Below are 283,681 nucleotides of genomic sequence, written 5' to 3'. Positions count from 1 at the left end.
TTACCCATTTTATTTTTTTTATGCCAATGAGTGTCGAATAGATTGTGTTGTAGATGCCCATGTTGTCTATTGTGTTTGGTCCTTTATGGCTTGAGAATTTAGATATTAGGGGCATCCTTCATGTAGCTGTTATTGTCTTTTTGTCCCCATCCTTTATAATTATCCTTTAAACCACCTATAGTAGCTTCTTGACCTATGGTTGAGCCTGTGTTTGATGATTTCTCTTTTTTGAGGCTTTTTGGTTTATCATTGAACAAAAGAATTTGTCCACTTTTCTCAAAACTAATATATGTCAATTTCTTATTGAAGCTCCAAGCCTCCTTCATCCTCACATATCGGGTAGCACATAACAAACTTAATATTTCTTTTGGCCTCTTGGAACTCCTTTTTCACAACCAATCCCCTATTCCCCCTTCTCTCTCTCTCTCTTATGCTTATTACCACTACAACTCTCACTATAGTCATAGTATGTGACATATTTTTATTAGATGTATAATTTTGTCTAGCATTCAGCAAAATTGAGTGGTTAATTCTAAATGGAAAGAGGATCTTGCCTAGATTTTCAGCTGGCCTATTGAAATTGCTAGGTCCTAGAGACCATCTTTGGAAGAAAACAAAATTTTGCAGTATAACTATCATAGTAAGTGCAAGTATATAATAATAATTATGAACTTGGGTAACTATATATAGGAAAATTTTATGCAACTCCAAAAGTAAAGCCACAAATAGGGTATGATGATTTTGCAGTGAATTGATTTAGAATCATCTATGGAAGGTATGGCAATATTTGGACTAATGAACTTCTAGCAACAATAGCAAAATATAGAAAATAATTTAAAGAGACATAGCATCAAGCACCATAAAGCATGGTCATAAGAATACAAGATTTATGGAAAAACCCTCCTAATGAAGAAAAAACATCAGTAGAGTGTAAGCATAAGTCCATTATAAAATTAGAAAATAGTTACAAACTTCATAAAATTAGTTACGTTGTTACTAACTCTCTTTCCTTCTATTTTTTAGGTCTTGATTAACATTTTAAAATCCTTCAAGTTGACTTTTTTTAAATATATTATAAAATCCATGCGGCATAGACTCTATGTTACATCACTAGTTATATTTTAATAATCTGTTTATGGTATACTAGTTTTAATTCTTCAAAATAAATTTGCTATCCTTTGGAGAGTATATTTATTTATTAATTCTTAACATTTTAAGCATATTATGTCTGTATCATTTTTGTATTGTGTATGTTGATGCTTAACTAATATCTAAATAAAAAGAATTGCTAGGATAGTATTACACCGATATTTCATCATTGTAATGTTTCATGATGAAAAAAAAGAGCTAAAAGTTGTTTAAATAATTTTTTATTTTACTACATGCATAATAAAATATTTAATTTTTTTACAGTATTTTTCATTGCATAGCAAAGCTATATTTTCAATTGAGGCTAGCAATGACTCAAAACATAAGGCTTTAAAATACGAGAAAGATAACACGCTAATTTATGGTTCATTAATTTTTCACTGAATAGTAATGGTGGTCTCCACTATGAAATTTTTGGCTGTGCCTTGTGAGCTATTCCATGGCACTAAACAATTCGATATAAGCCTCCTTATTAGACTAGATACATAGTATTGCTAACCTAGCAGAAATATGCCACACACTCAACCTATAGCAATTTCCTAGAATAAGGATTGTAGAAGATTTGTTCCCTACTTAGTGCCCATAATTGGAAGTTGATAAGTAAGGAGCTGCTTTTAAATCTCCAGTGCTACGTTAATTCACATCCATTCCAAGAATAATATATTATAGACAACAATTTCAATATTTATTTTTTATTGTACCTAAAACAAAATTTGAAGTCAAGAATATATATTTCATAACATTTTGGAAAACATGAATTTTGGACCATTTCTATCTCTCTCTCTCTCTCTCTCTAACTCTCATCAATTTACAAACATCTGGATTTTGCTTGAGCATTCGTTATCTTCTTTACTTTTCTTATATTATATGGTCAGATTAGAAACTCAACCTCTAGCTTTTATCAGTGCAATATAAAATTTAATATTTAACATTGAATTGTACCTTATCGGAACTCTTCTACATTATTCTTATAATTAATTGTAATAAATATTAGGCAAATCTTTCTATATTTTTTCTTTTTTTATGATATTCATCATGTGTGATAATAGACTAGTTCCTAAATGAAGTAGAAAAATAGATTATATTTTTAGCTCATCATATGAAAAAAAAGAATTATGTGTGTTGCATATGCTAGATGTATTAATTCACTTGTTGTTATACTTCAGCATCATCCTTGGGAAGCCACTACCTCCATAATCACATTATGATACTTCAGGACATTCCGACTTTGGACATCTTCATCTTTTGCTTTCTGATATCAAGTCATCTTTATTATTACTAAATTTCTTCATAACTATGCATACTTTCAGAGGCAAATCAGCCTCAGCCTGTTGATACTTTAGCAAGTCTTGGTATTTCTTCTGAATTTATCTCGGCTGTATTGCCTCAAAGAGTGAGAGCTCTGGTTTGGGGTGATATTGTCTTCATTTTTTCTGTTTTTGTTTGTGTTTTTATTTCGGGCCTTGGACCCCTCATAAAAAAAAAACGAAAAAAAAAAATTCCGTGCGTTCCAAGTCACCATTCCACGCTGGCTCCGACAGGGATCCATTTCCGTTGGCTATCATCCTCGTCCCTCTCTAAATATATTCGGACTCTCCTTCCTCGCTTCGTCCCCGTCCTTCTCCGAATTAGGGTTTTTCTCTGGTTTTCTTCCCTTCTCGGCCAGGGAAAACCCTCCGATCTCCGCCATTAAATCACCATCCGAGCTCTTAGTATTCAAATTTCTTCCCTTCTGCGTCACCAGGTGAGATCCCTTTCACCCCTCCGTCTACCCCTGCGTCGATTCCGAACTCTTCGCTATTTATCTTGGATCGGATCGCGATTCCATTTTCTTCTTCTTTTCTAGTTCTTGTAGGGTTTCCCCCCAAGATATTTTCTTTGAATTCTTTTTTTTTTTCTTTCTGTAAGTGGTGGTATTAGAGTTTGGATTTCTCTTCTGGCTTTAGATTGGAGGGTGAAAGTATTGGATCTTGAGGCATAAGATGGGGGCGCTGGTGTCGAGGTTTTGGTTCATGTTGTTCCCCGCGAAGGAGTACAAGATTGTGGTGGTTGGGTTGGACAATGCCGGGAAGACGACGACTCTTTACAAATTGCATCTTGGAGATGTCGTCAACACGAGTCCTACTATTGGGAGCAATGTCGAGGAGGTTGTTTACAAGAACATAAGGTTTGAGGTCAGTGAATGTTTCTTCTCTTTTGCCCCGTTCTTTTCAATCTGTTTTGTAGCAGATGGTTGTTTTCCCGTTTAAGTTACTGTTTTAAAGATTGATTGCTTAGTGGGTTATTTATTCGAATTCTAAAATTTCGGATGTCATGGGTCGTTAGTTAAAAGGATGTTACTGAGTTAACTGGGGACTATTCTATTGAAAAACAAATTTAGGTTAGAAGATTAAAAGGTCATCGATCTTTAACCAAATGTTGTAGCGGAAAAGTGAATTTGCTTTTCTGTTGTAGGGAGGGCGGACTGATAAGGTACAAGGAGAGATGTAGGGGAAAGAACCTAGATGGACTAAAGCTGAATTATATGGTTCTTACATCAACAAATCAAAATCAGAAGATTGATCTTTAGAGAGAGTTTAAATAGTAAGGAGTGTGGGCTGTGGGTTAGCAGTTTGTATTATGGAGGTTGATAGGGCAACATGTGACTTCAGTTCTCTTTTGTCTTTTGTTATATGAGTCAGGAAGTCCTTTTTACAGGACCTGCAAGTAAGCATATGGTTTACCATTGTTAACTTGGGTAATTTATGGTTGACTTTGGAACTTTTGTTGGGGAAGAGTGTAATAACTTGGTTGGGGTGAGTGTTAACTATAGACAACACTGGCATTTCCATTTTGTTATCTCTTAGGAGTTTAGCAAAGTTTTTGTTGTGCTATATTGCGGTGATCAGGATCGGCAAAACCGTCTCGGGCATGGTCTGCCGTACCGGTCCGTACCGGCCGGTACCGGCCAGTACGTATCGGCCCGGCCTAACACCGGTACCGGATCAGCGTGGAATCTGGTACCGGTAGTTTATTGTTGAAGAACCGGTATGGGACCGGTTTGGACCGGTACGTACCGGTCCGCCACCGGTATGGCGGACCTTGGTCTCGGATGTTCCGAGCCGTACTGGTGGCTCACTGGTACGGTTCCAGAAACGGAAACAAAACCCATTGCCGGAGCCGAAAAAAGGAGAAGGACAGCGAGAGTGAGTGGGGGAGGGAGAGGGAGGGAGAGGGCGGAGGGCCGGCGAAGGCCGATAGAGTCCGACCGAGGCCGCGGGAAGCGAGGTTGTGGCCAGTTCTCCTGTTTTTAACGAAACAGGGATCCAGCCGCGGCCTTAAAAAATCTCATGATTTTTAAATAAAGTCAGCCCCTGGCCTCCGCCAACCCTCCACTGGCCTTTCTCCCTCTCTTCCCCTTCTCTCTCTCTCTCTCTCTCTCTTTCTCTCTTTCATGGTTTGTGTGCCGTCTCCTCCATTGGTACAGGCCCGACATAGCCTATGCCAATTCATGCCACCGGAGAACCGGTACGGAGCCAGGTACCGGTTTCGCCGACCTTGGCGGTGATGATATGATGGTATATTCTGATGTAGGTTTTCATTGTATAGTTATTTTGGGTGTTTTACATATTCATTTCTCTTATTCTCAGATATGAGATAGGAAAATTTTATGACTTTGCTTATGGTGACAAGGAGAAGGGTATTCGTTTTGTGACATTAAGAATTGTGAGGATATAATGGATGGAGTAGTAAGATTTAGGAAATACAAGAGATTGATTGGGAGTTGTTATTTGAGCTGTTTCAGAATTAACAGGACAGAAAGATAAATTGCGAGGAACCTTTAATGAGGTAGATAATGAGGTCGGAGAACCCTTTGGATTTTTTGGCTATGGCCGAAGAAACCACAGTTTATTATATAACATTTGAAAGGGAGTACTTTAATATAGTCTGGTCAATGTCTTTGATTACCTTATACCTTGGTAAAGGGCAAAGCAACTTTCTTTTTTCTTTACATTGCTTGTGCTCTTCATTGGTTGTGTCCCGTTCCTATACCACTAGGTTAAACTACATTAGGTGATGAGAATTATATTACCAAATTAATTCCAAAATTCTTCTATATATGTGTGTAGCTACATATGTATCTATTTTGCATTAAAAGCAAGAAATCTAGAAAATGCTAAATTCTTATGCTTGTGTTTGTGAGCGAATTTAGGAAAAAATGCTGCTTATGTACTATACTTGTTGCCAACTGTACTGAAAAAATAATTTGCTATGAAAAATGTTACACTAGTATAATATATAGAATGAATGCGTGTAAATTGTGCATGCAAACCAAGGTTTTAAATTCTATGGGACGGGGCTCCCTTGGTTTTCCCATGGAATAGGACGTGCCATTGTCTCGCCCCATCTTGACACCTGAGACAAGGGATGTCCCAAGACGTGCTAATCGGACCACTAGAACAATGGCAGGATGGTCTTGTCCTGACACTTGGGATGGTACCCTGTTCTAGTATCCCGCAGGACGCCCCACTGGGACTTGAGTCCTTGATGTAAACCATATCTCATTTTAGATCATTTGCAAAAAGTATATACACTCTAAGGGGCATGCTTAATATGGTGCCATACTTATGAAGTCAACCTACTGAACAATGGAAGGCAAACATAATTGATGGCCCATTGAGTATTGATGGTCAAGGTGGCTGTCATTCTTAATATTCTTGGTTTCTTATTGATCATTGGATTATTGGTAACCTGAATTGTGTCCCAGTCATATATAATGGCATAAAGATGGGAGACTTGAGCATTTTGCCAATTGACAAGATATTAAATATTGGAGCTTGAATTCAAGTGCAAATGCCAGAGCTTCAATAGGACTAGTAATATTTCTACCTTTTGGAATACTTGTAATTATGCAGCTTCTTTCAATGAGCTCCAAGTTCCACATATGGTGGCAAAGTATTGGTCTTCAGATCTTCTTGCAAAGAATATTCCATCTCTTGTGGGAGACTGTGCATGCTCTCTTCCGATTTATACAATCTTCCTTTTGAACTTCAAGATGTATGCAAATTCAATGAAGGAATTTATTGAGTTGTTAATGGAAAATTTATTAAGGAATACAATTCTTTTGCTAATACTATGCCCATCCTATGCTAGAAAACATGAAGATAATTCTAAGCAGTAATTAAAGTTATGAGATAATTAAGACATTATGCTTTAATTATCTTATCTATTTGATCTATAATTGTACGTTAACAACAAATAATTATTTTGAGAAATACAATGGGGATGCCACCAGCAAGATTTGAACCCTGGACCTCTCCCAAGCAGGAAGGAATGCCAATCAGCTTCACTAAAGCGACAATGAATGTTCCATGAATATAAAGAGTAGATCTTTTATGTTAAAACCAATAATACAAAAGCAACCTACATTATAAACTTAGAAGGTTTTCCTTAAAATAAGCATGATGTTGTTACTACTTTCTTCCTGTGACTTTTGGAGCTGCGCTTCTACTTTACTAACAAGGTTTTAAAAGTTGGTTTCAATTTAGGTTTCGGTCACTTAAACAAAGTTTTAGATTTGGTAGTTTCGGTGATTTTACCATTTTCACTCTGTGTTTTGGCGTTTCAGTAAGAAAAGTTAGGAAAAATATGAAAAACTAGAAAAATCAATGGAAATCAAGGATATAAATTTTCCACTATTTGATTTCGATTTATCAGTTTTCATAGATTATATAGTTTCGGTTGATTAGGCAAGTCATTTTCCATTATTTAACTGTGTTTTAGGGTATTTAGGATCATCATTTATATAATTTGGGCAGTTTCAAGCTGAAATTAAACTATTTGCATATTAATGCTCTGAATATATCATATGAACATACTAATCTCTTAAGAAAACACTGAATATCAATCAATCAAGCATAAACTGACAAGACAAGTACACAATAGTATAAAATAAATTAACTTTACCTATTCAATACCGTATACTATCGCGAGGTGCATCATTGAAATAATAGTGGTCATTATCATCATCACGTAGGTGAGAGCGCTAATAGAGATGAGGATAATAATGAGATAGCTTTTCACCAATCTAAGAAGTTATGAAATGTTTAATTTTTTGTATATAAGATATGTTTTTTCTGCAATGTGCTGTCTTTAGTTGTTTACAAAAGTCTTTATGAAGTTCTATGATAAGGGCCATTTGAAGCCTAGCCTTCAAGAGTTATTTTTATTACTTATTATTCTTTTAGTTCAAGAGAAAAGAAATGACCAAGAAACGACAAAAATCTATATAGCTGATGTACTTAAATAAACAACAAAATGACAAAAATATGATAGCAAACATCAAAACAAGGCTTGAAAAAATATCTTTGCTTAGTTTCAGTGGGTTTTAGTCGAAACTGATTAAAATCACCGACAGTAGACTGAAACTAGTCAATTTCTACCAAATATCTTTGCTTAGTTTCAGTTGGTTTTAGTCGAGTTTGATTAAAACCACCGAAACTAGACTGAAACTAGTCATTTTCCACCAAAATTGGTCATATTCGACTGGAACTGAAACTGCCGAAACTGGAAAAGCTGAAACTAGGGCCCTTGGTTTTAGCTCAGTGTCGGTTGAAGCAGATTGGTTTTGGTCCAAACTTAAAACCTTTGAGACTGATATTGACTCCAAACAAGCGACTATGTTTAGACCTTTTAATTCTTTTGTTTAGTTTCTTTTGTCTTCCTTATGTTTTCCCATGTTAAAAGTACTTATTTATCCATCTTTTCTCCCCCCTCAGCATCATCTCTTTGGTTTCAATTAACTATCATTGGAGGCATTTAATAGTCTTGAAATTCCTTTTTCTCTTTCCCCTAATTGGAAGTAGTTTCGTAAAGCCTTCTTCCTTCAAATACTCTTGCACTATTAGGGCATGCAAGTTGCTGTTCATTGGGTTAATCAAGTTATTATGATGGAAGCAAGGATTGAAGTCCCGATGAGACAGGGGCCATCCCAGCCATCTCGCCTTTGTCTTGGCTGGGTCATGCACCGATATGGCTAACTCGGTTAGGGCATGCCCTCAGTCCTTTTTTTTCAACAATGTTTCCACTCATCGCTAGGGGGGAGACGGAAAGATCAGTTCAGCCTTACTTTTTTTCTAATGATGCATTAACATTGGTGCCAAGAGAGCGAAGGTTGGAAGGCTCGGTTTGTAGGGCTTCTCCTTTTTCTTCTTCCATTTTCCCCCACTAAGCACGGGGCTCAACCAATCATGGGGCTTAGCTAGATGAAATCACGTGCATTTTTTTTTCCCTTCCCAATGAGGACGCATGAGTGTAGATGTGGAACTGTCATATCTTTCGTGTGAAAGAGGGCTCTCCTTCGCATGAAAGCATCATTCGATCACCAATCGCACAGATCTTAAAACACTTACATCTTCATCATTTATCCATCCACATAGATCTCAAAGCGAGCAGTTTATGATCCAATGATGGAAAGATGCACACTTGTCCTAGCGGATGCTGACTGAGAGATTTCCGTGAGAGAGTTAATTTCTCCTCCCCTCTCTCTCCTTCATGTGAAAGCACCCTTGTCCTAGTGGATGTTGGCCGGGATGGCCGCAAGATGGGGCGGGACACGGGGCATCCCATTCCGTGGGGAAACCATGATTCCTCCATCCCACGAGAATTAAAACCTTGGATGGAAGCAACAACAAATAACATAATAAAATCTAAGCGTGTCATTTTCTTGAATAGTTTTGCAGCAAAAGTTTCTTTGAGGCAGATTTGCATTAGGTTGGTATATCTGCTATCTGCTCATAAAGAATTCAATATTGAAACTTGTGGATAGCAAGTTGAAGCATTTCAAAGCCAGAGTATAACTTCTTCTAAATGTAGTAGGTCACACTATTAACAATTTTCTCTCTGTTTTTGGTAACACTATTTACAATTTTCTCTCTACTTTTGGACTCTATATTGTTTGACTATCTGAAAATATGTCTTTGCAAATCCTTAGCTGGTCATCACCTCTTAATCTTTTGCATATTCTTCTCATATCTCCATAAAAATGTTAGGGATGTAAGTGGCACCGGAAAACTGATAGTTGATCTGATTATTTTCTAATAATCAGGTATGGATCAAATTTAAGTTTTCGGTAACTTATTGATCAAAAGTTAGATTCCATATACAGGATCTAGATTTGAACTTGTGTGTCGGGTGTACATTTTAATGTCACAAATGATATTTTTGCACACCGGAGTTCTCTTTCTGATATTTATGTTATGAAAAAAAAAAATACAAAAATGGAAAAAAAAAGATCATTTTTCTTTATTTCATCGTATCAGAAAGGAATGTTGGGATCACTAAATCACAGACAAAATAAATATATAAAGCAATAGAACCATCATAGTATTTCTTTTATTCCTATGAAAGGGTGGTAAATGGACCATTCAACCATCTGGATCGGATGGATTCTAGTTCTTTCTTCAATGGAATAGAAGAGAAAGAAAATGTAAATTCCATTATGGAGCTGCATGTACAAAAGATGCCTGTACGGTTGTAGAATTCTATTTTTAAATCCCTTCTATCGAATCTAGCTATTTCAAATCCAATAACCAGATAATGTGAATACTATATATATATATATATATATATATATATATATATATATATATATATATATATATATATATTGTGTATAAAATTATATATGTCTGTATAAAATTATATATATATCACTATATATGTCTGTATGTATATTGTGTATAAAATTATATATGGATATTTATAGTACTATATATAACATAAATAAATATAGTGATATAAAGAGGATATGTTATGTGACTTGCATTGATTCCTTTTCTGCACATATGAATTTGCACTTTTTTCTCATGCATGCTTCCCTTAACTGTTGCCCATTGTCATTTCAGTTCCCAATCCAGACTGACTTTTAGATTTCAATTCATTTCAGTCAAATCTAATATAAACAGAAACTTAAATATGTTCCTAATATGATTAATTATTTTTTAATACCAATCATTCACCCCTCATATTAATTGTTATGCTTGTTATAGCTAATATTTTTTAAAGTCATAACTTTATTAAATATTATTTTCTAATAAGTGGTAGAAGGAAACCAAAAAAAAAAAAAAATAGCACGAGGAAACATAAGATAAAATCATGCACGAATCGAACCACCAAAAATGCTCAAACCTGAACTTGTATCTGACTATTAACCGAGTTCAGATTTGAGTTTGGAGCTTATCCATTTTGATGGATCCGAGCCCAAATCTGAACTCGATTTGTCCTATCAAGTTTGGATGCAGATGCAGCATGGATCTGATCCCAATTGGATCCATTTACAGCTCTAAAAAATACAATGTAAGAGCTTGTCTAATTTATATATTCTACTCAACCCTCTTTCTACTGTCATCGATTTTTTATTCAATGTGGTGGGGATTGTACATCTGTTATGGTCTTCGGATGACATTTTCTTTTGCTGGGAAAGCTGTTTCTTGAATTTTGTTATCAAATAGCCTGGTATTAACCAAAGCACTTCACTAGATTGGATTAAGATAACTTGTCAAACTAAGGTTGAGGAAACAATGAATTCAAAAAAAGAAAGTTGTATGCATGGTGACATCAATGTAAACAAGTCAGCATACTATTGTCAAATGGCTTATCATTCTTGGGATGCTTTATTAGTGGAATATGGCGGAAATTAGGTATTCGCTATTAGTGTGAGGTATCTTATAGATTGTTTGTTTCTTTACATGTTTTGCATCAGCAGGTGAAGAGTTGTGGATAACAAGAGTTATCTTCTTGTTATTCTCTGAAGTTGTTTTACAAGAAAAAAAATTGAATCTCTAAAGATTAGGTTACTTAATGATGGATGTTTCTGGTGAAAATCATCATTTATTGTAGTTATCAAAAGTGATTTCCCTAATTGTTGTGTAATTAGTAAGATACGAGCATGGAGACTTATCTTTATATATGATATGATTGCAGTTTTGGAAATTTCAGATATATAATTTTAGAGCCTACTCTCATGGATTTGAAGAAATCTGGTCATTGTTATTCTCCTAGTCACATAATATGAACACAATTAGAAGCAATACCCTGATGCTTCTAATTGTGTTCATATTTGTTGCTTCTCCATGTGATTGATATACTCATTCTTGTTAATTATTTCAAAGGAGCTTGATTAGGCAGTGAATGAGGATTAGGTACAGGATTACTAGGTCGTAATTATACAGACTGGTTTTTTCCCTTTCTGGAAAATTATCATAGAAATACTATAATCACAACCTCCAGCCTTTTCCGAGCTATTTCTCTTCAGTTTCTTGGATCATTCACTAGTCATTCCTTTTATGTTTGCTTATTGTAGTGTCATTGCAAGTTTTCCAAACCCTTTCACTCAATATTTATCCACATCGGCTTTTTTCTGGCTGTATATATCCGTGCTACCTTAGGTTTTCTCCTCTTTTTCTTAATTCTTTAATGAATATTTGAAAAGAGAACTCTTCTTACAGTAGCCTCTAAACATTTTTCTTAATTCTTATGGTAGCCTCTAAACATTTTCATCATTCATTTCATGACCGTATTAAATTCTAAATCCATTGTCCATCACTTTGTGTCTTTAACTAATATTGTCCATCACTTTGTCTTTAACTAATGTAACTCATAGGCTTCTCTGACACACATTTCTCAGTCGGTCCTTATTTGTACCATATGTTCATCTCAACAGTCTCACTTCTTTTATAGACCCTCTTTATTTTTTGACATATGAAGTCATCCAACATTTGTCCAGATAATAATATAATTTTGTTTTTTTTCTGAATCTTGACAAAGTTTCCAGTTTTCTGGGCATGCATTTTATGAAATTTTGAAGCAAGGTTTTAAAAATTACCAGAACGGAAAGGTACGAGTGATACCATTCTGGCAGAAAACCTGTATGAGGTCCGGTTCTGGTATTCGAAACCTTGTCTTCAAGGTTTTAATGCTTCCATTATTGAAAATATTGATATTGGATATCCTTAACCTTGAGAAAGTGAGATTAATTTTGTGAGTTTGTTTAACTTGATGGTATGCACTTTTCTCAAGATAGAACTAATGCAGTAGATTTGCAGCATGGACTCAAGAATTGAATTTTAGATACAAAAGTGTATATATTCTTTCAGTAGACTAGCCTGGGTTTAACTTGGCAAGATCAAACTTTTGTCAGTAGGCAGAATTTTAATAAAATATTTTGATTGCAACATATCGAAATTATTTATGGTAACATTTTTTTAAAAAAGAAAACAAATCCCTGGAAACCTGTGAAATTTTAAAACACTCTGGAAAGTTTACCAAAATTCTGCAAATAATCTGTGATGCGGTAGTAAGTGAACTAATCCAGATTTTGCCTCAAAGAAAAGAAACAGACAAGTGCTCAATTTATTTATGATATGTAAGGAAAGGAAACTTGAAATGCCAGTTTTGATAGTAATTTGTGATTTCAAGATAATGGGATGACCTTTTTACTTATGCTTAAAGGCAAAGATTCTTGCATATGATACTTTTGGATTTGGCTTTTTATTTTGGTAAATTATTGGATGGGAGTTTCTAAACTGGTTTATTATCTTTGAAGCATTTGGGATCTAAGTAATGATGGTCTCATACGTCCTTGAGTTTTTTATGCATACTTTTCTTCATCTAGCTCTTGGTTGGCTTGTGCCAAGTTGAATAAATACTTGTTAACATTTTATTGTTTTCAGAGGGTAAAAAGGCTGATTTTTCCCTTGCTCATGTCTTTGGTACTTTGATTTGAAAATTTAGTTCCAATGCGTGGTCATTGTCTGACACTTTTTGGCTCATCTGTTTACCTGTGCAGTGAATTTAGGAACTTGGTTAGTTTGCACATGCACAAAAATTTTTTGCAGAGCATGTTTGATGTTATTGACATGGCTAGTCAAATCAGCATAGCGGTTGATTAAGGGTGACATATTATTCATAATGTTATTGTAGGTTTTTATGGGCTTATTAAACTGCATATTTAGGTTATGACAGGAGGCATTGTTAAGCAATAATCTGATGCTGCCAATTGTGTTGTCTTGACATTATATGGCTAGGAACTCCAATTTTTCCAGAGGGTGGACAACTGCTTTGTGATTATGATCAGAATATACTGAGTGCTTAATGTGGTCTAAGATTTGAAATGAATGTAGTTGATAGATCTTATTTCTCTGAGATAAATAACATAGTTTGCATCCCCACCCTTATTCTCTAGATCCCAAAGCAAAGTGCACAGTATTTGCAACATTCTTTGCAGGTATTAAGTGTTCATACTGACCCATCAAATTAATAAGTGCTAATATCAAGACTCTCTAGTCTTTAACTCGATCAAAACTATGTCTTGGACAATTTTATGCGGAACTTTCTACTTTGAAAGCATTTGGTTATGTTTGGTTATGCCAACAGGCGCCATTAGTTCTTTCGCAGTCAGTAGGATGGTCTGATCCTTGGTGATTAGAGTGTTATAGCAGAACTACTTTCATCATGACATCAGTAGGCTGTTTTATGTCTAGTTCTGCATTGGGTTTTTTGGGTGAATCAATGTGTTGACAAGGCAATTTGAATGGCTTTCAGATCTGCAAAGTAGGATAGTGTGTCAGGTATTTGGTTCTAAAATGAGACTAGCATTTGTACTCATGCTGTCTTCGTAACTAGCTACTTTACAGATATTCGTTGAAGTTGAATGTGAACTTAATTGTTAACCATGCCTGCTTTTCCTACTTCATGTACATGCATGTGTTTGCATTTATATATTTTCCTTTATTGGGTGGTTCTTCCGTTCTGCCTGCAGTACACCATGATTTCATAATTAAGTTTGATAACCCGAGCTGTAGATTTATCACCAATTCTGTCAAATATGAAGTCTCCAGGAATCCAGTACCATATAGATAATGACCTTTCTCGGTCATCCTAGTTGAAAACTGCTCCTGTTGTACTCTACCGTGGAGAAATCTTCAACCCTTTTGGCATGTACTTCACCAATTATTTCTCAGTGATCTCTCCAGTCTGCCGTTACCAGTGACTCAGTTTCAGTTAGATTTTGCAAACTAAACTTTAGCATCATCCTGCTAATGAGAGTGGGAAGCAACTTATAAAAACCTGTTTTTTCACTCTTAGGCAGGAAATTCTAAAATCAAAATTCTGCTATATTGAAAAGCTCTGCTTCTTTGGAAGTTTAACTATCTTGAACTATTTTAGATAAAATATTAATCCTATCTCCCTGGTTGGCAAGCTAAATGAAAAAAAAAAGGTTCACAGTATTCTAAACTCTCTGTGAAGCTTGCTTCGTATCTTCAGTTAAGTTCATTTCATTCTTGGCATGCACTTTGCTCTTGCTGTGTGATAAGTAAATAGGACTTGATTTTCGAATGTCATGGTGCAGGCTGTTCCTGTTGATAATTAGCTTATTGCATCATCTTCATATCGTGGGCATTTTAAATTCATTTTGATTGTAAGCTCTGCAAACATTTACCACTGGCCATCTCACATCCTGCTACGACTAACCAGGTTTGGGATCTTGGGGGACAAGAAAGGCTGAGAGCCTCCTGGGCAACATATTACCAGGGAACTCATGCTGTCATTGCTGTGATAGATAGCACTGACCGAGCTCGGATCTCCATCATGAAGGATGAGCTCTTCAGGCTGCTTCAGCATGCAGACCTTGAGCATACCGTGGTGCTCGTATTTGCTAACAAACAGGACCTCAAGGATGCAATGTCTCCCGCTGAGATCACTGACGCCCTGTCCCTCCATAGCATCAAGAACCATGACTGGCACATCCAAGCCTGTTGTGCTCTCACCGGTGAGGGATTATATGATGGCCTGGGATGGATAGCTCAGAGAGTTGCTGGGAAAGCAACAGCAACCTAATCTGGAATCGGATCTTGCTTGTCTTGTATTTTGTTTAATGTGAACATGATAAAGGGCGAGAGAGAACAGGTTTTTCCCCCCATGTAAACCAATCCATGGCCTCATGATGCAAACCAAAGTAACACATTGTTTATATTCCTATCAGTTTGTGGAAAAAAGTGCATATTTTCCCATGTTTCTCTCTTTCATGTTGCAGATGGAAATGACACTATCTGATTAGTCTGAAAATAATTACCTGCATGGATTACAATTTTGCCAGTACATTTCTCTTTTGACATCAGTCGAAATTAGCATGTGTTCCGTGTTTCGATCTGCTCTCTCTGGAAGCAGAGTATACAGCACCAACAACCTTGTAAATTTGAGGCCATTCATACCTCTGATCCCCAGATGGGTTTGCAGGTCCGTTTGTTTTGCAGAGTCATAGAAAAGAGAAGCATTATTATAGCTGGAGTTTCATTGAAGACCAGTTGTAATCCGGACACTTATTGGATGAGATGGTTAACTGCACTGGCAAGAGGATCTGGTTTGCATTCTGTGGCACCAGTCTGAGATGCAGTTCACAATGACAAGTGAATAGAGAGAATACCATGTAGCAAATGAAAACTTCGTTTTTAAATGATTTCCCAATACAGCTTCTGGATAAGCTGTCCCAAGCTCATGCAACTCTCCTTCTTCAATGTCTAATCAAAACCATGACAAAGCTACATCAACACCTTCACCTGCACCTTTCTTTTGAGTTCTGCCAAAAAATCTCTAGTTCAGTGGTTACAAAAACAGCATAAAAATGGTAGAAGCAACAATATTGGTGATAAACATGGTGACTTTTCTGATCTGTTCGACATATAACATTAGCACAGGCATATGAGTACTGAATATGACTGAAAGCAATATGACATTTATTAAGTTCAGTACAAGCGAAACATTTAAATCTCTATTATGTCGATTAAAAGTATAAACAAACGGTACATTGACCTCTCATCCAAAAAGATTACAACTGGATCAATATTGCCAGAACGTGTCACCAGGAAATCTTTTTTCTTTAATAACCTCCAATATCCTAATATAATATTTATATCTATGCCGTCATGTGATTAAACTCTAAAGTTTGTAGGGTTCTGCAACATCAGTATCTATTTATTGTGGTAATTCTGTTCTTTTTGTGCATAATGCCTACATCTTATCCACAAAAAACTTACTCATAACATCCTTCAAGACAAACTGCATAACCTGGTTTTGAATCATGGCGGCTGGAAGCAATATCCACTAACAAGCCATTTGAGTATCAGAATTTAACTGAGTTTGGTTCCACATCTAGAACCACTTGGTTGATCGCATCAGCTTTGAATGGCTATTAGTCCAAAGTTGATATTTCAATTACTGATCATGATATTTTACATACATGTAGAAGTACTTTTTATTTGAATTCATATTGATGTGCTATGTCACGACTAACATAGATTTCATTCATTCAGTCTACATAGGAGCAACCAATCCAAGATATTTAGAGTCTACTATTTGTATAGAAGATCATGGTCATTAATTTGCATTACATACAAACTCTCTAGTAGCACTAGTGAAGCCAAAAAATAAAATACAAATGCAAAACTTCTAGTCTGGATAGTTACGGTGTCATATTCTTATTTCAAATTATACAATGTTCAAGTATTGAAAATATTAGAATTAGAAAATGGAAACAACAATATTGTCAGATATATTATAGAGTTGTTCAATCAAAAGAAATATTTGAACTACTTCGAACTAATTACATTGTTGAGCATATTTTCTGGATCTTGCTTTGGTCCAACTCCCAGCTCAATGTGCGTATATCCTTCCTAATCTTCCTAATTAAATAGATCTTAACCAACCCTAACCATAGAAATATATTGCTGATTATGTTAGGTTAGAGTCAGATAAGAAACTACTCATCCTGTACTCAAGCTGAAATTGTTTGGGCAAGGATAAAGAGAACCTGCACATCCATCTTGTTCAAGTATGGATCAGGTCTGGGTTAAATCCACTTAAATAAGAAATCAAAAATAAAATTAAAAATAAGTTATCAAAACACAAAAAAACATTATAACTCCTTTGACCAAATCAGTGCTAACTAAATCGGAGAAGTTACACAAACTCCTCTAGCAAAAATCTCACATGCAAAGCAAGACACCTAAATGTAACTTTTCCTATTGCTCCTAACTAAATAAAACAAGAAAAGAGTTACATATCAGCTGTGACTTCTCTATGTTGAAATTTTGGCATACCTTAATAAAGCAATAAAAGAGTAACACATCAAGCTGTGAGTCCTCTGTGTTGAATTTTGCCAGACCTTTTCCACATGATAATTCTGTGAATCTTTTAATCCTACCTATCCTCCTATACACTTCCCCTCCGAACTTCTTATCTAAGACCCGCACCATGCAAAAATGTACTTGGAGGAATACATCTAATAATCTCTGAAATATTTTTGTGTATCTCTTTTATCTGAGAATTTTCTGGTACAAATCTTACATACCTTCTCACCTCATTCCCTTCTCTTTCCCTTTCCTATCATGACCCACGAACCCCCATCATGTAAAAGAATAGAGGATTTATATTTGTTTCTGTTGAAGTGCAACACAGCAATGTGTTGACTAGTGCCATGAACGATAAAAATACTTTGGGAAACTAAGATTGTCTTACAAACTGCAGGTATAATAAAATTTATAAGACTTATAGAGTTAAGAAATAACTTGGTAGTTAAAAGTTGCTATTCTGAACCAACCTCTGAAATTTGGTTTTTGCACTAGTTGGAAACTTGATTTTTTTGTTTTGATGAAATTTGAATATTGGATTATTTTAATTGTATTCAAATGGGAGTATTTCATTATTTTATATTTAGATATTTTCAACAAATTTGAAATGATTTTCATGTAAATGAGATATATTTTGGACAAGTTTAAATGCCCTTATGCTGAGTCATAGAGTTAAATTAAGTTCTGTAGCTTGCGCGGTTCAAGCTGTCAACCAAGTACGAGGTGACGATATGCAAATATGGGGCAGTCACTTAGATACAAAAGTGTGGAAAGTGGAATGAATGAGTAGAATCGATCTTGACAACTGTTGAAAGAAAGTGGATGGAGTGGTGATAGTTGATAGAGATAGGTGTCAAAACTGGAACGAGGCTGACGTCCGGCAGTTAAAGAAATATATATAAGTATAAAGTTGGAGCTCTAAAAATAGGTCGTTCGGCCATTGATCAAATCAATTTCTATTTTTTTATTAATTTATTTTTCCATTAGGTTTAATATTTTTAGATTTTAATTTATAGTTTATAGCTTGTAGCCCGTATTCACCGCTTCTTTTTCTAGAAGGTGGCACCCTCGGGAGTCCTTAAAGATCAAGGTAGCAAAACTTGCTGCCACCTAATTCTTTCCGATTCGTATAATAGTGGCCCGCCTATGTATCTATCCAAGCACTAGCTATTAACTTATTTTTCTTTCCATCCCATCCCACGAAGAAGGAAGCTAATAATTTATACTTTTTTTTTTTGCTAAAGCAAGTAATTCATACAATACGTGTACAAATGCATCCAATAAAATCAGAAAATAGAATATCGTAGAGCTTCCGAGATAGCTCCCCATTCCCAATCCACAAGGTGCTACCAGAATGGCTGGCCACTTAAGCGGCCACTCAATCCGCAGCCCCGTTAGCTTCTCTAAATACATGCTTAGCCCAAATGGCCCCTTCATCCCTCATCATTATCCAGATGTCTTAAAGCAAGGGATGGTCGCAGTCGGCAGCCCTCGGATCCTATAGATCGAACTGATGACTGTGGTCGAGTCACCCTTTAAGATGACTGAACTAGCTAGTAGCACTCGCTGAGCATGTCGAAGGCCAGCCTAGGTAGCCCTCAGCCCGCACCAGGGACTATGATGTCGAATAACTGACAGTTGCCCGCTGTCACTACTTTAGAGTTCCGATCCTTGATGATGAAACCCGCACCTTCTCTCATGCCTCCATCCAAAACAGACTCATCAAAGTTGACCTTGATGAAGCTTGAGGGTGGAGGCTCCTAGGTAAAAATATCGTACGGGGTGTTGCCAGGGTAGAATGGGAACCCCAAATATCCCGAACTATCAAAGGCTCTTCTGAGAAGGAAACATTACTAATCTTCGCTGCCTGCGCCCGGGCGGTCTTCGCTACGATCCTCGGTGACATGTTGTGCTCACCAAAAGTTCGAGCATTCCTTGCCAGCCAGATTTGGTATGCTGTGCAAGTCGCTCTAGCAGCCTTCTAGCATGTCAGTGGGTTGTCCGACCATCGACGGATAGTTCCTAAGAACTGGTCCCTCTGACTCCAAACCTCCCGTAGATCCCTGCCAATTGCTAAGTCACCCTCACCCATGTGCACTGAAACAACGCATGGTCCACCGTCTTGTTGACGCCGTACACCCTGCACTCTGAGTGAATCTTCAAACCTCGTTCGTTGAGTACTGCTCTCGTCAAAAGCCGATCTCAGACTATCTTCCATAAGAATAGTGCTACCCTCGGGTGAAGGCCCAAGTGCTAGATCCAAGCACGCTCCGGCCTTAGCTCATGCTCCCGCTGAAGATCTTACATCATTTTTTGGGCCAACATGACATCGTCAAAGATATTTCTACCTTGGCAGATAATATCAGACAGCAAGAGCTTCATCCTGCCCACTAATATCGTCGCCATGACTTTATATAGGGTTATGCATAAGCTAATGGGCCTAAAATGGCTCGGCTCCGCCATATTTTGGTGCTTTGGTATACTTTTTTTCTTTAACCAATAAACAACTATCTATCTTAATCATTGACACCTATCATCCTCTATTAATACCACTTCGGCCACTTTTTCTTAATGGTTGTTGTAGTTAAATTTAATATCTAAATAATTTACCTCCAATTCCCATGTCTTGGTCTTCCGGTAACCATCTCCACTTCTCACGTCTTACGTATTGCAAACTTTGTTTTGTGTTTGGTAAACAAACTGAGAAAGTACTTTTGTATGACAAAATTACCATAAAGAACATTGCATAGTATTATACAACAGAACATAATAAAACATAACATAAATTAATACATAAATATATGATATAGTATAATATTATTGTAATATAAAATAATATTATGTTAATATAGCATAATAGTAATATAATTATTAGAGCAAATTAATATTCGGTAATATAACATAATATTAAATTATTTAACATAACATATTAATGTATTATGATATAATGTAATATATATTATATTTATAGTATAATACAATAATAAAAGTATAAAATATTATAATTATTAGTATAAATTAATTTCTCATAATATAACATAATATTAAATTATTTAAAATAACATATTAATGTATTATAATGTAATGTAATATAATACAATATTTATAGTATAATACAATAATAAAGGTATAAAATATTATAATTATTATTATAAATTAATTTTCCATAATATAACATAATATTAAATTATTTAAAATAACATATTAATGTATTATAATGTAATGTAATATAATATAATATTTATAGTATAATACAATAATAAAGGTATAAAATATTATAATTATTAGTATAAATTAATTTTCCATAATATAACATAATATTAAATTATTTAACATAACATATTAATGTATTATGATATAATATAATATGATATTATATTTATAGTTGTTGCTGGGGGTCCAAACCGAGAACGATTGGCACAGCGGTGTGAACGGGGTTCCCTTTGAATTGCTTTGGTTGCGCTCCACCTTCCGCCGGGAAACCTGCAAGCAAGCCTCGCACCACCACTGGGGTAGTGGGGGCCCTCCGACGATCAAGTTAGAGGGAATCGAAGGAGAAGGAGAGGTAGCAGGTAAGATGATGCTATGGAGAATCTTGCTTACCCTCCCCCTTCCCCCCCAGCCCCATATATATTAGGCTGGGGGGTTTTTCTGGGGATTGGTCATCGTGTGGCACGATGGGGTTGCCACTGACATGGCCGTTACAGGGCGTCGTGGGGCAGCGCCGGGTACGGCCATGGCAGGGCGTAGTGGAGCTCCGCTTCGTACGGTTGTTACAGGGGATCGTGGGGCAGCGCCGGATTCGGCCGTTGCAGGGAGTAGTGGAGCAGGGGGCCGCGGCGTGCCTCAGGAGAACAGTCTGTTGTTGTCAAGAGATTGCCGACCCGAGGTCGGATTGCTGGATCAAGGGGCAACCGACTCGGGGTCGGATTGCTGGATCAAGGGGCAACCGACTCGGGGTCGGACTGCGGAGCCGAAGATATCCGACCCGAGGTCGGATTGCTGGATCAAGGGGCAGCCGACTCGGGGTCGGACTGCGGAGCCGAAGATATCCGACCCGAGGTCGGATTGCTGGATCAAGGGGCAGCCGACTCGGGGTCGGACTGCGGAGCCGAAGATATCCGACCCGAGGTCGGATTGCTGGATCAAGGGGCAGCCGTAGTCTTTCTGGGCGCGCGTGCCGGTCACGTGGGGCATGGTGGCTAAGTTCCCCCGTAACAGTAGCCCCCCACTTCCGAGCCTGGAACCAGGAGGGGAACGGGTGAAGGGAGTGATGCTTCGAGATTGCCGCCATCCCTCGGAAAGGCGCGCGCGCTCCGAGCTCCCCGCCCCCTTTTTTTTATGGCGTATGGCGGTTGTCGCTGATCTGGCGGTCTGCGGATTTCGGCGGACATCCTTCCTTAATGGCGTCGATTCGCCTTTGGGGCGAGAACGATCCTTCGGTAGCCAGGCATCCTCTGGCGTCACCGAGGCGTCACCCGCCTTTCTGCCTATTTAACCGGGGGCCCTCCCCCGTCCGCCTTTCTCTTCACAGGCATCCTCGAGTTTCTCCCTTGTGCTGTTGCTGTTGCCGTCGGACTGTTCGTTCGCTCCTCCTTTGACGCTATCGGAGCCGTTCTTCCTTCCCTTCCGGTGAGTTGCCCCACTCTTCAATTTAGGGCTCTCCGTACTTTCTCCTTTCGTATTAGTGTACCCCAGTCGTTCCGGTCCCTTCTCTCCTCTTGACCCCGTCCTGACCGTAGATTCTCTGGCCGTTAGGGATGGACGAAGTAAGAGCGGACCGCATTCAGTCGGAGCTGGTCCCCGAAGACCTAGATAGGTTCGTGGCCCGGTACCACCTTCCCGAAGCCTGCAACGTTACGCTCCCGGGGCCTGAGGAGAGGATGTCCCATCCTCCTCCAGGGAAGGTCGCCATTAATGAGGACATCCTTCGGGCTGGGTTCCGCTTTCCCCCCTCGGACTTAGTCGTGCAGGTGCTTCGAGGTTTAAGAGTGGCGCCGACGCAACTGGTGCCGAACTCATGGCGTACCCTGACGGCCTTCCAGGTTCTCTGCCGCATGCACGAGGTTCCCGCCACCCTGAATGTCTTTTGGGAATGCTACGGCCTGAACGGCCACCCCCGGGACAGAGGGTGGTGGTGCTTTGCGGCGCGGCGAGGGTGCGGCCTCGTCAAGGAGGCTCCTTCCTCCATTCATGGCTGGAAGGAGCGTTTCTTTTTCATCGACGTAGATCCCTCTTGGGGAATCGGGACAACCTGGGAGACGCTGATGAAGTCCCCGATCGGCCTATCGAGGTTGTCAAGGGAGGAGTCCGATGGCGTCGCCGTTTTGAGGGGGTTGGTTGCCGAGGGCCGGCTCCCCCCGGTGGCTCGCCTTATTTCCGAGGATGCCTTGGTGAACGTCGGTCTGAGCTCGGTCCCTGCCGACCGTGAGCCCGCCATCACTTCTTCTTTTTTAGCTCTTTTCTCCTCTTTCGTTTCTTCTTTCCATCAGTTTCTCAGTTTCTAACCATCTCGTTCTTTTTGCAGAAATCGACGACGTCATGCAGTCGGACAGGGCAATGGCTGTTAGTAGGGCGTCCCTACTGGAAGCGGTCCAGAGGAAGAAACGGACTCCTCCGAGCGGGGTCCCACCGGCGAAGAAGCCCCGCCAGCAGGCGACTCCGACGCCGACAGACGGGTCCGGGCCCACCGGTCAGGGGGACGCCGCGGGCTCGGACCGACAGTTGACGCCGTATCAGCCCTCCGGTGATGAGACTACCGCTTTTCCGGAGGTGTCATCCGGGCGCGCCCGAGACGGCCGGGTCGGACGCGGTCGGTCCCCAGCCCGGCCTTCGACTCGGTCGGCCTCGGATGATACGAGGAGGGGCGCGCCGAGGCCTCGGCCGAGCGGGACCCTGTCGATTTCTGGCGCGGCCCCCGCCCCGAGCACGGTCGGCATGACTCTCCCTCAAGCAATGGGTAAGGGTAAGGCCGCAGAACCACCGTCCGACTCCGGGGCGAAGTCGGGGTCAGCCTTCACTTTCGCCGGCGCCCGAAACCTCATCGAGACGGTGCTGCTGGAGGGTGACCGTAGGCAGGTCCGGCAGATGAGGATCCCTGAAGTCGGAGCTGCCAGCTGCGTCTGCCTCATGTCGGTGAGTGTTCTTTTGGTCGCTTTCGTCATTTATAGGCTCTATTGATCCCCGTCTGACGCTCTCATTTTTCCTGTCTCTTAGCTCGCCTAGTACATGATCCGTCTGGAGGAGAGCCACGAGGAACAGGCGAGGCTCCTGGCGAAGGCCGAGAGCCGACTGAAAGCTGTAGAGGAGGGAGGCCAGGCTGCGGCGGGGAGAACGACCAGGGACCTCGAGACGAGGCTCCAGGTGGCCGAAGAGCGGGCACTCGGCTTCGCCGCCCTCGAGAGGCAACTGTTGGAGGCTCAGGAGCAACTCAAGGTTGCCTCGGGTCTCGAAAGCGAGATCAGGAAGGCGGAGGAGCGAGCCGAAAAGCAGTCCCGGAAGGCTGCCGACTTCCGGGAGGGTGGGAGAAGGCCCAGCAGTCGGCCGACAACGCCCGCAACCGAACCCGATCTCTTGAAGCCAAGATGGCCGAATTGGAGTCGGCCTTGGAGGGGACTCGTGCGAGCAACCAGGAGCTTCATTCGCGCCTGGAGGAGGCTGAGGCTGCTTGCATCGCTGCCGAGGCGAAGCACATGGAGGCTCGGGCCGATCTGCTGAGGGTCTCCTCCGAGGCGGACGAGCGGATTGTGGCGAAGGTCATGGAAGCGAAAGCTCAGATTACGGAGCGAGCGGAGGCGGCGCTGGCCGAGAAGAGCGCAGAAATCGGGCGTCAGGCGGTACAGGCCTATCGTCAGTCCGCCGAGTTCATCCGTGACATGTCGGATGCGGGGTCCGACTCCTTTGCCTTAGGCTTCGATGAAGGCCTGGCAAGGGTGTCCACTAAATACCCCGGAATTGACCTGAGTGGGGTCTCCCTCCTCGACTCCCCTCCGATGCCATTGCCTGCCGGTTCTCCAACCGTCTCCCTACCCTTCGCAGACGTGCTCGCCGTTCCCGATCCAGGGGTTCCTCCAAGCTGACCCTCTGTACTTTTTCTTTGTTCTTTTCTTTGTATGTTGGCGTTTTGCCATGTTGTATGGGTCTCGGCCCTGATGCAACGAAAGTTAATGCAAACAAAGTGTTTCCTCATTTCACTTTCGTCCTTCCTCTTTTTAACTCTTGGTAGCGTCTCGCCGATTCCTGACTCTTGAAGTTCCTCCGGCACTAGGCCAGGCATCCGAGGGTTAGGCCTCAGGAAATCCTTCCGGCGCTAGGCCAGGCATCCGAGGGTTAGGCCTCAGAAAATTCTTCCGGCGCTAGGCCAGGCATCCGAGGGTTAGGCCTCAGGAAATTCTTCCGGCGCTAGGCCAGGCATCCGAGGGTTAGGCCTCAGGAAATTCTTCCGGCGCTAGGCCAGGCATCCGAGGGTTAGGCCTCAGAAAATTCTTCCGGCGCTAGGCCAGGCATCCGAGGGTTAGGCCTCAGGAAATTCCTCCGGCGCTAGGCCAGGCATCCGAGGGTTAGGCCTCAGAAAATTCCTCCGGCGCTAGGCCAGGCATCCGAGGGTTAGGCCTCAGGAAATTCCGCTCATTGGTCGGCCAAGGCTGGCGCAAGCCGAGGCGACCGGTCGGGGCTTCAGGCTAGTCTGCTCCCGGGATGATCATCGGGTTAGCCTGGCATCCGAGGACTGAGCCTCGGGGAATTCCGCTCGTTGGTCGGCCAAGGCTGGCGCAAGCCGAGGTGACCGGTCGGGGCTTCAGGCTAGTCTGCTCCCGGGATGATCATCGGGTTAGCCTGGTATCCGAGGGCCGAGCCTCGGGGAATTCCGCTCGTTGGTCGGCCAAGGCTGGCGCAAGCCGAGGTGACCGGTCGGGGCTTCAGGCGAGTCTGCTCCCGGGATGATCATCGGGTTAGCCTGGCATCCGAGGGCCGAGCCTCGGGGAATTCCGCTCGTTGGTCGGCCAAGGCTGGCGCAAGCCGAGGCGACCGGTCGGGGCTTTAGGCTAGTCTGCTCCCGGGATGATCATCGGGTTAGCCTGGCATCCGAGGGCCGAGCCTCGGGGAATTCCGCTCGTTGGTCGGCCAAGGCTGGCGCAAGCCGAGGCGACCGGTCGGGGCTTCAGGCTAGTCTGCTCCCGGGATGATCATCGGGTTAGCCTGGCATCCGAGGGCCGAGCCTCGGAGAATTCCGCTCGTTGGTCGGCCAAGGCTGGCGCAAGCCGAGGCGACCGGTCGGGGCTTCAGGCTAGTCTGCTCCTGGGATGATCATCGGGTTAGCCTGGCATCCGAGGGTCGAGCCTCGGGGAATTCCGCTCGTTGGTCGGCCAAGGCTGGCGCAAGCCGAGGCGACCGGTCGGGGCTTCAGGCTAGTCTACTCCCGGGATGATCATCGGGTTAGCCTGGCATCCGAGGGCCGAGCCTCGGGGAATTCCGCTCGTTGGTCGGCCAAGGCTGGCGCAAGCTGAGGCGACCGGTCGGGGCTTCAGGCTAGTCTGCTCCCGGGATGATCATCGGGTTAGCCTGGCATCCGAGGACTGAGCCTCGGAGAATTCCGCTCGTTGGTCGCGCGCCTATCACTTGCCGCTCGACGGAGTTTCTCCGTGGCCAGCTGCGATCGTATTTCTCCTCCTCTCGACGCGTCGCCTGGGGAACACCAGAAGGTTATTAAATGCTAATTGAGGCGTTACCTGGGAAATCGGATCGGCCAGTTGCTGCTTGCGAGGAGTGCCAGTTAAGCGGCCGCGATACGCACATTCTTCGAGGCGGATGCGGCCTGGGCGCGTGCGGAGATACGTGTGCCGTGGGATACACGCCGCCCGGAGTGTCCTGCATGAAGAATGCAATTAAGGAGAACGACGCTTAGGAGGTCGTGGGAGGATACGCCTCGAGAGCCGGAACGGCTCCGGATTCGATGCGCCCGCATTTATTGGAGCCACCCGCATCGGAACGACCGGGGGGCCACAGTTTGGCTATAAATATAAGTGCAGGTGCGGTGGAGCCTGCCAAGCCGGAGCTGTTCAGGTTGCCATGGATCGTGGACCTCCTCTCCGGTGCGTGGCTGGGAAGCCCCTGCCGGAAGAACGGGAGGTGCGCCCCTCGCGACTTCCGCCAACTAGCCGTTTCATCTGGGATCAACGGGGAGATTCTCCCCGGTGGAACTCCGCTCTAGGCGTTTCATCCGGGATCACATCCCCCCTCTTTTCCGTCCCACCTCCCGATTGAGCTCTGCGCCAGACGCTTCATCCGGGATCGCGCCTCCTCGCGCTCTTCTCCCTTGTATTCCTTCCCTCCCCTTCTCTTGGGGAGGGCCGGAATATCCTTTGGAGGTGGCGTTCCTCTAGGAGCAGTGTGAACTCCTCCTTCGTCCACTTCTTCTTCGTCCGCGCCGGCTCTTCGTCTTTTGCGTGAGGCATCGATGACGCCTCCGGGGAGAAGCACCCACGCCCGGTGGGATTGCAGCTGCTTCGGGTGGAGGGTTCGGGATCCCGGATCTTCAACTCTACGGAGTCCCCACCTCTTCCTTACTTTTTTTACTCCCCAATCCCCCTCTGGGAATTCTTTGTAATCACACGAACACGCCATTGCGACCAGGAATTATTGAAATGAAAAGGACTATACATTTTTTGAACTGTCTTTCTGGCTTTGTCTTTCTACTGGTAATACACCCGTAGGTTAGCGGAATTCCAGCTCCTTGGAATTTCTCGACCATCTAGGGCCTCCAACTGGTAGGAGCCAGGTCGGTTTACCCAGCGAACCCTATACGGGCCTTCCCAATTTGGCGCCAGCTTCCCACCTTCCGCGGGTTGAGATGCTTTGGCTCGCCTTAGCACCAGATCTCCGATTCTGAAAAGTTTTGGTCGGACCTTGGAGTTATAATATCGGGCCACCCTCCGCTGATACATCGCCATCCGAACCTGCGCCATTTCCCTCGCTTCTTCCAAGAGGTCCAAGTTTCCTCGGAGTTGCTCCGAATTGGCCTCGGGTCGGTGCGTAGCCACCCGGGGCGAGGGGAGTCCGAGCTCCACGGGGACAACCGCTTCCGTGCCATAGGTTAGGCTGAAAGGCGTCTCCCCGGTAGGGGTCCGATGCGTGGTCCGATACGCCCAAAGGACGTTCTCGAGTTCTTCGACCCAGGCTTGCCCCGTCCGACCGATTCGCGCCTTAATTCCTTGGAGGATTGTCCGGTTTGTCACCTTGGCCTCACCGTTGGTTTGGGGATGCGACACAGATGTGAACCGATGCTCGATCCCGAATTCCTCGCAGAAGTCACGGAAATGCTTGTTGTCGAACTGTCGACCATTATCCGAGATGAGGACCCGGGGTACCCCAAATCGGACAATGATGTTTTTCTTCACGAACTTCCGGACTTGCGCCTCCGTGATAGTAGCCAGCGGCTCTGCCTCCACCCACTTGGTGAAGTAGTCGATTGCAACAATCAAGAATTTCCGCTGGGCGGAAGCGACGGGGAATGGTCCGAGGATATCCATTCCCCACTGTGCGAAGGGCCAGGGTGCGGTGATTGGTGCCAAGGGGACAGAAGGGACTCTCTGGACGTTGGCGTGGCGCTGGCAGGCGTCGCATTTCCGTACGTGATCCTTTGAGTCCTCCAACAAGGTAGGCCAATAATAGCCTTGCCTCATGATCTTGTGCGCCAAGGACCTAGCCCCCGAGTGCGATCCGCAGACGCCCTCATGGACTTCGCCGAGGACGTAGGCCGCCTCCGAGGGGCGGAGGCACCTTAAGAGGGGGGCGGTAAACGAGGTCCGATACAGCCTCCCTTCATAGAGTACGTAGTGGGCGGACTTCTTGACGAGTCGCCGAGCTTGATCTTCGTCTTCAGGGAGGATCCCTTCGGCGAGGTAGGCGACGAGCGGGTCCATCCAAGACGGCTCCGGATCAATCGCCATCACCGCTCCAGCCTCGCCGATGCTCGGGGCATCCAGGGTCTCCAGGTAGATTGCCCTCGACAAGTTGTGCGCCTCTGCGCCCACCAAGCGGGACAACCTGTCGGCCCTGGCATTTTCACTTCTGGGGACTTGCTGGATGTCGACACTGCCGAGGTCGGGAATGAGTGCTTGCACCTTCCGGACGTAGTTCTGCATGGTCGGGCTCCGGGCCTCGAACTCCCCACGGACCTGCCCGACCACCAGCTGGGAGTCGGTGAAGACCTTCAAACGCCGGATGCCGAGCTCCCCGGTGAGTTTGAGTCCTGCGACTAGGGCCTCGTATTCCGCCTCGTTGTTGGTAACTGGAAATCCAAACCTCAAGGCATACTCGGCTATCACTCCATCAGGACTGGTAAGGACCAGCCCGGCCCCTCCACTCTCGGGGTTCGACGACCCATCGATGTGAAGCGTCCAGGTCGGGAGGTCGAGGCTGGGCGTTTCCGGCGGTCTAGTTTCCGCCTCCTGCACCGTGCACTCAGCGAGGAAGTCCGCGAGCACCTGGGCCTTGATGACGGGTCGAGGCTGGTAGCGGATGTCGAACTCACCGAGTTCTACTGCCCACTTCACCAGCCGTCCCGCATTCTCGGGGTTGCTGAGGATCTGTCGTAACGGTTGATCAGTTAAGAGGGTGACAGAATGGGCCTGGAAATAGGGGCGGAGCCTCCTGGTCGCGGTCAGCAGCGCGAAGGCGATCTTTTCGGCCTTCGTATACCGCGTCTCGGCGTCCCGTAGGACCCGGTTGATGTAGTACACAGGCTTCTGGAGCTTTGCCTCTTCCCGAACCAGCACCGCACTGACCGCGGTTGGGGAGACCGCCAGATAGAGGTAGAGCATCTCCCCTTCTTGCGGCTTGGACAGTAGGGGAGGAGACGCCAGGTATTTCTTGAGCTGGTCGAATGCTGCTTGACATTCGGCCGTCCAGAGGAAGTCTTTTAGGCGTTTTAACACCTTGAAGAATGGTTGGCAGCGTTCGGCCGATTTTGCCACAAATCGTCCGAGCGCGGCGACCCTTCCAGCGAGCTCCTGAACTTATTTTACTTTGGTCGGAGGAGACATACCTTGGATGGCCTTGATTTTGTCCGGGTTGGCTTCGATACCCCGTTGGTTGACAATGAAACCAAGGAACCTCCCGGCCGAAGCGCCAAAGGCGCACTTCGCTGGGTTCAGCTTCATGCGAAACTTCCGTAAGGTGGTGAAAGTCTCCTCCAGATCCACGATGTGCTGGTCTGCCTGGTGGCTCTTCACCAGCATATCGTCCACGTATACCTCCATGTTCCGGCCGATTTGCTCTTTGAAGATTTTGTTGACGAGGCGCTGGTAAGTGGCGCCAGCGTTCTTCAGACCGAAGGGCATTACCTTGTAGCAGTACAGCCCCCGGTCCGTTATAAAGGCAGTTTTCTCCTCGTCCTGTGGGGCCATCATTATCTGGTTGTAACCGGAGAAGGCGTCCATGAAAGACAGCAGCTGATATCCGGAAGTCGCGTCGACCAGTTGGTCTATCCGCGGAAGCGGGAAGCTATCCTTAGGGCACGCCTTGTTCAGGTCGGTATAGTCGACGCACATCCTCCACTTCCCGCTCGCCTTCCGGACAAGTACAACATTTGCCAGCCACTCGGGGTAACTCACCTCCCTTATGAATCCTGCCTCCAAGAGTTTGTCTACCTCCTGGTCGACCACCCGGATCCGATCCGGGGCACAGTGTCTCTTCTTCTGCTTCACTGGCCGGTGGGTCGGGTCGACGTTGAGGGCGTGAGAAATGACCTCCGGGTCGATCCCAGGTACATCGGCCGCCGACCAGGCAAATACATCGGTATTGGCTCGGAGGAATTCCACCAACCGGGCCCGAGCTCCCGGGTCGAGATTGGCGCCGACCCGGACCACCCGGTCCCGGCGGCCTTCCTCGAGGGGAACTTCGACCACACCCTCGGCCGGCTCCCCCTGCCGCAAGGCCACCTCGTCTCTGGCATCAAGGGACTCGACGCTTAGGGCTTCTGCGGGCTTCTTCCCTTTGAGGGTCGCTAGGAAACATTGCCGTGCGGTCGGTTGGTCGCCTCGGACCTCCCCGATCCCGACCGCCGTGGGGAACCGCATGAGCAAGTGGTACGTAGAGACCACCGCGCGAAGGATGTTCAGTCCGGGTCGTCCGAGGATAGCGTTGTAGGCCGAGGGAACACGGACGACCAAGAACCCGAGTCGCACCGTGGCTTCTGCGGGTGCGACGCCCGCAGTCACAGGCAGCTCAACGACACCTTCCGCCGGGACAGCGTCACCGGTGAATCCTATGAGGGGGGTGGATATTTTGTGCAACAATTGTTTGGACAAGCCCATCTTTTGGAAGGCCTCGTAAAACAAGATATCAGCTGAGCTTCCACTATCCACAAGAACACGCCTTACATCATAGTTTGCCATAGTGAGGGAGATCACCATGGCGTCATCGTGGGGGGTCTGAACCCCCTTTACATCCTCATCACAAAAGGTGATTACATTGCTGACCCTCTGCCTCTTTGCGACGGCCGCCCCTGACGCTTCCGTCGAGCCCCCTGAGTTCCTCACGGGCCGGGGGCAGCCCCCAGTGATAGTGTGGATCACGCCCGCAACGGGTCGATTCTGCTCCCGAGGCTCCGGAGGGGCCGGGTCGGCCGGACGCGGGTCTGCGGGGGGACGTCGGTCGCTCACATATCGACCGAGACGCCCCCGGCGGATGAGAGCCTCGATCTCGTCCCGAAGCTGGAAGCAGTCCTCCGTGTCGTGGCCGTGGTCTCGATGGTACTCCCAGTACGCCCGGGAGGGCCTCTTCCCAGGGATCCTCCGCATCTGTCTCGGGGCCGGGAGGTCCTCCCGCCCCTTGATCTCCATAAGGATCTGGGCCCGGGGGGTTAGGAGAGGGGTGTACCGGTGAAAACGTCGGGGCGGAGAACGAGGGCGTGGGGCGCCGTGGTTCTTCACCGGCGACGGGCTTCTGCGTCGACGCTGAGGCGTCGGGCTCCTCCTCTGGCGTGCCTCTTTCCGCCTTTTCTTCCCAAGCTTTTGAGGGATCTCGGCGGCCTCCTTGCTCCGGTGGGCGGCCGCCTCCTCGGCGTCCGCATACTGGTTCGCCCGGGACAACAGCTCTGGGAAGCTCCGCGGCAGGCGTTTGTCCAGGGAGAAGGTGAGTCTGCCCTTCCGGAAGCCACGCTTCAGGGCTGAAAGAGCTACCTCCTGACTCAGGTTCCGGACCTCCAGAGTAGCCCTGTTGAAGCGGGTAAGATAATCCCGCAGGCTTTCTCCCTCGTTTTGCCGGACATCAAAGAGGGAGTCGGAGACCAGTCGCCGCCGGCTACTGACGGCGAAATGAGTGATGAAGAGGCGAGTGAACTGGTCGAAGGACCGGATTGAGTCAGCCTCCAGCCCGGCGAACCATGCCCTCGCCGGGCCACGGAGGGTTGCCGGGAAAGCCTAGCAGAGAAGGGGATCTGATGCTCCGTGGAGGAGCATAAGGGTCCTGAAACTCTCGACGTGATCCCGTGGATCCGCCGCCCCGTCATAGGGCTCGATCGCCGGCATTTTGAACCCCGGCGGATTCGGGGTCCGCAGGATCCTCGAGGCGAGCGCCGGCTGGGAGGAGATCTCTAAGTCGGCGAAGGGATCTTTGGAATGGCCCTTCAGGACCTGGAGTTGTCGGTGGAGATCGTCCACCCGCCGGTCCAGGGAGCGCGACCGGTGGGTGGGAGACAAGGAGCGGCGAGAGGGGGACCGACTGGAGCGCGGGTTCCTCGAGGACTGGGGGGTCTGGGAACGCGCCCGGGCCCGCCTCTCGTACCCCGCGCAGCTCCGGTGGGAAGGTCCCGGCAGAATGGAGCGTGCTCGAGAATCCTCCTCGCGCCGGCGCGCCTCTCCATAGGAGAGGAAGGAGCGCGGGTTGAGGAGGACAGGCGAACGCTCAGGCAGCAGCGGCTCCTGAGCCCGCTGCGGCGCCCGGGACATCGCACCCTGCAGATTCTGCACCGCCTCCGCGAGGGTGCGAACCTGCTGGGTTAGCTGGTCGAACTGGGCGGCTTCGACCATCTGAATGGGCGGTGGGGCGGTGGAGTGTTGCTGAGAGCGTGTTGGAGATGCAGCGGCCTCCCGGCCAGTGGCGCGAGAGGCCCCGCTACCGGAAGCATTGGAAGCTCCACGACCACCTCGCCGTGCCATTACGATCGCTCAGAGATCCGTCCCTTCCTCTAGCGCTAACTGTTGCTGGGGGTCCAAACCGAGAACGATTGGCACAGCGGTGTGAACGGGGTTCCCTTTGAATTGCTTTGGTTGCGCTCCACCTTCCGCCGGGAAACCTGCAAGCAAGCCTCGCACCACCACTGGGGTAGTGGGGGCCCTCCGACGATCAAGTTAGAGGGAATCGAAGGAGAAGGAGAGGTAGCAGGTAAGATGATGCTATGGAGAATCTTGCTTACCCTCCCCCTTCCCCCCCAGCCCCATATATATCAGGCTGGGGGGTTTTTCTGGGGATTGGTCATCGTGTGGCATGATGGGGTTGCCACTGACATGGCCGTTACAGGGCGTCGTGGGGCAGCGCCGGGTACGGCCATGGCAGGGCGTAGTGGAGCTCCGCTTCGTACGGTTGTTACAGGGGATCGTGGGGCAGCGCCGGATTCGGCCGTTGCAGGGAGTAGTGGAGCAGGGGGCCGCGGCGTGCCTCAGGAGAACAGTCTGTTGTTGTCAAGAGATTGCCGACCCGAGGTCGGATTGCTGGATCAAGGGGCAACCGACTCGGGGTCGGATTGCTGGATCAAGGGGCAACCGACTCGGGGTCGGATTGCTGGATCAAGGGGCAACCGACTCGGGGTCGGACTGCGGAGCCGAAGATATCCGACCCGAGGTCGGATTGCTGGATCAAGGGGCAGCCGACTCGGGGTCGGACTGCGGAGCCGAAGATATCCGACCCGAGGTGGATCAAGGGGCAGCCGACTCGGGGTCGGACTGCGGAGCCGAAGATATCCGACCCGAGGTCGGATTGCTGGATCAAGGGGCAGCCGTAGTCTTTCTGGGCGCACGTGCCGGTCACGTGGGGCATGGTGGCTAAGTTCCCCCGTAACAAACATAATATTAAATTATTTAACATAACATATTAATGTATTATGATATAATATAATATGATATTATATTTATAGTATAATACAAAAATAAAGGTATAAAATATTATAGTTATTAGTATAAAATAATTTTCCATAATAATTTTTCATAATTTTTCATAAAATAATTTTCCGCGGTCCAGGGGCTCTTCTTCGTGGTCCACGCTCGAGGAGGACCTCAGCGTGGGCCGCGAGGTTGATAATAAAAAAAAATAATAGATTGATTTTGGAAGGTATGGAAAAGGATTAAAATTTTTTCTTCTAAAATGTGGTTCAAGAGATGCATACAAAAATTGAATAGAAAAATATCTTTTCTTACGGAAGGGAGTCTGACGGCTAGGATTCTTGGCTCCAGCAGATTTTTAGGTTTATAAAGGGACAAACTATATAATTATGTTATTTTAATATGGGCATTTTTGTCAAAAATACAGCTTTCCGAAAAAGCTGAAACAGCTTCCTCCCAAAAGCTTCGAATTGGAGCTTCCTCCCAAAAAGCTGTTTTCAGCTTCCCGCAAAAGCTGAAACAGCTTTTTGAAAAATTTACCAAACACAGTTTTTTATCTAAAAGTACTTTTGGAGGGCCAGAAAGTGCTTACTGGCCCTCCAAAAACTCCCTTAAACAGGGCCTTAGTTATTTCCTAGTCTATCCCTAAGCTCCCATTCATCTTTCTCAAGCCTTGTCATATGGCATCATCTTAGCTGGTCTTCATATCTTTGATCTAGATGTGATGAAAGCATGCACCTCCTTCCATTACAAGGTCGAGGCTTCTCTTGTTATTACTTAGCTCCAAATATCACCATGTAGCTATTATCTAGTCAATCCTTAGGGGTCTATTGTAGGCTAACAAGGATATGGTATCAATCTTATGCCAGTTTGTAAATATTTTAACCTTATACTCTCCCTAATTATCGTGCTCTAAACACAATGGTACATATAAGGAAGTAACAACCTGTGGAAGTTTCTGTTTCCGTCGGGCTAACATGATATCCACTTGACACGTGTCACTATCTATCTATCACGTGCCAAGCTGCCACGTCTCTGGACCTTTTCTCCCTCCTCTGCCTCTCTCCCCCCGTAATGCCGAAGCCCCAAACACCCGCTCTTCGGATAAAAGAAAAAATCACATGAAATCAACGAAGCAAGCATCTCTTCCTTTCTCCAAATCCAAGAAAGAAATCTTTCTTTAAACCAAAGTGGCCAAAGAAAAAAATTTAAAAAAATCTATTAAATCGCCCTTCCGGGACCCAACTCTCCGCTCCAAACGTCTCTTCTCCCCAAGAATGGCGGCGCAACTTAGCACCTCCGCTCACGCTAACATGCGCGGCCCCCGGTTCCCTGTCCCGTGGAGCACCCGAAGGCGCTGGTGCTCCGCCCGCCGGGCCCACTCCTCCGCCAATGGCGACTCCTACCTCGACATGTGGAAAAAGGCCGTCGACCGCGAACGGAAGTCCCAGGAGTTCCGCCGGATCACCGGCAGCACCGCCGAGGGCCCCCAGTGGGGGCTCGCCGGCAGCGAGGGCGAGGACTCGCTGGAGCGGAAGACGGAGCGGTTTGAGAAGATCCTGAACGTCCCCAAGGAGGAGCGGGACCGCATCCAACGGCTCCAGATCATCGACCGCGCCGCTGCCGCCATCGCCGCCGCACGCGCCCTCCTCCAGGAGCCCCCTCCGCCTGCCAGGCCGCCGGCCGCCGCCGGTTCGCGATCAGACGGCTTGGATCGCCCCAAAGTTCGGGACGCCACCTCTGGAGTAGCTCCGGGACAGCAAGGTTCGCATTTACCCTCTTGGATTTGTGTTTTTGTTGCATTTTATGTTAAGAAGATCAATTATTCGGGCAAGAAATGTGATCTTTCTCGAGTTAAATTCACTAATTAAGTTGTAGGATTCCAGTAATTAGCTGATCTTGATCATTAGACACATTTGACACTTCCACATTTCTTGAATGTTGAAACACACTCATCTCGCATTTGTGCTTTAATTGCATATTTTGTTGTAAAAACCAATTCTTTACATATGTACAAGAATCTTTCCTAAATTATTTCCACCTAACATTTGTGAATTTTGTTGTTCTTGACGTGTTGAATACTTTGATAACTTACGCTCTTTTCTGACTGTTGAAGCCATGATGACATTTCACCATTCTATTCAAGATTGACAATATTTGACACTTGTACAGAAAAAGAGTCAGGAAATCTAACATAATATCAAAGGACGAGTCTTATTCTAGGGGGCAATTGGTCCAACTGATCTGTTCATCACATGATAACATCCTTATATAATTACAAAACTGAGGATAACGACATGGTCAGTATATGTTTCTTCAGAGTCATTTCATTAGATTCTTCTGACGACCTGACACTTATGTAAGCGCAAGGAACTTTGTTTCTATTACTCTTTCTTGTTATGGGCAAGGTCCACAAAATTGGCATCGGGAACCTACAAATATCTTACCACTTCTAGATGGTACAGTCAATACGATATACACCCTATACCAACACAAGCGCCTAATACTTTTTTCTCACTCATAGCCATAGTAATGCTTAAAATTGGGCAATACTGGTTTGTACTAGGTGGTATAGGGCAGTTCTCGGTTCAGATCGATAAAGACCGTTTTGGCTCATGTACCAAACTGGACCTTAGCAATGTACCGATATCTTAACAGTACACTATGGTATGGTTGATATAGGATGGTACGGGTTGGTATGATAAACCTTGGTAGTGAATTTTCTTTCATATTGAGTTAGAATCTTTTGCGTTCTGTTTGGATACACTCTATGTGGCAATTTACGTTTATGACAATTTACATTGCATAAAAGATTTCGAATCTATATGCATCCCTACTTTGAAGTGTTTGAGCTTCCTCTGCATGCATTTCTCTTTCTCGGAAAGTTTTTAACGCTAATAGATATTTTCTATCTAATCTTCAGACTTGTCTTACTTTCATAGCCTTGTAAGGGATGTTACCTACAAAAATGTTTTGAGCTTACTTTTCAGCTCCTATCTGGTCTTGGTGTTTCATCTTTGAAGTTTCTTTAGACTTTTATATGTTTCCATCCTCTTTTTGAAAGATTACTTATAATGATTCAACATTTTCCCTTGCTCTTTTGGTTAGAAATTGGTTTGTGTAATTCTCCTATGAATATGTATTTACTCTGATCTTCAGCCTTGTAAGGGATATTTACCTACGAAAATGGTTTCAGCTTACTTTTCAGCTCCTATCTGGTTTTGGTGTTTCATCTTTGAAGTTTCTTTAGACTTTTATATGTGTCCATCCTCTTTTTGAAAGATTACTTATAATGATTCAACATTTTCCCTTGCTCTTTTGGTTAGAAATCAGTTTGTGTAATTCTCCCATCATAAACTGAATTGCTAGCACCGACAACTGAAAATTGTTGTCTATCACGATGTATGCTCAGTTTCTGGTTAATATGTTAAAGAGTATCTTGATGCTTGAGATAGAATTGTTTGATCTAGTGATGCTTGGATGTTCTCTCTGATCTAGTGCGCTGTTTGATTCTAGTGCAACCTTAGTATCTGACAAACAGTGCCACCAATACTTACCATATGACATTAATAAAACTGTTACTTCATTCTTACATTACTTATTTGCAAACAACTGGGAGTGCTGATACATATCCATCATCAAAATCTTGAGGATTTAAAATTTTTTCAGTAAGGTGCATGATTAATCATGAAACACCCATGTGTCCATTAGTGTGTTTTCAAGGTTATGAACTGTGGTGCCCAGATTTTGCTTAACAGAATTTCAGTGGTTTGGGGATTGTTAATTTTTCAATTATTTTTCAGTACACCTTTTCCATGAGTGTGGATAACTTCAAGGCCATTAACTTGCCTTGATTTTATTGTAAGCAATTTCTCTTATCAATTTTTTGAAATATCTAGCATATCCTTCAGCAAATTCATGGATCTTTTTATGAATCCAAGCAAAAGTGGGGATGATGAGGAGTGTGGAGAATGATAATAGATGGCAATGGGGACAACCAACATTTACTCTACATATGGTTTGTCATCCAAGTAGATTATAATCAACCGAGTCTCTAATTTATGTCTCCTATAGCTAACTCCTACAATCACGAGATTGTAGTAAATATATAATAGCCATATTATAGAATCTTTTGTGTGATACTTGGCATGCAATCATGTTTAATAACCTGATGGTTCTGCAGGATCAATCATGATGATTTGTAATATCGACCATAGTATGCTATTGGGATTGGTGCTATTTATACATTGACATCCTCTAGTGTTGTACTTGCTAGCATATTTTCCAAAACTGATTTGGTGCCAAATGATGACATTTACCACTCTTCCCGGCATCTGGTACAAGGATGATAATATTCATGTCATCTCATAATAAGATTTCAGATTTCACCTCGTCTTCTTCGTTAGAATATATTTAATTACTATAATGCTCTGTCATGTTTACTTTTAAGGGCTCCTGATATCCTGATAATGTAACTATCATAGGTGTTTGACATTGATTAAGAAGCTAAATATGTTTAGCTGTGTCAAAAGATAATTTGGATGTTTAAACATGACTCTACTTTTCAAAATAAAGCAATTAATAGTACCCTATGTGCCAAATTAAATATGTATTCTCACATATGTTAGTGTCCTAGTTGTGTATCTTTGTCTCTTGTACTTTTTCCTTTAGCTGTTTCTTTTCAACATCAGCAGAGTAAGATACAATATACATACCTTGCTAACGGTATCCAGCATGGTTATGATACACTACACTTAAATCTTTGAGACCATGCAATATATGAGAAGACTATGAATGGCCTTGACAACAGGCCTCTACAACATTTTCGCTCGAATCAAACACCAAAAGCAACAGATAATAAAATGAAACAATGTAAAGGAATTATGAAAATGCCCCCAAAGATCTGAATTATTAGAGAGACTGGACTGGGTTTTACTAGAACTGCTTATTCAGAACTAAAGATATAATCAGTAGATAGGAATCTGACCTTGCGGGCTGCAAGTAAACAAATGGGCAGGCTCCTCAGTGCAGAACATCTTCCAACTAGCATACTGGAGCATATAATATTCTGCTCCTTAAGGAGATTTATTCAGTTCATTTTACGCATGCACATACTGGGAGAGAAGTAATGCTTCACAGCCAGGTCAATTTGCGTTGCAACAGGTGCAGGAAGCTTGGAGAAACCTGGTGCAAACAGGATAGAATGTTTGATTTTCGGTGATACATCATATGACTCCCTCAGCAAGTAGGTGTACATTTATAAATAAGCACTACTGAGGACCTGTTTTGATGCAGGCAGTGGTTGTTGATGGAATAAAGTAGACCCTTGGCTGAGGTTGAGGGGAAGATGCCATTCGGACAGTAGAAATTTTGGAAGAAATTGATTCCTTGGGGCTTCCATGGAGCCGCAATCCTAGAAAACCGGGATGCCCAGTTCCATTGAAAACGTGATTTTCTTTATCCTCAATTTTTTGTGATTTCATGATTTAAGTCTCCTAAATAGGAAGGATTCTTTCCTCCCACCAGTATCTAATTCCCAGCTCATTCACGGTGGCAACTGTCTATGGAAAAATCCAAAGATAATTTAAAACAGCCCCGTGAAGTTCTGGTCTCAAAGTAATTCTCTTAGGCGATAAAACATTTTCAAGGTTAGCACTTTGTTAATACTTATGGATTATACTTGGAAATCAGCTAATATATATTGAGTCATAGTCCTAAGGCTTATTTACTCTTTTTTCTCTTTGAAATATGATATGATTATTTTAGAACAGAAATCATAAGAAAAAGTTGTTCGTATTATATTTTTGATCCTTCTCATGTTGGTTCTGTGATTTCTTTATCTGCTGGCTACTCTTATAGCTTGATTGCTGGAGAGGATTGAGATGTTCTACCTTTTTGTCAAAATAGGTTCATGTCCATGTGTATAATTCCTTAGGCTAAATTGACCAGATTTTTATTACTTTTAGTTCCGTAAATATGACCAGGATTGCAAGGTGGAAATTCAACTATATATCAACCAGAAACTTCAAGGCAGGGAACACCTGGTCCAGATTTTTGGTCATGGTCACCACCCCCAGACAGTCAAAGTAAAACCAATGATGATGTTACTAGCTCGACGCCAGCGCATAAATCAAGTTCATTTCCAAATCCATCCAGTTCATTGATGGAAAAAGAACACTCTGTAGATTTTTTAGCCATCCCTTTCGAGAGTACCTTATTTGAAAGCACACATCATGCCCCTCTTCCTCCTCTTCAGTCACTTGGGGAGTTTGAAAAAGTGGACACAAAGACTGCTTCAGATATGCCTACTGCAGCCGAGGAAAGTAAGCTTGATGTGCTATTCTCAACGCGTGCAGCTGAGGCTGCCGAAGTCCTTGGTAACAGCGACAAAGCATCATCACATGGAGTGAGTCCAGATGGTTCTAAGTGGTGGAGAGAGACAGGTACAGAACAAAGACCCGATGGGGTGATCTGCAGATGGACATTAACTCGAGGAGTCAGTACTGATGAAACTGTTGAGTGGGAAGACAAGTTTTGGGAGGCAGCTGATCAGTTTGATTACAAAGAGCTAGGCTCAGAGAAATCCGGGCGTGATGCAGATGGAAATGTTTGGCGTGAATATTGGAAGGAATCAATGTGGCAGGTGATTCTTAAGTCTCTTCAAAACCTAAAATTATACTGTTTTTGCCTTGATTTTGTACTATATATCTTGTTTTTTAGAGCAACCATACACTCTTTCTGTGGATTTTAAATTTTATAAAATTACTCATATCCTTCTCTTTTAAACTAACAAGTACTGAAACATTTCCTTGGGCTAGTTGTTCTCTCTATCTTTTCTTTGTTGACTCTTGCCTCTGATAAAAAAAAACTACCAGGACCTCATTTATAGAGATATCCCATGATTTAAAATATGAGACCTTTACATGTTATCCAGTTTATTTTTACTTGGTCTATTGATGTACAACAAGCAACATGATAGCCAACAAAAGAAACAACAATATCACTGATTCTTATATCATGGTGGTCCTGGTTGATTTGTTATAATATGTATGGGGAAAAACTGCAAAGCTTCAATAAGTAAATCATTTGCAGCAATAGTGTGCTCTGTGAGGCCAAACTTTTGAATTGTGGTTTATGAATCTTGACTTCTTCAGGACCTCGGTAGTGGGATTGTGCATATTGAGAAGACCGCAGACAAGTGGGGAAAGAATGGAAAGGGTGATGAATGGCAGGAAAAATGGTGGGAACACTATGATGCTTCTGGCCAAGCTGAGAAGTGGGCCCACAAATGGTGCTGTAGAGACCCAAACACGCCATTGGAGGCTGGGCATGCTCATGTTTGGCATGAGAGGTAAGATTTGGTCTTCTCTTTAAGATCTAGTTTATCATTGCAGTCAGAAAAGAGCCCATAGACATTGATAAATCCCATTTTTATTTCATTATGATGTTTCAGAATTATTTAGTTATAAGGTTGATGAATGTGAACTGTGTGGAGATAGGGTGATAGAGATGATGTGATATATGTGGAGTTTAGAGACGCGTACATGTGAATGTGTTACTGCAACTGTCATTGCTTTTACATCTGTGTTTTTTGCCTTTATTTCTGTGTAAAATTGTAATATTGCCAATAGCAAAACAAGAAAAGATTGGTAATGTGTCGTATGAAGAAAAAGGGGGTTTATGGAATCTATCTTTAATTCTGGTCCGATCTTCTCTTGATAAAAAGCTTTCCAAATCCAGTCACCAAGGGTATGTTTAGTTGCGACAAGATCTGAGGAAAAGGGAAAAGAAAATATTTCCAAAGAAGGAAAATTTTCCTTTCTATCATGAAATCTGTTGACCATGTAGTCAGTTACTATCCATCTAGTGGATTGTAAATCAAGCATTGATCTCATTTGCTTGGTAAATTAAGCATCGACCTTATATTTTGTAAATTAAGCGTCGATCTTATTTGTTTATTCTAGGAGTGATGATATGTTTTCTTAAAGCTGTATGTATGTATGCATGTGTCATTATTCACTATTTGCAGACTTATTATCTTTCACATCATTAGAATCGTTTGATTTGTTCAAACTTTTTAATGCTTTTATCTTTTGATCTGGTGATGGGATGATCCCCCAAGTAGACAAACTAGATTGATAGCCATGAACTCAATTAGTAGTGTAGAGGGCATTCTTGATGTATCTGAGTCTGAGACTCCTTTGCCAAGACCTTTCTGCTGAAAGTGCTTGTTAAGAGTAGTCATTTTCAGCATTTGCTTCTCTCTCAAATTGAAGAAAATGAGTTACTCAGGATTCTCATAAGACCGTGGACGCTTGCTGAGGATCATTGGAACTTGTGGATAATTTCTTAATTTTAATCTTTTACACCGATGCAAGTTAGCCTTGGGAGCAGCTGAAACTGTTGGTTTTACGTGATCAAGCCACCAACCTCCCATATTTTCCTATCTTGAATTATCTGTGCATTTCCATAGTGACTTGAACCTTTCTGTCTGTTCAGGATTTGAAATCAGGCTGATCATAACAATGAATGTATATTTATTTAAATCAAAGCAGCGAATTCTTCTCTTCTTTGGAGGCACTTTTGTCATATAGGGTTCCTGTTCTTTTCACTATCTTCCAAATTTGCATGCTTGGAATTGAACACTGCCAATTTCCATCTTTCTAGAGACATTATGTTTTGAAGATTTCTTTAGTGTGAACAGGGAGTTTAAAATATCACCATATTGAGGGAATGATGTAAAACATATAGTGACAATTAGCCATCACCAGGCATTTTTATCTATATTTTGTCATCTAAATCCGTTTCTTTCTTCTTTCATTGTTTGTAGGTGGGGTGAGAAGTTTGACGGGAAAGGCAGTGCAATGAAATACACCGACAAATGGGCTGAGCGGTCAGAAGGTGATGGGTGGTCAAAATGGGGGGACAAGTGGGACGAGCACTTCGATTGGAATGGGCATGGAGTGAAGCAGGGTGAGACCTGGTGGGAAGGGCAGTATGGAGAGCGCTGGAATCGCACGTGGGGAGAGCAGCACAATGGATCTGGATGGGTGCACAAGTATGGCAAGAGCAGCAGCGGTGAGCATTGGGACACTCATGTGCAGGAAGACCCATGGTATGAGAGATATCCGCATTATGGCTTTGAGCACTGCTCTGAAAACTCTGTGCAGCTCCGAGCAGTTCGGAGGCCTTCTGAAACAGTGTAACCTACAAATCGTTCCACAGCCATCAAATTGGCATAAATTTTTAAGCTTTTGCCTTTGGTCGAGCTTATCACCTTTGTCAGCAAATGATGTGTGTTCTGTACATCTTGATAAATCCTGTAACAGACCCAGAGCTCTCGTTGGTTAGAGTATTTCTTTATCTGCTAATCAATAGGATGAAGCTTGTTCTTGTTCATCTGAATCACTGAATGTAGCTTTTATGCCAGAGTCCAACTACCTGTATATGGAATATATTTGCATATTTCCTTGACTTCTCGAACTCAGTACATGTATGTCTCATTTTTTTCTGAATATGAAATACATAATACGTTGAAAGCAAGTGTATTTTAGTTGTGATTAATCTTTGATAAATGACCTTACTGAATTTTATGCATATGTGCATCTCAGCCGTCATAGAACTTACCTAGTCATGTTGTATATTTTATGCAAAATTTATTACTTTGCTATTGACAGGAAGAAGTTCCATGTTGGTAGGCAGGCTATGTCACATAGAAAAGGAAATTTAATGATTTTTCTGCATGATGTTTGTTGGCTCTATGTGTATGGGTGTCATGCTTCAGACTCGAGATAGCAAGCCGAGGGTTGCAACAACCACCATATACTCATAGAGAACTCTCTCCAGAAGCATACAAGGCATTTCATCGTGATACCATAAACAAGCAACGGGATAAATTTAAATAACTAACATTCAAATTCTAATTTAAATAATAAAATTAAAAATCTTACAAAATTAATAATATTTCAAAATCTTGCATCAACTCTAAAATAAAATATAAAGATGTCAAAATTTTTTCGCTAAGCGCTTTTCTATGAAAAATTTCCGAGTCAAACCAGTTCTTCAGATCTATAAGAATAGTAAGAAATAGTATAATGAGCTACACATTCCAGTAAGCAATGATTACTTTAGCTAAATAAATTAGTTGATCAAATAGATAATAATTTGCAGAAAATAAACATATATGCAGTACTAATATACGAATCAATTTTTTTAAAAAAATTAAAGTTTTTGTTCATGGATTCAAATTTTTTAAATATTTAATTCATCTTATCGATTTTGAGCTATGACCACATCTTTTCTGTAGCAAGGTTATAACACCGTGCATCTTCTTGCGATGAGTTGTGCATCATCTTGCAACAGAGTTCTTCAGCACTGTGTATCTACTTACAGTATGTCGCATATCATCTTGCGACAGCCTTCCAGACGAATCATGTACCAACGTATTAGCCCCTATTGGCTCCTCAACATAGCAAGGTTGAAATCCAAATAGTTTTAGGGATTTATACTTCAATTCTAAAATGATGCGGTGTCAAAAATAATCAATCATACCGATAATAAGATCATATATCGTCACAATATTCCAAAATAACATATTTGGTAATAATATCCTATGCATTAAACTCATGCATCATGAATAATACCACTCAAAAGTCATGAATAAATTTGATAATTGCTGATAAATTTAGAAAAAAAGTGAAACATTACTTACCGTACAAGCGAATCCAAAGTATTAATTCAATCAATTTTAAAAAATTCTTCTCAGATCCTGATATTTAAAAATTATATTCTCATCATAATTTATTATAATCATTCTGAAAATAAAACTCCCAATTCCAACACTCTCATAAGGCCGACCTAGCAGAAGTGTCTGGCACTCTGGTCAGTCGGATTAAAAGAAAATTTATATGATCATGCTTAAATTAGGATAGAGGTGGTTCAATAGAGATAATGTGACCAATTCTAATAGTATCCGGAAAGGGCTAAGGTAGAGCTCGGCGTGCCACCCGCTGACTATGGATTAAGGCCCTTCATAGGGTTGATCCAAAATCATGGAGGGAGGTACCATACTAGATCCAACATTTCTAGATAGAGTAGAGAGAGAAAGTTTAGTAGAGAGAAACAAAAGAGATAAAGGAAGGAAAGAGAGAGAAAGGAAGCTTCTCTCTCTAACCAAGAAAGAGGAAGAAAGAGGGTGGCTATGGGTGGTGCCCGCGGTTAGGTTCCTACAGCCGGCCAACAAGCGGTCGGCGACCGGCAACGACTAGCGGCTTGGAGCGCCAAAACCACTTAAAATAGGGTTTCCGACCCCTTTAACCATGAAAATCAAGCATTCCAATGGTCGGAGCTCCGACTATAGTCTCCAGCCACTACGAGGGATTGAACGAAGACCCAGGTGATGAGCAACGGTGGCAGAAACAATCAAAATCAAAAACAATAGGGCCAGCCTGTAGAAACAGGAGAAACAGGGCATCACACTTTTCCATAAAAATTCGGCAATCATCAGCCTAATCGGGGCTCCCAATGATTCGAGAAGGAGAGAAAGAATAGCTCAATGGAGGCCGGGTCCTTACCTATTTTTTGGCGATGATTGGCTGCGGTAATGATGCAAAGGCGATCGACGGTCGAAGAAAGATTTGAAGAAATTCTCGAGCAGCAAGCTCTGATCGAGGTTGGACCTTCGGTGGAGTAGAAGAGGGATCGGGGGGGCCTCTAAAGAGGCTTGGTTGTGACCGGTTCGGTTGGATTCCTTCCTATGATCTTTGTAGGAAGAAGACTCTGATCGAGAGTCTCTTCCCTCCAAGCACGTGCGCGACACATGCCAAAATTCTTTTCTTTTCCTTTTTTTGTTTTTGGTTTGGGTCAAAACGGCTGGGCCGAGCAAGTGACTTGACCGGCCATGTTTGTTGGGTTTTACATTCTTTCCTCCTAAAAAAAAATTCGTCCACATTTTTTTCTTGCACTTTCAAAAAGTTAGAGATGTATAGTTCTAATCTCATCCACAAGTTTCTAATAATTCTGTTTATCAATACAACTTCATTATTAGTTCTTATCATAAGAATAAGGTCCAATACCTCTAGACATGATTCTTCTTTTAGATGATATAAATCAAACTTCTTTTTTGTAAACAAAAATCAACATCTTAATTCTGAATAAGAATATCAAATTTTTTTGCCAAAATGCTATTGGCTCTTGATTAACCGATCTATCACAAGATTTGATCATAAACAACTCCAATCCACCTCTAGTAGAATATTCTTTAAGGTTGATAGATGACCTCAATCTATTTCAATCAGATAGAAGGTTGATATTAATTAAAAAAGTACAAGATTCATATTTAGGAGGAAAGAGATATACATTAAAATATTCCAAATCCAAGATCGAGAATTGATGGTCCATTAATTATAGTATCGACATGCTAAGAATTTCCTTAGCATGGCATAAAATTGGAGAACCTAAGATAGTACGTTGACATCGAAAAATCAGAACATTGTTTTTTCATTTATCAAAAAAAATACTACCATACGAGAAAACAGATTTCATCTTTTGTTACTAAAACTTAACGAATCAAAGAGATAATACTTTTAACCAACTTTAAAAATAATTTAGACCACTATATTTTCGCAGCGCACTCTAATTTAAACCACCAAAATTCTCTGAATTTACTAAATGTATTTAAATAAAAAGACCCAAAAGAATCAAATAGATAACATATATTTTTTTCTTTATTTAGAAATTCTCGAATAAGATATCTCACTTCTTCAAATAATTTATTACGTAATCAATATAGATTTACATACCAATGCCCCTAGTGTCTACCTATCTACATTCATCCTATGTCAGATTTTTTGACTTAGATTTTATCTACTTATGCTCTGAAATCATATTAATTGTCATGGCCCTAACCCGAGATCGCGAGTCAGGAGTCGTGGCAACCACCGCATACTTATAGAAAACTCTTCCACAGGCATGAAACACATCTTATCATGATATCATAAACAAGCAGCAAAATAAATTTAAATAGTTAACATTCAAATTCTAATTTAAATAACAAAATTAAAAGTTTTACAAAACTAATAATATTTCAAAATCTTGCATCAACTCTAAAATAAAATCTAGTCTAAATAAAGATGTCAAAATTTTGTCTCTAATCGCTCTTCCATAATAAATCTTCGATTCAAGCTAGTTCTTCAGATTTGTAAAAATAGTAAGAAGTCATATAATAGGCTAGATAGCCTAGTAAGCAATGATCATTTTAGCTAAATAAATCAGGCAATCAAATAGGTAATAATTTGCAAAAAATAAACATATATGCAGTACTAATATACAAATCAAATCTTTCTTGAAAATTAAAATTTTTGTTTATGAATTCAATTTTTTTAAATATTCTATTCGTCTTATCGATCCTGAACTATGACCACATCTTCTCTATGACAGGGTCATAACACTGCGCATCTTCTTGTGGTGAGTCGCATATCATCTTGCAGCAAAGTTCTTCAAAACTGCGTATCTGCTTGCAGTATGTCACGCATCATCTTGCGACACAACCTTCAGGACGAATCATGCAATAATGTATTAGCCCCTATTAGCGGGATCCTCAATATAGCTAGATCGAAATTCAAACAGTTTTAGAGTTTCATACTTCAATTCTAAAATCAAGCTGTATCAAAATCAATCAATTATATCCATCACAAGTTCATATATTGTCATAATATTTCAAAAGAACATATTCAGTAATAATATGCTATGCTTCAAACTCATGCATCATGAATAATATTACTCAAAAGTAATGAATATAATAATTTAATAATTACTAATAAATTTAGAAAAAATGGAATATTACTTATCTTGCGAGCGAATCCTAATTCAAACACTCTCATAGGGTCAACCAAGTGAAAGTGCCCGGCACTCCAGTCGGTCTGATCAAACTGAATTCATCTGATCATGGTCAAACTAGGATAAAGATGGTTCAGTAGAGATCGGATGACAAATTCTAACAATGTCCGAAAGGGGCCAAGGTAGGGGATGGCATGCCACCCGTTGACCATGGATCAAGGCCCTTCATAAAGTTGATCCAAATAATAGAGAGAGGTACCATATTGGATCCAACATCTCTCGAGAGAGTAGAGAGAGAAAGTTCAATAGAGAGAGAAAGGATAGAAAAGAGAGAGAAAAGAGAAAGAAAGAAAGCTTTTCTCTCTAACCAAGGAAGAGGAAGGAAGGGGTGGCTGTGGGTGGTGCTCGGGGTCATGTTTCCACGGCTGGCGACGGACAGCGATTGGCAGCTCAAAATAGGGGTTTCGGCTTCTTTAACCATGAAAATCAAGCATCCCAATGATTAGAGCTCCAGCAATGGTCTCTAGCCATTGCAAAGGAGCGGATGAACATCCCGTTGACGAGCACCGATAGCGGAAACAACCGGAATCAAGAAAAATAGGGGTCTACCTACTGAAACAGGGAAAACAAGGTATCACCATTTTCCACCAAAAATCCGGCGGTCACCGGCCTAATCTATGCTCACAACAACCCTGAAAGAAGGAAAGAAAGAGTAGCTCAAGGAAGGTTGTGTCTTTGGTTTTTGGCGATGATTGGCTGCAGCGACGATACGAAGACGATCGACGGTTGAAGGACTTAATCAAATCCTCCAACAAGGAGCTTCGATTGAGGTTGGACCACCAATGAAGTGGAAGAGGGACTTGGACGGTTTCTAAATAAGCTCGGTCGCGACTGGAATCCAACCTAGAGTTGGATTCCGTCCGATGATCTCTGGAGAAAGAAGACTCCGATTGAGAGTATCTTCCCTCCAGGCATGTGCGCGACACTGGCTGAAATGCTTTTCTTTTTTTTTTTTGGTTTGGGCCAAAAATGGCTGGGCTAGTCCAATGGACCAAGCCAGTTTGCTCGGTTTTACATTCTTCCTCTCTAAAAAAAAATCGTCCTCGAATTTTTTTTCTTGCACTTTCAAAAAGTTAGAGATACATAGTTCTAATCACATTCTCAAGTTTCTAATAATTCTATTTATCAATACAATTTCATCAATAGTTCTTATCATAAGAATAAAGTCCAATATCTCCAGATTTGATTCTTTTTGTAAATGATGTAAATCAAACTTCTCTTTTATAAACAAAAATCAACGTCTTAATTTTGAATAAGAATATCTTGTTTCTTTACCAAAGTATCAACTCTTCTTGATTAATCGATCCATCACAAGATTAGATTATAAACAACTCCAATCTACCCCTAGTAGAATATTCTTCAAGGTTGATAGATAACCTCAATCTCTTTCAATCAAATAGAGTGTTGATATTAATTGAATACACAAGTTATTGGGAGTCAAGTGAGAGGTTTCGTTTCCAATGTCAAGGAACATCAAACTTTTAAATTTATCCATTCTTTGGTTAATGGTGCATTATATCTTGCAAGGCTACACCTTAGAAAATTTGGACCCCAATGTTTATGGTGTTATGAACTAGTTATACAAGAAATAAACACATCATTATGCATTGACCTTGTGTTTACTGATTGGCCCTTCCAATGCTACCTCCCTCCGCATCATTCAAACAAGATATGTTTGTTACAAGCTAGTAAGTTAAATCTAGATCTAGCTTGACTTAGATTAGACTTGCATAGATTTTGGATCTACATCTTTTTAGAGCAATTCTATATTTAGAATCTAGACAAATTTTTAAGATATTTTTTTGTGGTCTAATTCAAATTTGTATTACTAAAGAAAACCATTCATATAGAGAAAAGAAAGTTCTAATTATATGCAACTTACCTAGTAGTCTTGTGGTATTGAAATCAAACTGAAAAAAGAAATATATTCTTCAAGGTGAAAGTCAAGTAATGACATGTTCTAAATTTATATTACTAAAGAAAATCATTTATATGTGTAACTCGGTTTAATTAGAGCCAAATCAAAATTATATAATACCTGTCTACCTGACCCATTTTGAGCCAAACCACTGCCTCTTTTGATTTTAGTGCTCTCGGTCCAAGTAAATCAAAATTTAAACAATGTTCCTAAATGTAATGTCGATGGTCCATATAATAAAACATCAAGTGTGGTTAACATGCTACATTATGTAGTGGAATGGTTATAGTCAACATATTTTGATAGATTCTATTGAATTTTTCAAACTCACATCACATGTTTGATTAGTTCTAGACTAGGCATCTGTGCACTCATTTACACCATTTAAATGTGACAGTCTATTGGTGGGGCTGGAAGGAATTCATTGAGTGAATTATATTTTGTCGGTCCATATAATAAACCATCAAGTCTGGTTAGCATGCTACATTATGCAGTGGAATGGTTATACTTGGAGGCCTTAGAGACAAAGTAGAAATAAAAAAAGGCCCTCTTAGTGAGTTCGCCTTAGGCCGGCCCACTGTAAAGAAGACCTCAAGAATAAAACGAAAAGAAAAAAGGTTCATCTTAGGGCTCGTTTGGTTCGCGGGAAGTATTTTCCCTCCTAGGAATATGATTCCTGGGAATCAGATTCCTAGGAAGAGGATACCTAGGAAAGTACTTTTGGCATGTTTGGTTAACCATGGGAAAGTGACAAATTTCCAAAGTGCTTATGTTTGGTTGACCATCCACTTTCCTAGAAAAGTTATATATAATTTCTATTATGCCCTTAATGAAAATTAGGTCTTTAATGCCGCTTTAATGCTTCTTTAATGCTGAAGGGTCTTTTTGGAAAAAAATAAAAAAAGAGTGATTCCCACCTCATGGGAAAGTAACTTTCTCATATTTCTCATGGGAAAGACTTTCCCATAAAATGTGGGAATCATATTCCCATGGGAATACAACTTTTTCATCTCTCTCCTTTGAAAACTCCAATCAAATAAGAGGCATTTCATTACTTTTCCGTTGACCACACTTTCCTCCCTCTTTTTCCTGTGAACCAAACGAGCCCTTAGTGAGTTTGCCATGGGCCTCCAAATGCATTGAGCCATTTCTGAGAAAAATACTACACTAGTTACATGTAACCCATCTCACCCTTCTGTGTTGGATGAGAAATGACGCGCACAATGCCACGTGTTGTTGCACAAATCTATCATAAAACAATTTGAAGTGCAATTGTAGTACCTTCCAGTTCAAGCAACTCGCTTTCACCGTCGCTGCCAACGCGCAAACTTTGAATAAATAATGAAGCAGGGGCAAGTTAACCCTCGCACGTGCAAAGTCAACGGCCGCGTGAGATGTGAGAGAGACCGGATAAGACCAAAATATAGAGCGCGCAGCACGCGCGACGCACACGTATAGTTCTCCGCGTTCGCGTGACGCGCAAGCTGGCCTCCCCGGACGCGGCAACACGGAGGACGGTGAGACCGAGATGTTATAAGGCCCAAAAACGATACCCAGGACCAAGGCTATTCACCTGGGCCCCACCGTGAATCAAAAAGCTGAGCCAATTGCGTAGCTCCACGCGGCATGCCAGCACTTAGGAGACGCGTTGGGCAACATGCCGGCACCGAGGAGAAGCGTTGGGCTTGGTAGTATCTTTTCTCTCAGGATGCAGGAAAGAGTGTTCCGCGTGGGTGGGCCCACAGAAACCGGGCTCGGCCCCACGCGCCGTGGGCCTGGCTTTTTGACCGTAGACCACTGGACCGGGGAATCGGAGCAGTTAACCACGTGGACCCCACCTGTGGTTTGACTCGTCGGACGCGTTAACTTTGGTGCAGATCACGCTATTACAAGTCCGCATCTATCCTTCCAGAAATAACATTGACCGTCTGATCAAAATATTGGACTTTGAAAGCTGTCCTTCCTCTCCAATCTAGACAAATTAGATGATCCCATCATTCTGATGAGAGGAATCATATGTATATCTCCCATCACGTGGTTTAGACAATTAGGCTACACCTTTCTTTTTTTCTATGTTCGACTGCTACAGCTAGAATAACACCAAGTAGTTTTACCAGTAAACTTGGTTCTTTGACATATCATTGGTGTTAGGTGAAGCATAGATGGAGACTATTTGAGTGCAAATGACACATTTATCATTTAATTTGTCAAATGGATAGGACTATCTCTCTTAGTCTAGAAAAAATGTTCTCTACGATGCCCTTACATGTAACTTTATGCCACAATTTGGGTGAATAGTATCATCGTTCAACTATAGTTTTCTTATCTTCTTGCGAGAGGGATGTCTTTTCGCAGCTCTTTTAGGGTACTTGAAATATTGCTCATTTTTTTCCCCCGAAATATTTTGGCTACGAGATGATGGAAGTTCTTGATGCAATCGATTTCAAACAAGTTAATGTTGCCTGCATGTCGTCATGATTTTAACCTAATTCACATAGAGCTCGACTAGCAGTTTTCACTCAAGTGATTGCATTTGCATAAAGTCATGATCTTTCAACTAATTAAACCACCTACTACAATAAAGCTACTAATAGCACTAATCTAAATAAGATCATGACATCTGGCATAGCTGGAATCTATTTTAAAGTTACTAGCAGCAATCCGGATCGTGCATCAAAAAGGATGCTAAACCTGGATTAGGTACTTTTGCAAAAGCAAAAACCTTGATTAGGTACATAGAGTCCAATATAATAAAGAACAAGGTTAAATTCATAAATCTTAGTTTAAAAATCTAAAATACCTATTTTTTATTTACCTTATTTTAAGAGGAGGTTGAATCCTATTTCAGAATTTATCAGCTGTTATTATATGATGAATTGTTAAAAGAACAAAGCTATCCTTCACTTTGTTCCTTTGTTTAGCAAAATGTCGGTATTTTAGAAAGATTTAGTAGTTTTCTGATAATGTAGATGCGGAGGACAACCTAATAAGAAAATTGATTTTTTGCTTTTCTTTTCTAGAAAACATATTTGTTTCTGATTTCTATGAGGCTCACAAAATTATATTAGGTAGCCCATAAAACACTTAAAATTTTTGGAGTATCATCATATTGATCATACAAAAAGGTGCTATTGTTGCGAAAAAGTAAATATTTTGGCAATGCCTGGATATATCTGTAGGTTTAACTATATTTGTATGAAGTTGAATTTATATATAGATAAAAGCATCTATCCTATTCTTTTAAATATGATTTCAACTCTCTGAAATAATAGTTACTTTATCCATCTTATTAGGTGTGCAACATGAACATGTGCAATGCATATGAAAGAGCATCATGCCGATATGTTTTATCTTTTTTCCTTAGTATGGGGTGTCAAGACATTTTTTCCCTTCTTTTTTTTTTCCGTGACATTTGGAAGTCTCACGACGATCTTAGTTATCACATTACGATTATTACTAAAGTCGAAAATGCATACAGGGTGTGAGATACACATTCAACAGAAATTTATGTTATGTCATAGTAGCTAACATATGTAAAGACCGTCTTGCTCAACTCGAATCTCATTTCAACTAGATTCAGCAACCGATTGAGTCGATAAAATCATTTGGTGGTATGTACAGTATCTCGAGTTTGATCATGCTCTGGCTCTAATTTAGGTCAGAATTCCTCCTATTATAATTCTAAAATATAAATGCAAAATACTAGAGATATATAATTAGTACTGAATCATGTTTGCACTTAGTATTGATGAATGGATAAGATGCACATTTGGATGATATATTTAGATGAGAGAAGAGAAGATGTGATAAAATCATATCTAAGTGGGGATATGCAAGTTATTTAATTTTTTTTTAAAAAAAAAAAAAGCAGATGCACTTCCTCAATAGTGTTGGCATAATAGAAAATTATTCATGTCTCCAGCACGAGAGCCATATCTCCAGAGTCTCACCAAATCTTAGCTTAAAAAACATAAAATCCTCACCCACACTCTCCCCATCCTTGAAAGCCCCGTCCTCCATCACCCAAATCCAACATCCAGCTGTCTGAAAGCTGGAAAAGTACATAAACAAAAGGGAACTGATATTTCCACTCCCCATTAAGATATTCCACTCATTTCTCTACATTGGCATCCCTTCATCACCCACCAATGAAACGTAAAGCCAGATGAGCCCAAATTTGATGTACGGATGACGCTTTTGTTTGTTTTAGATGATGAGGACGAGTTGCTTCATCAATTCCAAGTGAGAGGCAAAGCTAAAGAGAAGGGTAAAACAAAGTGAAAAGAGGAGATTGGTGAGGTCATGGTATGCTCTTTCGGCTTGGTTGGACCGGACAATGTGGCGGCTTTGTTGTATCTCTCTTTGAACAAAGAAAAAAAAAGAAAGAGGGAGATAATTGGATCAAAAAATTAGTGACTAAAACTACAATCTTAGAATTTTGTTTATCTAGTTTAGATGACGTTCCACACGTCTTATTTTATTTACTTTTTTTATATGTCTGGCTGTATTCATGTTAGAGGTATATGAAATGAAATACTATTTTGACAAAAAAGAAGAAGAAGAAGAAGGAGGAGGAGGTAGCTCACCGAGAACTTGTTTGGTTAAAGAGGAGAGGAGGAGGAAAAGTGCGGTTAAATATTATGAATTTTTTTTTATAAAGTACAATTTCTATTGATTGAAAATAAAATAGAATGAATAAGATTTTTTTATTAAAGATATAGTAAATATTTTACTTAATTTTTTTGAAAAAAATAGATGCACAACAAAATATGATTGGCTTTAGAATTTGATATTTTTTATGGCCAATCAAATATATAAAAATTATTTTTCAAAGTATTATACATGTATCAACTTCTAAAAAAAAATATTTTAATAAAAATAATTTCTTCCCACAAAAATATCTTCTCAGCTATTGCTTTTGTTTTTGCTAATATTAAAGAGAGTCGATTTGACCAGCCGTGCCAAAAAAGTCAAGCTTATTGGCCTAAGCAAAGCACCACCCGCAGCCCACCTCCTCCCTTCCGCTTATCTCAAGCCTACAAAAGGCCTCGAGTAGTCGTTGTTCCTTTCCACTGCCAGGATCCTTCTCGCCTCCTTCGTCTCTCTTTTCCATCTCCCTCCCTTTCTCTCTCTCTCTCTCTCTCTCTCTCAACTGTTTTAAGATAGTAGTAGTGTCATGGATCTCCTGACAGAGGAGCAGATCTCTGAGTTCCAAGAGGCCTTCTGCCTCTTTGACAAGGATGGAGATGGTTTGTTCTTTCTCTCTCTGGCGCTCTCCTTTCTTGCACTTCTTTTCCATAGTTTTTGCTCTTTGTTGGTTGATGGTTTAATTATGTGAGCTGGGTGGGGTTATTTTATACAAGTAGATAATTTTGTTTGTATCTTTTGTTTCTTGCTTTTTTCTGAGTTTGGATTGCTTAAATATGCTTGGAATAAGAGATTTTTGACTCTATAATGCGTTAGTGAGATTTTGCAGTTGAATCCAGTGTTTCTGTTCTTTTGTAGCTTATGTGTTTCGATGTCCTACGCCTCAAAAAGATTGTTTGATAAAAGTTAATTCAACACAATCTATGACGGTTTTGTATGATTTGTGTGTTAATATTTTGGTAGGATTATTTTATTTTCCTTTTTATAGATATGTGTTTGATGACTCTCCACTTGAGCAAACTTTTGGAGATCAAGCTTTTTCTCAAAATAGGGTTCATGCTCAGTTTTAGATCATGTAGGACTTCCTTTTGTTCTTGAACAAATGGATTTTGATGAAGCATTGACCAATATGTTTTCATGTGAGTTTTGTGTTGGAAAAATGGGGGTTTCATGATTCTTTATTTCAATTTTTTTTTGTGGGGATGTGAGTTATTTTACATGAAATTGGCTATTGGAATTTCCTCCTTATGAAAAGGGGTTTGGTCCAAGGCATAAGATTTTGATGGGTGGCTATAGACTTACCAATGCTTTGAACCTTCATTCAATATTCCTTAGTGAATCTAGTAGCTTGTGGTTTTATGGCTGTTTCTTTCTTGTCAATCTATGTACGTGTGAGTGCACCACTAAATTAAAGTTTGTGGTAGGATCCATGAGTTGGTCATGGTCAAAAGAAGCCCAGCTCATGGGAAAGATTTTTTTGTCGAATTGGTGGTCTTCTTTTGGGAAGATTCCTTTCATTGAATGGCTATGGTCATGCCATGTGATGAGACTTATTGGACTATTGTCCAATAAAGAGCAGGCCAAACTACAAAAATATATTTGAGCCTACAAGCCAAATAAAACCTTTTGGGTTTCTTTTTTTGTTGTAACAAAGCATTCAGGATTTCTTGTGCTTCTCTTTCTGTAAACTTTTTATCATTAACAATCTAATACTAATATATAAGAAAAGATTTGGTTATCGAGACTTGTTAAGGTTGATAATTTTGGAACTTGTAAATAGGAGTTTACAAAGTTTCTTTTATGTTAAGGCTGGTTTTATTAGGTTATTAAATTTTGATAAAGTATCCATATTTGAAACTTGCCAAGCTAAAACTACAATTTTATGTGATCTAAAACTATGTTTGTCACACCAACTACTTATCTCATGAATGTTCTATGGAACTCTTTACTGCTCTTAATTTCCCCTGTTCCATTTTTGTCCAGTAATCATTTCTGAGGATTATTGATTATGTATATGTTTATGATTGCTTGTGAGGGAAATTGGGTTATTAATCTATATGATTATGTAATGTGATTAGTGCTGAACTTTAATAGGCCGCATCACACTGGAAGAACTGGCTACTGTCATCCGATCATTGGGCCAGAACCCCACTGAAGAAGAGCTGCAGGATATGATCAGTGAGGTTGATGCAAATGGGAATGGTACTATAGAATTTGGAGAGTTCTTGGGCCTAATGGCTAGGAAAATGAAGGTAAAACTGTCATGCTTGTTGTATAAAATTTCTATCAAATGATCGATGGACTGCAAACATGGCAAACATGATTGGGCATTGGAAGAATCTTAGAGCACCATATGAACTTCAATTCTTGCTTCCTAAAAATTAAATTATGGACTTACGTTCAGTTTTCTTGGCTTTGCAGGAGACTGATGCTGAAGAAGAGTTGAAAGAAGCCTTTAAGGTCTTCGATAAGGACCAAAATGGGTACATCTCAGCTAATGAGGTGAATATTGGATACTGTTCTTTCCTACTTGTTTGACATGCCTTCACTAAAAGAAATACATCTAAGAACAGTTTAGCGCTCTTCCCTGAACTTGGTCATATATGAAGATGGAAAAGCATGCATTTCTTAGCAGGGATGGGAAATTTTTGAAGCTGTCATCTTCAAAATTGCCAAAACCCTTTAGCTCAACTGGTTGGCACCCCTCTCCTCAGGGCATGTCTATAGAGAAGGTTCAAACCCTCATGGTGGCTCTTAACCACTACATCGAGGGTGGGGGACAACTTGATGATTAATTAGTCTCGGGCTTTGTTTCATTTGCCATCTAGAATTCCATCATGGATTTATCATCCTTGTTAGGAACCATGTTAATTACTATCATGATTGGGTATTATGTCTATGGGCAAGAAAATGCAAGTTCAGATTAAATATATGTTATAAAAATTATTTCCATTGAAGAGCATTGAACTATGGTTTTCATCATAGTACAAGTGACGATATCTGATTGTCAATCTAATTTCATTTCCCATCTATGTAGCTGAGGAATGTGATGATCAATCTTGGGGAGAAACTGACTGATGAAGAGGTTGAGCAGATGATTAGGGAGGCTGATATAGATGGTGATGGACAGGTGAATTATGAGGAGTTTGTGCGGATGATGATGGCTGTCTAAGAAGTAATCCCCGAAGATGAATCACATCAGAATCTTGCTTCTGTAAAATCCAAAGTTCAGTTTTTTTTTTTTTTTGCCTTTTTGCTGTAGAAGAACCTAACTGGAAGTGCTTATAATTTCTTTTCCTTTATGATTTTATGATTTTTTTGTTGTTAAGATTTCAGTCTTTTGCTTGAAAAATGTTGGTTATGTGATCTAGTATTCAATTTCTGTTCGCCTTTCCATATGGTATTCTTACAATAGAATTATTTTACAGAGGGTGGTCTGGTCAAACAATTACTTAAACTAAGTATACTGATTTCTGGTTCTACCGCGAAAATTTCATCTTAAGCCCTCTCGTTGTGGGCTGTTAGTCCGGAGACCTTGGTACAAGAATCACAGGGTGGAAGGCAATGCTTATGGTTCAATGAATGCACCGACCAATTATAGATTGCTTTCCTGTGGATGACAGAGTGGGTGAGCTTTGGTGCAACAGTAATGTTGCTCCATTGTGACATGGAGTTTATGCATTACCGCCCTTCTGCATGCAGGGACACTTTCTAAATCCGACAATGGCATGAGCTTTGTGCATTGAGCTATTTCTTTTTGCTATGGATGCCGGTATTATTATTTATTTGGGATACGGCACAGGCTGTAAGTAGTAGCTCATAAAATAAGCCAGGCTTAAATTTCTGACACCGTCTTATCGTTCTTAGAAGAACAAACTCATTATTACTGAAAAAAAAAGGTATGAACTCCTGGAATAACATGCAGAGGACAAGTTTATGAAGGTCTGTCTGGTGTTTCATCTATTCCAAATCCATTTGGAGAGGAAGTACTTTGAATAATTACCTTGGAAGCTGGTAATGTTTGGTCTAAAAGTTTGTTTGTCATGAGGCAGAATGAGATTGCTAAGATAGCTGGAAATGGTGCAAATCATAGAAGAAGTGGTAGGTAATGAACTTTTTGTGTATGCATAGCAAATGCCTAAAGCATCTTCTGATGGAATAACTTGCCGGGCAGAGTATACTCGGGCAACTACTACATGGACTTGCATCTATTTTATTTTCTTAATGAATTGGCAGAGTACTGGGCAATCCTTCCCTCAAAAAAAAGAAAAAAATTGACATCCTTTCAACTTTTGGCATAAAATAGTTTCATTTTAAAACTTTTAATTTTCTCAATTAGGCCCAGAAACTTAATTTTTGGTTGCAATATATCTCAATCATCTATCAGTGCCTTTAACACTGGTGTTGAGAAGAAGATTATGATCGTCCTCCCTTGGAAGATCCTTCCCGTGTGCTATCCTTTGGAAAAGCCTCCATATGGAACTCCAATTCAAGGGGGATGTCATCATATGCAAGTTCCCAAGCAATGTACTGTTGCCATGAAGGATGAATCAAAAAGAAAAGAGAGGAGGATTATGGCATCGACTGTTGATATGAAGGATGAACCAAGCCTCTTGTTGATGGCACCACGGACTTTTGTTGATGCTGCTGAAGGATTGGATGATGAAGTATCTTTTCTCCCCGTGGAAGTAGATTCAATCCTGGCCTGCAAGATCTAATATTGAAGTCTTGTTTTTAGCAGCATCAGTGGTTTTGTCTTCCTCTGTTCCAGGACTATGCCGTCGCTCTGCAGGGCCTATTCAAATCCTGTAATCTTACCTTGCAAATACTCTCTGTTTTACTACTCCCTTTCCATCAAATAAGATACTGCTGGGGAAGAGGAGAGCTTTGATCAGCAGATGAGAGGGATGTGGGAGATGGTAAGGAGCAGAGCTGAAGAATTAGACACATTTTTGTTTTTCTGTTGGCATGCCGGTTTTATTTTTATTTTTTATTTTTTTGATACAACGGCGCCTCACACTAAATATGAGTGCATCCAATAAAATCAGAAAAGAGAAGATGGCGAAAAAAGAAAGAAACAAATATTTGGTTCTCCTAAAGGAATCCTACAGAATGATGAGCTATAAAGGAGGCGACCCAGCCAGCAACACTGTTCGCTTTCCCATAGACGTGAATGGCCCAAAAGGAGCCACACCCTCTCGATAGCTTGTATATGTCGCGGAAAAGCAAGTAACCTTCAATATTGTCGTGCCAGCCTCGAAACGATCACTGTAGCTAAGTCTTCTTCAAAGTGTTTTATTTTTTTCATGGGAAATAGATTGTAATACCCAGGCCTTTTAAAGCCTGGAACTGAACTGGGTCAGGTCCATTTGACTGGCCTAGAATTTTGTTTTGGCCTAGTTGCTTCGGCGCAAAAGAAAAGAAAAAAAAAGAAAAGAAAAGAAAATACGGCACCTGCGAACACGTGCGAGCTGGAAAGAGACTTCCGATGGGAGTCTTCTTCTTCCCGTGCTCATCGGAAGGAATCCGACTCCGAGTCGGATTTCGATCGTGATCGAGGCTATAAGAGCTCCTTCCGATCCTCCCGATCCTCCTCCACAAGGAAGACGGCCTCGATTGGAGCTCTTCACCGGAAATTGTGGCATCTTTCCTCTCCGAAGCTCGGTCACTGTTCACATCGCCGCCACTATCGTTCGTTGTTAGAAACTAGGTAAGGACTTGACCTCCCTTGAGCTCCTCTTTCCCTCCTTCTTCCAAGGTTATTGAGAGCCCCAATTAGGCTGGTGATCATCGATTTTTTGCTGAAAAAGGGCGATGCCCTATTTCCTCTATTTTTGGAAAATCGGCCGTGTTTCTTCTAATTTCAGCTGCCTTCGCCTCCAGCGTTTGTCGTTGGCATCTTCCTTCAGTCCTTCACAGCAGTTGGAACCCATGGCCAGAGTCTCTGTCGTTGCGATGCCTCTGTTCCATGGGTTAAGAGGTCAAACTCCTGTTTAGGAGGGTTTTTTCCTCGCTGCCTGCGGCTAGTTGTCATCGGCCGCCATCCATAGTGGCGACCGTAGGTCCTCGACTCTGGGCATCACCTGCAGCCACCATCTCCCTCTCCCTTATTCTTCCTTTGGTTAGAGAGAGACCTTGTTCTCTCTTTCTCTCTTGTTTTTCTCTTTACAAAGTTTCTCTCTTTTCCCTACTTTCTCTCTCTCTCTCTCTTTTCTCTCTTGTTGGACTTTCTCTCTCTTGATCCATGGCCAGACATGCTAATTGATTGAGATTGACATGTGCTATTGATAACCAAATTCAGACCCCTAATTGATCCGGATTAAGATTCTCTCTCTTCTCCATCTTTTTCTCTCTAGATTCTCTCTATGGGACTTTCTTTCTCTCTACTTAATTTTCTCTCTCTACTCTCTCTCTAGGGGTAGTTGGATCCAGTAAGAACTTTTCACAATGATTTTAAATTGACCCGAATGAAGGATCCTGATCTAGGGTCGTCGGACGACGTGACAGCCTCCTAGCCCTGCTAAACATTGTTAGATTTGATAGCCCCGATTTTTGTTGAACCATTTGTGCTTTAATCTGAGTATGATTCGATGAATTTCACTTTGATCGAACCGACTGGGATATCGGGCACTCCCGCCTGGTCAGCCCTATAAGGGTATTGGAATTAGGATTCTATTCTTCAAATAATCATGATAAATTTTGATTGAAAATATAATTTTTAAATATCAGGATCTAAAAAAGGTTTTCAAGAATTATTGAATATATTAGTTGGATTGCAGTCGAGGTAAGTAATATAATATTTTTCTAGATTTATTGGTAAATTATAAATATTTTTTGAGTCGAATTATTCTTGATTTGTGAATTTGATGCATGGTGTTATGACTCTACCACAGGATAATGTGGTCATAGTTCTTGACTGTTGAGTTAAATTTGATAATTTGAAATAAATTAATTTATGAATGATAATTGGCTTTTTTGACACCATATGATTTTAGAACTAAAATATGAAATCGAGAACAAATTAAATTTCGACCTAGCTATGTTGAGGACCCTGCCAATGGGGGCTAATATGTTGGTACATGATTTATCCTGAAGGTTGTATCCAAGATTATTAGTGACATACTGCCAGCAGACTAGCAATTCTAAAGGACTTTACTGCAAGATGATGTGCAACTAATAACAAGATGATTAGTCAGTGTTATGACCCTGCTATAGGATAATGTGGTCATAGCTCAAAATCGATAAGATGAAATGAATATTTGAAAGAATTAAATCCATAAAAACAATTGTATTATTTTTAAAAAAGATTTGATTCGAATATTAGTACTGCATCTATGCTAATTTTCTGCATATTACTATCTATTTAATTGTATGATCATTTAGCTAAAGTGTTCATTGCTTACCGGGTTGTTTAGCTCATTATACGATTTCTTGTTGTTTTACAAATTCAGAGAAGTGGCCTACCAAGGTTTTACGATATGAGAGAGTGACTAGAAAAACTGTAGCACAAGTTACCTTAAATTAGAGTTTATTTAAATTGACCAATGTTAGAATTGTGAGACGTTGTAAGTTGAGTTAGTCAATAAAAGAAAGATTGCATATTACTAGTTGAATTATTTATGCCGTCTGATTTTGATATCATCATGAGATGCCTTGCATGCTTATAGGTGGAGTTTCCTACGAGTGTGTGGTGATTGCCATGACCCCCGACTCGTGATCTCGGGTTGGGGCGTGACATAAATAGCCCTCAAATATGAATTAAAACCACTATAGTGTGATTTCTTCTCATTCTCCCGTTTTATTATTATGGTTGCCTTGTAGCAGCAAGTGTCATATTTTTTGAGATTGAATTGAAAGCTCTTTTAATCTTCAAAAAAAAAAGTGAGAGTAGAACCATGATATTTTTGGCATAAACAATGTTTGGCTCTACAAAGCAAAAGTCGGTATATGATGATAAAATTGGAAAATGGGAGGAGCCAAAAAACTATGGGTAAAGTGGAGAAGGACCACACAAGGATCGGATATTATAGGCCGGGTAGGTCATATGGATTTTGGGGTGGAGGTGGCTAAGTGGGTGGTGGAGTCTGAGATGAATAGGAAGAAAACCAGCGCAACAGCTAGATGGGTTGGTGCTAGAGATCTCGTGCTAATTTATTGAGAAGGATATTTTTAAAATTTTAGAAATATCTTGTCAAGATATGGCAATCATGTGTTCAGAGAGTCTAACAGAGATAGACGGTTGGACCATATTGCAGCATAAAATTAAGTATTAAAATTTGATTAAAATATTAAAAGGTTTCAGGTGAAAGTGTTTTTTGCAAAAAGTTGAAAACCTATCACCGGAGAGAGAGACAGAGAGCATTCTTTGGTTATTATAGATTAATTAATGAAGATAATTTGTATCTTTAGTTCGGCCTCCTAATTAGGGTACTAGTGAGCTGGGCCAGGCATGAGCTGGGCCCGTTCCTAACCAAGACCACGGTCGGTACATATATTAAAGCGACTCGGGCCTAGCTTGAAGTTTCCAGGCTACCGAATTTGGCACCCAATCATGCTATGCGGCCTTATCAGGCCAATTGTGATGATGCTACATTTGGTAGCCGATCAAACTTGTTTCGATCAATATTGTCCTTCCAAGAAGGAATAGCAATACTTCCATGCTTGCCTCCTATGACAGCTTGATAATGGTCGGGTATGCGTTTACCAAGCATTGATTACGATATGATCACAATTGGGCTAATAAGCCTAAAAATCTGGTTATGAACTAGGTTTCTCGGGTTGGGTCAATTTTCTTTCAGTTATTGATCAATTCTTGAATTAGTTTTAGTTTTCCTCCTAGCTAAATGATTTTCTGAGCTAATCTTCAAAAACATATCAAGCCAAAACTATACAATTATTCTCAAATTATCCACAAATTTTATGATTTATTCACAAATTATTCATGACTTACTCAAAAAAAAATTATGAATTACAAATTAATGATATCATATTTGTTGACGGTGGTGATGTCTTCTGCTATCACCTACTATTCTTGCCTCTATCATAAGTACTTTTAACTAAATTTTCAAAATATCCATATTTCTCGTAACTTTATTTTTTAAATTTTTGGTTATATCAGAATTCTTTCGAAACTTTTGACGAATTTGATGGATTCTTTATGAATTAATAATCATCTAGCCATATTACTCCTGAACGCCAATCTTGTGATTATGATTTAAACTGCTCGGCTGGTTCGGCCATTTGATATCTCTAGCCCTAATTTGTAGCAATTGCCTCAACTTAATAACTGGGGATTGTGGTTGTTAAATTTCTCTATTTGCCCACAGTTATTTAGAATATGTCCAATCTCTAACTGGGCTCGTTTGGTTCGCAGAAAGCATTTTTCTTCTTAGGAATATGATTCTGAGAAGAAGATTCTTAGGAAGAAAATGCCTGAGAATGTACTTTTGGTATGTTTGGTTAAACATGGAAAAAGTGACAGATTTCCAGAGTGCTTATGTTTGGTTGACCATCCACTTTTCTGGAAAAGTTATGTGTAATTCCTATTATACCCTTCATAAAAATTAGATCTTTAATGCTTCTTTAATGCTGAAGAGCCTTTTTGGAAAAAAATAAAGATGGAGTGATTTCTGCCTCATTGGAAAGTGACTTTTCCATGTTTCTCATGGAAAAGACTTTCCCATGAAATGTGAGAATCATATTTTCATGGGTATACAACTTTTCTATCTCTCTCCTTTGAAAACTCTAACCAAATAAGAGGTGTGAGGCCCAAGCCGAAGGAGAGGCCGGAATCCTCGGCTGCATCCTCTCGAGCGTAATGGGGGCGAGATCCGCGGCGGCCATTTGAATGGCCGATGAACCCGCACAACCGCCGCTGAAATCGCGGCGGTAATTTGAAACTTTTCTCCCTAAAAATCCCCCACCTCACTCTGCCTCTAACCCCTTTTCCCTCCTCCGCTGCTAGGGTTTGGAGCTCGCACCAGTGTCGCCGGAGAGAGTAGCCGCAGCTTCTCTTCATAGCAAGGTAAGCCTTACCCTATATCCTTCCTACCTTATGATAATGAAATAAAAGAAGAGGAGAAGAGGAGAAAAAGGCGTATCTGTGATTGTCAGCTTGCCGGCTCTCGGTCGCAGGTATCATCTGGCTTCGGCCGCAACCACCGCCAGTCGTCGGAGGGGGCTGCAGTCGGGTCGAAGTCCTTCCCTTTCTCCCTTCTGGTGGGACAAAGGGGGCGACTCTCGTCTTTTTCCTTGGGTGAACAGAGGAAGAAGGAAAGAAGAAAGAAAAAAAAAAGAAAAAAAAAAAAGGGAGGGGACTCACCGTGGGCGCTGGCCGCAGGCGCGGCCTGCGACTGCGGCGCCGGAGGCCGGGGAACGCCGGCCGCAGGTGCGGCCTGCGACTGCGATGCCGGAGGCTGGGGAACGCCGGCCGCGGGCCGCAGGCGCGGCCTGCGACTGCGGGCGCCGGAGGCCGGGGAACGCCGGCCACGACCGCAGCCGCGGACCGCAGGTGCGGCCACGGCCGCAACCGCGGGTGCCGCTAGCCGGCCGAGGGGGCGTCGCCGGCTGCTGCTTGGCCCTCTCGAGCCCGATCTCCCCTTACGGGAGAAGAAAGAGGGAAGGAGAAAAGAAGAAGAAGAAGAAGAAGAAGAAGAAGAAGAGGAGGAGGAGGAGGAGGAAGAAGAAGAAGAAGAGGAGGAGGGGAAGCTTCGGGAATGAAGAAGAGGGGAAGTTTCGGGAGAAGAGAAGGAAAAAAAAAAAGAAAAGAAAAGAAGAAGAAGAAAAAAAAAAAGAGAGAAAAGGAAAAATAATAATAAATAATAATAATAATAAATATATAATTAAATAAATAGAGAATTAGATGTATTTAAATGAAATGAAATAACAATAAATAAATAAATTAACATAGAAAATGATAATCTGTCCTCTATGATGATGATAGGTACAGTGAAGTTGTCATCTGGTTCTAGAGATTCGTGAGCGAATCAAGGTAAGTAACCCTGGCACTGATCTTATTAATTTAGAAATCACTGTTTAATTGTAAGAATAAAATAATAAAAAAAAAATATATTGTTATGATGTATTTTCTTAAAAGTAGGATCAAGCATATGATTGCATGTGATTCATGAGTTTGGTTAAATTGCATCCTTCATAAATATTTCAGTATAAATTATGGTTATGATAAATTGCATGAAAATGAGATTTGCGGCATGATTATGAATCTTATACATTACGATGAATTATGGTTATGATAAATTGCATGAAAATGAGATTTAGATTTGTGGCATGATCATGAATTTTATACATTACGATGCCATTTGTCATTTTCCAACCTATGTATGAAAGTATGACTTACGAAAAAGAACAATGATTTATGAACTCTCAGATAGCTATGCCTACCTCTAGAAATAGAGGTCAGTCGACCCCTCTGGAGCTAGCATCCAACGAATATGGCCCTCTGCCAACGGGTTAAAGTTGGTAACGAATAAGAATAAGTTATAAAACTTGTCGACTACGAATACGAACCCTGTCACGGGATTATAGTGACCATAGCAGCACATCTGTCTGAGAGTAAGATTTATAAAGTATGGATGAATGGCAGCATTTTTATAAGACTTGCATTATCATGTTTATGAACTTGCATGGTTGAAGCATATTGTGCTTTATAACCTGTTTTGAATAATTTATCTATGAAATGCTTTATTTTCTGTTAAGTTCTTCAAATGATGCATGGGCATGAGAAAAATTATGCTTGATCTAATAAGATAGTACATGGTTACTTACTGAGTAGCAAGCTCATACCCCTCCTGTTGTTTTCTTTTATTTATTTCAGATAATTAAGGCGATTAGGAGCGGGAAAGAGTGAATGAAAATGGGAGTTGAAGCATAGTTACAGGGACTCTTAGAAGTATCTATGTTAATAAGTTTGGGTTGTAATATTACAAACTCAAGTATTTGATTTAGATGCACGGTATTTGCTTCTTTATGATTAGTTAATAGATTTGATCGGATTTGATTTTATTTTATGAAATAAGATTGTTATCATGGGCTGCGTGTTATTGTGGGCAACAACCTATAATAGCACGGCCATGTCATAAACCGGATTTGGGGCGCATAATATATATATATAAAAAAAAAATCATGTCCGGATCCGGGGCGTGACATTTAGTGGTATCAGAGCAATAGGTTTGATCAGGGATAGAAGTTAGAGCTTGGTAATGGGCACACTTAGAGTCTAGTAATAGATGGTTACGTCTCATTTAGTTGGGTCTAACTAGTTAAACAAAAGTAGATAGATTTATTTTTTTGTTTTTTTTATAATCCTACTGTTGCTCAATTATGGAAACTAATAAACGTTGGCTTTCTAATAGGTAAACAATGAGGAACAGAGAGGAACAAGTTTTGAGGAATATTGCAGCTAGAAGGAGAGGGACAAGAGCACCCTCTCGGAGAACTACTAGCCAACCAGTTGAGCCAGCTCCTACCGCGACCGCCACCCAAACAGATTTTGCTGGAGTATGTCAGGTGATGACTCAACTCCTTCAGCAGCAACAGCAGATGCAACAATTGATACAACAACAGATGCAACAGCAGGTGCAAACCACTGTCCAACCTGCACAGCGTATGGACTCTTGCTATGAGAGGTTCCGGAGGCTGAATCCTCCTATGTTTGATGGTGGAGCTGATTATTTAGCTGCCGAGACTTGGATTCGGGAAATAGAAGAAATGTTTGATGCACTACAATTTCCCGAAGATGTCAAGATCAGACTGGCGATACCCATGCTTAAAGGAAATGCCAAGTTTTGGTGGACGGCCATGAAAGCTACATTCGAGGGTGATGATGAACAACTGACTTGGAATGAATTCAAGGATATATTCTATGATCAGTACTTTCCTAAGTCAGTAAGGCTATCAAAGGAGAATGAGTTCCTATCTTTGAGGCAGTCAGAGAACATGACGGTGTTGGAATATGCCAACAAGTTCAATGAATTAGGCCGGTTCTGTCCTCGACTTATGGAGGATGATCAAAGCAAGGCCAATAGATTCGAGCAAGGCTTGAGATACGGGATTCGATCCCGGTTGTCAGTTCTAATTTTTAATAGTTACAGGGATGTACTGGACAGAGCTCTGAAGGTTGAAGCTGAACTGATTAGATCAGAAAGAGAAAGAGGTGGCCAGAAGAAGCCTAGGATATCAGGGAATCAGATTAAACAGCCAAGAGACTATGAAGGCCCTTCAAATAAGAAGGGATTTGAAGCTTGTTACTACTGTGATAAATTTCATGCTGGACCTTGTCTAAAGAAAGCAGGAGCCTGCTTCATTTGTGGGCAGCCGGGGCACATGGCACGTGACTGTCCGAATAGAAAGGAGAATGACTCTAGACCTGCCAGACCTGCTGATCAAAGACAGAAGGGTGGTGCACGGGTTTTCGCACTAACACAGCAGGATGCTAGTGCCAGTGACGAAGTGGTGGCAGGTATGATTCCCATTAATACTATAGATGCTTATGTATTGTTTGATTCTGGCTCTACTCATTCCTTTATATCCTCCAAGTTTTCTGCCTCTTTGAATCGCATACCTGATAAGCTAGATGAGCCACTATATGTTGCTACTCCTCTTAAGAAAACAGTAGTGGTTGATTCTGTTTTTAAGAACTGCATAATTCAGATAGGAGATAGAGAATTGATAGCAGACTTGATACAATTAGATATACATGACTTTGATGTGATTCTCGGGATGAACTGGCTGTCCGAGTATCATGCTCATATCGACTGCTATGGCAAAAAGGTAGTGTTCCAGATACCTGATGAACTGAAATTCTTCTACCAAGGTGATGCACCCACCATGAAGCCCTCCTTGCATATTATTTCTGCTATGAGTGCAAGGAAGGCACTAGGAAAGGGGTGTCAGGCCTATCTAGCCTATGTTGTGGACACTCAAAAAGAATCAGGACTGGAGGATATTCCTGTTGTGAGGGAATATCCAGATGATTTTCCGGAGGAACTACCTGGGCTACCTCCTGATCAAGAAATCGATTTCGAAATTAATCTCATACCGGGTGTTGGACCAATCTCTAAGGCTCCTTACCGGATGGCCCCTGCGGAGCTGAGAGAATTGAAAGTTCAGCTACAGGAGCTTCTAGAGAAGAAATTCATCCGTCCGAGTGTTTCTCCATGGGGAGCTCCTGTACTATTTGTAAAGAAGAAGGATGGAAGTATGCGGCTATGTATTGATTACCGAGAGCTGAACAAGGTGACAGTGAAGAACAAGTACCCTTTGCCCCGCATTGATGACTTATTTGATCAGCTGCAAGGTGCCCAAGTCTTCTCCAAGATAGATTTGCGATCCGGTTATCATCAATTAATAATAAGAGCTGAGGATGTGCCTAAGACTGCATTTCGAACCCGATATGGCCATTACGAATTTTTGGTTATGTCTTTTGGACTAACCAATGCACCTGCTGCCTTTATGGACTTAATGAACAGGGCCTTCAAACAATATTTGGATCAATTTGTTATTGTTTTCATAGATGACATCTTGGTCTATTCTAAGAGTAATGAAGAACATGAAGATCACTTGAGAAGGGTATTGCAAACTCTTCGAGAGAAGAAGCTCTATGCCAAATTGAGCAAATGCGAGTTTTGGCTGGACAACATCGCATTCCTTGGGCATGTGATTTCCAAAGAAGGGGTATCAGTGGACCCAAAGAAAATAGAAGCAGTGGTGGACTGGCCTCATCCTACAAATGTGACTGAGATTAGAAGCTTCTTGGGTTTGGCTGGGTACTATAGAAGATTTGTGGAAGGATTTTCCCGGATAGCTACTCCTTTGACTCGTTTAACTCAGAAACGAGCAAAGTTTGAATGGGGCGAGGATTGTGAACGAAGCTTTCAGGAGTTAAAGCAAAGGTTAGTGTCTGCTCCTGTTTTCACTCTGCCGTCTAATATTGGGGGTTTCACCATTTATAGTGATGCCTCCAAGAAAGGGTTGGGCTGTGTACTGATGCAAAATGATAAAGTAGTGGCATATGCCTCTAGACAGTTGAAACCCTATGAGCAGAACTATCCGACGCATGATTTGGAATTGGCAGCGGTAGTCTTCGCTTTAAAATTTTGGCGACACTATCTGTATGGGGAGCCATGTGAGATATTTACTGATCACAAAAGCTTGAAGTATATATTTACCCAGAAAGAGTTAAACATGAGGCAGAGGAGATGGCTCGAACTACTGAAAGATTATGATCTAAATATTAAGTATCATCCGGGAAAGGCTAATGTGGTGGCAGATGCCCTCAGTAGGAAGTCAGCAGTGGGCACAACAGCTTTGCTCACTACTCAAAAACAAATTTTGAAAGATCTCCACATGATGCAGATTGAGGTGACTACCAAGGATGCTGAGAACATGCTGGCTAGTTTGATGGTACAACCCACCTTGATAGAGAAAATAAAGACTGCTCAACAAACAGATGCACAGATGTGTCAGCTCAAGAAAGATGCAGAAAGAGGGTTGCGACCCGAACTCAGGATTCACCCAGATGGTACTCTACGATTTGGGAGTAGACTGTGTGTACCTAAAGATGCTGACTTGAAGAAAGAGATTTTGGCGGAAGCTCACCAATCCTATTTCTCTATTCATCCTGGTAGCACTAAGATGTATAGAGATTTAAGGGAACATTTTTGGTGGAATGGTATGAAAAGAGAGATAGCCGAGTTTGTAGCTCGGTGCTTGGTATGTCAACAAGTGAAAGCTGAACACCAAAGACCTGCCGGATTGTTGGAGCCATTGGAGATACCAGAATGGAAATGGGAACACATCACCATGGACTTCGTTATTGGGCTTCCCAAGACAGTTAAGAAAAATGATGCAGTATGGGTGATTGTTGATCGCCTCACAAAGTCAGCTCACTTTTTACCCTTTAGGGTTGGCACTTCACTTGATAGGCTGGCGCAGAAGTACATTGATGAGATCGTGCGCCTACACGGGGTACCGGTGAGCATTGTATCTGATCGAGACCCACGATTTGTATCTAGATTCTGGAGAAGTTTTCAAGATGCTATGGGTACTGAATTGAGGCTCAGCACTGCTTACCACCCTCAGACCGATGGTCAGTCAGAAAGGACGATCCAGACCTTAGAGGATATGCTGAGAACATGTACAGTTGATCTTGGAGGTTGCTGGGATAATCATATAGCCTTGGTGGAGTTTGCTTATAATAATAGTTACCATTCTAGCATCAAGATGGCACCATATGAAGCCCTTTACGGGAGGAAGTGCAGGTCTCCTCTGCATTGGGATGATGTTGGAGAAAAGAAGTTATTGGGTCCAGAATTAGTGCAGAATGCCAGAGAGAAAATCTTGTTGATCAAGGAAAGACTCAAGGCAGCTCAGGATAGACAGAAGCGTTGGGCAGATAAAAAGAGGAGAGAAGTAGAATTTCAAGCAGGTGATTTTGTTTTCTTGAAGATTTCACCCTCGAAAGGTATCATGAGATTTGGAAGACATAGTAAACTAAGTCCACGCTACATCGGGCCCTTTGAGATTCTGGACAGAGTTGGAGAGGTTGCTTACAGATTAGCCTTGCCACCCGGGCTATTTAAAGTACACAATGTTTTTCATGTTTCCTTACTGAGGAAGTATGTCTCTGATCCCAGTCATGTGGTACAGTATGAGCCATTGCAAGTTGACGAAGATTTGACTTATGAAGAATTTCCTTTACGTATTATCGATCGCAAGGAGCAAGTTTTGAGGCGGCGTACCATCCCATATGTGAAAGTACAATGGAGCAACCATTCAGAAAGAGAGGCAACTTGGGAGCTTGAGGATGAAATGCATGCGAGGTATCCGCAATTCTTCGAAGTCTCAGGTATGTGAATTTCGAGGACGAAATTTTATTTAAGGGGGGGAGAATGTGAGGCCCAAGCCGAAGGAGAGGCCGGAATCCTCGGCTGCATCCTCTCGAGCGTAACGGGGGCGAGATCCGCGGCGGCCATTTGAATGGCCGATGAACCCGCACAACCGCCGCTGAAATCGCGGCGGTAATTTGAAATTTTTCTCCCTAAAAATCCCCCACCTCACTCTGCCTCTAACCCCTTTTCCCTCCTCCGCTGCTAGGGTTTGGAGCTCGCACCAGTGCCGCCGGAGAGAGTAGCCGCAGCTTCTCTTCATAGCAAGGTAAGCCTTACCCTATATCCTTCCTACCTTATGATAATGAAATAAAAGAAGAGAAGAAGAGGAGAAAAAGGCGTATCTGTGATTGTCAGCTTGCCGGCTCTCGGTCGCAGGTATCATCTGGCTTCGGCCGCAACCACCGCCAGTCGTCGGAGGGGGCTGCAGTCGGGTCGAAGTCCTTCCCTTTCTCCCTTCTGGTGGGACAAAGGGGGCGACTCTCGTCTTTTTCCTTGGGTGAACAGAGGAAGAAGGAAAGAAGAAAGAAAAAAAAAAGAAAAAAAAAAAGGGAGGGGACTCACCGTGGGCGCTGGCCGCAGGCGCGGCCTGCGACTGCGGCGCCGGAGGCCGGGGAACGCCGGCTGCGGGCCGCAGGCGCCGGAGGCCGGGGAACGCCGGCCGCGGGCCGCAGGCGCGGCCTGCGACTGCGGGCGCCGGAGGCCGGGGAACGCCGGCCACGACCGCAGCCGCGGACCGCAGGTGCGGCCACGGCCGCAACCGCGGGTGCCGCTAGCCGGCCGAGGGGGCGTCGCCGGCTGCTGCTTGGCCCTCTCGAGCCCGATCTCCCCTTACGGGAGAAGAAAGAGGGAAGGAGAAAAGAAGAAGAAGAAGAAGAAGAAGAGGAGGAGGAGGAGGAGGAGGAGGAGGAAGAAGAAGAAGAAGAGGAGGAGGGGAAGCTTCGGGAATGAAGAAGAGGGGAAGTTTCGGGAGAAGAGGAGGAAAAAAAAAAAAGAAGAAAAGAAGAAGAAGAAAAAAAAAGAGAGAAAAGGAAAAATAATAATAAATAATAATAATAATAAATATATAATTAAATAAATAGAGAATTAGATGTATTTAAATGAAATGAAATAACAATAAATAAATAAATTAAAATAGAAAATGATAATCTGTCCTCTATGATGATGATAGGTACAGTGAAGTTGTCATCTGGTTCTAGAGATTCGTGAGCGAATCAAGGTAAGTAACCCTGGCACTGATCTTATTAATTTAGAAATCACTGTTTAATTGTAAGAATAAAATAATAAAAAAAAATATATTGTTATGATGTATTTTCTTAAAAGTAGGATCAAGCATATGATTGCATGTGATTCATGAGTTTGGTTAAATTGCATCCTTCATAAATATTTCAGTATAAATTATGGTTATGATAAATTGCATGAAAATGAGATTTGCGGCATGATTATGAATCTTATACATTACGATGAATTATGGTTATGATAAATTGCATGAAAATGAGATTTAGATTTGTGGCATGATCATGAATTTTATACATTACGATGCCATTTGTCATTTTCCAACCTATGTATGAAAGTATGACTTACGAAAAAGAACAATGATTTATGAACTCTCAGATAGCTATGCCTACCTCTAGAAATAGAGGTCAGTCGACCCCTCTGGAGCTAGCATCCAACGAATATGGCCCTCTGCCAACGGGTTAAAGTTGGTAACGAATAAGAATAAGTTATAAAACTTGTCGACTACGAATACGAACCCTGTCACGGGATTATAGTGACCATAGCAGCACATCTGTCTGAGAGTAAGATTTATAAAGTATGGATGAATGGCAGCATTTTTATAAGACTTGCATTATCATGTTTATGAACTTGCATGGTTGAAGCATATTGTGCTTTATAACCTGTTTTGAATAATTTATCTATGAAATGCTTTATTTTCTGTTAAGTTCTTCAAATGATGCATGGGCATGAGAAAAATTATGCTTGATCTAATAAGATAGTACATGGTTACTTACTGAGTAGCAAGCTCATACCCCTCCTGTTGTTTTCTTTTATTTATTTCAGATAATTAAGGCGATTAGGAGCGGGAAAGAGTGAATGAAAATGGGAGTTGAAGCATAGTTACAGGGACTCTTAGAAGTATCTATGTTAATAAGTTTGGGTTGTAATATTACAAACTCAAGTATTTGATTTAGATGCACGGTATTTGCTTCTTTATGATTAGTTAATAGATTTGATCGGATTTGATTTTATTTTATGAAATAAGATTGTTATCATGGGCTGCGTGTTATTGTGGGCAACAACCTATAATAGCACGGCCATGTCATAAACCGGATTTGGGGCGCATAATATATATATATAAAAAAAAAAATCATGTCCGGATCCGGGGCGTGACAAGAGGCATCTCATTACTTTTCCGTTGACCACACTTTTTTCCCTCCTTTTCCCACGAACCAAACGAGCCCTAAGTGCATTTGAGACGTGAATTTGTTGCATGACATAGCATGATGAGTGTACATAACCTTGCAGCCAGCTAGTCTTTCATTTATATCTAACAAATTTATTTGATGGGTTCCCACATGTCAAGTCCACCTAGGGGCACAATTGTATAACTCAAGCAGGTTGAGCCCAAAATAACAATCCAAGATAAATATTTTCCACCTAAACCTCATTTGATCCGGCCTTAAAAGCCAAAACCCATGGCTTACACCCCACTTGAGCTCAATTTTGTTAGCTTAGGTATAACGTCGAGCTCTGCCGAGTCGTTAATAAAAATAAATAAAAAGATACTAGAATCAAACCTATAAATCAGAAAAAATAGAAATACCAGCTATAAATGGATAAAGAAATATTTACTTACAATATTTTTGAGATAAATATATGAAGTATGAAAAGTATTATTAAGTGAAAATGAGGCTAAATATAATCTTGCGGTGAACTAAAATATTATGATATAAAAACAGTCAGGTGGAAAGTATAAGTAATTGATTTACCAAGTTTTTTGTTAAAGTAGTTATAATTGAGTTAATGGTATGATGCGGAATGACCTCACTAGAAAATACCACATTCATTCTTAGGAAGTAGGATCCTTTCCTGTGCATCTTTTGCACTGCAGAAGGTTGTGCATATCATCTATCTCAGAATGGAGGGCACTTTCACAATCTTCTTACCTATCATGTTTGGTAATTAACTATATGTTTGGCATCCCGACTTGACAGTCTCAATTTCCAAAATGAATGAGAGCCTTTCATTGAGGTGCATTACATGGCAGCTAATGTGACTTAAATCTCACCCACCTATCACGGATCGATATGAGTGAGCATTTTGAAAGTATTTGAATTCGAAAAAAATTAAATTCTTAGCGGAATTCTAAATGAGGAAGGAGGTTATGGTAGATTTGAATTCTAAGCAGGATTCAGATTAGAAAAGAGATTATGACAATCCCTTGATTTTGTGCCTCCAAATTGTCATGGATAGACGCTCCCTTCTCTCTCTCTATATATATAGAGCCAAGGGACCCCAAAGGGTGGGAGGGGGGAGACGAGAGTCTCATAAGCTCTCAAGGCGAGTTAAGGCTTCCTAAGCTCCCGACGGCTGAGCCTCAACCGCCAAACTTCTGACAGGTGCACCTGCAATGGCCAAGCCTCCAACAGCCAAGCTCTCGATAGTCGAGCCTCGATGACCAAGCTTCCGAGGGACGAGGCTGATCACTATAGTAGGACGAGCACTCTAGGTTAGGCAATCAAAACCTAGGCATCCAGAAAGATCACTCTATTTTGATCTTTTTTATTATATATTCTCTTTCTATTTCTCACTCTTATTCCAAAGCCTTATTTGACTTAAGCATCAGAGGAGGCTCAGTTGGAGCCACTCCGGTGGGCCTTTCTTCTCTTTTTGTGGTGCAGGTTGGTATTTTTTCACTGCAAATCGGCTCTCCATCTTCTATCACCGTGGACTGAGCAAATCGATATGTATGTATGTATATGTATATATATATGTATGTATATGATGTATATATATTTGTATATTTATACGAATATGTATATATGTGTGTGTATGTTCCATATATTGTAATCAATGAATTCCAAATTGAGCCAACATATCTTTTATACAAGACTATTGTAGATGACATACTTGATTTAGAAATGCATCTAAGCTTTCCCGCCTCACAAATAGCTTTTAGCATAGAGCCTTGTATGCTCATATTTTTGCCTTATTTTTTCAAGAGACAGAAGCATCCTCAATTTAGAACTTTAGAAAATTTAAACAAACAAGATTGGACATTGGCAACATGTCACATGCTCAACTTAAAAACAAAAAGTTCAAGTTGGCTACATAGGTAATCAATTTTAACTTAAAAATAAGTTAACATGTTCAATTTTAACTTAAAATTGGTTACATGGGTAACCATTTTGGCTAGAAAAGGAAATAGAAATGATATGTGTATCTAATAATATCAATTTGGATTTATTGCAAGATGTGTCTTGTAATGAAAACTTAAAGCTCTGATAGCTAGAAAAAAGTTCAGACTTTGCCAAACAGAAAAGTTTTAAAAACTTGTGACATAATGCCAGAAGTTGTAATTAGTAGTTATTAAGGAAGCATGAGAATAATTTTGAGACTTTGTGCCGCAAACAAATCTGAATTGCTATGAAGGCATCCTCTATATGGACCACCACAGTATTTCATTAATGTCTTTATTTGTATTATAAATATATTGTTCTTGTTTCCTTCCTGATTCTCAGAATTTTGTTTCTATTTAATTTAAAAGGATCCTCAGACTCGATGTGAACTATCTTGTCCACTATGAGTAAGGCTGGATAGGATTCAAGAGCGAGATCAGCCACATCACGTAGCCGAGTTGCAGACCAAAGTTCTAAAAGCCGTAACTTGATCATATGATATCTGATTGAGATGACCTTTATTTTTTTAATTAAGTAGTTTTTCGAGATCTATGACATGACGCCACACCCTTTAGAAGGCGACGCCCCTAGTGATCGAGCCCAAATTTTTTTATTTGGGGCCTAAAACGGGCCGATCAAACTAAAAGTTTTTTTTTTTTTTTGGCGTAAGATTTTGATTATCATAGCTCTTTATCCAAGAAAAATTAGATAAAGCAACAGAAGACATAGTTGATATAGAAGTCGAGATCTACCTCCTAAAAAATTTTAGGTTTTCTAAAATATTTGTGCTAGTGATGTCTATTTTAGGAAAGAAAGTTCTACCAAAATTAGAAAGAGGAATCGAGCCTAAATTATGCAAGGGTGGACCTCATCATTGTAAATAAAGGCTGTGTACCTCTGTTTTTTTAATCATCGATGAAAAAAAAGAGATTTAAGTTCTATTTTTATAATTCTTCGATCTTTTTCTAGTTTTCTTTTGAGATATTTGAGTTGGGAGGATTAAGAAAAATCTTTCTTCTTATCACTACCGTGCTTGCATTTTACTTCATAACTTCAAATTAATAAAAGCTTTTGTTAGTCACATGCCAATGGGCTTATTGCAGTTATATTTCCAATATAATGGGGTTCAAGCTTTACAAAAGCAATGTGTGCTATACTATCTACCTTGCGCCAAGCATTTAAAATTGACCCTTCCAAAGAAGTTGTCAGTGTGCTAGGTGAACAACTTCAGGTGATCACCTCAATTATTTAGTTATTTTTTTCTCGTTAATTTTATTTGGCTAATATTCTTGCCTTTTGGCCCTTTTTCTGTTATGAATATGGGCAATTTTTGGTTTCAAAATTGGTTGCTTGTTGCATTAGTGCTGAAAATAAGAGAGAACCAACTTGTGTTCATTCATCAGGAGTCTTATCTTTGCTTCATCAGCTTGCTGTGGATGCTGATTCATCACTTTATGATTATCACTTTATGATTACATCCGAGTATGACCTCATAATGTTTGTTAGAGGAGATTATTGTGGTTCAATTTGCTTGTTAGTGTTGTTTAACTAGATCAATATTTAATTTGTTGTATTTCTCTTTGGGGCTTTTGTTCTTGATTTTATCTAGAAGTGGTCATCTGTTTCTGATTATGCTGCTGTTGTAGGAGTTAGAACCATTCCCTGACCTATGTTGCTTGCAGAGAATTGGGGTGTTCCATGATGGCCTGTGCAATGTCTACTCTCCATGGGATCAATTTCTAAAAAAATTTTGCAGCTTCCCCTTTCCTTTTTCTGTTGCATGTCTTATTTATTCGATACCGACAGTCTTGATTTTGCTTTTAATTTTACTTATATCGACATGAATTTGTTATCTCAAACTTTTCAGATGCAATCAATCGCCATAAGACAATCACCTGCACTTGCGAATTGATGATGACACACCAAACATCAGCCTCTGAAAGTTTTGCAAGATTAGGCTTGCCCTTAGAGTTGGTTTGATTTAGCATTGGTCAGCACCTAGCTAGACATGCATCCTGTATCTAAACCCAATGATGATGATATTTTCATAGTCCGAGCTTTCAACTTAATTTTAAACTAATCTTTATTGACTTTTAATTTGCTTTTATTGTTATCTGAAATAGAAAATAGGTTTATATATTCTTCATCGCAAAGGTTTGTCTAATTATCCACTGCCGAAAGTGACTCTTAGTTTAGCCATACATTGTGGCTTGATGAGTCAGCAGGGAAGCATGATATGAATACGATCAATTTTCTTATGGACTCATTATTTGTATTCATAATGTTATTTGTATATATAATATTAGCTATATTATAAAAATAATTTTTTAATTTTATATTTGTGGCATATCTCTTTCATGTGTACGTCCGAATTATCCGAATGGGCGGATGAGGCAGTGGTGATGTAATGAACATAAGACTTGGTACAAGAGGGGTCCAAGAAGGAAAGATAAATCATCTGGATAGATCAGACTTCTGTCCCGTCTTTTTTGCCGTCAATGTTACTTTTTGACTTTCTGGGCAATACTCACACTTGTTATGTATGAGTTGCAGATGTACCAAGATAAAAAAAAAATGAGGGACAAAAAAGCTATTGAGATTCTTGAAACAACCATATTTAGCTAAATTTTCTGTATTGACAAAGGGAAAAGTTTGTCCACGCAGTAAAAAATCATCAATTGCTCCCTCAACTTCTTTCTCCAACCAAATAATATTATGATATAATAACTTCCTCACTTATCCGACTAACCAAATAATATTATGATATAATATCTTATTCCCCTTCAAATTTATTCATAGTTCTTCTTTAAAAAAAAAAAAAACCATCATCAAATCTAGCCTATCACCCCCCCCCCCCCCCCCGCCCCCCACCCTCCCTCAAGTGTAGGAAGTGTGAATCGTTGACCGTGAGCTTAGTTTGCGGCAAAAGGTTTGAATGCTCTTGCCGACGATGGCTCGGGACCTGAGGGGCTGGTGATAGCTCCTCGGAGGAGATTTTTTATGTGGCGAGAGATTGAGAGGTATGTGCCTATGGCTCTGGCGCATTCGAGGTGGCGGATCGGTGACGGACAGAGCATCGATGTGTTGGAGGACCCATGGGTGGATGCACTTCCTCTGAGTCTATGGCCGACGACGATCAGTGTTGAGGCAGGGGCAGGACTTCGGGTCTCTGACCTGCTCAGGCCGGGGGAGGCAGAGTGGGATGGCGATAGGCTGGGCCAGCTATTTGGGGAGCATCTTGTGGAGCGGGTAAGGGCGATCCCCCTTCCGGGATCTGCAGGTCCAGATGTCAGAGTTTGGAGCACTACCTGTCGAGCCAGTGCTGGGATTGGTGAGGTTTCCCGGGTTCTTCAGCTGGGGTTACAGTCGGGCCTAGACTGTGGTTGGGTGTGGAGGTTCGGACTACACCAGAGGGTTGCCCTCTTCCTCTGGAAGGTGGCTTGGGAGCGGTTGCCGACATGCTCAGTCTTGAGTAGACGTGGTATGAGCCTGTCCCCCTTATGTCTGGTTTGCGGGGTGGCCGAGTCAGTAGATCATGTACTATTCCACTGCGAGAGGGCGAGAGGTGTATGGAGGTTGACTGAGATCCAGGGGGACGCCTGGAGCAGTAGGGTTATTTTCCTGGAGATAGTTCGACATTGGGCTGGTGATCCTCACATGCGGAGATTAGCCATTAGGGCGTCTTGTACAGCATATCAGATATGGCTGGCCAGGAACGCCCGGGTGTTTGGGGAGCGGCGGCTATCCCAGCGTTTTGTGATGGAGCGGGCCTGTGCCCAAGCTGATGAGATTATCTATGTAGAGTCTGCTCATAGACCTTTGATAGCTCGGGACACCTGGGGCTCCCACATTGCTTCGGCAGCTCCGCATCGGGTATTCTTTACCTGGGAGCCCCCACCCCCGAGTTTCCTCAAGGTTAATTTCGATGGCTCTGTCTTGGACGGTGGCAGGAGGGGAGGGGCCGGATTTATTGTCAGGGGCCCCGGCGCTGATGCGATGGCAGCTGGAGGCTGTCAGATTTTTGATACTTCGGTTCCAGGGGCGGAGCTGCACGCGGCCTGGATGGGTCTGTCTTATGCGCGGCGGGTGCTCCACGCGAGCTCGATCCTGCTCGAGGGTGACTCAGCTACGGTGGTCAGCTAGATCCGCAGGGGTCCGAGCTGCCATGGTGGTGCCCATCCCTTACTTCGTGACATTTGGATGATGGCGAGGGAGGGGGTTACATTACAGGCTATGCATGTGTATCGGGAGGCTAATGGGGTGGCCGACTGGGTGGCATCGTATGTAGCGTGCCACTCGGGAGGTACCCTATGGGCTGGGGAGAAAGATATGCCCGGAGCACTTCGGGACCTTTTGTATTCTGACTCTATAGGATGTATTCGTATCCGCTATGTATGAATCGCCCGCTTTAGCAAAAAAAAAAAAAAAAAAAAAAACGATGGCTCGGGAGTTGGGATCTGATAGAAGACGTTGCGGTCATGAGTTCGGGTTGATTGATGTTCTTTGGAGATGTTGCCGGTCGGATGGCGCTCCGTGCAGATCTCAAAGCACTCCAAATCATCCTTCATTATGCCTGCACGGATCTGGAAGCAATCATTTTGCGATCCGACGGTGGATTCACGTGAAGGAACGTGAAAGATACAACCCTGTCGCGCACTATTGGGCCCCCTCACCGAATATTTGGGAAGTTGGACCGTAGCGGATAGCGTCAACTCCGTATTCGTGACAGGGATTGACATCCCCGCGGCCCGTCGCCGTGTTTGTTGCGACGGAAACCAAGGCTTCTCGCTCACGATCGACGCAGAATTTTTCATCCAATGCGTACGAAAGCTGTCACATCAATGTTGATTACCTGGCTTTTTGACTGGTCAGACTCCCTGGTTTAGGCATCTTTGCTGCAATTATAACGACGGAGCAAAAGTTGGCATTGAGGCATAATGTTGTTCTACATTATTTTAAATACTGTTTTTTTGAATTACATGAATTTATAATCTACATTACTTTTTCATTGCAGCATAAATGAAAAAATAGTTGTAAATTAATAATTTATGTAAAATTATAAATAGGTTATTTAATATTTAAAAAAATACGGAACTTATTATTATTTTTAATTATTTTAGAATGGCAGATTTTGAAAAAATAACTAATAGAATAAAATCAAGTGTATTTATTTAATAACCTATTAAAACTATAACTTTAATTAAGCAATTGGTTGGTTTCAACCTCACCGTATGAGAAACTTCAATGAGAAGTAAAAGAGAAACAATTAAGAGGGGTGACAATCCGATCGGATGGGATAGAAGATAGATCTTCGATCCAAATTCGATTTGTTCATTAAACGGGTCAAAAATTTATACTTGAATCTAATCATTTTATTAAATAGATAAGTTAACTCGACCTACAGTAAGTTGAATAAAGTTATTAAATGGGTAAAGCATTGCTATCTCTTAATTTTTTATTTTTTTATAATAGTTAAAAAATTCAAATCATGATTGAATTCAAGCTCAGATTGACTAATGCTGGAGAAAATTAAATATTTATTATTATTATTATTATTATTATTATTATTATTATTATTATTATTATTATTATTATTATATAAATATGGACGTTGCAAACTTTGTATTGTGAGCTGTGCTTCCCCACGACGGCCGCCTGCTGTCTGACTTGCTGGCCTGCGATCCCACCTCCTCCCGCGGCCGCAGTGGAAACAAGAAGATTCCTCCACCGCCAGCCTCACCCACGACCGCCATATGGACGCGCTTCACAGTTCCCACCAAATATTTTTATATTTCTTTATTTTTTCTTTTTCTTTTTGTATTTTTTCTTAAATTCTTATACAAAGATGGCTTTCCCATCACTTTCATTAAAAGAGATGTATACCAACGATAAATGCTTTCTCCCTGCAATTCTTTAAAATCGGCACCGACCTTCCATCTTTATCTCGAATCCGATCCTTTTCTCTCCTTTCTTCTATTTTTCAGCTGCTCCCCCCCCCCCCCCCCCCCCCCCCAAATTTCTCAATTCCTTCGCCGACTTAGCTTCGTAGCCGCCAACTAATGGACCTTCCTCGTTTCCTTCTCAACGCGTTGAGTACTCTTGGTCATTAAGTTTGCAACCAACTGGATCTTCATAGAAATTTCGTATTCCGACTCATTGTTGCTGTATATATATATATATCTATACGCATCGTAGGGAGCCAATCCTTCAATCGACTTCTTTTCTCCCGTTCATGGACTTTGCTGCTTGCTTCCTCGCCCCAGGCCGCCGCATCACCTTGCCTCACAAGAGATGGCGCGTGGCGATGACTGTCATCTACTCGTGCCGCACCATCTGCACCCTTGCGAAGAAAAAGCTCAGCGCCGTCCTCCGCAGCCCATCCTACGTCCTCCTCGACATCGACGGCGCCGATCACCAAAGCGAAACTCCGGTCTTTGACGTCGATGCCGAGGTCCTGTCGACCGTCGTCAAGGAGAAGAAGCTTGATGACTTGCACCGGCTCGGCGGAGTCAGCATGCTGGCTGGCAGGTTGGCTTGTCATGCAGAGGCCGGGATCGCCGGCGGCATTGGTGATCTTCGCCGGAGACAGGAGGTGTTTGGTTCGAATACATATCCGAAGCCCAAGCCTAAGGGGTTCTTTTGGTTTGTGTATGAAGCGCTTAATGATTTCTTCCTCCTCATCCTTATTGCTTGCGCTGTTGTCTCTCTTGGATTTGGAATCAAAGAGCATGGCATTAAAGATGGCTGGTAAGTTTTGGAAATTTATAATATTTTGAATTTGATGTTTTCAATATTTGTGTTTCGGGTTTGGATTAATTTAAGCATCAGTTGGATGCATGCATTTTCTTTTCTTTTCTAATTTTATTTCTCTCATGTTTTCTGGTAGTCATGTTTTCTGGTAGACAAACCACCTCTTGATCCTAAAAAAGAAGCTGGAATTCATACTGCAGTAATTAGAAAAGGTTTGACCACCAAGGGAATTAATACTAGGTCATTAGAACAACTGCAAAAGACAAGTAGCTAGTTACAGAGTTGAAAAGATCTATCCTTTCCATGGGGTTATTAAGCTGGATGCCTTTAATATCCCCATGTCCGGCCACTAAGAGCCCAAACAATTATTTTGTGACATCCAGGCTGTTAGACAAATTAATAGATTCACAGCTTTGTTCCCCACTAGCTGGGGCTTGGCTAGAGCTAATCAAAACTTGGACCGAGCTCTAAAGCAGAAATTAGGCCTGATGGCTATGCCCAGATCCGGTCCGACCCGACTGTCGGACTTAAAATTTTGTCCAGATCTGACCTGACTTTATAAATCTGGTCCCAGATCCAACCCGATAGGCTCGATTTTTTCGGCCAAAATGGCTCAACAGCTTAATGGGTTCTCTAAAATTATATATATATATATATATATATATAAAATAGTGAGTTGCACGTCTTAAGACTTTATCCATTCACCTACATTTTTTTTTAGTTTAGAAATGTTGCATCATAATAGTGCAAGCATGATTTTATTTTAAAAAAGCCAGCATGATTTTAATTTATAATTGAAAGAAATTTTCTCACGCAAGCATGATATTATTTTAAGATTGAAGTTTGGCGATCTCCAGCCCTCCATTAAAAAAGAAAGAAAGAAAGAAAGGTGTTTCTCATGTACATGATTATTTCAAACAGGTACGATGGCGCCAGCATTTTCCTTGCCATCTTCTTGGTCGCCGTCGTCTCCTCCATCAGCAACTTCCGCCAGATGAAGCGCTTCGACAAGCTCGCCGGCGAGTGTAGCAACATCCACGCCAATGTCATCAGAGATGGCCGGCGGCAGGACGTGTCCATCTTCGACATTGTCGTGGGGGACATCGTCTTCCTCAAGATCGGCGACCAAGTCCCCGCTGATGGCCTCTTCCTCGAAGGCCACTCTTTGCAAGTCGACGAATCCAGCATGACCGGCGAATGCCACCCCATCGACGTCGACGCCCAAAAGAACCCCTTCCTCACCTCCGGCGTCAAAGTGGTGGATGGTTACGCTCGAATGCTCGTCACCGCCGTCGGCATGGACACTACATGGGGAGAGATGATGAGCACCATCACCCGCGAGACCACCGAGCCGACACCGCTCCAGGAGCGGCTCCAAAAGCTCACGTCGAGCATCGGGAAGATCGGAATTGCGGTCGCCGTCTTAGTCTTCGCAGTCCTGATGATCCGCTACTTCACCGGAAGCACCACAGATGAGAACGGCCGGCCAAAGTTCGACAGGAGAAAGGTGACGGCCGACGGCGTGATCAGCGCCATAGTGGAGATATTCCAGCAGGCGGTCACCATCATCGTCGTCGCCATCCCCGAAGGCCTTCCCCTGGCGGTGACTCTGACTTTGGCCTTCTCCATGAAGAGGATGATGAAGGATCATGCATTGGTGCGGAGGCTCTCAGCGTGCGAGACGATGGGCTCGGTGACGACCATCTGCACCGACAAAACAGGGACGTTGACATTGAATCAGATGATGGTCACCACGTTTTGGGTTGGCGAAGAAAGGGTCGAGAGGGGCGGCGCCGCTTCCATTGATGGAAGAATTCTCCGCTTCATCCACCAAGGAGTTGGGTTGAACACTACCGGTAGTGTTTACAGGCCTAATTCCGTTTCAGAGCCAGAGATCACCGGCAGCCCAACAGAGAAAGCGCTTCTTTCTTGGGCACTTGAGCTTGGGATGGATGTCGAGGAGTTGAAAAGAAGCTGCGACATTGTCCATGTCGAGGCCTTCAATTCGGAGAAGAAGCGAAGTGGAGTTCTGGTGAAGGAGAACGGAAGGGCGGCGACGATCGCACATTGGAAAGGAGCTGCAGAAATGATTCTTGCTCGGTGCTCGAACTACATTGAGACAAATGGCATGATTCGAGAAATGGATGCTGAGAAGAGAAGGATGTTTGATCTCATTATCAAGGACATGGCAGCTTGTAGCCTTAGATGCATTGCCTTTGCCTGCAAGGAGTCTGAAGCAGAGGATGTTCGAAAGCTTGATGATGAGAGGCTAACTTTGCTGGGATTGGTTGGCCTGAAAGATCCATGCCGGCCCAAAGCGAGATCGGCAATTCAAGCTTGTCGAAGTGCTGGAGCCGCCGTCAAGATGATAACAGGTGACAATGTCTTCACAGCCAGAGCGATCGCCGCCGAATGCGGAATACTCAGAGATGATGACTTGGATGGACTGGTGATCGAAGGGGAAGAGTTCCGAAACTATTCGATAGAGAAGAGATTGGAAATGGTGGATAGAATCCGAGTGATGGCAAGGTCATCTCCATTCGATAAGCTGCTGATGGTGCAGTCCTTGAAGCAGAAGGGCCATGTTGTTGCAGTCACTGGAGATGGGACAAATGATGCACCAGCACTCAAGGAAGCTGATGTTGGGCTCTCCATGGGCATCCAGGGCACAGAGGTGGCCAAGGAGAGCTCGGACATCATAATAATGGATGACAACTTCGACACCGTCGTCACCGTCATGAGATGGGGAAGGTGTGTCTACACAAACATTCAGAAATTTCTTCAGTTTCAGCTCACAGTGAACATTGCAGCACTGGTCATAAACTTCGTGTCGGCGGTCGCTTCTGGTGAAGTTCCATTGACTACCGTTCAGCTCTTGTGGGTGAACTTGATCATGGATACCATGGGAGCTCTGGCATTAGCTACTGATAGACCAACAAAGGAATTGATGCAAAAGCCACCTGTAGGACGAACCGAGCCACTAATCAGCAACATCATGTGGAGGAACATTACAGCACAGGCTCTCTTTCAGATAGCAGTTCTACTGGTGTTCCAGTTTGCAGGGAAGTCCATATTTGGAGCAAGTGAAAAGATCAACAACACAATGATCTTTAATACGTTTGTGTTGTGCCAAGTCTTCAATGAATTCAATGCGAGGAAGCTGGAGAAGAAGAATGTGTTTGAGGGGATTCATAGGAACCAACTCTTCTTGGGGATCATTGCAGTGACCTTGATCCTGCAGGTGATGATGGTGGAGCTGTTGAAAAGGTTTGCCGATACAGAAAGGTTAGACTGGGGACAATGGGGTATTTGCGCTGGTATTGCAGCTATCTCATGGCCAATTGCTTGGATTGTAAAGTGTATACATGTTTCTACCACACCAGTCTCTGACCTTCTTGCTCTCTGTAAAGTTTTCTAGTATGATTCTTTTATTTTTTGTTATTTTCATTCTTTTTTTTTTTTCTAGTATCTGTTTACTGTGATATGTAGATATGCTCAATACATTCTTTTAGTTGTTATGTCTTATATGATTCAATTAATGTTTCATGTTAGACGAATGGATTTAGTTGCTCTCTGCGTTCTATACCAAACAATGTGAATGGCTTCTGCCTGAATTCTTTAGTGGTTCCTTGATTCACAAATTATCTTCTCTTTCATTTTCTTTTCCTTTTCCCCCACAGAGTGCACCCATTCAGAAATTATCAATAACTCGATCTAGTCTTTTCCATTACCACTTTGTTTTATCTGCTGTTTGTGATCTTTCATCTCTGTTGTTACCAGTTTTTCTGATTACTTGTTTCCTCAACATTTAGAAGCTCTAATATCACCTTATTTAAGACAGAGGTAGTGACACCAGTGAATAGTGTTGTCAGATATTTAGATTCAGGTTACGTTGATGATCTAGATAAAAGGAGATCTCCAACTAGTTATGTTTACACTCATCTCGGATTGTGTCATTAGCTAGAAGCCATTTTGCAGTCTGCAATTGCTTTATCTGCAACCGAGGCAGAATGCATGGCAGCGACGGAGGAAATGAAGGAGGCATTATGGTTGAGGGGTTTGGTTGGTGATCTTGGCTTGCAATAGATGCCCACTATTATGTATTTTGACAGACAGAGTGCCATGCATTTGACCAAAAAATCAGATGTAGCATGAAAGGACCAAACACATTGATGTCAAATTTCACTTCATTCGAAAAATTATGTCTTTATGTTTCAAGCCTTCTTGTTTGTTCTAACTAGATGATGACTGAACATAAAAAGCATGAATGAAACTTCAGTTGTGTCAATGCCTGCTTTGCTTATGGACTTGGCTTGCTTGCATCTGTCGTACTCATCATGATGTCTTTTATGGTGAGATTTTGGAAGTTTAAATTGAAACTGCTCTATTCACAAGCATAAACCACTGCTGAACCTGTTATCTATATTTTTTTTCCATCTCCGTTAGGCTATAGTTGGTTGAAATTTGGCACTCTCTGACTAATTGATTGTCCAGCTCAGAAATGTTATAGTTCTTATGTCATAAATAGACCTGCAATTTTATTTCTGAAGAGTAACTTCCACTGGGAACTTGCATCAATCATCCACCTGGCCCTCCATTGATTTGTAAGTGCTTCCATTTCCTTTTGGATGGGCATTCTCCTTTTGTGCCATCATCTATTTGCTGACAATGTTCTTATCCGAATTCAATTTAGATGTTGAGATGATAAAATATAGTTCACCTCTTGATTTGATGCACAGGGATACGTTTTTAGGGATATGTATCTTACTTCCATAGGAAATTAAACCTATTTTCTCTGTCCTCCTACAATAGACAAGTAGAGAAAAATTCTACTAGAATAGCCTTTCGGTTTCATGTGATATATGAGCAAATGAATGAATGAATGAATGAATGGATAAATAATCTAATGAGTCAAACAATGCACATTTTTATTATCAATCACCTGGACTCTAACTTGAAGACTCTTTCAATCCTTGACCAGCGGCAATCCAATCTCCAGATAGCTGCATTTCTAGCAATGTCTGTTCGATCTTCTACAAGGTTTCTAAATTTACCCCAATTGCTGAGTCTTCCTGGGTTGACATGTCTCACTCTCACCTCTGCAGTGATTTTTATTCTTGACAATGTATTAGACTTTGTTGACACGCTTCTATCTAACTTCTGCTATGTACCCAATTAATCATATATGGGTGCATTTTCGAACTTGAATCATGTAAAAGTGATAGACTAGCAAATGCTCATATGGATTCTTACTCCGACTTTATAGATAGTTGTCTGCGCGAACAATTGGAAGTAACCAATAGAGATAAAATCAGTTGTATGATTAAGATGTTAAGGGCTTGTTTAGATATTCCTACGGGTAATATCTTGTAGCAACATAGTCTCTTGGCCTATCCAACCCGCATTTTCTAAGGGTCTGTCCAAGTTCTAGCCTAAATTCCAGCTAGTAGGCCTGCTGTTTTGCAAAAAGATAAAAATGAACAATGAATTTTTTTTTTTTATTCTTTCAATAGGATTCGGGCCGGAAAGTGTTGGGTTGATATGAGTCATACTTAAATGGACTGCACTATCCACGTATCCAGCAAGAAATTCAGTCCAATCCTTCTGGATCAGCCATACAAGATTGAACTGTGGAACTTGAAAATTTAGTTAATGTGATTTTTGTTATATCCTTTATCCCTTGTGATATCGCATCCCATTTGTTGGAGCATTTAGTTACCCAAAAGCTTATTATCAATAAATATCTTGGCCTTATGTTCAGAGTACTGAGCAAGAATTTATTTCCAGATTTTCAATTTGTTTAAGTAAGTTATCTCAATAAATTGTTGCCACTCGTGTCAAATCCACTAATGTTATGAATCGCTAGCACCACTTTGATTGGAATTGGCAAGTGTCCTATCATGCCGTACCTCATTGTAGCCTGTTATAAATACCTAATTGAACCTATGGCTTTCATGCCTATTAGCAAAAATGCTCAACCATCAATAATCTTGCATAGAATGTTTCCTTCAAATTGTAAATATTGAAACTATGTAAAAACCTCGCCCAAAAAAACTAGCTAGAAGGATATAATTTTAGACCTTTATCACTTATTATCTATCCAAGACCACTATATGCACACATATGATATGGGACTAAACATGGCTGCTTCAGTCCTCATATACTTCTCTTAATTGGCCTTCGAGCCTTCACTAAGAAAAGAAAGAGTTTAACCATATAAAAAAAATATACAATGACTAGCTCCTGGTCAACTCCAAAATGGCTTATGTGGCATAGTAACCTTAGTCACACAAGGGTTGTAGGCTGAGTATACTCTAATTTGTTTTATAATGATCTATGATTTTTTTGGAGGGTTAAAATAATAGAAGGGGAGGAGGAGGGGCAGAACCTCACCCACGTAGCAGCCCCCACTGGGCCCTCATTCCATTAGAAAATGTTCGATGCGGGTTGCAAGTTTCTACGTACCCTTTCCAATCTGTGGAAAACTCCACTAGGCCATCCACATATGAGTATGTTACCCCAGTGCCACCTCAGTACTAATAGAAGGAAAGCATATCCACACAGAGCCATGCAGGCATGGGGCATACGGTCTTCAACGCTTGCACATTTCAAACTCGAACAATTCGGATAGAGTTTAAGCCCTCTTACTATCAGACTACTATCTCACCCATATTCTCACCCAGGGAGGCTGCACAAAATATTGTAATTTGAGATCATTATTCTAATTTAAAGTACCAACTGCCGCCCCATACGCACCTAATATGAGAGTAAAGACGTACAGAACGGCGCGGTTCCTCAAAAAATAGTACAAGTCCTAAGTTTGAGCTTTTATGACACTTGGATAAATCGAACAGGAGGCTGCACACCTTACCCATGGTTTTAATACCGCGGTTCACATGATTCGCTCTTTTAAAAATTATCATAGGAAGTTTTTTTTCCTCTTTGCTTTAAATGTTGTTTGGTGGTGGTACAGGTGTTGGAAGAGATATCCCTTGCATTGTTGAAGGGATTGGCCTATTCTGCAAAATAGCATATTTTGCTATTTGGTTAATGACATAGTGGAGGAAATATATGGAGGGAATAAGCTGCATTTAATGTGTATTGATCTTTACAGTAGTTTTGATTTTTTTTTTTGCAAAGACTACATTGCCCTCTCTATTTTTTGAATATTTATAGTGGATAAAGATAAAATAGTAATTAAGAGCTCTTTTGGTTCGTGGGAAGCATTTTTCCTCCTAAGAATATGATTCCTAGGAAAAAGAATTCTAAGAAAAGAATATCTGAAAATGTACTTTTGGCATATTTGGTTAAACATGGAAAAGTGACAGATTTCCAAAGTGCTTATGTTTGGTTAACTATCCATTTTTCTGCAAAAGTTATGTGTAATTCCTATTATACCTTTAATAAAAATTAGGTATTTAATGCCTATTTAATGCTGAAGGGCCTTTTTGGAAAAAAATAAAGATGGAGTGATTTTCGCCTCATGGGATAGTAACTTTTTCATTTTTCTTATGAAAAAGACTTTTCCATAAAATGTGGGAATCATATTCTCATATGAATACAACTTTTCTATTTCTCTCTTTTGAAAACTCCAACCAAACAAGAAGCATCTCATTACTTTTTCGTTGACCACACTTTCCCCCCTTCTTTTTCCACGAACCAAACGAGCCCTGAAGGAAATAGGATTAAGTTATTTCATAATACAAGTCTATTCTCCCATTTTGGTTCTAGGCTTGTACCTTGATGGGAGATAACCCCGCCACAGTGTAAGCAGATATTCTAAGGTGTTAAACAAGAATTTGGAATGATATCCTCCTAATTTGGAGGATATCCCTACTTACTTTTTGTTTTGTGATCAAACACCCCCTTAAAGTACAGAATGGCTTTGACTTGTAGTAGCAAGATAGGCTATCTTTATTTCCAAGGCACATACCTAAAAATAGGTGCCACCCCACAACACAAGATGGGATATCTTACCTGATTAAGTTAGATTTCATGGGGACATTTTCAAAATAGGGAGCTAGCCAAGGCCAACCCTTTTTCCAACAGAGGAGGGGCTAAGAGTCAATCAAGGATTACTTCACAAGAAATTCTCGAAGAGACTTACTGTTACGATCACTATCTTCAGACCGCAATGATTTAGAACTGTTATGAGTCTTGCGACCCGTTGTGGATAGGGGTGGATAAAAAGAAGAGAAAAAGAGGTAGCCTCATTCGAGAGAAGCCGGATCTCCAAGGATGATCAAAGCGATCATTTTTTGGATATTTTCATACCTTCCCCAACCTTACATAACATGAATTCTTAAATAAAAGAAACAAGGTTTGCATGCACAACCGCATGCACATTACACCCAATCCACCTTCTCCTATCCTTTAGGAGAGGTTACAATAAACGCTAAAGCTAAAGGCATGCATGCACAACCGCATGTACGTTACACCCAACCCACATTCTCTTATCCGTTAGGAGAGGTTACAACTAACGTTAAAGATTAGAAAGACTAACCAACAGAGTAGGACCCTTACTTGATCAAGTAACAGCATAATAGAACTTCAACAAAATATGAAGCACATGGGGCACCTCGATCCACACGTCACCCGAGATATCTCACGTTACACCCATGCATGTATCATCCCTCCACGCCGAGAACTTCCTTATCCTCAAGGAAAACTTGTTCATCGATCATATCTTCGTTGGGAGGCTGGGCTTGAACAATTTTCTTGAGACCAATTCGCTGTTTTAGGAGAGAAACATGAAACATGGGTTGAACCTTGCTATCAGCGAGCATGGCGAGCTTATAGGCGACCGGGCTAATTTTTTGAATGATTTGATAAGGCCCAAAAAACTTCGAAGATAGCTTTTGACTAGTAGACTGGGACATACTTGCCTGTCAGTATGGTTGTTTCTTTAAATAGACCCAATCCCCCACCGAAAACTCAACTTCATGGTGGTGTTTGTCATAAACTTGCTTCATCCGATTTTGACTGAGATGTAGCCGATGACGTATCACTTTCAACATCTCATCTCGAGCCCAGAGTGTTTGATCAACGGCCACGATCATTGTGGTACCCGATACATAAGATAACAACATAGGAGGTGGCCGGCCATACACAACTTTAAAGGATTGCATTGTGAAAAGAGGTGTTGTATATATATTCAACCCATGGCAACCATGTACTCCATTCTTTTGGCTTTTCCAAAGTGATGCATCTGAGGAACATTTCAAGAGTGCAGTTTACGACTTCCATTTGGCCGTCGGTTTAGGGATGATAGGCCAAATTGAAGTTGAAATACATCCCCTGTAATTTGAACAAATTAGTCCAAAATGTACCTATAAAAGTTGGATCTCGGTCGCAAACAATGCTCTCCGGCATTCCATGTAGCTTAAAGATGTGTTCAAAAAATACTTGCGCCACCTTGATCGCTGTGTAGGGATGAGATAGGGGTACGAAGTGTACATATTTGGACAGTCAGTCAACCACCACCAAGATGACTTTCTTCCTCCTGGATGTTGAAAGCCCATCCACAAATCCATGGAGATGTGAGCCCATACCTATGTGGGAATGGAAAGAGGTTGTAGTAGACCCACGGGTGCAAGGTTTTGAGATTTGTGTTATTGGCATGTGTCACAATCTCGAATGAACTCGCGCACCATGTTGCGCATGCCCTTCCAATAAAAAATCGAGCGAATACGCTGTGAAATCCTTCATAAGTAGAGTCATGGAATTTTTTTCATGATAGCGGGGATGAGATCAGAAGTAGGGATGAGGTATATCCGGTCCTTGAAGAACAAGATTCCCTCAGCATGGCGCCACGGCCCCACTGCTTCACCTTCATCAATGAGCTTGATCAAATTTTGCAAGGTAGGGTCAGCTGCAACTTCAACTTGGATGGGTTTGAGTCAGCGAGGTCCCGGTTGGGAGAATGCTTGGAGGTCACCATGATCTCGTCAAGAGAGAGCATCGGCAACCTTATTTTCAACACCCTTTTTTATACTCAATGATGAAATCATACCCGATGAGCTTGGAGAGCCAATGATGTTGAGTGTTAATGGAGATGCACTGATCCCATAGGTACTTGAGACTTTTCTGATCAGTTTTGATGATGAAGGGCCGGCTTAGAAGGTAGGGGCGCCATTTCTTGATGGCGAGCATCTCCTTGTCATAGGTGGAGAGCTCCAAGTTGTGCCCATGTAGGGCTTGACTGAAGAAGGCGATCGATCAACCTTGTTGTTATAAAACCACCCCTACACCGGATCCGCTAGCATCACATTTCACCTCGAAAGGTTAGGAGAAGTTAGGGAGGCCAAGCACTGGAGCTGAAGTCATGGCATTTTTCAACCTCTCGAAGGCTTCTGTGGCAGCTGGGGACCAAGAGAAATTATTCTTTTAAGCACATCGGTTAGGGGTCCTGCAATATTACCATAATTCTGGATGAATTTACGATAATATCCCATTAGGCCTAGGAATCCCTGAAGAGATTTGATTGTAACGGGTTTTGGCCATTTGAGCATTGCCTTGATTTTCTCCTAGTAGATGTGCACACCCTCTTTGTTGATGACGTGGCCGAGATATAGCACCTGGGCTTGGCCGAATATACACTTCTCCCTCTTGACGAATAGTTGATGGGCCCGTAATGTAGAGAATACCAGATCCAAGTGATTGAGATGGTCTTCCATCGTGCGGCTGTAAATTAAAATGCCATCGAAGAATACCAATACAAATTTGCGTAAAAATGATTGCAATACCTCATTCATCAGGGATTGGAAAGTTGATGGATCATTGCTTAGGCCAAACGGCATGACCAAAAATTTATAATGCCCGTGGTGAGTTCGAAAAGCCGTCTTTTGCACATCTTCAGGTTGGACCCGAATTTGGTGATATCCAGATCATAGATCGAGTTTGGTAAAAATCTCAGATCCATGCAGCTCGTCCAACAACTCATCGATCACCATAATGGGAAACTTGTTTTTGATCGTGATTTTGTTCAAGGCTTGATAGTCGATGCATAGTCGCCAAGATCCGTCATGTTTTTTACAAGTAGAACCGGGGATGAGTATGGGCTGTTGCTGGGGCGGATGACTTCGGACAACAATAGTTTCATGATCATCTTCTTGATTTTCGCCTTTTGAAAATGTGGATATCGATAAGGGTGAACACTAACCGGTGCACTACCTGGTAGGAGAGGAATGCTATGGTCATTGGCCAATTGGGGTGGTAGGCCGGTAGGCTTTTCAAAGACATCTATGAATGTCTCCAGAAGAGCAAGTAGGCATGGATCTATGGACGTGACTTTCATTACTGTGGGTACCCCATCCATGGCGTGTAACTGGATGGCCATGGCTTCCTTTCACCGGCGGGACTCTCGATGAATTTCTGTTGCATTCACAAACTTAGAGTTTGGATTAGATAAACATGTAGGCATACCCTTGCATTTTCCGTATTGAACTGCATTTGGAGTTTGGAGAAATCCCATAGGATCGGCCCCAATGTTTGCAGCCAATGTGCTCCCAATATGACTTCATAGCCTTCTAAGGGAAGAAGGAAGAAGTCTACTATGAGCGGTACACCTTAGAGATGCATGGATACCTTAGAACATTTATCCACACAGGATAACCTCTCTCCGTTGGCAACCTGGACTTCTAAATTTCTACAGAGGATGGGTTTTAACCCCACCCGTGTGGCTAACTCTTCCTTTAGGAAGTTGTGTGTGTTGCCTGAGTCAACAAGAATAGTGACCGTATGACTGATGACCTTACCCATCACCCTCATGGTTTGGAGAGCGTGGGCCCCTGTCATGGCGTGAAGAGAGATGGCCGAAGAGTCCTTGAAATGTTCGATAGAGCACTCAATTGTTCCTTCGTCATCATTCTCGTTTCGCCAGCAAGCCTCCATGATGAAGAGCTTCTTACATACTTGATTGTGACGGGGACCATACTTGCCGTCATAATGAAAGCACAGCCCTTTTTGTCGGCGTTCTTCGATCTCGGCGGTTGAAAACCTATGAACAAGTGTCGTAGGAGCAGGGCTGCGTTCTGTCCCTTCTTTAACAAGGGGTCGGGTTTGGCCAAAGTTGGTGGGCCATTTTTTGGCGGCCAGGACCCAAGCCTGATATAGCCTTGCAAGGCCAATGGCAGCCGTGAAGGACGCAGGCTGTAAGGCTTACACCTCCACTTGGATGGACTCCTTAAGTCCACTGGTGAAGCACCCGATTTGTTGCTGTTGAATTAAGGTGCCTGCCCGAGTGAGTAGCCTCTCAAATTAAGTTTGATAGTCCCAGACACTTCCTTGTTGTTGCAGCTTAGTGAGATCGCCGAAGAAGTCCTCAAATTGGATGGGACCAAACCGAGCATGGAGACCGGCTGTAAGTGTAGCACATGTGCAAATGTGGCCTTCTCTCTTTGCAATTTGGTACCACAATTGGGCGTCACCATCCAAATGATAAGTGGCGAGAGCCACTTGATCATTGGGCTAGATGTTCTGAAACTCGAAGAATTGATCTACCCGACATACAAAGCTCGTGGGATCCTCCTTGCCATCGTAGTGGGAAAACTCCAGCTTGGTGAGTTGCGGTACAATGGAGCATCCCCCCGGAGAGAATTCGGCCGAAGGTTGGCCGTTAGAATGACCAGCAGAGGTCTCGCCATGGTCGGAGGGATGCAAAGGAGTAAGTTGATCGAGGCGGATCGTTAGGGCGGCAAACATCTCCTGGATCTCGAAACAACTTTGCTCCTGAGTAGAAGAGAGGTTGCTAAGCTCTACCTCGATGCGGCTGATCTGATCGTCGACCATGCCTGGCTCTGATACCAAGATGTTACGATCACTATTTTCAAACCGCAATGATTTGAAGCTGGAGTCTTGCAACCCGTTGCGGATAGTGGTGTAGCCTCGTTCGAGGGAAGCCGGATAATCAAACCGATCGTTTTCTCGATATTTTCATACCTTCCCTAACCTTACATAATATGTATTCTTAAATAAAGAAAACAAGGCATGCATGCACAACCGCATGCACGCCTTTCCAACATGAGCACATATAATATGCTTATTACTCCGTAATGTGTCTTTGTCTACCGATTAATTAGCTAATTGCCTTGTTTCGTTGAACTCGCATCCACTCAACAAGTAAAATTTGGATTAAATTATAGAAAAAATTATATCCTACACAGCATGCACCAAATGATGGTGCACCACGTTTATCACAAGCATTTATTCCTGTGACAGTGCATCGAGATGAGCGCTTGATGAATGAATAAATGCTTGTGATTAGTATAGTGCACCGTCACATGGTGCATGCCTTGTAGAATATAATTTCTCAAATTGTAGTCACTCTTTGAGCGGCCTTCCATGAGTAGAATGCAGCCTCATGTAACGTAGCATTTTTTGCTGTTACATATGCTCCTACATATAATCCTTTAAAAGGTGCTATATACTATTTTCTACGCTTGCAAAAAAACACATAATACTTTTGGTATTTTATATATATTGAATAGCTACCTTAAGCATCTTATAAACCTTTAATTAACAATGTGATATTTACCCACGGAAATCTTTTTATAATAATATATCGGGCATGAGTCAAATGCATCTCTAGTCTCATTCGTATGCTCTATGCTATTTTGTATGCGAAAACAAGAGTCGAAATAAAAGAATACCTGTATTATATTATAGAAGAAAGATCCAAGACAAGATAAAAAGACAAAGGAAATCAAGAAAAGAATGCAGATGAGATGATTGAACATCCAAAGACTCAGTTTACAACTAAGGTTGGTTTGAGCCAAAGGTGGCGTAATACCCTGAGATGGTCAGCAACCTCTTCTAATGGTGGGCTTACCCCACGGACGTCCTTGGATTTTGCGATTCCAATTCGCCGTCCGCCTCCCAAGCGGGATGGCATCACTGCCCGTGCCTTGCAAACCAAAGGAGTTGGAGAGTCCACATGCTTACTGATGAAGGTTAGGTGAAGAAATCTATGGTCAACATTCAAAGAGCCCAACCTTCATGCTTTCACATTTTCCAAGCCAGATGTCCCCAAAATTTCTTAGGTCATCAATCCAAGAATCCTTAATGGTTATCAACGGAGTATTACTCTATGTACCATAAAAGAGATTAGCATATACAAGTCTGATACTTTTAAACCACAAAAGTTCTTGAGCTGTCTTTTTTGGTCCAACATTTGATGCAGTGATCAGTTGAAACCTAAGAAAAATAATTAAGTAATATACACATATGCATATTTATTAGCCACAGACAACATAGTTTACTCCTTAGAAGCAAATTCTGTTGTAGTAGACTTTCCTCAAATAATTATTGATAAATTTAATGGTTATGACAGCCATTACCTGTGCAAATCTTTGGAAGCCTTTCCATGGCCGCCACCTCGACACTATGCAAAGACTCGCCATAGATAGAGACAAGAGACTTCTTTCGGCTCCTTCCTCTCCTCATCCAATCCTTATCTCTCACTCCTTGCCCCTCTTCCTCTTGCTAACCCGCCCCGCCATTACAAGAAACTTGGACATTAGCGACGCTTTTGTTGGCTATTAGCAACGTTTTTAAGCGTCGGTAGAAACCATCCCGACGTTTTCCAAAGCGTTGGTAAAGCGTCGTCTATGCTACAGTGGAAAAAATATTTTCCGACACTTTTAAAAGCGTCGCTTTTTACCGACGCTTTAAAGCGTCGCGAATTACCATTTGCCAAGAAAATTACCATTTGTTGTCTGCATCTTCTCCTCCATTCAGAAATACAAATAACCTCTCCGATCGGTACCTTCATTCTATCCGTGCGGAGTGGTTGGGTTTGGCTATATAAACAATTATTTTTTTTCAGATCCGCCGATGTGGGACTAAAATGAGGTGGTTTTTTGTTTTCCGACGATGCTTTTAACGACACTTTTAAGCGTCGTTATTTAATGACGCTAAAAAGCGTCGTTAAAAGTATCGTCAATTACATATTAACTTCGACGACGCTTTTAAGTGTCGTCATTAGCCGACGCTTTTAAAAAGCGTTGGCAAATGTTGACGGAAAAAATTTTTTGCCGACACTTGGAATAAGCGTCGGCAAATAAGAATCGGAAATTTTCTTTTTTTGTGTAGTAAGCCCTACCTCGAGGCAGATGTTGTGCAGGTTTGGGTACAGGTTTGAAATTGTAGGATGAATACAGATGTTAGCTTATCTAACCTATATCCAACTTGCTGTCATTCCTAAAAAATCTATAGTAATTTATATTAAATAGATACAAAAATATTTTATATAAATAATAATAATAATTAAAATAATATATCATATATAGATTATTTATATACTTATAAGTGAGGTAAATAAAGTCAAGCATGCTCATTTGTTAACCAAAGTAAGTTGAACTCGAGCTAGCTTATGAGCAACTGGCTTGTTTGACAGCCCTACAAGTGGCATCATATAAAAAATTCTTTATATAACTCACTATAGAGGGCCCTTCATAGAATAATTATTCCTTTTACGGGCCTAGGTAGAGCAAACTAGCTCATTCATGTCACCATTAAGTTATGTTGCATATCTTGTTATAAGGCAAACTCAATTTTCCACTCTCTTGAGGAGTCCTTATAGTTACGCCAAGTTCTACTCTAATTTTTATCAAGTAAAATGGTTGAAAAAGTTCTACTCTAATAAACAAAAACTTCATAAAGCAAATCCTGTAAGCATCTACTACAAGTTCGACTGCCTTTGGCGATGACACTTGCAAAACAATGAAAATTAGCAAAATGATGACATCATAAATATTTTGATCAAATGAAAGAAAACCAGTTTACACAATAAAAATAAAGAAATTAGTAGCAGCAGCCATATCATCTCTAGTCAGATTCAACTGATCATGATTCATCATCTCCAAGATAATAACTTAGAAAATGGGCATATTAAGAAGAGAAAAGTAGCAATCCAACTCTGTTTGTTTTTTTTCGCTTAATTCTTAAATTTTACAAAAAAAAAACTGAAGAAACTTTGTAGACCAAGCACGACCTTCACAAGAAAAATGTTGTTACTCATACTGCTCCCCACCAAATATTAATGACACATGCAGCCATCCATGTCTTCACTTATATGCATATAGAACACGGGGATGACCAAGGTCATCCAAAACATTATGTTGACCGTTACAACACATGGCAACCGTTCTTGTTTTCAAACCAAAACTAGACACCATGCATGCAGCAAGACATGGCCAACTTTTTACATAGAGAAAGGGAACGGGAGATATCAAAAAGAAAAAAACAAGAACAGATGATTCCAATCAAATGACAGTTGGAATCATCTGTTCTTGCCTTGGTCCCATCGGAGTTGGCCCATCACATAGATGGAACAACACAGGCATCTCCCACACTCTCTCTCCTCTCTCTCTCTCTCTCTCTGATATGAGAGGGAAAGAGAGGAGAGCGAGAAGGTGGTGGGCCCAGCAGTCAAAGTTCTGAGGGGAGGTCAGACCGTGGGGAAATCAGAGCCAGAGTCAGAGAATCCCGACGTTGACCCGTCCCGCTGAGCAAATGCTTTCGCTGCGGCAGTAAACGACACGTTGGCAGAAGAAATTGGACGGCAACAACGAAAAATTTTCAAGATAAAAAAGCTTTAAAGACCGCAAAAATAAAAAAGAGAGAAAAGAAAACCTAAAAGATTCTGGACGCGACAGCCCAATCTTCCGTGATGATGACGTCAGTCTCGTTCGCATGGTTCTGGATCACTGACGGAGGATCCCGCGGCCTGGGCTTTGACGTCATCCCCGTCCCTGACGCCGTCAGGCGCGGAAGGAGGAGGTGGGGCCCGCTCGTTGCTGAGATAACCCCTCGGTGGGGGTGTCTCATGGGGAATTGTAGAGCTGCCAGAATGCGCTGGACTTATCTCATCAACAGTCATCTGGAAGCCATGCAATGACATCCTCTCCATTGCCTCTCTTTATATCAATATTGTTTTGGAAGGAAAAAAAAAAATCTTAAATCTTATCGTACCTTTTTGATGGCACATTCAATTCAATTGTGTCATAGATGAATCAACTACCAAAATGAGGTCAAATATAATCCAAGTTATAATTTTTTATAAATAATTAAGTAATGTGACTTGTTGTCTACCGGAAAGAAAAGTAAGATTACTTTTTTATAAATTTTTTTATGCATAAGATTATGAGATCTAATACATGCTTGTATGATATCTTTTCTCTTTTTTTTTTTTTCCGCTAGCATTTGAGTTTAATATAAAGTGGAGGAAATTTGCAACCTACAGGATTTTAACATGGGGAATATTATATTTACTTTTTTATTAGTAGTTTTAGTTCAATTAATTTGTTTTGGCAATGACTTTTGAGCACCCTATCATGAAATTGATGCGTGTGGATAATGCAAAATGAAGACAAAAACTCACCTTTATTTACACCTATCCAACTTTGCCATGTCAGTTAAGAAGTAACATCGACAAGTGTGCATTACGGGTCTTATGAAGTGGTGAAAAAATGAGCACGTAGACAAAGCCCTATGCAATGACAGATGTACTAATCTACCACCAAAAAAAAAAAAAAAGTGAGGTGTACTAAACTCTCACAAATTAGTCTCCTTTCTTTTGCCAAAGGTTCGAGGTGAGGAGAAAATTCTTGTCACATGCTTTGACATGACATGGATCAGTGGTACCTTGATCCAAGAGGGCACGACGAAAGGACTTGGGATTGAAAGCTGTGATGATGAAGATATGATGGGGATTGGGAGGCCACACAAGGCCGGCCGGGCAAGCGACTGGGGTACGGTTTTGAAGGGGATAAGAAGGGAGACGGTAGCGTGAGGTGTGAAGTAATCTCTCCTGCAGGCTCTCTTCCAAGCTCACTCGATCTTTTATTAATCTTTTTCTTACCACGTCTGGCCACTGGAGCATGCAGCAGAGACCACATGCCATATCAGTACCATGCAAAAGAGATTAGAAAGAAGAAAGAGAGAGAGAGAGAGAGAGAGGGAGGAAGGAGAGAGATATGGGAACGAAGAAGGGTACAGTCACCTCGTAGGCTCTTACACAGTTGCACCGAACTGTCTCTCCCCGTCTTCTCAAATCTCACGTGAACCTCTTCTGCTCTCTCTCTTTCCCCCACTCTTTCTCCTTTCTGAATTCTGAGAAAGTTCTCCCTTCCAGCTCATGTTTGGGCTCTACATTGGCGGTCGGTTTATACTTTATCCCGGACAGAGAGAGGGAGAGAGAGGGAGAGAGAGAGGAATATTCACCAGGGTAGGGGATGGGGCGGTCCCACAAAGGAACAGGCTTGGGGTGGCACCGCGTGTCGAGCAGGGTACGGTGCAAAGTTTAGGATGGAGAAGACAAACTTTATCATTTTTAGCATTTAATTTCAGGTGGGGTTTTGCAATTCCCCATTACTCGTGACCCCTGAGGATCTTTTAAAAAGATCATTTGTTTTATATTACGTTATTCTCAATAGAAATAAGGTTTAAGTTTCCCCATTGTTAGTATTTGATGAAAGGGAGTTGAGCTTTGAAAAAAATAATGTATGCCACCAAGGTGGTAGCCTGGTGGTAAGAAGGCTTGGATTCCATTCGAGTTGTCCGGATTCGAAACGCGCGATCAGAGGACCGCATGCCCCACGCCCGGATGGCTCTGTGTGGATATGCTTTCCTTCCATAAGTAAGCTGAGGTGACGTACTCACACGTGGATGGCCCAGTGGGGTTTTCCATGGGTTGGAGAGGGCACGAGGAAACTTATAACCCGCATCGAACATTTCCTAGTGGAAGGAGGCCTAATGGAGGCTGCTACGCGGGTGGGGTTTTACCCCTCCCCCTCCCCTCCTTTTTTTTTGACCAAAAAAAATAAAAAAAATGATGTATTTTATTTTTATTTTTATTTTAGAAAAAAATAGAAATATTTTATTTTTTTAAATTCAATTCAAAATCTTATCTAATATTTAAATGTTATTTCGATCCTAATTTTGATTTCAATCACAAACTAAATATGTCGGATGAGTATTTCGATTTTTTAATTTTATTCTAAATTTAGAAGAGATTTGCACTGCAATACTACAATGACTTAAAAACTATCACTTGTCAAAAAATAAACAATAACGTGCTTTGTTGGAATTCCATTTGTCTCTTTTAAATTAATAAAATGGTAAAGTGAAAGGTGTAGTACTATGTTGAGCGAGATTTACGAGGCAGCGTAGCATTGCCTAGAGATTCATGCTCATGAGACTTTAAAGTACGGATTAATGCAAATTAAAGAACTGATGCAATTCAGTTTGAGGGACACTTTAAGATGGGTTGGGCGGTGCTAGCAATGACAAAATTTTAGCTAGCTTGTTAAGTGTACCATTGTACTTGCTCCCGTAATTTTACTGACAGTTTAGATTGTTGTTTTTTGGCCAACATTTATGTTGTTTTTGTGAGTTTTTCTTTTGATGTCGTAATATTGTACTAGCCAACAATTATTTGTTGGGTAGTTATTAATACCTCATGAGAGCATACCCTTGGAGGGGATCTAGAATTCAACCCTTGAATATTGCAAAACAATTTATTTAGTATATTCAAATTTGATGATCAAAAGGCTGTTCTCCTGCACTTTATATTTATTACATATTTGGTGCGCATTAGCTAAGTAGTATCATGTATCAAAACTACTAGAAAAATGGATTAGTGAGTCAGTGATCCAATCAATGAATCGTCGATCCAATTGCTATATCAATAATAAGATATTCAAAATTTAAGAAAAATTACAAACTATTTTGTGTGAATACAAAACAAGAACATAACGTATATTGCATATTTGGAGTTTCTAGAAACATGACTGCTTATTGATATATGCATATTTAATGTACCTTTTTCAGCAATAAGGAATTATAATTCTAAAATATGTAAATGAATCATTTTAATTAATTATCTCAATCTCATAAAATAAATGCCTAGTGAGTACAATGCAATTGTGTACATGTGACTATGTCAAAGGCATTCTTGTGTAAACTTTAAAAATTCAGGAAACTAACAACAATTGGCATTTGAAACATTCCTCTTTTTCTCATTGAAATAGTAAATATTGTAGCTATTAAAAATATTAGGCCGAGAGCCAGCCACCCTTTTCCCAACTTCTTGGCATTTGTAGATGGGAGGTCCAGGTTTCAAATCTTGGTGGTAGCAATCCCACCCGTATTCTTAAAAGAAATGTTAGGGCAAAGCAATACACTCAATCTCAAGGAGCTTTGGAAGCCAAGGGGGCTAACTTTCTAGGATTTAACTAGGGCTTTGAATGGGGAGAATGACACTATTAGAAGGATTCGATCGACAGTTGTGTTGTCATCAGATGCATTCTAACAATGAACATCACACCATTGGATCTTCTGGTCATCTCTCTTGATTTAGACTTAATTGTCAATTCTTTGGATGGTAATAAACGATCCATCCAATAATTTTAGATGGATTTGATTTTCAAGAAAGCTTTCCTCAAACTTAGAAACTTCTAACGATGCCTTGACCATTGGCCACTATTGGATTAGCCCTATTTTTGAGGTGAATAGTGGATTGTTAATTTATTTTAATAGTCTAAAGCTTGCCATTGGATGGCCTTTTGCTGGTTTAGTATGACTTTGATAGTTTAGAGTTGTTACTTTTGATACTTCATTTACATTCATCTTGCACCTAATCATAAATTAATTATTTTTAGATGTTTTTATAATTTAAAATTAGTTAAATTATTTCAAATATAAAATTCTAGTATCCATCTGCATTCACATGTGCATTCTGACTAGCAGATAAATAACTATTTTGTAACATATTAAGGAAGTTTTGGATGTTTTATTTATTAAATGAGCAATAATTTATTTATAGGGGTAATTGAGCTTTTGCCTTCTAAATTAACTCTCATTTAACCATTCATTGAAAACTTTATAGCCGTTGCTAGATTTTAGTGTGGCTATTTACATTTAACTGTTTATATCTTTGCAAATGTGTGCAAAATAGTTATAACTATGTATAGGGGCAGGCTTAACTATGTACACAAGACTCATCTTACTGATGGACTAAAGGTAAAGTGCTAGTTGTTTAGAAGCCAACTTAATTGTATGAGAGTTATGTTTCACAATATGTTTAGATAACAAAAGTCTCCCACAAAGCTGACACAACTAACTTGTAACTCTCATCTTTTATTGCTTCACTCATTGGCAACTTGTACTTAACTATGATCAATGAGCAGGATGAAATGATGGTTACATATCACTTGTACAATTTTATTTTGTTTTTAATTTTTCTCTGTCACATGAATTCTAAATGAAATGGAATGCATATACAAAATTGTTATCAAAACTAAGGACCAGGATTTTTTTTTTGTCAGTAGAGACTAAATGTAAAATGGTAGCAATCTAGTGGTTAGACCTTATTTTTCCTTCTGTTTTTTAAGTAACAATGAAGACATCACTAATCATTTCAAATAAATGATATGAAATTTATTTTTAAGCCAAATGCTTGGAGGAGGGTGAGATTTGTATTCTGTAACCTAGTTTGCCGCAACTACTCTCATAATGTGGATATCTAACCTAATTGTCCATACTCTTTTTCTTTGCTTGTATGATGCTCTGAATAATTTTCCAACCCATGTTCATAGTTCTAAAATTCTATGATACTCTTGATCGCACCATGGCATGCACCACATGGCCGTGCACGCAGCCAATCACAGCCGCTCATTCTCGTGAGCTTCATTCCTGCTACAGAAACGAGCGCATGTGATTAAGGACATACACGGCCATATGGTGCATACCGTGTAGGATATAATTTCTCCTTGATCACCATGCCATAAATTCTACTTAAATGAAAACTACTCTTTTCGGGGTTAGAGACCTGGAAACATACTTAATCTTAAATGACAACCTCCTAACGAGGGAGCCGGTAGATTTGAAGTAGGAAAATGCTACAGGGTATTGCTCGTTTGGCCATAAAAGAGTAGCCTCCTTATTTTTGCAAATAAACATTGGTACCATCAATAGAACCAGCACAGACTAGTTAGAGGCTTGTCCTCAGTGCCAAGACTTGGTCCAACGCCTGCCTTGCTTGTAACTGTTACACTTAGCTAGCCTAGTGTCAGTCCTGAAGAAAATATGTAACCCAAGACCTCTTGGTTAACTGAACATTTACAGGCATGGATCCAGATGCCTCGTGAATACCTAAGCCTATGTTTCTAGAGTTGCACATGATTCTCTTTAATCTTATTTGATGATAACATAATTTTGTTAAGGACCTCAAATTTAGTCCATACAAAGGGATTTCCGGACTACCACCCTAGCAATCAAAAAGTTGTCCATGATCAGTTTGCCCAAGAGATCATATTCTTTTCCCATGCTTAGATGTAGAAGAGAGTCCTATTGTACCTTCATGTACCTTCATGTCCCTTTGAGGTGGATTATATTACTCATAGATTTCTTTCTGTTGAGAAGTACGGTTGGAACTTCATCTGAGAGAAGAAGATGTCATCCATCTCAGAGATGGGTGGCTCTTCTTTATCACCGCACCGTATATCATACTAACAATGCCTCATCGTATTGCAAAATGAATAAGAGCCGTCCAACTTCGAGATGGACGGCAGGGCCGCTATCTAGGATTCTGCGGTACAAAAGTGGCAAAAACTGGTTGGAATGCCTTCTTCTGACCTATGAAATCTCTCTTCCAACTGGACACTAATAAGACTATAAAAGTGTTACCATGGCGGATAAGGCTATATGCTCATAAATTGGTACTTGATAGTCCAAGCACTTTGTGAATGGGCCATGCAAGCCCTACGCATGCTGCCATAACATCACATAGCCATATGTACATGCATCGACATAGTAGTTAGCTCATGTGTTGAGAGAGATGACAACCAATGGACCTGAGTTTCATTGTCTCAGTAGTAGAATTTCAGGGAGTTGGAGAGCATGCATCCCTTGTAGCACACTTCAGAAGTTCAAGATTCTCTCTCTCTCTCTCTATAGTAGAAACCTGAGTTACTAGCCTGTCATTAAGCTCGATATTTTAATTTTAGCCATGTACTTGGTACCCAACAAAATGATCCATGAACATGAGAATTTGATACTCTGTTCTTGGCCAACCAGCAATAAGTGAATGCTGTGTTTACTTTCTCCTCATTCAAAGTACCTAGTGATCTAAGAAGAATCTAATGAAAAATCAGGTCCCAATCATGTACCAATCCATTTGATTTGAAGCTCTTTGAGGGAGGGTTGTATCCCTCAAAAGCTAACCATCATGAGAGTGGTCCACCCCCTCTCCACAACATAACTGTGAGAAGTTGAGATCCCCTATCCAATTATATATTATTCTAAAAATCATGTGACTTATGAGTGACTTCTTTTATATTACTGCTATCATCATTGGTCTGGTAAGTTTGAGGCTGTGAGATATCATGGAGTCATGTGAAGTGCAAGTAGTGTTTGGGCTTGGCCTGCCTCTTATACAGTACATTAGTACCTACATGAATGGAGACAAGAAAACCACCTCAGAGCCATGATGTGCACTACCAAAGCAATTGGAATTTGGGGAGCAGGGACTCTCTCTCTCGCTCTCTCTCTCTCCCTCTCTCTCTATGGGGGCTGGGGAGATGGAAAGAGAAAAGACAGCACAAGGGGCAGAGAAAGGCCAAGACACAGAGGCACACAAAGGCAACACAGACATTGGCAGTATGGGACTAACCACTGCTCTCTTTTAACCTTTTGTATGTGTGAGACAGAAGATCCTGTGGAAAATTTGTGTCATGTACAGAGAAGTAAAGCAAGAGGGTCTCCACATAGTTCCCTCAGAAGCCAACATCCAAAACTATGAGCTTTTGGGATTCTCTTAAACTCTCCTCTTCAGTTCTCCTTGCTCACTTGACACTACTTGCTTGTCCTTGGGGGTGTGTTTTGGAGAATAAAATTCCTGCTTTCTGGATAATTTTTCCAGCTTTCAGCTATATCAAGAGCAGTCCTGATGGCATCAGCACTGGCGCCAAGGAGTCCTCTCCCTGTGAATCCTACACAGTAGAGTCCATCCTCCCCTTTCCACCCATGGGGGAATGGAGTCTTGGGCTTGCCATCATCTGAGAAAAAATCAGTGTCCTGCATTTGAAAACAACTATCTATTTTAATGAGTAACTATTTTCTATAACCTAAACTTAATACAAAACCAATATTCACTTTACTGAGTAAGTGTTTTCTCTAAGGTAACTGCCTCCCAACAAAAAAGCAAAAGGAGGAAAACAAAAAGAAAATGGAGGTCATGCTCCTGACTAAGTTATATAGAACTCAAACAACTAATCTACTAAGATGCAGTACGAGGGGTTCTGAATCATTGTAAAGGGGGCTTACATTGAGCCAGGTGGGGACATTGCTCCTATAGCCAGTTGCAAAGACCACAGAGTCAAACTCCTCCTCTCTTTCATCTACAAACTTTGCTCCATTGCTTGTTAGGGACTCCACTTCTGGTACTATCTGCCAGCAGGGAGAGCAGAGTAACTATTATGACAAAACAGAGTAGATCCAAGAGATGGTAAAAAACTTGGCTGAGAGAGAGAGAGAGAGAGAGAGAGAGAGAGAGATGCATTTTCTAGTACGTATTATTCTGTTTTGTAATTAGAAAACAGAGAAAAAGACCGGATGGAAAGTTTACAAAGAAAGGACTGGAGAATAATGAGTTTGGAAGAAACTACGTTTTATCATATATATCATAAAAATGAGTATATACACAGATGCATTTAATTTTTTTTTGTGAATGGCACAGAAACAGTTGAAGAGGACATAGTAAAAAAAGAAATAAACATAAGAAAATGTTAAATGAGGCGGAGTGAAAAGGCGTTTGGTAGACTTTTGGAATTGGGATTTGGGCATGCTTTGTAAAAGAGATCCCATTAATCAAACCAAAGGGAAAAAGGTAACAAAAAAAGAAACAAATGTGAAATAATAAATGCATGGAAGACTTCAAGAATCATGACAGATTAACATGTTACTGGCTTGGATTTTTTTTTTTTTTTTTTTTTTTTAAGAAGAAGAAGAAGAAGGGAAACTACATATATTGCATTAAAGTGAAAGAAGATACCTGGATCCTTCCTTTTTTGATCAGGGACAGGGCTCCCACATCCAAGACAGGGGTCTTGCCAGTTGTATTCTTGAGCTCTAAAGGTCCCACCTCTGGCCTTTTTAGCCCATACTTCTCAGTGTTACCAATCACCATCCTGGCCACCATTAACAAAAACCTATCAACCAACCTCACTGGCAAGCATTTCAGCAGCTTCATTGCTAGCCCAAATGTAGAGGTCCCAAACATCTCCCTTGGCAGCACATGAACCTGTTTTCAATAGAATTGAATAATGTATAAAACATTAAAGACCAAATCAAGATGATAAAATCCAATTGGAATGGAGGACTCCATTAACAAACTTAAGAAAAGCCAGATATTCAAAAATAGCCTCATGTAGCATATTAAAAAACTTCATTTGATTCAATGAAAAGACCCATGTGCCAAAAAGAAAAATATATATCTAGATATATAATGCAGCTTAACAAGAAGCAGAAAAAAGTTTGCTCTAAGCTCAGAACAGTGAGGAGATGAAAACAAAATGAGCAGAGGAATTAAAGGAGAGATTACCCCACTCCTCACGGACAGGAAGGGCATTGCACCTGACTCGCACAAATCCAAGCACATCTCCATCCCAGAATTCCCACATCCCACAACCAACACTCTCTTTCCCTTGTACTCCTTCCCACTCTTATACTCGCTAGAGTGCAGCACACTCCCCTTGAACTCCTCTATTCCTTTCAACTCGGGCACCACAGGCTCCGCATTCTCTCCGGTGGCCACCACCAGCCATGGGGAAACGTACTCCACCACCTCCAACTCTCCCGGCTCCGACGTAGAGTGGCTTGACTCGGAGAGCGAGTCACTCAGCTGTGATGGTGAGTTTGATTGGAGAGAGAGGTCGGAGACGGTGGTGACTCGCCAGAGGGACTCGGCGGCGTCGAAGCGGGTGGCGACGACGGTGCAACCAAAGATGGGGTGAAGGGAGAAGTGGCGGGCGTAGGAGTGGAGGTAGCGGAGGAAGTCGGCCTTGGAGGGGTAAGTGGGGAAGTGGGAAGGGAATGGGAGGTGGGGGAGCTGGCAAAAGGCTTTGGGGAGGTGGAGGGAGAGGCGGTCGTAGGTGCGGTGGCGCCAGAGGTCGGCAATGCCGTCCGACCTCTCGAGGATGACGGAGGGCACCGACAAGCGGCGGAGGGAGGCGGCCACCGCGAGGCCTGAGGGGCCTGCACCAACTATAATGGGACCGTGAGCCATGACAACCCTTCGGATGGGGGTACTTGGGGTAGTACTTGGAGCATCAACAATGGCAGTGGGAGGTGGTGCTGGGATTCTCTCACACATCTCTACTTGTTCTTGTGGAGTCAGCGGTTAGGAGTCAAACTTTTTATTCTACTGTTTGTTTTCAGTGCAAGTATTTCCCCTCTTAGGATGCCAAAGAAGCTAAACTCAACACTCTTATAACATAGACATAATACAGTACTAAAACCCTATAAATATCCAAGACCTCTGTGTGTGTGTGTGTGTGTGTGTGTGTGTGTGTGTGTGGAACGTGCATTACAGTTAAAATGAGGGGCCTGCCTTCTTCTTTTCTCTCCTTTTTCTCTTCATGTTGGAAAAGAAGAAATATCAGTGATAGAATAGGCTCTAATGTTGTGAAGAAAACCTACATACCCCAAACTTTATTGTGAACTTTATTGAATAGGCTCTAATGCTCTCTCTCTCTCCCCCTTTTCCTACCCTACGCCGTCTGCCTTGTCGTAATGAAGTTAAGGAGTTGTGTTCCACGCTCTGTGAGTCTTTTTTTACCCTCCCGACTCTAGAAGAGAAGCCAAACAAAATGACTTGACCTATGAGTACCTAAGATAAACTGTAGTATCTTCATATCTCTCTCTCTCTTACATAAACTACAGTGGAGCAGGTCCAAAAGATGAGAACTCTCTCTTGGTGCGAGCTCAGCAGGAGGGCCCCTTCCTATATATATAGGAGCGAAGCGAAACGACGAAGTACATAGTACACAACTATTTCAATATGTTGAGACTCTGATCCTATTGCAGCACTTTTCAAAGCTCAGTCCTCCCTTCCCCAGTTCCCCTTTATGAAGCTAAAAAGGAAGGCCTCTTTAGGTCATCCAATGTGGAGAGGGAATGTCCCAAATCTATTTCTCTATATGAAGTGATACAGGGTGGATGTGGGATTGAAAGGTAACGCGAACCAAGAACGGAGGGGAGAGGAGAAGGAGGTGATCTCAATCATGCACTGTTTTATCAAAATGGTAGGAGATTTTTTTTTTTTTTTTTTGCATGAATTCTCTTCTAAAAATTTTAATTCTTAAAATTTATGTTTTTTTTCGTACCCTTATAAAATACTATTTCTGCACAAATGTTTCTAATATAATAGTTTCTTCTAACACCGTTAATAAAACTATATTTATTTTAATTAAAAATAAAATAGAATTTTAAAATTATTTTTTTGTCCATTATTTCGATCATCTTATAAATGTTTCTTTTTGCACATTTATCCATTAAAAGTATTTTAGTTATCTTAATTTGAAACCGTTAATTTTTTAACATTAGATGGCATGGATATATATGCAAAAATAAGAATAAAAAAAATAGAATAGCAAAATAAATGTCTTAAGAGGATATATATGCAAATATTAATTTGGAAGGATATTCATGCAAAATTCGATATTTAAGAAAGTATTCATGCAAAAAAACTTAAAAAAAAAAAAAAAATCTTAAGCATGAACTTGGTTTTCTGTGTACATTGGGTCACCTATGGCATATGAATATATGAGAGGAATATGAGTTTGTTGTCCTCTTTGACCAAAGAAAATGTTTCCAATATTTTGTTTCAATTACTTACATTAAAATGAGAAAGATCAAGGAAAAGAATTGGTGCAAACATGTGGACCATGAATATACGAGAAGTGATCATCTGTCGATCTGCAAAGCGATTTGCCCATTCTATTACCTGAATTGAAACAAAAATAAAGGCCTGATGGAGTTGGTCTGGTCCAAAATTGAAACCATACCGACCGGTCGGATTCAGCATATTTTAACCCTTTGGGTACGGTACATGTTGGTTACCAACCCAACCAAGAAATTTCAAATATCGACCTTAGTAAAACATCAAGATGGTTAGATCAAGAAAGTAACAAATGTTATTTGGGAGGTCGAAAGTTGTCCGTTCTAAAGTCATGACAGCTTGTTTGAAGAAGCATACTGAATTGAAGCACACTTATTCTTTAAAATCACATATTATCCACACAAAAAAAACCTTCATTTGCTTCAAATAATGGCTGATATCAAGAAAAAACTGTGCATTAATGAAGACTTTTGTAGACGTGGAAACTTTACCATAAGTGTGTAATATATGGCACATTATGGGCAAGAGCTCGGGGCAGCTTGAGAGGGCATATTCTTTGCAAGCCGGAGACTGAGTGCAGAGCTCATCATCCTGGAGGAAGCCTCGGCCTCGGTGATTGATTAGATACGAGAGGAGTGAAGGGGGATGTGAGCCCTCTACTCCACGACATCCGACAGATGATGAAAAGATACAACGCCTTTAAAATTGTGCTTGTCTACTGGGAGGCAAACTGAGCCACGGATTGGATTACTACTTATGCGGCCGCAAATTGAATTGATACTTTTGCGGCTCAGCATCCCAAGAAAATTCTTTGAACTCATCAGGGGTCCCTCCTGCACCCAACCTACACTAAAGTAGGATGAGCAGCCGATGTACCAAAAAAAAAAAAAAATCTGTGGGAATAATGGTATACCCTCAATAGTCAATAGTAACAATCCTAATTCATGGTACTAATTTTCAAATACCTAGTAAAATATGGTCATAAGTCACCCAAGTATTCTAGTATGAGATATTTTCCTAAGTGTTTGACATGGTCGCCCCCTGCATTTTCATCCTTCGAAACTGAGCTTCATGCCCTAATCCTTGTGTCGTTGGCGTTATGTGCCTATGATGAGCATGTCATCGACAGGCACCTTCCTTCTTCCTGCTAGTACATGGTTGTCAGATCCATTCACCTTCAAAACCATAAAACAATAACTCTCCCATGCTATGGAAGCCCATCAAGTCCACATGAAGGCATGATCTACCGGTTGCTCTTATCCTCCAAGGACATCTTTTATGGTCATAAAATTCTTTGACCTTCTCAATATAACAAATTCTACCACTTACTCTAATCATTATGACACACTTGTCTGTTCCTTTTCTCATCACAACTAACATTTTAAGGCAAGCAATTATAAGCACAAATATCTCACAAACCTCACAAATAATTTAGTTTCTATACACAAGCAATATAACGGAGTTTGTTTCACACAGATCGAACGTATTGTTCACACCACATACAGTTTGCTGCACACAGATTGAAAATACTGTTCACAATCTCATAGAATTAATTGCAGCTCGAAGGAGCCTAATTTCTGCACTCTATGCCAGTGTGTTGCAGTTCAATTTGATACAGCTTCCAGCAGCAGTGTTTCGTAGTACTCAACCAGTACGTTCCATCCACCTGGACACATGAAGCCATCTGGTGGATCCAGTCTGTTCTGTGCAAGAGACCGCATCTGTATGTCCCAACCAAATCATTTCAGTATCACTTGAAACAAGCTGTTATTTATCACATGTGAACAGTAAAGTAAATTACCTTCGTGCCAGAGATGAACAGAAAATCTTGAGGCCTGGAAGGATCAAAGAAATCCATTTTCTGCTTCTTTATGTCATATGCAGCAACCTAGTCATCCAAAAATGAATAATAATAAACCAAACCAAGCCCCGATGCATGAAATATAATGTTGCCGCAGTCAGCATGAAGTATAACGCTGAGGTTATGATCGCTACTGACATATAAGTCACTCAAAATGGTAATTTGGTGTATACTTTGAAAGTTTTGAGTAATGTTGATGTCCCATAATAATTAAGCTCTTCTAAAATCGTTAGGTACCAATGCCATGTAAACAATGACCATGATCAACCCAGCTCAGCCCTGGACAGGATTTTTTGGAGTATAAAGTAATGGCTGTTGTTAGTCATTATAGATTAATAATGGTGAGATAAAGTGTAATTTCATGATGTCCTTGTAGATTAAAATATTATTACTTGAACTCAGATTTCAATTCAAAAATATTATTTTAGGCAGACAAACAATGAAAATGAAATATGGAAGCTGATATTACCATGATAGAACAGATGTTATAATAGGATAGCAGCTAAATTACGCCATCGGCTTAAGCCATGCTACCTAAATAACTTATAGGAAAAGAAAACAATATAAAAGGACGTTGGTAAACTTGTAATAGCTAACAAGTTTCATCAGAAATCGAGAATCAGATGGCACAATTTGCAAATCTGTAAACTTGAGAAAATCAGGACACCAATTTTATTAAACATATACTCAAGGTCTGCAGAATCGGTACTGGAACCCGTACCGGTCGGTGGGCGAGTCAGCACGGTACTGTACTGACATATGGTATGTTTGGCCGTGCCGGTTCCGAACCGGCATGCCTAATTTTTTTCTTTTAAGTTTTTCAAGTTTAATTAAGTTTGATCAATTTTTTCAACTTTTTCAATGATTTTAAGTATAATTTGATGTTTTTTGATGCTTATACGATCCCGGTTTAACCTAAATGATGTATTTTATTGTTTTAAAGTGATACAAAATACAAAATGATTAGTGAGATGTTGTATGCTACAAGAAGCAACATGAAATATCCTAAAATCAACTAGTGAAGTAGAAAATATAAAATAATATAATTAATTACATATATTTAAAGTACAACATACATACCGATATCTAAAACCTCGTCAAGAGGCAATGCCTCTCGTAAATATCCAGATCATTAACATAGTCACGAAGCATATCAGCCCACCCTTCTAACCAAGCGGCGTTGTAGTCTTGTATTTCATCCCATAATGAATGCGCTCTGGGTTATAACCACTCTCTGATCTCTCGTTGAAGCTCTGGCTTTGAGAGGTATCCTCTGACTGATAATATGGCTATGGAAGAGTCCATCCAAATATGCTCGCAACAAAATCCGACTTGTAAGATGTTTCGGTCTATGTAAGATGGCCACCGAAAGACAATGCCTCAGATGCACCATATCCATATTCATATCCATATGGATCATAGGTTGCCTATGACCGCGGATAATAGGATCTAGTATAAGACTCGGAACTTGATACGTCTATTGATCCTACTCCATGTACAAGATCATCTACAGCTGCATCGTGTCCTTTTGAATGACCTCGAAGAGCTCGTCTCCTATATGCAATCATATCCTTGCAGACTCTACCAAATCGTGCACCGTGGTCCCTATACTATATAGCATGCGTAAATTGGAACTCACCGGTGAATCGAAAACCACTCTGCGGCTGTCTCATGAACGATGGTCTTATATCCTCCACTCTCTCTGACCAACAGATCCATGACCACTAAAATTGTCATCGTTGTTGCTGCTCCTAGTCCCTGAATCTGAGTGAATTGGCTCCTCCACACTCTCCATGGAGGCTGCAGGTGCCTTTTTTTTTGGTATGCTGAGTAGCTACATGCTTACCATTCGTGGCCCTCTACCTACTTGTTTTTTGTGCCCCTCTGCCTGGCTATGTTGGGAGGATGAATGTTGCCTACCTGACCAAGTCGACCGAATAGCGTAATGGCCTAGCCTAAGCATCTCTCGATCACATCTCTGAAAGGATGTCTCAAACAAGTCATGTGATGATCGGCTCCCCAATGACTCCTGTGGTTGTGGTTGATCAGTTAAAAGGATGCATAGAATATTGCAATCTGCCCATTGTCCAACATCGATCCTAGCCTTGCTGGCTACGAAATTAGCCGGCTGTGAAGGCGATCCTCGCTCATCAAGCTCTAGGTTTTGCTGCTGGCCCACAAGCCATCCGATCATAGGATCATCCCCATCGTCAACGAAAGTACTATGGATCAAATCTATGTACTTTAGATCCATTTCTTACTAAATGCACTTTAACTTCAACCTCAAATTGTAGTAAAAATATACAAGGTCGTTAAGGCACTTCTACGGTAGACGGTTTCTCTGCTTGCTGTGGATGAGGGCGAAGTTGAACTAGCTGTTCTCGCAGCCAATTGAGGAGACCGTCTAGGAGAGGATCCCTATAGCTAGCAACTTAAGATTTTTCGCGAACAAACCAAAATGAATCCACCATTTAACTGCAAAAATATTGAAAAAATTACATATAAGATAGTATCATATTAGTAATCATCTAACGTCAGGTAAATGTCCTTCTGATTTGTAACATACCTGAATTCATACTTTTTTTATGACAGCTGCCGAGACTCCAAAGCTGCCAGTGCCCTCTCTAAATATTTTCATTTGTGAAAAAAAACTATATTATAAAATATTAATAATTGAATAAATTAGTTAACTTACCTCTTCTAAATATTAGGCTGCGACTTTTAGATCAGGCTCCATCTTGTAAATCACATTATGCAGAGTGGCCAAAAGTTCATCCATATCAATTCTAGATACGGTGTACTGAAACCTTAGATTCATGCAGTATGTTGCAGATAGAGTTCGTAATTGTCTTAGTAAAATTGTACAAGTACAGGAGCAGTCTAATTTTCAATATTCTTACTTATTGCTAGATACAAGTTTCTATCCATCTAGTAGTCCCACTACCGCTTAATGATATCAATGTAATCTTGGACATACGTCGGATCTGTCTCCTTGATCCGAATCTTTGCCCTCTCTATCATATGATACAAGAAGCCCATCTGAGGAAACCTCTCATTGTCTATAGCCCGAAGCATTTCGTACCATGGTTTGATAGCCTTCACTATCTTCTCGGCTTGCTGTCAGAATATCTGCCTCGCCACCAAGTCCTCGACAGTGCTTTCTTCAATGTCGGCCCTCAAATCTACTTTCCTACCACTCGGAACTAACAAACATCTGACATAGGGTTGCTTTCCTCTCAAGAAGGCTATCAAGTGCAATGTAGTTGGTAGCAAACCGTCACACCTAGTAAAAAGACCTCTCCCCTTGCATACCTCTTCACTAGTGATAGAACACATGCATCACTATAAATATATCTGGTGATGGTTTAGACTGTCTCCACTATCTGTTGCACCCTATTAATCATCGCAATGTCTATTAACATTAGCTCGATACAATATACAGCACGAGGTCTAGAAAATATGTGGTCGTCGCTCCATCATGATCTTCCGGTGATTTTATATTGTAGCCCATTATCAGTGATGACTTGCACAACATTCTCCTCTCCTACCTGATCAATCACCTCCTTTATCAATCTGAGGATATACAGTATTGTGTACCGGATCGGAAGCATCAAGCGACTTATGAAAGAAAGTCTCATATCACAATATGTCAAGAAGTTAATAATGCTTTATCTAATAGGATCGGTCCAACCATCACACATCATTGTCAGTCCATTTGTCAGCCACTTACTCTTGTAAGAGACAATCCACTTCTCTAGCTCATCCTTATTATTTTCAAGAAGCTCACTGTAGATGTCCTTCAATCCTAGAGGATCTACACCAGGATCGATAGCCTATATAGAGAAAATACAAATCTATAGTACGTATTATCTACCATATTCGTTGGGATGTGGCTGAAGTAGAACCAGCATCCAATAGCTCACCACATATCCTTTTTATCCTTCTTTAGCATTGTGTCAATCATTTACTGCTTCGAATCTTTGCTGGAGAAAGCAAGTGGATCTAAATCATGGATGATGGCTCCTGGTGGAGTCTCCCTAGAGGATTTTCTACTACCAAAAGCTTCTAGCATAGATGCAATATGGCCACCGCCTCTGCTGACGGCCTTCCTAACTGAGAAAATCCTCCTGAACTCTGGATCTATCTTACTGCTTACAGAACCAAAGCCCGACTCATAGTATGAGGGCCAAAATCGAGCCCTATGTATGGCCACCTCATCCTGCTGCCACTGATCATCCAGACTCGTCTGAATAGCGCATGGATCTGTGTCTCCTCGTCATTTGGAACAGATGCCTTCTTTGACTCCCTGGAGTAATAGAAAGATGGTTTTGCCACTCGGCGGTCCACCTCCGCCTTCTTGAAAATTCTCCCCTTTGCTATTTTGAAATCAGCTAAGTGTTTCTTCATCAACTCTCGAACCTCCTGTGAAAATTTTCAAGTACAAATACGTCGGGATAACTACCAGCACCATATATGACCTAAAAATTAAAAAATTTATGACATTGTATAGCTCATCCATAAATCTATAACATATCATAAAATCAAGCCAAAATCAAAAATTTTAGGATGATCTCCACTTATTTTGCAAATTTTAAGATATTTTTTGGCGTCAAAAAAAAGAAGAAAAAATAAGATAAGGGAGAGAAAGCATACCTTATTTAGGATTGGATTCTTCTTCAATCGTGCTGAAACAGCGTATGTTTTGTTGTGGGGAAGAAGATGTATTCGGATAGGTTGGGAAGGCCTGAGAAACTACCATTCTTTAAAACAAAAAAGAGAGAGAGAAGTGGGCCAATTCGGAACCGGCCTAACTCGGTGCAAACCGAATGATTCACACCGCTTTCAGCCCGTTTTGGCCAGTTTCTATCGATTCGGGACCAGTTCCGGTTGGTTGGAAGCCGATCCCAAATAAAATAGGCAAATCAACCCAATCCCCACTGGGTCGGCTCAGTACGAGCCAAACCGAGCGGTTTGGCAGATCTTATATATACTACTATCTGAACTCCTACAAGGCTGGCATACTCTCTCTCCCTCGCTCCCCCTCCCCCCAACCCTCTCCCACCTTCGAAAATCATAATTTGATGTGTACCCAATTGAAAAAAGATTTTGCATATAAACGACTGAGGTATGGCACCTTCCCATGTCCAATTCTAATTTTTCATGCACATGAAGCAAAACATCATATTTGAATGCACATGCGAGATGCTATAGATGTCTGAATTGTTAGTTTTCATTAGAATTGAAAAATTTCAGAGGGTCAGTTAGTATACCTTGAACGGTAGAATGTTAAGCTTCTCAAGTCCTGGAGCCATACTCAGAACTCCCCCCCCCCCCACCCCCCAAAACCGTCTCCCACCTTCGAAGATCATAATTCGATGTGTATACAATTGAAAAAAGAATATGCATATAAATGACTGAGGTATGGCACCTTCCCATGTCCAATTCTAATTTTTCATGCACATGAAGCAAAACATCATATTTGAATGCACATGCGAGATGCTATGGATGTCTGAATTGCTAGTCTTCATTAGAGTTGAAAAATTTCATAGGGTCAGTCAGTATACCTTGAACGGTAGAATGTTAAGCTTCTCAAGTCCTGGAGCCATACTCAGAACTTTCTTTCCATGATCAGGATCATAAAGGTCCTTGTCTTGTTTTGGGTACTTCATACCAGCTGGGTCTCTACCCACAATATAGAAGTTCGCGCCAGCATTTATCCGAGACTTTGCATGCCACTGCACCTCAGTCGGACCAGCATAATGCATGGGAGAGGGGAATATTGCAATTACTGTTGTCTCTGGGTCAAGTACACCATCCTCAAGAACCTGTAATAAACCAGGGGAAGCAAAAAAGAATTTTTAGCACTCATGAACCACTTATAAGCATCCATATGATGTCCTAGTTTTCTTTTTGAAAGAAAAAAAGGATTAAGCAGAGTTTCAACTACGTGTTATTGGGATGACAAAATTCGGTCAGACATACAAACATCAAATTTGATGCAGGAATGAAATGGATAACAAGAGTTTGATCCAGTATATTGCTATTGCTAAAAGATATATCTGATAGTTTAACGTGAGAACCTTTTCATGTTGCTTCATTCTCCAACCAAGTGGTACATCATCTGCTTTGGTGAAGCCCCCCAGTGGATGAAGCAATAGAATTGGGTTCTTGTAGCCCATTTCTAGAAGACGTCTACGTGTGTCTGTCATGAGTAAAGCATGCCCATTGTGTACAGGATTTCGAAGCTGGAAAGCAAATACTGCATCAGCATTGCGCCTCGAAAATTCTTCACGGAGTTGAGCAGGTGACAGCCGATAGCCATCAAGACCATCATTGTACTTGATTGGCTCTGTAACTTCCAAATCTCCTCCAATTAGCCAGTTTCCAGCATTTTCAATAGCTTCCTTAACATATGGCAAGCCTTCAGCAGTTGTTCCCCAAGTTCTTGCAATTCTTTCTTCTTTGTTATGTTTGTAGATCTCAATGCTGAAAGAAAAAGTGAGAAGACATCCAATTAAAACTCTAAAATGAGATTAACAAAATACAGTAGTTAAATGCTAACACATTTCACACCCCTCAAAACATGAAATATTATAGAAAATATGATGTTATTTCAACTAAGGTTAATTATGATAATCAGTTAACAATCAAAATCCTACTTACTTTAACCATATGCATGCAAAGCACTATTTAAGTTTCTAAAGCGAGCTATCAAGCAATAATTGGCAATAAGATGCTCAAAGTGGAGGTAAGCTAATGTAGATATGTATTGGAAATGCTAAAAGGTAAGATTTTGTGTATAGAGCCAATATAGGTCAGCAAGAATTTCTAATGTGAATAAATCCTTAGAAAGAAAGCTTAGATAATTAATGTATTTTACACATACTTGAGAGCTTCGGATGAAAGTGGTCATCAAGGTAGGTTGAACCGTACCGAGCCGACCCAATGGAAAACTGGGTCGGTTCGCCTAATGGAATCGATTCCAGCCCCGAACCAGCCGGAACAGGTTCCAAACCGATCAGAACCGGTCAAAAAATGCCCGAGCTTAACTAAATCGGCCAACCAGTTCCGTTCGAACGACGGTTCGCACCGAGTCGACCTAGTTCGGAACCGAGCTCCCTCCCCCTCCGCTTCTTTTGTTAAAAAAAAGTGTTAGGAAGGCCCCAACAGTTTTTTTTGAAAGTTTGTTTAGCCGTAAGACGGCTAAACAACTCCTCCTTCCCCCCAATTTGCGAAATCACACCGATTCAACGTGATTGAAGGAAGATCCAATCCTAAATAAGGTGTGCTTCCCCTCTCCTATCTCATTTTTTCTAAATTTTTTTTGGGCTTGAAAAAATAGCTCGAAACTTGCAAAATAAGAAGAGATTATGCCAAAATTTTTGATTTGGCTTCCAATTTATTATATGTTGTAGGTCTATGGATGATTTACATGATGACATAAAATTTTTATTTTTTGAATTATATATAATTTTTAAAAATTAAAAATATATTTTCGGATTAAAAAATAAAAAAAATATAAACAAATAAAATTAAAAAAATGTAACATCAAAACTCAAAAGTGTATTTAGGGACATGCAAGCTACTCTCCAATAAAATTTGATGTCCATTTATTCAAATTTTGATGTGATTATGTGCACAGTGACCTAGGCCTAGGACTCCTCTCAGAGCCAGAGCTTCAACAAGAGATCCGAGAGTGCTTATAACCCGAAGCGTGTTCCTTATAGGATGAACATATAAGACTACAATGCTGTTTGGTTAGAAAGGTGGGATGATATACCTCCGGACTATGCTAATAATTCGGATATCTACGAGGGGCATCACCATTCGACGAGATTTTAGATATCAGTATATATATTATACATTAAACATATGTAACAGATTGTATTATTTTATATTTTTCACCTCACTACTTGATTTGAGGATATTTCATGTTGCTTCTTGTAGCATGCAGCATCTCACCAATTATTTTATGTTTTGTATCATTTTAAAACAATAAGATGCATCCTTTAGGTTAAACTAGGATCATAGAAACATCAAAAAATATTAAAAAAAAATCAAATTAGACTTAAAATAATTGAAAAAGTTCAACAAGATTGATTACCAATTAAATTAACTTGAAAAACTCCAAAAAAAAATAGGCATGCCGTTTCCGCCCATCCACCGACCGGTACGGGTTTCGGTACCAGTTCGGCAGACCTTGGTGGTTGCTATATTGCTATATTAACTAGAAAAAGTCAGACACCTTGGCTTTAAAGTTAGCATGTCTCACAGTACTATTTGTAACATAAGATGTCTTTAAGGCATCCACATTCCAAAAAACTAAGAGCACTATGCATGTCATTCTTCTTTGGTCCAACAATAAGTACATGGTATATAACTGATATTGTGCAGATGAAGGATCACATACTATATAACAGCTACATTAGAACTATAGGTGGGTCCCATCTAACAATTGTACTTACCATTCATATGGTATGGAATCTACAGGTTAATTTTGCAATGGCAATTGTTTGATGCATTGGGGAAATATGAATCTCGCATTAAATATAAACTTAGAATGAGAATGATACAAGGTTCGTCATCTCAGTACCGGACCTATATAGGTACCATGCTGGTATAGTGTCAGTACATCCAATATAGGGGTCGGTTCGGTGTACCAAAACTTGGTGAACCTCACATACTAAGACCCGATTTGGTATCAGTATGGTATAGCACGCTTGGTATGGGGCGGTATAGATCAGTATGACAAGTCATGGAATGATATATATTGGAACTGCACATCGATGTATACAATGGGTCATAACAAAAAATTTGTTTATTGAAGCACTAGATGTTAACATGTAATATTTGTTCGAACATTTAATTGTGTATTCAAATTTATGCTAAAAATCTCCTTCATCTCTGCTCAATTTCTTCTGCATTACATCACACTTCATTCACGCAATGCCAGAGAAATTATGATAAAATTTAACTCTGTACATACATGTGTTACTGCAATCTGAAGTGTATGAAGTTTCTTTTTTTTCTTGATACAACATAAATATTTACGAAATTGAAGTGCAAGGAAAATAAAGGAGCAAGGGCTTATTAAGACAATGCTTTGTCAAAGGATTTCAGGAAGATGAGATAAGCTAAGGCAACATGGACTTCACCCTTGAAAAAGAATTTGGCAAGGTTTGCCATAACACTAGAGGTAACTCTCAGTAGGAATCATTGGCAAATGAGGCTTCATATGCTGACAGTACATACATGGGACAATGCTTGATGGTAAAGATTATGGTCATTATTTCCTTGATTAATCTATACTATTATCTAATGATTGATTAAAGCATGAATTGTTATTAAAAAGCTCATTATATCAGCATGTTTTATCCAGACCTATATTCAATTCAAAATATTGTATTTTTGTTACACTATTTAGTTCTATGGTCTACTCAGGATATGTCTATGTTGATCCTTGAATCTCCAGGTTCCACATAGAGTAAGCAATTTTAAACCACTTGTAGCACTTATTCCTAGTGACTTTAAATAAATCCCTTTCTCCATCACAGAAATCAATATGGCAATTTAATGTTATAGACTTGGAAAGGCAAGAACTTGTTAATACAGAATTGCCAACAGTCCTAACAAATATCCAAATATTCAGACTAGCAAATCCATATCTTGAAATCTACAATACTTGAAGCGGTTTATGTAACTTCTGCCCATCTTTGATTAGTTTGAACAAGCATCTAAGGATCGTTTTGGTAAGAACAGTTTCGTGATTCTTAACATATTTGTATTACATGAGGATGTATTATTTTTATGGACATCACTTAGAAAACCCTTGTAAAAAGAATGTGAGCAACTGATTCAAAAACCAGTTTATAAAACCTGGCATATAGGGTAGATCAATTCATACTTGCACTCAGACACATTTGTCATACACCAGTTAAAATAGAATCCATGCATATTACATATATTCTTCATTTTTTCTGTTTACTAAATGACATATATATCTGATTGGAAATATAATGATTCATTAGGACAATGGTCATAATAATTTTTTAAAGTAGCAGAAAAAATCATTCAAATATATGAAATATTAGTTTTAACTCCTGTGCATGCATTGAGAATACAGAACAACACATTTTCTGGTAATAGGGTACACGTATCTGAACCAGGATATAGGGGCAGGCAAGCTTCCTAAAGTCCAAAAATCCTAAGAACAATATTGTCTGAATTTTCACCGGATTCTAGATGTTTGACAAGCTAATTCAACATGCTCCATTGCTTTAAACATTTTTGTTAACTTTTTAAAATAATTATATGTTAAAAAATATTTAATCTCAAACTTCAGAATAATATATGTCATAAGCTTTAACCGTCTATCCTTACATAAAAGAGAAGAAATTGGTAGCTCGACCATAGTGTTCATACTTCATACCTTTCAGTTCAGGAGCATCTCCTCTTCAGTGGAATTATAGATCCTTTTTTATTTCTTATATAAAAGGCTAAATTCCCATTGTAGCTAAAGAAATAAAAATTAGACCAGCATAAGGTTTAAGGAAACATAACTTCCCGCCCAACTCTTCTCTTAAAAGAAAAAGGATTGATAATTTCAAGTCTTCAATAGTAGCATATAGATAGTATAAAATTTACAAGAAAAATTTGTTAAATTACTTAAGGAAGTATCCAGCATAAGATCGGAGGAAACATAACTCCCCCAACTCTTCACTTGCAGATAAATACTAGATAATTTATTAGGAATCATTAATGAATCCTTTACCCTACAAGATAATTTATTAGGAATCATTAATAAATACTAGACATTTTACTACATTATCCTACTTACAATATTAGATTAGACTATTCACGATGACCATAAACACATACAGCTACCTTTCTTTAAGATTATTTCCTTCCAAAAGTTAACCGGCCATAGAGCACTTTAAAAATAGTAATAACATTTTATTGTTTTCAAGGTTGTTGAGTCAAATATCCAGGCTGTCAATGGGCTCGGCTGGCCCAATCGGCCCAAAGAACCAACTGCAAAAAAATAGGGCATGTGTCATGTTTTAGCGCCATGGGCCCAAGCTCAAGTTTTAGGGCCATGGGCCAAGGCTTCAGCCTGAAAATAGATATTTAACTAAATTTTGGAATGAGCCTGGGCTGGGAAATCAGTAAAAAAAATGAATAAGGCCCAATTTTAGCCCAGCTATGCTCCAAAAAAGGTTCTTGAACTGGGTTGGACTTGGGCCTAACACCTCTGAACATGATCCAGGCTAGATCGGGCTCAAGCCTGACAGTTAAACTTCATGATTGCTTGACACTAGGCCCGTCCGGCCCAACCTAGCCCACTGACACCCCTAAAGGCATCTTAGAAATCATTTCTTCATTTTGCAACAATCGAAGAGGTTCATTAACCAAGATAATTAATTGTTCTGAAAGTCATGTTTTTACTTAAGATGGCGCCTTTGCGAGGATATCTTTAATCAGCCAATGCCAAGGCAACAAAGCTAGCATCAAACCTACCCACTCAGAACCCTCCTTAATTCCTACCAGGGTTCCCATCACCGATGACAGAAGAAAGATAAGCTAAAATGGGAGCTGGAGGGGCAGGAAGAAAGATTCTCACTTGGACAGGACATGCGGACGAGTTTTGACCAAGCTCCAAGAAGCTTGGGAAGAGAAGGAGGCAGGGCCAAACTGAGCTAAACCTAAAGGAATGCATGGTTAAAAAGAAGTGTACCCAAGTGTCGTTGGATAATTTGTTGATCCTTTTTATCTTTATCCTGGTGGTGCTCTCTTACTTACTATTTTTTTGGTGCTTTAGCCAACCTTACTCATCTATGAGATAGATGAGACAGTGGGAAAATGCTGTGTCAAGACTTTTTCCTTGAAAGGCATCATCTGTTGATGAATTCATTTTAAGACTAAGATTCCATTTCCGATTTCCGATTTCAATTCTGTAATGGGACACCTTTTTTTATGATATTTGTGACTTTAGAACATATATTAACTAATATCTCTTTTTCGATCATTTCAATTGTGATTACGATTCATTTCATGAACTTATTAGTCTACGAAATCGTAGGATTACGTGATTCATCGGAAAAAGGGATGATAGCCACCTTTTTCTCTATAACAGGATTATTAGTTTCTCGTTGGATTTCCTCGGGACATTTTCCGTTAAGTAATTTATACGAGTCATTAATCTTCCTTTCATGCAGTTTCTTTATTATTCATATAATTTCCAAGAAATTGAACCATAAAAATGATTTAAGCACAATAACTACCCCAAGTACTATTTTTACTCAAGGTTTCGCTACGTCGGGTCTTTCAACTGAAATGCATCAATCCGCAATATTAGTACCTGCTCTACAATCTCAGTGGTTAATGATGCACGTAAGTATGATGTTATTGAGCTATGCAGCTCTTTTATGCGGATCGTTATTATCAATCGCTCTTCTAGTCATTACATTTCGAAACAACATCAATTTTTTTTTGTAAAAGCAATAATTTCTTAATTAGATCATTTTTCTTTGGTGAGATTAAATACTTGAATGAAAAAAGAAGAAGCGTTTTTAAAAACACTTCTTTTCTTTCATTTCGAAATTATTACAAATATCAATTGACTCAGCGTTTGGATTATTGGAGTTATCGTATGATTAGTTTAGGGTTTACCTTTTTAACCATAGGCATTCTTTGTGGAGCAGTATGGGCTAATGAAGCATGGGGATCTTATTGGAGTTGGGACCCGAAGGAAACTTGGGCATTTATTACTTGGACCATATTCGCGATTTATTCACATACTAGAACAAATCAAAGTTTACAAGGTACGAATTCGGCACTTATAGCTTCTATAGGGTTTTTTATAATTTGGATATGCTATTTTGGGGTCAATCTATTAGGAATAGGTTTACATAGTTATGGTTCATTCACATTAACATCTAATTGAATAAGCTACATGAAAAATACATAAGAATATCGTCCCATATATAACGAAAGTTTGCTTGTTCGAGTTTTTGTTTTGACAACCAGTCAAAACAAAAACTCGAAATACATCTCATTACAATTCTAATTCACTTTATTTTTTTGCATTGTACAGCGAACGATTAAAAAAAAAATCTTAAAATTAAAGAATTATAAGACTTTTTGTCTCATTAATGAAACACTATCTATAAAAGTAATTAGATAGGATAGTTTGTACCCTGTCAACTGATAACGAGAGAACGAAATCAGGATAAATACCAATTCCTATTACGGGTAGAAAGATACAAATTGAAACAAATAGTTCTCGTGGTCCAGAATCCAAAAAATTAGAGTGTGGAACATTGAATAGCTTGTATCCATAGAACATCTGACGTGACATAGATAATAAATAAATAGGAGTTAATATCACTCCAATTGCCATTACAAAAGTAATTAGTATTTTTGGCATTAAAAGATATTTTGGACTAGTAATTATTCCAAAAAATACTACTGATTCCGCAACAAAACCACTCATTCCTGGCAATGCAAGAGAAGCCATCGAGAAACTACTGAACATGGTAAATATTTTTGGCATTGGGATAGATATCCCTCCCATTTCGTCGAGATAAACAAGACGTATTCTATCACAACTCGTTCCCGCCAAGAAAAAAAGTGCAGCACCAATAAATCCATGAGAGAGTATTTGTAAAATGGCTCCATTGAGTCCCATGTCGGTTATAGAACCAATTCCTATAATTGTAAAACCCATGTGAGATACAGAGGAATAGGCTATTCTCTTTTTAAAATTGCGTTGACCGAGAGAAATTAAAGCTGCATAGATTATTTGCATCGTTCCAACTATTACCAACCAGGGGGAAAATATAGAATGAGCGTGGGGTAATAATTCCATATTGATCCGAATCAATCCATATGCCCCCATTTTTAATAAGATTCCAGCTAGAAGCATACATGTACTGTAATGTGCTTCTCCATGGGTATTTGGTAACCATGTATGCAGGGGTATAATCGGCGATTTGACAGCATAAGCAATAAAGAAACCAAAATATAATATTATTTCCAATGCCACAGGATATGATTGATTAGTTAATCTTTCAAAATCTAATGTTGGTTCATTGGAACCATATAAACCCATACCTAGAACTCCTATTAAGAGAAAAATAGAACCCCCTGCTGTGTACAAAATAAACTTTGTAGCCGAGTAGAGAAGTTAATTGACTAAAAGGCTTTCTACTAGAATTGCGCACAACACATCAAAGACTTGTAAAAAATAAAAATCCCTATAATGCACAGATGTTTTAAAGATATAGGCAACACAAGATGACCTTTATTCAATACAGGATGGAAGAATAATCAAATATTACACATATGTTTTCATACAAGGTTGAAGGATAATTAGATATCGTATATTTGTCCAACCAACTGGAGCCTAGAGCTAATGATGATCCTAAAACTTCCTCCAACATGTAAAATAAAATATTAACAACTTCTATGTACGAAAGGTGATGCACTAATAAGTATAACAAACATATAACAAATAACAAATGCAAATCATAGCAAACAAGTGGAATAGAACAACAATGCCTAGCAATGTCATTTGCGCAAATGCTCTATCACCATTTCGTCATTGATTTTGTTTCAAAAGGACAAGATGTATGAGTCTTGGCGCCGATTCTAGTTCGAATATACTGCAATCAGTAGTCTCCATTTTAAGAAATAGTATTAGAGCCAAGGAATGCCAAACCATCCCGAACCAGTCGAAAGCCAACATGGTTCAAGCCTTTAAAACGAAATGAGGCTGGTTCACTTAGACTGCCCCTCTCCCAGCTATTTAATGTGGTTCAGCCTCGATTCTTCACCTCTCGGTGGCTCGGAATACCCAAGAGAGACTCCCCGCTGTTCAAGAAATGCCTCGCTTACAAACACCACCTACCCCTCAACCCTGCGTCCGCCTAGCCACTCGCAATAGCCTGCCCCCCACCCTCCGGTAGGTCACTCCCTCCTACCTCTCCCTCTCTCTCGGTCGGGTTAGGGTTAGGGTTAGAGTTTCCATTCCTTCGCCCTCCCCCTTCCTCCCTTCATCCCTCCCTCTCCCTCTCCCTCTCCCTCTCTCTCTCTCCCCCTCCCCCCTCTCTCCTTTTCTCCCTCCCCCTCTCCCTCTCTACCCACTCCCTCCTTTTTTCCCTCTCCCTCTCCTCCTCCCTCTCCAGCTCATCTTGTGTCGACACTATTTTTTTCCCATTTCAAACTTTTTTAATTTTCAAACTTTACATTAAAGTCAACAAATCATCTACCAACTTCGGTTCAAAATTTGAAAATAAAAATACATCCGAAACGGACCAGAATGGCATGGTACCAACACCGTACCGTACCATTGGGCGACTAGTACGAGTTCCGGTACCGGTATAGACAACTTTGATTGGAGCTTTCCGGAGAATATCTAAAGTATGATGATTCATATGATGGATTGAAGTAAAATGAACAAAGTCTGAAAAACTAGCCAAACAGTCAAGATATTGCATTATCTAGAATATTGCAAAGAACCTATAAGAAATGCATTATATTGGTATGACCATAAAATGATGTGGTTAATCTGACAGGTAATTGGTTTGAAACCAGTAGCACAGCCAACTCTTTTCTATAGCTAGAGGTGCAGCTACTATCAAACTACAATCTCCAACAAAGAGAAGTGATGGGCTATGATTCTTAACTAAAGGTACAATACGCCAGACAGAAAAAAGCAGAATGCTTTTGTTCTCTCTATCCAAGAAGAGAACCTGGAGTGCAACCTTATAGATGATAAACAATAAGGACTTAAGAAGGAAAATAGAGAAAAGACCTTAAATGAATGCATAATAAGTTAATTTTTTCTAAGAAGCCACTTAAAGTGGCAACTGAAAGATTAACACTTTCAGCAGTAACTCTATATGATGGAATACCTCTATCCAAGAAGAGAACCTGGCATGCATCTTTATAGATGATAAACAATAGGGACTTGAGAGGAAAATAGAGAAATACCTTAGAAATGAATGCATAATAAGTTAAATTTTTCTGAGAAGAAACTTAAAGTGGCAACTGAAAGATTAGCACTTTCAGCAGTAATTCTATATAATGGAATACCTATTGCAAAGTTGTCAAAGAAAGAAAAAAGTTAAAAACCTTGTGTCTAGATGGGATGCAAAGACCCATGCAAGCACTTGTTTAGTCCTACAATGGGTGTGCATTAGTAGATTTTGGATACTTAAGCAGGGCCAAGGACCCCAATAAATAACTTCTAGCCAGCCCTTTCTAGGTTAGGTTTTCGATTGCTAGAAATGGTATCAAAGCAGACACAATCCACAGCCCATAGGGCTAGGGGATGTTGCAATTTGGGATGAATACGAGGTGGTTATGGCGTTCAAGGTAGGATCCTTCCATTGGAAAGGATGCTAAGGCTTAAATGGAAAATGTGAGGGCCTGCAAGGTTATGTGCCTAATTCCATAGCAGATCTACATTGGGAAGATCTTGGATACTTGAGCAAGGCCAAGAAACCTCAAATAATAACCTTCTAGATGGACTTTTTGGGGGAAGCCCTGCATCATTACAAATGATATCAGAGTTGAAGTAACCCATGGCCAGCATAGGCCCTTTTGGAGCTGATCACAAGTCGCTATTGGTGTTTATGATTGGACCCTTCCCTTTGCAAGAACACCCCAGCTTAACAAGAAGTGTGTGTGAGAACCTGCACACGAATGTGTTTAGTCTCACAATAGGTATGTGTTGAGGAGATCTTGGCTACTGAAGCAAGGCCAAGGACCCTAAGTAATAACCCTTTACCTAGCTTTTTTAGGTGGGGATTTGGATCATTAAGTAGAATACCCATAGGGCTGTCAAACAAATTGAAAAGCTCGAGCTCCGCTCAAGCTCAGCCCAAGAAGAGATACAATAAAACTTGGCTCGAAGCTAAACAAACCAAACTTGAACTTGATTTTGATTGGTGCATTTGTTTTGGACTGATTAAATATTAATTGAGGTCTGAACCAAATTCTAAACCAAGCTTGAATCAAGAATTGAATTTTCATTTAAGATTGAACCAAGCTTTGTTTAATCTCAAGTTGATTACAACACGATTTAGGATTATCGAGCTGATCAAATAGGCTCCCCTTCAGCTCAATTGAAAAATAAGTTTAAATTCAGCTGAATATAATGATAAACAAAACAAGCTTGGTCAGTTCCAAGCTTGAGCAAGCTCAGCTCAATTACAACCTTAAATACCCCTAATACATTGTGAAAAGATCATGATATCTAATCCCAAAATCATTTGGTAACTCCTTCAACAAGAAGACCAATCCCAATGATCTTCACCAGAAAAGTTTCATTAAAATCTGATGCAGCAGCCACCATACCCTTGTCCAACTTCCCTGATAATCCATGCAAGGCCTTAAGTTCTTTTTTGTGCTCCTTATTTTTTGCATTTGTCTCTATCACTTCAAAATTCCATATTGCAAGGTTTCACATGTATGTCAAATGCATACTAATGTCATATAGAGACACCGCAGGTACATGCATAATAACAGACACCCTATGCAAATGTTATGTCCTATTATGATGGAAATAATAGCTGTTAATAGACCAGTTCACCCCTAACTTGATTGATTTAGGAATAGAAGCATGGCGGCTATAGCAGCGGTTATTAGCAGTTATAATGGAAAATGACAGGAAAATGAGGTTATATTTGATGTCAATTAGATAGAAAATATTTCTTCGATCTGGCATCGATAATCAAGTTCATAAACATTATTTTATCCAGAGTAAAGTGAAATTATCAAATAATGACCATCATTCCCAGTATAAAGTTATAATAATGGCCATTAGAACAAGATAATGGTCAAATATTGGCCATTACTCTAAACCTTATGTGGCCAGAAAAAATGTCTGAAATCTAGTCATGTGCCATTCTTTATCAACCTAGCACAACAGCTGGTCTAGAAGGATCTGCTTTTCATTGCAAGAATTTTAATACTGCAGAATGGACCCACAAGTATCCTCATCTTTACCTTTAATAGTTTTGAAGATAGAATTGTCTACAATATTCATGTCTAGCACAGAACTCATACATTAGTAACCATTGCTCTAGGAAGAAAAGTTCCAAGAGCATTCCCAATAAAAAAGGCATCAAAATAAATATTTATTTTTAAAACAAGGAACTCTGAATGTCTTGGGGAAAAAATTACAGCAAGAAATAAGGAAAACCAACAATAAACATGTATATCTCAATTTTTTAAAGGGAATAAAGCATGTGACTGTTACATGTTTGACAAATAAAGCCTCATCAGATTCAGGTATGACCTAAATCTTTAATGATTTCTAAGCATTAGGGTCCAGTCAGATGTCTAGAATCACCTCACCACTTGAAAAATATCCAGGCAGAAAGACCGAACAGGACAAAAAGGAAAGGAAATAAGAAAAGGGAAGATGAAGTAGCAAAGGGAAAGGACACTTCAGAAAAATCTTCCACTGAGGAAATAAAAAATACCATTGTCCTTGAAGTTTTCATAATCTTAAACTCACTAAAATCTCGAGTTAATCAAGTTTAGCACGTCATCTTTTTTCGAGATGCCCCCTTTACTTCATTAAGATGATGAAACAGTAGTGCAGATACTAGTTTATCCAGTTTACTTATATTTCAAATAAACTAGGTAAACGCAAACACCAGACCCTAAGATGAATTCACAATCAAATATCAACATGAACTGATAATTTCAGAAATGTTACAAGATAAGCATAACAAACATTAATAAGGGTTTCTCATAATATAAAACTGTCAAGGCTCCAAAATTAGATGTTAACAATACACTATTGATAAATTTCAAATCGCAATATAGAATGGAACATCTAAAACAGGACATGCTATGAGATATGATCCATACTTCAATTTTAAACCAGATACACATGATTCCTGTGCTCACTGTTACACTAATAATGAGATCCAGAACATATAACAAAGTAGTAAGAAGAAACTTGTGACTCTGAACATTTAGATTCAAAAGGCCAAAGAATTTGATTTTGCAAAAAAAAAAATCATACATAAACATTTTCATATGCATGAGTGTGAAGTAATAGAAGTAATAATTTAAGAAAAAAATATGTATAAGTAATACTATAATGTAATAGTAGTAAAATTTAATGCAAGATGCTAAAGCCCTAGAAAGTTAATCTTGAACTTTCACATAAAGGCACAATCACCCTATACTGGCATCATCAAACTAATAATTAAAAAAAATTAAAATCATAAGATAATTGATAAGTCTTACGCACATAATAAGCTGCATACATACATGTAGACATTCTACAGCTTAAACTATTTTATCATTGATGGAAGGTTATCACATACTACTAAGAGAAATTTTAATTATATATACAGCGCATCATTATCCCATTTGCTTACTAGGACAAATCACCCATATGATTGCAATACAAGCCTTTTTACCATCAAAATAGGGTTTCCTATGTAGTATAATCCAAAGTCAATAGAGTTCATGGAATTACAAAGCAGTGTCTTCTTTTTTTCCTTTTTGACTAATCAGTGACTTAGTATTAACCCAAAGTTGAATTCCTAGCAAAGGCAACTTTACATGACAGCGGGGCCTACCATGACACCTACGAGGCTAGTTGGTAGATGTGAGATCAATTTTTACCAGCCCATGTCTAAGATAATGCAGCTAGGGGCACTTCCACAAATTTTAGAACTTTAAGTATATTGATATGTATTTAGGAAAAAAAAACAATAATGTTACATTGAAATACATAGGTAGGACCCACAAAAGTGAAAGAAATTCTTAAAAGCTGTTTAACTAATAACATCATCCCAACTATAATTTGAATTGATAAAATTCATGTCGTCGAGTCCTCATTGACCGGATGTCATCAGCTTCTCAGAGACGACTCTCCGGTCACGTGTTGCGATATAGGGTTTCCACAATCCACATCAACAAGTGAATAGTTTTTGCTCAACATCATAATTGCGTTATACTCACGCAAACATTTTTTTATAAGTAAGACTACGAATACATTACAAATATAATTCAACAATGAAATCACAAAAATAAGCTATGCATAAACCAGAAGCCTCCATCATGATCAGAAACTTCAATAACCTATGCAATCTATATCAGTCAAACTTAAGTATCACCAAACATGGTAGGAGAAAAAAACTAACAAGAATGTCCTACCAACATCCGTCGATTTCCCAGCAATAAAAATCTCAGCAGAGCCCTTTGAATCATTGAAAGCCAATTACAAGCATTGATATCGAATCAATCCACTTAGAAAAATTGAAACAACTAAAATAAGAAGCTAAAATCCTATCAACACCTCAAAATCAATCAGTTAAATAAATACAGAAAGCACTAGTCATCACTCGCAGTAGAAATTATGAAGATAACATCCTTCACTAACCGATTCACACTATAAAACAATTTACAGAATCCAGCATACACGATTCAAGCAGTCTTAAGTACATCCATCCATAAGCATCAAAATATAACAGCAGTAAACCCCCTCTTTCACTATACTCGCAACTAAAAAGATAATTTTGCATTGTATAGTCTATTTTTGATCATCAGAAAGACCACACAGATTAGTTAGAACACTAACACTAAAAAACAATAAAAAGGAGAGATTTTTACGAAGGAAAAGGCAACAAAAACTCTCTTACTCGCTCAAGATGGCGACGAGTTTGTTGTTGGCGTCGACGAGCGCGACCTTGCGCTGGTTCCCGATGGCCTTCTTCTGGGTGTCGTCGATGGCGAGCACGATCGGGACCGACATGTTGACGAACGACCCGTCCGGGAGGCGGAGCGAGTTGAAATGAAGTGCTTGGAGGAACTCGGCTTCCCTCATGAACCCTCGGAGGGGGCTCGCCCACCCCTCGCTGAGGACATGGACCCACTCGAGATCGACCCGCGAGAGCCTGAGCTTGGGCAGCGCCGCCGCCTCCCTCCGCCGGACATCCCTCGCCGGCCCCGCCGGCGCCACCAGGTCCACCAGCCGCCCGCCGTCGGGCTCGATGAGGCCGCACGCGATCCGGCGGCTCCTGAGGGTCCTCGCCGCCTGCCGGGGAGCAGCGAGGAGGGGGAAGGGGAGAAGAGGGCGAGGAGAGATATCGTATTTGAGGGGACTGGGGAATGGGGGGGTTGAGATCGGGGTTTTGGCGAGGAAGGTCGCCATAGATGCCATTAATGGAGGCAAACAGAAAAAAAGAGGACTTTTTTTGGTACCCCTAGTCCCCTCCTCTTCCGATGGCCAGGGGGGTATTTTCGGAAGGGGGAGGAGGTATATTTTGGGAATTTGGGAGGGGGTAGTTAAATAGATTCCAGGGGAGTCGGTAGGTACTATCTCAATAGGAGAGGACGCAGGTAGACGGATATGAGGATGGGTTCAATATCTTGCAGAGGAAGAGGATGAATCTGGACTGCTTTTCTGGCTTCATCCTTGGTTCCAAACCGGGGGATATGCAAGGATCCTTTTATTTTTTCCAAAAAAGTTTAGGTTTAACCGTTTGAGGGATGGAGTCCGTAACTTGGCCTTGGTGCATGCTTCCTCGATGCTTTTCCCTTGTTGGAATTTAGAGGCGGCTCCAACACTTGGTCATAGACAGCTATGGATAATTAGAAAGGTGACTTTATTGTATTTTCTTGTTACCGTTAGGAAAAAGGCCAATCAAATTTGAATGCAATATTTTTATTCTTTTAAGGCTACCCATATTAACATAAAGATTAATGCACCTGACTGAGTTGCTACATATACAGCCAATCATGAACCATTTTATGGATTTCTACTTCCATAGCTCCAGCTCAGTTATTGAACGTTTTATATGTTGATTTTCATGATTATATTTATTCAAAAAAAATATAATACATATCCAATTCTAAGCAACAAAAAAAAAATCAATCATAAATTAGGCTAAGTCTAAATTTTAAAATGAACTTCCTCGAGTCATGGAGAAGGAATGAGTTGGCTAACAAAACTAATTACTAAATTTTTCTTTTTTCAATTCCATTCTTAGAATTTTTTATTAGTCAATAATTTAAATAAATTGAATGTTGCATGGAGAATTAACTAAGTCAATACTCAAGAAACATGATCAACATGACGACACGACTTAAAATAATAGATATTTAGGATAACTAAAGAAATAATTAAAACTGTGTTTTGATATCTGATCTGGTATAAAATATACTTGCCTATCATGGGTCAATACGTGGTATGCAGGAAGACCAAATTCTAATATATTTGAATTTTAAATGTATTAAGAGGAAAGCTTATAGCTCCACAATTAAAAGGATCCATATGAGGAAGGACGGTTATAACACACTGTGAATTCGGCCTCCAATAGTAACGGAACCATATCTCCTTCTCTATATAAATAGGGCCAGATGATCAAAGTACAAACTCTCATAGCTCATCTATCAACTCAGACTGTCATTCTGTTCTTCTTTTGTGCAGATCAAAATTCTTCTTCTCTCGCCTCCTTTCTCTGGTTCTCTCCAGAAATCTCTCTGCTCTCTTCTCCGCATTTAGAAAATAGTGGAAGCAGAAGGGGAAGTCCGGCTTCATCTCTTTTTCTCTTTTCCCCAAAGAAAGACCTACCACGTTGCCAACCTCAAGCTATATCGGCTCTCAAGCTGATCTCACAAGACCACAACCTCGATGAGCTAGCCTCTAGAAGATCGATGAGCTGACCTCCCGTAGGTTAACAAGTTGACCTCCTACAGATGAACAATTTGACCTTCCACAGGCCAAAAAGATAGTCTTTTCTACAAACTCAAGACTCCGAAGAATCCTCTTTAATGACTCCTCTATAAAAGGGGATCTGAAACACCAAGCATACAGATTAGGTTATTCTATCCCATACTCTCTTCTTCCACACCATTATCAAAAACAATCAAAAGTCTCTTATTCTCTTATTATTGCCAATTTCCTTTTCTTTTCCGCACCAAACACTCTTTCTAATTTAAGCATCAGGAGTCCGATCGGAACTAAAACAACGACTCCTTTGAACTTGTGTTGTCTTGCATATCAACAGAGGTGCTCCACATCAGCAATCCAGAGATCGGCAGCAATAATATAGTATGAAATAATTAATTAATTAAAAAATTTAAAATGCCATGCGGTGGACCAACAATGCATCTCAAGCTTAATAGTGAAGTGGTGGCACTTTTTTTTTCCCTATCTGTATATCTTTAAATAGATGATATCTATTTATTGATTTATACATGTCTGCTAGTAATATCCAGTAAATAATTAACAAAACTTCATTACTCTGATGAACAGTTTAAATGGACAAATCAACATCAAAGTAGTCCCATATTGCCAGGCTGTGTTTTGGTGACAGCGTCAATAATGCAATAAAATCGCATGTTTGTATTCACTCATACTTCTGTCATTAATAATTTGTTTTTGGTCTCGTTGGCCCATCTTTATCTACCCGACAGCTAGTGTCTGAAGCGGATACCTCCTATGTCATTTAATAGTTATTATTTCACCCACTCGCTTTGATGAGCATAGTGCACACCAGCCCCACTAAATTATTCACTCATGTTCTCTCCTCTAGGAATAATTGAAGACCTTAAATTAATCAAGTGGTCCATGAGTAGCTTCTTCCATGCTGACTCCTTCAGCTATCAGGTGCTTATAAAGTATTATGCCCATCACTTCTAGGTGAACTGCCCTAGCACCCACCTGTTAGAGTGATGGCCATTTTTTTTTTTTAATTCCACAATTTTATGAAGCTCCTTGCATCATTGGTGACATGGTAGGCATGATTTGTAAAGTAATAATGTTCGAAAACATGAATAAGTGCATTTGCAATGTGATTGACACATTGGTCTCAAGTTCACTGCTGTAATTTGACATGATTTTTGGATTGATCAAGGATTTGAGGTTTATGGATGTATACCTAAAGCTACATCTTGGCTAACCAGCTTAGTAATGACCGAAATCTAGTCCAAGAGAGAGTTGCAAATTGGTACCCATTTGTAAACCGAGCAGCAATTACATCAAAATCCTCGATCCATGATGCTAATTCAAGTTGCATCCGACTAGGATTATCACCAAGCCTGCATATTTTGTACTAGTTAATTCATCTGTTCAAACCTTGTATGTGAACTAGACATTGTTAGGAAAAATTTAAATGCGCACGCGGCCCGAAATTTGGCCGCGTGCGCATTTGAGAAAAAGAAAAAGAAAAAGAAAGGCCAGCGGGCGTTACACGGATGCATTTGAAAACGCGTCTGCAAAATTACCATATTGCCCCTATAAAAATCTCTATATAAACTCCTTGTTCTCATCTCTTTTAGATACACAAAAAAAATTGAAAAAAATAGTGGAAAAATTCTTCTTCCTCTTAGCCACTTCCGAATTTTGTTTTTACATTTTCATTCAGTTTATTTAGTTTTTTTCATTACGCTCTTTGCTGGATCTGCAAGTCCGATCGGGTCGCTTTGACTTCTTCCGAGACGTGCCGAAGAAGAAGTTGTAGGATCGTCGTATCTCCGAGAAGGATTGCCGGGAGATCCGTACGTGGGGGAAAATACTTCTTTGGGACAGCGTCTACGCGCTTCGACCTTTCTTCAATCATGCTACTTTCTTCTACTTTTATTTTTAATTTAATATTAGTAGATTTGTAGGATTTGAAATTTTATGATATAAATTTATTAAATGCATAGATTTATTTTGTGCTAGATTAGATTTATTTTGCATTGAAATAAAATTATTTAGATGCCGAATAATATGCATGTATATTATTCCCTTTAAGATTTTTTATTAATTGAATTAATAGATTTATTTGTTTATTTATATGATATATTGCTAACAGACATATGGCATGCAATGTATCATGTTGATTTTCTTCGCATCTAAATATTGTGCAATGCTGTTATCTAGCTACGAGATAAGTTAACATGTTTCTTTTAGGTCTCTATCTGCACTTGATATGGATCATGATATAAGTTAAACTATAGTTTAATCCGTGGGCTAGTGCTGTGGCAACCAAAAGGTCAGATTTGTTTAACCCAAAGCCCGCCTGTGGTAGCTGGAATCCAACTCTAATTTCTTTATTTTTCTAATAGTACACTATAGGGAAAATAGGAATTTCCGACCATAATCCGCCAACGCTAGAAAAAAGCATCGATAATTTGGCTACCGTGCCAAAATTTGCCAACGCTTTTTACTCGTATCAGTATATTACGGTGCTTAAAAGCATCGGAAGTAGAGGAAAGGGATCTCCCAGACTCTTTTTGGTAAGCATCATTGGGAGCAAATAATAAAACAACGTGAATAAGCGTCATCAGAAGCCAATAACAAAATGACACTTATAAGCGTCGTCGATTTCTATATATTCTCCTAAATCGATCGACCGACCCAGCATCCCCATCAGCCCCCTTTTAGTCTCCTTTCCTCTCTAATGCCCAAATCAATCGATCGACCTGCCGAGCTCTGCCTTCGCCTTTTCGCGCTTTCTCCTTTGCCAACTTCCTCCTCCTCGCTGCTCATACCCACCGCCAATCTGTGGTGTTCTTCGAAGCTCCAGCTAACCGCCCTCCTCCGGCCGACTGCCCTTCTTCACTGCGGATCTCAACCAGTCTACTTTCATGCTGGTGATTTTATTTTCAGAATATTTTCCTCTTGTGTTTCATGCATATATTTGTATATAGAGTTTTAAATATATATTTTTTTTAAAAATACACTTATGATGCTTTTAAAGCATCGTTAAAACATACGATAGCGACGCTTATTTGCGTCATTAATTAGAGACGTAAATAAGCATCACCAATATAAGACGCTTCAATGCCAACGCTATTTAAAAGCGTCAACGATTAGCGGCGCTTATGAGCGTCGTTTGTTATAACTCACAACGTGAACCAAAAGTGTCGTAAAATTATTTTTTTATGGTAGCATTGATGACGCTTTTGCAATGCTTTAGAAAGCGTCAGGAATCTAACTTGCAGTACTTTTCGCATCGGCAAATCCATTAAAAAGTGTCGGCAATGCCAGATGTTCCTATAGTGGCATGTGTTTAAGGGTGTGATAAATAGAGCTTGATTGTGCCTATGTTTGGTCGAGCTTGGTGTTACATTCAATTTCAAGCCCGACTTTTTAGACCATGCTCGGTTCTTTTATTATTTGATCTGAGGTAAATTCAAGCTTAATTTCTAATCAAGCCAAAGACAAGCCAAGCCAATTTGCTTGATAATTTAAATCAAGTTAAAATCAATTCGAGCTTAAATAAAGTCTCAACTTATGGAGCTTAGACCATATCTTCAACAATTAACTACAAGAATGAATTTGTAAATACAGGGCCAGATGGGCTGACTGGGACCATAGTCGGCGGCCCATCTGAAGATCCAAACTAGGTATCTTCAAAAAGGAGGCGGCGGTTATAACTGCCTAACAACCGCGGACACGACGGATCTCGCTCCCCTCTTCCCCAAAGCAAGCCATAAAAGCCGGAGGAGTTCTTCACTGAGGCATCTTTCCCTCCTCAATACTTCTTTTCTCCATTCTTTTAGCAGCAGCGGAGCTCCCCGGATCCGCCGTCGAGCTGCCGGAGGAAGCGGTACAAGCTGCCGGAAGAAGTTCCCCATCTCCTCCTCAGAACTAGGTAAGCCCTTAATCCCTTTATTCATGCTCTGTTAGATTAGATCTAGCCTAGCTATGAAACAAAAACAAGAAAAGGAAAGAATGAAAACAAAAGAAAAAGAATAGGAAGAAGAAGAAGATGAAGAGGAGGAGGAGGAAAGGAAGGGGAAGAGTTTACCTGGTATGCTCAGCCGCAGTCGTCGACGGCCGGAGGCCCTTCCTCCCCTCCTTTGGTCACGACGAGCTCGGCCGCAGCCATGGCCGCATCCATGGCCATGGCCGTGGGTTATTGCCCCTGCCCCAATGGGAACGAGGAAGGAGCCACCGGCTCCGACCGCAGGCTCCATCGGCCCTCGGCCAGAGCTGCGGCAGGTCGGAGGCCCCTTCATCTCGAGAGGGTGGTCCCGACCCCCATGTCCATCAAAGGGGGAGATGGGGATGAGGGGAAGAAGGGAGGCTGAGGATGGGGAAGAAAAGAGGCGGGCGACGGTGGACTCTAGATTTGGTAGCCGAAGGCTCCATAGAGGAGATTGGGGCCTCCCGAGCCCGCCTCCTTTCCTCATGGGAGGAGAGGAGAAGACGAGGGGAAGGAGATCGGGGTGAAAAATGGAAGAAGAAGGGGAAGAAGATGGGTTTTGATCGGGAAGAAGAAGATGAAAATAGGAAAAGGGCTTTTTATGGTTCAAATAAATGGACCAAGGGCCGGGCTTGGTCCGAGCCCAATGTCCCTGAACCCAAATTGACTTAGGCTAAAAGGGGGCCTAAGGGCCTTCAATAGGTGCTGAGTTAATGGGCCACGGGATGACCTTAAATAATGGTGATTATAAGGGCCTAAAGAGCCTAAACCTTACAGAAGGGTTAATTTGAATATAAGCTATATGGGTTGAGTCAAAAGTTTCCTTTAAATTAACTAAAGCTAATAGGGTCTAGTTATAAATCAACTAAGTAAGTTGCTGGGCGTGAATATAAACAAGCCCATAATCAATTTAAAAAAAAAATCATCGTCCACAAGTTGTTCCTTTCAAACGCGCATGTCATCCCAATTTCATTTTCATCTCTCCATACCAAGCTCCTTGGTAATCTTGTCTTCCGTATGCACAAATAAAAGGTTGTGAATGGGAATCTAGGTACTGTCTACAAATTAAGGAACATCAAATTTGCTATAGAACCAACAACCATGTCTATAAGAAAAGAAATTTGGCCATACCACTGTATGAAGAAAAGGTGGTCAAGGGAAGGAGGCTTTGGTCAAGATGGAGGCTTAGAAATGAGTTCTCTAAGGTCCCTATCGTAGAACCTAACTTTCCTTCGTACGTTAATGTTCCCATGCTTGAAAGAGTCACTGAGCATGGGTTTGGGGACAGTTACGTGGTCCCAAGTCCTAGCCCATGAACTGGTCCTCTTTTTTTTGAACACAGACTGCTGGCCTTCAGGTTTACAAGAAGCAAACAAAGCTCTCCATCTCTCTCTCTCTCTCTCTCTCTCTACACACAATACATACACCCAGACACACAGACATGGTGAACCATGCGATGTGTTTGCATGGTTTGAGATGGGGTCCAGGAGGGCCCGACTATCCTGAACCCTGCAATGGTTAGTGATCATGCATGTTTCCGTTGTACATGCACATGAGAAACCTAGCAAGGGCCTCAACTTAGATGGTATACCAAATTTAAAAAGGAGAAAGTATTGTAAAAACTAAGCAAAGATTCCCGTGCTTCATAGGAGAATGAAGCATGCAGAAGTTGATACACAAGAAAAAAATAGTGAATAAATAGATATCTGTACTTTTTGTTCCTTTGCAAAGTTTAGATCATTTTATCACCTCTTTTTCTTACCAGTACTCATGCCAGTGGTTAACTAGCTCTCAAACAGTTTATGTATTCAATATATTTTCTATCATTTCTTTTACATGTTTTAAGGGTGAAAAAACTGCTATAATTGCATATATATAAAAAACCTACATAAAAGCCACATGATGTGGCCTAAATCTAATCCGCCTATCATGGGTCAACATGTGGCGAGCATTTTAAAATGATTTGAATCCGAAAGAATTTGAATTTTTTGTAGGATCCAAATAACAAAAAAGGGAGATTATGGCAAATTTGAATCCAAATAAGAAAGGAGGTTATAGCAATCCCTTGATTTTCGCCTCCAAATCGTAATGGATCTATGCTCCCTCTTCTATATAACAAGGCTAAGGGACTCCAAAGAGGAGAGAGGAACGATCAAAGTCTCTGAAGCACAGATAGCGAGAGGCTCTCAAGAAGATGCTTTCAAGCTCTCATTGCTCTCAAGCACAAGCTCTCATAGCTATCTCTATGCATAGCCATACCCACATGTTATCTCCTCTCCAGATAGGATGCGCATCCTTGGAGGCCGCCCTTCCATGCCATCTGAGATTCGAGCATCATGCATGCGAGACCTATATCCTGGAGACTAGGACATGGGTCCCTAGAGGTCGTCCTTCTATACCATCCAAGATACAAGCATCATGCGTATCAGACGTGCAACTATTGTGCTTGCGCACGGGACGCAACCACCGACCAAAAGGCCGAGCTACCAAGCTCCAAGCCATGCTCCCATGCCGAGCTCCCAAGCCAAGCACTTCAGGTCGAGTCTTCCATGTCATGCACCGCAGGCCAAGCTCCCAAGCCAATAACTCTAAGCTGAGCTCCCAGGCCGAGCATTCCAGATCGCGCTCCCATGCCGAGCACTCCATGCTAAGCTCCCAAGCCAAACACCTAGGTCGAACACTCTAGGCTGAGCACTCCAAGCACTCCAAGCCGAGCTTCCATGCTAAGCACCCTAGGCCGAGCTCCTATGTCGAGCATGCTAGGTCGGGCTCCCATGTCGATCACTTCAAACCAAGCATCCCAGGTCGAGCTCCTAGTCCGAGCACTCCAGGCCGAGCTCCCATGCTGAGTACTCTAGGCCAAGCTCCCATGTTGAGCATTCTAGACCGAGCACTTTAGGCCAAGCACTCACAGCCTAATAATTCAGAGAAATCGTTCAACTCTAATGCTCTTTATTCTCATGCTATTTCTCACTGTTATTCCAAAAGCCCTACCAAATTTAAACATCGGAGGAGGTCCGGTTAAAGCCACCCTAGTGGGCTTTTCTATTCTCCTTATGTGTAGATCTATGACTCTCCATGATAAATTGGTGCTCCGTCTTTCACCACCATGGACCGAGCAAATTGATCTACACCCTTCATACCTCCAAATCATCAGACCATGGTCGGGCAAGATTTGGACAACAACAGATTGATGCAATATGAAGGGTTTGAACCTTCAACCTTGTGGAAAACAAGGATGTACCCACTTTCTTTCTTTGTCGGATTTGAGCACCTTCGATAACGACATCATCAGTCAGACACAACTCGATATGACAACCAACAAAGACTCTCTCAAGTGTAACAGGTCAGGCGATCCATCCAACGGCCCTGAGGAGGCAACACCTCTATCATATAAGCCTACACGGCTATCACAGGTCGGGCAAGCTATCTTACGACCATGAGGAGGCAACACCTCCATCCTATAAGTCCACAAGGCTACCACAGGTTAGACAAGCCATTCAACGGCCCTGACCTGCAAGACTATGCAGCTAGAAAGTTTTTTGGATAACATCCATAGAGACAACACCTCCGTTCATTGGAAGAGCCATCCAACAGCCCCAACTTGCAAGCCTATTGGGCTAAAATATTTTTTTGGGGAGCTTCCGCAAAGGCAACACCTCGTTCATTAGATGAGGCATCCAATAGTCCCAACCTACAAGCCTAGGTAGCTAGAAAGTTCTTTGGGGAGCCTCCGCAGGGCTAACACCTTCATTCATCGGATGAGCCATTCAGCGACCCCAACTTGTGAGCCTACGCAGCTAGAAAGTTCTTTGGAAAGCTTTTACGAAGGCAATACCTGTGTTTTACTGACTTCCAAGTCGAAGACTTGGCGAACTAACCGACCTCTCTAGGTTGGAATAGCCAAGGTGGAGAAACTGGCTCTTGCGTTGAAGACCTGACCAACTAACCGACCTCTCCAGATCAAGACGACCCAGGTGGAGACCTACTTCCATTCTACTGACCCTGCATCGAAGATCTAGTGAGCTAACCAACCTTTTTAGGTTGAGACGTCCTTGATGGAGATGGAAATATCCAACTAACTATAAAGTTGACTAGATCTGTCGACCAAAAGGATAGGATGAGCCTAGAGTAGTTGAAGTCCAAACTGACCTAGGACGCCTAGCTCCATCACCTCAGTCGACAACCATGTGATCTTCGAATCTCAACAGCTCAAGAGTTGAACCTTCGAGTACTCCCAACCTATAAGCTCGCACATGAAAAGATCCAAATCCACCTTGGCCAAGTAGCACTAAGAATAGGGGGCAAACATCTAGCAAGCCAATCTATCCAGCAAGCTAACCAATAGTAGGTTGAAGAGCAGATCTTCATAGCTCTTAGCATGAAAAGCCGACCCTAGCAACTTTCAAAACAAAGAAAGGTTTAATGACTAGCCGAGGTTTTCACACCTGGTCGTAGTTTAGACTCGTGACTTTAAAAGATGGATGAAGCAAAAGGGGCCCAAACCTGCCTACAATTAGCTAGCTTGACTATTTCTATCATCTAAGCTAGGAAAAATGGCTTGAACTTGGAAGTGGGGAAGGAGGGGGCAAGTGATGTGGCCTAAATCAAATCCTCTTATCACAAGTCGACACGTGGAGAACATTTTGAAAAGATTTGAATTTGAAAAAAAAAAGAATTCTTGGCAGAGTCCAAACAAGAAAGGATATTATGATAAATTTGAATCCGGACAAGAAATAAGGTTATAGCAATTCCTTGATTTTTGCCTCTAAATCGTAATGGATTCGTGCTCCCTCCACTATATAAACAAGGCCATGGACTCCAAAAAGAGGAGGAACGACTAGTGGCTCCTAAGAATAGATGGCAAGAGATTCCTAAGAAGAGGCTTTCAAGCTCTCATGGCGATAAGCACTCATGGCTGCCTCTGCGCCTGACACCTCTTCCATGGTCGTTCCCGCACATAGTCTCCTCTCTAGACGGGATGTGCATCTTTGGAGGCCACCCTTCTATGCCACTCGAGGCCCGAACGCCATGCTTGCAAGACCTGCATTCTTAGAAACCAGGAGACACATCCTTGGAGGTGGCTCTTCCATGCTGTCCAAGACACAAGTGTCGTGTGCATAGGACACGCAATCGCCAACTAGAAGGCCGACTACCAAGCTCCAGGCCGCACACCCACGCTGAGCACTCTGGGCTAAGCTTCCATGCCGAGCACTTCAGGTCGAACACTCTGGGCCAAGTTCCCATGCCAAGTACTCCAGGTCGAGCACTCCGAGCCGACCTCCTATGCCGAGCACTTCGGGCCAAACTCCTAAGCCGAGCTCCCAGGTTGAGCCCTCTAGGCTGAGAACTCCAAGCTAATCTTCCAGGCCGAGCTCCCATATCGAGCACTCTAGGTCAAGCTTACATGCCAAACACTTCAGACCAAGCTCTCAGGTTGAGCTCCTAAGCTTGGCGCTCCAGGCCAAGCTCCCATGCCGAGCACTCCCGGCCAAGCTTCCATGTCTAAAACTCCAGGCTAAGCTCGTAAGCTGAGCTTCTATGCTGAGAACCCCAAGCTGAGCTCTAGACTGAGCTCCCAAGCGGAGCTTTCATTCCGAGCACTCCAAGTCGAGCGCTTTAGGTCGAGCACTTCAGGCTAGACACTCAAGACCTAACGATCCAAGGAGATTATTTTACTCTGATGCTTATTATTCTCTTGCTATTTTTCGATGTTATTCCAAAGCCTTGTCTGACTTAAGCATCGAAAGAGGCTCGGCCGAGGCCAACCTGATGGGCCTTTCTCTTCTCTTTATATGCATATTCGTGATTCTCTACGGCAGATAGGCACTCCGTCTTCCACCACTGTAGACTGAGCGGATTGAGCTGCATTTTCTACACCACCAAATCATCGTATCATAATCTGGTAGGATTTAGGCATCAATACCATCTATAAGATATGTGGCCACTAAGGTCCTGACCACATCAATAGATATCCTTTCATATTCTCTTTGGAACTTGGTTTTTTTTCTTGGTTCTCCAGAAAATCTTCTGCATTATCTGGCCTCCAAATGCTTCAACTTCCATGGTGGTGGCTTCAGTGGGAGCTTTTGGAGATCTCCTCATCAATGTCCCGGTGCGTGGCATGATGGAATCCTGAATAGAGTTCGAGTACATGATCATCATTCCCATTCATGTAGCACCCACAATTAAAGCTTCAAGCCACATGGCAATCCAAACTAGAAGATCACAGGGGCCTCCATCTCAATCATTAACTCTTTCAGGCTTAAATGTTCAGTGATGTGATGGTCTCGTACTAGCTAAAATCCTCATGATTCGACCAATGCCTGAGACCAACATGTTGGTCCCATGCCTAACCAAATGGCTAGTGGTCTAAACCCGCCAAAGTATCATATCCTCTGTCCTCATTAGCTTGAAAACTACTGTTTATATCCTGGAGTCATTCAGCCGTTAGACCATGTTCAGTTTGGAACTCACCTCCAAACGGGCTTTGAGAGAAAGAAATAAGAGAGAAAGTCATTCCAATCAAACATGCTTATTCCAGAAGAAATATCTATTTCTACTATATCTTTCTCAATCTTAAACAAAAGATGGCATTAAAATATACCATTGTAGAACTAATATCAAATTATATTCTAGAAAAAGTTAAATACGAGATCCAAATTAATGCACCAAACAATTTTTAAGTCTAGTGGTTGGCACCCCATCACTTAGCACATCTGGGTAGAGATAAATATAGGATGCAAAGTCCAACTGTTGAGTTCAACAATGAAGTAATTGCACGTAGGGTTGTATATGACTACAAGTTCGACAATTCCATTTCCCCCTTCTTGAAAACCTATCTCAGCAGTGATCTTCCTACTTTTTTCCCCCTTGTTTGTCACTAATTCCTCTCTACTAGGCTTGACAAGTTATCATATGTGTATTAAGCACTTGATGTATAGGTTAGAATTTTCAAATCACATAATTTTAGAGGCAATAGATGATACCCAATGATTCGAATCATCAATATGAAACCTAATCATCTAATTTTAAATAGGTGTAGGATGACTTGGATCCATATAAATGTGTGGACGCCTATATGTGTTTGTGTATATAGTTTGGGTAGGGCTATGGTTATTGGCTGGAACCAAGGAGGCGCCGATGGTATGGGCGGGTGCCATTCCTTGCTCCGAAGTATTCGATGTTGGGATCCCTTGCACGCCGCAAAAAAAATTCTGAACGCAGCGGAAGACATGCGCGAGATCCCGTTCATTGCATGAACTGATTTTAAAACCGATGTTTGTAGATAGATTAGGATTAAATTCTTTTTACATCATTAAGAAGATCAGATCTTTATTTTGTGCGGATAGATGATCACCGCAAACTGATGATCATGGTATTTGATGAAGGTTTGCTTGAAGCCGCACACGCGTCCGGCCTCCACGGGTATCCACACGAGGTAGAGGACCGACTGAAGCCTTTGAATCTCCTCGGGGTGCTAGCTCCCTTGCAGAGATGACTTTGGATGGCTGAAATCTTTCCTTTGAATCAACTCTTGATTGCCTATTGAATCAACTCTTGATTGCCTAAGGGAAGAGAAAGAAGAAGGAATAGCCAAGGAAGAAGATCTAAAGGCCACGCAACCTTTTCTTTTTTCTTTGCATTGGAACCAAGGAAGGGAGGAAGGAGGCCCATGCCACAAGCTTCTTTTCCTTTCTTTTTCTTGCGGCTGAAAGGAGGAAGAGGGAAGAAGCCTTGCTGCTGTGATAACCCAAGGAAAAACCTAAGTGGAGGGGTCGCACGCCCTTTCTCTTTTATGCGCTTAGGGATTGGGATGAGCTCCTAAAAATTTAGGAGCTCATCCTTATCCCCACGTTTTCAAGAGAGGAGGGGCGTACGCCCCTCCTTATCTCTTCATGCAAATGCAAAGGAGGGGCGTAAGCCCCTCCTTCCCATCCTCCTTTAAGTCAGCCTCCACTTAATCAAATTAAGTGAGGGGGTTGGGTCTAATTCTGGGGGTCCAATTCTCTTCCAAAAAGGATTAGGTACACCCATTTTCTTTCCTTTCAAATTCTAATCCAATTAGAATTCAATTGAACCATGACTCAATTGAACTCTTCAATCCTAATCCAATTAGGAGTCATTAGATTAATTAGATTAATTAATTAGGACTTAAGAAATCCTAATCAAATTAGAACTTATTAAAATTTCAGTCCTAATCCAATTAGGACTCTAGAAATCCTACTCCAATTAGGACTCTAATTTAATTTGGAATCCTAATCCAATTAGAACTCTAAGAATCCTACTCCAAATAGGACTCGATTTTAATATGATCAAGTCCAATTAATTAAATCCAATTAATTAAATTAAATTGCAATCCAATTGCAATTATTCCTTCTTCGACTCACTAACTCTTAGTGGGTTAACCAATTATCAATCAAATTGATTATTTATGATTCCTAATCATAATTCAATCATCGGATCGGTCAATACCTCTAATGTGTGTGACCCCATAGGTTCTATTCTGTCTGGTAATGAGATATATTGCGATCTCTATCACAATATCATTGAAAACTTTTTTCAATGGGTTGGAATAATTCCAACTCAACTCACCAGGGATCATTGATCATCAAGATAGTCCCTGTAAGTTTCACCATCCACAGTGACACCTAGCAGCATGTAGTGGCTACCCAGCAGAATGGAATGATGAACCTCTAGGTGCAATTATCGTATGATACAGTCTTTCTTTCGTGGATCCCTATAGGACGGAGGTCATGGATAACTCCTCAAACCCCATCGTTTGTCATATGTCAAGATTTATTTGACTTCAGTTCGAGAATGGAAAACTCTTTCTCCACTGTACGTACTGTCCTAGTCGAGGTCTTACGAACTCCGTCTTATAAATCATATAGGATCACTCCCTATCCACCAAGGTCGATAGATTCCTTGTAGGTACATATCCTACTTCTACGGTGAACCTACTACAACCAATCTACACCACAAGGACCCATATGGCTAGAGACTATATATACGTGCAGTCAAACTACAGCAACCTCACTGTGATAGCCGAAACACAGCAGGTCAAAGGACTAGTCACACTACTGCAACATCAAGCAAGTCACTGACGAGTGGATAGATATCCAAGTGACTTCTTGTCTTGGTCACGCTCAGTACCCTTGTTCTCTAATAAGCACCTGCATTATCACTTCAGTATCCCTACACTGTGGACTCGAGTCTCGTCCATCCATAAGAAAAGCAATCTGTGCACTGATCTCATCAGATCGATCACCATCCTTGTGATGATCCATCGATCAGGAGCATTTAAGAATTAATCACCAATAACACATGGTTCAAATTCTCAACTCTTGAGAATATGCATCATCATCTTATTAATTTTTTGGACGATTCATAGACACATATACAATATGAATGAAAAAAATGCCCATTTATTATTCAATAATAATAAAGTTAAGTACAAAATTATGTATTAGAATTAATAATGTGTCAGCCAGATTAGCTTCTAGGGCATACATCTAACATTCGAGCTATGGTTTGTGGCGATGTGGCCTTTCAGGTCAAGCAGGCCAACGAGGCTGCAGACTAGGTGGCCTTGTACGTGGCCAATTATTCTGGAGATACCCTTTGGGATTGGAGAGAGGGAGTTGCCTAGTGCGCTTCGAAACTTGTTGTCTTTTGACTTTTTTTGAATGTATCCGTACTAGAATTGTATGAATCATCTATTCTAAGAAACAAAACCACTGAATTTTTTTTTTCTTTTTAAAAATCACCACCTCGTAGCCTTTTCCACATGATAAAAGAAACTATAAGCCCACCAAAGGCTAATGCATGCGTTTTATGGGGTTTCACCATTTAACAACTTAGGATCTTATCCAAAAAAGCTAACCGAAAAGTAATTTTTAGGTTTTTTGGTCCTGTATAACTATCCAGAATCTACCCAATGATTAACCGATGTGGGACTAAACACATGCCTGCACGAGTCCTCACATACTCCCCCATTTAAGCCCTAACATCCTCATCAGGCAAAGAGTTCAAATTCATTCAAACTTAATCACAAGCATCACGATCGGCCCATAGTTAGCCTCAATAAATTCGTGCTACAGTGTCTCCTAGTCCATATAAATTATGGGCCAAGTCCATTTTGATACTATTTGCAACAACCCAACAACCCAGTACCTTACCAAAATACTAGTCAAAAGATATTTTTTGGTTTTTTGGTCTATCCAAAATTTATTCAACAAATGACCAATATAAAAACTGCCCAGCGAATAATGTGGGAATAAACGCGATCCTCGCACACTACCCTCTCTTTCTGCCAACCTATGCTCCTCTTTATTTACCTTTCCGCGCTCTCTCTCCACCGTATCCTTCGAAGAATACTTTAAAAAGAGCTCTTTTCTAGGATTGAGCTGAGCTCTGTACTGGGGGGATGAGGAGGTTGGTGAGCCAGGATTGGGATATTTGGGCTGTAGCCCCGTTGCCTTTTATTAGCTATTGGGTTGGTTTTGTTTTTACCGTTGTTTTTGGCTGGCGAAGGAAGCTCTGCTTTTGACCTGCTTGCATTTGTTTCTTTGGTGCAAAGTTTATTTGAGCTGGTGAGTTGATGGGTCTTGGAGGCTTGGCTTTTTGGGACTGCATCATGAGATCTTTTCACTTCTATTATGTCAGTCTTGGGGTTGGGTTTTTGAACTCTAATCCTTCTCTCGTCTCTTTCTCTCTTTCCTCTTCATGTCATGGTCTTTTAATTAATTTGTTATGTTCTAGAATGAGCTCGACATTTTTATTTTGAATATGGGTAACTGGTCTACTTGTAAAATATTGTATTTGCAATTAAGATTTTACTATTATTATGAGTTTTGAATATAATTCTGTGTTCATGAGTTCAAAGTGGTGTTGGGTTTATGCTCTAATCCTTTCTTTGTCGTGTTTCTGGTTTAAAAAGTTGAGATCTTCAAGACACCCCCCCCCCCCCCCCCCCCCCCCCCCCCTTAAATTTAATGGTTTGGGTTTATTTTATGAGTTCTTAGGTTGTGTGTTTGTTGATTAGTTTCCACAGAAATGTCTTTGGTTGATTTTTGTTTTTTGAAAATTAGATGTGTTGATGCTTTACTTTCATTTCCGAATGGAAGTGGGTTAGGCTCTGAGTAACTCTTTATCTAAGAAGATTTGTTAATGCTTTTTGTACTTGGTTGGAATATTTTAATCTCATTCCATCTTTCAAGAAAAGTTTAAAGCTTTCACTCTTTTATATTTGATGCTGAACTCTTGTGCTTTAATGTCATGAATTTTTTTGGTATCACAGGTGGGGTATTCCATGACTCATTTCATAGGAGCTGAAATAAATACAAAAATAAAAACGAACATATTTGTTTGGTGCATAAGAAAAAGTTTAATATCATGAATTGTATGGTTCATTACATATTTGACAAAAAAATTCTTCTCTCCACTTTGAGTTCTTGCTGTTGTTTATTGGTTTATGAAGATGGAATTCATGGTTCTATTGAGTTTTGTCCCAATGCAAGAAAAATATTGAATCAAAAGTATTGAGTTGTGTGAATTAGCTATTGGGTTTTATGAACAGTGAGTTGTGGCAAAAAGATTGTGCTTTTATTCCTCTCTTCAACCCTTTGGTCTCTATATTGTTTCAATAATAATTTTTTTGTTCACTTTCCTTCTTCCTTTGGGAAATGCATAGGTCTTGCTGACAGGTTTTCTTCTCTCCTTTCTTCTGGTTTTTAGCACAGCAATCCATCAAATCTTTGAGAAAGAAGGACTAATACGCAAGTTGGCGAAAGACCCTTTTGTTTTCAAACAAGGTTGGGTTTTTGCTTCCCAAGTTCTTCGGCAGCCATGCCTATAAGACAGATGAAAGAGAGCTCAGAGCAGCACCTTGTGATCAAGGCCCAAGCTAACACCCCCATGAGCCAAGTTCAGAAGGCTTCTAAAACCTCTCAGAATGGAATAGGCCCACCACCTCAGGAACCACCCCAGAATGCAAAGCAGCCAAGCCACAACCCATCTCCTGCTAAGAGTAGAAGCAGAAGACGAGGTCAAGGGGTGCCAAAGGCCGGGCAATGCGACACTCTATCCAGATTGAAGTCGCTGGCCACATACCAGATTCCATCTGAGTGTTTGGAGAGTTCAAGTCATTTGGGTGACTCAGAATGGGTTTCCCTTCTTCAAGTAAATCTCTGAGGTTTCCTTCAAGGCCTGGGCTTGGTGAAGCAGGGACTAGATGTATAGTAAAAGCTAACCATTTTTTTGCTGAGCTACCAGACAAGGATTTCATCCACCATGACATAAGAAAAATTAATCTGTTCTAACTCCCTCCTGTTTAAATTTTTTAAATTTTGTATCATGCTAGCATAACAAGTACTGAAGCTATAGTAAATTTACATTGCTGGCTACCATCTCTTATTTTTCATGTTTTACATTTGCAACAGTATATCTTCTTCATATTAAGTTTATCTTGAGACATTAATTTTATTTACTTATTTCAGCATTTCAAAATGGCAAAAGTGAAAATATTAATTGGTTTGCTCATCTTTTCTCAAATAAAAGGGGACAGATGGACATATTGATCTGATCTCCATATTGATTTTTGTCCTTGCTTTTAGGGGAAGGTAACATTTCAGAGTATGCATTTTGTTTATTTCAGTGAATATAACACCTGAGGTGGCATCAAAAAATGTGAACAGAAGTATCATAGCAGAGCTGGTGAAACTGTACAGGGAATCTGAACTTGGGATGAGGTTGCCTGCCTATGATGGCAGGAGGAGTCTGTACACGGCTGGAGATCTCCCTTTCTCTTACAGGGAGTTCAACATCAAGCTTGTGGATGAAGAAGTAGGATGGCCCCAGGTAAGGACTTCTGGTCCAATTTATTGTGTCATTTGTTCCCCATATTCTCTTTTACTTTATCTCTTAATGGGACCACGCACTCCTTTTCTTGCATCTCAAAAACTCAGACATCTTGATAGACTTAAATGTGCTAATCAATCATCTACCGGAAAAATTTCTTTTAGATTTTGTTAGCATTTAGTTTTTCCCCTCGGTCCTTTGCTAAAGAGTTTCCAGATCTGTTCTTATTCATCTGTGCTGCAAGTTTGTGGACTTTCCTACTTTATCATGTCATTAGCAGAATAGTATTATTCCCTGCTCCTGTAATGATTTCATTTTCATGTTATTAAATTGAAGCAGAAGGAAGAGAGAATATAAGGCGGTAATTAAGTTTGTTGCCAGAGCAAATTTGCACCACCTTGGCCAATTTTTGGTAGGCAAACGTGCAGATGATCCACAGGAAGTTCTTCAAGTTCTTGACATTGTTCTGAGTGAACTTTCAAGTAAAAGGTGTCCATCCTAACGAGGTTTTAATGTGGTTTCAATACTTCTTCTTTAAGTACAATGAGTGATTGGGCTCTTCATATAACCTACTATGTACGTAATTATGCACATTAGGTACTATTCCGTTGGAAGATCTTTCTTTTCTCCCGAAATTAGGACACCACAAAGGCTCAGTGATGGTTTGGAGTCATGGCGTGGGTTTTACCAGAGTATAAGGCCTACCCAGATGGGGTTGTCCCTAAATATTGGTATATCTGCCTAAAATTCAATTCCTGTATGATTAAATGATGTTGATATGTTAATCCATGCTTTAGAAAGGAGGCTTTGGAAGCTCTGTGACTCCTCTTTTCAAATGCTTTTTGTTCCATTTTTGTTCTTTAGACATGTCTACAGCAGCATTTATTGAACCTCTGAGTTTGTGGCTCAGCTCCTGGGAAAGAATGCATTATTGAGGCCATTTTCTGATTCCAGTCATGTTAAGGTATGAGTTTGTTTATACAATGTTAGATACGAGTAATTTCCTTTACGCATGTTAGTTAACCCTCTTTACTATTCAATGTTAATATTCACCAGGTTAAGAAAGCACTTAGAGGAGTCAAAGTTGAAGTAACACACAGAGGACATGTGCGACGGAAGTACCGGCTATCTGGGTTAACATCACAACCTACTAGGGAACTCATGTAAAATTTCAGACCAGATAACTCAACATAGCTTGATTGTATTATCTTCTCAACTCCTATCAATTGTAATGTTTGTTTTCAGCCAAGTTTGAGGGATCTTGATGCCAGTCTGGTCGTATCAAATGGTATTGCAGCGACTAAATGCTTTGTTACGGTTCAACTTTGTAGGTTTCCAGTTGATGACCAGTGCATGAAGTCAGTCATTGATTACTTCAAGGACATGTATGGATTCACCATCCAATATACCCATCTTCCTTGCCTTCAAGTGGGAAACCAGAAAAAGGCTAACTATTTGCCAATGGAGGTGAAAGGCTTATATTATGATGTCAGACTGATTCAGTAGGTACCCTTTAGGTTATGTTGGTCATATTGAAAAAGTCATTTGTTGACATCCAACTTTACAGGCATGTAACATCTTGGGAGGACAAAGGTATACCAAAAGACTGAATGAAAAGCAAATCACTGCTCTGCTGAAAGTCCAACACCAAAGGCCAAAGGATAGACATTTTGCAGGTGCTCTATTGACCACGTACCAAACATTTGTCTGCCTGGATGTGTTTTATTAATTAAGTGCTTGTTTTCTTGATATGCATGTACCATTGAGCCTCATATACTAATGTCATGTGCAGACAGTTCAACATAATGTCTACAATCAAGATCTGTATGCAAAGGAGTTTGGGATCAAAATCAGTGAGAAGCTAGTTTCTGTTGAGGCTCAAGTTCTTCCTGCACCTTGGGTGGTGCTTAAGTTCGCACTGCTTATGATTATTATTCTTATATTGTTGTTATCATTATTATCATTACTGTTATCATTATTAGTGATCTTTTATCACTTTTTTACCTGTCTCTTTCTGCTTTTGTGTTATCTTTTCATAGTTGAAATATCATGACACTGGGAAGGAGAAAGAATATTTGCCTTATGTTGGTCAGTGGAATATGATGAACAAGGTACTTCCATTCTGCTTATTTCCTTTTCCATTTGAGAAAAAAAAAAAAAATCACAACCAAGTCTTTGCACTTTAACGGATAGGTTAATTCTTATTCCCTGATGTTGCATCTCTGAATTCAATTTGATATGTCATTCTTAACTACTGACTGATTTTTTAAGTCTGGGTTTCATGTTGGTTTCCATATAGAAAATGGTAAATGGAAGCTAGGTAACTTGATGGGCATGCATTAACTTTTCTTGTATTGTCCAAGAGAGAGTAGCACACAACTTTTGCAATGAACTGGCTCATATGTGTCAAGTCTCAGGCATGGCAATCTTATTATGTTTAAATATTTTGTTCTACCTTGTGTTAAAAATGACAGTTATCTTATGATTGTTATTTTGTCATTATTATTATATTTTTATTTTGCAGGAATTCAATCCTGAACCTGTAATTCCAATATATTCAGCCAGGTCTGAACATGTTGAGAAGGCTCTGAAGCATGTCTATCATGCATCAATCAAACTCAAAGGGAAGGAATTGGAATTACTAGTAGCTATTTTACCCGACAATAATGGCTCTTTGTATGGTATACTCTGCATGTCCTTTACTTGATCCCACTGTATAAATTTACATTTTGAGTCAAATGGTCATTGTCTTACATTTCCAAGGGATCTCAAGTGGATCTTTGAGACAGATCTGGGGTTAATATCACAATGCTGTCTCACAAAGCATGTTTCCAGGATAAGCAAACAGTATCTTGCCAATGCCTCCCTGAAAATCAATGTGAAGGTTAAAAAGAGACATCCTAATTTAAAGTGCCTTGATAAATATAGATGTATGTTTACTTGTTCATGGTTATTATATTTGAATTCTTCCAAGTTCTTTAAACTTTAAAGATGAGATATTTGTCATTTTACCTGACCATTTGCTGTCCTCTTTATGCCTCCTGCTGTTTAATGTATATTGTTGATGTATCCAACTATCTACTGATATCAGAAAGTAAATCATTTTATGAAAGACACAATGGTATTCTTGTTGACATTGTTTTCTTCTTCGTTTTGCATGCTGAAAAAGCTCAAATATTGCCTCGCCTAAAAAATCAGGGTCATGTTCCAAGGGTCATATACACTGGTATATTGGCTATCATGCTGATAGATGTATGCATTAACTTCTATCTTCAAGTGATTTTCAATTAGGCAACACGCTAACCATCTGAAACCAAGAAAATTAAATCCTGGAGAGTTTAATAACTTATATAAAATTATAAAAACTATGATGATTTGACCTTTCTTTTGCTCAAGTTATTTTAAGTGTCCAACTTATAGAAAAAACAGGATTATACAACAAATATATGATGTTTTTCAGATGGGAGGAAGAAATACTGTTCTTATGGATGCAATCAGTTGGACAATACCATTAGTCAGTGATACACTGACTATAATATTTGGAGCAGATGTGACACACCCAGAAAATGGAGAAGACTCCAGCCCTTCAATTGCTGCTGTACCGAGAAATTTATGAATTGTTAGATAACTTCCATAATATTTGTTCAAGATCTCAAATGTCAACAGGTCATTTCCTTGTTGTAGGTAGTAGCTTCTCAAGACTGGCCTGAAATTACAAAATATGCCGGCCTGGATTGTGCTCAGGCTCACAGGCAGGAACTTATACAAGATTTATGTAAGACATGGCATGATCCTGTCCGGGGCACAGTTAGTGGAGGCATGATTCGGTATGTAGGTTTTCTTGTCCAAGATAGATTCATATAGGTTCAGTTAAAGTACACCATATTACATGTCCTTGTTGAAGTATCTTTACAGGGAGGTGATATAATTTTAATTAGTATGATTTGGTAACACCAGCTTTGCTGGTTCGACCCAACATTACTTGAAGTTTTTTTTTTTCCTTTTCTTTAGCATAACTGCTTTAGGACTTTCTTCCCTTTATGCTAAAATTCCAGCAGAAGTTTATCTTTCTTCTGATAAATGCTTTCTTTTTATATACCACAGGGATCTCTTAATATCCTTTAGGAAGGCTACTGGGCAAAAGCCATTGAGGATCATATTTTACAGGTCATCATACATTTTTCAGCATGTGTAGATTTAAATGTAAGCATTATATTGAGAAGTAAATCATATGATCCAACTTCTAGATACAAACTACTTATGATTAACTGTTTGTCCGTTACCACTTTTCTGAGGTTTAATGGAGAATCGATTTTCAAGGTATTTCTTTACTTGCATATAGCCTTTTGATCAACATATGGTCGATTTCAATGTGAGGCATCTAGTTGATCAATTTGAAGTTAATCCATATCTTTCTCGGCAAGGTTCGCTATCTCGGTATCAGACCCGTATTGATACCATTCTATTACAGTATCGACACGCGGCATGATATGAGATGTACCGAGTGTCGGTATGGTATGAAACTGCTTACCGATTTGCTACCGATATGGTACATCCAGTACGGTACAGCAGTACTGTACCAAACCGACGATACGGCGAACCTTACTCTTTGGTATGGTCTCAAGTCTCATCATTGGGCTCTTACTAGTACCCTTCTTAGGAAGGTTTTCAGCCTTGTATTAGGCCCCATTTTAGTACCTTACAGGTATGATAAGATACACCTCAATACGAACACATGGCACATTATTGAAATTGGCATAGCACCTATACTATTTGCTGATACGAGGGTGTACCAAGTCCATGTACTGTACCAGGCAGTATGGTATTGCCCGTATTGTGGGTCGGTGCTCAAAACCTTGCTCCTAACAGTCTTAGGAATATAAATGTGAAAAAATACTGCACCGTATATATTGAAACCAATGATCAATTCTTAACGGATTCAAAAAATCGGCCATGGTGTGATAGTCCAAATATGTAAGATTATGACAAAGGCATAGATCATCAATTATAGCACATTTATTTAATACATGATCGGACCATTAATGCATCTAGATACTACAATTTTATATATTCTTGCATACAGACCACGCCATAGAACTTAAGACCCTTCCACATCCCTTCTTATAATCATGATGATCATAGATCAAGAGTTTGGTAGATAGTAAACAAATCATATTGCAATGTCAATCTTTATGAAAAAGAAAAAGTGCCATTGAGAGGATAGGCATAGAAGTCTTGTATTAATTGACTATGAGATGTGCATTGTGTGCCTAGTTAGATCATTAAAAAAAAAACTAGCCTTTCTGTTGGGTAATTGGCTAACAAGTATAATGAATCAGAAGTGTCCAAAAGGTGTGGTAAACCCGTTTCGTGCTGATCCAATGCATACCGAACCAAGAAGAAGGAGAGGGACTGGGGGAGAGGAAGGAGAGGGAGAAGGGAGAGAGAGGGGCCCATGGAGAGGGGGAGTGGGAGAAGGATGGAGGAAGAGAGAGAGAGGGAAGGACGGAGGGAGGGTGAAAGAGAAGGAGAGAGAGAAAGGGGTAAAAGGAGGTTGATGATCGTTGCCAGAGAGGGGGGGGGGAGGTAGAAGAGAGAGGGTGACTTACCTCATCAGCGATGGCTAGCGCCGAAAGAGAAAGAGCAGCTCAAAGGAGCGAGGGCATAATTGGGACTTTGAGACTAGGGCAAGATCGAGATTTGAGAGAACCCATCAAGGAGGGAGGGAAAGAGAATAGGGGGAAGGGGGCCTTACCTTGTCAGTGGTTAGTGGAGAGAGAGAGAGAGAGAGCAGCTCGAAAAAGCTAGGGCACAATCGGTCTTCGAAAGATCATTGGGGGGGGACAAGGGGAAGAGTTTTATCGCCAAACCATCCCGGTTGGTGTCGATTCAACGTTCCCTAGTCCAAAGTGACATCTAGTTTAGAGATAGTATGACAGACAAACACCTTCAGCTATAATGTGAGACACCCCCAATACTTTGCTAATATTAGAGCATGTGATGGTTTCTCTTGGTTTCTTTTGAGATGAGATCATCAGTCTCTTTGAAAGAATATGAGCTAATAGTGGAGTATTATTAGTAGGATCATCAACCTTGAAACTTAACCATGAAGGGTACACAATTATCAAACTGGCCACTAGTGTGAACAACATATACAATGTTGTGATATATTTGTCGAGTGAAGAACCATATCATGCTTCATCAATCTGGGGACAAATCTTATTTACGTACATTCATTTAGCAATTGATGAGGTTGAAGAACCCAATGCTCCTAAATGGTGGTGGCTTGTCATCTTGGACATCAAGCTACTTAATACTTGGATTTTCACTTGTAACATGTATAAATAGTCAGATCCAACTGGAAAAGAAGATCATGGGAAGGTACAAGATGACACATCCTGTGCACAGTATAGCAACTCATTCAGTTAGCAAGACCGTCCAGTGCATTGGAGGTGAGTGCAGAGGGGATGAACAAAAAGAACATTGTAACATAGAAGATTAGGTAAATATCAAATAATTTCTTTACAACATGTTTTATATTGAGCATTTAGTGACAAAGAATCACTTGTGTTTCAAAAAGCAATGAGCTTTCGTCCTTAATTTGAATGATAACCTGATCTAGTTAGATGTTTGCGATAGATTAGTGCCTCATGAATTCAGAGCATTCTGAAAAGAATATACCTCATCAACCAATCAACAATAAAGAAAACATGAAAGGCTGAAGAGGACATGATTAAAGGTTATGAAATATCTTCTTGAGGAAAGTGATGCAAAGAACCTACTTTGAATGCGATCCACAAAAAGGCAGACAAAAAAGCAGCCAGAACTAGCATCCCAAAGAATCAAAAAATTGTGAAGACTCAATGAAGAAGATGTGAAGTTTTTTTTTTTTTTTTTTTTTTGTGTGTGTGTGTGGGGGGGGGGGATCCTTGTGGTTGTACAGATGAAATGATGCAAGAAGAGCTGAATCCAACTCAAACTTGATAAATGAAATCTTAGGGCTTCAAACTGGCTTCGTTTGCTCATGACTGGCCCTAAGGTGCCTGTGGGAGGAAGAATTCCAAATTAGGATTAGATGACCTATAGAAATTGGCGCCATTGCAGAGCACCAATGCAGTGACAAATAAATGAAAAGAACAAAATATTTATTAAGAACAAGGGAGTCTCAACTGGAGAGCATGATAACATCACAATGATGTGTGTGTGTGTGTTGGGGGGGGGGGGGTGGTGGGGGACCTTGAGGCTTTGTGATTATGATGAACTTTGCAGCAACCTGTGGCAATCAGGATGCTAGATTTCATCAACAATTGGCTAAGCCTAGGCACCTACAGCATCACGTGTTAAAAATTGATGGGATGTCTGCATTTAACTCAGAGGTAATAGGCATGGCAATTTCTTCTGGTGAGTCACCTAAGGTATTGCAACCAGCTAGGCAAGACAATTTCAAACTCTGAAGGTACCTAATGAACAATTGCTGTGAATCCATAGGGGCAATTCAACAAATATACACAGGGCATAGTCTCTCATGTTTGGGACATATATGAAATGCATGATAATGCAGTGTATGTACATATATGCAACAACTATATGATTAATATTTAAACAATTAAAAACATATTCACATAATTATGCATATTTTTGCTTTCAGGAATGTTGTGAGTGAAAAGCAATTTTACCAAGTTTTGCTCTATGCGCTAGATGCAATCCGGAAGGTCAGTAAAATTTTGCATATTTTTTCTTTAATGGTCAAACATAGATATATGGGTCAGAAGTTCCAATAACCTAAGTAAGATCATGCATGATTATATGCAGGCTTGTGCCTCTCTTGAACCGAATTATCAACCAGCAGTGACTTGTATTGTGGTCCAAAAAAGGCTTCATACAAAACCCTTTGCGAACAATCACAAGGATCGAGCTAGCACTGACAATAGTGGAAATATTTTACCTGGCACATTCTTAAGTTAAGCTATGTAGACTTTAAGGTAGATTTGTTTGGAGATTTTTCTGATATAGGTCTTTTTTTTGTTTTTTTTTCAGTCATGATTGTTTTTTCTAAAATCTGTCATCCAACAGAATTTGACTTCTATTTATGTAGCCATGCTGGAATTCAGGTGATCTTACTATTATTTGAAACATCAACCATAAATTTATCTATGATTAGCTGAAGCAGTGCATAGGATTGAGAACAAGATATACTACAGTTAAATCACATCAAACTCAGTTTAGACTCAGGAAAATGGAAGACAATTAAATACCACTGCACATAATAATCACATGAGTTCAGAAATAAACATGCAAAATGTGATTTGCCGGCATCATGATCTGGAACCAACCTTCAGGCAGCAAGTTGTCTAACTCTAAACTGTTTTTCTAGTAAATATGATGATATGTTATGTGACATATCACCAATGCTACGTACCAATACATATTAAGCTTGATGGAGGGAATTGATTCAGTAAAACAAGCATATATTTAACATATAGTACCATAACTGACATAATGACTTAAACTCATGCAAACCTTCAAAATTACCAAATAGGATATACATCTCACGATGCACAATTCAGTAGAGCTCCTTTAGAAAAGGGTTATTCTTATTGTTGAGGAAAACAACATTCTGCAAAGAAAAGGCATTAAAAATGTTTATCTCTATGCTTATAACTGAACATTCTGTCTTGTTTGACAGCACTATGAATTTGAGTTGTTCATCTAATTACTATCTCTATTTCTTCTTGAATCATAGCTTGGGAGATGCTACTTGGAAGTGTTTCTCAAGTCCAGCCTATGGCTTTCTTTGCAAAAAACATTCTTTAACTATGTTCTTTAACTATGCTACTTGTTAAAGGTTGTTAAAGATGAATTTGGATAGAGAAGCAACAATAGAAAAAAAAGATTTCATGCATGGTATGCTGTACCATACCGAACCGGGCGATATAGGGCATATCGCACCATACCTGGTTGGGTACCAGTACATGGTACCGAGGGGGGTACCAACACTTAGTACGCCAAACCAGCCCTATACCATACCGTACCGACAGTGATCGCATGGCATCAGTATGGGGCCCGGTACTGAAACAACGTACCTTGATTTCATGCAAAACTAATATCTTATGAAAAAAATCGCATTGTAATGAGGATGTATCTTTAACTTTTAAAATTTATAAACAAGTTCCTAGGAGACATTGTTCAAGCAAAGTAAACGTGGAAGTTTCTCCTTAGAGAGAGAGAGAGAGAGAAGGAAAACAAGCTTAGAGTGGTTGGCTAAGACTAATCAGGTGATTGGTTGCAAATGGGACTCTTAGTCGGAAGAAAACCCATAAAGGTTGAAAGTGGAGTTGCACATGGATTGTATCATAACTATAAAGATAACCATGAAATGTTGTTTCGACCATCTTAGTTGAACATCAATAGTATCAGTGACCAAAAAAGCGGAAGGACTTTGTACTAATATATTTCAAAAATAAGCCAGAGTGATGCTTGGGTTAATTCAAGAAAATTAGTGCGGACATGTAGAGTATTCCAGAAAGCAGCTAGATCTGTAAATCAAGGAACCTTCTTGTGAAACACAAATTGAAATTGCATGGTGCAGATATTTTTTCTAGAAAATCTGTGTCCAATAGGCAGTTGGATAAAGCATTCTTTGAGGAGATGTAGGATTCAGATTCATCTGAAAGAACTAATTCAAGCTATACCCTATATATATGATAGAATGAACAGCACTAGGTGAAGGCTCAAGAAGATGAAGGAGAGAGATATTAGTTGAGGGTTTGTGCAAATAAAGAGATGAGCAGACGAGCATTAAGCCCTAATCCATGGAGTCTCTATGGTCATTAATATACTACGCTAAAAGCTTCTTTCAGTTATCTTCTTTTTTCCATTATTATTTGATATTTCTTTTGGTGTTATCTCTTGGTTTAATACCTTTATAATCCTATTGCAAGATAGCTTTTACTTTCTAGAATAATGGGATTTACTTTAAAAATTAAAAAGTTGTCTCACTTCAAATTGTTATGCAGTATATTTTTAAACAATCAACTTAAAATAGAACTCTTTAGACCTGACAGTGTGCTGTACCGGTCGGTACCGGACGTACCGTACTAGTACCCAAAACCGGTACGCCAGTGTTGGTACGTCTGGCATACCGCATACCATACCATACCGACACTCGGTACGCTTATCTATTGCGGCACCGGTACGGAGTCCGATATCGGTATGGCGAATCTTGCTTGACGTATTGTATTTTTAGTTTAATAAAAGAAACAAACCAGAACATAAGCAATGAGTATCCACTACCAAATCAAGAGTTTTGTTTTGTGAATTTATTTTATTGAATTTCGCATAATTTTCTACTAAAATTTCATGTTATCAATTTTGAATTTTGAAAAACGTTATAGATCTATATAGATGCTTTTAAGAACTTCTCCCATGTAGAAAGAGGGGGCAGTCTGGAAGTTCCAGATTTGTACTCGTTTTTTTTTTTTTTTTGCTCAAAAAAGATTCATACTAGTCTGCAAGTTGTGACAAATTTATAAGGGTATACCGACTAGCAAAAAGGTTCAATTAGCAAAGCTATTTTTTCTGTTTCTGATGGATTACTCCTGTTGCTAGAGATGATATCCACTAGGTTGTGCTTAGATTGTCAGAAATTCAAGATCACTTTTATTTTTACCTTTTTCAGTGGGCCCACTCATCAATCTGCAGAAAGCTGATTAAGTTGAAAGGTTATCATAAAGTTTTCTAAGTACTTGATGGACAATTTACCCCCAAAGTTAATCCTGATCGCCGGCTAACTATAATTAATGCACCCTGATTAAGAAGATTAAAAATTGAGTCTGTACTTAGCTAATGGTTAGATCTGAATGTTTGTCAGGCTTTTCCTAGATTATTGCAATGGCGAAGAGAATTTTTTCTGAGTGCAACACATTTATTCTCTTGTTCATAGTTGATTGGTGCTTATAGTTCTTATGGATCTTTGACTTATTTTCTTGACACTAAACAATTCGGATATGCTCCTCACCAGTGTTCTGGACCTTGACACTCTCTGAGTTGCATTACTAGTAGATGCCTCATTACTATTATCCATTTTATTATAATCTCTCAGAAAATACAAAGTGGAGCTTCTCACCAACTCCAGTCGACTACATTAAGAATCTATCAAGCATCTAGAGCCTTTGGACCTGTGACACTCTAAACAAACCTTGACACTAAACATACCTATAGGCTATAGTTCTTACGGATCTTTGACTTATTTTCTGAACATATTCAGATATGCTCCTTGCCGGTGTTTTGGAGTGACACTCTGAGTTGCATTACTAGTAGATGCCTCGGAACTGTTATTCATTTTATTATAATCTCTCAAAACATACAGAGGATTTAGAGCTTCTAACCAACTCCAATTGACTACATTAAAAACCTATCAAGCATCTAGACTCTTTGTTATAATTAATCATTCTCAAGAACTCTAAATCATACATGACCATGTCCAGAGACAAGTGCTTAACAAAAAAATTTGTCTCTTTTTCTTCCACAATAGCAGCCTAATGCCACTTGAATACCCACTGGAGGCCATCAACTGGTTGACGGTAGCCTGGACCACCAAATAGATTTTAGGCTATTTTCATAACCACCTTTAAGAGTTACTAACTTACTATACTATGTAATACTAGTATAAGTCAGATACTCGGATCTTTTTGAACTGGTTACTAAGAAACCTCTTACCTGAACCATTGACAGGCTCATTTGGGGTCTTTCTGGAGGCATACAGTTATCCTTGTTAACTATAATGATCATAATATTGCAGTAGGTATTGAGATAAGCCATGGGAACTGAGAATGGCATGGAACACATCACTGTAACCAAATATAATCCTGGACTACAGGAAATTCAAAACCCACAAGTCTAGAACAGCACACATGGATTTGTGGCAAGCTAGAAAATATGCAGAGGTTGAATTGATGAGAGACTATGCTATCACGAGCATCAAGTATTTGGCTTACTTTATGCGAAGTCAAAGATAGTTATGTGGATTCTCAGTAGTCATGCACAAGGATGAATGAGGGATGGACTAAGATATTGTGCATCACAGTTTAGTACAAACATATACTGAACAAGCATGAAATTTACCTTGCAGTTATAAAGTTGACTTCATAATACAGCAGAAATATTTGACACTGTCATATATAGCAATACTGTAAATTTGTTAGACACACTCGATACCTTCATGTTGCTATACACAGGTATAAGTAAATGCTGGTAATTATGTCTCGGTGCCTGCTATAATGTAATATTTACATGAAGAGGTACATTAAGCAATATATTCAGACACCTACATGCATCCATTGTAAAAGCAGTACTTTATTAAACCTATTTTATATTATTGTTATTGGGGCAGGGGACAAGTAGGCCACCACATTACCGTGTTCTATGGGATGAAAACAATTTTACAGCAGATGGATTGTAGTCTCTAACAAACAATCTATGTTACACGTAAGTATAATTTCTTTCTCCTTTCTTTCAACTGTTTACCTTATTATTTTGCATTTAATCTCTTGGAAAATTTTTATGTGCTTCATAATTTTCCAGATATGCAAGGTGCACATGATCAGTCTCCGTTGGTATGCCGATCTACTAACTCTGCTTTTAAGTTATTTTTAGCAAGGATTTACTTAAGGTGTGCTACCTTCAAAACAACGAAGGTTCCCATTTGCAAACCAAACTGTCTAGTCAAATACATATGTTCTATCATCCATAGTTTTCATCTTGAGATATTGCCTCAATTTTTCCTTCGATTCTGGATTCAATATCATTGGACTATCAGTGGTTTCCAATAGCTTCAACGAACATCAGGACCTTAAAAACAGGGAATGTCATGATATCGAATCTATTATTTCATATACCAATTTGATTTGTGAATAATCTATAATCATCTGACCAGAATTCATTGTTCTGTTATCCTGTTCATGACCTCTTGGAATCACACTGTTTTTGTACTCAAAATGGTCCTTTTCTTTGCAGTCAACTGTGTAGTTCCTCCAGTGTATTATGCACGCTTAGTGGCCTTCCGAGCCCGACTCTATGTGGAGCCTGATTCCGCGGAGAATGGTGCAGCAAGCAGTGGTGTACGGACCACATGTGCAGCTGGAGACTCTGCGTTAGGACGCTGCCAGCTCTCAAGGAGAACGGGAAGAAGGTGATGTTCTACTGTTAGAGCTTTACAAAGTATTAGGATTCAGGTCATGTATAGAGGAACAACAGCCTCATTGCTAATGGCTGCTCTATGTGGCACTTCTTGTATGATGGTGTGTCAAGTTGGGTACTCCATTTTGAATCAGTGTAAGGTCTCAAGTTCTTGTGTTCTTACTCCTCTATCTGAATTCAGAAGTGTTCATAAAATTTTGGCGGCAATAATTTAGGATGGAAGTGAAAAGAATTTAAGATCTTCGAACACCAACCCATAAGTAGGGTTGAAAAAGGATTGGATGTAGATCTGTATTCATATCTATATTTGTTTTTATTTGACAAATATGGATGTAGATACGGATGTTAGTTGGATACAAAAATTTCTATCTATATTTATTTTAAATAGACATGGATACAAATAGGATATTGAAAGTACAAACATAAATATGGATATAAGTTGGGTAGTTAAATTTTATTATCCCAAAACCAAAGATATTACTAAGTAGAAGGTAAATCAAATTTATAACATGCTGATATGGCCAATTATTTTCTATAAAAATTCATGAGAGATCTATGAGATTAAATGATATTACAATAAAACTGGATATTCGGATACAGAACAAATAGTTGTCTATTTATATTTGTATCCATTTTTTTAACGAAAGCAAATACAGGTATAGATATCAGTTGGATGTACAAATTTGTATCCTAAATAAATTTGGATATGATAACGGATCGAGTGGATTTTATGAAGTCCGCTTTTGCACCTATTAATGACTCAGCTGCATTTGTTTGTAGTTTCTTATGGGTGAACTATCTTCAGAAAGTTGTCAGAAGTTCGCCTGTTTGAGGAGTCATGATAACTTACTATATAAATAATGTTGATGCTATTGGGGTGGATATATGGCAGAATCAGGGTTAAGAAGTGATATTCACAGGTACCTACTGCCCTTCTGGAGGCTGGTGCTCCATGAGTGCTGCGTTGTTCTAAGAAAATTTTCTGTCCTTTTTTTTTGAAATGTTAGACATTTTTCAGTCCTCACAACTAGAAACTCCATAAAATTGCTTGTTTCATTTCAAAAGACCAAAGAGTTTATAGGTATACGGATGGAACATATGTATCTGCACCTCTAGGCACTCAGAAACAAGATTGAAACTTGGAAAGAAACCAATAGTGGTCATTTTTATCACGGGAGACCTTGCTAGCATACCATATTTTGGGGTCACTATGCCTTGAACACAAATCCAATGCATAAAAGTTGCACACTTTTCCAACACCATTTGGTATATATGGTTTTGGGCAGTTTCACAAAATATATTTTCTTATTTTATTTTTCAATACCCCCAAGTAGAACAATTCTAGCATACTTTGCCGCCCACAAGCAATTCAACTAATTACGAACACTGTAACCCAGGATCTCACCTAAAAAAGTTAGCCAAAAAAAACAAAAGAAAAATGCTTATGAGACCTTATAGTTTCACAGCTACTTTTTTGTCTCTAGGTATACAATATGAGAAATATATCTAATCTCATTAAAGTATGTCTAGATGATGGAATTTAGCCCTATCCATGAAAACTGTTGGGATACCGTAATATCATTAGCACATCTAAATAATTAGATAAATATCCAACCTCTTACTTTCTCAAAATAATATTTAACTTCTTAGACCACAAAATGATAAAGAAGTGAAGAAAACACTACCATAACAATATTGATCACAATTTATCGAAAAAGTCGAAGAACAAAAATGAAAAAACAAGAAAAATGTGGCGTATATAATCTGGTAATTTTAGTATGGATCAAAATAAATCACTTTTAACTTGGGAACTGAGCAACTAATCAACTAGAAATTTACTTGCAATTTTTCTACAGAGCGAAATATTGTAAGTTTCAAGCAAAATCTGACCAAACTCAGCTCAGTTCTTATTGATACTCTCGAAGTCAGATCCCAACATGAATTACTTAAAATAACGGCTTCTTATCATGCCAAATCTCTTAATTGGCAAATTTCTTAATTGGCCAGGGTTCCACCCATCCTAGTTCTCAAAGAAAAACTAATGACATTGCATCCAAGCATTTGTTTCTTTCCATACTTCATACTAAAAAAGACAACCAAGTCGATGACAATGATATGCCATCATCATGTGGCAATAAAGATGCATTAAGTCATATGATATGTCTAAGGTGTCAAGGCCTACTGAAGATTAATGAAAACGTTTGCCATGGAAGAGTTCAAACACAGTAGGAAGAGTGATGCTTTGGGTATTTGATATACTTTCGCAAGATATGAACTTGAACTTGTTAAGAAATTAGAGTCTATCTTACTAAGCAAGCAGGTGGAATAGGTTTAGTAATAACCTTCAGAATCATTGCGTCATAAGGAAGCTATTTCTTGATCTTTTCGTAATAATTTTATTTTTCGAACAAAACCATTAGAGTGTATGATCTTTCATAAGCCGCCTTGTCCTTTTTGAAGTATTTTGTGCTAACAGCTTATCATAATGATTTGAATTAAACATCTGCCCAAATTAGACTGCAACAGCTATCAAAATTCCTTGACATCAAGTGACCTGGGGATGCCCCAGAGTTACATGCATCCCTCCTCTTCTTTGAAGAAGGTTCTGTTTTCAAGTCATGGGAGGTACATCTCCAAATATTTGGACCAGAATAATTTACCTCAGGTGGATCCTCGATCTCTCTCTCTCTCTCTCTCTCTCTCTCTCTCTCTCTCTCTCTCAAAACATTAAGCACAAGACATGTTTCATCGGTAATTGTTATTTTATGTCTGTTAATCTATTTTTTTTTACTCATGTTTTGTTGCATTAGCCTTATGCCATGCTACTAATGAAAATATTAGAAACAAGAGTTTCTAATCAAATTTCTTGCGGCTATTTAAGAAATATACAACTACAACTAGCTCACAGATAACATAAAATTAATAAAACATTATGACTTTAATCTAGCCAACACCTATAAAACAATCTACACGGAGGTTACTAGTGATCCCAGATATATGGTTTACGAATATATCATTTCATGTTTCTACGGCATGTTCAGTAACAAGATCTAGCTTACAAGATCAACATTTCTGACATCACAATATCGAGACACTGGCTACTTATCGGTCAATTTGATGGCTAGCGATAAGAAATTCCTATTTCCTCTCTACCTATCCAAGGATTTTGCTCTCGAGCTAATTCAAATATCATGATCTGAAAAGAAAGAATTGAGAGGGAGGGTGCACGCTACTCAGTCCTAGAAATTTTTTTCCTTTTGTTTTTGAGAACTAGAACAGTGTATGGTGTACTGAATGTTAGAACAATGCATCCATAACTAGGTACGGTAACTTTTTTTTTTTGAAAAAAACATTAAAGATGCTCAAGTTTGCTAATGGTTTAATCCTATTGTCCAAAAAGAATATCACATTCTACTATTTTACCTTCTATCAGGACAACCTGATGTGCAAAAAAGAACAAAACCTATTTCTCCTAGGAAACAAAATTTTCCTGTGTAAATTCTTCATCTAACATTTGCAAGCTTATGTGAAGACACTCAAACATAATTGTAGCTACAATGATAACAACAAAATCTCAGCATCATTAGTTCTCGTCTTTCAATAAATAGATATCATGTTCCAAAGGAGATTCCCTCCCAAAATTAGAAAAACTTTCATCTCCCCTTTCTCTCATGTCTCCTTTTTGGTGTCTCATACAAAACTAGCTGCCCATGTCAACCCCACCACAAAAGGTTTTGGTAGAACAAGTACTGTCTTCAGGATCACCTTTAGAAGACTACAGTGTGAAGTATGCCATTTTGATGTGAAGGTCAGGAAAGATGTCATGTGGTTGGGGGCTTCCTGAGAACAACTCTAAGCAAACCCATGAGTAGCACTCAAGAGAAACCAAGGTGGGTGAGGAATTATGGATGTGTTGGTACCAACAAACCAAAAGGATATCTAGACTTTTTGGCAATTAATGGTGCTTCTAAGCATACAAAAGCAACCAAAGCAACACAAAAGAACCAAAAAAGAGGAAGAAATGAAAGGGTAGAGCTGTTAGGGGGTCAGAAGTAGAAATCTGGATGAAAATGTTCTTTAAGAGAGGAATAAAGACAACTGCACTAAGCTAGAAAATAAGAAAGAAGGAATAGGTTTAATTCATAAAGGAAACTGTTGGTATGAGGGAAAAAAATGTGGCTTAATTTTTTTCAAAAAAAAAAGAGAGTTGATGATTTGATTTAAAATATGACTTGTTTATCATAGGAAAAAAAATGATGCTAGGATACAAAAAAAACATTGCATGCACATAGGGAGGGAAGAAGGGAGGGAGTGTGGGGTGAGGAAGACAGAGAGAAACAGTGTTAGTTCTTCATATACCAGCACTTATTTTCTCTACTTTATCCCCAACTTCGGTATTGCAAACTAAAATTATAGAAAGGTTTTAGCAAATTTAAGCCAATTCAGCTTTGAAAACAGTTAGGATTTCATGAGAGAGATTGTGTTATATGCAAGACTTCATCCATATATCAAATATGCATGAGTATTGTCACAAACACATAGTACATCATCACAAGAACATCGATACGCATGTATAAATGCAATTCTCATTCTTTGCGCATGCATGTACTCATTTGTCCATAAACAACACATGCATCCATGTGCATACATACAATACAAATTTAATAGCAACAACAGAGAAGAGGAGAAAGGATTCTTGCCTCCCAGCACCACGTAATATATATGCCAAGTTGTACATATGGTGACTATTACTACTTGAGGTAGAGTTCAGGCCAATCTTCAAATTAACAGGCTCCAAATGTGAAATATACTAAAGAAACTATAAATATGACAAAGATAGCCAAAAGAAAGCCAGAAGGATATAATAAAACAAAAACTTACATAGAAGGGTGTGTAGCTCCACCACCCGAGGCCAAGGCGGTGCCCTCAACCCGAAAACCCCAGCATCCTCCTCGTATGTTAAGATTCTTCCTAATCCTCCTCGTATAACACAGCTACCAATAGCAAACAACAATCACGACAAGATTAAAGAGTACAAAAAAGATAAAAGAACGGAGATTATAGGCATCCATAAGCTTAAATCAATCAAGTGATTCAAAACCAATAAATATTTCAGTTTATCCCCCAAGGGTTCTTCATGAAACCCTAGTGAGCATGAGGTGGGGATCAGGGTTAGGGTTTTCTTTGTGCTCCCATCAGTAGATGAAACTGCCAGATGATCTGATGGGCTTCTTTTGGAAAAAAAAAAATCAAGATCACAAGGATAGAGGAGAGATCAGATCATGCTGGCAGCTTCAGCAACTTGTGGTGCACCAAGAGAAGCCATGCACTAAATAGAAGGCCTTTGTATAGAAGAAGAGAGGAGAGAGAGAGAGAGAGAGAAGGGAATAGGAAGAGAGAAGCAAAGGATATTGCTCATAAGGGAGAGGCTCTTCCAGAGGGGTCTGGGGGTGAAGAGAGGAGAACTATATAGAAAGAAAGGAGGGAGGTGTGGAAGGGGTTTTACCTTTTTGGTGGTCTTTTGCTACTGGGGGTCTTTGGCATGGTTGAAAGAAGACATGGAATAATTTAAAGATGGTGGTCCCAAAGAATGGAGAATTGAATATGGTCATGCCCACCCCACCACCATGCAGGCTAAGGTTTCTTTGCTGTGAGCTTTTAATAGCTTTTTCGGGGGCCCTTTCATGCATCTCCACGTCCCATTCATAGCCAGAGAGATAAAGGGAAGGAGGCCGCTGGGGGACCATTTTTGCATGGACCCTTCTGTTTTGAGTTGAGTTCCACAAGATGAGGGCACCTTAACCAAACAATGTCATGTGACTCTCTCTCCTTCTCTCTCTCTTCTCTCCCTACCATTATATAAAAACATATAGCATCATATGAACAGTGATTTTTACATATGTGTACTATTATTGTCTTTATTACATCATCACACGCACATATGTATATATATGTGTGTATATATGTATGTATATATGTGTTTGTATGCATGTGTGCATATATATATATATATGTATATATATATATATATATATGTATGTATGTATGTATGTATGTATGTATGTATGTATGTATGTATATCTGTCTGTCTGCCTATCAGACCGTCATAGTAATCATTTATTGGCATTATCATAGTTCAAAGAATTTAATATTAATGTTAGTAAGTTTTGGTAAGTATATTGACTTAATATTGGTTTATTGTAATATATATGATTATAATACATGGATATACATCATTGTCATTACTCATGATGTGCTTTGGGAGCGAGTTAATATTTAATTTGAAATATACGTATATTTTAAAAATGTTATTGTTATGAATTAGATCCTTTCAGTCATGGTAAAAGCAGTAATGATTTTGGGCCATCTCTGTTTCAAGGGCATAGAGGCATTATAAATGATCCCACTTCCCCTTATCTCTCTCTTGTGCAATGAATCCATCACAAATAGGAATCTATTCTTTTCATGAAATGATTGCTTTTATTTTAGTTAATTGCTGCTGCTTTTCGTGGCTTGTATTGGTTGCTCATTTAGTGGTAGCTCAAGACATTAGCTTCTATTGAGATCAGTCTCCATCAACAGCAGAATCTTCAAAGAAATAAGAAAATGATATGTATGATCAGAGTTTTCTGAGACCACAGACATTATCCAATGAAATCTCTATTGCAATCCTGTATCTTTAGCTCATGCACATTCACACACATACACATGCGCACCCATGCACAAAAACACATGCGATGATTTGCTTCCTCTTTTGTGGTTGAAATCCGCTTATAATGAAGAGATATATTACTTTTGCTATTAATATTTTCTTCTTCCTCCATATATCTTGTGGGTTTGGGTTGCATCTTTCGTGTAAAAATTGATTTTCTTTTGCGACGCCAATTATTGGATCACACCTTGCATAGATCTCAAAGAACTCCAAACTTTTTTTTTTCTTCTGCATGCACAAATCTCCAAATAGTCATTGCACGATCCAACAGTTGACGTCATGGAAAAAAAGGTGAATCAATCTTTCATGAGAAAGATGCAAACCAAACCCATTTCATATGGGGAGGTGGATATAGATGGAAACACATTCATTTTATGTTCACCATAGCAACTATGCACTATAAATAGATTTTAAATATTTATATACCATCAAGAAATCCAAATAATATCTTTTAACTAGCTTGTTCGGTTGAGATACTGATTGTTACAAATAGCATCAAAGCATACTTAATTTATAGCCTATATGGATTATAGGGCACTGTATAGGAAAGGTCTATTTATGTTGACCATAGGCTGATTATGGTGTTTGTGGTTGAATTTGACTGAATTTAGATCCTCAGCCTGACGAGAATATTAGGGCTTGAATAGAGGAAGTATAAGAAAATCTGTGCAGACGAGCGTGTATGTAGCTCCATATCGGCTATGCACTATATAGATCTTGAGTACTTATAAAAAATCAAAAAATTCAAATAATATCTTCTGGCTAGCCTTTTTGGATGATATTATTGATTGTTACATATACAATTAGGCTTGTGCTTTGCACACAATTATCCCTCCATTTATAGCGATTAAATATAAAACGACAGTCGATCCATGGGTGGATCTCTATTACCATATTGTTTATAGATGTGATGGAAGACCTACCCACGAGGACACATCTCCCAAGCTCGGCATCACCTCCAATTGGAAGAAGAGTCTAACAACTGTGCTATTATAACCCTTTTTGCAGTTGATCATAACATTCATCATCAAAGAGTTTGGTGGAACAAACAAATGAACCCATTTATATTGAGCCATCTAATTTGTAGACTGCCTTTGAGCTAGTTAACTTTTGAGGTGGATTTATTGTGGAAATCTTTGTTTTTTACTTGCTTTAAAAGTGGAAATGTTAATCCTCTCATACTGCTTTGTGCCACCAAAAGCCAAATGGGATGTGATCTTGTGACTCAATTTCCATGCTCCACGGTTGAATGCTCATCAAAGTTCATGTTCTACAATATTAGTTTATTGCTTGAAATTGACAAGGGATTAGAGGCTTGCACATCCAGTTATCGGAAGACAAAGCTAAGGAACCTTATTCTATGGCAAAACCTGCCTTTGAACCTTAGCATTAATTATTTGTAGTGAGACAAGTAGGCCACTAAGAATCTTACTAGTATATTATTTTCACAATCTTCATGTCAAAGGGGATGTTAAATGAAAAATTATTAAGTAGTGTTACAATGATTTTTTTGAGGAAAAGGGTAGTTATGGTGAATCAATATGACTCAATTAATAGTTAATGAGCACCTTTTGCTTAAAAAAGTATATGACAAGCAACTAACCTCTATCTTTTGGTACTTCGAAAAAATGGTGTCAAAAAGGATTTAAGAACTATGATAATTAAGCATTGCTAGTAATTTAATTAAGAGGAAAAAGATCAAATGGAATCTCCATTGAAGGACCACTTTAAAACATAGATTTCTCTATTTTTTCCAACCGAGGGAGGGTGGTTGTAACCGCTAAGTTCACATCACCAAAAAGTGGATTAATTAGGGGAAGAGAGGTCCCCATGAACCCATTTCACCTAGGTAAGGCTTGTACTAGAGGACCATTATAAGACATATTCAGGTGATGGAGCAAAAAAAGTATATTTAAGAAAAATTGTCTCAGAATTATAGGGAATCCTTGCCTTGGGCAAAAGAGTTTTATAAATCCATCTTAGGTTTACATTTCTTTCTATGAAGAGCTACAATCTCAATTTTCAAATCAAATGCTAAATGAATTCCAAAGTGTCAATTACTTCTTTCATCAGAATCTACATCATCAAAGATGCTTTAAAACCACCTTTCTCAAAGATCAAGAAAAATTTAGAGACATCATGGATAAAAACTAATCTTTTCTTAGGAGAAATGGTTCAACCGATATAAGTGCATAGGTGGAGATCTGACCTAGATAAATTTGATAAGCATCAGTGCAAACGATGATCTGAAGGCCATAAAAGCTGGATCAGCTCAGCCTACAATTGGATCTGACTAAACAAAACCCTTAGACTGAATAGATGGGGATTAGATACAAACCATATATAGAGAAGACACCAATTCAACTTGGCTATGTATTTGGTGGGATAAATCAAAATCTAATTGCTCTGCGTAATAATAGTCCTTAAAGGAGCCAAATCCACAAAAGATTACAAAGTTTATAAGCAGCCTAGATATGAAAACCCAAGAGGCCTTCTCAAGAGAGGATCTTAGCTGTGACTTGTCATATTGTACAATTTATGTAATTTGTTTCAACAAAAAAGTAATTAGATCATAGGTAGGGGGAAGTGGGTAACAGAGCATAGGGTACAAAGGGTAGCACTTCCTTGAAGGATGTGGAAGAGGAGAACCTTTCTATGTATGGATAGAGGATGGTCATGGATGGACAAAAGAAGGGATCTTGATTACGAAGGGTCGAATACAGTTTAGCAAGTAGAACTTGCTCCAATATGCCGCAAAGAAGCATTGAAAGAGCTCTTCAGGTTTTGTGATGAGACCGCATTCCATCGGGTTTTTCTAAATTAAGAGAAATCGGTTTCTAGTGCAAACTGAGAGAGACGTTTGAATGGGTTCTCTCTTTAATTGGAATTTGATCATGTAGCAGCCTTCTTGACTTGAAGATAAAGTATATATTCTAATCAATTGATTAACTCAACAACTTGAACTTGACAAAGGGAAAGAGAAAAAGATCCCAGAAGCCTAATAGAACAGCAGGTTACTTTCTAAGAGTACTCAGATGACCTTCCCATAGGTTGATGATTTGATGAATCCCCCAAATAAACCTGCTACCGTGTTTTGGACTTATGTGCATGTGAAAATTACAAGTCAGGTACCTGTTATCATTGAATATACTGTACCTGAGCATAGTGAATGTGCTAAGATAACAAACTAAAGGGGGATCCAAAGCAGGAGATTATTCACAGGGTGGTTCTTGGTCCTGTCATCAATTCTTATCTACCGTCTGAATTGCATCGGTATGCATAAACGAATTACTCTTTCGATCGATAAATGCTGAGGGTTTTCACCTGAAAAGAAGTAAAAGAATGTCAAGGAATCCTTGAAATAATTCTGTTGAATTAAGTGCCAACCTATCAAGTAGGTGTGGGCATGTCTAGCTAAACCTTTTGGCGTTGTTGGGTTGGTCCCAGAATTTTATTTGTAGGGGTTGTTGTTGTTCTTGCAGCTGAGCAACTTGCAGCACTTCGACAACGTTATCTGGTTGCCATTACCAACCATGTATTTAGAATTTCACCGAGCAGTTTGGGTTAATTAACCTGCAAATGGTTTCTCATTGCCATCCTGAATTTTACTTGGATTAAATTATGGGCAATGACTCAATTCACCACATTGGTGTTTTTTCGGTAAGATAGTTGGGACCTAACCTATGAAACCAATTCATAACCTTAATATTTCGTAACAATATCATTAATGCGCCCGATCTTCTTACCGACTACTCTAGTTTTATTGTCTGGAGATGATTTTGGGCCGTTCCAGCAAAGACAGTAGGCATATGATGCATGTAAAGATTAGCAGGATTTCCACTAAATTCATCGATAAAATTGTGATGTTGGAAGTTTTTCTTTCTTGTAATTCTCATCCAGAGTATGATATGCAAGATTTTCCACTGGTCAAGTGAGCAAATTGCTGCTTAAGCTACACCACTTCTTGTTCTATCTTGCTACAAAGACTACATTACCATGCTTCCAAGTCCACTACTACCATTTCATACAAGAACATTTCTAGTTATGATTCTAATTAGGCAAAGCATGTGAGCTACATAAAAACACCCAAGATGTTGGACATATTTATTATTTAAAAGTAACTATATGAACATAATCTGAGGAAGCTGGTGATAGAACTCCATTTAGCACTTAAACAGGAGAAGAAGTCCACATCCCAAGGAGAGCCCACTAAGGGCAGGCTTTTTGTTATCATGAGAGCATATCTGTCAAGATACCTTCAAAGTTGCTTCCTTGCATAATATAGTTCTATATTCAAAGTCATTTTGGACAAGCCAAAAAACTGGAAAAACAACTTTTAAGTGGTGGTGGATTCTCTCTGAAGAATTGAAACAAATTTGCCTCCCAAAATAGGCTGGTTCAAGATCTCAAAGATGCTTTTTTTTTTTTTTTTTTTTTTTGGGGGGGGGGGGGGGGGGGGGGGGGGGGGGGGGGGGGGGGGGGGGTTATGTTTGGCCATTTATGAGCAGATTTAACTCATTCCTGAGGCAAACCAAAAGAAAAATCACTTCAGCCATATGGCGAAAACAAAATAGCTTTCTATCCTATCTACTTCAAGTTACAAGAAATATCATGAATCATTCATTACCTCTTATATCTTCTATACTATATGATTAATGACATGGCTCTCTCTTGAGCAAAATAAAGAAGCTTGAAATGGAAACAAGAGAGAAGTAGGTCAAGAACCCAATCCATTATTGAGTTGAGAAGCATGCAAGCATAGACTGTTTTTAGTGTATCCAAGGACAGCATGTGGACAGCACCATTCTCTCTTCAATCAAGCATAGTATTCATCCAACCAAAAAGTACTGTACAAATAATGCATTGAGCTCACTCCAGAGTGCAACTGAAGCAGAAGGGAAGCCTCAACACACAAGAATCAGGAGCATAATCCAAAGCAGGCTGCTACCAGACCAAAGAGATATCATTTCCTTCAAAAGCATATTGAGAAAGGCTGAGCTTGAGACATCCTTTCCATGTAAACAAGTGTGCCTGTGAAACACTTATGCTCACTCCCATGAGTCTTGTCAAAAAGGTGTAGCATGATAAATGTCATGACATCAGAAGCTCATACTTTTAGACACTTTCAAGGGTTCAGGAAGCCAGATAATTGATGAATGTGGACAGAAAAATATATATACCATGTAAAGAAAAGATCACTGGGGAATAAAGTGTGAGACACTGTTCTATTGTCTCAACTTTGAAATACGTACAAAAAAAAAATCTTAGAACCCCCTCATATAAGGTGGGCAACTTTGTTAGGAGTGGCGGTAGTAGAACATTAATTGGGTAAGCATCTGAAAAATACCAGGTTGAGAAGCTCCTCCTTCTTGTAGATGGGATTAACTGACAAAAAACTTGAAAATACAATGAGTAGGTAAGCATGGTCATGTGAAGCAACAAAAGAAGAATATACTCACATTGTTCTTCACTTTTTCTTTCATTTTCTGTGATGAGTGAGGGATCTGCTGTGCCCAAAAGGGGAACAAATGAAGCTGTCAAAGCATGATCTAGCCAAGATTGAGCCCATATCCATTTCCACATAAAATAAACATTGTCTCTTCTTTTTGGCATATACACACTTGTGTATCCCTCTCCCTACTGGGTGACCACAGGGAGACATGGGAGGGGGGGGGGGGGGGGGGGGGAGAGAGAGAGAGAGAGAGGGAGGGAGCATCTATGAGGAAAAAGGAAGGTATGCTTATGGATCTATGATTCAGAGCTAGATCATGCTGGCAGCTTCAGTCATTCCCTTGGGCACGTCTCAGTTGGGTGATGTGAACTTCATTGGAGATGATGAAGAAACAAAGTCAGGAGGAAGAAGATGAGCTTGAGAAACATAAAAAGTACAAGAACTAGAGATGGAGATGCATGTTTGAGCTAGCAAGGTCAAGCACCCATGGGAAACAACTTAAACAAGTGGTTCTATATGAAGAAAAAAAATTTAATTGAGTAGCCTCACAGGGACTCGGAATTTCTCGAGTAGTCTCACAGGGACTTGGAGCATCCAATGATTAGCTCCTAGGTCAACTTTCAAGATGCAAACGAAATAACAAGCTTACTTATATTCCACTTGATTAGATAAAGCTATTTCCCTTCCCATCAAGAAAAATAAGTGCCAAAAAAAAAATCAAATATCACATTTTTAATAGAGACAAGAAAAAATTACAAGGGAAAGCTTATTTGACAAAAGAAGCAGTTTGCATGACTGTTTACATATTTGTCCAGAAAAAAGTCCTAGAAAAAAATGCAGAGAAAATACTTGGATGAAAGCATCTTAATGGAAGAAAGAAACAAAGAAAAGGGTAGAACCATAGATGAAAATAATGCACCTACCAGAAGACATAGAAGGAGAAGGCAAAAGAATGCAAGCGACTGACCAAAAAGTGATGCGACAGAATGGTAGTGGAGGTGAGAGGAGGAGGAAAATGAACAAGAAGTTGGCCTTTTTCTTTGATGCAATAAACAAGAAGATGGCTTTGAGGTGGAGGGGAAGAAAGGAGCGGAGGAAGATGAAGGCAAAGGCAAGGGGAAGATATAAATCAGTAAAGACCCAGGAGCAGTAAGACATGAACAAACATTAAAAAACTTCATTGTACCCAAAAAAATATTAAAAAAACACTTGGAGGTAACATGCCCAGAGCCTATAGCATTCAATGCTAAACGCCTAGGTCAACTTTCCAGTGGGAAAAAAAAATGGAGACCCTTAGCACCGCTTAAAACATTTAAAACTTCTAAAAAGTAGGAGCTCAGTTTGCACCAAATAGACAAAAGAATAAAAAAAAAACTCATGCATGACAACATAATAAAATTCAGCAAAAGTTAAGAAAAAAAAATATGATTGGGGATTGTTGCTTGAAATTGGATCCGGGGGTGACCGTCGGCTGAGAAGGAGGAGCTCCGGTGCTGGAACGGTAGGAGGAGGTGGTCCGTCGGCGGGTGGCGTTCTCCGGGAGACCTGCAACAAGCCGGTGGCCGGGGTTTCCGGCACCGGCCCTCCGATGCTTAAGTCAGAGGGGGCTAATATATTAGAGGAGAGGGAAGATATGCTTTTTCTGGGTTTCAGAGTCCAACCCCCTCTAAGGTGGAGGGGTTCCCCTTTTATAGAGCGGTATTGTATTACCTGTGAAGTGACGGGGCAAATGGTTTTTTTTTGTTCATAATTGAACACGATCGTGTGCATTAATATAGTGTCGTGGGAGATCAAACCGGAGTCAGTGAGTCGTCGTGGCTGATCAGACGTGGCGGAGTAGCTCAACTGCCTGCCATGGAGGGCTTGAGATCCGTAGATAACAAGCGTATTGATTGTTGAGTGAACCGAAGATCGGCCATACGCTTTAATGGTTGAGTGAACCGGAGATCAGCAGAGGCCATACGCTTTAATGGTTGAGTGAGCCGGAGAACAGAACAGGCCATGCGCATTAATTGTTGACGGCGAGCAGGGTATGGTCTCCGGTTGAGCTACGGAAGGGCGTGACGTTAGTAGGTGAGCGGTGAGGTTGGGCTTTTGAAGCTAGGCTCCCGAAGGAGATTGGACCGAGGTCGAATACTATGACGGGGCGTCTCGGAGTCCAGCATTTGGTCGGGCGCCGAGCTGAGCTTGTCGCCTTCAGGTTGGGTGCCTCCTGGTCGGGCGTTGTTTGGTCGGGCGCCTGCAGGTTGAGCGCCTTCTGGTCGAGCGCCCTCTGGTCGGACGCCTTCTGGTCGGGCGCCAGCAGGTTGTTCTGGGATAACATAGTTTTTTTCCTAACACTACCCCCCAACTTCCTAATTCGAGAAGCTTGCGAGCTCGGACGAAGGAAGTAGTTGTTTAATTGCGCTCCACACTATTTAATGTTGCATCGGTCGGGGCCAGGGAATTTTGAATTTTTACGGTGCTCCGCACGTTTCAAGGTGTCATTAATAGGAGAAGGCGGGACGACGGCTTTTCACCGTCTGAAACGGCCTCGCGTCGTGGGCTCATGATGGGGCTCCACGATCCGATGGGACGCCGCTTTGATTCGGTATTCAAAGCGTCGATCTGAATAGGATACGCCACTTTGGCCTCCTGGGGCCGACGCATGGCACAATCTGGACAGGAGGCGGGATTCTGTCTCGCCGATCTGGGCCGTTGGAGGGGTTTATATAAACCCTTGATTCGGTTTCAGGGTTTCTATTTGGTTGTCGTAACCTGGTGTTTCCTAATATCCCCTTGTTTCTTCCGGCGGCCTCCCGAAGCGGTTACTCCGGCTTTCTCTACTACTCGTTGTTATCTCCGGCGAGGTTTCAGTAGGTGCTTTCTCCCCCTCTTTTGTCTGCTCGGAGGTTTTTGTTTTTTGGATTCCTTCTTCTTTTTTTGATTGTTTTTCTGGGATGGGTCGTGGTCCGGATGAGTTCGGGTCCATTATGAGTGGTGAGGAAGTAGAGATGGCTAAGGAATGGTTTTTCCCTCAACGGGGGTTCCGTTTGGAACCTGCGGGGCCGGAGGATCGGATAACGAGGCCTCCCCCTGGTCGGATCAGGGTGTATCTGGAGACACTCTTGGTCGGTCTGCGGTTCCCCTTCCATGCATTTGTGAACGAGCTCCTGGTGACTTACCAACTTGTCCCAACGCAGTTCGCTCCAAATGCGTGGAGGACGATCATTGGTTTTCTATCCTTGGGCATTGCGCACGGGATACCGACTTCTGTCAACGTCTTCCGGTGGTGCTTCTTACTGAAGTCCAACCCGGGAGATGGAGAATGGCTTTACCTTGCCCTTCGGGATGGTCGGTCATTCTTTCGGGGTGCTCCGACATCCATTCATAGGTGGAAGGAGAAATTCTTCTTTTGTCCTCTGAGCGGTCATGGGGGTTCGACCCTAGGTGGGGGCAGGCTCGGCTCAATAATGCTAACATGCTCCCAAAATTGTCCGAGAAAGAGCAGAGGATCCTCGATGCTCTAAACGGCCTTGAGGAAAACATTCTTCTGAACGATCTCATAAGTGAGGACGCTTTGGTCAATGTAGGCTAGAGCTCGGCGCGCCCTCAGGGTAAGGATGGTGGTGGTCTCTCTTTTTTCTCCCTCCTCTTTTTTTTCTTTTTTTTTTTGTTTCTTCTCTGACATTCTAACTTCTCCCTTTCCTGCCTCTACAGACGTTCCGAAGATGGTGACCAAGAACGCAGCCCTCTACGCTCGCTTCCGGAAGAGGGCGGCCGAGGTTGGTGGGGCCTCACCCGAGCCGAGGAAGAAGGCCAAGCTTTCATCTGGTGCTGGCGCCGAGGCAAGTATAGCCCAGGGCGGGCCTTCCAGGCCTGCTCGGGAGGTTCCGAGCACCGACCACAGGGGCTCGAGTTCTGCAGGAGCTTCGGCGATGCTGGCTTGCCCGGCTCCCATCTCTCAGCGCCCTGGTCGACGTCCTGTCGAGCAGCGGCGCTCGGATCCCGAGCCGAGAAGTAGCCAGGGGGCTCCGAGGTCGCCCCCGCCCCTACCCCCGCCTAGCCCAGCAAGACCGAGTCTCCCTGATCCCTCGGAGGCCGATTCCCAGCCAGAGAGGAGGCCTTACCTTCCCTCGTGGGAGGTTTTCGAGGGTGACTCGGCCCTCAACGATCCTACAGTAGCGCGGCAGATTTTTCGAGTCGCGCTGCTTCCGGCCGACCAGGCAAGATCCGGTCCACGAGCTACAACAGCTTCTTGGACGGAATCTACTGCTCCGCGGTCCGGGTAAGTTCACCTTTAGATTCTCGTTTTCGTCTTTTAATTTTTAGCCTTGACTCATTTTTTCCCCTCGTTGTTAACAGCATCTTCACGAGGTCGAGACTCTAATGCACATAGCGTTCGACTATCGGGAGCGGGGCCGAAGATGCCAGCGCGGGCAGGAGGAGGCCGAGAGGAAGCTCTGCCAGGCCAAGGCGAAGCTCGGCAAGGCCGAACTCCTGCGAAAGGAGCTGCTCGCAAGAGTAGAGGCCAGCGAAGGCGAGCTCCGGTCGCGGACTGTGGAGCTCGAGGAGGAGAAGGGCGCGCATGCCCTGGCTAGGTTAGAGGTGCGCGCTAACGAGGCGCGTCTGGCCGAGGCCCGCTCGGCGCTCGCTGTCCGCGAGCAGGAGGTGAAGGATGCTCACCTCAAGGCCCAGGAGCTCGAGGCCCGCGAGAAGAGGGCCCAGGAGGAGGCTCAACACGCGGTCCAACTCTTCCAGGAATCGGAAGAGTTCCGCGATCTGCTGGAGGAGGAGGCCTGGATGGGCTCATCCGCGGCTTTGACAATTTTCGCAACCAGCTGAGGCGGCTCTGCCCCGAGTTTGATCTCAATCTGCTCCAACCTAGGGCAGGAGTCGAGGAGCTCGACGCGCCTGAAGACCCAGCTAGGGCCGAAGTTCAGGTGGCCGAGGGTGAGGATCCCACTGAGGGGGATCTAGAAGGAGCTTCTGATGCTGCCCTCCAAGATGCTGATACGACTCAGGCCGAGGCGACGGCTGCGGACGACCTCAGAGCAGAGCCCGCCTCTTAGGGTTTTGTTTACCCTCTCTTTTTTTGTTTCTTTATTTTTTGTAAGCAAGGTCGGCCCTCAAGAGTGTATGGCCGAACCTTGGTCTTGTACTTAGCCTTTGGACTTTCATTAATGAAAATTTCTTTTTTCTAAATTCGCGATTGTTCTGTCTTTTCCTTCCACATGGATAAATTTTCGATCATTTAAACTAGAATTCCCTTTGACAAATTTCTCGGGCTCGGCCGAGCCCTATTTGCGCTTGCCAAGCATAGATCTACTAGGAAACGTTCCGAGCTTCATCGTTTTCGAGCCCGGGTTCGCATTTCGCCAAAGTCTTTGGGCTCGGATTTGAACCTTGCCGAGCCCTTGAGCTCGGATCCGAATTTTCGGAGCGCCGAGCTCGGTCTTTTGCCCTCGGAGGGGTTTCGTCAGGCCTTAGGTTAATCTTCCGGAAGGTCTTGGCAGTCTTTAAGCTCGGCTTTTCGGGTGTAGGCTTGTAAAAACTTTAAAGTTGGTCCCCGAGAGGATCGTAGACCCAAGTCGAACTATTGTTAGGGCCTATGTGGCAGTCAACCTTGAATTCGGTTGGCGTACCAACTAGTAGAATCGAAACATAGTGACTCGGCACTACTAGGCTCGGCTAGAGTGTTTAGGGTCGAGGCCGTCGCTATGGGTAGGCGTCAACCTGGACCGACATTTAAACTCGGTCGAGCCCTCATTTAGGGATCTGCATAGATCAACCTGTAGACTAGTGGTGAGAGCAGGTCTGAGGTCGAAAAGACCTCAGCTTATGGTTGGCTCAGACGGGCATCTCGACCTTGATCGGGGGAGCTCCCAAGCTCAGTCGGAATTTTGTCAATCGTTATGGTGCATAAGTAAATGCAATATTGTAGGTGCTAGGTGAGAAGTACCTTTCGCACCGTCGGGGCCGAGCACTCCAGGTGGAGATAGCCGATTCTGCTCTGCGATCGGCTCTTAGAGGCATTCTGTGGCCTGTGGTCCGCTTTCGCGGACAATATTGTCCGTCTGTAGAATGAGACGCGCTTTGGTCAGGGTCTCGCACAACAGCGTAGCCCATTCCAGCCGATCAGGGGAGAATGTTGTGTAGTCTTGTCTTAGGCGCGCCTGCGCGTTGGAGGGTCCGCGAAGGTCCCATCCTTTGTTGTCTTCCCGAGGTCGGGGGAAATTGTGCTTGCTGTTGACACACGGGGGATCTCGGCCTTTGTCGAGGGATGAACACGAGGTCGGAGGAGCTCGAGCTTGTTGCCGACCTAGTGACGCTTCCCGAGGTCAAGAAAGTTGAGACTCTACTGTCGACTCACGGGACATCTCGATCTTAGTCGAGGGATCGTGCGCAAGGTCGAGGGGTCCGGAAACGCACTATCGACCTGCGATGCTTTTCGAGGTCGGGGGAGTTTGGGACTCTACTATCGACTCAAGGGGCATCCTGACCTTAGTCGAGGGATCGTGCGCAAGGTCGAGGGGTCTGAGAACGCACTATCGACCTACGACGCTTTCCGAGGTCGAGAAAATTTGGGACTCTACTATCGACTCACGGGGCATCCCGACCTTAGTCGAGGGATCGTGCGTAAGGTCGAGGGATCAGGAAACGCACTGTCGACCTGCGACGCTTTCCGAGGTCGAGAAAGTTTGGGACTCTACTATCGACTCACGGAGCATCTCGACCTTAGTCGAGGGATCATGCGCAAGGTCAAGGGGTCTGGAAACGTACTGTCGACCTGCGACGCTTTCCGAGGTCGAGAAAGTTTGGAACTCTACTATCGACTCACGGGGCATCTCGACCTTAGTCAAGGGATCGTGTGCAAGGTCGAGGGGTCTGGGAATGCACTATCGATCTGCGATGCTTTTCGAGGTCGAAAAAATTTGGGACTCTACTATCGACTCACGGGGCATCCCGAACTTTATCGAGGTGTTTGAGGAAGATCAAGACCGAGCTCGATAGCAGCGCAGCGAGGTGCTTCAGGCTTAATTGGAGCATCTGAGCTTAATCGGGCATCCGAGCTTGATCGGGCATCCGAGCTTGGTCGGGCATCCGAGCTTGGTCGGGCATCCGAGCTTGATCGGGCATCCGAGCTTGGTTAGGATTTTCTAGAATTCACGAGCGTCCCAACATCAGGAGTATGAAATGATTAATGGAGAACCGTAAGCAAATCATCATAAGTGGAGTGAGAGTGGTATTCCTATTTGTCGATGACCTCTGAAGGGTTCATTGGTAGTACATTCGAAGGTTCTCGGAGTTCCAGCTTCGAGGGATAAAAGTTTCCTCAAGAGACTCCAATTTGTACGCTCCGGGCCGCTGGACTCGCGCGACTCGGTAGGGTCCTTCCCAGTTTGAGACTAGTTTTCCCTGCTCGGTGGGCTGAGAAGCCTCAGCCCTCCTGAGGACGAGATCTCCTACTTTGAAGAGCTTGGCCTTTACTCTGGAGTTGTAGTATTATGCCGTTTTCCGTTGATACCTCGCCATACGAACTCGGGCCGCCTTCCTGGTTTTCTCGATGAGGTTCAGGTTGCCTCTGAGTTGGGAGGAGTTGGAGGCTACGTTGTAGTGTTCCACCCTTAGTGAGGGGAGTCCAACTTTCAGAGGAATAACAGCTTCCGTTCCGTATGCCAGGTTGGAGTGGTCTCACCGGTGGGGAGCCGAAACGTTGTTTTGTAGGTCCAGAGGATATTGTAGAGGTCTTCAACCCATTGCCCCTTGGATCGGTCAAGCCTAGCTTTGAGTCCCTGAAGGATGGTGCGATTCGTCACCTCGGTTTCTCCATTTGTTTGTGGATGGGCGACCGAGGTGAAGCGGTGATCGATGCCGAGCTCGGAGCAGAATTCTCTGAAACGAATGTTGTCAAACTGAAAACCGTTGTCAGATATAAGGATGCGGGGGAGTCCAAATCTACAGATGATTGACTTCCACACAAAGTTCCGCATTTTTTGCTCGATGATCCGGGCCACCGGTTCAGCTTCGACCCACTTGGTGAAGTAGTCGATGGAGACGATCAGAAATTTTCTTTGCCCAATTGCCAAAAAAATGGCCCCAGGATGTCGATTCTCCACTGGGCGAATGGTCAGGGGGCACTGATTGAGGTCAGCGGGGCCGAAGGTCGGCGCTGGATATTGGCATTTCACTGGCATCGGTCGCACCTTCGGACAAAGTCCGTTGCGTCCTTTTGGAGTGTGGGCCAAAAGTATCCTTGGCGCAAGATTTTATGAGCCAGCGCTCGGCCTCCCAGATGGTTCCCGTATATCCCTTCATGAACCTCTCGCATAGCATAGTCCGCTTCTGACGGACGGAGGCATCTGAGGAGAGGAGAGATGAAGGATTTTCGGTAGAGCTTGCCTTTATACAATATGAATCGGAAGGCTAGACGCCTGATTCGGCGAGCTTCAGGCTCATCATTGGGGAGGACTTCACTTTATAAATAATTAACGAGCTCGTCCATCCAACTCGGCTCGGTGTCTATGCACATGGCCGGCTCAGGCTCTTCTGTGCTGGGTGTTTGGAGATATTCAAGTGCCATCGCCTTGGGGAGCTCGCTCATGCGGGAGGTCGCCAACTTCGACAGTTGATCGGCCCTGAGATTTTCTCTTCTTGGGATATGGTGAATGTTGAAGGAGCTTAGGGCGGATGTGAGGTCTCGCATCTTTTGGAGATATCTCTGTATTGACGGCTCCTTTGCTTCAAAATCTTCCAAAATCTGGCTCACGACCAGTTGGGAGTCACTGAAGACCTTCTGGTCCTCGGCTTTTAGCTCGGTCACCAATTTGAGCCCGGCAATGAGCGCCTCATACTCCGCCTCATTGTTCGAAGCTGGGAACTCGAGGCGCAGGGCCTGCTCAGCCACTACACCGTCCGGGCTGGTGAGGATAAGATCTACTCCGCTACCCCTCGAGGTCGAAGAGCCATCCACATATAGGGCCCATGGCTGCCCCGGGGTTTCTTTTGTTGGCATGAGCGGGTGCTCAGGGTCGTCCGGCAAAGTGCACTCCACGATGAAATTGGCGAGCGCCTGGGCTTTGATTGCCGGTCTTGGACGGTATTCGAGGTCGAACTTTCCGAGCTCGACTGCCCACTTGGCAATCCTCCCGGCACGATCCGACCACTGCAGAATCTGCTTCATCGGTTGGTCGGTCAGTATGGCCACAGTGTGGGCCTGAAAATAGGGTCGGAGCCTCCGAGCTGAGATGACCAGGGCAAAAGTTGTTTTCTCCAATTTGGAGTATCTTGTCTCGGCATCCCTCAGGACTCGGCTGTCTCTGGAGCTTATTCTCTTTCCGTACCAGGACTGAACTCACCGCAACTGGGGAGACGGCTAGGTACAAATAAAGGAGCTCGCCCTGCTGGGGTTTGGTGAGCAGCGGCGGAGAGGCGAGAAGGCGCCTAAGCTCTTCTAAAAATGTGGACCTTCCGCTCAAATTGTCCCATTTTGTTTGGACACCGGTTCATATTTCGTCGACCAATCCTTCCTAATTCACATCTTTGTTGAAAAAATTTCTTTTGTAATTCCTTACATAAGGAATCAGAAAAATTGATAACTTGCTGGCATTCCTCCGACCATAAGAAGTCCTTCGGTCGCTTGAGAATTTTGAAGAATGGGAGGCACCGCTCGGCCGACCTGGAGACGAATCTCCTCAGAGCCGCGATCCGTCCGGTGAGCCGCTGTACCTCCTTGACTGTCTTTGGTGGCACCATCTCCTGCAGCGCCCGGATCTTCTCGAGGTTAGCTTCGACTCCACGCTGGGTTACTATGAAGCCCAGGAATTTGCCCGAGGTGACTCCGAACGCACACTTTGCCGGATTGAGTTTCATTTGGTACTTTTTGAACTTAGAGAATGTTTCATTGAGGTCAGCCACATGATGCTCTGCTGTTCGGCTTTTCACCAGCATGTCATCCACATAAACCTCCATGTTTCGGCCTATCTGATCTTTGAAGATTTGGTTAACCAGTCTTTAGTATGTGGCTCCTGCATTCTTCAATCTGAATAACATCACTTTATAACAATAAGTGCCCTTGTCGGTGATAAAAACCGTCTTCTCCTCATCTTCTGGCGCTATTCGAATTTGATTATATCCCGAGAAGACGTCCATGAAGGTCAGCAGTTGATGTCCCGAAGTGGAATCGACGAGCTGGTCGATGCTGGGAAGGGATAAACTATCCTTCGAGCAGGTCTTGTTCAGGTCGGTGTAGTCTACGCACATACGTCATTTCCCATTGGCTTTTTTCGTGAGGACCACATTGGTGAGCCAGTTCGGATAGAAGACCTCCCGAATGAAGTCGGCCTCGAGGAGTTTGTCCACCTCCTCTGCCGCTGCTCGTTGTCGTTCCGGGGTGGAGCCCCGTTTTTTCTGTCGCACGGGTCTGCAGGTTGGCTTTACTTGGAGCCGGTGGACCATGACCTCAGGGTCGATTCCCGGCATGTCGGCGGGCGACCAGGCGAAGATGTCCATGTTGGTCCAAAGAAACTCGATCAGGCGGTCCCTCTCGAGGGAACTCAGGTCGGAGCCGACCTGCATGGTTAGCTCTGGGCAATTTTTTTGTAAAGAAATCTAAGTAAGAAGCTCACCAGGTTCTACCCGTTTCTTCCAAGTGTTGTCCCGCACCTCCAAGGTTTCAATGGGCAGCGCCTGATTTGATGTTTGGGTTGGCGCCTCGGCAGTTTGTTCGTCATGGCTTGATGCTTCAGCTTTAGCCGGTTGCTTTGCTTTATGGGTTGCTATATAGCACCGCTTAGCTATCAGCTGATCTCCACGAATTTCGCCGACTCCTTGGTCGGTGGGGAACCGTACGAGCAAGTGGTAAGTCAAGACCACGGCTCGGAGAGCATTTAGCCCTGGTCGTCCGAGAACGGCGTTGTAGGCCGAAAGTGGGCGGACCACAAGGAAGTCCATCCTCACAGTAGTTTCTCGGGGGGCGAGCCCGACCGTGACCAGGAGGCCAACCTCGCCCTCCACTGGGACTGAATCTCCGGTAAATCCGACCAACGGAGCATTCATTCTTCGAAGCTGGTTCTCTGTCATCCCCATTTTTTGATAGGCGTCATAGTACATGACGTTTGTCGAGCTTCCATTATCTACTAAGACGCGTTTTACATCAAACTTATTTATAATCATAGAGATGACCACGGCGTCATCATGAGGAGTTTCATCTCCTTTCAAGTCCTCGTCCGAGAACGAGATGGCTTCAGAAGTGCGCAGGCGCTTCGGAGGATCCTTTTCCTCGGCTGGCACTCCGACCGAGGTTCCTCTGATGGTGTTGATGGTGCCTACGATGGGTCTATTGGCATTCGGATCTTCGGGCTGCTCAGCGTTTTCTGATGGCCTCCTTTCCTAGCGCCGGTTTCGTACAAACCGGTTCAGCACTCCACGACAGATGAGTGCCTCGATCTCATCCCGGAGCTAGAAGCAATCCTCCGTATTATGGTCGTGGTCTCGGTGGAAGCGGCAATACTTCCTAGGATTGTGGTAAGCTTCGAGATCCCTTATCGGGGGCGGAGGCCGGAAATAATCTCAGCCCTCGATCTCCATTAGGATCTCTGTCCGGGGAACATTGAGGGGAGTGTAATTCTCATACCTCCCTGGCGGTACCCGTGGCCGTGCTGGAGATCTTGCTCAGGGCGGGGACCTTGGTCTACGCTGTCCCTGCTGCCGAGGTGGACTCCTTAGCCGCGGCAAGTTTTTGATTCGGCAGGGAGACAGGCTTCGCTGGCGGCCGCGCTCCTTGCGGCGTTTCTTCTGCTTCTTTGAAGCCTGCTCGATCGCACCCCGCCTGGAGGCGATGGCCTCCTCAGCCTTTGCATACTTCCGAGCTCGGGTCAGCATTTCGGTGAAGTTAGCAGGGAACCTCTTCTCGATGGAGAAGAAGAATCTGTAGGAGCGAGCCCCAATCTTCAGTGCCGACATGGCTATCGACTGGTCGAGCTCGCGAACCTCCTAGGTTGCAGCGGTGAAGCGGTCGAGGTACTCCCTGAGAGATTCACCCTTCCGTTGCTTGACATCCAGGAGGGAGTCCGACGTTCGCCGCTGGCGCCGGGTGGCAGCAAAGTTGGTGGCGAACTGCCTGCCGAGCTGCTCAAAAGAGGAGATCGTGCTCGGCTTTAGCCCAGAAAACCAAAGCCGAGCCGTTCCCTAAGAGTTGCTGGGAAGGCCTTGCAAAGCACAGCCTCCGAAGATCCTTGCAGTACCATAAGGGCTCTGTAGCTCTCCAAATAATTGAGAGGGTCGACAGTCCCATTGTAGGGCTCCACTTGTGGCATTTTGAATCTGGGTGGAACCGGCTCATCCTCGATCTGACGGAAGAAGGGGGACTTGGTGGTAAACTCGAAGTCGCCCTCGCGCCTTGCCTTTCTGCTGTGAAGCGCCTCAATCTGGCGCTCAAGGTTCTCGACCTTCCTGTCGAGTTCCCCAATCTGGAGGATTGCCACAGTAGTCTGCTCCGGCTCACGGCGGTCCGGGGCGGACTCGGCCTCCAAAAACTGTAGCCTCCTGTCTATGCTCCTCCCTGGCAATTCTCTCCGAGGAGACGCCCGGGCCGAGTCTTGGCGACAGCATCGCTCTTCGTTGTTGGCCCTTGAGGAGCCGTGAAGGTTTTGGCCCTGGGGCACCGGTCCATTTAGGGGGAGCACTGGCCGGACTGGGCCTGCGAAGGCAGCATAGGTGGGGCTTCCCCACGTTGCAGTCCTTGAACAGAGGTGGCCAAGGCCTGAACCTGCTGGACCAGGACGTTGAACTGTTCCGGCTGGACCTGGGGAGTTGGATCAGCCGGAGATGGCGAGTTCCGAACAGAGTGTCCGGAGCTTTGTGGGAGACGCCGAGAGACATTAGAGGCTCCTTTACTTCTCAACTTCATGGCCACGACTCGGGCCCTTCCTCTAGCGCCAACTGTTGCTGGAAATTGGACCCGAGGACGACCGTCGGCTGGGAAGGAGGAGCTCCGGTGCTGGAACGGTAGGAGAAGGCGGTCCGTCGGCGAGCGGCGTTCTCCGGGAGACCTGCAACAAGCCGGTGGTGGGGTTTCCGGCGCCGGCCCTCCGATGCTTAAGTCAGAGGGGGCTAATATATCAAAGGAGAGGAAAAATATGCTTTTTTTGGGTTTCAGAGTCCAACCCCCTCTAAGGTGGAAGGGTTCCCCTTTTATAAAGGGGTATTGTATTACTTATGAAGTGACGGGGCAAATGGTTCTTTTTTTGTCATAATTGAATACGATCGTGTGCATTAATATAGTGTCGTGGGAGATCAAACCGGAGTCAGTGAGTCGTCGTGGCTGATCAGACGTGGCGGAGTAGCTCAACTGCCTGCCGTGGAGGGCTTGAGATCCGTAGATAACAAGCGCATTGATTGTTGTGAATCGGAGATCAGCAGAGGCCATACGCTTTAATGGTTGAGTGAACCGGAGATCAGCAGAGGCCATACGCTTTAATGGTTCAGTGAGCCGAAGAACATAACAGGCCATGCGCATTAATTATTGATGACGAAGCAGGGTATGGTCTCCGGTTGAGCTACGGAAGGACGTGACGTTAGTAGGTGAGCGGTGAGGTTGGGCTTTTGAAGCTAGGCTCTCGAAGGAGATTGGACCGAGGTCGAATACTATGACGGGGCGTCTCGGACTCCAGTATTTGGTCGGGCGCCGAGCTGATTTTATCGCCTTCAGGTTGGGCGCCTCCTGGTCGGGCGTTGTCTGGTCGGACGCCTGCAGGTTGGGAACCCTCTGGTCGGGCGCCTTCTGGTCGGGCGCCCGTAGGTTGTTCTGGGATAACTTAGTTTTTCCTCTAACAGGGACCTAGAAGTGGTCATACAAAAAAGTCAAGTCGAAAGATGAAAATGTGCAGTAAAAACAGGAAAAAAAAAACAAGAGCAGGATGGAGTTAGACTAAGATAGATATTGTAAACCAAAGAAGAGGAAAGAACCAAATGGGTGCCAATTTCAACCCAAAATATCATCTAATAGAAAGCAAGACGAGAAGAGAATAGTAGATAAAAACAGCAAAAAGAAAAAAAGAAAAAAAAAGGAAAACCTGGCATATTAAAAACAAACCACCCAGGAAAAAGGATATGGGATAGAACAAGAGAAGGAAAACTCCAAAAGAGACTCATTGGAAGATACAGCTTACAGGAGTATTACACTGATCCCCCAGTTGGAGTTTGTGGATTTTCTTTTTTTTTTTTTTGATAAAAGAAGTGTGTTGTTTACATACTAAGAAGGAGGGGATGAGATGGGTAAACTGGCATTAGAATAACAGAGGAGAGAGAGAGAGAGAGAGAGAGTTATGGGGTACAACGAGCATAGGTGTGGTGAGCGTAGGTGTGTCAAGACATCGGGAAGAGTGAAGGAAGGTTTGGATCACGATTGAAAGATGCAGGGGTCGTACCTCACGCTTGTATGTGAGCAGGGAGTGGTAATTACGATTTCAAAGCTTTACAATACCGAGGCATAGACTGAATAACAAAAAGTTTCATTCATTGTAATAAATTTAACCTTGATATAAAAAAATAAAAGGTCCTGCAGCCACATTTCAGTAGGGGATTGGTATTTTATACTGCAACCTTACCCTTAACTGCACCAACCTCGCTCTGCCACTTGTTGCATTCCTGCAGGTTCCACGGTTCTGTCCCTGAACCTCACTCTTTATTTTTTTCTGCTGCAGCTTTTTGCTGTGGAATCGAGATGGCTATAAAGGGGAGAGAGAGAGAGAGAGAGAGAGAGAGAGAGAGAGAGATGATCAGTGTAAATCACAAGTTCAAATATTTAGGCATGGTTTATTAAAGATTTGGTCAATTCTCTACATGCAGCATGTACACACTGTGAATCCACGCTTTGCAAGACCCAAAACCTCCATTTTTTAAGAGCAGCAGTAATGCCTTGGTCCATCAAAGTAGATCTTATGATAAAATTTATAGTGGCCAACCCATCAAAAAGAGACGATTAAAAAAAAAGGTCTGAATTATCGTGCATGGTCAAGGAGATTATTAAGATTAGGATTTGAACAGCCATGGACATGGTTCTGACCATTGCAACTAATTAGGTCAGGCTAATGCAAATACTCACTTGACCAAGCAAAAATTTGGATCAAATTTGGCTAATTTCCAGCTTTCTACGGGCTTCACCTAGCATGACGCTAGTTTTTATGATTAGATAAGTTTTCTCCGCGTAGAGAAGCAAATAGGTCCTACCTAGACCCAAAGAAAAAGATGCACAAATTGAATGGATATGAATAGCACGAGCTGCAATACTCTGAAAAAGATTTATATTCAAATCTTATTAATTACATATACATATGTTATTCAAATTGAAAATTCACATCATTAATCATGTTTTATAACCTGCAAGCCTCTTTTAAACAAAAAGAATTGTATGTCTAGTTACCTCTATACTAGAGCTAATCGTGGGCTAAGTTGAGCAAAGAAAATATCAAATTCTAAATAGACTCAACCTGAAGCCCGGCTAAAATGAATATGGTTCAGGCCTGAGGCCTGACCCATGATTAACTTTGCTCAATATGTAAGGACAGTTGGTATGTAAGATCTAAGGCATACCAAAACGTAAGGTGGTGATATAAATCAAGAAGCCATATCAATGATTGTAATTAATCCATATTTTTTTTAAACATAATTTCAAGTCAAAATAGTCCAAAGGGCCCTAGAGTTTTCTTGACCCTTATAACTATATCATCATTTACCTGCATCACTAAAGGCTGTGGAGTATGGTCTCAACCACTTAAATTTCCAGTTTACTCTTCTTTCCTAGGCCTTCCATAAAGGTTCTTGAACAAGTTATATGCTGATGGTACAACCTGACAAGAATTGCCTTATCAAAGGTTGGGCCTTCTGCCCTACCACCCATTAGCCCAAGAACCTATAGATCATCTAAAGTTTCATGGCCATCAAAGGGTTAGCAACCAAGTAGGTGACATACTTGTATCAAAGAAAACAAAGTAGGGTCATAGATGAGCTTAATGTGAATGGTGCAAATTTGATGCTTTTAGGAGAGATTAATATATAAACTTTATCTACCAAATGTCCCAAACTTGTGATGGAGGCTGAATAATTAACCCGTATAACCTGCGTCTAGATACGCCCTATTCTTGGGATGCTATGGACATTTTTTCATAATATTCACATTATAGGACTTTGCTTCATAGATTGGAAGGCTAGTTAATTTAATGCAGTATAATGTTCCCAACAGTACCTACTGACCCATATGAGCTGTTGACACCATGGCTAATAATTCAGTAGTATGGTGGCCATGAATAGTTCTGCAACATATGGTCCAGTGAGCAAATGGCCATAACTTGAAGGACTAGTTCATGTGATCAGGAGTTTATCTAATGCACTACAATGACCTCAATTGCACCCACTGGCCTGCCTGCATCAGTCATCAATTGTACGGTATATATATGAACCGTTCTGCAATATATGGTGGTCCAGTGAGCAAGTCAGTTCATATTGATGTTGGTGAAGTTGGTATCAAGTAGTTGGAGACAGAAACATGTACCCTTTAGTTTATACAGAAACTAGAACTGACTGTTACCACCTTCATTTTTTTTTTTCCAACTAGGTTGCATGTCAAAGGTCCCATGCATGTGTTGCTCACCAGGAGAAGAAAAGGAACCCTTGGGAAAAAAAACAAATGGAAGGGGCCCCTAGAATCAAAACCCCAATGCCAAAGTGGTCCAAATAGCTTATGGCAGAGGGTGGTCCTAGCCCTCCCACCTCTTTGAATAATACACACCACCAATCAAAAAGCATGGCCAGTGTAGCTGCAAGAGGCTGTTAAATATCAATGCAACAACTGCCAAGATTGATATAGAACTCTTTTTTCTCGTTTATTTAACTTTCATGGAGCATGAATGCATTCATCAGAAGGAATCAAGCAGGAACATTGTCGCATAATTCGCGGCGGATTATTGCATCAGGGAGCCCATTGCGCCTTCCATCATGCTGTCACCAAATTCAATATCACACTTGCATGAAGGATTCTGCAATAACGCAATAATCTATCTCCATGCATGCATCAAAATATGATTCATGTGGGCTTTTTTTTTGTCTTCTATTCATATTTAGTATTTATATTCGATATAATGTTGAGAGGTGTTCTTGGTTTGCTCCCTTGAATGTTATCTGTAGGAGGTTAAGATGATGAAAAGTGTCTGACGTATGAGCATTGCTGGACCATTACTGCCAAAGTTGAAATGATTCAGAGTACATGATGAACAATGTCATAAGTTATTTAAAGTTTTAACATCGGAATAATTCATCTTTTCCCATTATCGTGAAATCTTTATAACATATCAACATTATTTTTAATTGTCATAGTTGTCTCCTCCTTTTTTGGTTCTTGTAAGCACCAGCATGTGTGTGTGTGTATATATATATATCAATTGTGTCAAAATACTTTTGCAATTTACTTATTATGAATTTTCACTGATTTTTCCTCTCTTTTTCTTTGAATTTTTGGAAGTTAGGATATTTTTGGATCGGAGTGATACACTGCAATGGTGAATGCCTTACTTAATCCAGGTGTATATATATATATATATATATATATATATGTGTGTGTGTGTGTGTGTGTGTGTGTGTGTGTGTGTGTGTGTGTGTGTGTGTACGTGTATGTGTGCGTGTGTCTATGTGTGTGTCGTAAAAACCAATATGATCATGACACTGTAGGTGGATGGATGCGACTTCCTTTATAAGTAATGAGTGGCAAAGCCTGTAGCAGAAATGTTTGGTTATGACAATGAATCTGGTTCAGTACTTATGAAACATTCAATTATTCGGAGGTATCAATAGAATAATTTGATTTATTTGGTTCATAATTCTAACCAAAATCGATTCGTCGCAGTCAAAATACTTGGCTGTAGCTAAGCTCTCATATCGAAGGAAAGAACAATGTTGTGGAACATATTTTCTCCAGTCAAAAGGGTGATGGATTGTCTTGTGCTTTATTTTCATCAGCTCTTCACTCGTCTTATCGAGTCTTTAGCTCCTTGGAGTCACTAATGAAGGTGCGAAGCTGAAGCGAAGTGCGTAGCACGATTAATTGGGGGTCAATTCATCAGGTCACAACTTCTTTTTTTATATTTTGAGCAATATCCTTGGTTTCTATAGAATCCTTCACCGAAAGGGGATTCCCTAAGATTCTAATAGACGAGCATACTCTTATAAAAAAATTAGCATGATTGACGTGATGGCATTTGACAGAGCAGCAGAAGCTGGATCAACCAATGAGGCTTCAGGCTTTGAAAGAAAAGAAGGAACTAACCTTCTGCACTCTTCAAAACCTTTTTCGATTCAACAAAATGGTAGTTTTTAATCTCGTTTGACCAAGTAAGAAGTATCAAGCTTTCATATATATGATTTCTTGTGGATTGGATGATGGATAAACCAGTAAATAGGATTTGCCTGCCTCCTCCCTTTCCTATTCAGAAGTTTTATATTATCCTCTTCCTTAATCAAACTAAGCTAACCTAAAGCTACATGATATCAAGGACTTTTTTTCATCACCCCCTATCAGCCTCAAGAAGAAGATCAAGGAAAGACCTAATATATTTTAAATAAAATGTACTGCCATTATTCTGAATCTTAACCATCAATTCTTTGTCTTCTCAATTTGGATGAACATGCAATATAATTGTTTTTAGCTTTACCAAAGGGCCAAACTTGCAATTGGTAGGCTCTAATATTGAATTTGTTGGACTTATACTTATAATTCTTGCCATATCTAGATCCACATTCAGATTTTAAGGTTTTTTTTGAGAAAAATTCTCTAAAATACAATGTAGCAACCACAATTCAAAGTAGTAATCTTTCACCTAGATGACAAGCATCACCAAGGGGCTGTAACATGCATTTCTAAGAAGTTTATTATCAAATATTTAAAATATTAATAAGATCTATGAATTTCTAAATTTATATGTAACTTTTCTTACAAGCTCTCTTAAAAAAGATAATTCATGTTTATTTTTATTTATGCCATAACTAAAGAGTAATGATGGTATTTGCAAAAAAATATTATTAATATTTTTATATTCTTTTTATTTTTTTAAAAAATATTTTTAATATTTTAATGCAAACCTAGTCAGTCTTGATCTTTAACCAAGCAGATCTCCGTGCAAGTTTCATGACTATGCTTTAGATCCTTAGCTACTGGTGTGAGGACTCGTGCGGGCATGTGTTTAGTCCCACATCGGTTATTCGTTGGGTAGATCTTGGGTACTTATACAGGATCAAGGAATCCAAACAATAACTTCCGGCTAGCCATTTTGGGTGAGGTCCTGGGTTGTTACAAATGGTATCAGAGCCGACCCGGCCCATAACTTATGTGGACTAGGGGACACTGCAGCACGGATCCATTGGGGTTGACCACGGACCGATCGTGGTGTTTATGATTAGATTTAAATGGATTTGAACCCTTAGCCTGACAAGGACGTCAGGGCTTGAACGGGAGGAGTATGTGAGGACCCGTGCGGGCATGTGTTTAGTCCCACATCGGTTATTCGTTGGGTAGATCTTGGGTACTTATACAGGATCAAGAAATCCAAACAATAACTTCCGGCTAGCCATTTTGGGTGAGGTCCTGGGTTGTTACAACTGGTATATCCCATATGATCTCTATAGTGAATTCTATTCCTATATTTTATTGGTATAGAATTAATCTTAATTTTTATTATTGGCATATCCAATTTTTATTAGAATAATATATGGCTTCTATCCATATTTGGATAGAAAAAAAATATCCTACTTACATTCATATAAATAAGAATATGCTTAATATTCGATTCATATATATATCTATTTAAAATAAATATGAATATTAATTTTGCTATCTATTCAATATTTGTATCCATATTCATAGTCATTGAAACATATGAATACAAATACAAACATACCAGAATCTAATTCTTTTTCAGCCCTGGTTTTTTGTAATTGGTAGGCTGCACTTATAGTTTGCTACTATTGAATTGCAGGCACCTAAAACAAGTATTTGGATGCCTACAATTGCAATTGGATTAGCAACCAAAATTGATTGGAACATGGACTATGAGAGATCTTGTAATTGGGAAAGCCCTTTTGAAGTGTTACCTCTCCACTACAAAAATTTCCTTCTCCTTCTCCATGATGTTCTGGTAATCAAAATAGTTATATTATAGTTATAATACTTATTATAAATAGTTGCAAAATAATAATAGTATAGCATTATAATAATATGAGATGGACTAAAATATGATTGATGGATTTGAAGCCAGATTTGATTAGTCCATACAGCTTATGCACCAAAAATCATATCATTTTTGAAACTCTTGATCTATTCATTAATTGGTCAAACAAACATGCTCTATTCATATTATCGAAACTATTCATTTTTTTGAATATTTGATGCATAGGCTAGTGAGATAACTATTAGGTGTATAAGAAGTTTTGAGGTAGTAGATCACATCTAATAACTCAAATCATCGATATTAATTGGTCAAACAAACATGCTCTATTCATATTATCTGAACTTTTAATTTTCTTGAATATTTAATGCATAGGCTAGTGAGATAACTTTTGGGTGTATAAGAAGTTTTGAGATAGTAGATCACATCTAATAACTCAAATCATTAATATTGTACCTTTATTATCTAATCAATACTAGTTGACTTCAAATCTGGTCGATTGAATTTTAGTCCACCTCATAGCATAATTATGTTGTTATATCATATTATATTACTAGTATTATATTATTATAATCATAATAGTAATAACATATTATTATAATAATATTTTTTTAATTATAATATATTATCATGTCATAATAATATTATATTATGATAATATAATATTACATCATTATAATAGTAGTAAAATTTATTATTATATTTGATATTATAATAGAATTATCATACTACTATTATTATTCGAATATTGTAACATTATTAAGATATTAATTATCATTAAAATGTTGCTGTAATCTCATAATGTTATACTAATACTATATAATAAATAATTTGTATCAATTATTGTTATTCTAATGCATATGAAAAAAACATTTAGTTATTATTGTTGCCGCAGAATTCGAACCGAGGTTGGAGCGCAGCTTGGGATGACCTTGGGGTCGGCTGGAACCAAGCTAGACTAAGTGGCCAAAGTGGGTTGGAGTTGGTCTCATCTGAATTAGCCTACAAGAAGTCTGCTTGTTGGAGAGTTTCCAGCAGAGGACCCTCCGATGCTTAAGTCAGAATAGTGAAGAAACAATATGAAAAAAAGAAATTTTAACAAAGTGGTGTTCTCTGTAAGTGATATTATGTTGCATTGTTCTTGCATGTCATACTTGAGATTCCTCGAGTTGCCCTTTATATAGAGGAGTCAGTTTTGTCATTACTTAGGTCGGCGTGTGCTAGTGGTTAGGTGGCGATCAGTAGTATGGCCTCGGCATGGCGGCATATGGTACTGACCGCGTGCCTAATGCAGAGCTGTTACAATGGCCAATCATTGCCATGATGGCCGATTGCTAGGACTATTAGTCCCTGTCGACACATGTCAATTGGTTCCTCGGTTGGAGGCGAAGATGTTCACCTCGATTGAAGGCGAAGTTGTTCACCTCGATAAGAGGCAAAGTTGCTAACCTCAGTCTGTTGGCTCATTGTCAGAGGCAAAATTGCTCACCTTGGTTGGTTGGCTCATCGTCAGAGGCAAAGTTGTTGGCTCCTCAGTCAATTGGCTCCTTGGCTGGGGCCGAATTACCTACCCCAATTTGTCCGAGGTCGAGAATCCAATATTTCTTCTATCACTTGCACCCCACTTCGAGGCCAAGCTGTATTCTTGTTCGGACGATGGAAGTCAAGTCGTTATCTTGATCGAGGATAGGGCTCTCATCAGGAGGCAATAAATGCATCGATTGGCCTTCTCGAAGCATCGTCGAATACGAGCTGTCTTGAGGCACCATTAATGTAGAGCTATTTTGAGACGTCATTACTATAGCGATCCTGATGAATCGTCTGCACTGTACTCTAAGCTGATATGTACCTGATCTGCCCAGGTAGCCAAACTAGTGCTTTGTCAAGGTCGTTCGTGCCCTTTATATTATACTTCCTACTTCATTTGTTTCCCCGCCTAAGTGGTTAAGTGTCCAAGATTCTCGAGTGTGCTCCGATGAAGTTTCTCATCTCCAGCTCCAGCATCCCCCGCATTCTCTATTTTTAGTGGGCATCTATTCTTTGGCTGCTCGGCCTCTTCCCTTTGTCTTCTTCGCTCACTCGTCTTCCTTTTCATCTTTTTCTCCATCTTCTCTACCATCATGGGCGGAGCCGAGGTTAACACCTCAGAGAGGAGTTGGTCATCATGCCATTCCCCTTAGGCTCGACAGTTGTCACCTTTAGCTGAGCTCGAAGTTCGATCGGGCCCATGCCTTCGGAAAGGGCTTCGAGGAATGCCAAACTTGGGCTCAACGGTTTTCAAGGATGGACTTCCCAAGCCTTAACAACAACAACGACAGTGGCAATGTCGGTGAAGGCAGGGGCGGCGAGCAGGCGAGGCCGGCGGTGACAACGGTGGAGAAGGTTATGGCTACGAGGATAGCGAGGTTGGTGGTGGTGACGGTGACCTCGGCAGCGACGGAGGTGAAGAATGAAGCCTTGCTTTTCCATCTTTTTGTTCTTTCTTCTTTTTGCTCGGATAAACCAAGCTTGATGTACTTTTTTTTGTTCGGCCTCTGCTGAGATCAGTGCAAAAATTCAAAACTACTGGCTTCCCCCGCCCCGGAGCGAGACTCTATCCAGATCTCAAAGTAAAGAGTTTCCCAAAGTATCTGACTTCAGCTTTTGTTCTTACTGTTTGTTTTCTTTGCTTGAGTTCAGGTCGTCGCACCAAGCTTCGACCTTCTCTTGTAGCTCTTTTTGCTCGGCTTTTGCTGAAGCCAATGTATATACTAAAAGACAATAAAAGTAAAAGAATTTCTCAAAGTACCTAATTTCGCTCTTTACTCATTGTTGTTCATTTCTTGGTTTGAGTTCAGGTCGTTGCACCAAAATCTTTCACTTGCATTTAATTTCATCTAGAAAGGAGCAATGTGGTGCTCATCCTCTTGGTCGATCTTTTCAGAGTTTGGCTCCCCATGAATTTTGAGTGAGCTCAGCTTGAGGAGGTCCAGGTTGGCCCGAGTTGTCTTCCTTGTTGATCTTCTCTAGACTAAGGTTCCCAAGAATTTTTGGGTGAGCTTGGCTTGAGCATGTTTCAGGTCAGCCTGGGTTGTCTCCTTTGTTGGTCATCTCTACAGTCTTGCTCCAAAGGGATTCCAAGTGAGCTTTTGAGGAGGTCCCAAGTCGGCCTGAGGTATCTTCTTTGTTGATCATCTCTGGAGTCTTGCTCGAGAGAGATTTTAAGTGAGCAGCTTGAGGAGGTCCTAAGTCAGCCCAAGGTGTCTCCTTTATTGGCATCTCTAGAGTCTTGCTTCAGAAGGGTTCTGAATGACCTCAGTTTGAGGAGGTCCCATGTCAGCCTGGAGTGTCTTCTTTTAGTCGGTTGCATTGTCGGACTATCGTTGACCTTGGAGCTCTTAAGTCAGGGCCCAGGTGTTTCCGGAGTGCCCCAAGTTGAGTACGCTTGCCACAATCATTTGACCTAAAAGGCAAATGCAATAAGAAGATTTTTCTTAGAAATAAGCTCGGACTACAATATACCTTACTGATAATAGATGCGAAGGTTGTCGGAGTTCCAAGTCCATGAGATCGAAGCACTGTCGAGTTGCTCCAGTCTATACGCAGTCGATTATATAGCTTTAGCTATTTGGTATAGACCTTCCCAATTTGGGCTCAGCTTTTCAAGCTTTCTTGGTCGGGACGCTTCAGTCTTTCTCAAAATGAGGTTGCTAGGTTGAAAGAGCTTGTCTTTGATCTTTGAGTTGTAGTACCGAGCTGCTTTTTGCAGGTACACTGCCAAACAAATCTGAGCTCATTCTCTGATTTCTTCTAGTAGATCGAGGTTGGCCCGAAGTTGATCTAAATTTGTTTGGTCGTTGAATTTTTCCACCCAAAGCGACGGAAGTCCAATCTTTTAGTGGAATTACTGCTTCTATTTCAAAGGCAAGGTTGAAGACCATCTCCATGATAGGAACCCAAGACGTTGTCTAGTATGCCCACAAGACACTATAGAGTTTTTTGGCCCACAACCCTTTTGTCCGATCCAGTCTCGCCTTCAGTCCCTGCAAGATTGTTCGATTGGTCACTTTGGCCTCTCCATTGGTGTGGGTGTGCCATCGAAGTGAATTGGTGGTCGATTGTGAGCCCGGTGCAAAACTTTTTGAATTGGGCAATGTCGAATTGACGCTTGTTATGTGTGATGATTACTCGGAAGAGTCCGAACCTGCAAATAATGGCATGCCATATGAAGTCTCGAGCTTTTGGCTCAGTAATCCGAGCCATTGGTTTAGCTTCCATCCATTTGGTGAAGTAGTCCACCACTACAAAAAGAAACTTGCACTGCCCAATTGCCACCGAAAAAGGTCCAAGGATGTCGATCCTCAATTGCACAAACAGGCAAGGGATGCTGATTGGCATCGATGGCACCACTAGATATTTGAATGGTGTTGACATCAATAACACCTCGTGATGAACTCAGCTGCATCCTTTTACAGAGTCGACCAGTAGTATCACTGTCGCAGGACCTTATAGGCCAAAGATCTGCCCCAAGATGATTGTCGTAGATGCTCTCGTATACCTCTTGTTGAAATTTGTATTCTAAATATCAATCATCAGCATATTGATGATTGAATTTTGTAAATGAATTGACAAATTAATAAAGTGTTATTTGGCATTATTCATCATTTCATCTTCAAATGAACTCTTATATGATGAAGCTCTTTGGACTTATGTTATTATAAAGGAGGATTTATCTTTGAGTCCTTAAACTTGTTCGCGACCAAATGATATGTTGTTACTGGGACGACAGCATTATCGAGATTAGGTCGTTGTGTGACATATACGTTGGTTGTCCTCTTAACCGAGTATGGAGACACTGGTATGCCACACAGGTGAAGTATAGAAGTACATTTCACTGAACGTGACCAATTTCGGAACGCTCTAATGTCGAGAGATGTTCCGAGTGGATTTGGGTATAAGTTTGGCCCTCTGACCTGAGACCACAACCTGTGACTAGCAAACAACTCACTGTACTTTAGTACCGAACTACCTGAATTTCTAATTCAGTGATGGAAGGTCACTGGGTACAGTCAAATACTTGCGTAGTCAGTTGTGAGTCAAGATGAAATTGACCCATCCTGAAAACAGAAAATAATGTCTTGTGATTAATTTAGCAAAATCTTGGCCAGGGTAATCCCAGTGAGGAGTCACGGAATATCTAAAGTTAATCACATAATGGATGTACTAATTATAGGGTTGACAGTGAGCTCTAAATCATCCTGACATTAGGAGTCAAAGGGATTGAATTATACAGTAACTATAGTTCAGGGTTTCAGAATATTTGTTTCGCATATATTCGACCTATCCGGACGTCGGGTACCATTGCTAGATGGTCACATCGATTAGTGTAGAAAGTCGTTCCTATACTACTGGCTTAGGTTTAAACCTATGAGATCACACGCATAGAAATTTCCTGATTGATCAAGATGGCTGATGGATGATTGAAAATTATTCAGGGATAATTTGGTAAATTAGACTGGAAAATTATCCTATAAAATAATTAAAGTAATTATTGGAGGATTAATTAGTAATTAGATTACTAATAAACTTAATTTGATTGAGTGATTGGACTAAGGATGAGCTAAATTGAATTGGATTCAATTCTAGGCTCAATCAAGATTTTTGACCTGATTGGATTAGGTCTGAATCAAGAGAACTTAGGTTGACCAAATTAAATTAGATTAAATTTGTGCTTAATTAGGGATTGACCTAATTGGATTAGGTTCAACCTATGGTAATTGGACCATCCTAATTGTTAGAATTTAATTTAATTAAATGGGTTTGATCTGAAACTGTTTGGATCTTGAAATCCACATGTCAAGTATCCATGGTTTTCAAAATAAAAAAAAAAATTTAGCATGCTAAACACATAAGAACCTAGGATACACTTTCAGTGGTATCAGAGCCAGGTTTCATGTTTAAACTTTTATGTTTTAATTCTTGTAATTAAATCTGAAATCATTAACATGTTTAGATTAGATCTAAAGTATTTTTTATGGTTGATTTAATTGCTGATTATGCATGATTAAGTAGATCTGAAATTTTGGATGCATATGATGCATGTTTGTGTTAGGATTAGTAACATGAATAAATCTAAAATCATAATATTGTTTAGATTAGATCTAAATAAAGTTTATAATTCATATGATCTCTGATTTTAATGAATAAATTAGATCTGAAAATAAAAGTGAAAAAACAAATGCATAAGATATATGTTGTTTGTATTAATTCATATTGTAATGTATATGTGATGCATGAACATAAAACATAATGAGTTAAACATGAATTAAATCTGATTACATATGATTAATTACAAATACTCAGATCTGAAAATAAGTTTTAAGAACTAAAACTTTGTAATTAATATGTAATTAAGAATTATGCAATGATCTGAATTTTATAAGCTTATACTTAATTAAGAATTAAGTGATATGAAAACCTAGATCTAGAACTGTAACTCAATTAAATGACAATTGCATAATTCATGGGGCATTTGGGTTAGCTCAAACCAAGTTCTTAGGATTGGGTTAGACCTAGGGTTAGAATCAAACATGGTCTAATTAGAGTTAATTGATCAAATCTAATTAAGTAGTAACTAGATTAGGTCAAGAAAACTCTAGGTCAAATACAATAGTTGTAGATTAATCAATTTTATGTCTTTGATTAGACCAAGATGGAACTTGATTTAGGCTCAGAGGTAGAGCCCGAGTCATTTGAGTAATCAAATCAAAATTGATTAACCAGTCGGTGTCTAAGGTAAGTTTGGCAGCTTGACCGGTGATTTTTAATTGGGAGCTACTCGCACTGATTCGTCTTTATCGAGTTAATGACATATTCCTTCCACCGATCTCACTTACCTGGCCGACATGGTCAATCACATTTTGATTGGATCACTTAATGATTCGAGTTAGCCCATGCCTATAAGAAAAATCAGTTTGACTGATTTAGGTGCCTCCTTAACCGGTTTGAGTCTAATCTGATTTGGTGAAGTCAGTGGAAGAAATTAGACTAACCGAATCTTCTCATCTATCCTAATTATGAAATTCTTTAAAAATTATTAGGTCCTTAAAATGAAATGGTAATGGGAATAACTAAGTCATAGCCTCCCATTAAGTTGGATGATAATGGGTCCAATATTTTGATAATTATTGGAGGCGCCACACGCCTAGTACCTATCAAGTATTGGAATTGTCATTTAATATATAATGAGTTGAGTGTATCTTCAATAGCCAGTCAGGTGAGCCGAGCCACACTCGGGCTTGGTCGTCTATTAGTTGATTAGACTGAACCCTATTATTTAATGGTTGGACCTAACTAGGGTATTCAGTGGAGGCGCCACACGCCTGCCGAAGAACCTAGGATAAAATTATCACTAGAAGTTGCTTAGTGAAACAACTGGTTTAGAACCTACCAATAGGTGCATATGGGTTAGCCGAGCCACACTCGGGCCTATATGCGATCTATTGGGTTCTAGTGCCCACTAAAGAATTAGGAGTAATTTTCAAATTGGTGGTAGAGGCTACTAATTTGTATAAAATAATGAAAGTATCTTTAGACTAAAGTCCAAGTCAATTAAGTTTAGTCAATTTATATACTAATAGCCAAAAAAAATTTATGCAGAAATGGCCACTAATTTGTTACTTCGCTCATTATTGGACAATGACAAGTTGACTGGTCCAAATTTCAATAATTGGTATAGGAAACTAAAAATAGTGCTAGAGCATGAGAGGATCCTTTATGTGATAATGGATCCAGCACCGAGCAGCCCGCTGCTAATGCATCAAGATCGGCCAGAGATACTTATCAAAAATGGCTCACTGACCGGATCGCTATTCGATGCATCATGTTGGCAGCAATGAGTGATGAGTTTAGTAGGCGTTTTGAGAATACGCAGCCGGAAGATATCATTCAAGTGTTGAATGAATCATTCGGCATTCCTGATGACGTTGAGAGGCACAAACTAGTAGTGCCATCTTCAGCGCCCGAATGAAAGATGGGACCTCGGCAACTGATCATGTACTGTACATGATTGAGTTGATCGAGCGTCTAAGCTCTCTTGGATTTTTCCTTCATGATCAATTGGGGAAGGATGCCATACTAAACTCATTGCCTGGATCATACCGTCCTTTTCTCACTCATTTTCGTATGACGAAATCTGTAGTGAATTATCATCAATTGTTGAGGTTAGTACAGATGTTTGAGAATGATCACCAACTTCTTAAGAAGATGGTAAACTTAGTAGGAGGTTCATCCAAGGGTCGTTCCTTTAAGAAAGAAAAAAAGAAAAATAAAATCCAAAAGAAACAGGTGCACCATACTCAGCCTAGTCAGACAAAGAATAAAAAGGTTGATCAGAGCAAGGCAGAGTGCTTCTTCTGCAAGAAGCAAGGACATTGGAAGAGGAACTTTTCTCTTTACATTGCATCCCTTGATCCGAACCGATCTAAGAAAAGTGGGCAATTAGTTGCCAATCAAGGTACTTATATGATAACACCTTGCAATTTTTCTATTTGTGATAATTCAATCTGGGTATTGGATCCCGGTAATCCTTTTAATATTTGTAATTCGTTGCAGGGGCTACAAGTCAGTGAGAGGTTTGAAGAAGGAGAAAGGTTCCTGAATGTTGGAGATAGAAGACCAGTTCCAGTTCTAGCTTTAGGAATTCTTAAACTTGAATTCAGCTCTCATGTAAATATCCTTAGTGATTGTCACTATTGTCCAAGTTTTTTATTGAATATCATTTCTGTAGGCCTTTTGGCCAAAAATGGTTATGAAATATCAATAAAAAAGAATTATTGCAATGTCATTTGGAATGGTGTTGTTGTAATGAATGAAATTCTGAGTAATGGCATTTACATTTTGTCACAACCTGTTCATGTAATGTACAAGTCCAATAAGCGCCCTAGAATAGATAATATCAGGATGTCTACATTTGGCATCATAGGCTAGGTTATATTAACTAGAACAGGATGAACAGGTTAAGTAAGGAGGGAATCCTCAATGTTAGTAATTGTGAATCATTGACAACCTGCGAGTCATGTCTTCTTGGTAAGATGACTAAATCACCTTTTATCGGAAAAGGTGAATGAGCTAGTGACTTATTGATCCTTATCCATTCTGATGTATGTGGGCCAATGAGCACAGATGCTAGGGGTGGGTATTCATATTTTATTACGTTTACAGACGACCTTTCTAGGTATGGTTATGTCTATTTAATGAGACATAAATCTAAATCATTTGAAATGTTCAAATTATATCGTAATGAAGTAGAAAAACAAACTGGAAAGAGTATTAAAACTCTTCGATCAGATTGAGGGGGTGAATACCTTTCCAATGACATATCTGGAAGAGAATGGGATTCTTTCCCGATGGACTTCTTCTGGTACACCGCAGTATAACGGCGTATTAGAAAGGAGAAATCGAACCCTATTAGATATGGATCGATCCATGATGGAGTTTGCAAGTCTGCCCATATCATTTTGGAGATATGCACTTGAGTCAGCTTGTTACATTCTTAATAAGGTTCTAAGTAAGTCTGTAAATAAAACACCATATGAGATATGGACTGGACGTAAGCCGATGCACTCTCACCTTAAGGTTTGAGGGTGTCCGGCGTACGTCAAACGTTTGAGGACAGACAAACTTGAACCCAAGTCTAACAAATATTTATTTGTTGGTTACCCTAAAGAAACTAAAGGATATTACTTCTACTTTGCTGAATAACAAAAGTTGTTCGTAAGCAATAAAGCTGTATTCTTAGAGAAAGAATTTCTTAGAGAAGGAAGTCGAAGCTCTAATGTTGAGTTTAGGAAAGTTCAATATGTAGAAGATCCGATACCATCTACCGAACCAGTTGAGTCGGATTTGATTAGATCAGATCCAGAACCTATCTTAGGTGCACCATTAAGGCGATCAGGTAGAGTACCACGTCAGTCGGACAGATACTATGGTTTCTTGGTCCAGGACGGAGATCCGATCGAGCTTGATGAAAACGACGAGGATTCGATCACATATATGGATGCAATGCAGAGGTATGACTCTGATAAATGGCTTGAAGCCATGCAATCCGAAATGGAATCCATAAAGGTGATGTATGGACATTAGTTGACCCATCTGAAGGGATTAAACCCATAGGGTGTAAGTGGATTTTCAAAAGGAAACGGGAAGCAGATGGTCAGGTTGAGACCTATAAAGCCCGTCTGGTTACGAAGAGATATGTCAACGTTATGGTATTGACTATGACGAGACGTTTTCTTCCGTGGCAATGCTCAAACCCATTCGGATTGTGCTTGCGATAGCAGCACATTTAGATTATGAAATCTAGCAAATGGATGTAAAGACCGCTTTTCTAAATAAAAATTTAGAAGAGGAAGTGTATATGATGCAACCTGAAGATTTTATATCTACAGATGAGTCTAAGGTGTGCAAGCTTCAAAAATCCATTTATGGATTAAAGCAAGTTTCACGGAGTTGGAACATACGATTTGATAAGGTAATCAAATCGTATGGCTTCATTAAGAATGAAGAGGAACCTTGCATTTATAAATGGGCAAATGGTTCAGTTATTATATTTCTTATTTTGTATGTGCATAACATTCTTCTAATCGGAAATGACATTCCTGCATTACAAGGAATAAAGGTTTGGTTATCATCTCAATTTGCCATGAAGGATTTGGAAGATGCATCTTACATCCTAGGGATGAAGATATATAGAGATAGATCTAAAAGATTGCTTGAATTATCCCAATCCACATACATTGATACTATACTGAAGAGGTTCAGTATGATTAATTCCAAGAAAGGCTATCTTCCGATGGGCCATGGAATTAACCTCTCTAAGAGGGATTGTCCAACAACCTCTCAAGAAAGAGAGAGTATGGATAGAATTCCATTTGCTTCGGCAGTGGGATCTATAATATATGCCATGACATGTACTAGATCAGACGTGGCATACTCACTAGGTGTGTGAGCAGATACCAGTCTGATCCAGGTAGCAACCACTAGAAGGTTGTAAAAACTATCCTTAAATATTTAAGAAATACTAAAGACTAGTGGCTTGTCTACGGTGATTCTGACTTAAAACTTGAGGGATATACCGATTTTTAGTTTTCAGTCAGATCAAGATGATAGCAAGAGCGTGTCGGGATCTATCTTTACTCTTAAGGATGGGGCCATCTGCTGGAAGAGTTCCAAGCAGCATACAGTGACAGATTCTACATGTAAAGCAGAATACATCGCAGCATCTGATGCCGCCAAGAAAGTTGTATGGTTGTGGAAGTTTATCACCGAGCTTGGAGTGACACCCTCCATTGATGGTCCAGTGCCTGTGTTTTGTGACAATACTGGAGCCATAGCTCAAGCAAGAGAACCCAAAGCACATCAGCAGACCAAGCATATTCTACGTCGCTACCACCTGGTTCGAGAGATCGTCGATCGAGGTGATATTGATCTTCAGAAGATTGACACAAAAGAAAAATCTAGCTGACCCATTTACCAAAGTTCTCGGCATCAAAGAGTTCGACGAACACAAGTCGAAGATGGGTATTAGATACTGTGCCAATTGGCATTAGGCTAAGTGGGAGTTGTTGGGATTTGTATCCTAAATATCAATCGTTAGCATATTGATGATTAAATTTTGTAAATGAATTGACAAATTAATAAAGTGTTATTTGGCATTATTCATCATTTCATCTTCAAATAAACTCCTATGTGATGAAGTCCTTAGGACTTATGTTATGATAAAGGAGGATTTATCTTTGAGTCTTTAAACTTGTTCGCGATCAAGTGATATGTTGTTACTGGGACGACATCATTATCGAGATTAGGTCGTTGTGTGACATATATATTGGTTATCCTCTTAACCAATAAGTGTGGAGACACTAGTATGCCACATAGGTGAAGTATAGGAGTATATTTCACTGAACGTGACCAATTTCGGAACACTCTACTGTCGAGAGATGTTCCGAATGGATATGGGTATAAGTTTGGCTCTTTGATCTGAGACCACAACCTATGACTAGCAAGCAACTCACTATACTTTGGTACCGGACTACTTGAATTTCTAATTCAGTGACGGAAGGTCACTGGGTGCAGTCAAGTACTCAGTTGTGAGTCAAGATGGAATTGACCCCTCGTGAAAATAGGAGATAATATCTTGTGATTAATTTAGCAAAACCTTGGCCAGGGTAATCCCAGTGAGGAGTCATGGAATATCTAAAGTTAATTACATAATGGATGTACTAATTATAGGGTTGACAGTAAGCTCTAAGTCATCCTGGCATTAGGAGTCAAAGGGATTGAATTATACAGTAACTATAGTACAGGGTTCCAGAATATTTGCTTTTCATATATTCGGCCTATTCGGACATCGGGTACCATTGCTAGATAGTCACATCGATTAGTGTAGGAAGTCGTTCCTATACTACTGGCTTAGGTTTGAACCTATGAGGTCATACGCATACAAGTTTTCTGATTGATCAAGATGGCTGATGATGATTGAGAATCATTCAGGGATAATTTGGTAAATTAGACTAGAAAATTATCCTATAAAATAATTAAAGTAATTATTGGAGGATTAATTAGTAATTAGATTACTAATAAACTCAATTTGATTGAGTGATTGAACTAAGGGTGAGCCAAATTGAATTGGATTCAATTCTGGGCTCAATCAGAATTTTTGACCTGATTGGATTAGGTCTGAATCAAGAGGACTTAGGTTGACCAAATTAAATTAGATTAAATTTATGCTTAATTAGGAATTGACCTAATTGGATTAGGTTCAACCCATGGTAATTGGACGATTCTAATTGATAGAATTTAATTTAATTAAATGGGTTTGATTTGAAACTGTTTGGATCTTGAAATCCACATGTCAAGTATCCATGGTTTTCAAAAAAAAAAAAATCAGCATGCTAAACACCTAAGAACCTAGGATACACTTTCACCTCCCAAAGTGCATAATCTGCTTCGGTTGGATGGAGAAACCTGAGGAGCGGCAATGAAAATAATCTCTGATATAACTTGTCATCGAAGAGAATATAGTGGGAGACTTATCGCTTTATCCGGTGGGCTCCAGCCCGATATACAGACACCTTTCCATCCTTTAAGAAGTCGACAAGAGAGTCCATCGAGCTCGGCTCGATGGCAGCGTTCATCATGACCTCGGTCTCATTGATGCTCGGTGTCTCTAGGACCTCATGGCAGGTGGCTTTGGTCAGCTCGGTAGTCTCTAAGGTGGCCAATTTCGACATTGGTCAACCTTTACATTCTTCATCTGAGAAATCTGCTATATGTCGAAATTACAAAAGGCCGAGGTGATGTTCTTTATCTTTTATAGATATTTGATCATCGATGGCCGTCGAGCCTCGAATTCTCCTCGCACATGGCCAACAACTAGTTGTGAGTCGCTAAAAATCTTTAGTTGCTGAACTCCGAGCTCTTTGGAAAGCTTGAGGTTGGTTATGAGTGCTTCATATTTGGCCTCATTATTTGAGGTTATAAATTCGGCCTGTAGAGCGTACTCTTGACCACTACATCCGGGCTGGTGAGTATGAGCCCAGCTCTATTGCCCTCCAAGCTTGATGACCCATCTACGTGCAAGATCCATGGCTGCTCTGTCACCTTCATTCTCTCAAAAAGCTCGGTGGGATCTTCATCAGGGATGGTACACTCCACCAGAAAGTCTACAACATCTGTACCTTAATAGATAGCTGAGGACGACACTACAGGTAGAACCCTCGAAGATCCACCGCCTACTTTGCCAGCCTATCTGCATTTTCAGGCTTTTGTAGAACCTGTCCTAACGGCTAGTCGGTTAGGATTGTGATTGAATGGGCTTAAAAGTATGGTCGGAGCTTCTGAACTGAGATGATGAGGCAGGCTGTCTTCTCCAATTTGGAGTATCTAGTCTCGACGTCGCACAGAATCTGACTTGTGTAGTAGATTGGTTTTTGGCATCCTTCTTCCTCTCATACCAGCAGAAGGAGAAACAACTAAGTATAAGTAAAGCATTTCTCCGACTGTGGTTTGGTGAGGACAGTTGACGAGTTGAGGTACTCCTTCAGTTGGTCAAAGACCTCCTGACAGTCTTTGGTCCACTAGAAGTTCTTTGGATGTTTCAGGGCCTTGAAGAATGGGAGGTAATGCTCCACCGATCTAGAGACAAACCTCGCTAGCACAGTGACCCGACCCATCTAGTGTTGAACCTCTTCAACGGTCTTTAGGGGCTACATGTCCTGCATTGCTTGAATCTTCTCCGGGTTTGCCTCAATGCTGCATTGCATCACTATGAACCCCAAAAATGTTTTCGAGATAACTTCAGAGGCACGCTTCATTGGATTGAGCTTCATTTGGTACTTTTTGAGAGCCACAAAAGTCTCCTTCAAGTCAGCTATATGCTGCTTTGCTTTTCACGAGTATATTGTCCACATATTATGGCCTATTTGCTCCTTACAAATCTTGTTGACGAGCCACTGATAGATTGTCCCCAGGTTATTTAAGCCAAAGGACATTACTTTGTAGCAATACAAGCCCTTACCAATGAGGAAGGTTGTCTTCTCCTCATCTTCAGGCACCATTTGAATCTAGTTGTACCCAAAGAATGCATCCATGAAGGTTAGCAACTAAAGTCCCGAGATAGCATCCACAAGCTAATCAATCCTTGAGAGTGGGAAAATGTCCTTCGGGCAAGCCTTATTCAGGTCGGTATAGTCAATGCAAACCCGCCATTTTTTATTAGCCCTTTTCACAAGTACAATGTTGGCCAACCAGTCAGGATAGTTCATCTCGCGAACAAAGCCGGTTGCTCCAAGAGTTTGTCGACTTTTTGATCGATAACTTGTTGTCTTTCTGTAGTGAAGTTCCTCTTCTTCTACCACACAGGTCGGTGGATCAGATCTATGTTGAGCCTGTGAACCATCAACTCAGAGCTTATGCCCAGTGTGTCGGCAACCGACTAGGTGAAGACATCTGCATTGATATGAAGAAAGTTGATTATTGGGGCTCGATTTTCTTCAGTTAAGTTGGAACCGAGCTAAACAGTTCAATTAGGTTCATCCTCCTGTAAGAGTTCCTGCACCAATTCCTCAATCAGTTCTCCTTGCTGCTCCTTCCACTCGTCCCTTATGTCTAGCCCTTCAATTGGTAGAGTCTCTACCGGTTTCTTTCCTTTGGGGGTGGCCATATAGCATTAACAATCTATCATTCATAAGGTTGAAAATTAATCGAGTTGATCTGTGACCCGGCCCGGCCTGACCCAATCCGATCTAATTTAAAGGACTCGCGGGATCAGGTTGGGTTCTAAAATTGGACCCGTTCTATTTTTTGGGTCGGGTGTCGGTTTACTAAATTCTGACCTGATCCGACCTGGCCCATTTGATTCTTGGGGCAATTTTGGATTTCTTACTCTATGACCTGACCCTTTTGATTTATCTTATAATTTTGGCAAGTTTTCTTGTTACTTTCAGAAAATAGAGGCTACTGAGGGCTAAGCATACTCAGAGTTCTGTGGCCTTTGGTATGTCTCTCTCTTACCATGTGTGCACACTTCATTTTCATGGATATTATGGGAGATGTTGACTCTTTTTCTTTCGATTCTCCTAAGACTATGTAGATAATGGTGTCATGTTTGGGGAGGAGAACAAGTTCAACAACAACAATCAAGAGCTCAATTTATGTAGATCAATTAGGAGAATCCATTCAAAGAGAAGCCAGTCTGGAATGGCATTTCAGTGTGGGAATTTCCAAAACATCATTAACATTCACACCCCAAGTGTTGGCATCCTTCAAGCCTTTGTCTATTAAAATCCCTATAAGCGAAGGATATCATGAATCACTATGTTTGAAATACTTGCATTTATAATACACCCAAAACATTATTTCCAGTAGCCAAAGAGAAACATTTGGTTGGGACATAAAAAATTTGTGCAGATATTGAAAATTATTTTAATAGTGAAGTTAAGCAATGCCTGAACTTAGTATCAGTAAATAGTTTACTGAGTCAGAGATGTATCTCAGCACTGCAATGCAAAATAATTACAACTCATTCGAAAGTTTCCTCTAGGCTTACCATACAAGCACCACAAGATAGAGAATCCCATAGTTGACACTAATTCACCGGCTTGTTCATTAACATTCAAAGAGTGTGGGAATTTCCAAAACATCATTAACATTCACACCCCAAGTGTTGGCATCCTTCAGGCCTTTGTCTATTAAAATCCCTATAAGCGAAGGATATCATGAATCGCTATGTTTGAAATACTTGCATTTATAATACACCCAAAACATTATTTCCAGTAGCTAAAGAGAAACATTTGGTTGGGACATAAAAAATTTGTGCAAATATTGAAAATTATTTTAATAGTGAAGTTAAGCAATGCCTGAACTTAGTGTCAGTAAACAGTTTACTGAGTCAGAGATGTATCTCAGCACTGCAATGCAAAATAATTACAACTCATTTGAAAGTTTCCTCTAGGCTTACCATACAAGCACCACAAGATAGAGAATCCCATAGTTGACACTAATTCACCGGCTTGTTCATTCAGGTTTCAGTGGGGTTTGGATTTGTCAATTGTGCATGAATTTTTATAACACATTATGCATAAATACTGAAATCTACTTCGTATTTATTTTGTAAAGTTGAATGGGGTTCAGACCCGACCCGAACTGGACCCGAATTTTTTAAGTTAGGATTAAGTTATACATGGACCCAACCCAACCCAAATGACCTATTGGGTCAAAAATTGTAGTCGTGGAGCCGACCCGACCCAATCTTCTATTGGGTTGAGTCTAGATCCAAAATTAAGATCCAAACAAGAAACTAGATTGAGTCGGGGTCACTTATGACCTGGTTTGATACGACCCATTTGCACCCCTAATCATCTAGATACCTCGGATTTCTCCCACTCTAGTCCTCATGGAGAATCGCATGAGCAAGTGGTAGGTAGATACCAAGGCTCGGAATGCATTCAGACCAGGTCGACCCAAGATTATGTTGTAGGCCGAGGGAACTTGAACCTCAAGAAAGTCTATTCTCAAAGTGTCACTTCAGAGTTCTTGTCCCGCTGTAAGCAGCAGCTTGATCACTCCTTCTACGGGAACTGAACTTCCAAGAAGCCGACCAGGGGAGTGTTGACCTTTCGGAACTGTTCAACAGGCAGCCTCATTCTTTGGAAAGCATCGTAAAATGATACATCGGTCGAGCTTCCATTATCAACAAGTATTCTCTTTACATCATATTTTGCGATAGTAAGAGAAATAACTACAACATCTTCATGAGGAGTCTATACTCCTCCTAGGTCGGCGTCAGAGAAGTTAATGATGTCTCTCATGCGCTATCTCTTTGAGACTGCCTCTTGGGGCGCTCGATTGCCTGAGGTGCTTGGGACCTCAGCAGGACCACCAGCGATGGTGTTAAAGACTCCAGTAGTTGGATAGTTGTCAATCGACTCTGAGGGCGATGGATCAAAGGCTAAGGCAAGTGCTTCTAGGTCACGCCAAGCATGGATGTATCGGTCCAACTGTCCACGTCGGATGAGTGCCTTGATCTCGTCCTTGAGCTGGAAACACTCTTGAGTATCATGGCCATTGTTCCGGTGAAAACGACAATACTTCTTCTGATCCCTCTTGAACATCGAGGTTTTCATTCGATGTGGAGGCCACAGGTAGCCTCGACCTTCAATCTCCATGAGGATCTGAGTCCTCGGGGTAGTGATAGGGGTGTCCCTTTCGAACTTCCGAAGGGGGCTCTTGAGTCGTCGCGAGCCCTTTCTTTTTGCGCCAAGCTGAAATGCTCCTTGACTCTCTTCTCTTGTCTCATCCCCTCTTGTCTCCTCGAGGAGCTTACCTACTAGCGGACTCACGATGGGAGGCCATGGCTTCCTCCGCGTTGGCATACTTATCTTCTTGCGCCAACATTTCAGCCAAATCAGCAGGGAAGGGCTTCTCCAAGAAAAAGAAAAAGTGTGACGGTCGTAAGCTGCACTTCATCGCCAACATTGTGACCGACTGACCCATGTTGTAGACCTCCAAGGTTGCCACATTGAAACGACTGACATAGTCCCTGAGGAACTCTTTCTCCTTCTGCTTAATGTTGAGCAATGTGTCCAAACCGCGGCACCATCTTCGACTAGAGACCAAGTGTACCACGATGAGGCGGACGAGCTACTCGAAAGAGTGGACAAATTTGGGCCAAAGCCCTGAGAACCAGAACCATGCCACCTTGTAGAGGGTTGCAGGGAAGGCCTTGCAAAGGAAGTCATCGGTGGCTCTTTGCAGCATCATGAGAGCTTTGAAGCTCTTCAGGTGATCTAGAAGATTCGAGGTGCCATCATACGGCTCTACTTGTGGCATCTTGAACTGAAATGGAATCGATTCCTCCATGATCTGTCTGGTGAAGGGGGGCTCCGAAAAAAATTGAGGTCATTGTTCACCCATGGAGCCTATCCCCTGAGGGTCTGAATCTATCGACCCATCTCATTGATTCTCCTATCGAGGTTGGCATCCCGCTGGGGTAGAGGATCCATGTGGCGAGGAGGTGAGTGACTCGAAGCGGATTCTTTGTCAGAATGTGGGCTTGGAGTCCACCGTTTTCCATCCCGACCAAGACTACTCTGCTAGGTGTGTCTATTCTAGCGAGACCGCCCCAAGTCTTGGCCTCGGGAGCGGTGGCTGACCAGGTGTATGTGGTGCGCCGGCGATTGAGAGTGGTGGCTAGGCTGACAAATTCTGGCTGGACCGGTTTCGGTCGTGCCATTGCCTGCTGCAAGCTTGGACCGCCGTGACCAACGCCTACTGTTGAATGAGCAGGTTGAACTACTTATTGCCCACAAGCACGGTGGAATGTTCTAACAAAGTAGGTTCTGGGCTCTACAACGACTCTTAGGAGGCCGGAGTACGGCGTTGTGAGGCATGTGATGCGCCGCAAACTCATCGTGACGTTATATTGGCGGTTTGTTCCTTCGATCGATATCGATGTAGATAGGGGGTGAAGTCTTCCTCCAGAGCCAATCTATTGCCGCAAAATTCAAACTGAGGTCGGAGCGCAGCTTGGAATGACCTTGGGGTCGGCTAAAACTGAGCTGGATAAAGTGGTTGAGGTGGGCTGGAACTGGTCTCTTATGGATTGGCCTGCAAGAAATTCACTTGCTGGAGAGTTTCTAGCAGAAAATCCTCCGATGTCTAAGTCAGAATAGTGAGACAATAATATAGAAAGGAGAGATTTTAACATAATGGTGTTATCTATGGACGATATTATGTTGTGTTGTTCTTACATGTCATGCTTGAGGTCCCCCGAACTGTCCTTAGGGAGTCAGTTTTGTCATTACCCGGGTTGGCGTGCACCAATGGTCAAGTGGTGGCCAGTAGTACGGCCTCGACAAGGACAACATACAATGCTGACTGCATGCCGAATATAGAGCTGTTGCAACAGCTAGTCACTATCATGACGACCGATTGCCAGGACTGTCAATCCCTATTGGCAGGTGTCGATTGGTTTCTTGGTCGGAAGCAAAGTTGTTCGCCTTAGTCGGTTGGCTCCTCAGTCATAGGCGAAATTGTTCCCCTTGGTCGAAGGCAAAATTGTTCACCTTGGTCAAAGGCGAAGTTGTTCACCTCAATTGATTGGCTCCTCGACTGGGGCCAAAGTTGCCTACCTTAATTTGTAGCAAAGTTGTCAAGGTCGGTCTGGTCCGAAATCGAGGTGTCTAATATTTTTTCCATCAATAATAAAATTAAATTATTTTATATTCATAGTTACTGCAGTAGGCATTCATATGTTAAGAGAATGATAGTTAGTAATATTATATTTTATTATTTATAATAATAACAATAATGTGATAAATATTGTATTATAACAGAAAACATGAAGAATTCACCATTTCTAAGGATATCCTTACCATGTTAATTACAAGATATTCTCTTTCCATGCCAAGCAACCAAATGGTTGTAATTCCGTTTGCAGTTTCCGATTATAGCAACGGGACAACACCCCTTTCTACAACTGCAATTCCAACTGCAGATGATTGAGTTGCTGTCTATGATTCATATACAATTGAATTGCAAGCAAACAAACAGCCCCTTATCATAATATCAATTACTCTGAGATACATATACGAGCATTCTATTTTATACAGAAATTCTTTAGCCATGATGTTCCACAAATCACAAAGAACCAAGCATGGATACGTTCCAATGCATAGGACTCCAACCATCGTGGGATTTGAGAAAGATCAAATGTACATAGTCTTACCCTAAGTATAGATGGACTACTTCCGTGTTTCCAAACCGACACCATCAAGCTTCAATGGAGCAAGTTATCACTGCACCAAGACTAGCGGTGAAATTCCACTCCATATTCTTTGATTTCAAATGCTTCTCAAATTTGTCCCTGGAATCAGATCAAAAATTTTATTACAGAAACAAAAATTTCTGCAAATCTACATCTTTGTTCGAACATCATTTCTTTGATCACAATAATAAATTGAGAACTCTCACAACATTTGGGAAGAATAAATAAACTTGCTAAACCTCAACTGAAAAATAATAGTACAATTGCTATTCGTTGTGAACAGATTCGGGGGCTGTTAAAAAATAATGTAAAACATAAAACCATCCCCTTTGTCCCAATGAGATACAAGCCAATTGTGGAAGAAAGGCTGCTCGATACAAATTATCAATGGCGACTCTAGGCTTCCCTCCAAACAAATTAAGTAGATTGCATGATAATCATAGAAATTTGGTGACTGGTCCAAACACCATCTTCTTCAGCTGTCAGGGAGTGATAAGCATATGATGCCTCAGTACTACAACGGCACAAAAAATTGCTGGAGTTGCATATAATTAGCCACAACTGCTCAGCTAAGTTTCAAGAGATTGTGAAGAAACAGCGAAGAGTGAGTCATAGATGTCCTGGGCAGTAGGACGGTCAGCTGGGTTTCCACTAGTACACTGGTAAAAAAGGTCTACCAATAGCTTCAAAATTTTAGCATCAGAATCACAAAATATCTCTGATTTTGATCTTGACTTCGGCTCATCCGGCGATGCAAGTGCTTCCAGTTCTGGAGTAAGTCTTGGGCGTTGTTTCATCTGTTGATCAAGATACAGTAATCTTAAGCACAAAAACAAATAACAATATTAAGGGATATGCTGCAAAGAAGAAAGCACCTTGGATATGTCAATCAATGATTTGGGTAAATCATCTACAAGTACATTTTACTCTTAAGTTGTTGATAACAGTAATGAATGGTGTATATCAAATTCTTATCACCAACATCCAAGTTGAGGTATAATGGCTGATCTTGTAACATGTAATGAGTTGGCATATTAGATCAACGTCTTAATAAAATTATGAAACTGTAAAGGCATTCTGAGAACTGGGAGGCTTAACTACCATCAAGGTGTCAGGCTGCATTTTGCCCCAGTTTATGATCTCCCCTATCCTTTACTATTTATTTCAAAGAACTAGGACACGCGAAAGCCGGGCTGAATATTGGAGCGAAGGCAGGATCAAGCCCATAGAACAGGCTTTTGCTGATTTACCCAGTAAGCACCTTCGCCTGTCTTTGCTAGTTATAAATTTAAAAAAAAATGATATTTAGAGAGTAAAAAAAGTTGAAGTCTTATAAATCATAAATCTGGGAATTTCTGTTCACAAAGTTAACATTCGAAATCTATGATTTTTCTTTCGCAAAATATTACTACTTTTAACTCCTATTATCACGCAACAGATAAACCCTGCTAGAAAAATTTCAACTATGACACTCAATGTTATATTATAACATGAGAAAAGAAAGCATATGCAGCTTTTAGGACACAATTAGGCTTGTTTGTAAAGTGTTATTGTATATTTTGAATGCTGAGTTATCAGGTATTTTCTAATAGGCAACGGATAAAAATAGAAAAATAACGCTGCTTATTCAGGTATAACAAGAAGTGTGGAAGCAGGGGGGAATGCAGAGAAAGCAGGGAAGGAGAAAAAACCAATTCTATAGGCCTGAAAAAAACTCAAGGTTTTTATGGGAAGCTATTTAATTTAAAGTTAAAAAACCAAATATCATGGAAACACATTTTTTTTTCAGAATGAACTTACTTGCAAGAGATCATATATTTCTGATTCGGATTGCCCAATGTATGGTATTTGGAGGGTCAGCAATTCCAATAAAAGACACCCATATGACCAAATATCCACCTCCTGCAACCACGAAAAAATTGCTATGGTCACAACAAGTAATATTCATCAGAATTTAAACATAAGCAATCTGCTTAAGACTAGCTGTCAACCAGACATCAGCTCTCCTCTCTTTCGATTGGAGCTTAGACCAAGATTGGATTGTCAATCAAATAACAAGTACAAAATGAGATAATGATAAAAAATCTACAAATCAAAACCACGAACCACCCAGCACAAACCCACGAAAGCATAAATTTAAGGCATTGCAATTTAACAAAAAAGAAAAAGAAAAATATATATAATTTTTAGCTTTTATCTCAGGTATAATTAACTCCTCATGTAGCAAGCCCTAGTAAACTTGTTTCATGTAGTTATATTTACAATCTCGCGTTAAAGCAATCTTGAGTCTTATCTCTAACAAAAATTCTTTTCCACTGCTTCCTTCCAAGCTTCTATACAAACAGGAACACAGGTCAGCTATGGGAGAACTTATAAGAGAAACAAGGATATGTTTTTCTCATACACTTGCCTACAATTTTCTCTGATTACTAGCGGAGAGAGAAAATAAGGAGGGAAGAGAATATTTCAAAACAGAAACTGTGAATCATGCAACATCTTAAGGAAGCATTTAAAATATAACGACAGAACCCCTGGCTGCAAAAAAATTAATAAGAACATTACCAAGACCAGCAGGACTTCAAAGGACCTAACTATCTAGGTAGGTAGCAAGAAGCAGGAATTACCAGCCCATAAGGATTTCTTTTATGCATAGCTTGCACCACCTCTGGAGCCATCCATCGTGGAGTTCCAACACAAACATCAGGCGGATGTATGCCAAGGTGAGCAATACAGCATGTGTGCGCGAAAGATTGGAGAGGAACTGATCTATCAAAATCAGAGAGCTTAACAATTGGTGTACCATCACTTCGCCCGGAATCCAGATCGATTAAAATGTTCTCACTTTTTATGTCACGATGAATGATGTGCTTAGAGTGCACTTCAACCAACGCCCAAGCAACATCTCTAGCAATAGATAAAGCAACATCAACTGGTACATGCTTCTCACCCTTTTTAGCTAATTTGCCTAAATAACTCTGCAAAGCATGAAGGAAGCCAACTTTTAGAACCATTTTATGAGCTTATGAGAAACAAGGGAACAAGCATTTTGACATGTAAATTACCTTAAGAGATCCCCCCTTTACATACTCCATAACAATTATAGACTGCAACAGCCTATACTCTTTATTTCCATCTGCTGTAGAAACCCACTTAGAAGCAAGCTGGTGACCATAAATATCTACTATACATCTGTGCTTCTTTAATGCACCTAGCATTCTTACTTCCCCTAAAAATGTGTACTCAAAATCTCTAATTTTCTCATCCAATGCCACACATGCTTCTAATTTACGCACCTACAACAACCAAACTTCCATATTAAATATAATTTAAAGCAAAAAATAGCCCATGAGCTATAGGAAAAAAATCAACAACAAATAAAAAGCTCCAAAATGAATGCTTACCTTCACAGCAGCATCAACAGTTCCAAATTTGCAATGGAAGACGGAACGGGATGCATTCTCATTTCCAGAGTAAAGGGAGAAAGAAGGAAAAGAACATCTGAAGATAGGAGAACTCAAGGTTTCCAAAGGAACATTAAGTCGACTAAGTGGGATGTACCTGAAAGAGAAGAAATTTGTCAATAAAGCCTCATGTTTAAGGGAAGAAAAAAAGACCAATTAAAGGGATGGCATACAGCTCACTCGACTTTCATTTGAATTCCATAGTCTTACTAAAACGTTAAAGCATGGACATGATAGACAGAAATCAATCTAAAACAGCAGCCAGTCCCCAAGAAAATCTTATTCCAAAGGAAAAACTCACCTACAAAAATACTCTGGATCTGTTTCTTCTCGTATGTCAGTTGGATAACACACATCAACAATCATTCGTACCCATGAATTTCCCCTTCTAACAAGAATAGTGTTCCAAGCATGCGCCATGAAATCTAGATATCCCCTTACAAGCTCACAAGGGATTGGAGGATCTGCTCGATCACATAGATACTGCAGCAATTGAATTGTTAATCAGCACACATTTACAAATAGGAAAAATATGGGATTCAAAGTTTACCTGAGAAAAAACAGTGGAAAAGTGGAATCACCTTCATTAGCACAGCTCTGTGCCTACAAACACCAAATCGCAGTATTCCTATAGGCACAACATTTGAATTGCGTGTTTCCTTGATGAACCGCAGAGATTTTTCACAAAGATCATTGAAATTAAGACTTCCTAAAATGCCATGCATCTGTTTCAACGTGTCACCACTATTATCATAGGTGTTTGCAGCAGAACAAGTACAGACAAAAGGTTGCTGCTTATTTAAGCCAGCAATAGCTCTTCGTGTTCTCATAACTGAAGCACTTCTGTCACTTCCCCCAAAACAATCTGATACAAAGAGAGCAAGGACCGATGCCCTTTGCAAGTTGTCAACCCCATCCTCCTCACTTACAGCAGTTAAACTTGACCATTTTAAACTAGACATTAGTACTTGTGCAGAAAAAGCAATGGCATCCAGCTCTTCATCTTTCTCCCTAAAAAAACAGAATAAGTCAGTCCCTGGATATTTCCATGTTGATCAAAATTTCAAAAAATATGATACAACTAGTCATTATAAAGTGCAATCAAAGTTTGCCACAAAGCATAGAGTCACCTGTCCAAAAGAATAACTTCACGTGAATCTAGGCACAGGCTCTGTTCATAATCTTGTAGTGACATGAAGGGCCGATCACGTCCTGCATCATAGAATCCATCTGGTAGATGGTCATCGATGCTGCAAAATGATTCGGTGCTATACTTGCAGGATAGATTTGAGCATTCATCAACTGGCCTGCGAAATTTGCTTGGTTTAGGATTATCGAGATCCTTATCAGAGTGCCTTTTTGATTTTAAAATGAATTTAGATGCCTCCGACGAGGAGTATTCATCAGGCACATTTAGATCAGTAAGAGGATAGACTGGAGAAACATTATCCTCTCTCTCATTTTCAAGATCACAATCCTTATTCAAGCCAGAAGACTCAGATGTAATGCATGAGTTGTTATCTCTATTATCTCTCTTATGCAATCCAACTTTTTCATTGTCAGCACAGTCATGTAAAATCAGAAAAGCACCATCTTTGGCAAGGCCACATCCATCACCGTCAGCAGTGCTTGATATATCTTCTGTTATAGCACCTGATTTTGCAGAACCATCTAACAATTTCTCTTCATCTACAGCAATATGCAACTCGGAGTGTCTATTTTCCATACATGAATCATTTTCTTCAGCCATCTTCTCTGTCATATTATCATTTTGATCTTCGCTTTTCCACTTTCTGCTGTAGTTCAAACGCTCCTGGCGAGCTCTTTGCTGCAGATAGTCACGACGCTTCCATCCCTTTTTCATCCTTTGTGTTGCATGACATTTATAACCTGATGAGGCCTCAGGATGTAAACATGAGGATGTAGAACAACCTGACTTAAGAAGAAGAAGCAAATCAACCCCACTAGCATGCACAAGATCAAGAGAGGGGAAAAAGTGAAGGACATCAAGCATTACCGTTACATGAACGTTTACAATGGCTCCTATGGACTGCCACATCTTGTACATCCACCTCAGCTAAAGATTTAGTCATCTCATCCTTAGCAATGCCTTCCCCATTCCCCTTGAAATTGTAGCATATCCATGATGGAATTTGACAATCACTGGGGAGCTTATTGTACTTCGAAGAGAGAAAGAAAGAAAAAATGGAAGTTAAGGCAAAAGAACATATCAGGTCTCCATAATCAACAAATATAAAGGAAACTAGCTAGAAACTAACTATCCTCTTAGCACCAAGAGACACTTTTAATTCCAAAAAAATATACACAAGCCATGAGTGAAAGATAAGACAGCTAGAAAGCAGTTTATCCTTTATACAATGGTAGAAGTAATACGGAAACCAAATAATACAGATTAGTTTTTCTTGCACAAGATGTCTGCTTGTATTAATAAGACCAGAAACCAGAACTACTACGTCCAATAAACAAGATAGAAAAGAGTAGGCATGACTCGCTTATATCAAATTTATAAGGTGAAATCTCACTCCAAATTTATAAATGTTAAATTCTAAATGGATTAGCCAATAAATTTTTCACAATAGAATAAATCAAGGAAAGTATCTCATTTCTTCCATTAGAATCTCATGCGAAATTTGTAAAGTGAAATCCTAAATGAACTGCTAACAGATTTTTCCCAAGAAAATAAACAAGAAGTAAACTCATTCTACCATAAAAAGAAATAAAAAAGGGATTCAACAAATGATAACTGCAACATTCTCAAACAAATGAAGTCTAAATCAGTCTTTCGACTGCATAGGATTTTTAGTTCAGCCAAGAAAAAGGTAAAGAACACCAAAAAAATATAGAAATCTACTTTTTATTGATCTCGCTCTCCTATGCCCATCTACCTCATCCTTTTGTTTAAACTTATTAGTTTCTACTATTTTCTGCTCCTGTCGCTCATATAAATAAACAAAATGCATATATACAGAAGAGAATACATTACATCAAGATATCAAGGCTAGCTCAGAATTTTTAAATGAGAAATTAAAGTTGTGACCTTTTCTCAATTTTGCATAGTTACAACCACAACTAATGGAAAATTGACATAGACTACTTCCAATTAAATGATTAAAAGTTCAAAAGGCTTTGTAGCACAGAAATATGTGGATTTCAATCATTTCAAGTGATGTTTACTGAAAATGATGACTACCAAAATACACAGGAATAACCAAGTAACGAAGATAACAAGTACGATCTGAATGATGAGTAGTAGTATTATATAATACCTGAAGATTCAAATACTGGAGCGTAAGCATAGATGCTAGTTTAAGTGACGTCAATGAAGTCAGCCTATTATTTGACAAGTCCAAATTTTCAAGACTCCTCAAAGAAGATATTCCCAATGGAAGGTCCACCAACTTATTATTAGCAACTTTTAATGATCTAAGAGCACTCAACTCAGCAATATCATTAGGCAAGTTCTTCAGCTTATTGAATGAAAGATCAAGCTCCTCGAGTTTTTTAAGGCACCCAATTTCAGGAGGAAGGTATCTGCAGATGGTAAAAATAGCATCATATTAAAGAAAGCCTTTCTTTGCTTCAGTATTGTATATTTCTTTAGCATATCGTTCTTTAGCACAAGTCAAAGAATGATTCCAGATATAGTATCTTGACAGGTTGCTCAATCACAATAACAAAATAGTATAGTTCAACTAGGAAAACTTGAACTTTGAGGGGAAATAAATTCAAAAGATTCAGCAAAAGTTTGATAGTACTAAATAAATAACTAAATTACAAAACAAATGAAAATATAGGAGCATTGTATAACTGAATATTGGTTTGTGCTGAAAAACAATCATGGACAACAAAACAACATATATTAACATGAATGATAACACCAATAACAATTAACATTACAAAAATGAGTTCTTGAATATTTTATGAACAGGACATGAACGATTCATGAACAATTTGTAGATTTTACAAACGACAATAATCCATAAATGATACATTCATTCCGGATTAGTTCAGAGAAATCATTTGGCCAGTTAAAATTGCAGGAACAGTTTGAAAACTTTCCAGCTGCTCTGAAAATAGTGTGACTATACCAAGGAATAGGACTACTGCTGTCATACAGCCAACTGCAAAGGTCTAGCATTGTTTGCTGTCAACATCCCAAGTGACAGCGTCTAAACATTTAAGGCTCAATGATGCTTAAGAAAGTGGAATTTATGCCTAGGCAAGTGGACTCTATGTGGTAACTTTAAAGAAAGGTGGGCACCATGGAAATTAAAGGACCAGAACCATGTCGTTTGGCTAACAGAACCATGTGACAAAATGCCTAAGCAAGATAAATTACTGTAGTCAATTTAAAAGGTGGGCACCGTGGAAACAGGAAACTAAAGGACCATTAACATGTAGTTAGGCTAACAAAACTATGTTACAGAACAAGCAACTTTAGTATTTAGGTAAAAAAAAAATTCTAGAAGTGATAGGTTAGTATCATGATCAAATGCAACCAACTTTCATGGAGTTAGGCTGTGGTGCTGGCAGAGTTGCACAAAAAAATTAAGTTGGAATTAGACAATTGAAACACTTGAATTTGCATCTTCACTAAAATGAGCATGCATGCTATAATGATTGTTTAAGTAAAAAGAACTATTGGCAATATTTATTTATTCATATTTAACTTTTATAAATATTTTGAAGCATTTCTTAGTATTTTTAAAAAATTAAAAATAGTCATGAAGCTTGAGACCTGGCTCAAAGCTCAACACCCGAGTAAGGGCCAAGCTTGGACCAAGAAGTTAGGCCATAAGGCCGAGCTAAGTCGGCCTTGAGCCTCAGTAAATTGTGTTGACCTTTGGAAAAAAAAAGTTGGTCTGGCACATAAATAGGTCTACTATAGAGTCAGTTATAACAACTTATTATGATCCAAGTGGCCCAAACCGAAGATCATTGCAGCACCCTAACTAATATCAACCATCTGTTCTTGTGTTTCTCACTAGGTTCAAAATCACTATCAAATCTTCCACCATAATGCATGTGTCTAGCTAGTCTAAGAACTCAACATGATTTACAAGAACACAATGACCCCTACATAAGGATCCTCAAGCACCTTAACAAACCTCTTGCCAGAGTTGGCATAGGTTGAAACCTTATCCTTCTTTATGCACACATCAAAATTCTCCTAGAAACTAGCATAAAGTAAATCAAGCTAACCACGTAATAACCAAAGTAACTTATACAACCTTTTAGCAGTACTCTGTTGATCCACCCTTACCATTACTTCAGACAAAAAATATTTAGTTTGAATGTAAAACATGAAGATCACATAGCAAAGGCTTTATGGATTAGTTCCAAATTGACCAATATAGTGACCTAATTTCTACTTGCACAAGGCCTAAACTAGACGCCAAAAGATAATAATTAAATCTATGGTCTACTATGCCGGTATCGGGCCCCGGACCAGTTGCCCAGCGGCATGGATCGGTACGGGCCCGTGTCGTGTCGTGCCGAGTCTGTACTGACACAGTAGAAGAGGTAGGAGAGAGAGCGGACGAGAAAGAGAGAAAAAGAGAGAGAGAAGAGGGAGGAGGGAGAGAGAAGAAGGGTGGCAGAGGCCAACGACCCGGACAGGAGGCAGAGGAAGGCTCCGTTGCCGGGGGGGGTCTGGCCCTTTTTTTATTTTGCGATTTTTAAATGAAGTCGACAAGTTGATTTGCCGACTTCACTTAATAATCGCAAAATTAAAAAGGGGTTGGACCCCTATTTCGAACAAAACAGAAAACCCGGCCTGTTTTTCGGCCGTGGAACCCGGAGAAGCGTCCTCCGCGCGGCTCGCCGGCCGGTGCCGGCCCTCTGCAGGCTAGCCTCGACCTCCCTCTCTCTTCCTCTCTCACTCTCTCCCTCCCCCACTCGCTCTCTTTTCCTCTCTTTCCTTTCCCTTCTCCCTCTTCGACAATGGATTTCTTTTTCATTGCCAGAACCGTCCCGGTCCGCCGCCTGGACCGCTCCATACAACCGGAACCGCCCGATTCGGGAACGTTCTGGCAACCTTGATTAAATCAGAAACTTAAACTTCAAATTCTTGGTCTATGTTACTCCAATATCTGCAGTCTTTTATCATGATATTTTGTTTTCAATTGAACCAATCAACATCAAAATCATAAGCAGAATCTAAACCAATGAACCAGACACCAAACAATTTCAATGACATTAATCTAATATAGAAAAAGTAATTTTCTTTTTAAGACTATATCAGGACTAAGGAATACCTGATAGAAAAGTGGCATATGGAGAGCTTTGTTAGGCACTGGAGCGCAGAAACCTCGGACAGTATAGAAAACGCCGACGACCTCGGCGGCGCCTTACAGAGCTCGAGCTCCTTCAAAGACCTGAGCTTTCCGAACGGGATACCCGAAATCCCCGGCAACGTGACCTTCACCTGCAAACGCTCGAGTTCCACCAAATCCCCAGCCTCCGGCGGCAGCACCTCGATGTCATTCGCGAAGAACTTGAGCGTCTTGAGCCTCCCCAGCTGCCCTATCGCCCGCGGGACCAGGTGAAAAGTATTCCGGTACACGTACAGCCCCTCGGGGGCCCCGTCCGACGGCGGCCTCTCGAACAGCGAAACCTCCCACGTCTGCCCGGAGACGTCAACCACCGGCTCCTCCCGGCCATCCGATGGGGCCTTATTCTCGGCGGTTTCCTTCTCTCCGAGCGTATCCTCGCCGACGGAGGCAGTATCCGGCGTTCCGGAGGAGTCCATAGGCCGCCGGGAGGGCAATGATCATGCGCAGAAGACCGCGATTGGATCTTGGACGGGGAAAGCTCGGTTCTTGGAGGCAGGAGGAGATTCGCGAGAGGGTTTTGGAGCCCAATTAGGGTTAGCGTTTCGGAGAAGGAGAAACCCTAGATGGGAATCGGTCAGAAGATAAAGTGAGACAAGGGAAGCGTCTTCCGGATATAAAAGCACAATTTTAGCCCCGAACTTTTAAATTTTACCAAAGCTACTTTCTGACCGTTGTAGGAGGGCATCTTGGTAATTTGGTAGAAGAAGCCAGTCAAACGGCGGAAGTACGACAGGTGGCAGGATGGAAAGGGAAGATGGATTTACGAATTTGCCATTATCATTTTATTTTTAGATTTTGGATTAGATGAGGGGGTGTTTGTACAGCCGGGTGACGAAGAATGCGGCGCACTGAGTCGCCTCTTACGCAGCATACTGCACCGGCATCCTCACATGGGGGCATTGGAGCATGTACCATTGGCACTATAGCGTATTTTGCACTGTGACTATTCAGGACGTGCTTACGGCTTTATGTAGTAAAACATATGGATTATATATATCGTAATAGGATTATGGTTGTTAGTTTTTTTATTTAGTGCAATGGCATATATTTAATTTGGTGGATTCTATTTGTAAAGTTTAGCTTTTAACTAAAAATTGTGAGGTTAGTAGAGTTACTAGGATCCTTAAAGAAACTGTGTGATAATATCGAGGACTAGGGCTTTATTCTTTGAAGACTCGGCAGCAAGCATTTTAAACTTGCTGCCAGAGTAAAACTTGCTGATTGTGGGCTCAGGTGCTCAGGTTGTGGCTGCAAAATACTGATTTAATGGACGATGGGTCCATCACAATAGGCCACAAAACTTCTTCTGCTTCACATGTGTGTGCAATATAAATTCATTTGGGTTCTTGGAGATGGATCTCAGGCGAACCTATTTCGATACTTGGCCTACTTTTCTAAACATAGACTTTGGACTTAATGGAGATGCAGGTGTGGCTGAATTTAATTTTCAGCCAACCGGCCTTGGAACCTTGACGAATTGGCCACAGTCTTTCCGGCTGAAATGATGACCCAAATTGCTGCTATTTCTGTGGCACAGGGAGCATGGGCTGATCATTGTGTTGGGGCACTGCTCGGCTTGCTCGGGTTTCGGCTAACTTAGGTCTCGGCTAGGGATGTCTATCACCCATTGACTCAAGTCACTCTTTCTGGTGCACCACCTTCATTTGCATGTATTCGGAAGCTTGATGTGCCTAAAAAGGTGAAATCTTTCTACTAGAAAGATCAACTTCGATGAGCCTGTATGTGGTGGTGATAAGTCTGCAGCTAGCTTTGTGACATGAGATGAGCAAGGGCATTATTATGGGCTGTTGGAAAGAGGTTGATGGCTTATGCCATGCCGTATATGGAGTTGGTGGCTGCTTGGGTAGGCCTCAGCACTACAATCCTCCACTTCAAGGCGCAGCAGTTTTGGATTGAGGGGGCAATCTTCCACAGTGATAACTTGGATTCATTTCCATTCTACATGCAGGAATCCTTTGTTTGAAGGACATCATCCATGGGAAGCGGGCCATACTTGTGTTCTAGGCCACACTCGTGTTCTAGGCTATACATATATATCGCGAGGAAAATCGAGCTGCAGACTGAGTCGCTGGTCAAGTATTGGAAAGGGAATCAATTCCACCCATCCTAGGGTGGATTTTGGCTGTTGGTAGATGCATTCGGTGTATGCTTCCAGTGGACTTAACTTATTCTCAGCATTGCCTCCTTTATGTACCAAAAAACAAAAAGAGTGATAAGTAGATGCAATCATTTCTTTGTAGTCGTAGGATTGTGTATTTATTTTAAGAAAATAATTAAGAAAAATTGAAGGATTGTATGCTTAATTTGAGTTAGTATGCACTGATATTTGATCCATTTTCAACCCTAGATATAGCAATAAGATATCATTACAAAATCTGATCCCATGTTCTCATTGGCTGCATGATCAATTTGGGACCCAATTTGATTAGGCACAACCAAATATCAACTATTAGATCCATGAGCCAGAGCTAGGTTTGCCCATTCAACAAGTTGGGTCAATTCAAGATACGGGTAGAAATAGGATGGACTAAGGTTATTTTGAACCCAGCCCAGACCATTGGCTAATCAAGACAAATTAGGCTAGTTCGAAGGAAAAATTCAGACCAAAAACCATTGAATCTAGAACTCCGCTCTAGCTAAAGGACCACATTGAGGCAGGTTTACAATTCCAATCAAGTATTCAACAATTCTTTTATAACTAAAGTATTATAATTGATAATCAAATATTAAATTAATAAAATTTTCAAATAATATTGAAGAAATACCAACTTAAACATAAAATTTCATTCAAAAAATATATTTATATTTCATCCAAGAAAATGATGATTCTTAATATATAGGTTTACAAACTATAATTTCAAAGAACAAATAAATTAATACACTTGAAAATATCATAAATAGAAATTGTGAAAAAATAATGAACATTTAAATATAATTGAGTGAGAGTAGGTGAGGATCCATAAGGTCAAAATATATTTGACCCACCTTCTATAGAATATAGTGAGAGTAGGTGGCACGTGCCTCTTCAGGTTCCTATCTACTGTCAAGTCTTTCGGCAAGGAGTGCACTACTCTTTCGGGATAGCCAACTTGGCAAACCAATGGTATATTTTTATGTAACAATATTAGTAGCAAAAATTATGCTAGTATATATTGTAATTAATATGGGCTAAATCTAATATGTCTCCCATAGGTCGACACACAGTAAGCATTTTGAAAAACTTTAAATTTGATAATTTTTGAATTCCTAATAGGTTCCAAACAAAAAAAGAGATTACAGCATATTTGAATTTAGATAAAAAAAGAAAGCTACGACAATCTCTTGAATTTTCACCTCCAAATCATAATGGATCCAAGCTCCCTCCTCTATATAAATAAGGCCAAGGGATTTCAAGAAAGAGGAGGAGAGAGAGGAATAGCTAGAGGCTCCCGAGCACAGATGGCAAGAAGCTCCCAAGGAGAGCCTCTCAAGCTCTTATGGCATCTGTCGATGAGAGCCAGTTCACGCAACCTCAAAGACTAGAATGTGAGTCCTTGGAGACCAGGACACGTGACCTCCAACTATAGCCATGTCGAGCTCCAAATCCATGTATCCTCGAAGACTAAGACGCGAGTTCCTGAAAACTAGCATGCATAACTACTAACTAGAGCTTTACAGAACTCCCAAGTTGAGCTCCCAAACCGAGCTCTCAGTCCACGCATCATTGAGGACCAAGACGTGGGTCCCTAGAGACTGGGACACGAATCCACCAACCAAAGCCATGCCAAGCTCCTACACTGTGCATCCTTGGAGACTAGGATGCACGTCTCTAAAGACCAAGACACGCTTCGGCCGACTAGAGCCATGCCAAGCTCCTAGGCCGAGGTTCCAATCCATGCATCCTCGGAGGCTAGAACGCACGACTGCCGACCAAAGCCATACCGAGCTCCAAGTCTGCACTCCCAGTCAGCACATCCTTGGAGGCTAGAACATCGCTGAAGATTGAGAAGCATAACCGTCGACTAGGGCCATGCCAAGCTCCTAATCGATGCATCCTCGAAGACCAAGATACTGGTCCTTAAAGATCAGGACACACAACTTTCGACCAAAGCCATGCCGAGCTCTCAATCTACGCATTCTTGGAGACCAAGACACGAGTTCTTGAAGACTGAGATACACGACCGCCAACTAGAGCTATGCCAAGCTCTCAGTCCACGCATCATCGGAGATCAGGAAGCAAGTCCCTAGAGATCGGGACACGTGACCATCAACCAAAGCCATGCTAAGCTCCCAGGCCAAGCTCCCAAGCCGGGCTCCTAGTCCACTTATCCTCGAGGACTAGGATGCGAGTCCTTAAAGACTGAGACGCGTGACCGCTAACCAAAGCCATGCCGAGCTCCTAGTCTGTACATCCCTAGAGACCAGGATGTGAATCTTTAGAGACCGGGATGCGTGACCGCTGATTAGAGCCATGCCGAGCTCCTAGTCCATGATCCCAGTCTGCACTCTTAGTCCGCACATTCTCAGAGAGCAGAATGTAAGTCTCTAGAGATAAGGATGCATGGTGAGGATGATAGTGGTATTTTGATGATTAATACAATGATTAATAATGAGATAAAATTTGCGATAGAAAAGGGATAGTGAATTCTAAATTCCAATTCGGCAAAGTTTCAAGTAAAACGTACTCTTAAGTGGACAATAGTTATTTTCATTGTTTAGAGTATGTAGCACCACCATGATATATATTCAAAATTATTTAAAGTTTATTTCATTGATTATATGGATAAATCTAACCTTAAATTGCAGCAAAGTATGGATTGAGTCGACCCCCAGCTTGATTGAGTCGACCCCGGCACATCAAGGAAACATCTGGCACACTGCTGCAAAAATGGCACGGATGAACAGTACTTGGGTCGACCCAAGTGAAAGTTGAGTCGACCCCATCTTCAAGCTTCAAGAAAACAAGTCTCTGGAATCCCTGAGAGGGTCGACCCAAATGGAACTTGAGTCGACCCAACCTTGAGTCGACCCCAACAGAACATGAGTCGACCCAAAGGCTATGTCATTCAAAAATCAGTTCTCTGGAATCTCTGAGAGGGTCGACCCAAGTGAAATTTGAGTCGACCCAACCCAACCTTGAGTCGACCCAAAAAGTATTGAGTCGACCCAAGTGAAGGAAGGCTGAAACACAAGGTTCTGTGGTTTCTGAGAGGGTCGACCCCAATGTTGCATGAGTCGACCCAAGTGAAAGTTGGGTCGACCCCAGTAAAAGTTGAGTCGACCCAAGCACGGGCAGAAGCATAACGGCTAGTTCTGCAGAAGTACTTTTTGACCTCCAAACAGTAAGTAACGGCTAGTTTTTGAAATCTGACCAATGAGGGATGTCCAATGGGTGAGGAAAACTATTTAAAGGGACACTATTCATCAGAGAAGAATATCCTTTTGCAAAAAGATCAAAGCTTACACAAGAAAGACAAGTGCCCTAACCTTCTTAATCCAAGTGCTTCATTCAAGAGTTGAAAGGAAGTGGTTGAGCAGATTCCAAGAGATATCAAGAGCTCCATCCACCCTCGAAGAGTGAAGCATTCTTGACAAAGAAGAGAGAAGTCTCATCAAGCGATAATTATTCTCTATACTCTTCTTTGTAGCTTATAATTATTATATTTGCTCATCTAGGAGCTTCAACTTTCTTCTTTTTAATCACCTTGTAAAGGTTTGTTGGTGAGCCCGCAAAACCAACGGTGTAGGTTTATTGGTGAACCCGTAAAACCAATTGTGAAGGTTCGTTGGTGAGCCCGTAAAACCAACAAAGGTTATTGGTGATCCCGGAAAACCAAAGTGTAAAGGTTTTTGGATTGTGAGCCCGGAAAACAATCCAACTGTAATCCGAGGAATTATAGTGAATTCCCAAGGGATCGCTTGGAGAGTGGACGTAGGTGCTTAGGAGAGCACCGAACCACTATACTTCTTGTGTGTTTGTATTGTGCATTGTTCTAATTTCACTCACTCATCAATTAACTAAAGTAAGATAGCAAAAATTTAGAAAAACCAATTCACCCCCCTCCCTCTTGGCTTGTCACCTTGGGCAACAAGTGGTATCAGAGCGAGGTGCTCATATAGTATTTGTTGATCTCACAATTAAGAGACAAAGATCATGACAACCCAAATGGGATGTTCTATAAGTGAGGGGCAATCCACAAATAGACCTCCTCTATTTAATGGCACTAATTACACATACTGAAAAGCTAGGATGAGGATATTCATTCAAGCTCTAGACTATGAATTGTGGTATATTATAACAAGAGGACCTCGCACACCCATAATTAGTGTAGAGGGCACTATCATACCCAAACCAGAAATGGATTGGAATGAAAGTGATAGAAGACTAGCACAACTAAATGCTAACGCGATTAATGTACTTTACTGTTCGCTAGATGTAAGTGAATTCAATAGAATATCTACATGCATCTCCGCAAAAGAAATTTGGGATAAACTTGAGGTCACACATGAAGGAACTAATCAAGTTAAGGAGTCAAAAATAAACATATTAGTACATAAGTATGAGTTGTTTAAAATGGAATCCACTGAGTCCATAACTGAAATGTTTACTCGTTTCACAGAAATCATAAATGGGCTAAAGAGTTTAGGAAAGTCTTATACTAACTCTGAATTGGTGCGAAAAATTCTCAGGTCTCTACCAAGAGTTTGGGAGGCCAAGGTAACAGCAATTCAGAAAGCAAAGGACCTCAATACACTGCAATTGGAAGAACTTCTAGGATCACTCATGACCTATGAGTTGACCATGAGGCAAAATTCAGAAGATGAAGTCAAGAAAAGAAAGACCATTGCATTAAAGACTACCACTCCAAAACAGGAAACTGAATCGGAAAAATCTGATGATGATGAGGAATTTGATGAAGAAGGAATGGCTATGCTTGGAAGAAAATTCAGAAAATTTATGAGAGAAAAGAAGAAACTTCATAAAAAGAAGCCCTTCTTCAAAGGTAGTTCAAGCAAAGAAAAGAATAAGGACAAGAAAAAAGAAAAGGAAACACCAATTTGCTATGAGTGTAACAAGCCCGGGTATTTCAAGATAGATTGTCCGGAATTGAAGTGGATGGCACGAAAACTTAAAAAGAAAAACTTCATGGCTGAATGGAGTGAAAGTGAGGCGTCAAGTTCAGAAGAGGAAGATCAACAAGAGACGGCTCAAATCTGCCATATAGCTAATGACGATGAGGTAGATTCTGAACTTGAATGTGATTTTACTATTGATGAATTACATGATGCATTTTTAGAACTCATGGAAGAACACAAAAAACTAATCAACAAAAATAAAGTTCTAAAAGATGAAAATCAATCTCTTATCAAAGATAAGCTGAAACTATCTAATAATTATGAAACATTAAGTAGGAGATTCTCAAATGAAATCAAGAATCTAATTGCTGAAAATGTCAAGTTAAAAGAAGACGCTGAAAAATACAAATCCTTAGTAGACAAGTTTACACTTAGCTCAACCAAATTAAATATGATTCTTGATAGTCAAAAAGTTGTATATGATAAAGCTGGATTAGGATATAAAACAAATAGAAAACAAAAATACTTAAAGAATATATTTGTGAAAGCCAAAAATGAAAATATAACTTGTCATTGCTGCAATAAATTAGGACATAAAGCATATGAATGTAACTATAGAAAGTCCAGCTACAACAAATTGAGTAATAATTATAAGCTTAAATCTAAGAAAGTTTGGGTTCCAAAAGGAACATCAAGTACTAACCCTAAAGAACCCAACATAGTTTGGGTACCTAAAGCTTATTCTTGATCTTGATTGCAGGGGTGTCTTGCAGCTAATAAGGTGGATAAACGATGGTATTTAGATAGCGGCTGTTCAAGACACATAACAGGTGACGTAGAACAATTTGTCACCTTGGAATCCAAAAGGGGTGGAGTAGTAACCTATGGAGACAATGGAAAAGGATATATCATTGGAAAGGGTAAAATTTTCATTACTCCATCTATCTTTATAGAAAATATCTTATTAGTTAATGGTTTGAAACATAACTTACTCAGCATAAGTAAATTTTGTGATAAAGGATTTAAAGTCACATTTGAAGCCTCAGTTTGCATAATCACAAATCCTAAAGATAATAGCATTATACTTATAGGTCAAAGGCAAAGAAATATTTACTTGGTAGACCTTCATGAATTAGGCAATAAAAATGGATTATGTTTAATTACTAATGAAGAAAAAAAAATGAAACAAGTTGGCTTTGGCATCGTAGACTAGGACATGCTAGTATGGACTTAATATCAAAACTAGTCAAGAAGGAATTAATAAAAGATGTGCCAAAATTGATTTTTGAAAATGACAAAATCTGTGGACCATGTTCATTAGGAAAGCAAACAAAATCATCCTTTAAATCAAAGAATATAGTATCGACCACTAGGCCCTTTGAACTCATACATATGGATCTATTTGGACCTACTAGAACCGCGAGTCTAGGAGGGAAGAAGTATGGACTAGTTATAGTAGATGATTTTTCAAGGTATACATGGGTTTCATTTCTTGCACATAAGAATGAAGCATTTTCAGCATTCTTTAAATATTCAGGGCATTCCCCTGAACCTCCCAGCTATGATGCTTAGGCAGATGAGAAAGGTCATATGCAACTCGAGAGTCTCCCTGCCTTATGGTATGATACTCACCCTGATCTTCCGACAGCATGATATTCAGTAGAGGGAGAGATCTCCAGGCATCTACTATTTACTGACACATACACTGCACGATCCCTTATTCGCATGGGGTATGAGAAGGTGAACGGGCAGTGGGTGCGTGCAGGAGCTGGGATTCATGCTGTATCAGAGGGTGATGCACCAGAGGGTGATGCACTAGAGATTGGAGATCCCATCCCTGAGGATGAGGAGCCTGAGGATCATCGTACAGCACCTTCAGAGGCTGGACCTTCGTCATCTGTTTCCGCGGGATACACAGATGAGTTTTGGAGTATGATGACTGAGCTTATGACAGCTTAGGCGAGGACTATCACTGATGGATTGACGAGCAGGTTGGATATTATGACTGCAGAGATTAGCGATCTTAGAGAGCAGGTAGGAGCTCTACGGAGAGAGAGAGAGGTTCATGGACCATCTGTGCCCCAGGCAGCTGAGTCAGAGATTTCGGCACAGAGTCATCCAGCTCACCGAGCTCCACGCCAGACTCAGTCCCATCAGGCCCGACCTCCCCTCGCCACATATGCTCGGAGGATGAGGACTAGATCACAGCCATTAGATATCCCCTAGGCTGATGTTAGCACTTTTGGTATTAGTGCCTAGGATTTATCTAGTTCTCATATGTATTTTGTGATTGATCATATACTTTGTGTGATTGATCATGTACTTTGTACTTTGATTGAGGAATATTGTATTTGTTTTGTTTTGGCATTAATGTACTACAATGTTCCATTTTGATCAATGAAACTGAACTGTTTATTAATTATTGTGTCTATTTATCTATTACCATGCACCTATTTGATGATAACAAAAAGGGGGAGAAGCAAGGAAAGAGAAATAAGTTGACAAACAAGGTTGAAAATTATAATAGGAAAGACTATACATTTAAGGGGGAGCAATTTGTACAATGAAAATGTTAAAGTCTAAAATTTAAATCGAATTTCAGATTTTGGCACATACCTTTCATACATCGATACATAATCTGAAACTCTTTCATTATCTCAAATTTTTGAAGTGTCATCTTTAACCAAGTCTAAAAGAAAGGGGGAGAAGACCATAAGTTCAAATTGGCAACATTTGGATGAAATAGGGGGAGACTTCACTCTCATATTTGAAAAGCTGAAATTCAGCAACTTGAGCCCTTCTAAAATTAATTTTAAGATAAGAATCCATTTGATCATACTCAATATTTTGTAATCATCAAAAAGGGAGAGATTAAGGATGATAGTGGTATTTTGATGATTAATACAATGATTAATAATGAGATAAAATTTGCGATAGGAAAGGGATAGTGAATTCTAAATTCCAATTCGGCAAAGTTTCAAGTGAAACATACTCTTAAGTGGACAATAGTAATTTTCATTGTTTAGAGTATGTAGCACCACCATGACATATATTCAAAATTGTTTAAAGTTTATTTCATTGATTATATGGATAAATCTAACCTTAAGTTGCAACAAAGTATGGATTGAGTCGACCCCAAGCTTGATTGAGTCGACCCCGGCACATCAAGAAAACATCTGGCACACTTTTGCAAAAATGGCACGGATGAACAATACTTGGGTCGACCCAAGTAAAAGTTGAGTCGACCCCATCTTCAAGCTTCAAGAAAACAAGTCTCTGGAATCCCTGAGAGGGTCGACCCAAATGGAACTTGAGTCGACCCAACCTTGAGTCGACCCCAACAAAACATGAGTCAACCCAAAGGCTATGTCATTCAAAAATCAGTTCTCTGGAATCTCTGAGAGGGTCGACCCAAGAGAAATTTGAGTCGACCCAAAAAGTGTTGAGTCGACTCAAGTGAAGGAAGGCTGAAACACAAGGTTCTGTGGTTCCTGAGAGGGTCGACCCCAATGTTGCATGAGTCGACCCAAGTGAAAGTTGGGTCGACCCCAGTAAAAGTTGAGTCGACCCAAGCACGGGCAGAAGCATAACGGCTAGTTCTGCAGAAGTACTTTTTGACCTCCAAACAGTAAGTAACGGCTAGTTTTTGAAATCTGACCAATGAGAGATGTCCAATGGATGAGGAAAACTATTTAAAGGGACACTATTCATCAGAGAAGAATATCCTTTTGCAAAAAGATCAAAGCTTACACAAGAAAGACAAGTGTCCTAATCTTCTTCATCCAAGTACTTCATTCAAGAGTTGAAAGGAAGTGGTTGAGCAGATTCCAAGAGATATCAAGAGCTCCATCCACCCTCGAAGAGTGAAGCATTCTTGACAAAGAAGAGAGAAGTCTCATCAAGCGATAAGTATTCTCTAAACTCTTCTTTGTAGCTTATAATTATTATATTTGCTCATCTAGGAGCTTCAACTTTCTTCTTTCTTTTGTTAATCACCTTGTAAAGATTTGTTGGTGAGCCCGCAAAACCAACGGTGTAGGTTTATTGGTGAACCCGTAAAACCAATTGTGAAGGTTCGTTGGTGAGCCCGTAAAACCAACAAAGGTTATTGGTGATCCCGGAAAACCAAAGTGTAAAGGTTTTTGGATTGTGAGCCCGAAAAACAATCCAACTGTAATCCGAGGGATTATAGTGAATTCCCAAGGGGTCGCTTGGGGAGTGGATGTAGGTGCTTAGGAGAGCACCGAACCACTATACTTCTTGTGTGTTTGTATTGTGCATTGTTCTAATTTCACTCACTCATCAATTAACTAAAGTAAGATAGCAAAAATTTAGAAAAACCAATTCACCCCCCCCCCCCCCTCTTGGCTTGTCACCTTGGGCAACACATGGCCATCAACTAGAGCTAGGCCAAGCTCCCAATCTGCACTCCCAATCCACACATCCTCGGAGACTAGGATGTGAGTCTCTGGAGACCGAGATGTGCGTTCTCCAACCATAGCCATGCTGAGCTCCCAAGCTAAGCTCTCATGCAGAGCACTACAGGACGAACTCCCATGTCGAGCACTTCAAGCAAAGCTTCCATGTCGAGCACTCTATGCCAGGCGCTCAAGGCCTCACGATTCAGAAAGATTACTCTACTTTGATGCTTCTTATTTTCTTGCTATTTCACTCTATTATTCCAAAGCACTGCGTGACTTAGTCATTGGAGAAGTTCTGGTTGGAGCCACCCCGATGGGCCTTTCTTCCTTTTGTGTACAAATCTGTAACTCTCCATGATAGTTGGCACTCTGTCTTCCACCATCATGGACTGAGCACGTTGATCTACGCCCTCCCCACTTCTGAATAATCATAACATAACCAGGCAAGATTTAGGCATCGACAATAATAGTGTAATAGTTGTCTACTTAATTTGTTAAAATATTACTTCTATAACATATATAGAAGAGAGAGAGAGAGAGAGAGAGAGAGAGAGAGATGAAAGGGATAGCACCTGTGAAATAATTCAATAGCTTTTTATTCTTCTCTTTGAAACTCACCCGGCCATGCAATATACATACATTATAATATATATTTATATTTAAATATTATATATATATATGTACATGTACATACATACATACATACATACATACATACATACATCTATAATCTTATGTTCAAAGGCCCAATGCACAACTACAGCTGCAAGTATAGCAACTTAGGTCAGGAGGAGAGCAAAACCAATCCCAAATTGACTAGGAAAATTTTCAACATAGATCCAACTCCATTTTAATGGAAAACGCAGTCATCCTTGACTCAAAAACTTTCAAACTCAATAAAATTAAGCTCCCTGCACATGCACGTTTCTCTGTGCCTGATTGACCCTTGAACTCTAATCTTATCTTGTAAACAAGCAATCTGTATATGCTCATGTTCAGCTCAAATAAATTAGTTTGACTCAAGCTCTGCAAGTCTTGGAGCTTGATTTGCGTATATAACCTATTGTCAAGCATTTCTTTTTGATAGATAACATGGTTGAAAAGTCCACAAGGAACAAATAGGCATTTTCTCATCGCCTAGCCGACAACGGCCGAGCTAGAGAACAAGCCCAAAGACCCACATACTGCCCATACCATCCAACCTAGACCACCATATAAAATGAGCCCACCTTAGCACTTAGGCCCTGTTTGATTGCTGCTGCCTGCTGGTAGTAGAGCTTTGATCAATTGGACTTTTGGAAATAGAACTTTTATATAGTAGAGCTTTGATGTTTATTGTTTGCTAACTACAATCCTAAAATATTATAGAACTTCAACACCTGTCTGCTAACCAAATTGTGAAAGTCATCAAATAACAATAAAGAGCATACCATGGTCCTTTCAATTTTTTAACTCTTTGTATTATCAAAAGCTGTTATTAAGATGTACTCGCGCTTATCACGATGGTCGACGTCCTTTAATGTTCGTGCTGGACCTTTAACCAGATCGCTGAGAGCTCGCAGAGAGCCAGGTCCATATTCATATATATGTTGATATATATGTGCTTCCCTCTTTGGATTATAGCAATCGTGATCATAGTTTTTTTGATGCTCCCTACGGCATGGTTTACTGCTCTGGATAATTTCTTCTGCTTATGTTGCCTCTGATGTCCTACTGCACTGAACTGTTCAGTTTTAATATTTAGTGGCATTTCTTGGTGCTTGCCATCTCTGACCGTCAAACATCTTACGTGTACGGCCCCATGTCATGATGCTTGTTTCATAGACTTCGTAGCACTTTAAGAGGCGATTGGTATGGGATCATCATCCTAAAATTAACGAGAATGTGAATAGAGATGATGAGATCACCATAATTAGTTGCATCATGATAATCCTATATGGCAGTGAATGAAAATCATCCGCACTCCTTAAATTACCGTAATGAGATGCCTGTCCTTAAGATCGAAAACTCAAAATCACCCGAGAGCAGTAATTTTGGATTAAAAGTTGAGACCAAAAATTCCCTACAATATAGAGAAAAAAAAATTAACATATCAATATATCGTTAATATACTTTGTCAATATATTATATTATATTATAATCTATTATTATCATATTATTGTCATATTATTATTCAATGATAATTTTAAATTATAGCAAAAATATATTCTTATATTTTATATTTATATAATGAAAGTATTTAATATATTACTTCTATTTGCCTAATTTTTAATCAAAATAATCAGTATTTAAAAAATAATATATTATAAATATATATAAAAATATTAATTCTATACTAGTAATTAATATATCTTTATAGAATTAATAATTTATAGAACTAATAAATATATTGTCATAAAATATATTTATTAAAAATATTAATATTTATTATAATATATTTTATATAATTAATCAATATATTTTTATGAAACATAAGGTATTATATGGTGAGTGACCTTTGATTTTTATGGAATATCAAATAGATTACTCATGGATACCCGAAAATCTGCGATCACTGGACCATAGTATACCAAATGCGATGATTTTAAACTATTGAAGATCAGATTATCCTGAAATAAAGATCAATGATGATCTAAAATCACCTCGATAATTCTATTCGGGTCCCGGACATGTATGAAAGAAAAAAGGGGAAATGGCTTACCAGCTAACAATTGGCCGCATCATCGCCTTTCACGTGAAGCAATAAAACCAGTTCTCATTCTCCGCCAGCCTCAGGCTGAGATGGAGTTGTGTCTGAGGAGTAGGTGGGCATGTTACCGTAAATAACAGAACTGGTTTGACCAGCCTTACTGCTGGATTTTTACCATAACAATTCCTCCTTACCTGCAATCATGCTTTGATGCATGGAAAAGTACAATTGCAAGACTATCTGATAATTTCTGAGTAACGATCACTGCATTCTAGGCTACCTGCTTACCTTGAGAAACACACCAAATGGAAACACTGAACTTACTGATACCAACACAAAGGACAGATTATGGCGGTAATGCTGGAATTTTATTTCCCACATGGATCTCTACATACGCTCAAAGGGGTCCAGAAGTCCATGACAGTTTTCATGCAATAAGAAGTCTCTCTGAGTTCAGCACAAGCAATTTATAAAGGATACAGGGTCGGCAAGTCGAGATAGGAGATGAATGTCTAAAAACATGGATCAATACACCAAGGGCTGAAAAACAAGAGAGAAGGGCCTCCTGAATGATGTTTGCGGAATTAATACTGAGAAGACCAATTCGCAGAACTGCCAACCCTGGGCATTCCAGTCTCCTTCTTAGCTTCAACATCAACCTTGTAGGTAGCCCCACAGATTTGACCTTCACTGTCAACCCTTGGCATTGCCTTGACCTCATTCAAAGGGTGCTCAAAACTCTGCAATCCCCCTGAAGTTGTAAAGAAGCAACCTGGCCAAGGCATCGGAAAAGAATGAGGATACACTGGAAAAGCCAAAAAGGATGTGTTCATCGTGTAAGAATTAAGAGGACTAAGATGCCATGCTTTGCGCATTGCCTTTAGGAAATGGTGCATATGATTTCCCACAGCCTTTCTTGACAATCTCCACATCATCAGAAAGTACAAGATGATCTTCGGAATCAGTTCCCCAGAAGAATGGAACACTCCCATCAGCATCCTGAAATGGGGAGAATTATGAGATACAGGATAAATTTTTACAGGAGGATGAGAGTTCATAAAACCATTGTTTAGATGTTAATATATCCGGTCAGGTTGATACGTGCACCTCATCTCAGTGCATGCAAATGAAATTTCTATTAATTTCAAAAGTGTCTTTCCTAACATTCAAAATCCCAAGTGGATTCAAGAATTTAATGATTGGATTGGAAATGTTTCTGATGTCTCAAACTGCAAATTCCTAGATAAAAATATCTATACTAAAGTATATGACCATTTTATCAACTTTGGCCATGTGTCATGCATGGTAAACAGATTTCCAAAATACAGTCATAGTGACAGGGATATACATAATAAAACTTACATGGATATGCATGTATAATTTGGAAAGACACATATGTATGTATGTATGTATGTAGAGAGAGACGGGTAAACTAGGATACATTCGAGTGAATGTATATATATATATAGAGAGAGAGAGAGGCCTCAGATCCAGCTAGGTCTAGATTGGATGATAGAGGCTCCACATCGATGATCAAAGCCGTTGGATCATACACTTGAACCGTTGCATTTTTTTGACTACTTGATGCATAGGCTAAGAGTCTTCAAATCACATGATTTTTTGTGAAAGCAATTTAGAGGCAGTAAATCGCATCCAATGGCTTATATCATCAATGTGGAACACAATAGTCCAATCTAGACTTGACTGGATTGAGTGGAAATCCAGATGAGTGTATCCAAGTCCAGCTACATATCTACACACACATATGTATTTGGGTATCCAACTAATACTATGAGTTTATTCAGTATAAACAAGTTCTTCATATCACATTAGAAGAACTTACACAAAATGACAGAATTCAATTGCAAGGATTTTTAAGTAAGAAAATGACAAGACAATCATTTGATAATAATCCAGGAATTACTGACTCATGGATAAGATCATTGAAAGAGGTGTTCACTGGTTCCATTCAGAACTTTAAAGAAGCCTTTTCACCTGCATTATCTCAATGACTTGACCAATTGTTCGGCACTTGGCATATTCATTTCTCATAACAATAATGAGACTGCTTACATACATGTACAAGCGTAAGTTCCTAAAATGAAACGAAGTCACACAAGTCACCATGACCTGGACACACTAGTCCATCAATTCATAGTTTCTATACCTAACCTAGCCCTAAATTGTGATTTAGGATAAACCAAATTGCATGCATATCTCTGCAACATGAGGAACTATATGCTTTGTATTGATAACTGATGCAAGATTGATGCTTGCTTGAAGCTTACACATCTACAATGGAGGTCAATGTAAGAGTGTGAACTTCAAATTTAAGAATAAACAAGATATAAATCATAGATGTAACAAGAATCTTCCCCCCATGTTTAAAGGTTCAAAATTATGAAATTCTTTGCCATCTAGTATTAGTAAGGGAAAACTTTTATTGACAGAAGCTTTTTTCCAATCAACACTTAACTTATAAGAACAGATCAAAAAGTAGGAAATAACAGCAGTGTCAGAATAGCATTAGACCATAGTGTTTATATATTACCGTGGCATAAGGAAACTAAAAAAGCAGGCGGCCAAAAAAGCAAAGAAGACAAAAGCATACAACTAAATCATGTATAACCATGCTAGAGAAGTAAAAGCGTTCCGATGTCAAATGTTGAAGATCATGGAATGAGCGAACTGCATTAATGAAAAGGAAAACTTTCGCTTTTCATTTTTTTCTAAAAATTGGTGAAGAATCCCTGAAATAATTCATGAGTGGGGGAGGATCTACACTTCCATTTAGGGCCCTAAAAATTACAGATAAAATGGATGCCCATTGGCCAAGGATTATGAAAATGGAATGCAACCAGAGTAATAAACCTTGCACTTATTATGCCCTCTATTAGCCTCCCTCAAAATTCTATGCAGTTCTTTTGAACCTAATACTTTGATATTGCCATCCCATTCAGTTATTTTGAACCTAATACTTTGATATTGCTATCCCATTCCACCCCATTGTTAACTGTTTTCGGACTCTTATGGTTCTATGAGATAATGATAAAAGGAGAGAAAGCCAATTGGGATTACTCACAGCAGCTATGAAGGTACATTTTGATGAGATGTCAAACAGAACAAATGCAAATTTCCCATTCAGATCTCTCACAACCTGGCTTGCAGGGAAAGGTCCTCTGTCTCTTAATGTTCTGTATGCTTCTATTACGATGATTGCTTCATTGGCAGTCTTTCCCAGTCCATACTGTTGCTTCAAAAGAGCAATGTTCTCAATATGTCCTTGGAACAAGCAAAATATGTCATTCATGACAGTAAACAATCTGCAAACATGTATTAAGTAACGAAATAAGACATTGAAGAGATCACTAAATTGCAGTCAATGATAATGGCCAAAAGCAGGAAATATAAGTCTTTCATGATAGAAGAACCTTCATAAATCAAATAAAGAAAAGCAAAGTAATACTGAACTTAATTTTTTTAAAAAAGAAAAGAAAACAAATCTTAATGAAGGATGAAACAGCAGATGAATTTTGGCTTTCATCAACAAATGCACCATTATCTGCAAAGAAGAGAGGAACTACTGTGGACAGACAACTTTTACATTAATACAAACTAGTGTGTGACATGTGCTTTGCATGTGATTTAGATGAGATAAAGGATGAAAGACTTGTTTGGGAGCCATGCAATAGAATAGACAAAAAAAGTTCTGTAGTTGGTGAGCACCTAGACTTGCTGTACAGGTACCAGGTACTGTCTCAGTACCTTATGACACAATATGGCATGCCTAGCACAGTAAGGTACACCTCTCATATAAGCACAGGTTCAGGAGATCCATGTATCACACCTCATACGCCTCGGAACCGGCCACAGCCAACATTGTCACGCCCCGGACCCGGATTTGTGACACGGCCGTGCTATTGCCGACCATCACCCACAATAGCACGCAGCCTCATACATGGGTAACAGGGTAGTCAAACCAGTCAAACTTTCATATATTAAAGCATTTTTAGTGCACATGCTCAGTGGTACAAAATACAGAGCTTCTACATATTTTATGTATACAAAAGTATATTTGTTTCACCCCAAAAAGGAGAAGCCCTGATACAAAAGAAAAAGTCTCTGGCAGCTATCAGTGGTGAGGATCTGAAAGAAAATACCAATAAAATAGTATGAGCTACACGGCTTAGTAAGTAATCCTGCATAATCTTAACGGATCAATTAATATGTTGTCTATCAATTTATCATGACAAAATATTCGTACTGAATCAATAATCATATTATGTATGCTATCAAAAATCTTCATGTAAATATACACTGTAGGATTGTATGCCGGCATGCCGTGGTTTACGTCCTCTGATGCTACGGCAGAGTCATTATCAGCCACTGGCGGGGCGAGCTCAGTTATTATACAACCACTGGCGGGGCGAGCTCAATTACATTCAGCCGTAGCATCTAAGAGTCCATACATAGTATTTCTTGCAAGTGGTACACTTAGCTAGAGGCAATTCAATTCATCATCTTATACTATAATTACTATATTAAGTGAAATTATGGTAACGAAATTCCAATCAACATATATGCATATTATTTTAAAATCTATATAAGCATGATGTATGCATAACCATAATTTCTATAACTAAAACATACCACTTGTATACATGATCCATGATAAGATCAAGACAAGTTACATACATGACCCATAGAAGGTTGGGACAGGTTACTTACCGTAATTCGCTTTCCCACGTTTGATCAGTCCAGATGACGGATCCTTAATCACCTTGCACAACATCATAGGGATCACATTATTCTCCGTTTGTTTAATACATAATTTCTCAGTTAAAATTATGAGTTTACTTGTTTGGATCCCATCTAAGGATTTGGCCCAAGTCCAATTTATCCACGTTGGAGCCTTCTAATTTGGTCAATAGGCTTAATCCCAAGTTAAATTTTGGGTTTAGAGTTAATGTGGCCCATTTGGGCTTGTGCTAGGGTCAGCCTGTAGCCGATTAGGCCTCTGGTTAATTGAATTGGGCTTGAATTGAGTCTTAGTTGGGTCTGCTGGGACTAACCCAGCCTAATTGGGTTCGGACCCAGTTCAAATTGGGCTAGATTTGGTTCAATTTTATAGTTTGAGCTCGTCCAGACTTAGCCCAATCTGTTTGGGCTCGGGTTTAGTCAAATTTGGCTAAACCCATTTTTTTTTCTTTTTCCTTCTTTTCTTTTTCTTTCTTTTTTCTTTTCTTCTCTGTTTCTTTTCTTCTCCTTCCCGAAGCTTCCTCTCCTCCCTTCTTCTCTTTGATCCCGATCTCCCCTTCCTCTTCTCCTCTCCTCTCCTACGAAGGGAGGACGACAGTCTCCTCCTCACAGGCAGGAGATCGGACCGTGATCGGCGGCGCTCGCGGCCGAGCTCTCGGCTTCCCCGGCCGAGCCCGCGGCACCCTCGGCCGCACCTGAGGCCGATGCCCGTGCCGACAATGCTCGCGGCCGAAGCCGATAGCCGCCGCACGCGACGACGAACCGGTGAGCCCCCTCTTCCTCTTTTTCTCTTTCTTTCTTTCTTTCCTTCTTCTTATCTTCGGTCTCCCTTCTCAAACCTCCCATATTCCCTCTCGCTCCCAAGCCCTCTCTCTATTCTTCTCTCATGAAGGAAGAAAGGCGAGCTTGGGAGGGCCGGGCCACGGCCGGCAACGCCTGAGGCCAAGCCTGCTGCCTGCGGCCGAGCCGAGGCCGGCGGCTCCTGCGACGTCTGAGGACATTCCCCACAACGCCGGCGACCGCACACAGGTGAGCCCATCTTCCCTCTCTTCTTTCTTTCTTTTCTTTCCTCCCTTCTCTTCACCGAGACCCTCTACCCCGTAGAAGGTAAAGAGGGAAAACGGAACTCCGGCCCGACTGCCGCCCCCGCCCGAGAGCCGGTAACGGCTGTAGAGCCGTGGAGTCCCTTCTCTATTCTATTTTGAAAACAGGGGAGGTGAAAACAGGAAAATGATATGATCAAGGCTTATCGGACTCCGAGAATGAACGGCAACAATCCTTGCTCTGGCTTCGCTGGTTCAAAAACTCCCTCAAGAAGAAGGAGAAGTATGGTAAGGGCTAGAAGAGGTCCTTAAGCGGGGGTAACCACTGTAGCTGGGGTGAGGCGTCACCCCCAATTTCCCCCATAGAGGGTCTAACAGCAGGGCCCTCCTCTTATTTCCACCTGGCCCTAGTCACTTCCATGCACATGCATGAGGTGGCAGCCATCAAATGGGCTGCCAACAATGGGCTCTAGTTAGCCCATTAGGCGTCCTGGCCCAATGCTCAAGTACGGGCCTACAAAAAATCAGGCCCAACACCCCTGACTGGGCCTCAAAAGTATTGGGCCCAGTTGGTTTTGGGCCCGGACATTACATCCTCCCCCCTTAAATAAATTTCGTCCTCGAAATTAAATATACCCCAGGTGGACCGATGTAGCGAGGACTCATTTTGCCGTGTTGCCCGAATCAGGCAACACTCTTCGAAAAGGACATTTTTAGATAGACAAAGTTTCCCTCCAAAAATTCCAGTTCCCATAACTTAGCAAGAATCGCCCGGTAGGGGCCTTGAAGATGGGTCCCTCTCCTAAAATCAATGGTGAATTCGATTTCTCAACCAGGGGTAATCCCGATAATTCATCAGGATAAATATCCGAGTTCCCTGAGTACTGGAATACTTACCAGTTTGATCTCCTTTTGTGTATTTGTTGCACAGGCCGGATAAGCCGTACACCCCTTCCTTAGCGCCTTGGCGGCTCTCAAGGCAGAAATAAAATGCAGTGTAATTGTCTAGAAAACTAACTAATATGAAGGAATGCGTAGAACCAAAATTAAACAGAGTAGAGGCATCACTCGAGTTGACTAGTAGTGTACCTGTCACCACTCTTTCGCTCGCACTGGCATTTTGACGAGTCAGCGCGAATACTCTGGGATTGTTCCTCGGTCCTTGGTCTTCAGGCGCAGAAAATCTGGGCTCCTTCCTCACTCGGTTCGGGCAGTCATGCGCCATGTGTCCCACCTGCCCACAGTTAAAACATGCCCCAATTTTCTTTAAACAAGGCCCACCATGGAATCTGCGACAGTTAGGGCATGGCCCGTTCTACCTCTTCTGGGCCTGAGGATTTTTTGACCTATCATTTTGGCTTTCAGCTGGCCCGGGTCTCTTCATATCGCCTTTTTCTCTTTCCGACCTATCCAACTCGGCTTCCACCTTTAAAGCTCGATCCAGAGCATCCCGGTAGTTTATAAAGAGGTGTGAGGATAATCGGGATCTGATTTTGCATTTCAGCCCCTGCTCAAACCGATTCGCTTTACTCGTCTCATCTTCTATAAACTGGGGGCAAAATCGGCCCAGCTCATTAAACTTGTTGGCGTACTCCAGGACAGTCATGTACTTGGACTGAGCCAGTGATAGGAACTCGTTTTGTTTTGCCTGCCCGACTGCATCCGGAAAGTATTGAGTATAAAATAATTTCTTAAATTCTCCCCAGGTCATCCTATTGATATCATAGTCTCTACGACAGTCCACCAAAACTCCGTGTTTCCCTTCAACATAGGGATGGCTAGTCCAACTTTTACTTCCTCAGAAAATTGGAGTGCTCGATACATCTTTTCCATCTTCCAAATCCAGGTCTCGGCTGCCACAGGGTCCGATCCACCGTCAAACTGTGGTGGGTTCAGCCTGCGGAACCTCTCATAATGAGATTCCATCAGTTGTACAGGCCTGACAGTCCACTGCATTTATTGTTGCTGAAGCAGTTGTGCAATTATCTGGTATAACCCTGCCAGGTCTGCTTGCGTTGCCACAGGGTCTGGGGTGTGTGCCCATGATTGTATACTAGGGTTTGGAGAAAGTGCTCCCATATCTCCTTCGTTCTCCATGTTCCTTATAGCTACCTAGCAGTCACAAGTTTAGGATGAGACTGAAATAAATTCCTTTCTTCGACTAATGTATTATGACACTCTTAATATATTATGATAATCTTAACTACCCATTACCCCTGATTTTTACGGTTATAGTCTTGTTAAACCTAAAGCTCTGATACCACCGCATGGCACGCTCCGGACCCGGATCCGTGACACGGCCGTGTTATTGCCGACCACCACCCACAATAGCACACAGCCTCATACATGGGTAAAAGGATAGTCAAACCAATCAAACTTTCATATATTAAAGCATTTTTAGTACACATGCTCAGTGGTACAAAATACAGAGCTTCTACATATTTTATGTATACAAAAGTATATTTGTTTCACCTCAAAAGGGAGAAGCTCCGATACAAAAGAAAAAGTCTCTAGCAGCTATCAGTGGTGAGGATCTGAAAGAAAATACCAATAAAATGGTATGGGCTACACCGCTCAGTAAGTAATCCTGCATAATCTTAACGAATCAATTAATATGCCGAACATATTTAAATAGGGTTTGAGAAGCTGACATGTATGCTGTCTATCAATTTATCATGATAAAATATTCATACTGAATCAATAATCATGTTATGTATGTTATCAAAAATCTTCATGTAAATATACACTGTAGGATCGTATACCGGCATGCCGTGGTTTACGCCCTCCGATGCTACGGCAGAGTCATTATCGGCCACTGGCGGAGCGAGCTCAGTTATTATGCGGCCACTGGCAGGGCGAGCTCAGTTACATTCAGCCGTAGCATCTAAGAGTCCATATATAGTATTTCTTGCAAGTGGCACACTTAGCTAGAGGCAATTCAATTCATCATCTTATACTATAATTACTATATTAAGTGCAATTATGGTAACGAAATTCCAATCATCATATATGCATAATATTTTAAAATCTGTATAAGCATGATGTATGCATAACCATAATTTCTATAACTAAAACATACCACTTGTATACATGATCCATGATAAGATCAAGACAAGTTACATACATGACCCATAGAAGCTTGGGACAGGTTATTTACCGTAATCCGCTTTCCCACGTTTGACCAGTTCAGATGACGGATCCTTAATCACCTTGCACAACATCATAAGGATCACATTATTCTCCGTTTGTTTAATACATAATTTCTCAGTTAAAATTATGAGTTTACTTGTTTGGATCCCATCCAAGAATTTGGCCCAAGTCCAATTTACCCACGTTGGAGCCTTCTAATTTCGTCAATAGGCTTAATCCCAAGTTAAATTTTGGGTTTAGAGTTAATGTGGCCCATTTGGGCCTGTGCCAGGGTCAGCCTGTAGCCGATTAGGCCTCTGGTTAATTGAATTGGGCTTGAATTGAGTCTTAGTTGGGTCTGCTGGGACTAACCCAGCCTAATTGAGTTCGGACCCAGTTCAAATTGGGCTAGATTTGGTTCAATTTTATAGTTTGGGCTCGTCCAGACTTAGCTCAATCTGTTTGAGCTCGAGTTTAGTCAAATTTGGCTAAACCCATTTTTTTTTCTTTTTCCTTCTTTTCTTTTTCTTTCCTTTTTCTTTTCTTCTCTGTTTCTTTTCTTCTCCTTCCCGAAGCTTCCTCTCCTCCCTTCTTCTCTTTCATCCCGATCTCCCCTTCCTCTTCTCCTCTCCTCTCCAGCGAAGGGAGGACGACGGTCTCCTCCTCACGGGGAGGTCGGACCGCGATCGGCGGCGCTCGCGGCCGAGCTCTCGGCTTCCCCGGCCGAGCCCGCGGCACCCTCGGCCACGCCTGAGGCCGATGCCCGTGCCGGCGACGCTCACAGCCGAAGCCAATGGCCACCGCACGCGACGACGAATCGATGAGTCCCCTTTTCCTCTTTTTCTCTCTTTCTTTCTTTCTTTCCTTCCTTCTTCTTATCTTTGGTCTCCCTTCTCAAACCTCCCATATCCCCTCTCGCTCCCAAGCCCTCCCCTTTCCTCTCTCTATTCTTCTCTCGTGAAGGAAGAAAGGCGAGCTTGGGAGGGCCGGGCCACGGCCGGCGACACCTGAGGCCGAGCCTGCTGCCTGCGGCCGAGCCGAGGCCGGCGGCTCCTGCGACGTCTGTGGCCGTTCCCCACGACGCCGGCGACCGCACACAGGTGAGCCCATCTTCCCTCTCTTCTTTCTTTCTCTCTTTCTTTCTTTTCTTTCCTCCCTTCTTCTCTTCACCGAGACACTCTGCCCCATAGAAGGTAAAGAGGGGAAACGGGACTCCGGCCCGACTGCCGCCCCCGCCTGAGAGCCGGTAATGGCTGTGGAGCTGTGGAGTCCCTTCTCTATTCTATTTGAAAACAGGAGAGGTGAAAGCAGGAAAATGATATGATCAAGGCTTACCGAACTCCGGCAATGAACGGCAACAGTCCTTGCTCCGGCTTCTCTGGTTCAAAAACTCCCTCAAGAAGAAGGAGAAGTACGGTAAGGGCTAGAAGAGGTCCTTAAGCGGGGGTAACCACTGCAGCCGGGGTGAGGTGTCACCCCCAGCTTCCCCCGTGGAGGGTCTAACAGCAGGGCCCTTCTCTTATTTCCACCTGGCCCTAGTCACTTCCATGCACATAGCATGAGGTGGCAGCCATCAAATTGGCTGCCAACAATGGGCTCTAGTTGGCCCATTAGGCGTCCTGGCCCAATGCTCAAGTACGGGCCTACAAAAAATCTGGCCCAACACCCCTGACTGGGCCTCAAAAGTATTGGGCCCAGTTGGTTTTGGGCCCGGACATTACAAACATGGCAGATCAACCAATCAGAGCTTGACATGAAACCTCCGACCAACCAGTCAAAACCCGCCATGTGGCCAACCCTAGAGGCACATGGAGAGAAATTTAAATTTTAAACTCTCCTCCCAGCTGACGACGTTTCGGCCATGATTGTGAATGATTTCCATAATTGGGCGATGAATGAGTATGATGTGCGGACGAAACGCCTGCTTATGCCCTTCGGGACATGCAATCAATTACCAAATATGACCGATTCACACTCCCAAACTCTCCAATGACGAGCACCGACCCCAATCTATATAAACCATGCATGGAGGGAAAAATAAGTACACAACAATGATCTGCATCTGTTTAAAACTTCTCAGTTTTTTAAGAGGGCTTTCTCAATTAAGTTATGCTCTGCAATGGAGCCCATTTTGATGGGGAAAGGTTTGGGTGATGATAATGAACATGATTAGCTACTTTATCATCCTGCTCAAAGCAACATCTTCCTTAAAATTCATTATTAACTCAGTCCTAGAGATAAGAATGCTCATATGAATTTCTGTAAATCCTAGAGATGAGTTAAACAATGAACAAAGTTTTAGCATGTCTTAAAACTCCTTCTGTCATTCTTATTCTTCTAAAAATTTCTCATATATTGCCCATTTTGGGCGAAACCACAACTGTTTCGGTTTTCCAAACAAGTCTCAAAGAAAAAAAAAAAACCAGTTGGAACACATAAGCACACAAAAATATGCAAGAGGCTTGCTTGCAAAAATTCCAAAAAAAAAATCAAGATCTTCGCTGAGTTTTCCCAGAAGCAAAACTGTCAACATTTGATCCCGTCTCCTTAACTCGCAGAGTAAGCCTCAACTATTTCTAAGTCAGAACAATTAAGAAACAAGAATTATAAACTGTCAAAACAGAATATCAATAGAAAGAAATAATGAACTCAGAATAATCCTTAGACAACGCACGCAAAAAGTGGATCTCAGTGGGGAAACAAAAACTAAGACTAAACAAGAAAATTACGCACTAAATCTACAAAGAAGTTAAAAAGCGCTGAAGAAAAAGAAGAGTGATCGGATTTCGACCTCGGGAGGAAGGGGTTCTGCTTCTCATCGGAGAAGGCCAAAGCGCCGGCAGAGGAACCGAGGTGTATGGTCACCGCTCCCTCATGCGCCGCCGCGAAGTGCTCCAGTAAAGGGCGCACCCCTCCCCCACCACCATCCTCCGCCGCCGGGCTCCGCAGACCCTCCGGGCTCTTCGCCACCGACCGATCGAATACCGCCAGCATCTCCACCGTCCGATGCCTCTGTCTCCGACTTTCTCTCTCCGATGCCACGCTATTCTCACCGGGAGAGGGAGGGGAACGAGAAGTTGGATTTAATGACTTACAATTTTGAAAATACCCTCGGTCGGTGAGAAAATTACTGATTTGGTACACCAGCTAAGGCGCAATAATGAAGATGGTAGGGGTTACCTTTGGAAGGATGCGAGGGATCCGTGGGCTCCGTTCTGTGTCAACTGAGACTGCTTTTTCCACCAAATATTGAGACATGAACCCGTGGCAATTCAAAAGTCCAAGGTACTTAACTCATAGGATCGTTGTGGGTTCCAAAGTGGGTGTAATCATTTCCATTTCGAGGCCTCGGAGTAATAGGAGGGTAGTTTAGAAAATTTGGCAAAGAGTAAAAAGTCGGTGCCTGATTGCTATTATCCAGGTATTTTATCCCGGCCTCGTCGCTGGTGCAAGGTGGTGGCATGAGCATGGTCAAGATTTTAGTGTTCATACCATGTACTAACTGCAATTATTTTTTTTCTTAGAGGGGAGATCATCATTAATTTTTTAATCCAATTGGTGGTCGAATGCATCACGTAATCATGATTGCTGTTGCCACTAGGAACTGGTTTGACTTAGGCACCTAGTTAGTGAGGGTCACCGGAGATCTAGGCTCATTTGTCGTCTGAATTAGATGGATCGAATGGAATCGATGCACACTTCCACGGTGATACTCTAGTTAGCTACTACACTCGATCAATGATGATTCCAACAGACTGTATATCTTGTCCATATATCTCTTCGTATTTTTGGGTAAAGAGATTTGCTCGGGTACTGTAGTCATTAGGAAACAATTCGCGATACAGCTATGTTATTGCCACATGTAGAAGAAAGTTTGAGATTTAGAGAGCTTTGTGCACGTCTTTTGAGTTGGCCACCTCGAAAGCTTTGAACCCACTAGGTGGCAAGCTTTTATTACTCGATTGACCTTATTAGCATAGGTAAGTTCATAGTTGTATCACTTGCCCCCCATTTTCGAGGTCGAGATGGCCTAGTCATCTCGGGTGAAGCAAGTAGCTTTTCTCAGGCGAAATCGATCAACCAAGATGAAATGTAATCAATTGGGGCTGTCTTGTCATCTACAAGAGCCTTCAGGAGACTGCATTTATCACTTGCCCCCCATTTTCGAGGTCAAGATGGCCTAGTCATCTTGGGTGAAGCAAGTAGCTTTTCTCAGGCGAAATCGATCAACCAAGATGAAATGTGATCAACTGGGGCTGCTTGTCATCTACAAGAGCCTTCAGGGGACTGCATTTATAATGGCATGCTAGAGTTTGCCTTTCTTGGAGCAACATCAAGAAATGCAGGTGTTCGTCCTTTCCTGTCTAACTAAAAATATGCTAAACAGATCGTTGTTAGAACCGACAAACAAAGTTTAAATTTAATTTTACTCTTACCTTTCCTACTCGAAGAATAGCGGTTGTAAGAGATCGATCCACAGGGAGGCGATTGGAGTTGCATAAAAATTAGAACGTTCACTCGGTTTTGAAATCGATTTTTGAATAATAAAAGAAAAACATTACTTCGGGGATGTGGAATGATTCTCTAGTCTATTAGAGAATATTTTCTATTCGAAAAATAAACAAAAAAAAGAAAAAGAACTTGCAATTGAAATTTGATGCAGAGTAGGGGTCGATTTCTAAAGACAGAATATAAATTAAAATCGTCAATCGAACTGCAAGGATTAATTCCAAGATTATCTTAAAATTAAGAATTCTAGAATGCATATAATAAATTGTAGAATATTAAATTAAAACTTAGACATGTATTGCATAAAAGAAAAATTAAAAGATTTCATAAAGAAAACAGAAATTTAACTAAACCTAGAACAAAGTTTGCATGACAGGGAAATGATAGATTTGATAAAAAGAAAATTCATTACAAATAAAAGTGGAGATTGGAAACCTAATGTTTCTTTTCTTTTGCAAATAACATAAAAAAAATAAAACAAAGAGCTTCTCCCTCCCGTTAGAACATAAAGTATTTTTTTTATATTCTTTTTTCCCCAAAAACAGAGCTCCCCTGTTTTTCTTCTCAGCCCAAGCAGTCGAGCTCTCTCCGTTCTTCTTCTTCTTCCTTGGACCAGCCGGCTCCTACCACTCCGAGCTCCCCTCCTCCTCCTCCTTCTTCTCCTCTTATAGCCGCAGAGTTTCTTGAAATGGAATCACGGAAGGGGGATTTCGAATCCGGCTCGGGCGCTGGGATTTCGGGATGCTTCACGGCCGGCTGCGAGATCTCGGGAGGAGCCGATCTTGGCCTCGGTGGATGGTGGACCAGTCGCGGAAGGAAGGAAGCGCGTGGGATGAGCTGGGATGCATGGATCCGGGATGATGGCCGCTGACATGGATGCGGTGGAGACGCGGTGAAGACGCGGTGCGGGATCGCCGGAGATTGGATTCAGACGCTGGGATTCCGGGCGTTGCTGGCACGGTGGCTGGCACGGATGCGGGACTTCCTTCTTTGGTTGCTGGTTTGGGAGCGGGATCGACGGGGAGGAGTCGATCGTGGAAGGGATCCAGTGTGGATCGGCTGTAACACGGGATCTCGGCTTGCTGGCATGGTGGCTGGCACGGATGCGGGACCGCCGGGATCATGGAAGAGCTGAGAGCGTGATCGTCGGGAGGAAGGAGACGCGCGGGCGGCTTGGATCACGGAAGCGAATCGGGAGCTGGGATTTTCCTTGCTGGGATGCTTGCTTCAAGGGATTCCGGGAGGTGGGGACGCGGGCTGGTGAATTCTTTCTTCTCCCCTTCTTTCGCACGGGATCTGGCACGCGGTTGGGATGCTGAGGATTTTGCCGGGATCACGGATGAGAGGCGCGCTTGGATCTCGGGAGAAAGGAAAGGGCGGTGATGCACTGCAGGCGGCTGGAGTGGAAGATGAATCGGGAGCTGGAAGACACCAAGTTCCGTCCAATTAGTCATATATAAAAAAATAGTATGATATGAAATTTGGCTTGTAGACGGGTCATCTATTCTGGCTCGAGGTCAAGTGCAATTCTTTCAAGTCATGGGTCACCCAGCACCTTATAGTTATGATATAGCCAATTTAGATTTGCCCAAAATTATTTTCCAAAATCACAAAAGAAATGGACTCGATTCGGACCCAAACCCGACTCGGATCCGAACCCGACTCGGACCCGATTTGAAGTCAAATTTGTACTCAATGTGCATTTTATCTCTAATTTATACTAATCTATGTTAAACCCAAATATAATATTAATCCAGTGAATTTATCATTATCGGTTAACAATAACACTAATTTTAGTAACATGTAGGTCGCACTTTTGTGCTCTCATCACAACCCCCAACTAGCTTATTGCTAGTCTCTAGCAATTCAGTGCGAAAATGATAAAATGAGAGAGCAAAAGTGTTATTTATTATATAAATATCCTAAGATAAATACTCACTTTCGTAGAGCATTACGATTGCACTTAGCATGTGCAACAAGCCGTTAAACCCCTAGGTTACCCTAGTGGACGAGTGTTGTCTCGTGAGGGTTTGCAGTGAAGTTACCCACAAACTTCAATCCCAAAATAAAATTTGGTTTATGAAATGAAAGTCTTATTTCAAGTACATAACTGATAAGAATTTCAAAATCACACAAGGTTTTAATTACTAAGTAGCCCAATTTCTAGGTTAGTATGCAATTTAAGTTGAAGTTATTAAGTTTTCCGTTAGGAAGTTGTAAGACTTATTTATACTTGAGTGCTCAGTGAAGTTTGGACCATGCACAAGCTAAGGTTTTGGATCTCCAAAATATCGCAAATATTAGTAGTTTCCAAGAATTGGTCGGACAAGACCTATTTGCTGATTCAAAATCATCTTTTCTGCAGGATTTCGAGAGTTGTGGATGTTTACTTTAATACCTCATGGGCTTTATCTGTAATATTCCAGTTTACTCGAATTTTTACAACGACGGCTTTCACACTATTGTCTTTCTTAAGGTCAATATACATTTTTTTTTTCATTTTTACACTAATTTTTTTGATTTTTTTTTGCATTAAAGAGAAATGATAATGTATATATTGTGCACTTTTACTCTTGTGATGATTCCTCCATGTAGCGAGCAATTAGTCGACAATTCTCACACCAGTTGGCATGAGGTGTCGGGCATCAAGACTCCCCTACGGACCTATGCTCGGGTTCCTCATCACAAGCCCGCTGACCTTTGACAATAGGTAGGCCTTTTCGATGTACCTGACTAAATCCACCATCTTTTTTTTTTTTTGGATCAGAAAAAGATGGTTCATCAGGATTCGAGGTTGCTACCATATTCTCAACACAATGTCGAACCTATACCTTAGAAAATGCAGGCCAGATGTGTTGTGAAATTCAAAGCACTAATTAGCTTACAACTCACTAAAATGAACTTAATAAAAAGAACTCACTTTGCACTACTTCCAACTAGTCATTGGGCTCTTAGATTTTATATACCTTGTGTGTTGTATATATATATATATTATTTTTTTTCAAAAATTTTAACTAAAAACTTTTTTTTTAATAAAATTTCAAATTGAAATGCGTAAAAATACCCCCAAACCTAAATCTAACATTGTCCTCAATGTTAAAGAAAATTTAATGCAGTAAGAGGACAGAGGAGAGGTTACCTGATATGAGTGGGTAAATTGAAAATTGGGGCAAAATCCCCCAAACCTGCATGTTAGTATTTTTTTTTTATAGAAAATATTTATATGTTGGGTTGCCTCCCAAGAGCGCTAAGTTTTATGTCTTCAGCCAGACAATTCTAATTCATTCATGATAAACAGGGTCGGTCAGAAGTGTCTCCTCAACTTCTGGACTCAGATACTCAAGGTATGGTTTTAAACGATGTCCATTGACTTGAAAGGACCTACCATCCTTGGTATTGCATATTACTACTGCACCATGCGGGTGCACTTTCTCTACTGTGTATGGGCCAGTCCAGTGAGATTTAAGTTTTTCAGGGAATAGATGTAATCGAGAATCATATAGAAGGACTTTTTGTCCTTGGTGAAATTCCTTACGAATGATCATTTTATCATGCATGATCTTCATGCGATCTTTGTACTTTTTGGCACACTCGTAAGCATCGTTTCTAATTTCTTCAAGCTCATCGAGTTGAAGCTTCCTATGTTCTCCTGCTTTGTCAAGATCGAAATTTAAATGTTTAATAGCCCAATAGGCCTTGTGCTCTAACTCAACAGGTAAATGGCAGGCCTTGCCATAGACAGTTCTATATGGAGACATTCCAATTGGTGTTTTGTAAGCCGTCCGATATGCCCACAGTGCATCTGTTAGCCTAAGAGACCAATCCTTCCGAGATGTATGAACAGTTTTTTCAAGGATGGTCTTGATCTCCCGATTAGAAATTTCGACTTGTCCACTTGTTTGTGGATGATATGGTGTACTGACCTTGTAATTAATGTTGTATTTTCTCATAAGGGCTTTAAAGATTTTATTACAAAAATGTTTCCCCCCATTACTAATGATAGCACGAGGGGTGCCAAAACGAGCAAAGATAGATTCTTTAAGGAACTTGATCACCACTTTGTGATCATTGGTCTTACACGCGATAGCCTCAATCCATTTCGATACATAGTCAACTGCCACAAGAATGTACTGATGCCCAAACGACATAGGAAAAGGACCCATAAAATCAATACCCCAAACATCGAAAATTTCTATAATTAAGATAGGGTTCAGGGGCATCTGTAATAACCCCAAAATATTTTTTTATATAAAAAAGGATAGAATAGTCCTTTAAAATTGATATGAGGGGTAAAATTGGAAGGAATGAAAAGATAATGGCATAGTTGTAGATGCGTTGAAGTGGTAAGGGTAAAATTGGAAAGAAATCAAAAGTTAATGGCATAACAGTAGATATGTTGAAGTGTTAGGGGCAAAATGGGAATTTAATAATATTAAAAAAAGGGTGAATAGTATTTTGATGTGATTTAATTGGAGGGTTTGCTGTGGCTTTGGAATGAAACCGAGAGACAGAGAGGGGGGGGGTTCTCAGACGGCAACAGAGAGGAAAAAAAGAAGGAGAGGAAAGGAAAGGAAGAGGAAGAAGAAGAAGAAAAAGAAAAGGTAGGAGATCCCGGATGCGCTGCCAGCTGAAGGGAAAAGTGTAGATCTTCTTCCCCTCTACGCAAGGACCTCGATTTCCAAAAAGAAAAAGGTAAATATCCATCCCTATCTAGTCTTTTGATGACATTAGGCTATACAAAGGGTGGATATAGTCTAGAAGGGTCGGATAAGGGTTGTAGAGGCGGTTAAAAGAGGAAGAATCGGATTTTGACAAATTTTTCCGGCACTACGGAAAAACTGTGTCGAAGTCCCAACTTCGGCGAATTATTTAGGAGGTCAAACGACCTCCGATAGCAATGCATGTTACCTCTTTGGAATCCTCTATGAGTGTAGAATGTTAGGTAAAAATTTCATCAAATTTGGAGTCTGAAAAGTGGATCAAACCCGGGATGAAGTAACCGGCTGTCGGTCCAGGTTACTGTTCATCCGGGTGGAAAATAGGGGATTTCATGCTATAATAGGGTATTAAGCCTAGATCAAGCTAAAAGGGACCTTGTACTCATGCAAGGGAGTCCCTAATACACATAAATGGTGAGTTAATTAATTAAAAAGAAAAAGAAGAAAGAAAAGAAAAGATTTAGGGAACAGGGGAGTTGAATCAATTAAAGTTCCCTATGTTATAATTGGCACGTAGATTATAGCCCTTGATACAAAACTAAATATATTGTAAATGCATGTATCAGTTGGGCAAGAAGCTAGGGAACAAGAGGAAGAAGTTCCCCACTGCCAGCTGTAGATTTTTGGAGGCGTATCAAGGCTGTGCCAGATTGACAGGTGAGTGGGAGTCATGTACTTTGCACTATGAGCATCCTTAATTCATTTTCATGAATGTCGCCAAGTGTGAATTGATTCCACTTGAGCATATTGATTGATATTGTAGTAGATTCCTCTATAATCTTGATTCTCCATGCTTGATTATTCTGTACATGCATTTGAGGGAACATTGAGAGGAATTACGAGGGGTTGATGAGTAATCAAATTGATTCCGAATTGTGAAATGATTTCTTTTGTAAATTGATTTCATTTCCTCTATTTTAAAGACTTGTGAGTCGTAGCTTGATTATACTCTTTTATGAGTAATTAAATTGGTTCCAAATTGTGAAATAACTTCTTTTGTAAATTGATTTCATTTCTTCCATTTCAAAGATTTGTAGAGCCTTTTTAGTGGTATATTGAGTTGTATTGCACTTCCTTGACCCTCACTCCTGACCCTGATGTTAGTTTATGATTGGGTCATGATCGAGTGAGTGGTAATCTTGATTATACTCCTTTTTAGTAGAGTATTGGGAGGGTGCATTATGGCATTTATGCATGGCTTGGCAGTATCTGCAGGACACCTATAGTCGATGGTGTTGAACATCGGCCTTTGTGCACATAGTAGCCTTCTGGGTGGGCGGAGCCCAGTCCCTTCCTAGGGGGGACACGGCCCTAGGCGTAGGATCGGCCGGTCCTACGACTTATATTCTGCTTGCCGCCGGGCATAGTAAGACCCCGCGAGGTGCAGTATGGCTTTCCGCGGATGTAGAATTCCCGCGAGGTGCCGTTTAGTATGTAGATGTGAGATGGATTTCTGTTCTGGATACTGGCCAGCATTTACATGATCAGTGTGGTATCTTATCCTGCATATGCATGTGACAGTAGGGAGTTGTTGCTGGTTCGCCTGGGGCGTAAAACCCACCTCCCGATAGCTGTCTAGCATTTACATTATCGATATGGTGTCTTATCCTGCATATGCATGTGACAGTGGGGAGTTGTTGCTGGTTCGCCTGGAGCGTAAAACCCACCTCCCGACAGCTGTCTAGTGATGATTTACATATTGGTGTGGTGTCATATTCGATATATGCATATGGCAGTAGGGAGTTGTTGCTGGTTCGCCTGGGGCGTAAAATCCACCTCCCGATAGCTGTCTAGTGATGATTTCAGCATATTGACACCTGATTTGTATGTTCCAGCATTATGATCTGTTGAGCATATTCATGAGTAGCATATATGTTTACTTGATTATTCCATATATGCTTCAGATGAGTTGATATTGATTGTGGTGATATTGATGATTTACTCCATATTCTCTATGTTGAGATCATGTTCATCTTGTTATTGATCTTGAGATTTCATCTCGAGCCATGATTATATTCTGTCTCATGTGCATAGTACTCTCTACTCCACTCACTGAGTATTTATATACTCACTCTCCAGTTTTGTGTTTTTGATTGCAGGGCAGGTATTGTATAGAGAAGAGCAGGGTTAGAGATTGCCTGCTAGCTGTGCCGCTCCATAGTGTAGCATAGTATAATGTAGATAGAGGTTTATCCCCTTTTGGTGTATTATAAACCTTCTGTTGTATTTAGTGTATAGTTACAGTCATAGATCCTGTTGTGGATATGGGTTTGACCATGGATGAAATGGGAACCAGATTTTTATATAGATGAGTTATATGCCTGAGATGATGTATTGATATATATTGTCCAGGTTCATTATGTGACAGATTATGTGATTGCTGCTCTGACAGGTAGCATTGTTGTATGTAATGAGATAATCCTGACAGGTCACCATAGGAAAGGTGATCATTTTGTGCATGTATCATGCCAAAATTTTCAAGATTTATTGATGATTGATAGGTAGTAGGGTTCTACGCGGTGGCTGGTGGCCTTATGCCTACCCGCACCCTAGGACCGTCGCGGCGGCCCGCCGGGAACGGGGCGGGGGTCGTGACAGAGGTGGTATCAGAGCAAAGGTTAAGAAGAGTCCTGTCAGAGCAATAGGGTGAGTCAGGATTAAGTATAGGATTATACTATGGAGCATAAGGTTTTTCTGTATGTTAATTTATGAGTCATTTACAATTCAGTAAAATATATTATGACTCAGTGTGTAACGACTGCCCTCTCTGTTTTTTTTTTTTTTTTTTTTTACTCTTCTAGAGACATATAAAGAATACCTCCAAGGAGAGGATCTGCTCGTCCTGGAAGAAGGATGGAGCCAGATATAGCATTGGATGCGGGTTCCACACATATCGAGCCCCAAAGAGAAAAATCTCCTCCTGCAGACAGGCGGAGAGTTGATGATCAAGGGGAGGTAGGAAATAGAGATGCATTGATGGAACAGTTACTGGCGGAGAATCAGGCTCTGAGGGAGCAGATTGCTCAGGGGAAACCTCCTGCCCCGTCAGTAGTATCTATCCCACCTCCTGTACCTGTGCCAAGAAGTTTGGCCAGGCGGGCTCTAGATAATGAGGGGATTACTGTACAGGAGTTTCTGAGGCTCAGAACCCCGGAGTTTAAGGGGAAAGAAGGTGAAGATCCTCAGAGATTTCTGGAGGAGACTGAAAAGATGATACGGAGACTGCCCTGTTCTGATGCAAGAGCTATAGAACTTGTAGGGCTTACAATGAAGGAAGATGCCTGGGACTGGTACCAGAGGCATATGGAAGATAGATTGTACAGTAGGAATCCTCCAACCTGGGAAGAGTTCAGGCAAGCAGTGATGGATGAGTTCTTGTCTCCGGCTGAGAGGCAGAATTGGGCTCTTCAGTTTGAGAGGCTGAAGCAGATGCCCGGAATGAGCGTATCTGAGTACGCTCGTGAGTTCACTAGATTGGGGAAGTATGCTCCTTACATCATCCCCACTGAAGCTGCCAGGATAGAAAGGTTCAGACGAGGTCTGATTTCCCCGCTTTATAATGCAGTACTGGCAGTAGAGGTCCCCACCTTGTCTAGGCTGATAGATAAAGCAAAACAGTGGGAGACCAGAAATAAAGAGGAAAGAGCTGAAAGAGAACAGAGGAAAATGAGTGTGGGGAAGGAGCAAAACAGTAGAGGTAGATCTGAGGGAGTAGATCTCTCGGAGGGCCCGACGGAGCAGTCTGTACGCTCAGCTCCACCTGCCCCACGTAAGAGGAAATGGAGGGAAAGAGGTCAATCACAAGATACTTTTCTACCATCAGTACCTCGTCCTCCAGTCACTATAGCCAGAACTGAATCTGGGTTCCAATCATGGCCAGTGTGTGGCATATGTGGGAAGCAGCACCCTGGCAGATGCAGAATGGGCCAGGGAGTGTGCTACAGATGTGGACAGCCGGGTCATTTTGCCAGAGAATGCCTGCAGGGTGCCACCCAGCAGTTTGTGCCTTTGGCATCCTACCCTTCTGTGCAGATGGACAGGCCTAGTAGTAGGGGGCCTGTAGGCAGAGGCAGAGGTCAGACACCAGCATCACAGCAGAGTGTTGGACCATCTCAGCCATCAGCTCCAGTAGGTAGAGGGCAAGGAAGGGTGTTCACGGTAAATCCACAAGAGGCACAGGCATTAAATGTAGCTGTGACAGGTATGCTCCTCATTGATAAGATTAAAGCTAGAGTATTATTTAATTCTGGAGCTACCCATTCATTTGTGTCCCCTTATTCTGCTAAAAAGTTAGCTAAGGATAAGATATTAATGCGTATTCCCTTAGCTATTAATACACCTGTAGGGGATAGTATAAAAGCGAAGTATGTATATCCTACCTATGTGGTAGAGATAGAAGGTAAAACACTCCTAATTTATTTGATTTCCAATACCACACTGAGCAGAATATGAAGAGCAGATACACTCACCCCTTTGAGTAATCAGGTAATTTACTCTTTTAAATTCGAGGACGAATTTTATATAAGGGGGAGGATGTAATAACCCCAAAATATTTTTTTATATAAAAAAGGATAGAATAGTCCTTTAAAATTGATATGAGGGGTAAAATTGGAAGGAATGAAAAGATAATGGCATAGTTGTAGATGCGTTGAAGTGGTAAGGGTAAAATTGGAAAGAAATCAAAAGTTAATGGCATAACAGTAGATATGTTGAAGTGTTAGGGGCAAAATGGGAATTTAATAATATTAAAAAAAGGGTGAATAGTATTTTGATGTGATTTAATTGGAGGGTTTGCTGTGGCTTTGGAATGAAACCGAGAGACAGAGAGGGGGGGGTTCTCAGACGGCAACAGAGAGGAAAAAAAGAAGGAGAGGAAAGGAAAGGAAGAGGAAGAAGAAGAAGAAAAAGAAAAGGTAGGAGATCCCGGATGCGCTGCCAGCTGAAGGGAAAAGTGTAGATCTTCTTCCCCTCTACGCAAGGACCTCGATTTCCAAAAAGAAAAAGGTAAATATCCATCCCTATCTAGTCTTTTGATGACATTAGGCTATACAAAGGGTGGATATAGTCTAGAAGGGTCGGATAAGGGTTGTAGAGGCGGTTAAAAGAGGAAGAATCGGATTTTGACAAATTTTTCCGGCACTACGGAAAAACTGTGTCGAAGTCCCAACTTCGGCGAATTATTTAGGAGGTCAAACGACCTCCGATAGCAATGCATGTTACCTCTTTGGAATCCTCTATGAGTGTAGAATGTTAGGTAAAAATTTCATCAAATTTGGAGTCTGAAAAGTGGATCAAACCCGGGATGAAGTAACCGGCTGTCGGTCCAGGTTACTGTTCATCCGGGTGGAAAATAGGGGATTTCATGCTATAATAGGGTATTAAGCCTAGATCAAGCTAAAAGGGACCTTGTACTCATGCAAGGGAGTCCCTAATACACATAAATGGTGAGTTAATTAATTAAAAAGAAAAAGAAGAAAGAAAAGAAAAGATTTAGGGAACAGGGGAGTTGAATCAATTAAAGTTCCCTATGTTATAATTGGCACGTAGATTATAGCCCTTGATACAAAACTAAATATATTGTAAATGCATGTATCAGTTGGGCAAGAAGCTAGGGAACAAGAGGAAGAAGTTCCCCACTGCCAGCTGTAGATTTTTGGAGGCGTATCAAGGCTGTGCCAGATTGACAGGTGAGTGGGAGTCATGTACTTTGCACTATGAGCATCCTTAATTCATTTTCATGAATGTCGCCAAGTGTGAATTGATTCCACTTGAGCATATTGATTGATATTGTAGTAGATTCCTCTATAATCTTGATTCTCCATGCTTGATTATTCTGTACATGCATTTGAGGGAACATTGAGAGGAATTACGAGGGGTTGATGAGTAATCAAATTGATTCCGAATTGTGAAATGATTTCTTTTGTAAATTGATTTCATTTCCTCTATTTTAAAGACTTGTGAGTCGTAGCTTGATTATACTCTTTTATGAGTAATTAAATTGGTTCCAAATTGTGAAATAACTTCTTTTGTAAATTGATTTCATTTCTTCCATTTCAAAGATTTGTAGAGCCTTTTTAGTGGTATATTGAGTTGTATTGCACTTCCTTGACCCTCACTCCTGACCCTGATGTTAGTTTATGATTGGGTCATGATCGAGTGAGTGGTAATCTTGATTATACTCCTTTTTAGTAGAGTATTGGGAGGGTGCATTATGGCATTTATGCATGGCTTGGCAGTATCTGCAGGACACCTATAGTCGATGGGGTTGAACATCGGCCTTTGTGCACATAGTAGCCTTCTGGGTGGGCGGAGCCCAGTCCCTTCCTAGGGGGGACACGGCCCTAGGCGTAGGATCGGCCGGTCCTACGACTTATATTCTGCTTGCCGCCGGGCATAGTAAGACCCCGCGAGGTGCAGTATGGCTTTCCGCGGATGTAGAATTCCCGCGAGGTGCCGTTTAGTATGTAGATGTGAGATGGATTTCTGTTCTGGATACTGGCCAGCATTTACATGATCAGTGTGGTATCTTATCCTGCATATGCATGTGACAGTAGGGAGTTGTTGCTGGTTCGCCTGGGGCGTAAAACCCACCTCCCGATAGCTGTCTAGCATTTACATTATCGATATGGTGTCTTATCCTGCATATGCATGTGACAGTGGGGAGTTGTTGCTGGTTCGCCTGGGGCGTAAAACCCACCTCCCGACAGCTGTCTAGTGATGATTTACATATTGGTGTGGTGTCATATTCGATATATGCATATGGCAGTAGGGAGTTGTTGCTGGTTCGCCTGGGGCGTAAAACCCACCTCCCGATAGCTGTCTAGTGATGATTTCAGCATATTGACACCTGATTTGTATGTTCCAGCATTATGATCTGTTGAGCATATTCATGAGTAGCATATATGTTTACTTGATTATTCCATATATGCTTCAGATGAGTTGATATTGATTGTGGTGATATTGATGATTTACTCCATATTCTCTATGTTGAGATCATGTTCATCTTGTTATTGATCTTGAGATTTCATCTCGAGCCATGATTATATTCTGTCTCATGTGCATAGTACTCTCTACTCCACTCACTGAGTATTTATATACTCACTCCCCAGTTTTGTGTTTTTGATTGCAGGGCAGGTATTGTATAGAGAAGAGCAGGGTTAGAGATTGCCTGCTAGCTGTGCCGCTCCATAGTGTAGCATAGTATAATGTAGATAGAGGTTTATCCCCTTTTGGTGTATTATAAACCTTCTGTTGTATTTAGTGTATAGTTACAGTCATAGATCCTGTTGTGGATATGGGTTTGACCATGGATGAAATGGGAACCAGATTTTTATATAGATGAGTTATATGCCTGAGATGATGTATTGATATATATTGTCCAGGTTCATTATGTGACAGATTATGTGATTGCTGCTCTGACAGGTAGCATTGTTGTATGTAATGAGATAATCCTGACAGGTCACCATAGGAAAGGTGATCATTTTGTGCATGTATCATGCCAAAATTTTCAAGATTTATTGATGATTGATAGGTAGTAGGGTTCTACGCGGTGGCTGGTGGCCTTATGCCTACCCGCACCCTAGGACCGTCGCGGCGGCCCGCCGGGAACGGGGCGGGGGTCGTGACAGCATCTCATTCTTTCTCGAAAGTTTTCCTAATCGTTGACATCGATCGCAAGATTTACAATAGTCATGCGCATCTCGAAAAAGTGTGGGCCAATAAAATCCGCACTGCAAAACTTTTGCAGCAGTTTTCTTCCCACTAAAATGACCACCACAAGCATGGTCATGACAAAAGAAAAGGACATTCCTTTGATCGTGTTCAGGGATGCATCGTCTGATGATTTGATCAGGACAGTATTTGTACAAGTATAGTTCATCCCAAAAATACCATTTTACACGAGCTAGGAAGCGAAATTTCTCTTGTTTGGTCCATGAACGGGGCATTCGTTCAGTAACTAGATAGTTGACTACATCAGCATACCATGGAACATTGGTATGGGAAATCATCATTAATTGTTCATCAGGGAAGGTCTCGGACACAGGTAATGATTCTGCAGATGACTCAACAATTAGTCTGGACAAGTGGTCAGCTACTACATTTTCAGATCCCTTTTTGTCTCGAATTTCGAGATCAAATTCCTGGAGCAATAGGATCCAACGAATGAGCCTTGCCTTAGCATCCTTCTTTGTGAGAAGGTACTTAAGGGCGGCATGATCAGAATAAATAAGAACTTTAGATCCTATCAGGTAGAGGCGGAATTTATCTAGAGCAAAAACAACTGCCAACTATTCTTTTTCAGTGGTGGAATAGTTGAGTTGGGCGTCATTTAGAGTTTTGCTTGCATAATGAATAACATGGGGAAGCTTCTCTACTCGCTGACCTAAGACAACACCTATGGCATAATCGGATGCATCACACATGATTTCAAAAGGACGACTCCAATCAGGACTCCTTATGATGGGTGCTGAAGTTAGTTCAGACTTTAGTCTTTCGAAAGCAGTTATACAAATTGGCGAAAAATTAAAAGTAGCATCTTTCGCCAACAAATCGCATAAGGGTTTCGACAATTTACTGAAATCCTTGATAAAGCGGCGGTAAAAACCCGCATGCCCTAAAAAGGATCTGACTTTCCTAACAGTTTTGGGAGGTGGCAATTTAGCAATTAATTCTACTTTGGCCTTATCCACCTCAATTCCCCTTTGTGACACAATGTGTCCTAAAACAATACCTGATTCTACCATGAAATGACACTTCTCCCAGTTAAGAACTAAGTTTTTCTGTTTACAGCGTTCTACAACAAGTGTCAAGTGGTGTAGACATTCCTCAAAATTGGATCCAAATACAGAAAAATCATCCATGAAAACTTCTAAAAATTTCTCCACCATGTCGGAGAAAATACTCATCATACACCGTTGGAATGTAGCTGGTGCATTGCATAGCCCAAAAGGCATGCGACGATAGGCAAAAGTGCCATAAGGACAGGTGAATGTGGTTTTCTCTTGATCCTCACGTGCGATAGGGACTTGGTTATATCCAGAATAACCATCGAGGAAACAGTAATGGGAGTGGCCAGCTAGCCGTTCTAGCATTTGATCGATGAAGGGTAGAGGAAAGTGGTCTTTCCTAGTCATGGCATTAAGCTTCCTATAGTCGATGCATACTCGCCATCCCGTTTGGACTCGAGTAGGGACTAACTCATTATGATCATTTTTCACCACAGTGATGCCAGACTTTTTAGGTACGACTTGAACTGGGCTTACCCATTGACTATCAGAAATAGGGTATATAATCCCTGCATCTAAAAGCTTGATGACCTCGGCTCGAACTACGTCCTTCATGATTGGATTAAGTCGCCTTTGTGGTTCTCTAGAAATTTTTGCATCTTCTTCTAGATGGATTTTATGTTGGACCACAGAAGGACTAATCCCCTTAATATCAGCTATAGACCAACCGATAGCTTCCTGATTCTTCCTAAGGATACTTAACAGCTTCTCTTCCTGTTCTTTAGTTAGATTCGATGCAATTATAACAGGTAAGGTCTTGTTTTCTCCAAGAAATGCATACTTCAAGTTTTCAGGAAGGTCTTTGAGTTCTAGTTGTGGAGGTTTGACATTGGATGACACTAGCTGAGATTCCAAAATAGGCAATGATTCAAACTTGGTGGCCCATGTGCTAGTATCCATCACAGGAATGGAATCTAACAATGCATTAACCTCTTGACTTAACTCGCAATCTTGACCAAAATTAGCCAAACATCTTTCTAATGGGTTAGAATAACTCGACTCTTCAAAAGAACTGCTAATTATATTCTCAATCATGTGAATTTCTTCCAAATCGTCCATCTCAGTTGACTGACTACTACTATGAAAAACATTGAGCTGGACAGTCATGTTCCCAAAGGCTAGAGTCATTATTCCATTTCGGCAACTAATCACAGCATTTGAAGTGGCCAAAAATGGTCTACCTAGGATCATCGGGATGTGACTTTCTGGATTTTTTACTGGTTCAGTTTCAAGGACTACAAAATCCACAGGGTAGTAGAATTCATTAACTTTTACAATCACATCCTCCACAATTCCTTTGGGATACTTCACAGTCCTATCTGCTAATGACAAGGTAATATTTGTGGACTTTAATTCCCCCAAACCTAGTTCGGTGTAGACAGAATAGGATAATAGGTTCACACTTGCTCCTAAGTCTAATAGGGCTCTCCGAATGATGGTTTCTCCTATTTTAATTTCAACAGTGGGGCAACCAGGGTCCTTGTATTTTGGGGCAATCTGTTGTTGAATAAGAGATGAGGCTTGTGCCGCCATCACAACTTGCCTAGGAATACTGGTTTTCCTTTTCACCGTGGTTAGGTCTTTTAAGAATTTTGTATAGGAGGGGATCTGTCTGATGGCATCTAGAAAGGGTAAATTTATTTGAACATTTTTAAAGACTTCCATGATTTCATCGTACTGAGATTTTTTCTTTGAGTCTTGTAGTCTACTAGGAAAGGGAGCCTTAGGTGTGTAAGTTTCTATTGGTTTCTCCTCTATTCCTTGTGTTCCCTGTTCTTGTGCCTTTTTCTGGGTGGGGTTTGGTTCATGCTTTTCTTCTTTTTCTTGCACAGAAAGTTGGACTTTGTTGTCCACGTGCTTGCCAGACCGTAAAGTGGTAATTGCCTGGACTTCATGGGTAGGGTTTCCATTAGAATCAATCTGAAACTGGCCTCTCGACCCTTGATTCTGTTGCCTACCAGGGTTAGGTACTGGCTGACTTGGCAATTCACCTCTCTTCCTATCCCCTAGAGAGTTAGCTATTTGGCTCAGACTAACCTCAAGTTTTGCAATCGCTTGCGCATGGAATTGATTAGTCTGGGTTTGAGCTATGTTGGTCTGTTGTTGCTGTTGGATGAAGTCTTGTTGCTGCTTCATCATGTTAGCCATCATGGCTTCTAATGATGTAGTTTGCTGAGGGATAGGGGCACTATAAGTAGGAATAGGTGGAGCCAATGATTAGTTTATTTGTGATGGACCTATCCTGGGAAAATTCTTCTGAAAACCTGGTGGACCACCTTGATGCTGAATAGGTTCATTTTGCTTGTATGAAAAATTTGGGTGGAACCTATTATCAGGGTGGTAGACTGGGCTGAATGAATTGGGAGTGGGCTTCTTGAAGGCATTATATGAGTTAAGAGCATTTGCCTGTTCAGCCTTAATGTTGGGTAAACTAGGACAACACTCCACTAGATGCTCAGAACTATTACACAAGATATATAAACTATGTGACTCGTGATCCACTTTCATGATGGGATTTAACTCTTTATATGAACTCGGACTAGTGGAAACAGTGAAAGCATCAAACTTTTTGCTTAAGTTGTTCATTCCAGTCACCAGATTGGACATGACATTTTTTAGTTCTGGGTCAGCTTTCATTTCATAATTACCCGGTTTTCTAGACCCGAACTCATCTCTATTTACTTCCTCACCATAGCTACTCCAATTTTGGGCGTTCTCGGCTAAGTCAACAAGAAATTCATAGGCTTGATCCGGGGTTTGGTCCATGAACCTACCTTTGTGCATGGACTCGATCATGTTTCTATGTGCCGGAGGTAGTCCTTTGTAAAAGAAATGTACTAGATCAGCCTTGTCAAGCCCATGGTGGGGGCACTTGACCAAAAGATCATGGAATCTTTCCCATAGTTGGAAAAATTCCTCCTCAGATTTTTCTCTAAAAGTTCTGATTGCATCCTTTAATTTTTTCAGTTTTTACCATGGGATAGAACTTAGCCATGAACTTCCTAGATAGTTGTTCCCATGATGTGATGGAATTTGAAGCTAGGGAATACAGCCATGCAGCAGCACGATCCTCTAAAGTAATGGGAAATAACCTTAATTTAATACCCTCTTCATCTAAATTTTGATTTCTAAACGTTTGACAGATTGTCAAAAATTTGTTTAGATGAATGTAGGGTTGTTCACTCTCGAACCCATGAAACTTGGGTAACATATTTATTGTTGCAGCCCGAATCTCGAATTGGGTTGCATTATTAATTGGTAATACTATGCAAGTAGGGGGACTAGCGGATGCGGGTGCAAACAATTCATTTAGGGTTCTAATATGTTCACCCATTGTAGAGATCGACGGTTGGTTTACAGTTCGCAGGTTGTGATGAAAAGTTCTTTCAATCTCAGGATCAAATGGGGTTAACTTATCCCTTAATGACCTTCTACCATGCATACATTTTCCACAACTTAATTAGATTCGACTCCTACAATGAACGAAATCCTAAAAGAAGAGAAGGGCTAGACACAAATGACCACAACCGACACCACGCAATAATTTGACCCTATTAGTCTTAGAACTAAGTGAGGTTCAGTAGCTTCTTAAATCTAGTTGCACAGAGATGTATCAGGTTAAAAAAAATTCCTGAAATTCTCTCCTAGATTAGACAGCTCCTAATCTCCCTTTCAGATTAAGCTAGAGCTTACCAGTTAAGCAATCCAGTAATCAGTGACCAGGAAAGTCCCGGGGTATGTGGTGGTGCCAGAAGGGATACACCGATACCACAATACCCGTAACAGTTCTCACTGTTGTAAAACTTTCCTAGACATCACCAATTACTAAATTCTCACTGGAGTGGCTTTCAGCCGCTTCTTTCCAAGAGCCTAATTGAGCTCGAAAACCCTAAGGCCAACGTCTAATTTGATTTTAAGTTAATTTGGCTTAGGATAAGTATGCAAGGTGGTGATTTTTGGGCTAAGGACAGGTAATGACTTTCCGACCTTATCTTTTTAATGGGTTTTGCCCTTAATTACTTTATGCAAATGCTTAATACTAAATGCAGCAAATAATCAATATTTTTTAAAATTTATGCAATGTCATTAGGTTGTATTGATTAAATGAGCAATCAATAATTTTTTTTATTTATTTTTTTATAATTTTTTTATTTTTATTTTTATTTTTATTTTTTTTAGCAATAACTTGAATGTAAACTAAACACAATTCTTCTGCGTCAGTCAATCTCCGAATGCCCGTTGAATAAGCTCTGGAGATTACTCCGTAAGGAGTCCCAATAGAGGTATGATAACCTCGAGGGATTGCACCCTGTCAATTACTAGCAAAAATAATAATTTTTTTTATATATTTTTTTTTGATTTAAATTTTTTTTTTCTTTTTAAACTTCAAATTTCGAATCTCAGAATTCAAATTTTGAATTTTAAAATTTTTTTGAATTTTTGAATTTTTTTATTTTAATTTTATTTCCTTAAGCGGGGGTAACCACTGCAGCCGGGGTGAGGTGTCACCCCCAGCTTCCCCCGTGGAGGGTCTAACAGCAGGGCCCTTCTCTTATTTCTACCTGGCCCTAGTCACTTCCATGCACATAGCATGAGGTGGCAGCCATCAAATGGGCTGCCAACAATGGGCTCTAGTTGGCCCATCAGGCGTCCTGGCCCAATGCTCAAGTACGGGCCTACAAAAAATCTGGCCCAACACCCCTGACTGGGCCTCAAAAGTATTGGGCCCAGTTGGTTTTGGGCCCGGACATTACAAACATGGCAGATCAACCAATCAGAGCTTGACATGAAACCTCCGACCAACCAGTCAAAACCCGCCATGTGGCCAACCCTAGAGGCACATGGAGAGAAATTTAAATTTTAAACTCTCCTCCCAGCTGACGACGTTTCGGCCATGATTGTGAATGATTTCCATAATTGGGCGATGAATGAGTATGATGTGCGGACGAAACGCCTGCTTATGCCCTTCGGGACATGCAATCAATTACCAAATATGACCTATTCACACTCCCAAACTCTCCAATGACGAGCACCGACCCCAATCTATATAAACCATGCATGGAGGGAAAAATAAGTACACAACAATGATCTGCATCTGTTTAAAACTTCTCAGTTTTTTAAGAGGGCTTTCTCAATTAAGTTATGCTCTGCAATGGAGCCCATTTTGATGGGGAAAGGTTTGGGTGATGATAATGAACATGATTAGCTACTTTATCATCCTGCTCAAAGCAACATCTTCCTTAAAATTCATTATTAACTCAGTCCTAGAGATAAGAATGCTCATATGAATTTCTGTAAATCCTAGAGATGAGTTAAACAATGAACAAAGTTTTAGCATGTCTTAAAACTCCTTCTGTCATTCTTATTCTTCTAAAAATTTCTCATATATTGCCCATTTTGGGCGAAACCACAACTGTTTCGGTTTTCCAAACAAGTCTCAAAGAAAAAAAAAAAACCAGTTGGAACACATAAGCACACAAAAATATGCAAGAGGCTTGCTTGCAAAAATTCCAAAAAAAAAAATCAAGATCTTCGCTGAGTTTTCCCAGAAGCAAAACTGTCAACATTTGATCCCGTCTCCTTAACTCGCAGAGTAAGCCTCAACTATTTCTAAGTCAGAACAATTAAGAAACAAGAATTATAAACTGTCAAAACAGAATATCAATAGAAAGAAATAATGAACTCAGAATAATCCTTAGACAACGCACGCAAAAAGTGGATCTCAGTGGGGAAACAAAAACTAAGACTAAACAAGAAAATTACGCACTAAATCTACAAAGAAGTTAAAAAGCGCTGAAGAAAAAGAAGAGTGATCGGATTTCGACCTCGGGAGGAAGGGGTTCTGCTTCTCATCGGAGAAGGCCAAAGCGCCGGCAGAGGAACCAAGGTGTATGGTCACCGCTCCCTCATGCGCCGCCGCGAAGTGCTCCAGTAAAGGGCGCACCCCACCCCCACCACCATCCTCTGCCGCCGGGCTCCGCAGACCCTCCGGGCTCTTCGCCACCGACCGATCGAATACCGCCAGCATCTCCACCGTCCGATGCCTCTGTCTCCGACTTTCTCTCTCCGATGCCACGCTATTCTCACCGGGAGAGGGAGGGGAACGAGAAGTTGGATTTAATGACTTACAATTTTGAAAATACCCTCGGTCGGTGAGAAAATTACTGATTTGGTACACCAGCTAAGGCGCAATAATGAAGATGGTAGGGGTTACCTTTGGAAGGATGCGAGGGATCCGTGGGCTCCGTTCTGTGTCAACTGAGACTGCTTTTTCCACCAAATATTGAGACATGAACCCGTGGCAATTCAAAAGTCCAAGGTACTTAACTCATAGGATCGTTGTGGGTTCCAAAGTGGGTGTAATCATTTCCATTTCGAGGCCTCGGAGTAATAGGAGGGTAGTTTAGAAAATTTGGCAAAGAGTAAAAAGTCGGTGCCTGATTGCTATCATCCAGGTATTTTATCCCGGCCTCGTCGCTGGTGCAAGGTGGTGGCATGAGCATGGTCAAGATTTTAGTGTTCATACCATGTACTAACTGCAATTATTTTTTTTCTTAGAGGGGAGATCATCATTAATTTTTTAATCCAATTGGCGGTCGAATGCATCACGTAATCATGATTGCTGTTGCCACTAGGAACTGGTTTGACTTAGGCACCTAGTTAGTGAGGGTCACCGGAGATCTAGGCTCATTTGTCGTCTGAATTAGATGGATCGAATGGAATCGATGCACACTTCCACGGTGATACTCTAGTTAGCTACTACACTCGATCAATGATGATTCCAACAGACTGTATATCTTGTCCATATATCTCTTCGTATTTTTGGGTAAAGAGATTTGCTCGGGTACTGTAGTCATTAGGAAACAATTCGCGATACAGCTATGTTATTGCCACATGTAGAAGAAAGTTTGAGATTTAGAGAGCTTTGTGCACGTCTTTTGAGTTGGCCACCTCGAAAGCTTTGAACCCACTAGGTGGCAAGCTTTTATTACTCGATTGACCTTATTAGCATAGGTAAGTTCATAGTTGTATCACTTGCCCCCCATTTTCGAGGTCGAGATGGCCTAGTCATCTCGGGTGAAGCAAGTAGCTTTTCTCAGGCGAAATCGATCAACCAAGATGAAATGTAATCAATTGGGGCTGTCTTGTCATCTACAAGAGCCTTCAGGAGACTGCATTTATCACTTGCCCCCCATTTTCGAGGTCAAGATGGCCTAGTCATCTTGGGTGAAGCAAGTAGCTTTTCTCAGGCGAAATCGATCAACCAAGATGAAATGTGATCAACTGGGGCTGCTTGTCATCTACAAGAGCCTTCAGGGGACTGCATTTATAATGGCATGCTAGAGTTTGCCTTTCTTGGAGCAACATCAAGAAATGCAGGTGTTCGTCCTTTCCTGTCTAACTAAAAATATGCTAAACAGATCGTTGTTAGAACCGACAAACAAAGTTTAAATTTAATTTTACTCTTACCTTTCCTACTCGAAGAATAGCGGTTGTAAGAGATCGATCCACAGGGAGGCGATTGGAGTTGCATAAAAATTAGAACGTTCACTCGGTTTTGAAATCGATTTTTGAATAATAAAAGAAAAACATTACTTCGGGGATGTGGAATGATTCTCTAGTCTATTAGAGAATATTTTCTATTCGAAAAATAAACAAAGAAAAGAAAAAGAACTTGCAATTGAAATTTGATGCAGAGTAGGGGTCGATTTCTAAAGACAGAATATAAATTAAAATCGTCAATCGAACTGCAAGGATTAATTCCAAGATTATCTTAAAATTAAGAATTCTAGAATGCATATAATAAATTGTAGAATATTAAATTAAAACTTAGACATGTATTGCATAAAAGAAAAATTAAAAGATTTCATAAAGAAAACAGAAATTTAACTAAACCTAGAACAAAGTTTGCATGACAGGGAAATGATAGATTTGATAAAAAGAAAATTCATTACAAATAAAAGTGGAGATTGGAAACCTAATGTTTCTTTTCTTTTGCAAATAACATAAAAAAAATAAAACAAAGAGCTTCTCCCTCCCGTTAGAACATAAAGTATTTTTTTTATATTCTTTTTTCCCCAAAAACAGAGCTCCCCTGTTTTTCTTCTCAGCCCAAGCAGCCGAGCTCTCTCCTTTCTTCTTCTTCTTCCTTGGACCAGCCGGCTCCTACCACTCCGAGCTCCCCTCCTCCTCCTCCTTCTCCTCTTATAGCCGCAGAGTTTCTTGAAATGGAATCACGGAAGGGGGATTTCGAATCCGGCTCGGGCGCTGGGATTTCGGGATGCTTCACGGCCGGCTGCGAGATCTCGGGAGGAGCCGATCTTGGCCTCGGTGGATGGTGGACCAGTCGCGGAAGGAAGGAAGCGCGTGGGATGAGCTGGGATGCGTGGATCCGGGATGATGGCCGCTGACATGGATGCGGTGGAGACGCGGTGCGGGATCGCCGGAGATTGGATTCAGACGCTGGGATTCCGAGCGTTGCTGGCACGGTGGCTGGCACGGATGCGGGACTTCCTTCTTTGGTTGCTGGTTTGGGAGCGGGATCGACGGGGAGGAGTCGATCGTGGAAGGGATCCAGTGTGGATCGGCTGGAACACGGGATCTCGGCTTGCTGGCATGGTGGCTGGCATGGATGCGGGACCGCCGAGATCATGGAAGAGCTGAGAGCGTGATCGTCGGGAGGAAGGAGACGCGCGGGCAGCTTGGATCACGGAAGCGAATCGGGAGCTGGGATTTTCCTTGCTGGGATGCTTGCTTCAAGGGATTCCGGGAGGTGGGGACGCGGGCTGGTGAATTCTTTCTTCTCCCCTTCTTTCGCACGGGATCTGGCACGCGGTTGGGATGCTGAGGATTTTGCCGGGATCACGGATGAGAGGCGCGCTTGGATCTCGGGAGAAAGGAAAGGGCGGTGATGCACTGCAGGCGGCTGGAGTGGAAGATGAATCGGGAGCTGGAAGACACCAAGTTCCGTCCAATTAGTCATATATAAAAAAATAGTATGATATGAAATTTGGCTTGTAGACGGGTCATCTATTCTGGCTCGAGGTCAAGTGCAATTCTTTCAAGTCATGGGTCACCCAGCACCTTATAGTTATGATATAGCCAATTTAGATTTGCCCAAAATTATTTTCCAAAAGCACAAAAGAAATGGACTCGATTCGGACCCAAACCCGACTCGGATCCGAACCCGACTCGGACCCGATTTGAAGTCAAATTTGTACTCAATGTGCATTTTATCTCTAATTTATACTAATCTATGTTAAACCCAAATATAATATTAATCCAGTGAATTTATCATTATCGGTTAACAATAACACTAATTTTAGTAACATGTAGGTCGCACTTTTGTGCTCTCATCAGCAGGAATTCCAGGGCGACAATTGGATGCTTTGCCAATAGGAATCGTAGCGATGGTTTGGAATCGAACTCCCAATCGACACATGGCAGAGATCGGACCGATGGATCAAATGGTCAAATTGATCTGAGCCTCTCGAGGCTCTATATAATGCTTGTAGTCTGCATTCCATCTTTGCTTTGAAGTTTTTGCAACTAGTAGTCTTGAGAGCAGTCTTGGGTGAACCAACATTGCGAATCTTGCCTCCACTTCATCTTCGGCTAGGGTTTCCTTCATCGCCGCCATCAGCTTCTATTCCTTTATTTTTTTCATCGAAGTTTCTTCACTTAAAGTTTCGGTAGGGTTCTCTAGTTATTCTTCCTAATCCCTTCTCTTGATCCTGCCCCTTTCTCCTCCTTTCTTTTATTTCTTGTTCAAGAGAATTGTCGAAGCTGATGGCATGAGCCTATGGCTCAACGATCGTCTAGTCAAGCTTTCGAGGACTTGGAGGGATCTTCTTTGGCGGTTGATTTTGCCCTATATGTTGAGAAGAGCATATTGAGGGAGGCCAACTTGAAGAAGATTTGCTCCAAGTACCACTTCCCTTGGGGCTTCGTCCTGAAATTGTATGGCTCTTCTAGTCGGGTGATGTCGCCGGGAAAGAATCAACTCGTACTTTATAAGAAAACTCTAAAGGCCGGTCTGAGACTTTTCATTCCTAACCTTTTTGCTGAGTTTTTATACAAGTTTCAATTTGTCCCAGGCCAACTCATCCCCATTGCTTAGAAAATGATCGTTGGGTTCTTTTCATTTGTCATTATTCATGGTTTTCATTCTTCTTTGGGGTTGTTCTAAGCTTTCTTCCAGTTGAAGGAGCACCCCAGAAATAAGGGGTGGTGGTATCTTTCTAGCATGAAAGGTTGCTACCTTCTTCCGTCCAGCACTTCTTCCATTCACAGTTGGAAGGGTCAAATTCTTTTTTGTATCCTCGAAGAAAGTTGAGCTTTTCCATCACAACAATCCACACCGCGGAAAAAGGTGGTGAATTTGTTCCCAATTTTGTCTAGTGAGGAGCAAGCAATAGTCGATACCCTTGGTGGTATGTAGGTGTCATCATTGACGTAACTGCTTTCCGATGCCGCCTTGGAAAATGCAGACCTTAGTTTGGCCTTTGCCGAGGGTAACTCCTTGGTCTAATTGGATTTGAATTCAAGTTCTTTCAAGTGTTAGCGCTCGATTTTTTTTACTCATTGCCTATTTTGCAGGGATGAAATTCAACCTGAAGGAGCTCATGTCCGAAGCTTCCAAAGGCACTTCTCGCAAGAGGAAGTTTGATGGGAGAGAGGTGAGCCCCTAGAGGAAGAGAAAGATGAAGGTAGCTACTACTCCCCTCATCGAGCTTCCCGCAATCCCAAGTTTGGCTAGTGCTTCTTGGGCTGAGGGTCGATCCAGTACAGAGGTCTCACCTGAGGTGGAGGGGATCACCTCAATCTCTGCCAATCCACCTGCTCAGAGGCTCCTCGAAGGACAACTCCTGAGGGGGCCTCCGAGGAGAAGAAGCACAACTTCAAGTCCGCTCTCGCTGAGGCATAGAGGTGGCTCAAGGAGGCAAAGCTAGAGATGGAGAGGATGGCAATCCAACTTGAGGAAGAGGTTGCCCGGCTCCAAGGGGCCATTTAAGTGGCAGAAAGCAAGGTTTCCGTAGTTAAGGAGAAGTTGGCCTGAACCAAAAGACGAGCAATCCAAACTGAGGAACAGGTCGCTAGGGCTGAGAAAAAGACTATTCAAACTAAGAAGCATGCTACTAAGGCTGAGTCAAAAGCTCGGTGGGCAATCGAGGACTTCAAGAGCTTGAAGGACTTCTAAAGCGAAATGGTGGAGGTGGCTATGAACTCCTTCAAGAAGGGGTTTGAGGCATGTCAAGCAATGGCCGGCAAGATGCACAATCAAGTCGACCTTAGATGAATTGTTCTCGGAGGACACACTGCTGCCGAAGAGGAGGAACCTTCTTCCGAAGGAAGAGGAGAGTGAGAGGAATAGAGTAGGTTTTTACTTTTGTAGCTCGACGATGAAGGGTGCTTTTTGTACCTTCTAATTTTTGTTCTCATAGTTTATGATGTCCCTAATACTTCTTAATATAAAGAACAACTTCTTTAAGATCTTGGCTATTGCTTTTATTTTACTAATGTATTGTAAGCACGGTCCAACATCAGTTACTCATCCATAGGCTTTTTAGAGCTCATCCATCGAGATTTGGTCAAATTTTGTTGGTTGGCACTTGAACTAGTCGTAAGCTATCCGACTGCTTACTGCTCAACTTTAATACAGTCGAGGTCAAAGATTACTATTTTTCGAAGCCACTTGGTAGCCTCATAAATATGCAATTAGTTGATGTCACTCCACCCATCTTTGATTATTGCGGAGGTTTTTTCTCAGTCTCAACATTCAGAGGATGAATAAGATCGAACCCTAGATGACCGTTATAAGGGTTGTAGATCCATAATAATGGCCTTCGAGGGTTGAGTATCAGCAAACGTTTCCCAAAGGGAGTCTTTCCATCAAGGGTTTAAGCACCGGCCATATGGTTAGCGATTTCAAGACTTTAAAGAGAGCGCTACATCTCCAACAATCAGGCCAGCTGAGTCAATCCCTACTGTCAAGACTCTATATGAAAGGAAGGGGGTTCCCCTGTGGAAGGGGTAAGCTTCTGCTTTCTTTCTCCTTCCTCCGTCAATCTCTTTCTTCAAGCGTATAGAGCCTGTACTGGCAGACTGGCTTCTAGAGCATCTTGAAGCCCACCAGTTTGCTTTATCGCGGGAAATAGAGAGAGTGGCCAAGATCGAGACAGAGCTGGAGATTCTATGGAGCTCGCTAGTTGCAGAAAAGCTTCTGATGCCCATTGGAAGGTGGCAAAGATGGAGGCTGAGCTTAGAGGAGCCCTAGTCTAGGCAGAAGAGGTGGAGCTCCGAGCTTCTGAACTCGAAAGGGAGCTTCAAATTGCTTGCCATCATGCTGCAAAAGTGGAGAGGAAGGCCACCATAGTAATGGAGTGTTAACTTTCAGCTGGGTTCGAGTGGGACATCGTAGAATCCTAGTAGGGGACCACTCGAAGGAGGTTGCCTCCTTGTTGAAGGAGCATGATGTGAGGTGGAGTTTGGACTCTTTCTAGATGTTTTAATCGATGAGAAATCAAACATTCTCAAGCTATTCTTCGATGAGGGGAAAGCGCTACCCGAAGGAAACATGGCTTTTCGATCAACAACTACTTCACCCAATTTGTCTAGTTTGTAGAGTCGGTAACGTCTAAGTCTTGTACCCATTCTATTAATCCTTTGACTGCCAAAGTGACGCCATTTTGTAATTATATCAATGAATGAAAATGATTTTGGCTTATATTTTGTCACATCTTTTTTGTTTGCACTTGTGCATCAGAATGTTTGTAGATCCGCAAAGTAGCGTAAGCCGGTTATGAATGCAATTGTCCCGATCAGTCCTTAGGTTGGTGCCTTCAGAGATCGAAGAATTGAACCATCTTCAGTAGATCATAGGGGCCTTGCCCTACACTCTCAATCACGCTCGGATGAAGCTGAAGACTTGCACTCATTTGGAACAACATCCATGAAGTGGATGAATTCATCAATGGGTTATGGGGGACTTGCCCCCATTCTTGGTCGCAACTGGCCAACACCTGGGACTCAACACTCTCTTTGAAAGTTCCCACAAATTTGGTGAGCTTATTAGCGAGACGCATGGACCTTGCCCCTAAGCCGACAGAAGCTCATTGCGTTCACTTGATAGGAAAATTTAGTTAACTTCACAATGGTGTGAAAGTTGTCATCTTTATCTGGGCTATCCCAACCTCAGAGATCAGTTGGCTCGCGAGTTCTTCAGTGTGAGGGCCGATTCAGGATAGAGGTGCTGCATCTTCTGAGCTGTAGAATGGCTTGTCTAACCTATGCACCCAAGCCGTCCCAACCTTAAGAAGTTGGTTAGCTTGCAAATCTTCAACTCGAGGGCCTGTTCAAGATATAGATGTTGCCTCCTTAGGATTAGGACTGTGGAATGGCTCACCTAACCTATGCACTTGGGTTATCTCGACATTGTGTTGGCAGCGACCCGCACCGGAACCCACTCACACCGGTACAACCACCAACGTCGGACAAGCAAAGAGAGAAACAACCGGATAAGCACTCTCTCGCTCCCTCGACACCGGACTCAAGGATCACCGCTTCGCTTCCGCTACGAAGGGCAAAAGATTATCCCGTGGTATCAATAGGGTAAAACACTTGAGCACCGCAGCGGATTATCAAACCAAAAGAAGAAGAAATAGGAAGAAAATAGCAAAGCAAACACAAAGATGTAACGAGGTTCGGCTACAAGTAGCCTACGTCCTCCACCGCTCCAAATCTCAATTAGGATGAACAGATTACAGAGATAGCACACACCCGAACGATCACACGCGATCGCTCTACAAGAGATTCACACAGAATTCCCTTTGCACAAGAAGTAGGATCCCAATCCTCTTCTTCTCTAGAACCCTAGCCGCACAAAACAAGAGTCTCTCTCAAAAATATCCTTGAATATCTCACCTCCTAGGGCTCTCATGAGTCCTATATATAGTCTCAAGACCTTCAGATGATCATAGCCGTCGAAACGCCACCAAAAACACCAAAAGAAAATCGTCCGTACGATTTTTCGCGAGCCCGAGTCGACTCGGCTGTGGTTCGAGTCGACTCTGGCACGTCTGGACAAAACTGGCACGATCTAGAGTCGACTCGACTGTAGCTCGAGTCGACTCGACGATGCTTCGAGTCGACTCGACTGTATCTCGAGTCGACTCTGATAGTCGAGACAGAAACATGATTTTCTCGGTCTTCTGGCCTTTCTCCTCCCGGGTCGACTCGACTGTTCCCGAGTCGACTCGACTGTAGCTCGAGTCGACTCCGACAGTCCGCCAGACAGAATTATGCAGAATTGATTCTCCTTCAATTCTCTTCATTACCAATGGTCTCCACATACCCCAACAATCTCCCACTTGGAGACCTTGGGTATATCCTCTTGTTACTTGGCTCTCCTCTGTGCTCCCACTGAAACTGAATCATCCTAGTGAGATAGGTACGATGCCTCCTCAACGTCTTCAAGCATGAAGACCAGCAGAAGCTGAACAACTCCTCAGCTTCTCCACCGTGACGACCTTCGTCAACATATCTGCAGGATTCTGACTTGTATGAATCTTCTCCAACTTGACGAGTCCCTGCTCGAGCAATGACCTCACAAAGTGGTACCGTATGTCAATATGCTTCGTCCTTGAATGGAAAGTTGAATTCTTTGCCAGATGAATTGCACTTTGACTATCTGAATATAACATGCAATCCTTCTGCTCCTTCCCAAGCTCCTTCATCAAGCCCTGAAGCCATATTAGTTCCTTGCACGCCTCTGCGGCTGCCACATACTCCGCCTCCGTAGTCGACAATGCAACAACTGGTTGCAACCTGGAAATCCAACTGACGACTCCACTGCCCAGGGTGAACAAGTACCCTGTCGTGCTCCTCCTGCCGTCCAAGTCCCCTGCCATGTCTGAGTCCACAAAGCCCTGTAACCGGATCTCAGAACCTCCATAGCACATTGATATGTGCTCCGTGCCTCTCAGATACCTCAGTATCCATTTGACCGCACGCCAATGCTCCAAGCCTGGGCAGCTCATAAAGCGACTCACAACTCCCACTGCTTGAGCAATGTCAGGTCTCGTACAGACCATAGCGTACATCAAGCTCCCCACCGCCGATGCATACGGGATTTTTGACATATTGAGCTCCTCCACCCGCGTCTTCGGACTTTGTCCTTTTGAAAGCTTTAAGTGGGCACCTAGTGGTGTGCCAACAGGTTTAGCACCCTCCATGCAGAATCTCTTGAGTACTCGGCTGATGTACTCCGCCTGAGATAGTCTAAGGATATGTTTAGACCTATCTCTGCTGATCCGCATCCCAAGGATCTGTTTCGCTGCTCCTAGATCCTTCATTGCAAATTTTCTTGACAGCTTCAGCTTCAATTTTGCAATCTCATGCATGCTAGCTCCTGCAACTAACATGTCATCAACATATAATAGCAAGATAATATAAGATGTACCGAAGTCTCGGAAGTAGCAACAGTGATCCTCCTGACATCTCCTGTATCCTATCTCAAGCATGTAACTAACTTGAGATACCATTGCCTGGGCGCCTGTTTCAAACCATAGAGGCTTTTCTTCAATTTGCAAACCAAGTCACCCGTGCCAGCTGCAATGTATCCCTCCGGCTGCTGCATATATATCTCCTCATCGAGATCTC

The 283,681-nt window shown here is 41.0% G+C and overlaps 10 protein-coding genes, 5 long non-coding RNA genes and 1 pseudogene across 18 annotated transcripts; 6 read left to right on the top strand and 10 right to left on the bottom strand.

Moving 5' to 3' along the window:
• The first annotated feature begins 2,693 nt into the window (after nucleotides 1–2,693).
• Nucleotides 2,694–15,258, top strand: LOC103720193 (ADP-ribosylation factor-like protein 5). 2 transcript variants are annotated; one of them, XM_008809794.4, is made up of 3 exons: nucleotides 2,694–2,893; nucleotides 3,096–3,323; nucleotides 14,665–15,258. In XM_008809794.4, exons 2-3 carry the CDS (start codon nucleotides 3,132–3,134, stop codon nucleotides 15,025–15,027), a joined length of 555 nt encoding a protein of 184 aa, XP_008808016.1. In that variant the 5' UTR covers nucleotides 2,694–2,893; nucleotides 3,096–3,131; the 3' UTR covers nucleotides 15,028–15,258. The 2 variants fall into 2 exon arrangements, with proteins under 2 accessions (XP_008808016.1, XP_008808017.1); XM_008809795.4 differs by having other exon boundaries at nucleotides 2,713–2,893; nucleotides 3,058–3,323.
• Nucleotides 15,259–34,495: 19,237 nt separating this feature from the next.
• On the top strand, nucleotides 34,496–42,955 carry LOC103720194. The gene is made up of 4 exons (XM_008809796.4): nucleotides 34,496–35,176; nucleotides 39,397–40,055; nucleotides 40,567–40,763; nucleotides 42,243–42,955. The coding sequence occupies exons 1-4, from the start codon at nucleotides 34,690–34,692 to the stop codon at nucleotides 42,616–42,618; spliced, it is 1,719 nt and encodes a 572-aa protein (XP_008808018.3). The 5' UTR covers nucleotides 34,496–34,689; the 3' UTR covers nucleotides 42,619–42,955.
• An 11,274-nt stretch (nucleotides 42,956–54,229) lies between these two features.
• LOC103720195 (calmodulin-like) lies at nucleotides 54,230–57,269 on the top strand. The gene is made up of 4 exons (XM_008809797.4): nucleotides 54,230–54,475; nucleotides 55,968–56,125; nucleotides 56,295–56,375; nucleotides 56,911–57,269. The coding sequence occupies exons 1-4, from the start codon at nucleotides 54,403–54,405 to the stop codon at nucleotides 57,043–57,045; spliced, it is 447 nt and encodes a 148-aa protein (XP_008808019.1). The 5' UTR covers nucleotides 54,230–54,402; the 3' UTR covers nucleotides 57,046–57,269.
• A 20,938-nt stretch (nucleotides 57,270–78,207) lies between these two features.
• On the top strand, nucleotides 78,208–79,320 carry LOC120111710. The gene has a single exon (XM_039129569.1). It carries the CDS (start codon nucleotides 78,208–78,210, stop codon nucleotides 79,318–79,320), a length of 1,113 nt encoding a protein of 370 aa, XP_038985497.1.
• Nucleotides 79,321–81,213: 1,893 nt separating this feature from the next.
• On the top strand, nucleotides 81,214–85,499 carry LOC103720196 (calcium-transporting ATPase 7, plasma membrane-type-like). The gene is made up of 2 exons (XM_008809798.4): nucleotides 81,214–81,924; nucleotides 82,849–85,499. Exons 1-2 carry the CDS (start codon nucleotides 81,410–81,412, stop codon nucleotides 85,343–85,345), a joined length of 3,012 nt encoding a protein of 1,003 aa, XP_008808020.1. The 5' UTR covers nucleotides 81,214–81,409; the 3' UTR covers nucleotides 85,346–85,499.
• A 20,281-nt stretch (nucleotides 85,500–105,780) lies between these two features.
• On the bottom strand, nucleotides 105,781–108,298 carry LOC103720204 (indole-3-pyruvate monooxygenase YUCCA8-like). Its single transcript, XM_017845955.1, has 4 exons — nucleotides 107,528–108,298; nucleotides 106,979–107,227; nucleotides 106,252–106,374; nucleotides 105,781–106,002 (listed from the first exon to the last, which is right to left on the bottom strand). The coding sequence occupies exons 1-4, from the start codon at nucleotides 108,296–108,298 to the stop codon at nucleotides 105,781–105,783; spliced, it is 1,365 nt and encodes a 454-aa protein (XP_017701444.1).
• Nucleotides 108,299–111,219: 2,921 nt separating this feature from the next.
• Nucleotides 111,220–133,141, bottom strand: LOC103720197 (ATP sulfurylase 1, chloroplastic-like). The gene is made up of 5 exons (XM_008809801.4): nucleotides 132,359–133,141; nucleotides 117,767–118,172; nucleotides 117,251–117,511; nucleotides 111,627–111,713; nucleotides 111,220–111,546 (listed from the first exon to the last, which is right to left on the bottom strand). Exons 1-5 carry the CDS (start codon nucleotides 132,877–132,879, stop codon nucleotides 111,430–111,432), a joined length of 1,392 nt encoding a protein of 463 aa, XP_008808023.2. The 5' UTR covers nucleotides 132,880–133,141; the 3' UTR covers nucleotides 111,220–111,429.
• On the bottom strand, nucleotides 123,820–125,906 carry LOC120111572 (NAD(P)H-quinone oxidoreductase chain 4, chloroplastic). Its single transcript, XM_039128940.1, has one exon. The coding sequence runs from the start codon at nucleotides 125,794–125,796 to the stop codon at nucleotides 124,846–124,848; it is 951 nt and encodes a 316-aa protein (XP_038984868.1). The 5' UTR covers nucleotides 125,797–125,906; the 3' UTR covers nucleotides 123,820–124,845.
• A 4,637-nt stretch (nucleotides 133,142–137,778) lies between the features above and the next one.
• LOC103720199 lies at nucleotides 137,779–141,704 on the bottom strand. The gene is made up of 2 exons (XR_606097.4): nucleotides 138,461–141,704; nucleotides 137,779–138,355 (listed from the first exon to the last, which is right to left on the bottom strand). It is a non-coding gene; the product is annotated as an uncharacterized LOC103720199 (long non-coding RNA).
• Nucleotides 141,705–150,208: 8,504 nt separating this feature from the next.
• On the top strand, nucleotides 150,209–165,756 carry LOC103720205 (annotated as a pseudogene).
• Nucleotides 165,757–167,601: 1,845 nt separating this feature from the next.
• On the bottom strand, nucleotides 167,602–186,144 carry LOC120111570. Its single transcript, XR_005512782.1, has 3 exons — nucleotides 186,060–186,144; nucleotides 167,650–167,655; nucleotides 167,602–167,612 (listed from the first exon to the last, which is right to left on the bottom strand). It is a non-coding gene; the product is annotated as an uncharacterized LOC120111570 (long non-coding RNA).
• On the bottom strand, nucleotides 168,993–169,904 carry LOC113463592. The gene is made up of 2 exons (XR_003388080.2): nucleotides 169,298–169,904; nucleotides 168,993–169,193 (listed from the first exon to the last, which is right to left on the bottom strand). It is a non-coding gene; the product is annotated as an uncharacterized LOC113463592 (long non-coding RNA).
• On the bottom strand, nucleotides 175,842–176,796 carry LOC120111571. Its single transcript, XR_005512783.1, has 2 exons — nucleotides 176,588–176,796; nucleotides 175,842–176,513 (listed from the first exon to the last, which is right to left on the bottom strand). It is a non-coding gene; the product is annotated as an uncharacterized LOC120111571 (long non-coding RNA).
• Nucleotides 186,145–217,166: 31,022 nt separating the features above from the next.
• LOC103697568 lies at nucleotides 217,167–227,474 on the bottom strand. Of its 2 annotated transcripts, none has more exons than XM_008779456.4 (11): nucleotides 226,814–227,474; nucleotides 223,823–224,087; nucleotides 222,553–222,715; nucleotides 221,666–222,425; nucleotides 221,117–221,546; nucleotides 220,837–221,018; nucleotides 220,476–220,632; nucleotides 220,137–220,367; nucleotides 219,699–220,049; nucleotides 218,875–218,976; nucleotides 217,167–217,871 (listed from the first exon to the last, which is right to left on the bottom strand). In XM_008779456.4, exons 1-11 carry the CDS (start codon nucleotides 227,305–227,307, stop codon nucleotides 217,644–217,646), a joined length of 3,363 nt encoding a protein of 1,120 aa, XP_008777678.2. In that variant the 5' UTR covers nucleotides 227,308–227,474; the 3' UTR covers nucleotides 217,167–217,643. The 2 variants fall into 2 exon arrangements, with proteins under 2 accessions (XP_008777678.2, XP_008777677.2); XM_008779455.4 differs by having other exon boundaries at nucleotides 221,666–222,467; nucleotides 226,814–227,473.
• A 13,950-nt stretch (nucleotides 227,475–241,424) lies between these two features.
• Nucleotides 241,425–253,081, bottom strand: LOC103697569 (stem-specific protein TSJT1-like). 2 transcript variants are annotated; one of them, XM_039128939.1, is made up of 4 exons: nucleotides 252,800–253,081; nucleotides 244,236–244,401; nucleotides 241,957–242,077; nucleotides 241,425–241,850 (listed from the first exon to the last, which is right to left on the bottom strand). In XM_039128939.1, exons 1-4 carry the CDS (start codon nucleotides 253,000–253,002, stop codon nucleotides 241,663–241,665), a joined length of 678 nt encoding a protein of 225 aa, XP_038984867.1. In that variant the 5' UTR covers nucleotides 253,003–253,081; the 3' UTR covers nucleotides 241,425–241,662. The 2 variants fall into 2 exon arrangements, with proteins under 2 accessions (XP_038984867.1, XP_038984866.1); XM_039128938.1 differs by having other exon boundaries at nucleotides 244,161–244,401; nucleotides 252,800–253,080.
• Nucleotides 253,082–273,358: 20,277 nt separating this feature from the next.
• Nucleotides 273,359–274,214, bottom strand: LOC113461827. The gene is made up of 2 exons (XR_003384097.2): nucleotides 273,847–274,214; nucleotides 273,359–273,631 (listed from the first exon to the last, which is right to left on the bottom strand). It is a non-coding gene; the product is annotated as an uncharacterized LOC113461827 (long non-coding RNA).
• Between the last annotated feature and the right edge of the window lie 9,467 nt (nucleotides 274,215–283,681).

Source organism: Phoenix dactylifera, chromosome 8 (assembly GCF_009389715.1).
Source record: "Phoenix dactylifera cultivar Barhee BC4 chromosome 8, palm_55x_up_171113_PBpolish2nd_filt_p, whole genome shotgun sequence".
Taxonomy (NCBI): domain Eukaryota; kingdom Viridiplantae; phylum Streptophyta; class Magnoliopsida; order Arecales; family Arecaceae; genus Phoenix; species Phoenix dactylifera.
Note: the sequence above shows the minus strand (reverse complement) of the source record. Positions and strands in the feature narration are given on the sequence as shown.

Bases quoted from the DNA above. Each gene is read 5' to 3' on its own strand.
- LOC103720193 (XM_008809794.4), top strand. From the start codon at position 3,132: ATGGGGGCGCTGGTGTCGAGGTTTTGGTTCATGTTGTTCCCCGCGAAG. The intron at 3,324-14,664 runs GTCAGTGAATGT...ACGACTAACCAG, and splicing joins ACAAGAACATAAGGTTTGAG to GTTTGGGATCTTGGGGGACA.
- LOC103720194 (XM_008809796.4), top strand. From the start codon at position 34,690: ATGGCGGCGCAACTTAGCACCTCCGCTCACGCTAACATGCGCGGCCCC. The intron at 40,056-40,566 runs GTGATTCTTAAG...TGACTTCTTCAG, and splicing joins GGAAGGAATCAATGTGGCAG to GACCTCGGTAGTGGGATTGT. The intron at 40,764-42,242 runs GTAAGATTTGGT...CATTGTTTGTAG, and splicing joins GCTCATGTTTGGCATGAGAG to GTGGGGTGAGAAGTTTGACG.
- LOC103720195 (XM_008809797.4), top strand. From the start codon at position 54,403: ATGGATCTCCTGACAGAGGAGCAGATCTCTGAGTTCCAAGAGGCCTTC. The intron at 56,126-56,294 runs GTAAAACTGTCA...TTGGCTTTGCAG, and splicing joins TAATGGCTAGGAAAATGAAG to GAGACTGATGCTGAAGAAGA. The intron at 56,376-56,910 runs GTGAATATTGGA...CCATCTATGTAG, and splicing joins GGTACATCTCAGCTAATGAG to CTGAGGAATGTGATGATCAA.
- LOC120111710 (XM_039129569.1), top strand. From the start codon at position 78,208: ATGGCTCTGGCGCATTCGAGGTGGCGGATCGGTGACGGACAGAGCATC.
- LOC103720196 (XM_008809798.4), top strand. From the start codon at position 81,410: ATGGACTTTGCTGCTTGCTTCCTCGCCCCAGGCCGCCGCATCACCTTG. The intron at 81,925-82,848 runs GTAAGTTTTGGA...TATTTCAAACAG, and splicing joins CATGGCATTAAAGATGGCTG to GTACGATGGCGCCAGCATTT.
- LOC103720204 (XM_017845955.1), bottom strand. From the start codon at position 108,298: ATGTGTGAGAGAATCCCAGCACCACCTCCCACTGCCATTGTTGATGCT. The intron at 106,375-106,978 runs GTATCTTCTTTC...CCCTGCTGGCAG, and splicing joins TCAAAAAAGGAAGGATCCAG to ATAGTACCAGAAGTGGAGTC. The intron at 106,003-106,251 runs GTAAGCCCCCTT...TTTCAAATGCAG, and splicing joins ATGTCCCCACCTGGCTCAAT to GACACTGATTTTTTCTCAGA.
- LOC120111572 (XM_039128940.1), bottom strand. From the start codon at position 125,796: ATGGGTTTATATGGTTCCAATGAACCAACATTAGATTTTGAAAGATTA.
- LOC103720197 (XM_008809801.4), bottom strand. From the start codon at position 132,879: ATGGCATCTATGGCGACCTTCCTCGCCAAAACCCCGATCTCAACCCCC. The intron at 117,512-117,766 runs GTTCTCACGTTA...GGTTTATTACAG, and splicing joins GAATGAAGCAACATGAAAAG to GTTCTTGAGGATGGTGTACT. The intron at 111,714-117,250 runs GTATACTGACTG...TTGGATGACTAG, and splicing joins TTAACATTCTACCGTTCAAG to GTTGCTGCATATGACATAAA.
- LOC103697568 (XM_008779455.4), bottom strand. From the start codon at position 227,307: ATGGACTCCTCCGGAACGCCGGATACTGCCTCCGTCGGCGAGGATACG. The intron at 221,547-221,665 runs GTGACTCTATGC...CTGTTTTTTTAG, and splicing joins GAAGTTATTCTTTTGGACAG to GGAGAAAGATGAAGAGCTGG. The intron at 217,872-218,874 runs GTAAGTTCATTC...CTTGATCAACAG, and splicing joins AAATATATGATCTCTTGCAA to ATGAAACAACGCCCAAGACT.
- LOC103697569 (XM_039128938.1), bottom strand. From the start codon at position 253,002: ATGCTGGCGGTATTCGATCGGTCGGTGGCGAAGAGCCCGGAGGGTCTG. The intron at 244,402-252,799 runs GTCGAAATCCGA...ACATGTTTGCAG, and splicing joins CAGAACCCCTTCCTCCCGAG to ATTGTTTACTGTCATGAATG. The intron at 241,851-241,956 runs GCAATGCGCAAA...TGCCTTGGCCAG, and splicing joins ATATGCACCATTTCCTAAAG to GTTGCTTCTTTACAACTTCA.